This window comes from Culex pipiens, chromosome 3 (assembly GCF_016801865.2).
Source record: "Culex pipiens pallens isolate TS chromosome 3, TS_CPP_V2, whole genome shotgun sequence".
Classification (NCBI taxonomy): Eukaryota; Metazoa; Arthropoda; class Insecta; order Diptera; family Culicidae; genus Culex; species Culex pipiens.
This window is the reverse complement of record NC_068939.1, coordinates 166,091,120-166,352,565: the sequence shown is the minus strand read 5'-3', so window position 1 is coordinate 166,352,565 and position 261,446 is coordinate 166,091,120. Positions and strand designations below refer to the sequence as shown.

Genomic DNA, 261,446 nt, shown 5'->3' with positions numbered 1-261,446 from the left:
CTGAAAAAATCGTATGAAAAGTGGGATTTGGAACTCAAAAAATCATGATTTTTGGTAAGGGTGTGATATTATTGTTTACAGCGATAAAGCTTATTTTTCTGAGTACAATGACCATTTGAACGACCGCAAAGGATTTAAAATGGATTTTTAATTGAAGGAGCTTTTTCTGTCAAGAAGGCTTCCTAGTCAGAAATTTGCCAACACATTCAAAGTATGATTACATGACAGCTGGACGTTTGTTTGCATCAGGTTTCCTATCTCTTTCTAGCAAAAGTTTTTTTTTGTCAGGCGACTTCTAGCTAGTTTTTTTGACTGACTGCCCGATATGTCAGCCAACATACTTATCAGGGCTGTGACAGCTACAGCTCGATTATTGTTTGCATCAGGACACTGTGACGAGGAGTTCGTCATTTTTGAGTTAAATTATATTTTTTTCATTGGGCCTAGAAAGCCTTAGAAGGACAACGAGGTTAATTTTTCAAAATTGATTTAAAAATCCATTTTAAACTCTTTGTGGTCGTACAAAGGGTCATTGTACTCAGAAAAATAAGCTGTATCGCTGTGAACAATAATATCAGCAATCTAAGCTTCATTTTAGGACCCACTTGGTTTTTAGTCGTGTTTTTTTATCGTTGTACATAAAAATTGACATAAAAATTGGCTTTATAGGACCCAGATTTGAAGAAGAAGATAAAATTCAATATTGTCGCTCTGGCACTCAACCGAATCGAGCAATTTCCAATCTCGCCGCACTTTTTTTCTCCGCCTTTTTCCAAGGATCTGAAACGCATGCAGTTTTCTGAAGTCATCGCCAGAGGCGCTCTATACGTGTGGTTTTTTAAAAGGTCGTATGAAATACATACATAATCATTTTTCCAATGTGTTTAGTTAGTTTTCACTATTTTTTGAATATATATTTGAGATAATTACAAGTATTACGTAAATTTCTCCACATTTAACAATGTGGATAAATATTACAAAGTTTTACTTGGATGGGCTATATATCACAATGCATACACTAAACTAAAAATGAAATAGATTCAATTTCATTGAAACAACATAAATTACGCTTGATTCTTCCTGACTGCTGGTTTTAAAAAAAATTGCATTTTTAAAACATTCATTAAATTTCCCTAAACTGCCCCTGATCGCATAAATGTCCCGTATGCATTTTAAACACTTTTTAGTTATTGATGCAGTTTGGTTCAAAATCATGTGCCCTTTCTGAAAAGCCTATAACATCTACAGATTGTCAAGGGAAACAGATTGGTCGATGCAAAATAAATCGGCACTGGAAACGTATGTTTTGCGCTTGCAACACTGCCAGTTTTGCTGGGCGTAAAGGGCGGTTGGTGTTCAGCGCGTTTGGATCTATGGCTTTCTAGTCACAAATTTACCAACACATTCAAAGTATGTTTACATGACAGCTGGACGTTTGTTTGCATCAGGTTTCCTATCTCTTTCTAGCAAAAGTTTTTTGTCAGGCGACTTCTAGCCTTGCTTCTAGCTGGTTTTTTTGACTGGCTGCCCGATATGTCAGCCAACATACTTCGCAGGGCTGTGACAGCTACAGCTCGATTATTGTTTGCATCAGGACACTGTGACGAGGAGTTCGTCATTTTTGAATTAAATTATATTTTTTTCACTGGGCCTAGAAAGCCTTCTGTCAAACATTGGCCAATCTGTTTTCCTTGACAATCTGTAATAACATCCAGTACATTGTTCTAGAAATCAGGAGGAAATCCAGTTTTTTCGCGAAAACTTAACATGTACGCGTACCTTATGTATGGGACAAACTTCAAATGCGTTTTTCTCAGCATGCTGTTTTTGCATATGGGACATTTCGACGGTAACATTTCAAAAGGCATCATGTACATTTTGACACTTTCTGGGTTATTGTATATTCTGAAAGTACTTCTAATAAGCTACCTCTCCACCAAAAATGAATAAAAGTTACTTCAGTAAAGTCTGTTTAATCATTATTTTAAATAAAGTAACATAAACAAAATCTCTGCCATCAGCAGTCCCTGTTTATATAGCCCTGTCAACCTGTCAAACAAAAGGCTACATAAACCTCGTGACGAAAAAAAAGCAACATAAACAAAGCGCCATGTACATTCGGCGAAGAAAAACGAATCATAACAAAGCGCTCCCCTCAGTGACAGCAGGGTGATATCAACGCTGGTGATTTCAAAAGAAGTTATGTTTGTTTTTCTCAAATAAAATTACGGAAATAATGTTTTATTGAATATGGATGATCAAGTATCAACAAAAGCAACGTTTTTCATCGTTTGTTATCATTAGAACATCTTATTTTGCTTTCATATAAAAATGGTAATTGAAAATGGATGCTCAACATTCAAATGCGTTTTTCTCAAAACGCATGGTTTGTACATGATGCTTTTTGAAATGTTGGCATCGATTTATGCGAACATGGGCAGTAAACATGTTTTATATTATTTTTAATTGAACACCAAAAAGTTGACACGCCAACCTTACACCCTTACCAAAAATCATGATTTTCTGAGTTCAATATCCCACTTTTCATACGATTTTTTGAGTTCAGGTACTACAACCATAAAAATGGTTATATGGGTTGAACTGAAAAAATCGTATGAAAAGTGGGATATTGAACTCAGAAAATCATGATTTTTGGTTAGGGTGTAGGTGCGAATCAAAGTTGATCCCCAAGTTCAAGTCCGAGATTAAATGTAAATTTTCCTACTGAAAAAAAAAAACTAAAACCAGTTTTATTTTTTGTAAATTATGACCGATGCGCTTACGACACGGCTTACGACCTTTTCAAACGCTACACGCCAAAAACTTGGTTTGATCTTGGTTCGATTTTGACTTCACTCGCCTTGTATTTACACCCTTACCAAAAATCATGATTTTTTGAGTTCCAAATCCCACTTTTCATACGAATTTTTCAGTTCAACCCATATAACCATTTTTATGGTTGTAGTACCTGAACTCAAAAAATCGTGGGATTTGGAACTCAAAAAATCATGATTTTTGGTAAGGGTGTATGTGGACGACAATCGTGACGTAGCCGTGCCTTTTTCTGCCAAGCTTTATTTGGTATTACTCGATCAGTGTGTAGCCAAGTTTGTTTTGATTCCTCCATGTTGTTTTGATTGGCGAGATTTTTAGTCGAGGGATGAACTGAATTTTGTTTTGTTTATTTAATAAAAAACAAAAATATGTACTATTTTTATCTGCAGAAATGGCCATCATCGTCATCCAAAACCTCCGACAGCAACACGCAAGCGTTGACAGAAAATGCGGAGAGAAAAAGTGCGGCGCGAGTGGACATCACTCGTTTCGATTTGGTGCCAGAGCGACAAAATGTTTTCAGTGACGTTTATCCTTGCACTCAACACAACATGTCGTTACACTCAGAATTAAAGTTGATAAGTTTGCGAAGCGTAGTGTCGAGAAGTCGCCGCGAAAATTCGATTTATTTCCAAACCACAATACACTCAAACTCCGATGGTTTGACACCAACTGTTGTCAAACGAACGGGGTCACGTTTTAGTTTGACACCCCTTTTAAATCAAGCAAAACATTGTAATAGGGCCGAAGCCGAAGTGTAAACAAAGTGTCTATCCTGCTCGTTCCTAATGTAAACATCAACTGACGTGAGCAGGATAGACTCTTTGTTTACACTTCGGCTTCGGCCCTATTACAATGTTTAGCTTGAAATACAGATTGTCGAGGGAGACAGATTGGCCGATGCAAAATAAATCGGCACTGGCAACGTATGTTTTGCGCTTGCAACACTGCCAGTTTTGCTGGGCGTAAAGGGCGGTTGGTGTCCAGCACGTTTGGTGTCCAGAAACATTGGCCAATCTGTTTGCCTTGACAATCTGTACTTTTAAACTGAGTTCACACACACAACCAAACGTTTATTTTGATAGTGTGCGTGAGCGCCGTGTAAAAAGTGACAGTTCGTCACTTTTTAGTTTGACTTTCACCAACCAACGGGGTACAAACTAAAAAAGTGTCAAACGAAAAAGTTACCAACCACCGGGGGTTGAGTGTACTGGTATTTCTGGTATTTTTAAGCTTTCATATTTTTTCTAACGTGTAATCATTTGTGTTATCTTGAACGAGAATCTTTACTTATTTCTCTATGCGTGTACGACATGTTTATCTCCTCTCCTCTTTTTCATTTACCGTGTACAACTCATCTGACATTTCTCACCAAAATAAAAACAAATCCATGCTCATGTCGAGCCAAACATTTCATTAGGGCACAAAAGCAAAAACCGCGATTCGAGAAAATCGCTTGCAAAAAATGGACAACTTGTTTCAATTCCTATTTAAAAAATAAGCATGACTGATGGTATTTTTACTGATGATTCGATAAAACACACCATTATCCTCAACTCTGCTTTACTGCTTCTTAATTTATGTTGATTTTCGCAATAAAACTCATAATTTTAAAAAATCTCGTTATTAGGCCCTTTTAGCTTTCCAACTGCTGTTCATAATGGGCCCTTTCTAAATGCAATTTCGAAGAGAACTAAAAGGGCACTAAAGCGCTGTCACCGGATTGTTGTTTTGAATGATGTTTATGGGCCCTTTTGTTTAGTTAGAAATAATGAGGAATTCAGTGGAAATTTTGATAATTGGTGAAGTTTTATGATCGAATGGAGCAGATAAGGTATGTGAAACATTAAAATTCTTCAAAAGTGTACTGAACAGCAGCCGCGGGCCGTATTCAATATTGTATTTCGACGAAGTTTTTTTTCTGCAGAAACCCTTGGTGAAACGTTAACCAAACTTTGTTTTGAAGAGAATTAGTGTTAAGAATGTATGAAAAGTTCACTTTATAACATAGAAAGTTCCTTAACCACGAAAAACTAACGAAAAAGAAAAGGGCACAATTGAACTTTTTTTCTGGTTTGGAGTGAACATTGTTATGTGCCCTTTTGTTTTTTTGATTTTTTCAATAGGAAATTGTTTGCTATCAATCTGATTCTTGGAGGGCATGTAGGGAGTGTACTATGGAGTGGAATAGTGGAATAATCCCGAATGTTTACTTTTTGGTTTTGTGCCCTAATGAAATGTTTGGCTCGATGTAACAGTTTCGTTCCGCGCACTGCATCGTTCCACACAAAAATTCCCAAGTTTCAAGTGCTTTTGCCGGTCAAATCCAACCGAAAATGTTCCGTGCCTTGTTCGCACGACCCCGCGGCCACTGGCGACCCCTCTCGCTCCGCAGCGGCGCCCCGATCCGAGCCCAAACATTCGCATCACCAGCTATAAGCAGTTTTCATCAGAACACGATTAGCCGGCTAGCGCCGGCAACCACCAGCTTCCTTCCGAGCCGACTCTACAGCGTCAAGACCAAACCCGTCCGGGTTAGACAAAGTAAGTTTCGCTTTCTTAAAGTGTGACAAATGGTTTACGGTTGCTTTATTTTTCAGCAAAAGCCCAAGTCCCGCTGCTGGACGAGCTGAAAGCGGACGCGCTCGCCCACCGCCGGGTTCAGCTGGACAAGCTGAGTCAGCTGCTGGCGGCGACGGGTCAGCCCGAGCCGGGCTCGCACGAGTTTCTGCTCGGGTGCTGCGGCCGGCTGCTGCTCGATCAACCCGTCGAGGTGCGGATGCAGCTGTTTGAGCGATTGTGGTCCGAGGCGGGAGAACCGACGCTGGAGGCGTGGAAGGTGCGGCTGCGGGTTTACGCCGAGAACGGGATTGAGCTGGAGGGGGTTGGGGGATTTTTGGAGGGGGTTAAGGTGGGGAAGGATGCGGAGTTTTACGAGCTGCTGCTGGGGGTTGTTTGTGAGCGGGGGGATGTTCGGAGGATGAGGGAAGTTTTGGCGGTTTGTGAGGCGGAGGGGTACGGGTTGACGGCGCGGTTGGGGGCGCTGTTGATTCGGGGGTACGGGAAGGTGGGGGATTTGGCGGCGGTGGAGACGGTGATTGATACGATGAGCGCTGGGAATGTGGCGTTGGACGAGGGAGTTTACGGGGAGTTGATTGTGGGGGGGTTGGCGAATGGGCAGACGGAGAAGGCCGTTAAGGGGATAAAGGAGAGGGGTGCGTCGTTGAAGGAGGTTCATCGGATTGAGGCGCTGAAGGAGGCCCTTTTGAGGAAGGCTGGTGAGGCGACCAAGTTGTTGGTGAAGCTGTTTCCGGAAGATGTTTTGAACGATCCTAGCATCGATCCGGTTTTTCGCAATTTGTGCACGGAACTTTTACAGCTGGAACAGTACGAGACTGTGCGAACTCTGCTGAATGAGCTCCCGGTTCCAAAGTTTAGTCTGAACGAGAACCAGGACAGCTACGGCGTGTCGATCGTCTTTGAAATGGTCAAACAGAACGTCCCTTTTCCGGAGTTGATCAAGATGGTAAATTTCCTCATCAAAACTGAACGGAACAGTCGCGCTTTGCACGTGGCTTGCGATTGCGCGGCCAAGTCGCGAATTGAGCTGTACCCGAAGCTGTTGGAAATCCTGCGCGAGCAGGAAGATCTTCGTCCGCACTACTTCTGGCCGCTGATCGCACAGAGCTTCACAAAGCACGGAGAATCCGGCGTCCTGGACGTGCTAAAGCTGATGCAGCGCACTAAAACCGAAGCGGACGCCGAAACGCTGTCCGTGTTTGTCCTGCCGAAACTCTCCGTCACGCTGAAGGACGTCCGGCTCGCGTTGAAGCAGTTTGAAGACCGCGGCATTCGGATAGCAACGCTCATGACTCCGTTCGTGTCCCACCTGATGTACCAGAACCGCTTCGAGGACGTCAGTCGCGTCACGAAGCTCTACCCGGCCAAGCTGAACACGGAGTCGCTGATTTGGCCGCTTGTTCTGCAGGCAACGGTCAACAAGAGTACCGCCAACTTCAAGAGTATCGCGGAGGTCGTGCGAGCGCTCCAGGACAAGGCACAAGATCCGAAGCACGACCTCGGCGGTCAGCTGTTGATGGAGCTGATCAGCAACAAAAAGTCCAAGCACGATCAAGGATCCATCAAAGCTTTGCTCACCCAGTTCGAACGGCACCAGGTCCAGATCAGTCGGGTGTGCGTCAACGTGCTCAAGACTCACTTCGCCAAGAGCAAGCGAATCGACGCCGAAGTGGACCGACTGCTCAAAGTCCTGCAAGACGAAAAGCTGACCCTCCCCTCGAAGGAACTGTTTGACTCGATCATCGTCCACCCGCGGGACATGACCTACGACGAGCTGGAGTGCCACCTCAACGAGCTCGAGGAGAAGAACCTGAACACGCGCGGCGTCCTCCGACGACTGCTGCAGCTGTGCGTTCGCGAGAACCGTCTCGATCGCGCCGTCATCATCAAGGAGAAGTGCGATCAAGCCCGCGTAGAACTCAGCTCAGGCATGCTCGCTTCCGTGTTCGATCTGCACATCAAGCGGAAAAACGTCGACGAAGCTGGCAAGACGCTGGAGCAGATTCGAACCGCTTTCCCCGGATTCCTCGTGGACGACCACAAAATCATCGACTACGCAGCACTCCTAGCAGAAAAGGGCTTCCTCTCAAACGCCCGCAAAATCCTCAAACAACGAGCCTCAGCCGGACTCCGCCCAGGCAACGCCAACCGCAACATCTGGAACCTGCTCACCAAGACCGCCCAATGGAGCGCGCAAACCGAACCCACCTCCGACAAAAACCACACCGCCGACCTCCTCAACTTCCTCGTCGACCTCAACTACTGCACCCACGACAACACCCTGCTCGGCCCCGTCATCCGCGAGCACCTCCTCAAAAATCAAACCCAAGCCGCGCTCGCCGAGTTCAAACGAATCGCCACCGAACTGCGACGAACCCCGCTCCAACTCGAAATCTTCACCACCCTCGTCAAACTCACCAACTCAAACGACCCCCAAATCCCACCCGACCAAGCCAAAGCCCTCCTCTCCGACCTCATCGCCATCACCTCGAAAATCCACGGCCCCGTCAACACCAACAACACCCTGATCGTAGCCCTGGCGGACGCCGGAACCGAACCCCAGCTCCGCCGCATCCTCATGAACCCGGAAACGCGCGTCAACCACGAGTACATCCTCACCCAGTGCGAGTTCCTCGTCAACGCCGGCAAACTCAACGTCGTGCTCCGGTTGGCCAAGTGTGCCCGCGGGTTGGCCAACGTGCGCGAGGCGGACTTCCTCGCCGTCATCATGAAGCAGTACGTGAGGGATAACAACTGTGAGGCTGCGGTGGAGCTGTTCAACCGGCTGCAGGCGGACGATGCGGAGTTGAAGATCAGCGGCGATTTTGCGCGGAAGTTGATCGATTTGCTCGAGGTGAACAGCTACGACGTGCCGAGCGAGATTCGGTTGTATGCCAAGTGAGGGTGAGTTTAGGAAGTTAGGTGGAAATAGAATAATGCTAGTCTTAATGAATAAAGAAAGTTGAAATTTAGGGACATTTTGGGTTCGAGGAGAACGAAAAAGAAATACTTCCTTTTGACGTCATTTGCTAAAATAACACTCCTTTTCAAAATTTACAAAATTTACAAGGTTTTTAAAATTTTCTAAATTTTATAACATTCTCAAAATTCATAAATTTCGCAGAACTCTCTTTCAAAATTCTAAAAAATCTCAAAATTCTAAAAACTCTCGTAACATTCAAAACTATTAAAATTTAAAAAATTCAAAATTATTAAAATTTAAATTCAAAGTTTCCCGAATTCCCAAATTTTGAAAATTCTTAAAATTCTTAAAATTCTTAAAATTCTTAAAATTCTTAAAATTCTTAAAATTCCTAAAATTCCTAAAATTCCTAAAATTCTTAAAATTCTTAAAATTCTTAAAATTCTTAAAATTCTTAAAATTCTTAAAATTCTTAAAATTCTTAAAATTCTTAAAATTTTTAAAATTCTTAAAATTCTTAAAATTCTTAAAATTCTTAAAATTCTTAAACTTCTTAAAATTCTTAAAATTCTTAAAATTCTTAAAATTCTTAAAATTCTTAAAATTCTTAAAATTCTTAAAATTCTTAAAATTCTTAAAATTCTTAAAATTCTTAAAATTCTTAAAATTCTTAAAATTCTTAAAATTCTTAAAATTCTTAAAATTCTTAAAATTCTTAAAATTCTTAAAATTTTTAAAATTCTTAAAATTCTTAAAATTCTTAAAATTCTTAAAATTCTTAAAATTCTTAAAATTCTTAAAATTCTTAAAATTCTTAAAATTCTTAAAATTCTTAAAATTCTTAAAATTCTTAAAATTCTTAAAATTCTTAAAATTCTTAAAATTCTTAAAATTCTTAAAATTCTTAAAATTCTTAAAATTCTTAAAATTCTTAAAATTCTTAAAATTCTTAAAATTCTTAAAATTCTTAAAATTCTTAAAATTCTTAAAATTCTTAAAATTCTTAAAATTCTTAAAATTCTTAAAATTCTTAAAATTCTTAAAATTCTTAAAATTCTTAAAATTTTTGAAATTCTTAAAATTCTTAAAATTCTTAAAATTCTTAAAATTCTTAAAATTCTTAAAATTCTTAAAATTCTTATATGCTTAAAATTCTTAAAATTCTAAAAAATCTTAAATTAAAATTCTTAAAATTCTGTAAGTTCTTAAAATTCTTAAAATTCTTAAAATTCTTAAAATTCTTAAAATTCTTAAAATTCTTAAAATTCTTAAAATTCTTAAAATTCTTAAAATTCTTAAAATTCTTACTATTGTCCAAATTGTCAAAATTGGCAAAATTGTTAAAATTGACAAAATTGTCCAAATCTGGAGTTTTTTTTGAAAAGGTCCAATAAACCAAAATTTAAGTTTTTGCTTTTTGGGTGTTCTTTAATATTCCTGACACAAGGCGGTTTCAAAAAGCAAAAACTGGAAATTTGGTTAATTGGACCTTTTCAAAAAAAAAAAAAACTCCAGAAATTGTCAAAATTGTCAAAATTGTTATAATTGTCATAATTGTCAAAATTGTCAAAATTGTCAAAATTGTCAAAATTGTCAAAATTGTCAAAATTGTCAAAATTGTCAAAATTGTCAAAATTGTCAAAATTGTCAAAATTGTCAAAATTGTCAAAATTGTCAAAATTGTCAAAATTGTCAAAATTGTCAAAATTGTCAAAATTGTCAAAATTGTCAAAATTGCCAAAATTGTCAAAATTGCCAAAATTGTCAAAATTGTAAAAATTGCCAAAATTGCCAAAAAATTGCCAAAATTGCCAAATTTGACAAAATTGTCAAAATTGGCAAAATTGTAAAAATTGGCAAAATTGTCAAAATTGTCCAAATTGTCAAAATTGTCAAAATTGTCAAAATTGTCAAAATTGTCAAAATTGTCAAAATTGTCAAAATTGTCAAAATTGTCAAAATTGTCAAAATTGTCAAAATTGTCAAAATTGTCAAAATTGTCAAAATTGTCAAAATTGTCAAAATTGTTAAAATTGTCAAAATTGTCAAAATGGTCAAAATAGTCAAAAATGATAAAATTGTTAAAAATGACAAAATTGACAAAATTGACAAAATTGACAAAATTGACAAAATTGACAAAATTGACAAAATTGACAAAATTGACAAAATTGACAAAATTGACAAAATTGACAAAATTGACAAATTTGACAAGTTGACAAAATTGACAAAATTGACAAAATTGTTATAATTGACAAAATTGACAAAATTGACAAGTTGACAAAATTGACAAAATTGTTAAAATTGACAAAATTGACAAAATTGACAAAATTGACAAAATTGACAAAATTGTCAAAATTGTCAAAATTGTCAAAATTGTCAAAATTGTCAAAATTGTCAAAATTGTCAAAATTGCCAAAATTGTCAAAATTGTCAAAATTGTCAAAATTGTCAAAATTGTCAAAATTGTCAAAATTGTCAAAATTGTCAAAATTGTCAAAATTGTCAAAATTGTCAAAATTGTCAAAATTGTCAAAATGGTCAAAATTAACAAAATTGACAAAAATGTCAAAATTCTTAAAATTATTGTCAACATTGTCAAAATTGTCAAAATTCTCGTAAAAATTATAATAGCTAAAACTCTCAACATTCTTAACATTTCTAAAATGGAAAAAATGCCAAAATTTCACGATTTTCAAAATTTACCAATTTCTAAAATTTCTCAAACTTCTAAAATTTTCAGTAGATATTATGTAACAAAGCTTGTTTTAACATAGGATTTAACATAGATTTAAATTATTTTTCAGAAAACGTCGCGTTTCAACATTCAAATTGAAAAGATTTAAGCACTGCAACAAATTCACGTTGCATCGAGCAAAACCTGTGTCACGCAACACCCAGTCTGCGACAAAACTGTTTGTTTTGATACAACATGGGAATTAGGCCATTCATAACGGTGATTAATGTCCTTGCGGCCCTGCAGCACTTAGGACCCCCGAAAAGATTTCAGCATTGAGCCATTCATAAACAGCTCATTGTGACTAGTTTCCTAATCACACTATGGAGAAGCTGGACGCTTTTCAAACGAAAGTTTTTTCATACAATCAGAAAAATACCACGCGGTTTTCTCCGCAATGACAGCGTCACGCTGACAGCCAGCCACGCCACCACGACGCTGTGTTTTGTTGTTGTTTGTTATGGTTGCGCGTTCTTACCCTCCTTCTCTCCCACCACCACCCTTTTTCCCTCCCATCACTCGCCTACTTCGTTCATTAGTATTCGTGCAACAACTCTGTTTGATTCGGTTTGAATGCTGGTATTTTGTTGTACAACAAAAATTATCGCTGCCGCGTCTTTGTGTGAGTGTGTGAATGAAGGAAAAAAAACAACACTCATTTAACGCCCCTCTCCCCGCTCCCTTCCCACCTCCTTGCTTGAATGAGTGTGTTTTCTTCAATAGAGAGATTCCGTCGCACTTGCCGATCCCTTCCGGCGACCCGCGTTGGCTCACCCTCTCCGGACAACTTGACGGCCAGGGGTCGTAAGGTTGGAAAGTTTTGGGATTTTTATTTTATTTTAGATTTTATATGATTTAACCAATATTATGTTAAAATCAACAGTGTCTTTCGTTGAACTTAACTTTTCTTATTCTTGATTCGGAAGTACTGCTTGTTTTCCAATTTGCACTGACGTAAACGGTAGATAATAAGAGGCAACAAAAATCTAATTTATAAGGCTTGTACAAAATTTATTTAATGTTTTTGTTCTGGCGTGGTTTTTTTTTAAATTGAATACACAAAAACTTTGAAGCTTAAAACCTCTATGTTGACAGTTGTATTGAGGACTATTCAGAAAATATAGGTACAGTACTTGTTCGCTAACTGGGCTGAACGAAAAATAACGAGGGTACCACTGATGCATAATATTTTTCTGATGAAATATAAAAATAAAAGTCAATCAAATTTATTTACAATGCTTACTTTTCATATTTCTTTATTTGTGACGTGAAATTAAATAAAAATGTGAAAAAAAGCTTTTTTATTTATTGAACATGATTTTTGCATCCATTAATCCCTCGGTCTTTTCGGTTTGTTTTGGTTTTTTGACGTTTGTCCGCTATTTAACTGGGCTACGGCCCAGTTATCGAGCGCACAGTTGTATTTTTTGATTGTCGAGAATTATTTATTGTTTCAGGGGACAAAAACCCGCAACTTTTGTTTTGAAATTCAGATTTTCAATGTTAATGTAATGAGATATACAATATTACAATATTTTTTTTTAATTTTTGAAGCAAGACTAACATTTTAAAAGGGCAAAACTTTCAATATTACGCCCTTTTGAGATTTTAGTCTTGTTTTTTTCAAAAGTCTAGAATATTTTTCGATTGCAAATTCAATTTTGCATTTACAAATTAACGTGGTGATTATTGCATTCGATCGTAATATTACGATCGTAATTTCTCGACTCACAATCGAGATTTCTCAATAGTAAGATTACGACTTACCATCGACAAATCTCGATCTACCATCGACAAATACAAATTACGAAATTTTCAAAATTTTAGAAATTTTAGAAATTTTAGAAATTTTAAAAATTTTAGAAATTTTAAAAATTTTAGAAATTTTAGAAATTTTAGAAATTTTAGAAATTTTAGAAATTTTAGAAATTTTAGAAATTTTAGAAATTTTAGAAATTTTAGAAATTGTAAAAATTTTAGAAATTTTAAAAATTTTAGAAATTTTAAAAATTTTAGAAATTTTAGAAATTTTAGAAATTTTAGAAATTTTAAAAATTTTAGAAATTTTAGAAATTTTAGAAATTTTAGAAATTTTAGAAATTTTAGAAATTTTAGAAATTTTAGAAATTTTAGAAATTTTAGAAATTTTAAAAATTTTAAAAATTTTAGAAATTTTAGAAGTTTTAGAAATTTTAAAACTTTTGGAAATTTTGGAAATTTTTAAAATTTTATACCTAATTTTTTTTGAAATTTTTGAACTTTTTGAAATTTTTAAAATTTTATAAATTTTTGAAGTTTTTAAAATATTTGAACTTTTTGAAATTTTTGAAATTTATAAAATTTTTGAAACTTTCAAAATTTTAAATTTTTTTGTAAAAATTTGAAATTTGTGAAATTTTTAAAAGTTTAAAATTTTTTGAAATTTCTAAAACTTTTGTTTTTTGAAGCTTTTGAATTTTTTTAAATTTTTGAAGGCGAGTTTTGAACCTATATACAGAGATTTTCTCGATCGTCGGTCGTAATTTGTCGATGGCAGATCGAGAAATTAGGATAAGAAGTGGCAGAATTTTTGACCATACATCTTTATGGCTCAAAAGTTGCGGTTGTTGTCCCCTAAACACATAAAAAATCTCGGAAACCAAAAAATACAGATTTTGGGAAATTAAGTTTTTGTGAAACAAAGTTAAATGAAAAATTGAGAAAAAATGGTTTTTCTGTACCGATTTTTTTTATCAATGGTCTTCAACAATACCTACAACTTTGCCGAAGCCTTGGTGTTGATCAGAAAATTCATTCAAAAGTTACAGATTTAGTTTTTTTTTTGAAATTTTAGAAATTTTAGAAATTTTAGAAATTTTAGAAATTTTAGAAATTTTAAAAATTTTAGAAATTTTAGAAATTTTAGAAATTCTAGAAATTTTAAAACTTTTGGAAATTTTGGAAATTTTTAAAATTTTATACATTTTTTTGACATTTTTGAACTTTTTGAAATTTTTAAAATTTTATAATTTTTGAAGTTTTTAAAATATTTGAACTTTTTTAAATTTTTGAAATTTATAAAATTTTTGAAACTTTCAAAATTTTCAATTTTTTTTGTAAAAATTTGAAATTTGTGAAATTTTTAAAAGTTTAAATTTTTTTAAATTTCTAAAACTTTTGATTTTCTTTTAAATTTTTCAAGCTTTTGAATTTTTTTAAATTTTTGAAGGCGAGTTTTGAACCTATATCGAGATTTTCTCGATCGTCGGTCATTAGGATCAGAAGTGGCAGAATTTTTTACCATACTTTTCTATGGCTCAAAAGTTGCGGTTGTTGTCCTCTAAAACACATAAAAAATCTCGGAAACCAAAAAATACAGATTTTGGGAAATTAAGTTTTTGTGAAACAAAGTTAATTGAATAATTGGGAAAAAATGGTTTTACTCTACCGAATTTTTTTTATCAATGGTCTTCAACAATAGCTACAACTTTGCCAAAGCCTTGGTGTTGATCAGAAAATTCATTCTAAAGTTACAGATGTATACCATTTTTGTATGTAATTGTTATCATTAGTTTTTCCATACAAGTCTTAATACAATTTTGAGAGCTGGTCATGTAAAATAAGTGAATGATCAAGAATCTGAATCTTGGATGAATTTAAAGAAAAAAATGGAATTTTCAGAAAAAAAACACAAAAAATGCCTATTTTTAATTTGGATTTTCAACACTAACATTATAATTCGTCAATACAAATTTTTGAAATTTCTGATTTTTTTTGCATGTTTCAGGGGACTAAAAAACTTATTTTGCGATAGAGTTTGGGATTGTACAAAATGGGGTACAGGAGAAATGAATTTTAGGAAAAATATGATTTGTTGAACAAACTCTTAAAAAATGTCAAAACAAATATCTAATTAAATTTGCAATCGAAAATGGCTTAATTTTTGTATTAGGGTACACAGCAACCAAGGAAGTTGTTGTCTTTTTATTCCAAAATCGCCAAACTTCAGACCCAATCCTGCAACAATCTGATTGTGGAAATAAACATTCTTTATTGTAAATTATTTAGTAGACCGTTCTTTAGGGGATGAATCAAAAATTTTATTGATAGTTTCCGTAGTTTTGAAAAAACTAAAATGTCTGTAACAAAAATCTGGGTTCAAAAGCTTTGCTTGATGTGAACCGTTAAGTAAACCGTTTTTAAGTGAGCTTTTTCTTTAAAAAATTCTAAAAATAAACATATAAAAGACAATAACTTATAGGATCTTTTTTTTTTAAATACTGTAGAAATTTCTGATCTTTTCAATGCAAGTATGTTTTTAAAGCAGGACTTTCTTTTAAACAATAGTAAAAAACAATTTTCTTCCAAGATTTGGATCTTTGGGGAAACCTGACTAACATTTTGGCCCCCTCTCTCTAGGTGGATAGATCCCCCCCTGCCCGTTCCTGCCTGCTGTTTGGATAGTCGCAGTTTGTTGGTGCGCGCACTCTACGGATGCGTCTGTATTGTGTTTGTGTGTTTGAAACCTCCGAAGGCAGGCAGACCTTTGCGTCGTCGCCTGCTCAGTTCCTCCCGAACACACACTCATCATCAGCTTTTCTGTACACACGACTTTGAACAAACACGACGACCGACGTGCAAGGAAAAGCGTTTTTTTTTTGAAGTGCTGCTGTTTGTGTGAAAAATTGTGCCGATTTTCTGGTCAATCGGTCGATTTTTCGGTGATTATTAAGGTTTGCCGGCAGTAGCAGTGATCCGCACGTGTAAAGGTAAGTGAAAATGGCCCACTTTGTTGAGACTACTACTTCCCCTCCCTGGAGAAAAAATGGCCCCACCGTGAAGTTAGAGAGAATTTGTTTGACGGTAATGGGTTTCAATCGGTGCAATCGTGGGTTTTCTAGACGACACCTTCCAGAAGCTTTGCCTTTAGTCGATGATTAATATAAGTTGCAGAGTTGTGACTTGTTTTGACGTGATGAGTGTAATTAAAATGCTATTTTACATGGTTGCATTTTTGTCCTTACATTTTTTTTGTTTTTTTCTTCGTGATACTTTTCTGCACCGGATGTAAATCCATTGTTGAATCAATTCCATGCCAAATAGGAGATCGGTTGTCTCCGATCTGAATTGAACGAGGAGGTGTAAATAACACCAATACCAAGTTTTGATATCGAAAAGCTCGGGTTATAGCAGTTCTTTAACTTTCAGCAAAAAAGTTCGGAAAAACATGCCAGAAAACGAATTATACATCAGTTCCATGTGAAAGTCAAAGAAAAAAATGCTTCGATTTGTATCAAAATTGGAGTGGGAGTTCCTTGTATAATAAGAGCCGTTTTTTTTCTATTTGACCATTAGGGTGACCTATGCCGTATTAGGGTGGTCTGAAAAATGTCAATTTTCGTCGATTTTCGCAAAACCACATTTTTCAAAAAAATTATAACTTCGATTTTAGCTGTCCTGGACGCAACTGAAAGGTGATAAGTTTGTTACTATGCTCAACTCATTTTTGAACATCTGCTTACCGACTTTGATAATTTAATTTCTTTTTAGTTTTGAGTAATGCTTTTTAACCTTATTTAGTGTTTATTTTCTAAAGATACATTTCATTTTTAATCTTGTGAATCATATTTAAAAAAAAAATCCAGAAGATATAGATACTAAGATGTAACAAAAACGATTATTGGGGCGATTCTTGGGCGGTGGGCGTACTGTGCTCAAATCTCAAATTTGAGTTTTATTGGACATATCAGAAGCTGGCCTCCGCATTTAAATTTTGATGGGATTCAACCGGTAGATTTTGACTTCTTAATTTTAACATTCTTGGGAAAAAATAAAAAGTTCAAAACATTAATTTTTGGAGTTTTTTTCAGGTGAGCAGTTTTCTCAGATTTCGGTCATTCGATTTTTTTTTTGTATTTTTTAATCCGACTGAAACTTTGTTGGTGCCTTCGGTATGCCCAAAGAAGCCATTTTGCATCATTAGTTTGTCCATATAATTTTCCATACAAATTTGGCAGCTGTCCATACAAAAATGATGTATGAAAATTCAAAAATCTGTATCTCTTGAAGGAATTTTTTGATCGATTTGGTGTCTTCGGCAAAGTTGTAGGTATGGATATGGACTACACTGGAAAAAATGATACACGGTAAAACATTTTTTGCTTATTTTTTATTTAACTTTTTATCACTAAAACTTGATTTGCAAAAAAACACTATTTTTATTTTTTTTTATTTTTTTTTGTTGTAGAGGACATAAAATGCCAACTTTTCAGAAATTTCCAGGTTGTGCAAAAAATCTTTGACCGAGTTATACATTTTTGAATCAATACTGATTTTTTCAAAAAATCGAAATATTGGTCGCAAAAATTTTTCAACTTCATTTTTCGATGTAAAATCAAATTTGCAATCAAAAAGTATTTTAGTGAAATTTTGATTTTGAAAGTGCACCGTTTTCAAGTTTAATCCATATTTAGGTGACTTTTTTGAAAATAGTCGCAGTTATTCATTTTTTAAAATTAGTGCACATGTTTGCCTTCTTTTGAAAAAAATATTTTTGAAAAGCTGAGAAAATTCTCTATATTTTGCTTTTTTGAACTTTGTTGATACGACCTTTAGTTGCTGAGATATTGCCATGCAAAGGTGCGAGGCCACCTATTGTTTAGCACTTTCAATTCGATTTTACATCAAAAAATGAAGTTGGAAATTTTTGGCGACAAAAATTTCGATTTTTTGAAAAATTACCAGTATTGATTCAAAAATTCATAACTCGGTCAATGATTTTTTGCACATTCTGGAAATTTCTGAAAAGTTGGCACATAAAAATAAAAATAGTATTTTTTTGCAAATCTAGTTTTAGTGACAAAAAGTGAAATTAAAAATCACACATTTTTTTTAACCGTGCATAATTTTTTTCAGTGTAGTCCTTATCCATATCTACAACTTTGCCGAAGACACTAAATCGATTTAAAAAATCTTTCGAAAGATACAGATTTTTGAATTTTCATAAATCATTTTTGTATGGACAGCTGCCAAATTTGTATGGGAAATTATATGGACAAACTAATGATGCAAAATGGCTTCTTTGGGTATTCCGAAGGCAGCAAAAAAGTTTCAGTCGGATTAAAAAGTACAAAAAAAAAAATCGAATGACCGAAATCTCAGAGAATTGCTCCTAACAAAAAAAAGTTTTCCATATAATTTTCGGCGTTCTGAGTTTGAAAATTGAAATTTTTATTAAACTCTTTTGTATGTTTGTCGCTAAAATATTATTTTATAAATGGCGCGGATTGGGTTTTGGGAAGTCGCGGATTTGACACGGTTTTTTTTACTCTCCGCAAGGTCAATTTAGAAGGGAGGGTGCCACATAAACTTTGAAAAATATTTGCAACGGCCTAACAACCCTGCGATATTGTTTATGAAAAGCTGAGATTTTTTTTCAATTTTGATTTTGACGACAACAAAAATCGATGATGATTTTTTAATGTTTAAAAAAGGAAAATTTGTGAAATTTTCAGCTTTTTTTAAATAAACATATTTTTGAGATGTCAAAATTGAGCTCAACCATTTAAGATCTAATCTTGTCTAATCTAACACAACATTAAGCTTAACATTTTAAAAGGATCTTAACCTCAAATTTTGATCCTCGTGAACAATGTTTAAAAATTCAGCTATAATTATTTGTACGTGAAATTTACCCTAAAATGGCTTTAATTTGAAAACTGTGCATTTATTGTATTTCTCGAGTGTTAATTTAATTTTACTTAAAAGAATGAATTTTTGAAAAAAAATAAGCACATTTTACTATTTCATAATAAAGATTAAATAAAGATAAATATTATCCAAAAATCATTTAGTTTTTTTTTGTTTTGGAAGTTTTTGATGTTTTAGAGGACAAAAAATGTCAGCATTTGAGGCTAAAATCGAATGGTTAGGATTTGTGTTCAATTGAATTCTGATAGTCTGAGAATCAGATTCCCTAGAATCAACCATGTTTTTTTTAGCAAGATCCTTGAAAAATACCTTAAAATTGTACAAATAAAAATATGTATTCAAAAAAAACCAAAGCTTTTTACACCCACTTTATTTTGACATAAATTTTTAAGACTTTAAACCTAACCTCAAAATTGTTAAAGAGTAATTAATACCGTTTCTTTTTTGTTTTTTTTATTGTTTGGCAATTAGGGTGGTCTTTGCCTTGTTAAGGGTGTCCGAAAAAATGGTTTTTTTAGAATCCCAAATTTTGCGTTACGTTATAAAAGAACGCTCCCATTTGCTGAATGTTAAATCAACTTACGTGAAATAGATAATTGAAGGTTTTCATGAGGAAATTAATAACTAATTCTAAACATATTGACAAAATCATTCAATAAACTAACCCTCATGAAGCTATTGATTGCTGGGGTGTGATGTGATGAAGGAAGTTAGTTTTTTGGCAAATGATGGATGGTCGGCTGACGCATCCAAAAAAAGAGGAAAAAAGCATTCGCGATGATTGACTTTCTGCGCGGTGTACTAACTAACTTCAGCCTGTGGCGTGTGATTTGACCCATATTTGTTTTTTAGCATTGCCAAATGTCGGTTTATTCACAGTTGAAAAAAATGTTCTTTTCGGATGATTAATTTTTTTTTCAAAGTTTTGAAATAATTTTTAAACTTTTAATCTATTTTTTATTGCATTAATATCAAAAATTTGAAAAAAAAAAATATTTTTTTAACTGTGCCCAAACTTTAGTGAACGTTTAGCGTCGTGCACCTTAGCCGGTGCCAAAAAATGTCAGAAATGCTCATCTGAGTGTTATTTTCTTCTTCTCACTGCTGGGGCTGTGGAATGTCGAAGCATGGATGCAGCCTGAAAGTATTCAGATCAAGTGCCGATGCGTGGTGTTTGGTGCGCGGTGTAAAATTACATAAAGTGTGAAAATTCCTTTGGGCAAAAGCGGTTTGTAAATGAGCTAATGAAAAAGTATTAACAGACTTTTACCCTATTTTCGATTTAATTTGAATATTTATTTTTTGAAAAGGAAAAGGTAGAATCGACATTAGGGTGTATAAATAAACATTTGCTTTCATCAACTGGTCATATCAGAATGAACTCTCGTCACTTTGGCGGACATCAAGGTCCTTTTGCGCGTTCCACGCTTCTTCCTTTGAAAACACGAATAATATTGTATCACAGACAAACAGATCTAAACCATGTAATTAAAAAATCAATCACTTTTCACTAGCGCCATCTATTTGTGGACGCGCGCAACATACGTAATGTTCCAAAGCAAATGTCAATAGTGGTCTTGGTGAATTCAAATTTGTCGTGGTGAGTTTCCTTAAATTGTTTTTTTGATGGATTTTTAGGAAGATTCACGTCTTTTTGTCTGTGTTTGCACGTACTTTTTTTTTTGCTTTTCGCACATTCGGACGCAGAACGTTCAATTTTTGAAGTCGTCATCGCACAAACTCGTCCTCCCGATTTGTTTACGACGCCATCCACAGTGTACAACGCACCACGGCAGCTCTTGTGAGTTGCCTAAACGTGATAGGGTGGGATGGTTCGGACAGCGAAATAAAAACAAATTCTAACCTTGAAATTCTCGAACCCGGTTTTGCCTAGGAAGCTTTATTTTGTGGTGCGGTTCGATGTTTTTTTTGTTGTTGTTGGAACAAACAAATCTCAATTACTGTTGATATTTATAACAGAATTAAACAAAAAGTTATTTTGAGGAGTTTCATTGCAATGTATTGTCGATTGTACTAGCACAGATAAACAGAAAAAATCATTAATCTTTCTTCACTAGAGCCATCTAGTTGTGAATGCACGCCGTTTAAGCTAACTGTCAAACGCATACAAATGAGTTGTGGTGAATTCAATCTTTCAGTGGTGAATTTCGCTCATTCAAATTGATCGTTAATTTGTTGATTGATGGATTTTGAAAAAGTTTTACGTCTTCTTGTCTGTGGTGATTTTCTCTAGTTTGCACCATATTAATCTTGCAGTTAAAATAATTTGTCACGTCAAATTTGCAGTTGTCAGAGAAATGCTGCGGCGTTGCACAAAGTTGCAATAATTACCACGTATGTTCATTCTTGGTTGCAAATGATAAGAACCATATTTTTATTACTGCCAAAAATAAAAACACCTTGAACGCGTAAAATACAAACAAATGTTTTTGCGTTCAATTTCGACCTGCAGCCGGCGGCGCCGGCCAAGATACCGTAATCGCAGTATGCCACGCTTGCGCCAGAAGGTGAGGTTAGGTCTTTTTTTTTTCGAGACTCACCCACGTTTCGGGGAACCACGTGGTTGTTATTATTGTGCTCTTTCGAGGAAGCAACACTACAAAATGCTAATGAGGTGTGTCGGAAGGGCACAGCTCGTCGTTCTGTGTGACTATTTATTGTTTCGGTTATAAATTTTTATTTAGGGTCAAACAACGCAGCGCGACGCCGATTAGTGTGAGAATTCGATCGCGAAAGGAGGTTTCTGTCACTGTGAGCGTGTGCGACGACGCCATGTTTGTTTTCTTTTTATGTAACTATCAGAAGAACACAACTAGATTAGGGTGATTGTAGCTATTTTAGTTGAAATTTGTGTGATGTTTTCGCTCTAAATGTTTTCTTTATTGTAAAGGTTTTCTTTTTGACATTTATTGCACAAGTCCCAACTTCAAATTATGACAGGTCAATAAAAACCCAAACCAGTCAAAAGCAGGTGCATTTGCCCTAATATGTATTAATTCCGGCCACTCTGGCGGTGTTAGTTTCGATGAGCACACCGAAGCGGTTTCGGTATATACCGGGCGGCTACGTTACGTAGAATGCATTTATGCGGGAAGTTAGATAAAGTGAAGAATTGCAGGAAGCATTAAATTAAAAAGCAACCTCCGATGTCCGATGCCAGAACAGAACACGGTGAGAAACACAAACTAAACAAAATAAAAAAAGAGCTACCGACACCGGGTCGAACTTGTTCGAACGGACAGGAAGGGTCAAGGGATGGAGGAAAGGGTACACACATCAGGAAGATGGGATTGTTAGATTCGGTGTAACATAAATTGATGATTTCGAAGCTTATAGGATGACCTAACGGTACACTTTGATCCTTGCTGTCAAACACTTCAACTGAAATTTCTACTTTCTAAGAATTCAAACTTGGGCTAGCAGATTCTAAAACACTTCAAAGCTTCAAATTCCAAGTTGAAGATAGTCCAGACTCGATTATCCGAAAGCCTCGGAAAAATTTCACTTCGGATAATCGAAACTTCGGATCGAATCACGATTTTTTTTTTCGTTCCCTAATTTTTAATTGTTGAGCTTAAATATGACCCCTAAACTACGTTAAAGTGATTTAAAACTTTTAAATCCAAGATGGCGGCCAATATGGTGTTGAAAAAATGAAAAAATGCTTTTTTATTATTTAATAGGCAATCAACTATTCAAATTTGACTGAAATTGGGTTCCAGAATTCGAATTTGATGTTTAAAACAAGAAAAAGAATAATCTTTTTTTTTTTTGCTTCGGATAATCGAGTCTGGACTGTACTCGAAACCACTCGAAACTAATTTGATGGCCTTAGAGTTAGAGTACTTTGTCAAATTTATTTTGGATCCTGTTTAATTTACCAATTTCCTACAGTGTCTGCCTTGACCTGATCGAAAGTGTTAACTTACAAGTTATCGTACCCAATAAATCAACAAATTACAAAAAATAGTTTCCTTGTACTAATGTTTCTGTACTTGTTCTCACCAAAATAAAAAAAAAGAAAAAAAAAAGAAAAAAGAAAGAAAAAGAATCTAAAAGCTCAAATTGATGATTTAAAAATATTTTTTGAAATTTTCAAAACTTAAGGTACCACTAAAGCCGAAATCTGGTAAATTTTCATAATTTTTGCCAACACTTCCAAAAAATGTCGCGCAACATAAATTGATGTTGCAAGATACCCAGTCAATTCAATTCGAATTCTGAAACTGAATCTAACTAGAATCGTATACGAATTCCGTTTCAAACACAGCAACCATGTTCGAACCGGATGTTGTAGATTTGTTCAGCTATCCTAGGTCATCAAGTACTTTCAGAAGTTTAGGTCCGTGAGTCTACCGCCGTAACAAGCAAGAGGTCGATAGATTTCGACTCCTGATCATATGTGAATAGCATCAGTGGGTATGGTAGTCTACTTTGCTGATATGTTGGGATATCCAAGATCATCAAGAACTCCCAGAAGTTGAGGTCTCAGGGTCTACCACCGTAATAAGCAAGTGGTCGATAGATTTCGACTCCGGATCATATGCCAATAGCTTCAGTGGGTATGGAAGACTACTTTGTTGATATGTTGGGATATCACAGATCATCCAGAACTCCCTGAAATTGATTCCTGTGGGTCTACCACCGTAACAAGCAAAAGGCCAATATGTTATATTACATATGTAATTTTGCATTTTTATAATTTTGTAATTTTGTAATTTTGTTATGTTGAAATTTTGTAATTTTGTAATTGTGAAATTTTGTAAAGAAAATAAAGAAAATAATGAAAATAATGAAAATAAAGAAAATAAAAAAATAAAGAAAATAAAGAAAATAAAGAAAATAAAGAAAATAAAGAAAATAAAGAAAATAAAGAAAATAAAGAAAATAAAGAAAATAAAGAAAATAAAGAAAATAAAGAAAATAAAGAAAATAAAGAAAATAAAGAAAATAAAGAAAATAAAGAAAATAAAGAAAATAAAGAAAATAAAGAAAATAAAGAAAATAAAGAAAATAAAGAAAATAAAGAAAATAAAGAAAATAAAGAAAATAAAGAAAATAAAGAAAATAAAGAAAATAAAGAAAATAAAGAAAATAGAGAAAATAAAGAAAATAAAGAAAATAAAGAAAATAAAGAAAATAAAGAAAATAAAGAAAATAAAGAAAATAAAGAAAATAAAGAAAATAGAGAAAATAAAGAAATAAAGAAAATAAAGAAAATAAAGAAAATAAAGAAAATAAAGAAAATAAAGAAAAAAAAAAAAGAAAATAAAGAAAATAAAGAAAATAAAAAAAATAAAGAAAATAAAGAAAATGAAGAAAATAAAAAAAATAAAGAAAATAAAGAAAATAAAGAAAATAAAGAAAATAAAGAAAATAAAGAAAATAAAGAAAATAAAGAAAATTATGAAAATAAAGAAAATAAAGAAAATTATGAAAATAAAGAAAAAAAAAGAAAATTAAAAAAATAAAGAAAATAAAGACAATAATGAAAATAAAGAAAATAAAAAAAATAAAAAAAAGAAAGAAAATAAAGAAAATAAAGAAAAGAAAGAAAATAAAGAAAATAAAGAAAATAAAGAAAATAAAGAAAATAAAGAAAATAAAGAAAATAAAGAAAATAAAGAAAATAAAGAAAATAAAGAAAATAAAGAAAATAAAGAAAATAAAGAAAATAAAGAAAATAAAGAAAATAAAGAAAATAAAGAAAATAAAGAAAATAAAGAAAATAAAGAAAATAAAGAAAATAAAGAAAATAGAGAAAATAAAGAAAATAAAGAAAATAAAGAAAATAAAGAAAATAAAGAAAATAAAGAAAATAAAGAAAATAAAGAAAATAAAGAAAATAAAGAAAATAAAGAAAATAAAGAAAATAAAGAAAATAAAGAAAATAAAGAAAATAAAGAAAATAAAGAAAATAAAGAAAATAAAGAAAATAAAGAAAATAAAGAAAATAAAGAAAATAAAGAAAATAAAGAAAATAAAGAAAATAAAGAAAATAAAGAAAATAAAGAAAATAAAGAAAATAAAGAAAATAAAGAAAATAAAGAAAATAAAGAAAATAAAGAAAATAAAGAAAATAAAGAAAATAAAGAAAATAAAGAAAATAAAGAAAATAATGAAAATAAAGAAAATAAAGAAAATAAAGAAAATAAAGAAAAAAAAGAAAATAAAGAAAATAAAGAAAAAATAAAGAAAATAAGAAAATAAGAAAATAAGAAAATAAGAAAATAAGAAAATAAGAAAATAAGAAAATAAGAAAATAAGAAAATAAGAAAATAAGAAAATAAGAAAATAAGAAAATAAGAAAATAAGAAAATAAGAAAATAAGAAAATAAGAAAATAAGAAAATAAGAAAATGAGAAAATAAGAAAATAAGAAAATAAGAAAATAAGAAAATAAGAAAATAAGAAAATAAGAAAATAAGAAAATAAGAAAATAAGAAAATAAGAAAATAAGAAAATAAGGAAATAAGAAAATAAGAAAATAAGAAAATAAGAAAATTAAAATTTCTTATTTTTTTATTTTCTTATTTTCTTTATTTTCTTTATTTTCTTTATTTTCTTTATTTTCTTTATTTTCTTTATTTTCTTTATTTTCTTTATTTTCTTTATTTTCTTTATTTTCTTTATTTTCTTTATTTTCTTTATTTTCTTTATTTTCTTTATTTTCTTTATTTTCTTTATTTTCTTTATTTTCTTTATTTTCTTTATTTTCTTTATTTTCTTTATTTTCTTTATTTTCTTTATTTTCTTTATTTTCTTTATTTTCTTTATTTTCTTTATTTTCTTTATTTTCTTTATTTTCTTTATTTTCTTTATTTTCTTTATTTTATTTATTTTCTTTATTTTCTTTATTTTCTTTATTTTCTTTATTTTCTTTATTTTCTTTATTTTCTTTATTTTATTTATTTTCTTTATTTTCTTTATTTTCTTTATTTTCTTTATTTTCTTTATTTTCTTTATTTTCTTTATTTTCTTTATTTTCTTTATTTTCTTTATTTTCTTTATTTTCTTTATTTTCTTTATTTTCTTTATTTTCTTTATTTTCTTTATTTTCTTTATTTTCTTTATTTTCTTTATTTTCTTTATTTTCTTTATTTTTTTTATTTTCTTTATTTTCTTTATTTTCTTTATTTTCTTTATTTTCTTTATTTTCTTCATTTTCTTTATTTTCTTTATTTTCTTTATTTTCTTTATTTTCTTTATTTTCTTTATTTTCTTTATTTTCTTTATTTTCTTTATTTTCTTTATTTTCTTTATTTTCTTTATTTTCTTTATTTTCTTTATTTTCTTTATTTTCTTTATTTTCTTTATTTTCTTTATTTTCTTTATTTTCTTTATTTTCTTTATTTTCTTTATTTTCTTTATTTTTTTTATTTTATTTTTTTTCTTTTTTTTTTTATTTTCTTTATTTTCTTTATTTTCTTTATTTTCCTTATTTTCTTTATTTTCTTTATTTTCTTTATTTTCTTTATTTTCTTTATTTTCTTTATTTTCTTTATTTTCTTTATTTTCTTTATTTTCTTTATTTTCTTTATTTTCTTTATTTTCTCTATTTTCTTTATTTTCTTTATTTTCTTTATTTTCTTTATTTTCTTTATTTTCTTTATTTTCTTTATTTTCTTTATTTTCTTTATTTTCTTTATTTTCTTTATTTTCTTTATTTTCTTTATTTTCTTTATTTTCTTTATTTTCTTTATTTTCTTTATTTTCTTTATTTTCTTTATTTTCTTTATTTTCTTTATTTTCTTTATTTTCTTTATTTTCTTTATTTTCTTTATTTTCTTTATTTTCTTTATTTTCTTTATTTTCTTTATTTTCTTTATTTTCTTTATTTTCTTTATTTTCTTTATTTTCTTTATTTTCTTTATTTTCTTTATTTTCTTTATTTTCTTTATTTTCTTTATTTTCTTTATTTTCTTTATTTTCTTTATTTTCTTTATTTTCTTTATTTTCTTTATTTTCTTTATTTTCTTTATTTTCCTTATTTTCTTTATTTTCTTTATTTTCTTTATTTTCTTTATTTTCTTTATTTTCTTTATTTTCTCTATTTTCTTTATTTTCTTTATTGTCTTTATTTTCTTTATTTTGTTTGGTTTATTTGAGAAAATTAGAATTCTTGATTTTAGAATTTTATTATATTTTAATTTCAGAATTTTAGAATTTTAGAATTTTAGAATTTTAGAATTTTAGAATTTTAGAATTTCAGAATTTTAGAATTTTAAAATTTTAGAATTTTAGAATTTTGGAATTTTAGAATTTTAGAATTTTAGAATTTCAGAATTTTAGAATTTTAGAATTTTAGAATTTTAGAATTTTAGAATTTTAGAATTTTAGAATTTTAGAATTTTAGAATTTTAGAATTTTAGAATTTTAGAATTTTAGAATTTTAGAATTTTAGAATTTTAGAATTTTAGAATTTTAGAATTTTAGAATTTTAGAATATAAGAATTTACGCCAAAACATACCAAAACTCCAAAACTCCAAAACTCCAAAACTCCAAAACTCCAAAACTCCAAAACTCCAAAACTCCAAAACTCCAAAACTCCAAAACTCCAAAACTCCAAAACTCCAAAACTCCAAACTCCAAAACTCCAAAACTCCAAAACTCCAAAACTTCCAAAACTCCAAAACTCCAAAACTCCAAAACTCCAAAACTCCAAAATCTTCCAAAACTCCAAACTCCAAAACTCCAAAACTCCAAAACTCCAATACTCCATAACTCCAAAACTCCAAAACCCAAACTCCAAAACTCCAAACTCCAAAACTCCAAAACCCAAAACTCCAAAACTCAAAACTCAAAAACCCACTCCAAAACTCCAAAACTACAAAACTCCAAAAATCCAAAACCTCCCACACTCCAAAACCCACCCACTAAAACACAGTCAAACAAAACAAACCCCCCCCTCTAATAACCCCCACCATCCCCACCCTGCTAAACCCCCCCGCGAACCCCCAAATCATCACCCAAATAATAAACACCATTCGACTGCAGTATGCCATACCGGATCTACATACTAGTCCTTCCGTTCCGGTGAGGACGCGGCAACCCGGGGTTGTTTTCTGTCCTCCCGGGACAACACACACCTCAGTTTACCTCCACCGACAAACCCGGCTTCCTTCCGTCTTTTTGTAATTGTAATTTTGATCTTCTTCTGTTCTCCCGTTCTTGGTGAAAACGCGGCAAACCCGGTTTGTTCCGTTCTCCCGGGACAACACGCACACACACACACGGCTGGTCCAGCTTACTGTCAACGATCTCGGTGGGGACACGGCAAACCCGGGAAAAACTTTAGATAAAATTTGTACCAGCCTTAGTATTTTTTGGTGGAAAAACTTATGCTCAGTATAAAAAATAATTTTGAAAAATACTTAATATTTTCAACGCTTATGATTAATAAAACATAAATTTTTATTTTGTTTCATTATTTTGGATATTTTCTATAAAACTTAATTTAAAAAAATCTTAAAAAGATGCTTTTTTAGGTCCCCTTAAAAATGCTTAAAAAATCAACTTTTAGTGAAAAAAGTGAAATAAAATAAATCTATCTGAAAATTCCTTTCCAAGATACACATTTTCAAATATTCACAAACCCATTTTGTATGAACAGCCCGCAAATCAGTATACAGACTTGTATGGAAACATTGAATTGCAAAATGGCTTCTTTTGACATACGGAATACATGGACAAAGTTTCATCCAAATCAAAAAATGAAAAGAAAAGTCTATAAGCGAAAACGAATCAAATTACTCTTAAATGCAGGGCTGCGGAGTCGGGTCATGTTTTAAACGACTCCGACTCCGACTCCGACTCCGGCTTTCTGAGGTTAGCCGACTCCGACTCCGACTCCGGCTCCGGCTTTTAGTTCGAACCGACTCCGACTCCGACTCCGACTCCAACTCCGGCCTACAAACTCTAGCCGACTCCGACTCCGACTCCGACTCCAGCTTTCAACAAATAGTTAGCTCCGACTCCGACTCCGGCTCCACATATTTTTAAATGTTTCAAAAGTTACTTGACTATTATTTTGAAAACATTGATAAATAGGATTATTTAAATACTCTCTAATTGTAATGTATTTCTCAAGGAAAATAAGTTCAAATCACAAAACTGAAAAAAAAATCCAGGTAACAAGTTTAAAACGTAATTGAAACAGAAATCAAAAAATATCTCCAGTTTTGAAATCATTTTCACAAGAACAATTCAGAAGTATGGACCAAAATTTTGCCGACGATATATGATTTTTTTTAAAATAGTGATTTTTGTAAGAAAATAAATCACGTACTTAAAATTTTTTGACCTCATTTTTATGTAAAATCGAATTTGCAATCGAAAAGAACTATTTTTTTATTTTTTTTTATTACGTGTACCGTTTTAAAAATATAGCCTCAAAGTTAAATTTTGTCCTAAAATTTCCGTTTTTATTTTTTTTAAATAATGTCCATGATTGTCCCTTTCTGAAAATATATTTTTCGAAAAGTTCAGAAAATTTCCTACTATTTTGTCTAAGAAGATTGGACCACTGGTTGCTGAGATATAGCGGATAAAAGAAACAGGAAAATTGATTTTTTAAGTCTAACCCAAACAACCCTCCATTTTCTAATGTCTATATATCAGCAATTAATGGGCTGATTTTCAATATAGAAAAATGAAACATTCGTGAAATTTTCTAAATACTAACATTTCAAAAGGGCCAAACATTCAATATTTTTAGAAATGGACATTTTAAAAAGCAAAAGCGGATTTTTTCGGCAAAATTTAACTTTGAATGGATATATTTTTAAAACGGTGTACTTAATCAAAAAATGTGTAAAGTACTTTTCGATGGCAAATTCGATTTTACATAAAAAATTAGTTCAGAAAATGTTAAGTACAAGATTTCAATTTTTACATAAATCACTATTAAAAAAAATCATAACTCTTCGACAAAATTTTGGCCCATACTTCAGAATGGCTTAAAAGATGCGGGATGTCCCCTAAAACATACAAAAAACTTAAAAAAAAATAACATGCCGATTTTGGGAAATTTAAATTTTGTAAATAAAAGTTAATTAGAAAATAACCAAATTTTTTGTCCGTGAACCTGTTTTTTATTAGTTCTCATCAATACCTACAACTTTGTCGAAGACACCAAATCAATCAAAAAATTCCTTGAAAAGTTACAGATCTTCGAATATTTACGTACCATATTTATATGAACTTCTGTCAAAATTGTATGGAGATTACTTGAAGTGAATCAATGACACAAGATGGCTTCTTCTGGGAAGGCCCCCATAAAGTTTGAGTCAAATAGCAAAAACAAAAAATAAAATAGGTTGAAATCGGCCGATTTCGTAGAGAATTGCTCATCTGATAAATCTATTTAAAAAAAATAAAAAATGGCAACGCAATGCATGCGACTTAAAAAAACAATTAAAAAATAAGAAGTTTTGTGAATCAACCGGCATTGTAACAAAAATTAAACAATAAAAAAACATATTTTTTGTTGAATTTAAGATAACTCCGACTCCGACTCCGACTCCGGGTTATCAGAAATGTTCGGCTCCGACTCCGACTCCGACTCCAGCTCATAAAATTTAGCCGACTCCGACTCCGGCTCCGACTCCAGCTGTTCGAGTTTTGACGACTCCGACTCCGACTCCGACTCCGACTCCAGGTCCCTAAAAAGATCCGACTCCACCGACTCCGGCTTCGACTCCGACTCCGATTCCACAGCCCTGCTTAAATGTATGCAAAATATTTGTAATCTTTATGGCACATTTTTCACCAAAACTTTAAATTCAAGAAGAAACTGACGGCTTTAATTTAAAATTATTTAAAAAATGATAAACAGACAAAATGCTGTCCAGTTATCGGCATTTGAGAGCTGAGTGTTTTTTCTATGAAAAAAACAACTATTTTTCCTACTTCTTTCTCTTTTCGAGGATGTATTTCAGCAACCAGAGCTCCAACCTTCAAATTATCTTCGACAAAATACATACGAAACGTCGATATAAACTCTTTGAAAAAATATTTTAAGTTTGCGATATCATTGGCAACATTGAAAAAAATAAAATAATTGAAAACAAGGAAAATTATCGCAAAAAACAAACTTATTCTTTAAACCTTGAAAAATATTTGCAACGGCCAAATGACTTTTTCAAAATTATGTTTTGCCCTTAGTTCAGAATTATTTAATTTAAGTTATATGAAAATGTTAGAAAATAGCATTTTTTGATAAAGTCAAATTTAAGCGTTTGCTTAAGACATTATATTTATGTTTAGATTACCTTTTTTGTATGGGTTCCCGAAAAAAAAATCCGGAAATTTAATTTTGACGTTATAATGATGCACCCAAAGTTAAAGACCGAGGGGATAGTCCTCCCGAAAAGAAACGTGAGGAAAGTACTTTACCTCTCGCGTGTTCATTCGTTCATTGAAACAGTTCATCCTATTGAGTGGCTTATATGGACAAATGACCGCCAGTTAGTCACCGAACCATGGTGGCCCATACGGCAAAGGCACGGTTCAATGAGCCGAAGGTCTTGGGTTCGAGTCTCGGCAACGGTACTTTTTTGTTTTTGATAGATGAAGTTTTTTGGAAAATGAACCCATGAGTAAAGTACTCTCGGTAATTTCGGGATTTATCCTCTCCGTCCGCACACAGTACCTATTTACTACCGAACCATGCTCTTTAAGTACTATTTTGCGAGAGTATAGACCTCTCGCGCAACAACAACAACAAATCGTGTTCATTCGTTCATTGAAACAGTTCATCCCATTGAGTGGCTAGTATGGACAAATGACAGCCACTTAGTCACCGAACCATGGTGGCCGGTTCAATAAGCCGAAGGTCTTGGGTTCGAGTCTCGGCATCGGCACTTTTTTTTGAAAGATAGCTTTTTTAGAAAATGAACCAATGAGTAAAGTACTCTCGGTAATTTCGGGATTTATCCTCTCCGTCCGTTCACAGTACCATTTTTGGCCCAGTTTTGGGTGTAGCGAAATTCGAATCTGCCCTGTAGCATTATTTATTTATTCGCTTCCTATAAATAAAATAATCCGTCAATCCTTCACAGGTGATTTTTTTGTAATGATTTTTTTTCTCTTTTACAGGCTAAATTCATCATTCATTCATCTACAAATCAAGTAAGTACAATTAATGTTGTAAACAAATTATATTTTCTAAAATGTTTTTGGCCAACTTAGTCATTGGAGTATCCTAATAAGACAATCGGTTTTGCGCAATTGGACAGGTCTTTAGAAACATAATACATCTTAAAAGATAACAGTTTTACAACCCATTCAAAGCCTACAGTCACAGCATGCAGCATACTTTAAAATCTAGAATACCTTTTTCAAAACATCCAAGGCGCCATGGGTTTCCTATTTACATAGGACCTTTTGAAAAAGTAAGCGAGAAATAAGTTGTAATTGGCAAGTTGTCTAACACAAACTTTTGAGAAAAGCTGAAGTTAGTGTTAACTTTACTAAGTGTATAGGCCCAAAATAGGGACATCTTCTCTGTAAATTGACAAAAAAGTAGTTTTACAAATAATAAAACTACACTCAAACAGTAAAATGTAAGTTTCTATTCTATGAAACTTTATGGCATTTGCTGCCCCTGTGGTCTGAGTGGTCATGTCATGTGTCCCGCGTGGTTGGGCTATATGCAGCGGTGGACGGGACGGGCGCACAGAGACCGAAGCTCTCTGTTTCGGATTAATTGAACATCGTGCACCAATTGAATTCTAAATTTAGTTCAAAGCAGTGTGTGAATTGATTTTTGTTGTTGTTTTGTTTTTCTTTATTGCTGATGTGAACTTTCTACTCTGCAAGCGAGGTTAGGTTTTGGGTTGATGGGAGGTTAAATGTCTTAATTTGGAAAAAAAGTTATTAAAGCTGATTTGATTCATTTAACATCACCCAACCGGCGGTCGCATGATTGTGATACAAGGCGGCATGAAAGTATATCAGAATCTGCATGAAAATTGTCCTCATGCATTTTTTGCGATATAGGGGTATGACATTTTTGCCCGTTACGGACAATTATCGACATTACCGACGGCAGATTGATTGTATTGTAGAAAAAAAATGATGACAGACCGAGGACTGAACCATCAACTTTTAGGTTGCTGATCCGACACGCTACCACCGCGCCATGGACGCTTGATGAATAATGAGGGACAGAGCGCGAACATAATGTTCTCTCTGGAGTGTTGCTCGGGGACGCGCCATCATTATATGTGTTGGTGAGAACTGCAGATCGCTGACGTGTTTACACGCGGGCAAAAATGATCTATGGGCTTGCTGCAAAAAATGTAATAAAATATAACATTTTCTGCAGCAAATCCACTGTTGCAGATTTTGAGATATATTTTTCCTTTGGGTGCAGAAATGATGCAACAACTGCAGCTTTTTTGTACGCTCTGTTTTCAACTTAGACCTCATGCAGCGAGGTGATAACCATTGGTAAACACATCTTTTGATACAGGCTAATATGGCGAGAAATCTTCCGAAATAACATACAGCCTCATCATGAGACGCAAAAAGCTTGTGCTTCATAAATATATTTATTAACGAGTCCCGGCATAACCACTCACAGAGTAGGCCGTGCCAATGTGTTGGTGTGTTTAGAGGTGGAATTTGTTTACGCGAAAGCAATCTGCTCAATTTTCGTTTCGTTTGTATTTGTGTGTGTGTTTACAGTGGCGTAAAAGGTGATAATGGTGTATCGATTTGCCAGATCATAACGGCACATGTGGCACCGCCGAAGTCGGTTCCTCCACGCTGGTGGTGGTGAGTTACCACCGCGTGTGTAGTAGAGAGATGCATCGTGGTGCGGTTACCATGGCAACGACACATGCACCACATCGCGAGTGGTAACTCACCACCACCACCACCACCAACAGAACAGTTGGCCATGACTGCCCACGTGAGCGAGCGATGAGCAGCCGCGAGTGTGGCGGAATGTGTGGGAGGACCGGGACGGGTACGGAATCTTATACTATTAGCCATATTGTACCTCGGAATGGCGAATTACTGTAATCAATCGCCTTTCGTTATTGAGCATTTGGGATTACTGATTTTTGGTAGCGATCCTCTACGAATACTGTTCAATCAATATGACAACAAAAAATGAGCTGAATCGTTACCACATCCATCGTCATCGCCGCCATCTACATGAAGTGTATAACCTAGTTCCGCTGCGTCGCGCGAACCAGATTGACAGCTTTGTGACAGGTTGAGCGACTTGGTTCGTGATTTGACACATCGCGTTCACACAGTAGGCGATGGAGACGCACAATTGCCCACATCCTGTATACGCCTTTCCACTTTGTAAACAATTTCCACTTTACCCCACAACATCAATGGAGCTGGGACTCCATTTTTTTGACGCAAAACCCGGCACGGGTTGACACGTACCCATCCCGGGCATCGGGATGGAGTCGTGAAATACCAAAATGCTCTCATATATTTTTACACAACGTGTGCGATGTTCTGCGTGGACAGATGGACACGGCCAGACCAAAATGTGGAGCAACAGCTTACTTACGCGAGTTACATGATTTATGGACGCGACGGGGTTTGTTTAGACGGAGTTTCGTGTGGTATTGTTCTTTGACAGACGAGAGACAGAGAGATTCAGAAGAAACCCGCGAGTCTATCTCACTGATAGTGGACAGAATGAGCACGACGAGGTCGCCGTCATCGGCCGTCCCGAGCGCGATGTGCGCAACGCGATGACGTAGTAGGCGAGCTCACGAGATCGAAATAGATTAGGTTTGGTGTCGTTTTGACACATCGGCGTACTGTTTGATTGAGGGTTAGAGAGTTGGAAGAATTGGTATAAAACCAGTACTTTTGGTGAACGTTAGTAAAATGCAGGCCTTTGGAGACGCGTAGCTTGCTTTGCCAACTTCGACTTCGACTTTTGAAGATTTAGCAGGTTCGACTTCAGTTTTTCCAAAGACTCAATTTCATCGACACAGATTTCAACAACTACCTATTCCCATACAAAGTTGTTGAAAATGTGACGACTCCGACTCCGACGTCTTGATATTGATATTGATTCTGCGACTACAAAATTTGCCAAAAGTACAAAAAGTACAAAAATACAAAAATTAAAAAAAAAAAACCAAAATACAATAATTATTAAAACATTGATAAATAGGATTGTTTAAATATATACATTCAAATACTTTCAAATAATAAACTGTTTTCATAATATTGAAATACTAAAATACTAAAATACTAAAATACTAAAACACTAAAATACTAAAATACTAAAATACTAAAAAACTAAAATACTAAAATACTAAAATACTAAAATACTAAAATACTAAAATACTAAAATACTAAAATACTAAAATACTAAAATACCAAAATACTAAAATACTAAAATACTAAAATACTAAAATACTAAAATACTAAAATACTAAAATACTAAAATACTAAAATACTAAAATACTAAAATACTAAAATACTAAAATACTAAAATACTTAAATACTAAAATACTAAAATACTAAAATACTAAAATACTAAAATACTAAAATACTAAAATACTAAAATACTAAAATACTAAAATACTAAAATACTAAAATAATAAAATACTAAAATACTAAAATACTAAAATACTAAAATACTAAAATACTAAAATACTAAAATACTAAAATACTAAAATACTAAAATACTAAAATACTAAAATACTAAAATACTAAAATACTAAAATACTAAAATACTAAAATACTAAAATACTAAAATACTAAAATACTAAAATACTAAAATACTAAAATACTAAAATACTTAAATACTAAAATACTAAAATACTAAAATACTAAAATACTAAAATACTAAAATACTAAAATACTAAAATACTAAAATACTAAAATACTAAAATACTAAAATACTAAAATACTAAAATACTAAAATACTAAAATACTAAAATACTAAAATACTAAAATACTAAAATACTAAAATACTAAAATACTAAAATACTAAAATACTTAAAATTCTTAAAATACTAAAAATACTAAAAATACTAAAATACTAAAATACTTAAATACTTAAATACTTAAATACTTAAATACTAAAATACTAAAATACTTAAATACTAAAATACTAAAAAACTAAAATACTAAAATACTAAAATACTAAAATACTAAAATACTAAAATACTAAAATACTAAAATACTAAAATACTAAAATACTAAAATACTAAAATACTAAAATACTAAAATACTAAAATACTAAAATACTAAAATACTAAAATACTAAAATACTAAAATACTAAAATGCTGAAATACTAATATACTAAAATACTAAAATACTAAAATACTAAAATTCAACAAATTACCCAACTCTGAGTTTAAAAATCTTACGACTCCACTCACGATCATAATATTTACCTTTTTCGACAGGAGTGGTGGGGTGGCTTTGCTGTGGGCAAATCGATCGCTACACCACTATACTTATCTAAAATGGAAAATATTTTGATCAGATTACAAGGCGAATTGGTGAAATTTTAAAGATTTGACGCCATTAGTGTTCACGTTAAATTTCTACTTTTTTAAATAATAAAAAAAAAAGAAATTCAAACGTTAGCTTGCACCAATACACCTTTAAACTCGACGCATCGCTGTTGTCATGCCAAAAAACAAGCTTGCTTTGTTAGTTTTTATATTCAACTTTGATTTGCTCTGTCATTGAAACGTCAAAAGTAAACTTTTTTTTTCGCTAAACGAGCATTCAAAACTCATCGTCGATGATTCATTTATCTGTTTTTATTGCACGATCGTGCCCATTTTAATTGCACTGAGCTGGCGAACAGTGCAAACAAGACGGAGCATTGCAAATTTAGAGAAAGAGAGAAAAAAAACCTACAGCAAAATCCGCAAGTTAAGGTGAGGTGGTTAGGTAATTTCGGCACCAGATGATGAGGCTGCAGTTTTAGTCATCAATAACTACGTGTGTGCGTGTTTCGGTTGCTGATGTGTATCTTCGCTTCTAGTTCTGATCATCATCGACGAATGATCATGACCTGTATTTGCTGGGGAGGGGAGGTCGAGGGGTGTTGTTTACCGCGAGAAGAGCAGAACAAACTGGTTGTTTGGCGTCGTCGGCTGACGAGGTTATGTAAATTTTTCTTCTAGCGTTCGCTGAATTTTGTCTGGTTTACGAAGTGATTTAAAATGATTTTTTTCTTGATTTTTTTATTTGTATTAGGAAGTGAAACTCCACTTCCCTTCAATATTCACAACAAGCAAAAATCCAAACAGTGACTACACTTTACCAAAGCCCCACATTAGTCACATATTGCAAATTCCAACCTGTAATTGCCTCAATCATCGCACAACAACAAGAGCCGCATTTAATCAGCCGCGTCGCGTCGCATTGCGCGAGGAAAGATGCCAACAACCGCGAATCACAGCGTGCCATGGGTGTGGTAGTGGCCGCGGCGTCGTGTAGCGTGAGATGTTGTTGTCACCTACACTAAGAAAGTTGTTTACTACCCGCGAGGTGGAATAAGTCCACCGAGCTACTATCAAATGTTACTAGCATGTAGGGCAAAATGGGATCTGTGTTTGACGTTTGATTTGTTGATCTCACGCTCACCTTCTGCCGTTGATTGCATTGCGCAATCAATGCGAGTAACGCGCAGGTAAGCCAACTGTCAAACGCGGAGGAAAATGCTTCTCCAAAGGGCCAATATCGCCCCAAATGCCCCCCCACACAGTCATATCTCTGCCGACGCTGAATTTCGACTCGACGGCGGTGGCGTCGTTGTCATTCGGATTCTTTTCGACGCGACGCTGCGCGGTGTTCGGACCCGGTGACGCGCCTCGGCGTGTGTTTTGTGTGTTGTTAAACTATATTTCCCCCCGCAGCTTCAGTATCGGACGTTAATCCCTGCTCCCCGAGCGGCCATTTTAGATTAGGGCTGCGATTTGTTTGGGCTTGATTCACGCTCAATTAACGGGAGCTAGCTTTCGGGCGTCCGGTTCCGCCACTTGTCGCGGTTCGTCGTGAATTCGTTTGTTTGACGTTTAGGGCTATTGTGTTACGGTGTACACGTTACGGAAGCGTTACGCAGGGTTCTGAGGTAAGTGGTGCGCTGTAATGTATGGAATATTGAATCAATAATCGTGTTAGGGCCGGGGCTGTTACGTTGGTGAGGCCGGATGTGGTCTATGAGGTTGAAACAACGGCAACAGAAGCGTCAAAACGAAATTGACAAAGTCATGTGAAGGCGAAGCTGTACGCCGCCGAGGGTGGGACGCAACGCGAGGTGCGGGCGGAGAAGAATTATTAGATTGAGGGAAGACATGGCGCAATACACACACACATACACAGAGAGTCGACAACATGCGGGCTATTGTTATAACTTTTTTTTTCTAGTTCAAGTTGGTAGCATCGAGAGTCGAGATTTTTGATCGAAGTAGCCGGTCATCGCCGTTGTCGTTGATAGTCAATCATGGCCGCGCTCACGCCAGCTAACGAATTGAGCAATCGCAGTATGCGCCGTGCGATGGCCACGGGAAGGAACAGAACCACATATCATTGTCTGTTGTGTAAACAATTAAGATTCACTGCAAAGACGTCAACATGCGGTTCGTTCGTGTATGCTTTTTTTCTGTACAAACCCTATGGCGGTTGCGTAACACGATGGTCCACGGGAGCCACGGCCTGCTATAGAGGTTAGATTCTGCTGGCGGGACGTCACGTTGGCAGCAGTAGGCACTGACTGGGAGTTACGATCAGGAGACGTTGCTCAGAGAGATATGAGCTATTGAGGCCAAGGTTGGTGTAGAACGTGCGCGCGGCTTTTGTAGGTCACCGATGATTGAGAGATGCGACTGAGTGACATCTCGCCATTTTGACAGGCGGTCAGCGTTTTCAAGCGAAAATTGAAACATTTCCGCCGATTTTCATTCATGTTGCATTTGCTAACGCCATGTGTTCGCCATCACGAGCGGATGCTGGCATCCAACGCCTCGAGTCTAGCTGTAATACTGCTTGTGATATAATCACAACCAAACAATTAAGACTTATTGGTGTAGTGGTTATCGTCGCACGCGCCACTGGGCAGGTGTGACTACGTGTCGCAATACAAATCTTGGAATTCAAGATTGTCGTAAACGCTGGTCGCCTTTTAAATTGTTTACATCAATGTAAATAATGCAAAAGGTAAGGTTAACGTCAAAATGGCTCAAATTCAAAACTCCGTTCATGACACCCCCAAAATGGCCGCTACTGGTCGTCGTTTACCAAGAATTCACCATCAACGAACCAACAATAACAAAAACCCGAGAAGTGTAGCAGCATAGCGGCGTGCGAGGTCTTCTCGGTTTCAATTCCGAGGTGCGATAAATTTATCAAACAATGCCATAAATTCAAGACACAGTTTATTTAGTCCCCGCGTCGGAATGGATGTGAATGTGTGAGCGTGTGTGTGTGTGTGTGCGTGTGCGTGCACACAGTGGTGAGCAATTGATTCAGATTTTTCTTGTCGTGTTTGTTTGCTTGGCGAACTAGTCAGATGGTACAAATAAAGGGGGAGTTTGTGATTTCCACAAAGTTCTGATTTGGAAATTTGGCAGTTCGATAATCATAAAAAGGCACAGTTTGATTTTTTCTGAAACTTTCTTTTTTTCTTTGTCACGCTGGTCATGTGTGTGACATAACCAGCTAACCTGATTATTTTTTTTATTCTTTATCGTCTACTAATCTGAGCTCACTTCGATTTACAATGTTGAAATATGACACATTCGTAAAATTTTCCGATATTTTGCAAAAAAAATATTTTTAATTTTTTTTAAATCAAGGCTTACATTTCAAAAGGGCCAAACATTCAATATTACGCCCTTTTAAAATGTTAGTCTTGGATTAAAAATTTTAAAAATATTTTTTTCGAAGAGATCGGAATAGTTCACTAACTTTTCATATTTTAACATTGAAAATCGGACCATTAGTTGCTGAGATATTGACATTAGAAAATTGTAGGTTTTGGGTGAGACTTAGAAAACATCAATTTTCATTTTTTTAAACCTTTGCATGGCAGTATCTCAGCAAGTAAGGGCCGTATCAACAAAGTTCTAAAAGGCAAAATACAGAGAATTTTCTCAGCTTTTCAAAAAAAAATTTTCAAAATTGGGCAAACATGTGCACTAATTAAAAAAAATGAAAAACTGCGACTATTTTCAAAAAAGTCACCTAAAAATGTATTTTTACATGAAAACGGTGCACTTTAACAAAATTTCATTAAGTACTTTTTGATTGCAAATTTGATTTTACATCGAAAAATGAAGTGGACAAATTTTGACGAACAATACTCCGATTTTTTGAAAAAATCTGTATTGATTCAAAAATGCAGTACCCGGTCAAAATTTTTTTGCACAACTTGTAAATTTCTGAGAAGTTGGCATTTGATGTCCTCTAAAACATATCAAAAAATAAAAATAGTGTTTTTTTTTGCCAATCAAGTTTTAGTGACAAAAAGTTAAAAAAAAAATCACCAAAATTTATTTTACCGTGTATCATTTTTTCCAGTGTAGTCCGTATACCTACAACTTTGCCGAAGACACCAAATCGATCAAAAAATTCCTTCAAATGATACAGTTTTAGAGTTTTCATACATAATTTTTGTATGGACAGCTGCCAAATTTGTATGGAAAATTATATGGACAAACTAACGACACAAATTGATTTCTTTGGGCATACCGAAAGTACCAAACATGTTTCAGTCGGATTGAAAAATACAGCAATTAAAATTGAAGAAAAAATACCGTTTTTGTAGAGAATTGCTCATGGGCATTGGGACTCTATTTGCTTTACACACAGCAAAAATCTGATCGCATAAAAAATCATGCAAATCACCTTCGGAAATGAAAAAAAACTTAATATTACACACTGCATGTACAATTTTTGTAAACACAAAAAAAAGTTGCAGCCGACGTGATTGAAACCCAACACCATCAGTAAGGACTGGCGCCTTAGCCCACTCGGCCATCAGACTAATGAAGAATTGAAAGGATAAACACATACACGGTAAAACATTGTGCAATTTGGAAGATTGAATATTACCTGTTTTATGATGTAATTTTATTTTAATTTAGACTGAAAAAGTGACATTCCACCAGAAAAGTGGTAAAATTACACATTTTCAGAGGTAAAATTACATATTTTTCTGACATAAAAGATGTACCCCTTGCCAGATGTAATATTACCATGATTTTTTTACTGTGTATATGAGCTTGAAATTTCGGTCAAGTAGGTTTCCCATACTGATGGGCTACATATTTCTGGGTGTAATATTACATAGTATTTAGTAAAATAATGCAAAACTTATTTTACACCCAGGCCTTTTACACGCTGTCACTTTTTTTTGGTGTGGCAGTCATCTGAGATTATTTTCGGGAATCAGAATTTAAATTCTAAGGAATTGAAAAAAAGGAATTGAAATGAAATCGTTATATTTTGACTGATTCGCGATGCACACTTGGATATAGGCCAAACATTCAGAAACCAAACCTTCCGATCGTCACGAGTGCAGCACACGAAGACCGGAGGGCATGTTGTTTTCCTCTTAATCCGTGCGCATCGTCGTCCAAGGAGTCCGTCCGACCAACGGTGCATTGCTCTTGCCCGATGGATGCAAGCCAAAAAGTGCGTGTAACACTCCTTCTTGCTCGAGCCAAAAATTCAACCCAAGCCAAAGACAATCGGCGTCGTCTTCGTCGTCGTTTAGTTTTCTTCTATTTTCAATGTGACTTGTTTGTTCTCAATTTGCTAAAAATAGTCAAACGCGTCGTCCACTTTTAAGGCAAAATCTTGACTTAAAGTGGTTTAGCTCATCTGGTTGCTTAGGTCTTCCATTTTGACGCGCCAACCCAAGTGACGCTTAGCACATACCACGTGGCGTACGTACGTGGTGTGACGCTCGCAGCCTACTCTGACATGGCCTCCCCACCGACTGATGTCGCAATGCTTTGCTTCTTCCAACATCATCACGAGGGTCAATTCCCTTATCACACACTCTGGTGTGGTGATGAATTACCATACAGTACAACTCAACGCAACGCGCTCTGAATCTCCTGAAACCACGGCAGCGCAGACACACCAAAACCAAAACGCTGATAATGATGGCGTCCCACGAGCATCATATGAGAAGCTCGCTGATACAGCTCAGCGATTCCCTTCGGCGTCGACGCCACAGGGCAGATAAGCGAGTCTAGGCCAGCATTTGAGAAGGGCACATTCGCATTTCAAACAATATTCAGTTTCAACAGATTCTGATCAGCGCTTTTTAAAGCACGAGTCGAGTGACTGTCAAAAACTTTGCACGAGCCTGGGAATTCTTCCGACCGCACAAGATAAGGCAGAGAAGAAGCTTCTTGACTTGTGTGTATTGTGTAAAACATAAAAATAAACCAAATTCGGCTCGTTTCGTAATAAATCATAACTTTACACGTTTGATTTGACAGTGACATCACGTGAAAAATCGTCGCCGTCGCCGCCATCTTGGCTGCGCCAACAACTGTCAAACCCCTCCTCACTGCAATCACGCGGTAATCTGGAAAGTCGACAGATTTTGGTCGTAGATTAGGCGGCATGACCTACTTTGACGGTCACCACACTAGATATCCACCGATAAGCGTCCCCGTGAAGGCTTCTGCACGTGATAGTATCACTGTCAGCGAAGCTTGCTGGTGAAGACATGGAGAAAAAAAAGTGTCAAATCTAGAGCATACTCCTGGTATAATGTCAACCAGAGCAGGACAGCACAGCACTAATTGCAAAGTCATTCCTCGAGTGAGGGCGCCAAACAAATTCCGCTGATGTTGAATTTTTCCATTCGCACCCGGGCACTAATTGGGAACGGTTCGGATGGGAGTGGCCTTCGATTACCGATTGACGCGTATTGTGGATGCGATTTAGAAAACCAAGCCATGATTACAATGGGAATGCGACGAAAGCACTGTTATCGTCTTGAAGTTTATCTCTTATCTGGCGATTGTCTGATATGTTAGAAAACAGACACTTTGAAACACTTGGCTAAAACAATATGACACGTATTTATTTGTATGGCGATTGGGGTGGCCCTATCCGAAATAGAGTGCCCCAAAACATCGCTTTTTGAAGATTTTCGCAGAATCCACATTTTTTATATCTCCGGAGAACGGCTGAACCAATTTTAGCTCGCCACTTGCAAAAGAAAGGTGACATGTTGAGCTTTCAGTGGAAAATACTAAGACATTTTGAAAACATTTACTTACAGATAGAATGATCCCTGCATTGTTTGCTTTTTAGAAGGTCTCGTGACCAAAGAGTTGAAAAAATCTGTGATATTTCAGAATGTTTTACGTAACATATTCAAAAATGATAAATATTTGTTAACAGGGTAACTCTCCGCTAACTCACACAGCAGTTGTCCCGACCCCTCTTCGATTTGCGTGAAACTTTGTCCTTAGAGGTAACTTTTGTCCCTCATCATGAATCCGAGGTCCGTTTTTTTTATATCTCGTGACGGAGGGGCGGTACGACCCCTTCCATTTTTGAACATGCGAAAAAAGAGGTGTTTTTCAATAATTTGCAGCCGTTTCAGGTGATGAGATGAAAATTTGGTGTCAAAGGGACTTTTATGTAAAAATAGACGCCCGATTTGATGGCGTACTCAGAATTCCAAAAAAACGTACTTTTCATCGAAAAAAACACTAAAAAAGTTTTAAAAATTCTCCCATTTTCCGTTACTTGAATGTAAAATTTTTTGGAACATGTTATTTTATGGGAAATTCAATGTACTTTTTGAATCTACATTGACCCAGAAGGGTAATTTTTTCATTTAGAACAAAAAATTTCATTTTAAAATTTCGTGTTTTTTCTAACTTTGCAGGGTTATTTTTTAGAGTGTAACAATGTTCAACATAGTTGTAGAGCAGACAATTACAAAAATTTTGATGTATATACATAAGGAGTTTGCTTATAAACATCACGAGTTATCGCGATTTTACGAAAAAAGGTTTTGAAAAAGTTACTTTTTGCGTTTCTCTTTGTTTCGTCGTCCGTGTCTGTCGCGGGTGACCATGAACGGCCATGATCAACGACGACCAATTTTTTCAAAACTTTTTTTTCGTAAAATCGCGATAACTCGTGATGTTTATAAGCAAACCCCTTATGTCTATATATCAATTTTTTTGTAATTGTCTGTTCTACAACTTTGTAGAACATTGTTACACTCTAAAAAATAACCCTGCAAAGTTAGAAAAAACACGAAATTGTAAAATGAAAATTTTTGTTCTAAATAAAAAATGACCCTTCTGGGTCAATGTAGATTCGAAAAGTACATTAAATTTCCCATAAAATGGCATGTTCCAAATTATTTTACAGTCAAGTAACGAAAAATGGGAGAATTTTTAAAACTTTTTTAGTGTTTTTTTCGATGAAAAATACTTTTTTTTCGGAATTTTGAGTACGCCATCAAATCGGGCGTCTAATTTTACATAAAAGTCCCTTTGACACCAAATTTCTATCTCATCACCGTTTCAGGCTGCAAATTATTGAAAAATACCTCTTTTTACGCATGTTCAAAAATGGAAGGGGTCGTACCGCCCCTCCGTCACGAGATTTCAAAAAATGGACCTCAGATTCGTGATCAGGGACAAAAGTTACCCCTTAGGACAAAGTTTCACGCAAATCGAAGAGGGATTGGGGCAACTGCTGTGTGAGTTGGCGGAGAATTACCCTTATCGGTTTGCTATGATTTTTTGAACATTGGCCGATCTGGAAACCGTTCCGAATATGTGGGATGTCTGTACTTTTAGTTCGATTAATATACAAAAAAACACTTATTTCAGAATTCATATCTCAGAAACCTGTTAATGAATATTCATCATTTTTCGATACCGTAAAACGGGGTGACTTTGATAGGTTTGCGATTTGAAGAGTACAATTAAAATACGTACGGAATGGTTTAGAATCATACTGACCGTGGTAGAGAAAAGTTCAAAGCACCTGAAGAAGAACTTTTCATAAAATTTTGAAAAGTTTAAAATGTTAGTTGACTATAGTTAAGAAAATGTTGATGAAAGTCACTATTTTAAACTTTTCAAAGTGCCATGATTTTCTCAATGAACATGATTTTGAATCGGAAAACGGATTGAATTTTCGGATTCTTTGGACAATTTTGTACTAGGAGAAGGTTGAATAAGTTTGTAAATAATAAATAATATTTGTTTTTGAAACACAATTCAAAAACAATCTCCAAATTTATAGGCAATTTCAGTTTAACAAATTTATTGTAAAATGTGTAAACTAGTGATTCGTGCTTCGAATTCAGTATAAAATGCAATATAAATCGATAATTTTATAAACAAAACTAATTTCTATTTTTTTAATATTGAATGTTTGGCCTTATTGAAATGTTAGTCTTGGTTTAAAAAATATGAAAGTATTTTTTTCGAAAAGATCGGAAAATTGCACGAATGTTTCATATTTTAACATTGAAAATCGGATCATTAGTTGCTGAGATATCGACATTAGAAAATGGTGTGTTGATTGGGTTGGACTTAGAAAACATCAATTTTCCTGTTTTTAAACCTTTGCATGGCAATATCTCAGCAAGTAAGGGCCGTATCAACAAAGTTCAAAAGTGCAAAATATAGAGAATTTTCTCAGTTTTTCAAAAATATTTTTTCAAAGGTGGGCAAACATGTGCACTAATTAAAAAAAACGAAAAACTGCGACTTTTTTCAAAAAAGTCACCTAAAAATGGAACTTGAAAACGGTGCACTTTATCAAATTTTCACTAGAGTACTTTTTGATTGCAAATTTGATTTTACATCGAAAAATAAAGTTGAAAAATTTTTGTGACCAATTTTTCGATATTTTGAAAAAATCAGTATTGATTCAAAAGTTCATAACTCGCTCAAAGATTTTTTGCACAACCTGGAAATTTCTGAAAAGTTGGCATTTGATGTCCTCTAAAACATATCAAAAAATAAAAAAAAATAAAAATAGTGTTTTTTTTTTAAATTAAGTTTTAGTGACAAAAAGTTAAATAAAAAATCACCAAAATTTTTTTTACCGTGTATAATTTTTTTCCAGTGTAGTCCGTATCCATACCTACAACTTTGCCGAAGACACCAAATCGATAAAAAAAATCCTTCAAAAGATACAGATTTTTGAATTTTCATACATAATTTTTGTATGGCCAGCTGCCAAATTTGTATGGAAAATTATATGGACAATCTAATGATGCAAAATGGCTTCTTTGGGCATACCGAAGGCACCAAAAAAGTTTCAGTCGGATTGAAAAATACAAAAAAAATCGAATGACCGAAATCTGAGAGAACTGCTCAACTATCAAAGTCACCTCGGAATTCACACTACGAATTTTTAACGTAGCTATTTTTCTAAACACTATTGAAAAAACTTTTTTTTCAAAAATAGTGCATGCACTTTGTGTGAAATACCCCAGAACATGTTTTAAAAATAATAATCTTGAGGAAAACCTTACCAGTTGGAAAATATTTCAAAAATTAATCGAAATCCTATCAAAGTCACCCCGGTTTAAGGTATGCAGTATGTTTTGTAGTGTCCCAGTGTGTGTGTCTGTCTACGCATTTTTTTTACAATTTAAATGATTATGGTGCCATTCTATAGCAGAAAATGTGAAAAACGAGCAAAAAATTGAAGAAGTGACTGAAAAACATGAAAAAAGAGATAGGCAAAATGTTATTATGTAATGTGGTTGAATAGGCAAAATACTCCCAAAAAACTAACTAAGCAAGATAAATGAAAATTAAAATACTAAAAATAAAACAAGAAAAACATAAAACAAGAGAAGTTAAGTTTTTCGTAGAACAAAAGTTGCTGTAGATTAAAAAATTCTAGATATCTTTATTTAAAAATGTATAATTTTCAAGGGAAAAGTGCAATTATATTTTTTCCATGTTATTTTTCCCGCTGAATCCAAATCTGCCCTCAGAATTGAACTAAAGTGTCAAAATATCGATTTTTGGATGTTTTTTTTCTGCAATAATTTGATTTAGATTTTACAAATTCTAAATATTAGATTAAAAAACAACCAGAATTTTTAAGATCTTTTAAAGGCGTGTTTGGGTTAGAGATGGTAAATTTTGATTGCATTAAATAAGCTTATTTTTTCGATTTCCGTCATGAAACGTCGCACCGCGTTCTCGAAAATAACAAACCAGCACACAGCTCTAAATTCGGAACGCATAGAGTCGCATCGCTGCATTATACGACAGAAGAAGAGCATTCTGCGTGCGTTCAACTTTGATGGGAATGCACGCCGCCGTGCTGTGTTGTGTTGTGTTGTGTATGTTGTGTGTTGGCGGAAATAAATGGTTGACATAAAACCGACCAGGGCTTTATACAACCGGGCAGACCATCCAGAAAACGGGATTAATCGTTTGGCTCTGGATGATGTGGCCACGGGGAAATCCTCCTCCTCGATGGTCTGTGTTTTCCCAATTACTGTGGATTGCGTTCTTTGTTGCGTTGTAGATTGGATTAAAATTTACCCTTCCCTTTTTAAATTTTAAATATTTCATTTGTTTTTTGTTGTCTTTAATATATTTTTAATTAACATATCAAAACAAAATCAATGTCCAATAATTTAGCATCTAATCGTTACAAATCTCGCCTTCTCTGAGTGAATCGTTTCGAAAATTGGTCCCAAAATTTGCCTGACAACACCATGGCGATTAAATTGTTTAATTTGTGGTCGGTTTCAACCGGCATACGATCCATCATTCGGGGCCGGTATACGAGAGCGACGGGACGGGAGTCAAAGAATGTCAGGCCAGTTAGTATTAAGAGGCGGTTTGGCAGCCCCGCAGCAGTCTTCATCGTCATCCACCCGCTCTCACACCGATGTATATAAATACGACCGTTGACGGAAAAGTGGCTCGAAGGATGAACCAAGATGACACTTTCACGGCTGAACTGCGGCTTTTTTTTTTTTGCTCTTCTAAAATTAAACAACATTTTAATCTATGCTGTGCGCTCTCACACGGACTGTGCCGCATTCTGCAACCATCCGTGGTGGACCATTTCTCCCTTGTAACCTTTAGCAATTCATGTTACAATTTTACTTAATTTAAAATTCACCACAAAAGTTATAAAAAACGAATTTCAATGAAATTTTATTTTGTTCAAATTTCACCTAAACATTCAACTCAACAAGTCAATCCAAGCAGTCTTAACCTCCAACGTGCCAAAGGTCTGGCAAATCTTCAGACTCATCCAACCTATGAACGACCCCTCTCCGCGGACAACCCATGGGAGGGGAACCTTTCATCACGGTTAGTCATCCTGACACAGATTGGTGGTTCAGTCGGTGGTTGGCGACAAATAGACGTAACACTTCTTTGCAATTCTCTACCAAAATTAACGGTCATTTCAAATTTACAATATATGTAGTTTGGAGCTAAGCCGCATTCGACGATTCAATACTCCCAAAACATGTTCGGTTATCTGTGATTCACAAGACAAACTCTCCAAAGTCTGAGGGGGGCAGTGGTGCAACGTTTCGCGTGTCCTGCAGGCAATCAATCATCGCAAATGGACCAGGACGACCAGGGAGCAGCGTGGTAGACAAATTTTTCACACCGGTCCTGGACCGCCGCGCGGCAGCAATTTGGCCAATTTGGCGACGACGACGACGACGACCAGCGCGAAACTAATTTGGCACGTATCGGTGCAAAACTCATTTGCTGAATTTTCGCCCATTTATTTGGGGAAATTGTGTGCGGAGTGTGGAGTTGCGATTTCGGTATAAGTGAAATAAACTTATTTGTGATTTAATTAGAAAAACTATCATGGAGCAATAATTTCAAAATGGTAGTTTTTTTTTTTAAGATTAAAGGGCGGATATTTCAACCCCTCTACACAGAAAAAAATATGTAAATTTACACAGCACGTAATGATTCTTATGTAAACTCACTCAATGTAATGTTGAAATATAATGTAAAGAGTAAAAAGTCATGGATATTACTCTAATGTAAATCTAAATCTAATGTAAATCATGAATCTAATGGAAACGTTGAGCATGGAAACTCAAATCAGATGAATTTCTACCCGTGTTCGGCTTCCTGCAAATTCCTATTTAATGTAAATCATATATCCAATGTATTTCTGCCAAACGTTGACTTCAAAACTACCCGAACTAAAAATAGTAATATTTGGTTCTCTTTCTATCGCTCTCATACTTCGCTGGCCTACTGCCTGAGCCTCGCCCTGAACAAGTTGATGCTTTAGCCGCTCGTTTATAAAATGCGAAGATGGCTCAGTCGGCAGCGGGTAGCAGCAGTAACACCGAACATTCTACCCGGCGTCCGTTCGATTCCAGTCCAGCGTTATTCCACTTGGCCGTCGACGAGATAGCGTGAAAGTGTGAAAGTGTGAAAAGTGTGGTATGAACCATTTGAAAAATTGTTAGAACATTTACTAAGAAGTGAATGCTGTGAAAACTTAAATAATGTTAACAAAAATCAGTCAAAGAAAAAAAAATATTCTCGCATTTTTTTTTTATAAACTCTGTCTTTTTCAACCAAAACTTGATAAATTTGATTGAACAAGTAGGGGAGAATGGGGAGACTTGATCCCCGGGGACACTTGATCCCAAGCCTGTATCTCGTCAGCATGTGGGTAAAACAATTAGCTTTGTTCTAGAAAGTTGTGCGAAATTGAGTAAAATTCATTGTAGAAAACAAAAAAAAAATTAAAAAATGTTCAGATTAAGAGCGAGTTTTTCACCGATGTGAAACAGGTCGTATCGAGGTGCTCCGATTTGGATGAAACTTTCAGCGTTTGTTTGTCTATGCATGAGATGAACTCATGCCAAATATGAGCCCTCTACGACAAAGGGAAGTGGGGTAAAACGGGCATTGAAGTTTGAGGTCCAAAACACATGAAAAATCTTAAAATTGCTCGCATTTCCGTAAAACTTCGTCAATTCCAACTCTCTTAGATGCATTCGAAAGGTCTTTTGAAGCCCTTCAAAATGTGCTATAGATATCCAGGATTGGTTTGACTTTTTCTCATAGCTTTTGCAAATTACTGTTAAAAATTGATTTTTTTGAAACCTTAATAACTTTTGGCAACAGCCTCCAACACCCATACTCCCAAAGGTCAAAAGTTAGGGAATTTCATGGACTATAAGCCTACGGTATTAACTTTTTGGCCAATCGCAGTTTTTCTCATAGTTTTTCGATTTTTCTAGAACAAACATTTTACAACGTTAGCTTTTGCCCTGTAGGCCAAGAAGACGGCACTTTTTGGTCTCAATTTTGTCATATTCGGAATCCTCGGTCAATTTCACGTAAGTTAGAAGTATTGGAGTTGTAATTTTGATTTAAAAAATAATTAAATAAAACATTTTTGAAAAAAGAAATAGATCTTATTTACCCTATGATCAATACGTCAAATGATGAATCAAGTAGGCGAAATCTTGTTTACCCCTAATCCGACAAAATTCTAAATAATATTTTAATTAATTCTAAATGGCATTTTTTCCAATCAAATTCCAAATTCCAACACCTCAATCTAATGTAAAATTTTCTGAGGATTCCGAATATGTCAAAATTGAGACCAAAAAGTTCCGCTATGGAGGCCTACAGAGCAAAAACTAACGTTGTAAAATGTTTGTTCTAGAAAAATCGAAAAACTATGAGAAAAACTGCGATTGGCCAAAAAGTTAATACCGTAGGCTTATAGTCCATAAAATTCCCTAACTTTTGACCTGTGGGAGTATGGGTGTTGGAGGCTGTTGCCAAAAGTTATTAAGGTTTTAAAAAAACAATTTTTAACAGTAATTTGCAAAAGCTATGAGAAAAAGTCAAACCAATCCTGGATATCTATAGCACATTTTGAAGGGCTTCAAAAGGCCTTTCGAATGCATCTAAGAGAGTTGGAATTGATGAAGTTTTACGGAAATGCGAGCAATTTTAAGATTTTTCATGTGTTTTGGACCTCAAACTTCAATGCCCGTTTTACCCCATTTCCCTTTGTCGTAGAGGGCTCATATTTGGCATGAGTTCATCTCATGCATAGACAAACAAACGCTGAAAGTTTCATCCAAATCGGAGCAACTCGATACGACCTCTAGAACAAACCGAGCAGAATCTACAAATACTGCCTCTTAAGTTACACACATTTTTCTAAAAAGTGCTGCAAAAAACTTCCAAGAGATCTTTTTTCTTTGTTTTGATAAGTATAGAAAACACTCCAAAATTATTCAAAACATATTTTTCATACATGAATTGTTTGATAAACATATCAACTCCAAAACCCTTACGCATTTGACGTTAAATTTATCGTCATACTATTTTTACAATCAATTGTTTAAAAAAGTGCGTTTAGGGAGACTTGATCCCTGCATTTTTACAGTCACTGGAATCAGCCTCAAGATTAAATAATTGGGCTGGGTTTTTGTACATAGTTTCCTTTAGTATAGTTGTACATAACTTACTGCAGTTTGAACCTTTTTTCAAAAGTTTTGTAAACAAAAATTACCAGCTTTTGTAAACATGCTCAATTTTGGTCTAAAAAAGAAAATTTTAAGTTTTTAAATATTTTGCATGCTAAACTTGTTATATTTTGAACACAAACGTACAGGTTTAATGTGAAATTGCTGTAACTTATAGAAAATTAAAAGTTTGGATGAATAAGAAACATTTTACTTAAGATTTCTTCAAAATGTTGAAAGGGGGATCAAATTACCCCTAACATTTTGAAAATGCCGGTTTAAAATATATTTTTTAAGCGCTTGGCATAACTCGAAGAGTTTATCTGATGAAATACACTTATCAGCCAAACATAGTTGAATGTCTAAGCTTTCAATTCATGCAAAAAGTTCATAGTTTTGAGAGAAATTGACAGAATTATGTGCGATACAAAAAAAGGGGATCAAGTCTCCCCAATCTCCCCTATAATGTGACATTTTTTTAAAGATTGCAGACATTTTTTTAAATATCATTTAGAGGTGGGCAAAATCGCTCTTTTTAAGGAGCCGCTCATTTTCACTCGCTCCTTAAAATGAGCCGCTCTTTTGAACGGCTCTTTCGCTCTTTTTCATAAATGTTGTTGGAAAGACTGCTTTAAAGAATGGTGTGATTTTTGATTTTTTTTTTTATTTTTAGACTTTATTAGACATTATTTATAAAAAAAAACTAAAGATGAGAAGATTCACTCTAAACCATCGGTCTAAACGTTCGAATCATTGAATAGGGAAAGCGCCCAAACTCAAATCTAGAGTTTTGAAGAAAATTGCTATTAACTTTACAAAATTGCGTTTATATCTGCTAAAATGAAACAGATTATATTATGAGAAAATGTAAAAATTAAATTACATTTTCAATCTTCAAAAACAAATTTTCTTGCTACAATTTATTGAAAATTCAATCAATGATATTTATAAACTTCAAAACAGACAAAAAATTTAAAATCATTCCATCTTGGAACGGTTCATTCAAAAGATCGGAGTTCAAAAAAAAAACGCGGCTCTTTTTTTGTTTGTGTGAGCCATGGTTCGTTCGCTCTTTTTTGTGAACCGGCTCTTTGAGCGGCTCGCTCTTTCATTGCCCACCTCTAATCATTGATTTTTTTTAGAAATCAATTAAAAGCAAACATCCTTGTAAAAGCAACATTCAGTGAAAAAAGTCGTCTTTCCCTTTTCCTCCGGTCAATGATTTAACGGAGGAGCAACAAAAAAAAATAGATTGAAAAATTGGAATTCATCAGAGTAAGGAAAAATATTGAGAAAATAGATTGCTATTTACTTGATACTCTAAAAAATATTTTATTAATTTTATTTAGTAAACTAACTTAATTAAGCAATATTTTAATTAGCCGTAATAACAATTTAATCATTATTTAATTTTAGATTTGAAACATATAATTTTGAAAGAAATGTAAAGAGTCATGCTTGGTTTATTCAACATTAAATTAATATTTATTACTTAATTTTTTTCAATTTAGTTTTTTTATCATTAAAGTCATCTGTTTAATTTTCACAATATTTAATTATTTAGTTTGTTTTCTGTTCAGATTTTGAATAAAATTTAGAAGATTTCGTTGCAGATTGAATTATTTTTGCCTATTGATTTTAAATTTAAATATTTTTTTTCAAGGGTGGGCTAACATGTGCACTAATTTAAAAAAATAAAAAACTTCGACAATTTTTTAAAAAAAGTCACCTAAAATGGATTTAACTTGAAAACGGATTTTTTTGAAAAAACCAGTATTGATTCAAAAATTCATAACTCGCTCAAAGATTTTTTGCACAACCTGAAAATTTCTGAAAAGTTGGCATTTGATGTCCTCTAAAACACATAAAAAAAAATAAAAATAGTGTTTTTTGCAAATCAAGTTTTAGTGACAAAAAGTTAAATAAAAAATCTTTAAAAAAATTTTACCGTGTATCATTAAAAATTACAAAAAAATACAAAATAAAAACCGAATGACCGAAATCTGAGAGAACTTCTCAAGGAATTTCCAGACCTATTTAGTGTCTTCGGCAAAGTTGTAGGTATTGTTGAAGACTATTCTCTAAAATCTTAAACCTGCAACTTTTGAGCCATTGAGATTTATGGTAAAAAATTCTGCAAAAAATAGTTATTTTTGGAAAAAATAATAATTTCATACCCAAAATTGCTTGACCTGATTTTTTAAATGTAAATTATAATTTGTAATTGAAAAGTGCTGATAAAGTGCCTCGAAATATAGCCACAGAAAGTTTGATTTCAACGAAATATTTGCAGTTTTTTTTCAAAACTGAACATCTCTGAAAATCTTTTTTTGAATGGTTCAGAAAATTAGCTATAACATTGTTTAACAGACATTGAAAATTGACCTCTGGTTGCTGAGATATAGCGGCTTAAAGAAAAAGAAACAGAGAATTTTTTTTAAGTCTCACCCAAACAACTCAGCATTTTTTATAGCAAACTTTCCGAATAAAAAAATGAGAAATGGTCACTGATGATTAAAAATATGTATTTTCAAGAATTTATAATTCAGCAGCAGAATTTTTCACCATATGCCTCAAAAATGGTGGTTTTAAGTCCCCTAAAACACGTCAAAGAATCTCGAAAATGAAAAAAAACGGATATTGGGAAATTTAGTTAGGCCGTTGCAAATATTTTTCAAAGTGTTTGTGTGTAAAAAAAAGTTCTTTGGAATGTTCCATCTTTGTCCAGCGTTACTCACGCCCTTTGGCGTCCCTCAACATTGCGCAGCCCACGCTCTTATATCTATTTGTGCATTTATTTTTGAAAAAAAGGCAGTTGGTACGACGAATTGCACCCGGAATCATGTGACCGCGGTCTTTTCCCTTCAAGCGCGGTTTAGCACACATTCCTTGCTGCCATGCTGGCCCTTTTGGCCTTTTGAACCGATTCGAGACTGCCGGGTTTTCACTTTTCTTCCTACTGCACAGCGACTGGTCCCATGTCCCATCCAAGTAGTCCGTGAACAGCTAGTCCGCGACACAAAACGCAGACGGAAGAACTCGTCGCCGCCGCCAACTATTGTTGGTTGCCGTGAGGTGAAACCCCCTGTCACAGATCGCGCGGTATGCACCGCCGGTCCAAGTAGTCCGCGGTGTGATCTACATGTGATCTAGATATTTAAAAATAACAACCACAGATCGCGCCTGCAACACGTAGCCAAACGCTGCGCTCTGGCCGGTAGGTTCGCCCGAAATAGTGGACATGGTAACAACACTAAGTGGTCTGAGGAGTACAACTTTGATGTTTGTTTGAATGACCAAAACTACTCAGAACTATGCATCGGAAACATCTTAATGGGGGAAAAGAATGACAGGAGGTCAATTCGACAAAGACAAACAGGCGTGTGTCCGTTTGATGTAGTGTAATACGTCCTTAAAGAATTTCTTGTATCTTCTAATTGTATCAAGTTAGCCAAAAACACAGTTTTTGTTTTTCCAAAACCAACAAAAAAATCTACATTTTTGACAAACCAAAACATCTGCTAATCGACTTGACCGCCCCTCCCGATTAGCGTTTCAAGTTTCGCTCCATCTGTCAAGAGTTTGTTAGCGAAGCGATTTGCTGCCGATTTTTCATCGCGCTAGGTGGTGAAGCGCAAACAAAAATTGTTGTGCTTCCTCGCGAGAGATTACGGTGCGCGATAGACGCGCGATGCGGCGCGATGACAGGAGAGGTGGAGAAGACGGGTGGCGAGATTAAGTCAATCGTGTAGTTGTCATGGCAACCGAACCGAAATTGGCGCATGACGCGAATCACACGCGATAAAAAGGTTACGCGCGGCGCGGATTAAAATTAGCGACGTCCGGAAGAGGGCTTCGCCGGCGATCGGCGAAGAGATTGTCCCCTCGATCGGACAAACGGTTTCGGGGTCGAATTGGAGCCGTCAACATTGACGACCTGAAGGTTCGATTAGCGAGTACTAATGGTAATCGCGGATGAATTAGCGTGTAAATACCATAGTAGTAGGCCACGACAAGGACCGCAAACAAACTCGAACGAAGTGCCGTCAGAGAGTGTAATCTAATAACGCTTCGCGTTAGGACCGTGCTCGGGATTGACAGACTGACAGAAGGGGGATTGACAGTTGACTAACACTTTCACTCGCGATTGCTCGCACGGGTTGTGCTTCCAGTTCGGTAGCTGTTCGACCTCGTGCGGGCTTTGTCCCCGTGATGTTTATTGCTCTTTTTAGCACAGTTTCGATCACACACACAGACCGCACAACTACAAATCAAAGCAGGCCAAGTCAAATGTACACAAACACACGTGAGCGCTCGCTGCATCTTTATCGCGCGTCTTCTTCAAACATAGTCACTGTCTGTGTACGGACAGAGACACCTCTAAAGTCGACTTGGTTGACTTACACCGTGTGTGTAGGACTCGCTGAACACCGCGGTAGCAACTATACAGAGTGCAGAAGAAGAGTAAACTAAAAAAATGCCATGTGATGCGCTTCGACGGCAAGTATCTAAAAATACTGGGCATTTGAGGTCGAAATTACCATGACTACGTGTGTAGGTGCGTGTACGTGTGCAGTTGTACTGTAGGTTGCTGCGATGTGCTCTACTTTGACGTTTGTAGCTTCCTTCTACCGAGGCGATGCCGCACTCCGTGGACTCCTTCGACGAATCTGCCGAACTTCTCGTTCGCACGGAAAAGAGTTTCATCCTTTAAAAAAAAACAAAAAAAAAACAAAACTACAGAAATACAGAAATACAGAAATACAGAAATACAGAAATACAGAAATACAGAAATACAGAAATACAGAAATACAGAAATACAGAAATACAGAAATACAGAAATACAGAAATACAGAAATGCAGAAATACAGAAATACAGAAATACAGAAATACAGAAATACAGAAATACAGAAATACAGAAATACAGAAATACAGAAATACAGAAATACAGAAATACAGAAATACAGAAATACAGAAATACAGAAATACAGAAATACAGAAATACAGAAATACAGAAATACAGAAATACAGAAATACAGAAATACAGAAATACAGAAATACAGAAATACAGAAATACAGAAATACAGAAATACAGAAATACAGAAATACAGAAATACAGAAATACAGAAATACAGAAATACAGAAATACAGAAATACAGAAATACAGAAATACAGAAATACAGAAATACAGAAATACAGAAATACAGAAATACAGAAATACAGAAATACAGAAATACAGAAATATAAAAATCACAAAAACCACAAAAATCACAAACATTACAAAAAATAAAAAAAATACAAAAAGTGGCAGTGCGTGGCCGAATGGTTACGCTGTCCGCTTTGTAAGCGGATGATTCTGGGTTCGATTCCCATCTGCTGTAACCTTCTATCGGATGAGGAAGTAAAATGTCGGTCCCGGCCTTGGTTGTTAGGCCGTTAAGTCATTCCAGGTGTAGGAGTCGTCTCCATGCCATAAGTACAAACAACACACCAAACCAAGCCTACTCCGGTGGAATCGCTGGCGGCGGTTGGACTCGCAATCCAAAGGTCGTCAGTTCAAACACTGGGGTGGAAGGTTCCTTGGAGTAAGAAGAGGTTTGGGTGCTCTCCCCATTCAAGCCTGCGGACTCCTAGGTTCGAGCAGAAACTTGCAATAGAGACCAGAAAAGACCCGGGGGTCGTTAATGTGGATGGTTTGATTTGATTTTGAAAATACAAAAATCACAAAAGTCGCAAAAATTACAAAAATCACAAAAATCACAAAAATCCCAAAAATTACAAAAATCACACAAAAAAAAAACAAAAATTACAAAAATCACAAATATAAAATAAATTCAAAAATAAAAAAAATTACAAAAATTACAAAAATCACAAAAAAAAACACAAAAAATCACCAAAAAGAAAAATCACGAAAAATCACAAAAAAATTACAAAAATAAAAAAAATCATAAAAATCACAAAAAAAACACAAAAACCTAAAAGATTACAAAATAACAAAATTTACAAAAATCACAAAAAACACAAAAATCATAAAAATCACAAAAATCACAAAAATTACAAATAAAAACGCAAAAAATACAAAAATAAAAAAAGATACAAAAATCACTAAAATAAAAAAATCACTAAAATTACAAAAATCAAAAAAATTACAAAAATAAAAAAGTACAAAAATCACAAAAATCACAAAAGACACAAAAATCACAAAAATAAAAAAATACAAAAATCTAAAAAAATCACAAAAATAAAAAAAAATCACAAGATGCACAAAGATTACAAAAATTACAAAAATTACAAAAATTACAAAAATTACAAAAATTACAAAAATTACAAAAATTACAAAAATTACAAAAATTACAAAAATTACAAAAATTACAAAAATTACATAAATTACAAAAATTACAAAAATTACAAAAATTACAAAAATTACAAAAATTACAAAAATTACAAAAATTACAAAAATTACAAAAATTACAAAAATTACAAAAATTACAAAAATTACAAAAATTACAAAAATTACAAAAATTACAAAAATTACAAAAATTACAAAAAATACAAAAATTACAAAAATTACAAAAATTACAAAAATTACAAAAATTACAAAAATTACAAAAATTACAAAAATTACAAAAATTACAAAAATTACAAAAATTACAAAAATTACAAAAATTGCAAAAATTACAAAAATTACAAAAATTACAAAAATTACAAAAATTACAAAAATTACAAAAATTACAAAAATTACAAAAATTACAAAAATTACAAAAATTACAAAAATTACAAAAATTACAAAAATTACAAAAATTGCAAAAATTACAAAAATTACAAAAAATTACAAAAAATTACAAAAAATTACAAAAATTACAAAAATTACAAAAATTACAAAAATTACAAAAATTACAAAAATTACAAAAATTACAAAAATTACAAAAAATTACAAAAATTACAAAAATTACAAAAATTACAAAAATTACAAAAATTACAAAAATTACAAAAAATTACAAAAATTACAAAAATTACAAAAATTACAAAAATTACAAAAATTACAAAAATTACAAAAATTACAAAAATTACAAAAATTACAAAAATTACAAAAATTACAAAAATTACAAAAATTACAAAAATTACAAAAATTACAAAAATTACAAAAATTACAAAAATTACAAAAATTACAAAAATTACAAAAATTACAAAAAATACAAAAATTACAAAAATTACAAAAATTACAAAAATTACAAAAATTACAAAAATTACAAAAATTACAAAAATTACAAAAATTACAAAAATTACAAAAATTACAAAAATTGCAAAAATTACAAAAATTACAAAAATTACAAAAATTACAAAAATTACAAAAATTACAAAAATTACAAAAATTACAAAAATTACAAAAATTACAAAAATTACAAAAATTACAAAAATTACAAAAATTACAAAAATTACAAAAATTACAAAAATTACAAAAATTACAAAAATTACAAAAATTACAAAAATTACAAAAATTACAAAAATTACAAAAATTACAAAAATTACAAAAATTACAAAAATTACAAAAGTTACAAAAATTACAAAAATTACAAAAATTACAAAAATTACAAAAATTACAAAAATTGCAAAAATTACAAAAATTACAAAAATTACAAAAATTACAAAAATTACAAAAATTACAAAAATTACAAAAATTACAAAAATTACAAAAATTACAAAAATTACAAAAATTACAAAAATTACAAAAATTACAAAAATTACAAAAATTACAAAAATTACAAAAATTACAAAAATTGCAAAAATTACAAAAATTACAAAAATTACAAAAATTACAAAAATTACAAAAATTACAAAAATTACAAAAATTACAAAAATTACAAAAATTACAAAAATTACAAAAATTACAAAAATTACAAAAATTACAAAAATTACAAAAATTACAAAAATTACAAAAATTACAAAAATTACAAAAATTACAAAAATTACAAAAATTACAAAAATTACAAAAATTACAAAAATTACAAAAATTACAAAAATTACAAAAATTACAAAAATTACAAAAATTACAAAAATTACAAAAATTACAAAAATTACAAAAATTACAAAAATTACAAAAATTACAAAAATTACAAAAATTACAAAAATTACAAAAATTACAAAAATTACAAAAATTACAAAAATTACAAAAATTACAAAAATTACAAAAAATACAAAAATTACAAAAATTACAAAAATTACAAAAATTACAAAAATTACAAAAATTACAAAAATTACAAAAATTGCAAAAATTACAAAAATTACAAAAATTACAAAAATTACAAAAATTACAAAAATTACAAAAATTACAAAAATTACAAAAATTACAAAAATTACAAAAATTACAAAAATTACAAAAATTACAAAAATTACAAAAATTACAAAAATTACAAAAATTACAAAAATTACAAAAATTACAAAAATTACAAAAATTACAAAAATTACAAAAATTACAAAAATTACAAAAAATACAAAAATTACAAAAATTACAAAAATTACAAAAATTACAAAAATTACAAAAATTACAAAAATTACAAAAATTACAAAAATTACAAAAATTACAAAAATTACAAAAATTGCAAAAATTACAAAAATTACAAAAATTACAAAAATTACAAAAATTACAAAAATTACAAAAATTACAAAAAATTACAAAAAATTACAAAAAATTACAAAAATTACAAAAATTACAAAAATTACAAAAATTACAAAAATTACAAAAATTACAAAAATTACAAAAAATTACAAAAATTACAAAAATTACAAAAATTACAAAAATTACAAAAATTACAAAAATTACAAAAATTACAAAAAATTACAAAAATTACAAAAATTACAAAAATTACAAAAATTACAAAAAATTACAAAAATTACAAAAATTACAAAAATTACAAAAATTACAAAAATTACAAAAATTACAAAAATTACAAAAATTACAAAAATTACAAAAATTACAAAAATTACAAAAATTACAAAAATTACAAAAATTACAAAAATTACAAAAATTACAAAAATTACAAAAATTACAAAAATTACAAAAATTACAAAAATTACAAAAATTACAAAAATTACAAAAATTACAAAAATTACAAAAATTACAAAAATTACAAAAATTACAAAAATTACAAAAATTACAAAAATTACAAAAATTACAAAAATTACAAAAATTACAAAAATTACAAAAATTACAAAAATTACAAAAATTACAAAAATTACAAAAATTACAAAAATTACAAAAATTACAAAAATTACAAAAATTACAAAAATTACAAAAATTACAAAAATTACAAAAATTACAAAAATTACAAAAATTACAAAAATTACAAAAATTACAAAAAATACAAAAATTACAAAAATTACAAAAATTACAAAAATTACAAAAATTACAAAAATTACAAAAATTACAAAAATAACAAAAATTACAAAAATTACAAAAATTACAAAAATTGCAAAAATTACAAAAATTACAAAAATTACAAAAATTACAAAAATTACAAAAATTACAAAAATTACAAAAATTACAAAAATTACAAAAATTACAAAAATTACAAAAATTACAAAAATTACAAAAATTACAAAAATTACAAAAATTACAAAAATTACAAAAATTACAAAAATTACAAAAATTACAAAAATTACAAAAATTACAAAAATTACAAAAATTACAAAAATTACAAAAATTACAAAAATTACAAAAATTACAAAAATTACAAAAATTACAAAAATTACAAAAATTACAAAAATTACAAAAATTACAAAAATTACATAAATTACATAAATTACAAAAATTACAATAAAAATACAAAAATTACAAAAAATACAAAAAATACAAAAATTACAAAAATTACAAAAATTACAAAAATTACAAAAATTACAAAAATTACAAAAATTACAAAAATTACAAAAATTACAAAAATTACAAAAATTACAAAAATTACAAAAATTACAAAAATTACAAAAATTACAAAAATTACAAAAATTACAAAAATTACAAAAATTACAAAAATTACAAAAATTACAAAAAATACAAAAATCACAAAAATACCATAAATTATAAAAATAAAAATAAAATACAAAAATAAAAAAACATAATACAAAAATCACTAAAATCACAAAAAATCACAATAATAAAAAAAAATCACAAAAAAATACAAAAATAAAAAAAAAAATAAAAAAATCATAAAAAAACCCAAAAATTTATTGAAATCACAAAATTACAAAAATCACAAAAATCACAAAAATAACAAAAACCACAAAAATTACAAAAATCACAAAAAAAACTGTTAATCTTCTTGAAAAACAACTAGTAATTTTTCTTTTTTTCAAATGAAACTCCTTTCCGTGCGTTTGTTTTTTTCTTTCACCATCCGTTCCTAAACTCCGACAATCCTATAAGCCGATGGACAATTTCAGTACGGTTTCTTGGGAATTAATCGAGTTGAACGAAAATAATAAATTGGATACTTAAAAACCCGGCCCCATCCTAATGGGGTTCGTATTTTTGGGGCTTCCTCCGCGCGCTTGCTGCTGTGCAGTTAACCCGATACAGTGCTGCCAACTTGTTTGAAAATTTTGAAAAAAAAACTCGCCGTGAAAAGCCGGTCAGGTCGATGAGTAAAAGGACCGGAATGTGTCAAATTAAGAAGACGAAATGCTGCGCGTCCGCGTCTCCGAGGAGAGAGAGAGCGTTGAGTAGTACCGAGGAGGTCGTTACACGAGAAGCTGGCCGAGGTCGTCGGCGTCTGAATTCTTCTTCTTCTTTTTGGGCCGGCGGGGATTTTTATGGCAAATTGCCCGCTTGACGGCCCCGGCAAGATGGCGAAGACTAGCAATTTTTTCGCTGGCTTTTCCCGTTCAACCATTCAGTGAAATTACAGACAAGTAGACGAAAATCAGTTATCACTGTCAATTGTGAACGCACAGGAATAAACTTAAGGTCAAGATTTGGGTTGAACTTACCCAAATTTGAGTTTTGATCTCAAAATTTATTCCTGAACAAGTTCAGTTTTCACGAAGCTTAGTGACGTTGAACGTTGTGAGTTTCCAATTATTCAAATTAACCGTTAAATTTTTGGTTCATGGAATTATCAAAAGATCTGAGTCTGATTGTCTGTGGCGGGATGGTGCAATTTTGCAACGAAATTTCCCCAATTCGGCCACTCTCGTCCCGCGGGAAATTTTTCCTGCCCAGACTCGCCGTCGCAGTTGGCGGCGGCGGCGGCGGCGGCATTTTTCCCCGGTAATATTATTGCTCGCCGAGTCAATAATGGCGGTGGCCTCGACGCCAATTCAGTAAAAACGCTCGATCCGCACACGCAGCCGGTGGCCGCTAAACTGTTTTGTTTAACTTTAGCGTGTTTGTTTTATGAGATTTTATTTTCGAAACCGTAAATCCTAGCAGCCGACTCACAGTCTCTGTCTTCCCGGACTGCTTTGCAGTTCCTGATGTTCGCCAGCCTTCGCCTACTTTGCACACATTTCAGAATGGAGACGCATGGCCAGCTCGGTTCCTGGTGGACACCTTCAAGCTTCATCATCATCATTCATCATCGTCGGCGTGTTCAGCGCCGTCCCGGCGTAGGATCCGCCCAAGCTATTGTTGATGTTCTTTCACACCCGCGGGTTTCAACACGGCAAACAAACCCAGAAATCTGTAACTGCCGCCACTTCCCGGTGTCACAAAAAGAAGATTTTGTCAAACGAGTGGGAGTTGCGAGTGCGTTTAGCAGTGCTGCCAGCTCCCCTCTCCGAAACTGTCTCGCCTCCCAGTGGTGTTTGTTTTGGAAATTAGTTGCCCCCTTTAGTGGTGTGTGACATCGTGTGTCATTGCGGTCACCGTCAACAACTCGGAAAAGTTAACGGTGCGTGTGTGTTGTTATATTTTCGAAAATGGACCGTAAACATTTTGACATACGCGTAATGACAGCATGGTTGGTGGTGGTGCAGCTGGTCTGGTGGATCAGATTTAAGCGTGGTTGTGGACGCTTTTATTTGCATACAAATGGGTGCTAAAGCCCTATGTATTTTTTGGTACAGCGGGAAAAACACGATTAAAAACCATTTCTAATCAAAGTAATTTTGAGTTTTTGACCCAGAAGGAGGGTAACCGTATAAATTAGAGCAACACATGTCTCATGGTGAGAAACATTGGAAAGTGATAAACATTGAATAAAGAAGATATTTTGCGAAAAAAATGTGCACTGTATCTCGCCGGGGAATTGAACACCGTTCTATCTCATACCGTGAGAACGCATCACCGATCTGCCAACGGAACCAAACAACCGTGCTGAGAGGCGACCTCTTAGAACGTGATCTGTTTCTACTGTGTAATCGTATGACATTTGTTCCATGTCTCCGACGCAACCAACACCAATTCTTTCGCTCTTCTATTATGTCAATTTCTCTCTCGTTCCAATGGCTCTCCGAGATCCTTGTGGATCAAGTATATTTTTAGAAGCATTTGTGTCGTTGTTCATTAGGGTCATTGGGTGAATACTGAACACCTCGACCCTCGACTTCTAAAGGAATTCCCGGGAAATTTTAAATTTATTGAAAATTGTTATGATCTTGGTTTTAATTAATATTAAGCAACAATATTGCATAGGACATCAACATTAATGGTTTAAATAAGTGTGAAGAACAATTAACAGCTTGACTGCATGTAAAAAATCATTCAACTACAAGAAAATGTATTTTGGTATTTTTTGATGATTTTAAACTTGCATCTGTGAACAGTTTATTGAAATGAGAAAAAAAATATGCAGAAATTATGTTTTTCATGACAAATACTGGTTTCAGCTCTTGAACAAATGGTAAAGCTTTTTAGTGTTGGTTTTACTCCAAACAACCCAATGTTTTCAAATATTTGAATGATTTTTTTTTGTATTATCATGTTGCATAATTTAAATTACATGATAAGCTAACATAAATCCACAAAAAGTCTTCTGTTTTTCACATTTAACCCTCTAACACCTGTAGTTGCACCAATGCTCCATAATTCTTTTACTTTAAATTGTAATTGCTTTAGTACCAGGTATTCAACCAATTGAATTAATTCTTTTTGCACAAATTCGATTTTCATCTCATTTGGTCATGGTAAACAAAAACGTAAAAAAAAATCTCAATTTTAAGTTGGAGGTAAAGAGTTAATATTTTTTTGATTAAATTAAATCAATCTGTTGAAAGCTTACCTAATTGTAATAATTTTATACTCATTAAGCATGATCTATTCCCAGTTGCCTTAAAAATTAATATTATCAGATATAATTATGATGTCATAATTTCTGATAATCTGATTAATTCTATATAAACCAAACAATACATTTAATTTAACAAAATCATGTGGAGTTTGTTCATTAATTATTTTTAAGAGCATTTTCATTAAAAAGTTCAAAAAATTCATGAAATGTATACTTCTACTTCTAATTTCCCGGGAAACGGGAAATATTTTTTTTTGAGAAGTCCCGGGAATTCCCGGGAATTTTTTCCCGGGACGGGAAATTGGAAGTTCTAATTTTGAATGAAATCATCAAAAATCTAATGGCGAAATTCATTCCACCTAATAGAATTCATAACTAATTTAAATTTCAAATCAATTAAAACAAAATTGAAAAAAAATGATCATCAAAAAAGACAATATCAACATCTTTGCAGACTAAATACAAGCTACCGACCCAATTTTCCACTTTCCAAAAATTATTTTTTCTGTGTATTTTAAAATCCTGCAATTAACTTTGTTGGCTGTCACAACCTCAGAAAAAAATTATTAAAATTTATGGTTTAAAGTGACATATATTCTTGAAATTATAACTCATCGATTTGTTTATTCAAACTACATATTTCTGAAATCTTAAATCAAAACTGGCTAAACATTTGAGAAAGGCTTTTTTTAACTTAAAAATTGTTTTGAATGTAAGGAAGGAGTAAAATTGGAAGGTTAAAAATCACCTCTTATATGATGTAATAATACCTCAATTCAGACTGAAAAAGTGGCACGAAAATAACACATTTTTTCTGACATGAAAGATGTGCTCATTTCCAGACGTAATATTTTCATGATTTTTTTTACTATGTGACAAAAGGTCGACATGGGGTTGAATGAACAAAAGGTCAAAAATCTTTTTTTATTTTGAATTAGAATAGTGTACTATTTTTTTTTGAATGTACGACAAAAGGTTGAAAGACATAAGGTCAAATGGACAAAAGGTCGAATGAAAAAAGGTCGATAGTGGACAAAAGGTCGAATGGACTAAACGTCGAAAGGACAAAAGGTCAAATAATAAATAATTTCAACGATTTTTATAAATAAAATAAAAACTTACCAAAAAAATATTAGAGAAGTAGTATTTTGAAAAAGAACCGCTAATATTTGAAAGAATTGAAAAATTCACAAAATCATTACGACAGTCAAGAAAACGTTTAAAAAAATAAAAACATAAACCATATTTTAGAAGTCGAACTTTTTTTTTGAATTACTGCTCATATTTGAAAGAATTGAAAAAAAAAATTTCTAAAATATTTTGACAATCAAGAAAAGGTTGTTTTAAAAAGAAAATAAAAACTTAAAAAATACTTTAGAAATCGAACTTTTTTTGAAAGAACTGATCATGTTGGATAGAATAGAAAATTTCACAAAAATAAATCAAAAACTAAAAAAAAATTAGAGATGTCGAACTTTTTTTTCAAACAACTCCTTATGTTTAAAAGAATGGAAAAAAATCACAAAAATATTTTGACAATCAAAAATAGATTGTTTTTAAAAATAAATCAGAAACTTGAAAATATTTTAGAGGTCGAACTTTTTTTTGAAAGAACTGCTCATGTTTAAGTGAATGGAAATCTTCTCAAAAATGGTGTGGAAGTTATTCTGTTTATTTAATAAAAAATATCAAGGATGGATAAACCAAGGAGGATAAACTCACAGAAAAAATCACATTTGTTTGTGAGAAAATACTTTTTTCAAGATTTTTTAGAAGTTTATAATTACAATTATTTGTTTCATTTTTTCACATTCGACCTTTTGTCCTTTTAACGTTTTGTCCATTCAACCTTTTGTCAATTTTCAACCTTTTATCCATTCGACCTTTTGGAATTCGACCTTTTGTCCCTTCGACCTTATGTCTTTCGACCTTTTGTTGCACATCCATTTATTTATAATATAAAATATTATTTGAAATAAAAAATTAAAATTTATTCTGTTTAATTTAAAAAAAGACAAATTCTGTATAATTTCGGCCGTCAATTTTTTTGTATTTTTTTATTTGCTTTAAACTTTGTAGGGAACTTCCTTATGATTATAGAAGACTATTTGCATTATTGGTTGGTCCATACATATTATGAAATATATTCTAGAATCTGTACCTTGAGAATTTCCGTAGTGTCTTCATCAAGGTTGTAAGACAATTCATGAAAAAGTTACACTCAAAAAGAAACTCACCGACTCACAACAAGGGCAGCGTTGCCAATTTTTTGAAGAAAAAATCTTATTTTTTGAATAACTTTGAAAAGGATTGAAAAAAAAATCACCTAATTGCTAAATTCAAAATCGAATATGAAACCAAAAATTGCTTTCTCGAAAATTCGGTAAAATACACTGTTGTATAAGTAAATCCACTTAAAACTTGATTTTTCGAGTTTTTTAATAGTGCCCATTGTAGTTCAACCTCAGAATTATGATTTTTTACGAGTTCTGCAAAATTTCAAGTGAAATTTTGCTTATGTCCATTGCTTGCAATTTCAACTTTTTATTTTTTATTTAGCCACAAAAAACTGCTAAAATTGGGTTTTGATTATCACTCAAATTGTACTCTACTTTGAAATTCCGATAGTTATTGATCCGATTTCCGATGTTCAAATTCAAGACTAACTTTTGAGATGGCGGTTCAAATCTGATAAAAAAAATAAACTTAATTAGTTTTCTGTTTGTTTCAATACTGTTAATTTGTTCTCAATCAATCTTGTCAACGAAGATGTCTTGAAAGATGATCACACTTGCTCAACTGGGACGGAATGTACGGCAGCCCAAGCTCAAACGTGGATGCACCGTAGTTATTTGCCCATTGTGACATGGACTAGTTTCGTGATGAACCTATTAGATAAGAGGTGACAATTGTCTCCAATGCTAAACAAACCGAATGGTTACGGCTTTCAACCATGAATATGTTTTATTTGTTTTTCTTCAGAAGTTGTTGAAATTGAGTTTACTTTTTTTTCTTGATTTTTAACATAACTCAACTTTGTATCGCATGTAGGGTTCCCCTTAAAAAAGAAAATCTCACCCAAAGTACCCCCACCTCAAACCAGATCAAATGACAAAACAAAGTAGCCGCGGCGCGCGCACAAACACTCTTGTCTCGCGCACACACGGGGAGAAAAATGTCATTGGACACGCCGTTGACCCGGAATGTGTCTAAAATAAGACATCATTCTAGTCTACCAAACGGAGGGAAACTTAATTATTCCGTCGTCTTGCCGAGTGCGTCTCTCATCCGTTGGCAGGGGAGAAGAAGGTGACAGTTACGGTGGCGGTGGAGGTAGCCACTTTCTTCGTCGACGCAAACGACTCATTTTTTGGGGCGAATGTTTTCATAAAAAAAAATCACAAGCAAAACTGTTTAAAAATTTAGCAAAAAAAAGTAAAGTAACCATTGCGAAATTGTAAACAAACATTTCACACTGCTCAGTGTGTGAACATTTGAGTAGGACTCCGCGCTTTTGACAGCTGTCAGTTGGTCTGGTTAAAGAACTTCTGCTGTAACTGTAAAGTACACCAAAACCCCGGTGGTTGGTCACAACTTAATTTGAATTTGTTTGTTTTTGTTTTTACCTCGTTAGTTTGACAAAGTCAAACTGTCAGTTTTAACACGGCACTCACGCTCACTTTCAAAACACACGTTTGGTAGTGTGTGTGAGTGCTGAGTAAAAGAGTTGCCAAAATTATTAAAAGACAATAACAAGTTTCTGAGCAAAAACCTTAATTTCAATTTTATGGGAATATTTCCTCACAATAAAAAAAACACACTTCTTCCTCTGTGCCGGGAAGATGGCGTTAACGATGATGATGATGATTTTGTTGTGGCGATCGCAGAAAACGCCTTTCCAACCCGGGCGGAATTATCCACCCACGCCAAGCAGGAGGCAGTTTTCTCTCCTCCCACACCGTCACAGTTTCCGCAGTTGGAGGAGGAAAATGTTTGGATGTAAACTGTGACGAAAGAGTAACAAAAGAAGTTTTGATGCTAAAAGATTTTGACAAACGGTCAAAACAGGTTACAAAATCATGTTTTGAAGGTTAACACCAATTTATTTGTTTTGAATCAAAAATATTTTTACTTCAAGAGATTTTTTCCAATAAATTTTGACAACATTTTCAAAACAAATTTGCTCAAACTGTCAGGAAAAGAATTACAAAACAATATTCCAGCCTTAAAATTACTGACCTTGACGATTTTGACAGTTCTTCCGTGTGTCCGTGTGCTCCACGAATCAATATTTTCATGTCGCTCTGTTCGCTTTAAATATTTAATAATGATATAAAATCAGTCAGCTTATTTGCGTACCTTCCCGGCGTATTTTTTTTTGTGCTGTTGTCACGCTTGTTCGGTGACCGCGGCCGGTTTGGCACTTTTAAGGGTACCCAATTTCGCACTCACACCACCAACACAAACCCAACGCCACTATTCGTGTGAGTGGCCGCTGGTGCATATATTTGAAGCGTAAAATGTAATCATCATAAAATTAACCCGTTTTTAAGTGCGTCGCCAAGTTGCAACATTCGGTTTTAACGGTAGCAGCATTTCTTCAACACTTTTTTTTTCTAGAGATGTTGACGGATATTTTGTAATGGGACACGTGGACAGAAACTGGGGGAGAAAAAAGAGGTAGTCATTTTTATGTCCCAGTTGGTTAAGCCGCGTTAATTGGTCCTCTTTGTTAACAAATCGTTAAGGGATCGTTTTTTTTTGTTTGTTTTTCTCTCATCGTCACGAGCTGTCACAATATTGTGCGCTAATGGAGACGTATGGTGTTTATTACACGCCAAATTGGCAACACTGTAACTTTTCAACTTTTAGTGTTTTACTTCCTACTAAAAAGACAAACTCTAAAGCTACACTAAACCAATCAAGCTCATATTTGAACAGTAGATTCATTGTTATGTTTGAAACATTTTGTCAGTTCGGTTTGCTGCAAAAATTAACTGTTTTCGAGAAATCTCAATTTATTGAAAAAAATAACAAGCTTTCCCTTAGCCCTTAAGGTCATATTTGATCTCAAAGCTAGCTTAGAACTGCTGATTTCTTGTTCAATTCCAACCAGAAATGTATTCATAAACCAAACTACAAGCTGTTTGTTCATTTTTTCCCCCCTGAATGGCCTCTGGCCGAGCAAAGTTGAACAACAACGACGACGACGAACGTTGGAAGGTCGTTGATACGAGTTATCATCATCGTTCAGCTCGACCCATGCGAGGCCTGGTTTGTATTGGTAGTGGCATCAGTTCACCGTACACAAACTGGTGGTCGGTTTTGATGTTTGTGTATTATCGTTTCGTTTGGGCGTGATTGTGCGTTTATTTGCTTAATATATTTATCACGCTGCCCAGGAATTAACTCATCAAACACGAACAATCGTTCGAGATGTGAGATTTCCATGTGATACAGGGGGGAAACGGAAATGTTTCACAATATTTAGACTTGTTGAATCGTTGAAATTCATTTTAAGAGATTAAACATTTATTTTATTTCATTTTCAGACAACGCAGGAAAAATTGATTTCCACAATTCGAGCATTGTTCAACAACAAGGTAAGAAACTTCCTGCACCTGTATCAAGTTTCCTCGTGACTGAACTCATTGCCAAACAAACTAATCCGGTCATATCTGGTAACGAAAAAAAAAAGGAAACACCTAGTACAAATACCATCTAACCCACCAGTTTCAGTATTGTGTACGTAATACCGAAGAAAATAAAACAATCCAACGCACCACCGAAAGGCGAGGTGCTGCTAAATTTGTTTAATCGGGGAAACGTTGGATTTTTATCTCAAGGTTAAAATTCGCGTCTATACGCGACGCCTTCGCGATTTCAGCACCGTCTTTCCCCCTGGCGTAATCACACCTTCACCCTCTCTAATAACCTGGCGCGGTCGGATTTTCTAAAATTGTGTGCGACAAGAATGCGAACGCGTGATACCATAAAACCGAAAAGTGAAATCGCAACGGATTTTGCACGGGGAAAGATTACTTTTTTCTGTTTGCTAGATTTGCCGTGAAATGTAATCGTCTCAAGACATTATTTTTTGTGAGTGACGTAATGTACGAATACAACACTTATTCGTAAGCAAATCATCAAAATCTGTCACCGGATTGTTGTTTTGAATTGTGTTTATGGACCCCAGGGATGGAATAATCGCAAAAAAAAAAATCAATTTCGCTTGCGAGCTTTCTTCACTCGCGAAAGAGAGAGGAGGCAAATCAAGCAAAAGAAAATCGCTCCCGAATTTCGCTAAGAAAATCATTCTGTTGATGTTTTTTTGTGAATTTCCTTGTCAGCACCGCTTAAAACTATTTGTTTCGCTTTGGTCATTTTTCGACGTGTGACGCTACACTTGCAAGTGTAGTAATTAAAAAGATGTTCCGCCGAATAGTCAAGGTGATGATTTGTTTTTAGATTCCTTTCACCGATTATTCGTGCGCGAGAGAGGAGAGCCATGTTCCCTTCGGATTTTTTCTCTTGATGAATGTTCAAAGATTTTCTTTTGATGATGATTCTTCCATCGCTGATGGGCCATTTTGTTTAGTTAGAAATAATGAGGAATTCAGTGGGAATTTCTATAATTGGTGAAGTTTAGTGATAGAATAGATAAGGTATGTGAAACACTAAAATTCTTCAAAAGTGTACACGGAGAAAAAAGTGTTCAAATCCCATGGTACGATTTTGAAAAACGTACCATGAAATTTGAACACTTTGTTCGTGGTTCCCATTTTCATGAACGCTTGTTCACGATTTTGGGAACTCTTTTTTCTCCGTGTATACTGAACAGCAGCCGCGGGAGCGTATTTAATAATGTATTTCAACGAAGTTTTGTTTGGCAGGAATCCTTGGTGAAAAGTATACTAAACTTTGTTTTGAAGTGAAATAGTGTTAAGAGTGTATGAAAATTTTACTTTATAACACAAAACTAACGAAAAGTAAAAGGGCACATTTGAACATTTTTTTTTGGTTTGGAGTGAACATTGTTATGTGCCCTTTTGTGTTTTAGATGTTTTCAATAGGAAATTGTTTGCTACCAATCTGACTCTTGGAGCACATGGGAGTGTACTAATGAATGGAATAGTGGAATAATCCCGAATGTTTACTTTTTGGTTTTGTGCCCTAATGAAATGTTTGGCTCGAAATTTGCATTGGCTTTATGTTTTGCACATTAAAATGCATAATAAATGCATTTTATTGTTGTGACACATTTTGTTTTACAAAAAATTCCGTCTCTCCTGCCGTAAAGCGGGGTGACATTGAGAGTGTGGTAAAGAAGTGTTCAAAGTACCTCAACAAGCAGTTTCCAACAAAAATGAGTTAACTATAATCATCGAATCATTGAAGGGTTATTTAAATTCATTCAAAGTGTCATGTATTTCTCAATGAAAATGAGTTCGAGTCGGAAATTGGATTGCATTTTCGAGTTCTTTGAACAATTCTAGAGTTTTTTTAAAGGTCCTATAAACATATGAAACACAATAGCTTATAGGACCCTTTTAATAAAAGAAAAAAAACTCTGGAATTTTACACTAAGAGCAATTAAAATTAGTTTCTTATTTATTTTTTTTTTGTGTTTTTCAAACTGAATTTAAACTATCAACAGATTTATAGGCAGTTCCAGAGGAACAAATTTCTTTGTTTGGAAAAATTATTCATGCCGAAAACTGGATTTGGTGGTAACAAACTTTTATATTTCATAAAAAACATCTCTTATGAATGTTGATCGAACATGAAACTTTTTTACTGATTTATTTTTAGGTTTATATAAACTTTCTTAAATGCAGTTGTGACCAATGAGTAATTTTCTACGTTTTCGCAAATCGACTTTTTCTTGTAGTTTTCGTGTTGCATGCATTTCCTGTGTTTAAAAAGTCATTTTGCATCATTTTTTGCCAGAAATTAAAAATATTGAAAATCAAAATTTCGAAAATTATTTTTAAAAATATGAAAAATGGAAAATAAATATTTTAATCGAAAGTGCTTTCCACATTTTTTGATAATGTTTGCCATGTTCAAGTTATTGGCAACCCCCGGGTTTTCTGTATTTATGAAAATAAGGAAAAATATTGTTTGTCTCTGCTGATCGGGCAGTCGTTTTCTCTTAATGTTATTTTTTTTTGAAAAATGCCTCTTTTTTCAATGCAAAAAATAAATGTTGCTAATTTTTCTACGCTTCTAAATAAAATATATTTTGGAATTTCAAAAATCTAATCCAGCAATGAAAATATCCAAAATAAGTAAAAAATAAACAGATTTTTCACAAAATTTCATTTCAGTTACCAGCATTTCCATTAAAAATGCATAAAAAATGCAATAAACTGAAATGTGTTTAACAAATACCTTAAAGGGCAACCATTTTCATTAAGTTTATGAACCACCAAATTTGGGTTTTGTGATTGTTGGAAAAAAATCTAAAATATTGGTGATGGTTGTCCTAGTGGACAGTAAATTAAAAAAAGGTATTTTTTTATAAAAGTTTTTCGATATAATTTTAATCAGTCATTCTTAACATAAATTGGATGAATCGTTACTAAAGTAGAAAAAATGGTAAATTGATTTGATTTTCAATTGTTTGAAATGTTGTCCTCGATTGTCTACATGGAGGAAGGGTGGTGAGTGTCCACGTTGATTATGGATGGCCCAAATGGTCAAACAATGTGTTTTCAAACCATTTTTTTAATTTTGTTTAATAGCATACATTTTTGTTGGAATGAAAACAAAACACATATTTATTTTTTTATTTTTTATGAGTCATAAATATATTGAACCCCTGATGGTTTGACACTGATTGGGGACCATTTTTGGAGTTTTTTTTTAAAGATAAAAAAAAAACAATATTTTTATTTTTGCCTTTTTGGGTGTTTTTGAAACCGCCTTAAGTCGGATTTTTTGTTTCATTATTTTAATTCTAGATATGTTAGTTTTGATAGCACACTTGACCTCCTTGTAATAAATAAAAGTCCGTCGCTTTCAGTTTTACTTTGTCAAACCATCGGGGTACAGACTAAAAGTGTCAAACAAAGAAGTGACCAACCAGGGGTCATCTCGATTGATAATATTTTGCTTCCGCATTCCGCATATTAAAAAGTAACCTCACATTTCCGATTTCCCAAGCAAACGTATCCGAAATTTGTATTGTCTGTTTCTCTCGGAGGTACATGCCGCGCGGAATTTTGTTTGACGTTTTTTAGGAGAGTCGAAAAAGTCTCAACAAATAGAATACAAAATTAAGCACCAACTCCGGCTTTTGAACATTTAGTGACTCCGAATCTACAGCTCTGCCTCGAACTTTTCATGTTACCGATGTATCGAGAACAAGTGGAAAAACTGAAAGAGGCTTGTTTGATTTTTAGTTCTCATTAAGCGATTAGTGAAGCTGTTGTAAAGTAGAGTTAACTCTACTTCCAACAGCAAATTTGGCTGCCAGCCAATGTATCAAAAGATTTGCTTTCAAAAACCAAACAGCCTGTACGAAAAGAAGAACTCTGTATCGATTTTACCTTCAGATACAGACGTTTCACGGCATTGTCATCAAAACTGCTAGAATGAGCTTACCAGGAGCAAAGTAAATTTTGATGTTTTCGACAGCGCCAGGGTTACATTGAAACATTCTGTCTTTCGATGTGTAAGTATAAGTTCTGGAGTTTTTTTCAACAGGTCCAATAAACCAAATTTTCAGTTTTTGCATTTTGGGTGTTTTTTAATACCCCTGACTCAAGGCAGTTGCAAAAACACCCAAAAGGCAAAATCTGGAAATTTGGTTTATTGGACCTTTAAAAAAACAAACAAACAAACAAAACTCCAAAATTCTTGTTTTGTGAAAGAAATAAGATGTGGCCTATTACAGGGCTTCCACCCAGTAATGCCCTTCCCGGTACCCATCCCATCCAAATTATCATCCTTCACAATATTGTCATGTAGTAGGCGCTGTGCTGTGCGTGTATATTTACTTTGTACGACAGTGAAAACAGAGACGCCAGCTCTCGGCTGTAGTCGGGGTACACACAGTACCTACCCAAAGTTGGTGCGTTCCGCATAATCTCATCAATCATCATCGCTTGCTCGCTTACTTGGATGGCGTTGATGTTGGTGGTATTTGGGAAATTTGTAACTGAGCTTTGAACCGATTAAATTTTGGGTGAGGTTTTCTGGTGTAACTTTTTCCTAACTCAAAGCAGACCGAACATTAAATTTCCTCTCTCTGGGGTGTGAATCAGCAGCAGCGCGTTCCGATGCAGGTGCAAACGCGAGAAGCACGCCTCTTTGGGTTGTTCGGTTACCGCTGAAGCAATGTCGTGCCCAGTTCGCGGTACAAGTGCTCCTCTTCCGTTATCTTTTATTGACTTTCGTTCTTTTTGTTTCTGACTTACACCGCTTCGGTTGGTTGGAGCTCCCCGCTTGATGAGGGTGAAAGCATGAAACCTTTTTTTTTTCTTTCTGGTGTATAAAAATTTCATACGCCGAGGAACTCACCGCTTCTTCGCACAGGAGCAAGCTCCAAGAAGAAGATCCCAGCAATCGTGTAACCATGGTAAACAAAACGTGGTTTGTTTACTTTCCGCCCAATCAAAGGCGCGCGCGCGCTGGTAGTGGTGGTGGCCGCGTCAAAGATAGTGAGCACATTTTTCGAGGTCAGTTGGAACACACCACACGTCTGGAGCAGTGTGGCACAGGTGTCGTGTCTGCGGTCGTCGTCACTCACAAACACGCCGGCATCTAGAAGCTCAGTAGGCGCCTCCACCGTTCGGAAGTGCATACGTGTACCACGGGCGAGTTTTGTTTACTTCCCGCGGACACACAGACGCGCGCGCGATTGTAAACAACTCGCGGTAGCTATAGCAACAGCTGATGCTCGCACTAAAACCAGCATCAGCTGTCTGACAGCCGCCGCCGGCGGCGGAACTCACACTCACACCACCGACGGAGCGCACCCGACCGATCGTTCTGCGCTAGTGTGCGTGCGGGATCGGGCCGTGAGTGACTTCGGGGGGCCTTCTCGGGGGTAAACATAAATTTTTCAATTCATTTCAGTTTGGGCCGTGCTCGGGAGTGCATCGGCACACGATACATATCCGCCGCCGCCGCGACCAGCAGCAGAAGCAATCAGTCTAGCGGGGAAGAAGACATACTAGAGACACGTTCCGCAAAAGCCCCTCTCACCCCCCTGCAATCGTTCTGCCGCGGTGAAGCCAGCTTAGCTCGGAAGAAGAAGAAGAAGAAGGGAGCAGCGTTGGAGTCGAGAAGGGAAACGGAGAGAGAGTGTGTGCGGGGATCAATATGTGAGAAAAAGAAACTGGCCTCCTGTGCAATATAGCGAAAGCGAGTCGGCTGAACGGGAAGAAACCAAGGAAGATTTAATGAGTTTCCGTTAAAGTTATTAGAAATTTTAAGTGTTACGCATCGTTACAGTTAAGTTTGATCCCGGAGAGGAGTGTGTGTGACGGCGACGCATCGTGGCGTGGCATTCGGAAGTTGACTGAAGCCAAAGCCGGGGGACCTAATCGTGTGAGGGTCGTGTTGGGTAACAGAAAAAAAACTTTGCAGGGGAGCGAGCGAGTCTGACACGTACACTTGTCACACTTGTCGGGTGGTCGAGTAGGAAAACTAGTCGAAGGTCGCTGCGGTTAGAAGGAACGCACATCGATCGGGAGTCGGAGCAGTCGAAGTTCCCGGAACTAGAGAGCCATATTCAGTTAATTGGAAAGCACCACGCTAAGGGAATACACAGTTCCAAAGTACGGGCTCGTTGAGTTTGCGTTACACTGTTTTCACTGTGGTGTGGCTAACCGACGCCATATACGACGACCGGGAAGCGCAGCGGAAGAAAACCAAGAAGCAACGACAACCACCAGCAAGTGTGTGTATCCGTTTCGATGTCTCTGTGGCTACTTCGATTTGGAGTGTGCGATACGGTTTCTTGTTTCTAATTGATTAAAATTGACAGTTGTTTTTATTGCATTGTTATACATGTTTGTTATACGACTTTTGTGTGTGTGTATTTGTGTGGCACTCTGGGCCTGTCGGTGTGACTAAGTCGTGATCGGAACTTGCCCACGAGGCGTGACTGCTAGAATATATCACACACGTTTTCACGGAGTCTGCTGGAAAATCACAGAAATGGTAATTATCCACACTAGTCATAGTTATAACCGCACATTTCGGTAAAGTGTTAGCAAACAAGTTCTCGAGACAAAAAAAAACGTGTTTTCCGAACTTCTACAAAAAAGTAACGCAATCGCGCTGGAGGAGGACGACTGAAAAAAGCTGAAACGTGGCACGTGTTTGCATTCAACTCACGGCAATATATTCATGAAGTTTATGTGTGCTCTATGCACACACACTGCACCGCAGCTAGTTATTAATTAGCAGCAAGTATCGAGAGAGAGAACGAAGCAAGTGTGACCTAGTTGGAGAACCACCCCGGCGATGTTCGGTGTCGTTTATGCAAATTTTGACACACTCTTGCAGCGCCGCTACCTACGTTATCAAAAGTGCAACCCTGCATAGACGCGAATTCTAGCAGTAATGTCCGACGAAAACTTCAACTGCATTAGCATTGACAGCGTTGAAGACGATGATGATGCAAACGCAAAACAAGCAACAAAGACACGTCATTCTGACGGTTTTTGCGAATTTTCTCAAACAAAAGATCCACTAGACTAGAAGTTGTGTGCGTGTCGTGTTTGTTTGTCACACCATCGGCGTCAAGTACGAGTGTCGAAGAAGTGACATGTGATGTAACAAGCTGAAGAACTCCAAGCCCAATGCTGCCATTTTCGGGCAGATAAAATTCCATTGAACCGCATCGGACCCAAACACACATGCTCAGCCCATTATCATGGCTCCGGCTAATGCCAAGTGTGTAAACAACACGGACTGAATCACGGCGTTTGTGGCCTCTCTTCTCCTTCTCCGTACGTGGTTTATGATGCCCATAAGCGAGTCCCGACAACCCAAGAACGGTAACAACAACGCCGAGCTGACGGATCATGATGATGCAAACTCCGCAGTGGCAATTGCTCAAGGGAACAACAACACAGCGAAGAATGCTTGGAAGCCACACCAATACAGCAAAGGCGGCGGCGCCGACTTCGTCGCCGCCAGATACATCTATTTACGTGTAGATTGTCAACAGAAGCAGCAGCACAGAGTTGTTTACGCCTTTTGCGTGTATCTCCGCTGCAGCTTCGACTCTATTTTCGGCTGTGTCGCGAGCTACACCAACGCAACGCGTTTGGATGTGTTGGTGAGCGCTAAGCGCGGCTGAGCTCCAGCTCCAGCTCGCTGTATTGGTGAGCGGGGCTCTCTCGTTTGTTGTTGTTGATTGGGTATCACATTTCACTATGGTGATAACAACAACGACGACGATAATAATCGACATTTCACTTTCCGGTTTTTTTTATTTCGTTCATGGAGAGTTCCACCACATTCGCCTCGTTTGGAGCGTCGGATGTGTGGTGGCGTGGAGGCGGAACCTGGACGCGCCGCATGGACGCCCTAATTTAATTTAAGCTAACAATTTATGAACGTGGCTAACCGCAGCCGAGCTCGCGGCGATGATGAAAACGTGGCTTGGTTTCGGGCGTGGATTAATCATAGGTGGCGGCGAATCGGTCCAACTCCAGGATTACAGAGCGTAGTAGGTCGGGCGGTATCTAATCGACGGCGTTTGCACAAAATGGCAGCGAACGGGTTTATCAAAGGCGCTTTTGGCGTTGCGTTGTTGGTGGTCGTGGACTTGACCAATGGCGACGGTGCAAACACGCACACACACACACGTACTAGCGGAAATTGCGACGTTTCTACGGCGAAGGATTTGCCAAGCCGCTGATGCAACTGTCATGTAAACACCAAAGGATAAGGCGACAATCAATACACGAAGATCTCGCGAGTGTTGACTCTGAAGCGATTACTCATGGTGGGATTCCGTCGCACAGCTGCAACGCTGGAAGTTCCAAATCGACAGGAAAGTCATAAGCCTTATCACAGCTAAAGGGCCTGTTCGACTCAATTGCTCTCGACCATACCGAGACGTCAAAAAGTCTTCAATCCCCGACCATTTGTCGCGTTTCCGTTCCGTTCACCCTGCCACAACTGTATTACCTGTGCAGTTGACCTGTATGTGCATATAAGGCCAAGTAAAGCTCCTCGAAAAGACGGCCATATAAAAAGTATGCAAACAAGCTTCCATAAAAGCGAGAGATTCCACGAGCGAAACGCGGAAAAAGGGGGGCGCCACCCCCCCCCCCCCTCTGGTCACATTGCAGCAGCTAAGCTCGCACTGCATGTGACGTGACATCATTGATTTTTGCCCCCGTAGCCGTGCCGCGCCGCTTAGGCCATTCCTGCACAAACACATCCAAGCAGGCTGCGGAGAAATTCTTCTCAAATTGCTAGGCCGCAACACGAGAAGCCGTGACATAACCTCAACGCGCAAACACGTTGTGTTTTTTTTGTCGAATTAGACCCGACTGGCAGCACTGCCGGTGACGACGCGCAAATGGATTGTTTATGGCCAACAGGTGCGGACAGGCGGGCGTTGGAATTCTCGCCGCCGAAACGCCCCCATGCCATCCCGGTTTAGCGTGCATCGTGACAGGTCGCCTTAGGGCATCTCCACCGCACAACTTCAAAATGGCGTCCGCTTAAGGGTGAGCAAGCTAGATTTTCTCACGTGGGACGACGACTCGAGCGGGATAAACAACCCGCGAACGCGACCGGCCGGCCGGCCGGGTTATGAATCAGCCCCCTCCCGGTGTCGGCGGAGCGAACTAAAAATAGACGCGGACGCGGGATGCCGAAATCCCGTGCGGCCGAGCTCACAGACGGCTGTGCGATGACGCTACGCTTGTGTGGTGGCGCTGGGTAACGGGTTGACGGATGGATGCTCCCGAAATACTCCCACCTTGTGCGGCGAGAAAGAGATTTTGGCGTCATTCGTGGCCAAAAGGGGTGCATTTGCGCTAGGGTGGAATTTGCAAAGTGGTTCACGTTAAGGCATTGCTGACAGGACTGTCGGTAGACGCCAACACGTCAAATTGGGCAACTTTTTGACAGTTGTGAAATCATTATTTCAGACGAGAATCTTCGAGGCGCTTAAAATTAAAGTTGTATCGGTGATATGCTGAATCCTTCGACAGATGACGCAAGATAAGCTTTCCAAAGATGACGTCACAGAGTTGAACATATGTCAAAGTTCACTAAGCTAGAACAAAGTGAGAAAACATGGTAAAAATTAGATACTGCCATTAACGCAAAGTAGAAAATATGCTGTCAAACTGACAGCGCCCTTCCCTATGAAAGCGACAGGGTGGTCACTGAACTCGGGAAATCGGGAAAAAAGACGAGAATTTGTGATTTGTTGTCAAAAAGTAAAGAAAAGCCTGGAATCCCCGAGTTTAATTTTGTTGATTCGCGATTTGCATCAATTGATTGAAAGCTTTATCATACAAACCTGCTGAAAATTTTTATTTTTGTTGTTTACTTTTAAGGCTGTTGGAAATATTTTTCACAGTTTATGTCACCCCCCCCCCCCCCTTCAAAAAAGGTCCAAAAAAGAGGACATTTTCTTCAAAAAACTTTGATATCTGGAGCAACATTTGAAAGGGGCGGTACGACATTGCTCTTACGGCCTTTCGTCCCATTTAAACGCGTGTAATGAAAGGCCGTAAGAGCAATGTCGTACCGCCCCTTTCAAATGTTGCTCTGGATATTTTAATGGAAATAGAAGTTTAACCAACTAAAAACAATTGAAATGCATTCTCCTGCGTTTAAAAATAATATTCAGCATGTCCAAATAGTTTTATTTTTCGGCGAAAAAAAACTACATCAATACTTGATATTTTGAAAACTAATAATAGCAAAACAATTGGGCAGGTGTAAAAATCATTTTAAAACACATTTTTCATTCAAATATTGATAATATGGCTTTTTCCTATCTCCTGACTTTGGGGGACATAAACTTCAAAAAATATTTGCAACGACCTTAAATGACGAAAATGTCCAAAAAATACCTGAAATTAAAAAAAAAAACACCAACTAATTGATGTATTTTTTCAGTTTGAAGATTTATAAGACGTAACCTAGCTTTTTTCTTTAAAAAAACACATTTGGTCCGCAAGTTCATATGAATTAAATCTATTAGAAAAAAAACTTGACTTGCAAATAAATTCCGTACGTTTTTAGTGCTCAATAAATAAATTTTGGAAATCTTTTTTGCAATTTGGAAATATTGTACGATCAGTACCTTGCTGGACTTGGTTGTTGGAAACGACCGTCGGCTCAACGACCGACGAAATAGGCGGCGGGCCAAATGCGGGCATAAAAATGTCAAAACCTCCCCCCCCCCTCACTTCGTCTCACCATCCAGCTGCGCTTTGTTTACAAACAAACGGAGCACGCGATCGGCCAGAATTAGGGGTGATCATTTGGATAAAAATGAAACTCTTTTCAATAAAAATAATATTTTTCCGACTGAATTAAAAAAAAACGCGAGCATGTTCAAACAATTATTCCTGATGTCGGAGAAGTGATTAAAAATCAAAATTTCAATCCATAATGTTTCTATAAATTGAACTTTTTCACTCCAATTGGGAACCCCTAGGGCCTAGGTCTATCCACGAACGTTTCCAATGACCGTAAGAAGATGCCAAACAATCCAGCTACCAGCTAAATCCACAATATAAAAAAATATTAAAATTGTAAATATGATAAAATAGATTGAAGACAAAATAGGCCATTACAAATGTGTTTAAAGAATAACTCTTCATTAAACTGGATTTTTTATAGAAATAAAATTTATGTGAAAACATTTGAACATTAGAAAATAAATAAATCAACATGGATTTTTAGAACGGAATATAAAATATACAACAATAAAAATGAAGCTTGACAAAAAATATCGCGTTGCCTCTTTGATATTTTGTTTTTTGAACGAATAAAGCTGTTCTCACGCGTTTATTGAAAAAAATAAAAAAAAAGCCATTGCAAACTTAATTTTATGTTTTTGTTCCCCCCTCTTCAAAAATTCCGTAAAAACTCTGGGAGAAAAACATTTTTTTGGGAAAAATCATTGAAAAAACTTTCGCAAAATTCTGTCCTAACTACTTCAAATAGAAATTATTTTTGTTTTTTTTAATCAAATACGTCAACTTGATTCTTTTTTGCAAATTCTGATTTTTGGGACCACCGATCGGAAAAAGACATAAAACCTAAAACATTTTTGGATTGATATTTTCCAAATTTTGGTTGTAGAATAACTGTATAATATATCAAGTATTTTGTGATATTTTCTCTTAAAAATTTTCAGTCAAGTTAAATTCAACTTTTTGTCATTTTATTTTCTTTTCCTATTCAAACATAAAATCTTATGTATTTTTTAGTTAATTTTTTTAATTTTAGATTTTTTAGTTTTTCTTTTGTTGAAATATCTTTTTTTTATCAATTTGTTGTTAAGTTTCTTTTTTTACTAAAATTGAAAATAGATTGTTTTTAAAATATTTTTTTAATAATGATTGGTGGTAGATGTTCACATTGTTATACACAGTTTTCGTAATCTTTTTTTGGGTGAGAAATCTCTATTATTTGAGGTTCTGGCAGAGTCGAAAATTCGAAAATGGGATTTGACTGGCCACCCTGCAATGTAAACAGTGCAGGCGTGTTGTCAAATGCCGTGACGACAAAATTTTACCATCTTCAGAAGCCAGTGCTCAGTATCTTTCCACAGTAATTGCCGCTGACAGGGTTGATATTCCGGGTCACACGGCGCTCGTAGTACTGCTGAACTCTCACACCACCGCGCGCTGTTCAGCACACTCCAACAAACACCATTTCAAGGTTAATAGCGTGTTCATAGCGCTGCTTTTAGCATAACATTCTAGTCGAGGGGTAGGACAGTGAGCGAAACTAAGCCTGATTTGACAGAAATGTCATATTATGACGTTTCTACGAATCGATCTCAAGTGAGCAACTTTGAGCAAGTCATGCTAATTAGGAGACATTCGAGACAACTTCAGTGTCCTACCCCTCGTTTCCGGTCTTTACCTTTTGCTCTTTGGCTGGCGATGACGGGGATGATCCCCCCTTCTCTTTTTTGTTGGCCCCATCCTATTCATATCCTCGACGGTGACGCCAACTGCGATGACACCTAAGGTGGGAGGGAGGGGTGTGTACTCGCTTGTGAGCATTTCTTTTTTGTTGTTTTTACTGTATGTGTACCACCCTCCCTCGAGAGACACACTCATGACTTCATTAGTAGGCGTTGCTTTTAGTGAAGCTGCTGCTGCTTTTTTTTCTGCTCCGTATATAGGTTAAGTCTTTCACCGGGTAGAACCTAACCTGAAAGCGGACGCTTCTTTCATGGGAAATCATTTTCAGAATTATGAAAAAAATCAAGTTTTTTTTTTCCAGAGCTCTAAAACGTTCTATTGACTGACGGGTGCAATTTTCCAACACACGCCATCAAGTCATCGTGCGGATTCGGGACTCGCAACTTTCTTGGGGCAGGTTTCACTCATCAAGAATTCAGTCCCTCCTCCCAAATACTTTTATTACTTCCCAGCACGCGAAACCGCTGCTGACCCCTTTCCGGTGCGCGGTTGTTTGTTGGGTGAAAAATAAACAAAATAATTTGGAGACGGGGGGGTTGGCCAAGATGGCGACGGGGCGTTTTGCTCGATTTTCTCTGTTGCATGTGTCAATCCCCTCCCAAATGTCAAACGCCCATGGCTTATTAGCCGAGCGCAGCGCAATTTGACGTTTGTTTGAGCCGTAAGGCGTTTCTTTGGTAACGCGCCCCAAGGGTCTTCAAAAGCTCGTAACCCCCTTGTGACATAACACGTGCGCCCTAAGTAGCCTCTGTGCTCTGTCATAAATATGTTACAAGCTTTTTAGTGCACTACTCCTCGCTGTTCTAGAGCGTGGTTGGTGGTGACAACATCGGCTCGCTTAAAGCCTGCTTTTCTTTGACCTTCTGTGGCGTTTCCATGGCGATTCCTGCTGGCAGCACTGCCGCGAATGCAAGTTTGGGTAACCGCCGTCGCCGCCGCAGTTGTTAGTCGTCGAGGATTAATGATGTGCTATTTATACGAACTTCCGTGGGGCAATGTGGACGGAGCTTCCCTTTCCCGCTCATTGTTTGGCTTATGTAATGTGTGTGTGGATGGAATTGACGACACACTAGAATATGGTGGACACAATGTCGTCGGAGAACTTGAAGGACTTCCCGAAACCTGGTTAGTGGTCAGCAAATTATGGAGGTCGATCGGCTCTGTCACCGCGCGCTGACCGAGTTATTGTGACACTGGCGATATTTTTAGGATGAGTCGTTATGAAATATTTATTTGTTTACTGGATGGACAATAGATTTTTGCTGGTTAGCATGCTGTCAGTTTTGAAAGTCGGTCCTTTGCAACTTGTCTTGGTGTTTTTTGTTATTCTTGCTGGTACTCTAGGTCAGCTCAGCTAGTTCAAATATTTTTTTTTGTTGAATTTGTACTGAAAAATTACTTCAAATACTAAAATTACTAAAAATAATAAAAATACAAAAAATATTAAAAATACTAAAAATTCAAAAAAAAACTAAAAATACTAAAAAAAACTAAAAAAAACTAAAAATACTAAATATACTAAAAATACTAAAAATACTAAAAATACTAAAAATACTAAAAATACTAAAAATACTAAAAATACTAAAAATACTAAAAATACTAAAAATACTAAAAATACTAAAAATACTAAAAATACTAAAAATACTAAAAATACTAAAAATATTAAAAATACTAAAAATACTAAAAATACTAAAAATACTAAAAATACTAAAAATACTAAAAATACTAAAAATACTAAAAATACTAAAAATACTAAAAATACTAAAAATACTAAAAATACTAAAAATACTAAAAATACTAAAAATACTAAAAATATAAAAAATACTAAAAATATTAAAAATATTAAAAATACTAAAAATACAAAAAAAAAACGTAAAATACTTAAAATACATAAAATACATGAAATACTTAAAATACATAAAAAACTTAAAATACTTAAAATACTCAAAATACTTAAACTACTCACAATACTTAAAATACTTAAAATACTTGAAATACTTTAAATACTTTAAATACTTTAAATACTTTAAATACTTAAAATACTTAAAATACTTAAAATACTTAAAATACTTAAAATACTTAAAATACTTAAAATACTTAAAATACTTAAAATACTTAAAATACTTAAAATACTTAAATTACTTAAAATACTTAAAATACTTAAAATACTTAAAATACTTAAAATACTTAAAATACTTAAAATACTTAAAATACTTAAAATACTTAAAATACTTAAAATACTTAAAATACTTAAAATACTTAAAATACCTAAAATACTTAAAATGCTTAAATAGTTAAAATACTTAAAATACTTAAAATACTTAAAATACTTAAAATACTTAAAATACTTAGAATACTTAAAATACTTAAAATACTTAAAATATTGTGGATTTAGCTTGTAACTGGATTTTCAGGCATCTTCTAACGGTCATTGGAAACGGTCGTGGGTAGACCTAGGGGTTCCCAGTTGGAGTGAAAAAAATTCAATTTGTAGGAAAATTATGGATTAAAATTTTGATTTTTTTTATCACTTCTCCGACATCAGGAATAATAGTTTGAACATGCTCGCAATTTTTTAATCCGGTTGGAAAAATATTATTTTTCTTGGAAAAAACTTTCATTTTTAATCACATGATCACCCCTAATTCTGGCTCGATGCCGCCATCCTGCGACCGCGTGCTCCGTTTGTTTGTCAACAAAGCTGCAGCTGGATGGTGAGACGAAGTGAGGGGAGAAGAGATTTTGACATTTTTATGCCCGCATCTGGCCCGCCGCCTATTTCGTCGGTCGTTGAGTCGCCGGTCGTTTCCAGCGACCGAGTCCAGCTAGGAACTGATCGTAAAATACTTAAAAACCTCAAAAAGTATGCTTAAAATACAAAAATACGAAAATGAACAAGCTGATTGATTGAAAAATTATAGTTTTTGAAGCGTAAATCAGACATCTTTTGGAGCGTTCTTTTATTACGTAACGCAAAATTGGGTACTAAAGCCCTATGTCAATTTGTATGTACAACGGTAAAAAACACGATTAAAAACCATTTCTGATCACTTTTTTTCATTTTAATGCAATTTTTTTTTTGACAGGACAACATTTTTTCGATGGATCAACTATGGTCCCCTTGGAACGAGCTGTCAAGTAGGAGCTTTTCTGTCAAGAAGGACCGTGACGTTATTTTTTCAAAATTGATTTAAAAATCCATTTTAAACTCTTTGTGGTCTGGCAACCTTGTCTCGAGATATGGCCCCTTAAGTGATATTGATGTACTTTTTTGAAGCCGGATCTCACTTAAATGTATGTAAACTATGTCCGGCTCCACTATCCGACCAAACGTTGGTTAGGTTATCAAAAGACCTTTCCAACGAGTCTAAAACATTGAAGATCTGGCTACCCTGTCTCGAGATATGGCCTCTTAAGTGATATTGATATACTTTTTTGAAGCCGGATCTCACTTAAATGTATGTAAACTATGTCCGGCTCCACTATCCGACCAAACGTTGGTTAGGTTATCAAAATACCTTTCCAACGAGTCTAAAACATTGAAGATCTAGCAACCCTGTCTCGAGATATGGCCTCTTAAGTGATATTCATGTACTTTTTGGAAGCCGGATCTAAAAAATAGATGAAACTTGTGTACAGCCATTGTTGTGAGGAAGCAACCACATAGGTGGATGTAGTTAGTTTTTTTTATTAATTCTTGTATGAAAATTTTGCGTTACGTAACACAATTTTTCAGCACACCCCCCCTCCCCCAATTTTCGTAACATTTCCCCCTAACTGCGTTACATAATAAAAGAACGCTTCCTTTCCACTTGTCTCGTCTCAGCTTCCAGTATCTCTGTGGAACGTGCGTCCATGACGCCACGATAAAAAAAAACTCCTAATTATGCGGTAAACCGAACATTCCAACCAGTTGTGCCCAAATACGCCGCCCAATCGATCGGGGCGCATGTTTTCACAAGCCCGTCAGGTCCCCAGGCAACGCAGAAAACAAACTTCACTCATTCCGCGAACGGGGCACAATCGAATGACCTAGAAAATTGAAACAAAACAACCGGAGTGCAGAGGGCCTACTTCCGTCAATTTTCGCTTGAAGGTCACGTCACGCGTTTTTTTGGGGTCGGAAAATCGAAGCAGGCGACGTCCGGCGATGGTTGACAGTGTTGCCAGGACAGTTTTTTTAGGGGTAGGTTAATGTTGACCTGTCAAACTTATGTCAAACCATCGGAAGGCTGCCGTACGGTGAAACCTCGATGGTTTGATATTGATTGTTGTCAGAATTGTCAAACGACCAGAGTGTTAGTGTAGCCCAAATTGGTTCAAGGCAATCACAGTAGCCCACCCTAGTCACACACAAACACACGAGAGCAATAACAAACTAGATTGACGCGCGTGTGTGTCTGTGTGTACGCTTGGTGTCCAACTTTGCCAAGCGATTGATTTCGAATTATAAACAATCAGCAATCATGGCATGCTGCTGCCATCTGCCGGCATGTTCCCGTATTTTGGTGCGTTCGTTTTATGGGAAAATTTCATTAAATCTACATGGTCGCTGAAGCGTACACGTGCGATATTGTTTTATTTTTTTAACTTTTATTGTTTCGTTCGAATTCTATCCTCCCCCCCTCTAATTTGAGGTTGAAAAAGTGCAAGAAGAGAGAGAGGAAAGTTCGGGATTCGCTCACAATTCTACGACACGTCAAAATCTTTTTTCGCTGTGTTCGTGCCTGATTGAAGCTTAAAATTTGCCGTAAGCACTCGGGGTTCTGTTGAATAATGTATTCGACTCACTCTCGTACCGGGCACATACACACACTTGAATTTTACATAGCTGCACCAGGAAGGAAGAGGCATGTCAGAATTTTGCCATTTTTGTTTATAGTTATTCCAGCGCGTTAGAAAACCCTTTTAGTGTAATTTTCCTCGAAAAAAAATTAAATAGTGACATCCCTAGCAAACTGTCACTGCAAAAGGGGGTCGTCTGGCAGCGTGCACTACGCGCAGTCTACCTTGCAGGCGAAGTAACGCCGCCGTGGCGGTAGGCACTTGTGTTTACACTCTCTCTCTCTCTGCTCGACAGTGCCTGAGTGCAGCACTTGAACGGGTTCCTTTGATATTTTAATAAGGCATATCTCGCCTCTGCTCATCCACTGCTTCTGGTTTACACCAGAAGTTCTTCTTTTTTTTCTTGCATTTTTGTGAAACTAACGAACACGGTTCGTTAGCGGAAGTGATTGCGTTTTTGAGCAGCATAAATTTATTTTGCATTACAAATTTTATAGGTGTGAATTAAATATCATAGTTTTCGTGAACATTTTTTCTTCAACTTTGACTATGTAGCGGGGCGAATGAACTGTCGTCAGCAATCAGGACTTGTTTGTCCTTTTTTTTCGGCAACTTGCTGCCATCTGACATCAGTGGTCCAAGTGGTCTCATGTTTCAGCAGCGAAATAAATTGGCAATAATCGCACGCTCGCACCATCAACCAGTTTGATCGAAACCTGCGCATGCCTTTCTCCTTTGACGATTTTTTGCTAAGAAAGGGTAATTTGATAAATTATCGGATATTTTTTTAGATATTTTTTTTTGTTTTAAGTTCTGTCAAGTGAAGTCAAAGTGTAATTAGGATATAAAAATTTTGCGTTTTGCATTATTTTATGAAATTTTGTGTAACACTATACCTAGATGTATGTAGCCTATCAGTATGTCATGCAAATATAGTCGTTTAACCTTTCCGCTCTTCTTCGGTCCGATAGACGAGCGGGCTAAGGCGTCAGTCCGCACTGTGAGTGCTTAGTTTGAATCTCGTCTAAGCTATAAATGCAGTATATATTCAAACAGCTGTAACTTTTGAGTGAATTTTCTGATCAATTTGGTGTCTTCGGCAAAGTTGTAGGTTTTGTTGAGGACTATTGAGAAAAAATAGGTACACGAAAAAAAAATTGCAGAATTTTTAATGAACTTGTTTTTTACAAAAGCTAAATTTCCCAAAATACGTATTTTTTTTATTTTCGAGATTTTTTATATGTTTTAGGCGATAAAAACCCCGCAACTTTTGAGCCATAGAGAAGTATGGTCAAAAAATCTGCCGCCGAGTTATATTTTTTTGTAAAAATAGTGGTTTTTGGAAAAAAATCGAAATTTCATGCAAAAACAAATTTGACTATTTTTACAAAAAAAAATATAATTCGGCGGCAGATTTTTTGACCATACTTCTCTATAGCTTAAAAGTTGCGGGTTTTTGTCCCTTAAAACAAATAAAAAAATCTCGAAATTCAAAAAATACGTATTCTGCAATTTTTTTTCCGTGTACCTATTTTTTCTCAATAGATCAGAAAATTCACTCAAAAGTTACAGCTGTTTGTTTATATGCGTACCATTTTTGTATGGACAGCTGCCAAAATTGTATGGGTGAACCAATGACACAAAACAGCTAATTTGGTCATAAGGAAGGACCCCACAAAGTTTGAGCTTATCAATAAAAAAAAACTTGTTTTGAAAAAATCTGGAAAGCTCGCTTTGATTTCATAAACAGTAAAATTTTTTAAAAAAATATAACATTGGTTATAAAGTGATACATTTTACATAACAATTAAAACGTATACGAACTATGCTACAGAAACACGTGTTTGAAACCCTTAATTTTTTTTTAAATCGAGGAGATAACACTTTGATATCTGCTTCAAAAACAAAAAAATATGTATAGCGAAAAAAAACTTGTTTCAGAATTTTTTTCAGTGTTGGAATTCGAGCCAGAAGAAGGAAAAATTTTCTCACTCGCGAGCGAGCGATGAAACTTGTAGTCCATTCCTCTCCGCACCCGCGCTCTCGCGAGAGTAATGTTTCTCGCGAGAGCGCGAGAATCCCAACACTGACTATTTTCCAGGGCTGTGGAGTCGGAGTCGGAGTCGGAGCCGGAGTCGGTGGAGTCGGGTCTTTTTGGGGACCTGGAGTCGGAGTCGGAGTCGGAGTCGTCAAAACTCGAACAGCTGGAGTCGGAGTCGGAGCCGGAGTTGGCTAAATTTTAAGAGCTGGAGTCGGAGTCGGAGTCGGAGCCGAAGATTTCTGATAACCCGGAGTCGGAGTCGGAGTTATCTTAAATTCAACAAAAAATATGTTTTTTTTATTGTTCAGTATTTACTATATAACAGCTTGATTTACAAAACTTCTTATGTTTTTAATTGTTTTTTACGTCGCATGCAATGCGTCGCCATTTTTTCATTTTTTCAAGAGATTTATAAGATGCCATTATGTTTTTGAAGCTTTTTATTGTTATTGGAAAGCTCTAATTGTGTTATTTCATTTTAATCACTAAATGATAACCTTTACCCAAGTATGTAGTATCATAATTTAAAAAAATATAAAAACCCTTTAAAAATATAAAAACCCTTAAAAAAATATTTTAACCCTTTAAAAAATGAAAGTTATATAAAAATAAGAAGCTGCCTTTTTTCTGGTGTCATCTAGTATCCTTGGAAACGAGCTTGATTTTCAATAAATGTGAATCGAAATTTTTTTTTAAACTTTTATTTTTAAAGGGTTTAAATGGATCAAAATAAACATTTTTATGCTTGTTTCTATTGTGAAATTGTCTCAGGAGCACGAATATGATAAAATTATCATCAGAAAATGGGATCTAAGGGGTCCCCCGAGCAAAAATTTACAACCAAAAAAATCACTAAAAGTAAAAGTGTTTATTTAATATGTTAATCTGCCTTACCCAAAGTGTTCTCAGTCTCGGATGGTAGTCCCAGATGTCCCCTACAAGCTGCAGGTCGAACCGAGTTGATATCTGGATGGAACATTTTTTTATTTGAGTTTGAAAATTATGCTATTTTTTCACTAAAAAGCCAATAACTCTCTTTGGATTTAACCAATTGGGATGCTCTACCCTGCATTTTGTTGCATTTTTTAAGCCCTTTCAGATGCATTTTGAATTTTGAAAATAAATTGAATTTTGCCTAAGTTATAGCAATTTTAAGATTTTTTACGTTTTTGAACCTTCAAACTTTGTGTCCCGATTTGCCCCACTTCCCGTTGACCTAGAGTGCTCATATTTTGGCCAGATGCTAGTTTTATATGTACAAACAACCCCTGAAAATTTCAGGCCGATTGGTGAGGTCCAAACGACGTCCCATACAAAGGGGTATGCCCTAGTCGTGGACTCGCTCTTAAATGTTGATGTTGATGTTGATGTTGATTTTAGGTAAACTAAACATGTTGATCAAATCTCAAGATTTCAGTACAAAAATGAACTAATAAAAAAATGTATAGAAGAAAATGTGGGATTTTAATATATTTTTCAAATATTATTAAAATAACGAAATCAAAATATTATCAACCCGTAAGAATTTTCTCATACTGTATGTCCCACGCCAATATGACAGAAGGTGATTATCATTGCAAATCAATGTTCCTTAAAAAAATGAAATACTTGTGACCTAGAAAATATTTTACTTGTGGATATTTGTTTTTTTATTATATTTTAAGTTTTTTCATATATTTTGATGGAGGCGCAAGATCATTCATAAAGCTTCGTTTTAGGTGAAGATTCACGAAGTATCGTGCGCCTCCTTTTTAATGCATATTATTTTTTTAAATTAAAATAAATTAAAAAATACCAGGGTAAAATATTTTCCTTGTCACAGATATTTGAAAAGGACCTTTTAAGCGTCCTTTCCACGAAAAAATTGTTCAGATACATTGATTTGCAATAATAATCTCCTTCAACCATGGCGTAATGTCCATGTACGTCTTAAAAAAAAAAAAATGTATCGTTTAAAATTGTTATTTGAAAAACAAGGTGCCTGTCACTGTGCTTCTTATAAATGTCAGCCTGAAAAAGATTTTAATTATTCATTCAAAAATAACAATTTAATATTTAAATTTATTAGCTTTGAATACATTATTTGCAAATTTGAGGTTAAGCAAATAAATCCAAATTTATTTACAAAACTGTTCTTCACAAAATGCCTTACAACTGAAGATATTTTTCGATTTCTGTTTCCATAACGTATAAAACTTGTTACCTAGAAACTTTTTTTTCGTTTTGTGATTCGAACTTATTTTTCTTGAGAAAAACATGACGCTTAGAGATTATTTAAATAATCTTATTTGAGCAATTCTCGCTGAAACCGTCCCACTAGATGCACATGTTCTCGAAACGTTACGGCAATGTTCTCATTCGATTCAGCGCACCAAAAAACCATAAAAACAACCTTCGAACCAATGAAAATGTCAGCCGTTAGCCACCTGTAAATAAAAACTTGTTTTGAACAATGGATTTTTTCGAAAAAATGCCCTAATTTGAAGAAATGATATCTCCCAAAATACATTACCAAACATCAAAAACTTATATATCGTTGGAAAGGTAATCACGAGGGCTTTCTATCACACTTTGATAAACATTTGAAAAATTATTTTTTTCAATGGTAATTTTAAGGATTTTTGGGAAACTTACTCTTTATTTTGAATTTTGACCGTGTTCGCAACCACTTATCGTTACGAAACCATTTTCATTCGAAAGATTGGACGATTTTGCATAAAATTAACTCTAGGAAAGTAGTGTAATGAAATAGTTTTCGTATAGTTATTAACGGATGAAAGAAATTGGTCAAATTTCAGTTAAAAATAATCAAAGCTCAGACTTCAGAAATGAGCCTTATTTACAGGCAAAACAAAGCAGGATTGTATTTGAGCCGAATGTACAGTCATCTGAGGCAAATCTGGACATATAGGATGAATAGGGACAGTTATTTCAACTATGCTTTCACTCATTAGATCATATTTTTGATCTGTTTATGTAAAAGCATACATAAACAAACAAGTTTCTAAATTTTAAGCTTTTAAGTACTCTGAAAACTAATGTCCTTACTTAGACTGTAGTCTCGATTCGCCACATTTCACTGAAGTAATATTTTATGTACAGAATTTGTTTTACGAAGGTCTGCTTTATTTGTAACCGTGCACATAAAAGTGCAAAGTTGAAATCAATATTTTTTGATCAAGTTAAAATTTGGCAGGGCTGTTGATACCATCAAAACAAGCAAGAAACTCGATTTTCGTCCAAATCGGACTAAATATGAAAACCAAGTATAAAGTTTTCATTTGCGCAACATAAATACACTGAAAATAGTTTTAATTGAAAAACAGACTACACCTATTGATTCTACGTAAAATTATCTTTCTAGTGAATTCTGGCTCGACTTTGTACGGCTTGCGGTTTTAGAGACATAGCAGTTTGAAAATGAAGGTTTTTAACATTGTTTGCAAAAAAAGCGAAACTTTGAGGTAGTGTCAAAAAAAAAGATCGTCAGTTCAAACACTGGAGTGGAAGGTTCTTTGGAGTAGAAAGAGGTTTGGGTGCTCTCCCCATTCAAGTCTTCGGACTCCTAGGTTCGAGCAGAAACTTGCAATAGAGACCACAAAATACACGGAAGGTTTGATTTTTTTTGCTTGTTTTGATGGTATCAACAGCCCCACCAAATTTTTACTTAATCAAAAAATATTGATTTCAACTTTGCACTTTTATGTGCACGGTTACAAATAAAGCAGACCTTCCTAAAACAAATTCTGTACATAAAATATTACTTCAGTGAAATGTGACGAATCGAGACTACAGTCTAAGTAAGGACATTAGTTTTCAGAGTACTTAAAAGCTTAAATTTAGAAACTTGTTTGTTTATGTATGCTTTTACATAAACAGATTAAAAATTTGATCTAATGAGTGAAAGCATAGTTGAAATAACTGTCCCTATTCATCCTATATGTCCAGATTTGCCTCAGATGACTGTACATTCGGCTCAAATACAATCCTGCTTTGTTTTGCCTGTAAATAAGGCTCATTTCTGAAGTCTGAGCTTTGATTATTTTTAACTAAAATTTGAGCAATTTCTTTCATCCGTTAATAACTATACGAAAACTATTTCATTACACTACTTTCCTAAAGTTAATTTTATGCAAAATCGTCCAATCTTTCGAATGAAAATGGTTTCGTAACGATAAGTGGTTGCGAACACGGTCAAAATTCAAAATAAAGAGTAAGTTTCCCAAAAATCCTTAAAATTACCATTGAAAAAAATAATTTTTCAAATGTTTATCAAAGTGTGATAGAAAGCCCTCGTGATTACCTTTCCAACGATATATAAGTTTTTGATGTTTGGTAATGTATTTTGGGAGATATCATTTCTTCAAATTAGGGCATTTTTTCGAAAAAATCCATTGTTCAAAACAAGTTTTTATTTACAGGTGGCTAACGGCTGACATTTTCATTGGTTCGAAGGTTGTTTTTATGGTTTTTTGGTGCGCTGAATCGAATGAGAACATTGCCGTAACGATTTGAGATCATGTGCATCTAGTGGGACGGTTTCAGCGAGAATTGCTCATTTATCAATGTTTTAAAAATAATTAACTAATAATAGTTGACTAACTTTTGAAACATTTAAAAATACGTGGAGTCGGAGTCGGAGTCGGAGCCAACCATTTGTTGAAAGCTGGAGTCGGAGTCGGAGTCGGAGTCGGCTAGAGTTGGTAGGTCGGAGTCGGAGTCGGAGTCGGAGCCAACCATTTGTTGAATGCCGGAGCCGGAGTCGGAGTCGGAGTCGGTTAGTCTGAGAAAGCCGGAGTCGGAGTCGGAGTCGGAGTCGTTTGAAATATGACCCGACTCCGCAGCCCTGCTATTTTCTATCATTTTTCTTTTTGGCATTGACTAGAACAATGTTGTATTGTTTTACTAAAAAAAAACAACAAAATAAAATCACATTTGATGTTTATTATATTTTAGCATTATCAAGTAATGGGTATTTTGTGATACATTTTCCCTAAAATGAAAAATAGATTAAATTTGTGTTCTGGATTCGCGGCGAAAACTTGAGAGAGAAATATTTCGCGCAAAAGCGTGAGAATCCCGACACTGATTATTTTAATGCAAATGTATTTTGTTACTAAATCAATAGATCTTATTTTATACATACATACATACGATGTTTAGTATATTTTAGCTTTATCAAGTTTTGAACATTGTGTGATACATTTACTCTAAATGCAAAAATTGATTAAATTTGTTAAATTTTTGTACAACTGCAAAGCGCGAAAAAAATAAAAATTAAAATATATTTGAAAACAACCCTATGAACCTGCTTTAAATAAAAAACATTTCAGAAAATGTTTGAAACTAGTAGAGTCTAACCAAGAAAAAAAACAGTTTCAAAAAAAAAAAAAATGTGAGCAGTGAAAAATTACTGACTTCATTTAACAAAAACGCAAAACCATGGTTTTAGATATGAATCAAAGCTTACTTTTTCATTAGGTCATAAGGACAAAATAATGCATGTTTGGAATTTTCTGAACTTTTCAAAAAAATATTGCAAAAATTTTGGAAACGGCACTAACATTTCAAAAAGTATTGAATATTTCTGGAGTTGTTTTTGGTCCAATAATTTTTATTTATTTATTTTTTGCTTTTTGGATGGTTTTGAATGCCCCAGGCTCTGGGCGGTTTCTAAAATACTCGAAAAGCAAGAATTGAACATTTTGTTTATTGGACCTTAAAAATAAATAAGTAAAATAAAAATTTGTGAGTTTGAGAGCACACGTCAACACTGTCAAATTACCCTATTTGTTGATGTTATATCATGATATTTTTTTTTATTCCTGGTACCTTCCAAAAGCAACGTTCGTTTTGCCGAAATGTGTCGTAGATTATTGGCTGCCTCTGTCATCCACGTAGGCGGTGGGCTGTCCACGAACGACGTGATCGACATATTCTTAACGTTCCCTTTTGTGTCATCCAGTATTATTAATTAAAATTTAGGATCCACAGTTAGTTGCTAGTACTTTGAAAGAACCACGTGGTTCATGGACGACCCCGTTGCGCATGGAATGTGAGTTTAATCAAGCGGAATTTGTCTCCAGGGATTAATAGTTTATCTAGTCGAGCGTGTTTGCTCCTGTCACCGTGGGCGCTCTAGATTCCAAGCGCGATAAATTCTGGTAGGGCAAATATTTTGGACGATGGGTTTGAAAGAGTTTGGAGGAAAAACGTGTCATAGAGCAATTTTTAAGACTCAGCATGTTTTGTCAACATTGTTTGTTTTTTTGACAACCACCAGTGCTGCCATTCTAAATGGCTTGTTGATTTATCTTATTTGATGTTTTGTATCAAATTTGCCACACCATCAATACCTTTGCCCTATTGATGGTTATTGCTTTGGGGAGTTTGCCATATCCCCATAACATAATACAAGAAGAAAGGCGAATCAACAAAAGTGTGATGAACATAATTAAATTAGTGGCAAACTTCGGACGGCGGCACCAATACCCATTTGGAAGACAGGTTGCGTGGCTCCACGTTGCTGCGTGAAAGTGAACATACACACGCACATTTTTGGGAGGTGCCGAACGGGTTCTGTAAACAAACAAGCGCAAAAAAAAGCGAAATGACGAACTGGCAACCGGTTTGGCAAAAAAGTCAAAAAAATGTTTGGATTTGCTCAATCCAATAGTTTCGGTGTGTGTTTGTGCGCGTCACGGCGTTGCCAACGTAAACAAAAATGCTGCAAAAATAACCGGATCGAATTGGGTACTAAAGCCCTATGTCAATTTTTATGTACAACGATAAAAAACACGATTAAAAACAATTTCTGATCACTTTTTTTCATTTTAATGCAATTTTTTTTTTGACAGGACAACATTTTTTCGATGGATCAACTATGGTCCCCTTGGAACGAGCTGTCAAGTAGGAACTTTTCTGTCAAGAAGGACCGCGAGGTTAATTTTTCAAAATTGATTTAAAAATCCATTTTAAACTCTTTGTGGTCGTACAAAGGGTCATTGTACTCAGAAAAATAAGCTTTATCGCTGTAAACAATAATATCAGCAATCTAAGCTTCATTTTAGGACCCAATTGGCGAAGCCAAGCAGGCAACGAGACGACACTCGTTTCAATCCTAGGCAACAGGGAAAACCCTTGAGCGCAACAACACAAACTTTTGCCGTGTTGTTTAGAGGGAGAAAAAAAAACAAGGTCAAGGTCAAGTAGTGGCACGCGGGGGAGGAAAAATGGCGTCCTTCCTGTCATCATCGCGCGTCGTCTTCTTCGGCGAGGTTGGCGGGTAGCCTTCCTCAAGCGAGAATGACAGACAGACACGCGAGGAAGAGAGAAAGAGAGCTGGGTTGTCAAGCGGCTTTTGTGTACCGATACGGTCGTTGCCAGGGGGAACCGATGATCGCGGTATTAGGTTTTACAGCGTGACGTCACGAGCGCACACGCACACACATTTTTGCTGAGACACATGTGCAAAAAATGTAAACAGTGCAGCCAAGCTGTCAAATTACTAACCTATAAATTGAGTCGGCGTAAAACCTAATTGCATGTTAAACCAGGATGCATTGTTTCAAGCGAAACACTGTCACAGACAGGCTTGATTCTGACGTTTCGAGCGAGAGGATGGAAGAGCGGTAGAAGTAGGCAGTGCGTGTCTGGAGGAGAAATGGAGGAAAAAGGAAAGCTGTGGCCTGCTATGTTATTAAATCGATTTGAGATTTTTTTTTTTGCAGTTGGGTTGTCTCGACAAGAACAGTCTCTAATTGGCGTCTGAAAATCAGTTTGGTCCTAATTGCCTGCCCGAATAAATGTCCGAATGATGAACCCCTAAAATTGCGTGCGAATAACCTTTTTCTCCTTTCTCCTTCTTCCACAGAATGCCCCCGGAGCGGTCTCCTTTGTCACAGGACGATGGTGATGGTGGTGGCAGTCTGACAGCAGCAGCAGTCAACGGAACAACAATAATAGGCGGGCACGTTACAGTGGAAACGACCTCGCCCGCAGCAAGTCCCAGCCCGGGACAATTTGACGCGACAACGACGACGGTGGCGACACCTCACAACGGTTCCAGCATGGTGCTGTCAACGATCCCGGTGGAAACGACCCACCAGCTCATCCTGCAGCAACATTTGGCCCACCAGCCGCCGCACCAGCAGCAGCAGCATCACATCATTACCACTGGCAACACCAATCAAAGCGCAATCAGCAGCAGTGTCACCGCTGGCAACACTGGCATTATAATCAACAACAACAACAACAATACTAGCTTTAAGAACCACAACAATATCATAATTAGCAGTAGTGGCGGCCTCGCCGCCAGCAGTAACAATCACACCTACACGATTAATCTGAGCAGTGGTCACAACGGCCACGCCGTCATTACCAACGGAATTCCGCTCCAGAGTTACTCGTCGGTAACGACTAGCAATAGCAACAGCAACAACATCAGCAGTAGCAGTAACAGTACAACCCACAGTCATCACCATCATCAACAACAACAACATCAGCAGTACCATCATTTACATCCTGCGCCAAACAGTGCTGCCAATGGCATGGCAACGGTCCTTGGCAACGGAACCACGACGACGACGACGGCGACGGTATTGGCGCCACCTGGCGGGCAGCAATCGTTGCCTCCGCCGCAGTCCAAGCTGGTCGTGCTCCAGCAAGGACATTTGGGCGAGAATTATATAAGTGAGTTTGGTTTCCTTGTAACGTAGTTATCAATCTAATAAAGAGTTCGTGGAGACGCATGGTACCTTACTGAGTCTGAACTACCATGCGTTTCCTTCAATACCCTTAAGCGTTGTTCTTAAATCAACCTTTTGTCAACCCTTCAGCGACTACGGAAGGCATGAACGGTGTCGGAAATATTGTACTCCTGGCGACTGAACAGATGGACTCGGACCATGAACTCATAAACAGCAGTGGAAGCGGTAGCAACAACCTGGTCATCACCAGCAGCAGCAGCAGCGCTAACGGACACCCGCTGTCCCATCACCAACACCACGCAATCCGATCGGCAGCTGCGACCCTCACCTCCAACGGGGTGGTGGTCAACGGCGTCGGAGGCAGCAACGACGAGGAACTGACTCCGCTGACGTGGCTCCACGACAAGAATCTGCTGAAGGGTGCGTTGCTAGCTTGGAATCCGCTTTAAACATTGAAGACTAACTCAAGAATCTTGCAGGTATCAACCTCTCCAAGGTGCCGGTTTCGTCTCCGGACAGTCCACGACAGGTGGTCGGTCGCCTTTCTCCTACCAGCGACTTTGTCGAGGACTCGAGCGTATCCGAGGACAACACATCCTCGGCCAACTCGTCGTCTGATCAGGTAAGATTCTTATAAGCAGGCTCAAATCTCAGGATACTAACGCTCAACCCCCACACAGAGCATAGGCGTGTACTGCACGGAGACCATCCATCCCGGCGGTCGCCCCGCAACGATCCACCACTCGAACCTGCACCACCTGCAGCATCATCCGCAGCACCACCACCACACAACGTTCCAGCTGAGCAACGGGTCGGGCCACAAAACGATCACCACCACCATCCACGGCGACACCATCATCGAGTACACCGCCGACGACAAGGAGCTCAAGTCGCCGTCGTCGACCGTGTCCTGTGCCTCTTCGTCGTCCTCCTCCCCGCCGTCCTCGTCCAACTCCTCGCTGTACAGCGGCTCGTCGCCATCGCCCAACTCCAACACCGTGGTGACATCCCACGGAGTAGTACAAAATGGCGGCGGCAGTGGCGCCAGCACGCCCCATCAACACTTTCACAAAAAGTACCTGCGCGAGGAGCACGTCAAGCAGCTGAAGCAGGTTAGCAGCTCGTACGCGACCCCGGTCAAGCAGCAAAGGTAGGTGTCCTCTAGTCAGCGTAGCGCATTGATTCCGGATCTTGACCCGTTCCCCATTTCTTCTTCCAGCACGCTCAAGTACGACGACGGTGACCTGGTGGAGGACCGTGCCTACCCGTCGGCTCCGGTTAAAAATGGAAGCGGCGGCGGTGGCGGCTACACCATGGCGGCCTCGCCCAACGTCAGCAGTGACGAATACAGCAGTACCTACGGTGGCATGAAGCCACCCTCGCCACCACTCTCGCCGCAGCAGCTTGGCGCTACAGCGCTGTCCGGGATCCACGTGCTCCCGCAACCTCCGGCGTCTCCGTTGCCTTCCCCGGTCGGGAACGGTTCCAAGCTGTCACCACCCAAAGCGAAGCATCCGACCAACGTGCCATACGACCCGCAGGTTCACGTGCACAGTAAACCGCCGTTCAGCTTCAGGTAGGTTTCCAGTGGGTCTTGAATCGGTTCGGATTTTCTACAATGCAACCCTTCTTGCAGCTCCCTGATCTTCATGGCGATTGAAAACTGTCAGCAAAAGGCGCTTCCGGTTAAGGAGATCTACGCGTGGATTGTGGCGCACTTTCCGTACTTCAAGACGGCGCCGACTGGCTGGAAGAACAGCGTTCGGCATAACCTCTCGCTGAACAAGTGCTTCCAGAAGGTGGAGAAGGCAGCGGTAAGATCCGTCAAAGCTTCTGTAAGGCTCGTTAGTTACAACTCTCTCTTTGCAGAACCTCGGCAAGGGTTCGCTGTGGATGGTGGAGCCCCAGTATCGTCCCAACCTGATCCAGGCCCTGTCCCGATCTCCGTTCCACTCCGGCTCCGGAATCGACAAAACAACCTACAAGGCGATGCAAGCCCAGCACCAGCAGCACCAACGTTCGACGGACAGTCCCACGAGCAGCGTCGGAAGCAGCTATTCCAAGGTAGATTCCCTCCTCGCTAACGCTAACCCCAACCTCGACTAACGCTCCTCATTTTCTCAGGACAACTTCCCGTACCTCGCCAGCCGGTTAGCCCCGGGTGACGCACAAAGCCATCTGCACCATCTGCACGACCAGCAGCACGCGAGCCATCCGGATATGGACGGGGACGACTTCAGCAGGTCTTCGACCCCGATCGACTACGACGGCGGAGATCTGCCCCATCAAACGGTGACGGCCGGTCCGTACCACGTGACCTACCACCCGGTGGGGACGACGTCCAACGGGATCAACTACTCGACGGCCGCCACTTCCGGGATGCTTCCGGTTGACGGCTCGGCACCGGGATCTGGCGATCCCAACGGTCGAAACTGGAGCGCGGACACGATTGACGACGTGAACGCGGCTACCGCCATGCTGGCGCTCAAGCACGGACCAAAGGTCTTCACCGAAGGCTTCCACAACGGGTAGGTTTGGGTCAAAATTTGTGAAACTTGTTGGTTTTAATCTCCGCTTTCGTTTCTCCAGAAACCCTCCGGTCATCACCACCTCACCCAGCGAGGACCACACGTACTCTGCCGGAGGCAGTATTCCACCTGCGGGTGTGGCCAGCGGGCGTTCCAGTCAAGCCAACAGCGACAACAACAGCAACGGAACGTCGTCGGACGCGGCCTACGAGAGTAGCGAGGAGAGGTTCGTAGCTTCAGCTTAAAGTTGAAACTTTTCCCTAACTCAAACCCCCTTTCCAAACAGCCAAACCCTGAACGCAACGGACCTGGAGGAGCAGCGACGCCAGGCCGGCGTCGACGCACTGCTCAACCTGGCCGGCATCACCAACTATTCCACGCCGAACTCTTCGCTGAAAAGACCCGCGTCCAGCATGGAGCCGGAATCGACGCCACCTACACCGTCGGCGTCCGTCATCTACCAGCAGTACCTGGAGAGCACTCCGCCGTCCGGGTACAGCGTGGTGGTGCAGGCCCCGCCTGCGGCCCACCGCAACAGTTACTACCTGCCGGCGGACGAGCTGTCCGGTCACCATCTCCAGTCGTCGTACCAGTCGTCGCCATCGCCGCCCAAGAAGGCCAAGACCGCTTCCGCGCGGATGCTTAAAAAGTTCAAGAAGAAGGCCACCTGGGTGCGGTAATATCGCGCCGAACGGAAGCGGAAGCAGCGACCTGCCGCCGGCAGCATCACCAAGTGCGACTAGGGTTAGGTTGGATGTTGAGGGTTGGCGGGTTTTGGCGACTGGTTCCCGGTGGGTGTGACGGGAAGCACTTCCAGAGCTTGCTTTTAACCTAACCTCAAATTGCTAAATTGGCATTTGATTGTACTCACCACTTTCATTTCGGGAAGATATCCCGAAAAAAATCCGGAAGCAAGTCTGGTTTGACGTTTACGTTGACGTTGAGAAAATTTCTTCAAAACTGTCGTTTTAGAACAACTTTTGGTCCGAAACACGTCAATTATCATTGTTGTCGAAAAACACGTGCTTTCACTTTGGTTGCTTTGATCAGACTGAGGAGGAAAGTGCAGCAGCTGTCAAGCTGTCAAAATTTACCATTCGCAAACCACGTAACGCTGGTAACGCACCAGCCAGGGATGCCAGCCGCTGAACAAAAAAAAATGCCGGAGCCTACTTGGTTAGCGCCAACAACGCAGTTTTGTTTTTCTATCGATTTTTCCCCTCAAACTTAACTAGCAAATTATACTATTTTTAGTCAATACCGTAAGCTTACTTGCTCTGGCAGGTTTCCGCTGTGGCCGGGTGTCGTCGTCTGCGGCTCTGCAATCGGAGAGAGTAAGAGTGTAGACAAAATTTTACCAAAAAAAAAGTGTTTAAAATGTGCTGCGCGCGGGATGAACTAAAAACAAGCCTTCTAAATTTAAAAACTGAGAAAAAAAAAGAAATGTTCAGCTCTGAAAGAGACGAACGCTAGCAAGAAACCAAAATTGCATTTGAACTGTTTATTTTTTCTGTTGAAAAAGTTATTATTTATTTAAGGGAATGGGGAGAGAGCCAGTGCGGGGTGCGAAAAGAAAAGTTTTGTTATTGCATATTTTATACATAAACACACAAAGAAAGTTCGATGAAACAATCTTTTCCGGCGTGTGACGTTACACGCTGATTAGGGTTTAAGCGACTTCTTTTTTGTTTGTTTGAATAGAAGTATAAAGTGTGAGCTGAGGTAGACGTGGATGTGGTACGGAAAGATATCAATGAACTTAGTCACTCGCGCCTTTTACTTAGGATTAGAAGACGTAAATTTACATACTTTTCAACTAAATCTAAATTTGGAAAACAGGTTGGGATTGGTGTAATTCGCGGAGGAAAGAAAAAGGCTACATTTAAACGCAAACCAATAGGATAATTACCAAAACTGAGAGAGGGAATAATGAAAATAACAATCAAAAAAACTGGAACGAGTGTACGGAATGGCCTTTTGTGACACACACACACGCAAGCTGTGTTTTGTTTTTTTTTGACGTTTCGAATGTGTTTATGTTCGCTTCTTTCTGGTGCCAATTATTATTGTTAGACAGTGAGTAAACAGAGTTGGCGGCGCAAATGCTTTTCAAATTACGGCTAACACAGCAGTAGGCAAATTAGAGTTGAGTAAGGGCTATCAGAGTTTAGTAAGTGAGTAGGTGTTTAAGAGAGAATGATTTCAAAAAAGATTATGGTTAAGTTTTTACGAGGTAAAAGTGTAAGCTGTTATAGCGCAGAGAAGATTGCTGGGATTAGTCGCGTATCTTTGTAAGTGTCTTCGTGACAGTTCTTATACCAGATTGAAGGATATAAAAATATTACTCTATTTAATTGACGTTTGTGTTTTTGTTTTATTTTTCTTCTGTTCAGAAAGCCTTTTCTACTTTTTATATTAGTCAATATAAAATCTAATACATACAGGTGTCATCATGCGCCGAACAATCATTAAAGCCTAAAGCTAACAAAAAAGAAGCTAAAAGCAAATCACCCGTACTGACGACGAGAGAAGTTGCGCAGTAAAGCTATCTAGATAAGTTGCGCACGCGACGCTATTGTTGCCTACCTTGGGGATGATTTTTTTTATCAAGCAACAAAACGTGTTTCAATGTTGATCTCATTAGTTGTGCGCGCATTTGAACCAAATTTTACGGTGCTGGCAGTCAATTTTTCGCTTTCACACAGTACACACTCACACAAAAACACCAGTACACTAAATGTCAAGCGTACACGCGTATTGAAAATCACTTAGTTTTCGTCAAAATCAACCTTAATTTTTAATCTCTTAAGTTTATAAATTCTAAAATTTCAAATATTTCCAGAAAAATCCGGAAATTTCTAGTATTCCTAAATTCCTAAAATTCTCAAAATTGCCTGAAATTTCCAACAATTTGTTAAAATTTCCTAAGTTTCTGAAATTCCGAAAAAAAATTAAATTCCTTAAAATTTCATTAAATTCCCAAAACTCCTTGAATTTCCCAAAACTTCTTAAAATTCCCATAACTCCCTAAATTCCTACAATTCGTACTATTCCTAAAATTCCAAAAAGTAAAAAAAAATCATACATTCTAGAAATTCCAAAAAACCCTAAAATTTCTAAAAATTCCAAAATTGCCTAAAACTGCCTAAATTTATATTTTTTTATATTTCGAAAATTCGTAAATTCGTTAAATTCCAAAAACTCAATAAAATCCAAAATTAGGCCGTTGCAAATATTTTTCAAAGTTTATGTCCCTCGGCTCTGACCAAAGTCGAGGGGGGGGGGCAAAAAAATAAAAAAATATAAAAATTGAAATTACAAGCCTAGGTTTCAACATTTGGATGAAAAAAGTGTTTTAAAATGCTTTTTACAGGCGTACAGTTGCTTTCCAATCATTAGTTTTGAAAATATCGAGGTATTGACGGATTTTTTTTCCCCAAAAAAAAAAATTGTTTGTGGGACTGTACATTGGTATTTCATGAAAATTTAAAATGTTTTCAAAGGAGTTCAAACATGCTAAATATGATTATAAACGCGGGAAAATGCATTTTAACTGGTTTTCAGTTGGTTAAACTTTAATTTTCATTAAAATTTTGAAGTTTTTCGAAAAAATATTTTTTTGCCCCCTGATTTACCAGGCCAATTTTGAAGGGGGGGCGACATAAACCTTGAAAAATATTTGCAACGGCCTTACTAAAATTTCAAAAATTTATGAAATTCAAAATTCATAAAATGTCAAAAATTCAAAAAAATCATAAATTTCAAAAAAAAAATCAAATTATTAAAATTAAAAAAAATTCTTTCCCTTAAATTTTATTTTTTTCTAAAGATCTGTTTTTTTTTTATTTTAGAGTCTTAAAATTCCCAAAATTCCAAAAATTTTATAAATTTTACTAAAACTGAACAAAATCTAAAATTCTAAAAAATATTTTTTTTTTCAAATTCCTAAAATTTAAATTTTTTTAAAATTTCTTAAATTAAAAAAAAATAAGCTTTTAAAATTTTCTTAAAATTTCTGAACTATTAAAGAATTAAAAACCCAAAAAATTCTAAAATTTCTAAATTTTGATTTTTTTTAAATTTGAACAAAAATCCAAAATTCTAATAATTCTAAAAAATTTATGTTTCAAAAATTTCTGAAATTTTTAATGTTTCAAAATGTTTTGAAATTTCCATAATTCCAAAAACAAAAAAAATCCAAATTAATTAAAATTTCAAAAATTTCTCAAATTTAAAGCCTTTTAAAATTCAAAAAAAATCTAAATTCCCTAAAATTCCACAAATTTCTTAAAATTTTTCAATTCCTTAAATTCCTTAAATTTCTTATATTTCTTAAATTCCTTAAATTCCTCAAATTCCTCAAATTCCTCAAATTCCTCAAATTCCTCAAATTCCTCAAATTCCTCAAATTCCTTAAATTCCTTAAATTCCTTAAATTCCTTAAATTCCTCAAATTCCTTAAATTCCTTAAACTCCTTAAATTCCTTAAATTCCTTAAATTCCTTAAATTCCTTAAATTCCTTAAATTCCTTAAATTCCTTAAATTCCTTAAATTCCTTCAATTCCTTTAATTCCTTAAATTCCTTAAATTCCTTAAATTCCTTAAATTCCTTAAATTCCTTAAATTCCTTAAATTCCTTAAATTCCTTAAATTCCTTAAATTCCTTTAATTCCTTTAATTCCTTTAATTCCTTAAATTCCTTAAATTCCTTAAATTCCTTAAATTCCTTAAATTCCTTAAATTCCTTAAATTCCTTAAATTCCTTTAATTCCTTAAATTCCTTAAATTCCTTAAATTCCTTAAATTCCTTAAATTCCTTAAATTCCTTAAATTCCTTAAATTCCTTAAATTTCTTAAATTCCTTTAATTCCTTTAATTCGTTAAATTCCTTAAATTCCTTAAATTCCTTAAATTCCTTAAATTCCTTAAATTCCTTCAATTCCTTTAATTCCTTAAATTCCTTAAATTCCTTAAATTCCTTTAATTCCTTTAATTCCTTAAATTCCTTAAATTCCTTAAATTCTTTAAATTCCTTAAATTCCTTAAATTCCTTAAATTCCTTTAATTCCTTTAATTCCTTTAATTCCTTTAATTCCTTAAATTCCTTAAATTCCTTAAATTCCTTAAATTCCTTAAATTCCTTAAATTCCTTAAATTCCTTAAATTCCTTAAATTCCTTAAATTCCTTAAATTTCTTAAATTCCTTAAATTCCTTAAATTCCTTAAATTCCTTAAATTCCTTAAATTCCTTAAATTCCTTTAATTCCTTTAATTCCTTAAAATCCTTAAAATCCAAAAACTTAAAAAAAAATCAAAAATTCCAAAAACTCAAAAAATTCCTCAAATTTCTAAAATTCCTAGAATTGTATATTCCACATTCCTGAAAATTCTAAAAATTCCCTAAAATTCCTAAAATTCCAAAAACTCAAACAAAATCAAAAATTTTAAAAACTCCAAGATTTCTAAACATTTAGAAAATATCTGAAATTTCAAAATTCCTAATATTTCTAGAGTTCCTAAAATTAAAAAAAAATTGCTAATAAAACAAAAATTCCTGAAATTCCAGAATTTTCTCAAATTCCTTAAATTCCTCAAGTTCCCTAAATTCCAAAAAAATCCAAAAAATCCTAAAATTCATAAAATTAAAATAAAAAAATACAAAAAATAACGAAAAATCCTGAAATTTTTAAAATTGAAAGTTCCTAAAAATTTAAAAATTACAAAAGATACAAATAAAGCAAAAATTATAAAAATTACAAAAGTTTCAAATATTTCTGAAATTTCTAAAATTTCTGAAATTCAAAATAAATCCTAAAATTTATAAAATTCTAATTTTTTTTTTAATTCTTAAAATTCCTAGAATTCCTAAAATTGTTAATATCCCTAAAATTTCTTAAATTCCTAAAATTTTGAATTAAAATGAATAGGAATGTAAAAAGGAAAAAAAAGATTTTCAAATTCATAATTTTGAAGAATTGCAAATTCTAAAATAGTTCAATTGAAAAATAAATAAAAAATATAGCTTAAAAAGATTATGATTTGAAATATTTTTAAAAAAATGTAGATTAATATTTTGTATTACCTTGAAAAACATATCAATTCGATGATTTTTCCCGCCATCTTTCATTAAAAATGAAAATTGAGTAAAATTTACCTGACATTTGCTCTACTTCCTCATTTTTGGGTACGGTTTTGACGAAAACAGAGTGATTGCGAATGAGCGTTTAGAATAAGAGAAAAATGTGCCAAAAATCATCAGCAAAAATGCACCTTGGTTGAAGCGCCCATTTGTTAGTTAGAGTCGAATCTGTTTCTTTTTAGGTGTTTTTGGATGTTACACATCTTTCAACAAATAATATTGACAAGGTCAAGTAGCTACTACTACTGTTTCAGCTGAAAATCTATTGTTATATAGTCTTCCAGATGTATATTTACACTCGTACTTGAGAACAACACAACTGTAGGATATTTAGAGCAAAAAATGGAATCAATTACCCCAATTGGAATAGTATTACGACTTAGCAGTTCAGCGACACAAACACACACACTATCGCCCTGGAGTTAATCATAAATAGCAAATACACTCCTGCATATTGAACAAAAAACGAAAACCTGTTATAGCAGCTACCTAATTAGCAAACTACCAAAATGTTAACAATACCAACTAATACAAATCTAACACGCAAATCTATTGTTCGACACACGCAAACAAACACAAATAAGAAAAAGAATCAACCAACAATTCTAAACGTAACGACAAAACCCTTAAATTGCTGGAAAATAAACGTATTACCTAAAATAAAGCTTCTTAGAGTCAAACTTCACCAGTGTATAATCATAGCGCAGCAACTACTTAATCGGGTACGAGAATAATAATTATACTAGTTCTATTAAACAAAACAAAGCGAAAGAAAAAAACACACACACATTTCTATATACATATACTTCAGAAATAAATAACAAAAACAAAAGTAGCGCCTATAAATAACATTAGCAAAAATAAAACTACGTCACAGTAGGCCGTTTAAGAACAATATTGAAAGAAAAAATAAACAACAAAAACAAACATAGACTGCACATTACAAGAGGAAAAGATGAAAAAACACGGAATAGTAAATAGATATATTATACAAAACAAGCTGCACGCTCGATGGAGGTGACGCATTCCGCGCCGGGCTAAGAAGGCCATGAAAGAAGCAATACCCATGTAGAAAAAAAAAGAAAGAAAACTGATGGAAACGGACTGCAATTGAGGTTATAATCAATTGTTTTGATATTCATAAAAGTGGCACTAAAAAAAACTCTAAACGAACACAAAGAATACACGAGCGCCTACAACACACGACAACTTCAAGAAAGTACACGCAAAAAATCAATTGCAAAGGAAAGAGAGCAAATTATGATGCAAAAAGGGAAAACAAACAATATACACAAACACATTAAACTTCTGTCCGTTAGCGTGGACGTCCGTAGTGCTATTTTACTCTAGAGGATAGTCGAACATTTACCGATTAAGCACCAAGCACACACACACATAGACAAACCAACACACGGTGAACAGGCAGTATTCGCTGGTATTCACGTATTCGGGAAAAGTAAAAGTACACCACAAAACAAAACAAAAAAGCTGGAAGAAGGAGAAGCCATTTAATGGGAAAATAAAATGAAAAGAAACATGTTTCAAATTTGATGAGTCTTTTTTCTGTGGCTTAAACAATCCGAAATAAACCATTTTTATCATAACATTTAATTTTTAATGTCTTTATTATTATTAGAAATTAAAGCTAGATTCACTCCACTTTCGACAAAAAAACTAAAAACTAAAAACTAAAAGCTTAAAACTAAAAGCTTAAAACTAAAAACTAAAAACTAAATCTAATCTAATCTAATCTAATCAGACCCTAGCGCAGCCAATCTTTCGAAGGGATCCTGGAGAGTGCCTTAGGTTAGATGACGCCTAGCACTCTTCTTGTCATTTATTAACATTTGTAGTGCGCCATTGCATTAGAATGCATTGAAACATCACAAGCGTTAAAGCGGCCAGGCCTACTGCGTAAAGCCGTATCGCAGAGATGACTCGTAATTGGGTTGAGTTTGAGCACTGAATGTTCGAACAACAACACAATTCTGAATCGACAGGGGAGGAAGAAGCGTGGGGACACACCACCATACGCTCCGATATTTTTTTTGGTTGTATTCGTTGGGAGCACCATGCTAAGAAGGTTTGGTACTCCGGACCATCTGGGATGGGACATTGTATTTCCACGAATGCCCTGGACACTATTTGCCGTGGTTATAGCGCCACAACTCGCTCAAAAACTAAAAACTAAAAACTAAAAACTAAAAACTAAAAACTAAAAACTAAAAACTAAAAACTAAAAACTAAAAACTAAAAACTAAAAACTAAAAACTAAAAACTAAAAACTAAAAACTAAAAACTAAAAACTAAAAACTAAAAACTAAAAACTAAAAACTAAAAACTAAAAACTAAAAACTAAAAACTAAAAACTAAAAACTGAAAACTAAAAACTAAAAACTAAAAACTAAAAACTAAAAACTAAAAACTAAAAACTAAAAACTAAAAACTAAAAACTAAAAACTAAAAACTAAAAACTAAAAACTAAAAACTAAAAACTAAAAACTAAAAACTAAAAACTAAAAACTAAAAACTAAAAACTGAAAACTAAAAACTAAAAACTAAAAACTAAAAACTAAAAACTAAAAACTAAAAACTAAAAACTAAAAACTAAAAACTAAAAACTAAAAACTAAAAACTAAAAACTAAAAACTAAAAACTAAAAACTAAAAACTAAAAACTAAAAACTAAAAACTAAAAACTAAAAACTAAAAACTAAAAACTAAAAACTAAAAACTAAAAACTAAAAACTAAAAACTAAAAACTAAAAACTAAAAACTAAAAACTAAAAAATAAAAACTAAAAACTAAAAACTAAAAACTAAAAACTAAAAACTAAAAACTAAAAACTAAAAACTAAAAACTAAAAACTAAAAACTAAAAACTAAAAACTAAAAACTAAAAACTAAAAACTAAAAACTAAAAACTAAAAACTAAAAACTTAAAACTAATCTAATCTAATCTAATCGAACACAAGCGCAGCCAGTCCGAAGAAAGCATCCTGGAAGAACTTGTGGTAAGATTACGCCTCAAGTCCTTTCTTGTCAATATTAATGATTACAGTACATCCGAGTTACCCCGAAAATGTATAGCAAAAATTAAAGCGGCCAGGCCTACTGCGTTGCATTAACCGCAGAGACAGATTCTGTGAACGGATCACATTTCACAGAATCATCAGGGGAGGAAGGATGCGTGGACATACCGTACCAAACGCTCCGAATCAGTTGTGGTGTGGTGTGTTAGTGTAAATTTGGCAGATAATAATATATAGAGGCGAAGGGGGGGGGGGGGGGGGTTGGGAGGGGGAGGAAATGAGGATAGGAGAAAGGGAAGGTGGGAAAGGGATAATATGGATATATCATTTGATCAATAGAATATTATATAAAATAAGGGAAAAAAAACTTCTATCAAATAATGATAGATAAAATGGATAGATCTCACAAACTCCTGGGTCCAACTCGATATAACCGGAAAGTGTTGTTCCACAACGCCTTGATTGTTGCTCTTGGAAAACAGGCTGTTATCTCCACAATCCTCCTCATCAGCTGGAAAAAGACTTCTAATCCACCGGAACCGAAAAACCGCCAGAAAAGTTTCACTGCAGCAGAAGTCCATCGTAAAAGCAACTACACCGGAACAGCAGGAACCAGGAACCAATCCACATTGAAAGCGATCCACCAGAACTGAACTCCACTCGTAAATGAACGACACCGGAACTTTACTCCAACGGAAAACTTAAAAAAAATCTTGAGGAAAATCCACTTCTTTGAAAACAGAAAAAAAACGCCAGCGAAAAAAACTTTCCGTCCGAACACGCGCGTAGGTTGCTTCGATCTCCAAAAAAAAACTAAAAACTAAAAACTAAAAAACTAAAAAACTAAAAACTAAAAACTAAAAACTAAAAACTAAAAACTAAAAACTAAAAACTAAAAACTAAAAACTAAAAACTAAAAACTAAAAACTAAAAACTAAAAACTAAAAACTAAAAACTAAAAACTAAAAACTAAAAACTAAAAACTAAAAACTAAAAACTAAAAACTAAAAACTAAAAACTAAAAACTAAAAACTAAAAACTAAAAACTAAAAACTAAAAACTAAAAACTAAAAACTAAAAACTTAAAACTTAAAACTTAAAACTCAAAACTTAAAACTTAAAACTTAAAACTTAAAACTTAAAACTTAAAACTTAAAACTTAAAACTTAAAACTTAAAACTTAAAACTTAAAACTTAAAACTTAAAACTTAAAACTTAAAACTTAAAACTTAAAACTTAAAACTTAAAACTTAAAACTTAAAACTTAAAACTTAAAACTTAAAACTTAAAACTTAAAACTTAAAACTTAAAACTTAAAACTTAAAACTTAAAACTTAAAACTTAAAACTTAAAACTTAAAACTTAAAACTTAAAACTTAAAACTTAAAACTTAAAACTTAAAACTTAAAACTTAAAACTTAAAACTTAAAACTTAAAACTTAAAACTTAAAACTTAAAACTTAAAACTTAAAACTTAAAACTTAAAACTTAAAACTTAAAACTTAAAACTTAAAACTTAAAACTTAAAACTTAAAACTTAAAACTTAAAACTTAAAACTTAAAACTTAAAACTTAAAACTTAAAACTTAAAACTTAAAACTTAAAACTTAAAACTTAAAACTTAAAACTTAAAACTTAAAACTTAAAACTTGAACTTTTAAGTATCTATTTTGAAAATTGATACTATTCGATTCTCTTATTGTTGGTACAGAAAAGTAGGCTTTTTCGTAGTTCGAGAAGATAGAAAAAGTAAGTAGTTTCATGCAGAATAGGGTCCTAAAGCGAATTATTCATTTGGATGTACAGCGGTTAAAATATTTCTGATCACTTTTTTTGAGTTTAAAGCAAAACAAAAATTTCAAGTCAACTTTTAACGATGGATCAACTATGGTCCCCTTGGAAAGAGCTGTCAAAATAGGGCAACGAAGTTTATTTATCAAAATTGATTTACAAATCCATTTTATTTATCGCTGTGAACAATAATAACAGCAATTTAAGCTTAATTTTAGGACCCAATTGCCAAAAAAAATCTGTTTGCAATAGGGTCCTGAAGCTCTATGAAAACGATAAAAACACGATAAAAAGCCGTTTCTGATCACTTTTTTTAAATGCTTAAAAATAAAATTGACAAGACAACATATTTTCGACTACTATGGTCCCTTGGGAAAGATCTGTCAAGTAGGACTTCTTTTGTCAAGAAGGGCCGCGAAGTTAATTTTTTAAAAATGATTTGAAAATTCATTCAAAATCATTTGCGGTCGTCCAAAGGTTATTGAACTCGGAAAAATAAGCTGTATCGTTGTGAACAACAATATCAAAAAAATCATGCTTAGTTTTAGGACCCAATTCCGTCGTGAAACCACATACTTTTCCTGTCATTCTCGCCTACTTTTTACTACATACAAAAAAAAACAAAATGGAAAATTCATACCTTTCAATAAAATAAAATGAGTGCTGAAAAGTTGAACTTTTTAATTAACAACAAAATTAACATTTTTCAATATTTTTTGTTTTGAACGGTGAATAGGGTCCTAAAGCCCTATGTAAATTTCTATGTACAGCGGTAAAAAACACGATTAAAAACCATTTCTGATAACCTTTTTTTCATTTTAATACAAAAAAATAAATAAATAGACAAGCCAACATTTTTTCGATGGGTCAATTATGGTCACCTTGACCTTTTCTGCCAAGAAGGTCAGCGAAGTTAATTTTTTTTTTTAAATTGATTTAGAAATCCATTTTAAATCCTTTGCGGTTGTATAAAGGATCATTACTCTTAGAAAAATGAGCTTTATCGTTGTGAAAAATAATATCACAAATTCAAGCTTAATTTTAGGACCCAATTCACTAAATACATGGATGTTTGACATAAAATTACATTCAAAAAGCGTTTTTCGGTTTTGCAAAAATGGGGTAAAAAAATCTTCTTTTTGCAACTTACTACTATTTACAAATATTCAAGCATAAATTTCAACCTATTTCGACATCTTCAGTTTCGACCATGCTTTCCCACTGCCCGCACAGTTCGGTTACCAACCTTTCCCAGAAAGGTTTATTTACATGCTTACGGCGCAGAATCGGTTTCGCTTCTTCATGAACCCCGCAAGTTTGCTCCGCCAAACACGGAACGGCCCATTCATTGTCAGGTTTTCCCTCACGCCAGAATGTAGACCCGGAGTGTGTGTTTATTTTTGCTTCCTCGATAAATTTTAAGGAAAAATAGTCTGAAAAATTAAGGGAAATTTAAAATTTCCAGGTTTGAGTTAGTTGAAACCGTCACAAGTCGACGGCTGAAGGTGTACCAAATTCCAGTTAAAGTTCGCACAAAGAGCGTACGAAAAACCTTGACCGAAACTTTTGCAAGGCTTTTGCGAGGCAGTGAAAATGCGTTTGATCGATAAAGTTAGGCAAATGGTGCTGGTGCCCGTTTCGCCCAAGTACCTCCGGATCTCCTCCATCCTGATTGCCATCTACAAAGTGGTACGTCAGTTCACTAATTGCAATTTAATGTCTTTTAACAAATTATTAAAATTTCTTATTTTTCAAAAACAAAAAGCTCGTCGCCCATGTTCTGCTGTTTATCATGCTGCTCGGGTTGGCCCACGCCGAGGAGATGAGCACCATTCTGGGGGCGGACATTGCCGACCAGAAGGAACGCGAGGAGTATGTTTACATTCCGACCAATGCCAAAGGCGAAACCATGAACCAGATGCGCTTCAAGTCGGCGGCCAACCTGGCGTCCGGTAAGGAAGTGCACGGGGAAATTGATTGCCGTTTTTTTTTTCTTTGTTTGGGGCTAAAAAGGCACCTTTGTCACGTGCGGGTTGCATACCATGCAGGGGCTAGCGTTTGCTATTTGATATAAATTGTATTTTACTTGAATTTTCCCTAATTCATAGGACAAAATAAGGTTTTTTGGAAATTAATTAAAGATTTATCACAATTTTGTGACGTATCGTATTTCCTTGAAAAAAAAAAAAAAAAACTGTTGTATAGAAATCGTAGCATGATCGGAATTGTCACAATTAAGATGTCACGGACTTTTTTGTATTTCTGTTATCCAATAATATTCCTTGCCATACTGGTCATGTCTGTAACATAAGTACAACAATACAATAGGCCCTATGTTTATTTTTATGCACAACGTTTAAAAAGAATAATTAAAAACCATTTCTCCCCTAACTGCGTTATGTAATAACAGAACGCTCCCTAGGACCTTTTCTATCAAGAAGAGCTACGAAGTTAATTTTTTTTAAATTGATTTAAAAATCCGTTTTAATTCCATTGCGGTCGTACAAAGGGTTATTGTACTCAGAAAATTAGGCTATATGGTTGTGAACAATAAAATCGCAAATTTAAGCTTAATTTTAGGACCCATCAGTTAGTTTTTCGATGTTATGAAGTCAATTTCGAATTTAAAACTTTGAAATTTTGGAAAATACAAAAGGCAAGACTTTTAGAAACTTGTTGTTGTACTATTGTAAAATTTTGATAAAGTGCACCGTTTTTGAATCCTAGCCATTTTTAAGGTTAAATTATTCTATAAAATTGTCTTTTTTTTGCAATTCTGTCGTGAAACTACTTACTTTTCCTGTCATTCTAGAACGATGAAAAAGCCTTTACCAAAAAAAGTCTTTACCAAAAATAACAGAAGCGAACAGTAACACTTTTCAATATAAATGCTGAAAGTTCTTCTTTTCAGCACTGAAAAGTAATACTTTCCAAAATTTTTTTTTGTTTAATTGGCCTCAATTTTTGTTTGACAAAATACATGAAAATTTTACTAATAGTGCCACTCATAGGGTGATTTTTCGGAATTACAAAAAAATGGAACATGTTGCAAAACTTGATTTTTTTAAGCACTCGTCGTATTTATCCAACTCGGTGAACCTTGTTGGATAAATGCACGACTCGTGCTGAAAAAATATAATTTTTGCAACTAAACTACTATTTTAAATTAAAAAAATGTGCCTATTTTTGTCCATCATTGAAAAAATATATTTCTCTTGAATTTACTTTTTTTTTGGACATTTCTGATCTGACCTTTCGTTGCTAGCCTTGCAAAGAATGAAAATTACCAAAACTGAGTTTTTTAAAGTCCTGCTCAATTAACCCTTAATTTTCAATCGACGATACCATTGGAACCATTGAACAGATTTTTAATGTTAAAATCTAGAGTTTTTTTTGATTAGGTCCTATAAACATATGAAAGATAATAGTTTATTGGTCCTTTTCAAAAAAAACTCTGGAAATGTGAAACTTGTGTAAAATTCTCTCAACTCATAAAAATATTTTATCACGGCTTACAAAGGTGACTCAAAAGGGATTAAATCTTATTATTTGGCCATATTAAAAAGTTAGTCGTGATTTAAAAAAAATTACAATATTTATTTCAAACGGTTGGAAATAATCACACAAGTTCCATTTTTCAATTAAACAACTTGATCAATGGTTTACAAGATATCGTCGATTGAAAAATGAATGTCAATTGGGTAGAATTTTTTTTTCACTTTTTTTGGTAATGCTCATTTTTTGCAAGGCTATATCTAAACAACCAAAGGTCGGATCAACAATGTCTGAAAAAAGCAAATTGAAGATAATTTTCTCAGCTCGAATATATATTTTTTATGGTTGGAAAAGGAATAGTGTCCATCGAAAACAAAAAAAAAATGTTGAATAATTTAACCTAAAAATGGCTATAATTCAAAAACGGTGCACTTTATCAAAAGAGAGATTTGCTATTTATAATTGAATTTTACATCTAAAAATGTGGCATTTAGTCTACTCAAACTTATAATTTTTTTAAAAAAAATGGTGTTAGGGGTTAAAATTGGTCAAAATCGAGTTTTTGTGATAAAAAGTGATATAAAAAATGGGTAAATTTTGTTTAGAGTGTAACTATTTTTTTCTGAATAGTCCTTATCATAACCAACCACCTTGCCCAAGACATCAAATCGAAAATAAAATCTCTTCTCGAGGTACAGATTTTTGAATGTTTTCATAGCACTTTTTATGGACAGCCCCAAACATTTTATGGAGAACATTTTGGATAAAGAAGGCAAATTTCATACAATCAAACAAAATATTGAAAAGTCGATTTGCGAAATTTAAGAGAATTACTCAACTAATAGTCAAATCTTCAATGCTAAAAAAAATAAACATGTGAAAATTTTCTAGCGCGTCCAATTTTCCCGGGAAACGGGAAAAATATTTTTTAATCCCGGGAAATTTTTAAAACAGTCATAAAATCAATGTTTACATTATATTTGTTTTGATTTTAACGCCTGAATTCATAGAATTCGCTCCATACTGTTAATTGGTGATCGTCTATACTTTAATCTAAACATGGACGGCAGTTTTTTGATAGCTTAAAATACATTTAAAATTGTTTTTTTGTTCTGTGTTGTGCTTTGGATTTTTAATGAAACACAATGTTTAATCCAATGTGATTTAAATAAAAGTCCTTTATATTTTTTTATATAACATGACCACAAAAGCCAAATAAATTTCCTTGAAACTGTCTATAAAAAACAAAAAATGAAATAAATTACCTGGAAGAAATAAAATGATACCAGTCAAAGTAATTTTTTTGATAAGTTTAGAATCTCATGTTTTACATAAAAAAAATTTACTTACTTTTTTACTAATCGTTTTGTTCTGTTCCTATTTTAACGTAAAAAAATCAAAACATTATGCAAAAAGTTTGGCTTAACCAGCTATCTTAATTAGATACTTTTGTCCTGATTTGCTCCGATGCTGGTGGTTGGTGAGAGATAATTTAATATGATAATTTATTCCTAGTTTGAATTCATAAATAATATACGTAAAAAAAGAATTGATATTACATATCTTTCTAAAAATAAATAAAATTAAATAGAAAAAAGTTGAAGCGCTAGGCATTTTGCGAATCTGTAAACTAATATTTTAACAGTCATATGCCAATTTAATGCTGATATATGCCAAATACAAATTTTACTGCTTCAAAATTTTTGTTGATTACTAAGTATTCAACCGTTCGTTTTTCCAATTGTTCCAATTGTCCAATTTCTAAATTGTCCAAACCAAAATTTGATTTTTTTTCAATTTCGGGAATTCCCGGGACAAAATATAAAAAAATCCCGGAATTCGGGAATTTCCGGTTTTGGAAAGAAAACACGGGAATTTTGTCCCGGGAATTCCCGGAATGGACGCACTTAAATTTTTTGAAACCTTCGAAAAAAATATTTTGAAATGTTTGAATCGCTACTAACATTTCAAAAGCGCGTAGTATTGAATATTCAATAGACCCGGCAAAAAAATTTCCGCTTTAATTTTTTTCTGAATAGTCCTCATCAATGAAACAAATTTACAAATATTCACGTATTGTTTATGTATTGACAGCTCCCAAAATTGTATGGAAACTAGTATAGGGGAACCAATGGCATAAAATGGCTACTTTGGTCATAGGGAAGGCCCCCACAAAATTTGAGCCAAATAGAAAAATAAAAATAAATCTCATTAAAAAAACAAATCTTCTATTTTCCCCAGTGACTCTGTGCATGCTCTACATCGGCACCACTCTGGCGACCATCTACGTCCTGAGCTGCCTAGGCCTGCTCATCGGAACGCTCCGCAACCGGCACGAGTTCTTCATCCCGTGGATGGTGGTGGACTTTTTCGGCACGCTCATCTCCGCCTCCGTCATGATCGCCGTCGGGTACAACAAGATGGCCTACTGCGTGATCGGCAAGTGGCAGTACTGTAAGTATCCGTTCCAGTAGCGCGCCTACTGCGATCACTAACGTTGCCTACCTTGCAGGGGGATTCTGTGCCGTGATGGTGGCGTTCAACGTCGTCGTCTGGCTGGTCGTTCGAATGTTCTACAAGAATCTGGTGCACATGACCAAGCTGCGCGAGGTGGCCGTCGTGGCCATTCCGTACCCATCGCCGGGAACCGCCACCGGTGCGACCGCGGCGGCCAATGGAGGCAAAAATCCGTCTTCGGCCGTTCCGTACCATTACCGGCGCGAGAATATGCACCTCAGCGATGGTGGCCTGAAGCACATGCTGCTCGATTCCAACGAGGCCAACTATCTGGTCTAAGAGGGGTTCGTTGCGGTGGATGGAACACACACAATACTTTCCCCATGCTAATGCGGCAGTGATATGAAGATGATGATAACCATTTGAAATTAAAAGCTTTGCTAAAATAATAACGCTTAAATCGGAAGTGATCGGTATGAAGGTATTATAACTTGGTATTATAGGAGGAAAGTGCAAAGAAGCCAGAAGCATTCCAAATCTTGACATTTTCCAGAAATCTATTTGATCTCGTAGCAAATTGGTAGTGACCTTAAAAATTTAAACCCCACACAATGCAAATAATGTGTAGTTACAGAAGACTCTATCGAACATGAATAAATGTTAGCTAAAAAAAACTAAGCGTTTTCCATCCAGTTAAACATAGTTTATGTTACAACAATTTAAGACTTTGCTGTGTTTGTGTGACATAAGGTACACTTGTTTAAATTTAAGTTTAAATGTTGTCTATTCCATTGTTTGTTTGACAGAAAGTTACTTAACATGAATTTGTATTTGAATAAAACTTTCTTTTAGTACAAAAGACACAATGTTTGTTTGTTTTTGACTGCTTATTAACTCGCATTTTAATTGAAACTCAATTAGAATTTCTTGTCGTGTATTTATGCTGCAACTGGCATTTTTGTAAAGGAGGATCTACGAAATTAGAAAATGTCTCCTCAGAGCAGAGCAACTGCAAATTTTGAGCGAAATTGGTTAAGGTTTAAGGGTCGCTATAAATCGTTGAAGTTTGTATGGGAAAATTTGCAAAAATGAATGGGGAAAAACACCTGGTATCTCATAAGAATTTTAAAATTTTAAATTTTTCTTGTCACACTAGGTTCCATTTAATTTGGCAGCTATCCATTGAAACATGGTACGTAAATATTGGAAAATCTGTATTTTTCAAAATTTTCTGATTGATTTTGATGTCTTCGGAAAAGTTGTAGGTATTGGTGAGGGAGGACTATGAGAAGATATAGACGAAGGGAAAAAATAACAATTTTTAAATAAACTTTTTTCACAAAAGAACAACTAACTTTTTTTTTGAGCCATATAGCAATTCTGAAGAATTTCGCTAATCGATTTTTAATTGTATTTTTTTAAGCGTTGTCCATCTATTCCTAATGTCTAAATAAGCCATTTTGCATCATTAGTTTCTTCATATAGGGGAAATATACCCTTTCTACACAGCTAAAAAAGTAGTAATCCACCTGCGTGTAAAAGGCCTGGGTGTAAAATAAATATTGCATTCCTTTATGCAATTTTATGTGATTTTAAACCCTGAAATATGTAGCCCATCAGTATGGGAAACCTTCTTGACCGAAATGTCTGCCTCATATATGCGTTTATCCTTACAGCTTTACATCGGTCTGATGGCCGAGTGGGCTAAGGCGCCAGTCCTTACTGTTGGTGCTAGGTTTGAATCCCGTCGGTTGCAACTTTTTTTTGTGTTTGCAAAAATTGTACATGCAGTGTGTAATTAAGTGTTCATTTTGACGATGGTGATGTGCACGCTTTTGCATGCGATTTTACCATCGGATTTTTTGCTGTGTAATCAAACACCTATCTTCGCCATATGGAGAGTTTGATGCTCGATTAAAGCTCCAAAAATACTATTTAGGCCATAAAATTACCAGCAACAGCATCGCCTCGAGTAAGCATGCAAATTTATGCCATTTACTGGCCAAAAAGATTAAATTTAATGCACTTTTGATCAAAATTTCTATTTTGCGATACCATTTCTCATCACTTCGATTGCACATACATCCACACGCAATATGAGAACTTAACGCCAAGTTGCCATCAATATTTTTTCACTTGCGATAACGTTTTCACAGCGCTTAAGATATGAAATTGCTTCCAACTATCGGCAACATGTTCTTTTGAACATTAGTTAGTCACTCACTTGAAAAATAATCCCGAAACAAGTAATTAATTTGCAAAAGTTATAAAAAAACAAACGCGCCGAGTCTTTTGACGTTTATACCCATTTAAATCAAATGCTGAATAAAACCGCGAGACTAACATTTTAAAAGGGCCTAATATTGAATGTTTGGCCATTTTGAAATGTTAGTTTTGATTTAACATTTTTGAAAATATTGTTTTCGAAAAGATCGGAAAACTTCACGAATGTTTCATATTTTTACATTGAAAATTGGAGCATTAGTTGCTGAGATATCGACGTTAGAAAATCAATTCGAGCCAAACATTTCATTAGGGCACAAAACCAAAAACCGCGATTCGAGAAAATCGCTTGCAAAAAGTGGACAACTTGTTTCAATTCCTATTTAAAAAAGAAGCTTGACTGTTGGTTTTTTTTACTGATGAAACGATAACACACATCATTATCATCAACCTTGCTTAAATGCTTCTTATTTTTTGTTGATTTTCGCAATAAAACTCATAATTTAAAAAAATCTCGTTATTAGGCCCTTTTAACTTTCGGACTGTTGTTCATAATGGACCCTTTCTAAATGCAATTTCGAAGAGAGCTGAAAGGGCACTAAAGCGCTGTCACCGGATTATTGTTTTGAATGATGTTTACTGGCCCTTTTGTTTAGTTAGAAATAATGAGGAATTCAGTAGAAATTTTGATAATTGGTGAAGTTTTGTGATTGAATAGTGTAAATAAGGTACGTGAAACATACAAATTCTTCAAAAGTGTACTGAACAGCAGCCGCGAGACAGTATTAAATATTGTTTTTTGACGAAGTTTTTCTCTGCAGAAATCCTTGGTGAAAAGTAAACCAAACATTTTTTTGAGGTGAATTAGTGTTAAGAATGCATGAAAAGTTCACTTTATAACACAAAAAGTTCCTCAAGTACGAGAAACTAACGAAAAATAAAAGGGCACATTTGAACATTTTTGTTGGTTTGCAGTGAAAATGGTTATGTGCCCTTTTGTGTTTTTGATTTTTTCAATAGGAAATTGTTTGTTATCAATCTGATTCTTGGAGGGCATGTAGGGAGAGTACTAATGAATGGAATAGTGGAATAATCCCGAATGTTTACGTTTTGGTTTTGTGCCCTAATGAAATGTTTGGCTCGAATTTTCCTGTTTTTAAACCTTTGCATGGAAATATCTCTGCAACTAAGGGTCGTATCAACAAAGTTTAAAAAAGCAAAATATAGAGAATTTTCTCAGCCTTTCAAAAATATTTTTTTCAAAAGTGGGCAAACATGTGCACTAATTAAAAAAAATGAAAAACTGCGACTATCTTCAAAAAAGTTACCTAAACATGGCTTTAACTTAAAAACGGTGTACTTTTTGATTGCAAATTTGATTTTACATCTAAAAATGAAGGTGAAAAATTTTTGCGACAAATATTTCGATTTAAAAAAAAAATCAGTGTTGATTAAAAAATCATAGCTCGGTTAAAGATTTTTTGCACAACCTGGAAATTTCTGAAAAGTTGGCATTTTATGTCCTCTAAAACATATCAGAAAATAAAAAAATAGTGTTTTTTGCAAATCAAGTTTTATTGACAAAAAGTGAAATTAAAAATCACCATTTTTTTTACAGTGTATAATTTTTTTCAGTGTAGTCCTTATCCATACCTACAACTTTGCCGAAGACACCAAATCGATCAAAAAATACAGATTTTTGAATTTTCATATATCATTTTAGTATGGACAGCTGCCAAATTTGTAAGGAAAGTTATATGGACAAACTAATTCTGCAAAATAGCTTCTTTGGGCATACCGAAGGCACCAAAAAAGTTTTAGCCGGATTAAAAAATACAAAAATTAAAATTCTAAAAAAAGACCGATTTCGTAGAGAATTGCTCAAATAAAAAAAAAGGGGATTTTTTCCATGAACCATTTTTTTAAGTCCCAATCATAACTTACAACTTTGCCCCGAAGGCCTGAAGGCACCAAATTGATCAGAATTCCTTCTCAAGGTTAATGTTTTCGAATATTCACATACCCATTTTGTATGAACAAAGAAAAAAGTTTCATCAAAATTTCCAAATAAAAAAAAAACAAAGAACAGTCGATTTGCAAAAACTATGATAATTATTCAAAGTTTGTATTAAAACATTTACTGTATATATTTTTTTTTTCAAATATGCTCCATCACTCAAACCCACCGTACTCACCTGCTCACACATCCACAGCCTATGTTGACAATCGACCAAAGAAAAGAGTTCATTCACTCCCGTTTCATTCACTATCACCGCCGGCAACGTGTGCGTGTGCAGACTTAAGCCACTTCACCGTTTACTCTCGCACTCTGTTTGTAAATCGTGCTTGCCATTTCATTAGGGCACATAACTTTTGTAAACAAGAGTGTGTCCCTTTCACATCTTATGTAAACTGTCATTTGAGTGAAAGGGATACACTATTGCTTACAAAAGTTATGTGCCCTTTTGAAATGTTAGGCTCCAAATAACAGAACACCTTCATCTTGGCACTATCAATCAGGCCCACAAACATTCGTCTCTCTCTCACTCTCTATCACCCACACAGTCGCACAAAGTTCGCTCTCTCCCGCTCTCATTCTGCGGGACTCTTTTTCCACTTACCAACAGGCTTGCCACAAATACAGATTTTTTTGGCACATACCAAACACTCAATCGAGTATAACTTTAAAGAATAATATTCTTACCAAAAACTGAACATGCCAAAAGATGCTAACAATGTTTATCTTTTTGGCCAATTTAACAAAAACTGCTCAAATTTATTTTAACTGTAAAAAAAATTCGTTTGTGTTTCGGGCCTGTGCTGAAAAATCTGTATTTGTAGCAAGCCTGCTTACCAACCGGATTCCGTTTCGTCGATCGGTCAGTCGTGCTCATTCATCCGTCCGGGACCGTTCGCGTAGCCGAATTCCGAGTTCCGTTCGGCAGAATTATCTCACTACTTTAATTCGCGTCGCGCGTCCTTTTTCGCTCAAATTTCGACTCGTGGAAGTCTGACGGTCGCCCGACGATCACCGGTGTGAGTGAGTTCTGTCAGAAAACGGTGCAAATTTGACGTTTCCGCGCGAGCTTGACTTGGCCTACTAGCGTCGCGGCCTCCAGAGTTTGACAATCGAAGTTGGGCGAACCGGGTTGTTGAAAAACACTGATTAACACTCAAAAAAAGTTCACAAAAGACGGAAATATTTCGACTTTCGACCTCAAATCGGTGGGCAAAGTTTTTGCGCGACCCGACTCACTCACTGACAGTGCGTTTGGGTGGTATTTTTAACAAGCCTCGCGCGCGCACACAGCTTCGTCGCGTTCAAGAAGTTTGTGGGCCGATTCAGAGAGAGAGAGAGCGAGAGGCAAGTGGGAGTGGGTGCGAGAGGCGCGGGCGACCCTCATCGAAGCAGCGCGACGCGTTCTGTGTGTGTGTGTGTGCGGTGTGGTGACAAGTGAACGCAGCACGATCGCAGAAAGAGAGCAAAGAAGGGAGAGGAGATCGCCGAAGAGAGAGAAACGAGTGATCGATCAAGTGATCGCCTTTTGCTGGTGTGAGTGAGAGGTGGGCGACAGCATAAAAGAAGGGTGAGAGAGAGGAAGGAGAGAAAGAAAGAAAGAAAAGGGAAGAAAAGTGCTGTCTCAGTGATTTTTTTTTCGTCGTTTGTCGCTCACGATCGCGGAATGTTTGTATTTTTCTTCCGAATCGGAAAGTATTAAATCACCCACACGGGGGTTGTGTTTGATTTTTGAGAGTTTGTGTGTGGGAATGTGTCACGGTTTGGTTCGGTGCAAAGTGAATCAAAAGTAGCGGCGGCTGAAAAAGCGGTCAAGAGGTTTATGAGTTTGACAAGAAGGTACACAAACACAAAGATCGCGGAACAGCGGGAGAGAAGAGACATTGGAGATTTAGGAAATTCTTCGCAGATACAAAAAGGGACTGAGAGAATACGCTGAAAAGGTAAGAAATTTTTTAGTTTACATCAATTTAATACAATTTTACGTTCATAATAAGTTTGACTGATTGAACAATTATTATATATTTGAACTATTTATTGCGGGAAACTTATTTCTAATGTAACGAAATGGCCTACTTATCTTCACCAAAAATAACAATACTGAAATAGTAGTTTATGCAACAAGTCTAATCTAATCTAATCTAATCGAACACAAGCGCAGCCAGTCCGAAGAAAGCATCCTGGAAGAACTTGTGGTTAGATTACGCCCCAAGTTCTTTCTTGTCAATATTAATAATTGCAGTACATTCGAGTTACCCCGAAAATGTATAACAAAAATTAAAGCGGCCAGGCCTACTGCGTTGCATTAACCGCAGAGACAGATTCTGTGAACGGACCACATTTCACAGAATCAACAGGGGAGGAAGGATGCGTGGACATACCGTACCAAACGCTCCGAATAAGTTTGGTGTGGTGTGTTAGTGTAAATTGGCAATTATTTATATTTTTAGAGGGGAAGTGGAAATTGGAAAATTGGGGTTGAGGAAATCGGGATTGGGGAAATTGGGATTGGGGAATGGGAATGTGAGAAAGGGGTAGGAGGGTTATTGAATTTATAATATTATATAGAGGAATATAGTAAAATAATAAATAATGATGGAAAGCTCTCACCAATGAACAGCAAATCTTCAAAAGACACAGCCAGGTGGGGTCCCGATCGTCAGACCCCAGATTCTTGACAACAAACAGGCCGATCGGATGAAGTGGAAGTGTTCCTTAGCACCGAATATCTCCACTCCAAACAAATATATCCGGATGCTTCGCTGGTGTTCAATCCGTAGTCTGCTCAGTCGTCCTCCTTTTCCCCCTCTTAGGGAACTTGCCACGCGGCTGCGTTCCACGTAAAACGGTGCCGGCGCACTAATCCGTGCCCCACGGCTCCGATTCTCTCGCGGGATTTTTACCTTGACGGGGACCGTTCACGCTGTGACCGAGGACCGCCTCGCTAACTGCGCTCGCCACCTTCTCAATTCGGGCCAGGGCCCGCATGCTTCCGGTTGTTGTCTATTTCCCGGTCGAACCATCGCCACCCTGGTCTATCGGGAAGTTTCGACGGACACCCTGGAACAAGCACCAGTCCTGATTGAACCGTCCTCCTCCAGCACCACGATCCATCCATGTTGAATGTGAGAAAACTGCTTCACTTCCCGACGACTTTAACACATTTTTTAAGACTATTCCAAAATTGGGAAAAATGACGCGGAGCGGAAAAAAAGTTCAACCTCGCGCACCGGTTGCTGCGATCAATTCGAAATAGTAGTTTATGCAACAAGTTGCAAAAAGAGGATTTTTTCAGCACGAGTCGTACATTTATCAATACGAAGAGTGCTGAAAAAATCAAGTTTTGCAACGAGTTCCATACAACATTTTTTGCAATTCCGAAAAAACATCCGTTAAGAGCAATTTTAAGTCAAATTTTCATGTATTTTGTCAATAAATCGTTTAAATAAAAAAATGCTGAAAAGTGTTACTTTTCAAAACAAGTGCTGAAAAAGTTCAAGCACCCATTTCAGTGCTGAAAAGTAGAACTTTTCAGCATTTATTTTGAAAAGTGTTGCTATTCGATTCTGTTATTTTTGGTACAGAAAAGTAGGCTATTTCGTCGTTCAAGAATGACAGGAAAAGTAAGTAGTTTAACGACGGAATTGCAAAAAAGATACTTTTAGACACTTTTTTGTACTTTTTAGGTGACCAAACATACCAACGCAATTCTGAAGCGGAAAAATAATCCATTCTTTATGAAATATTTTACAAATGTGATTTAGGAATCCCAAAAATGTTGTGTTTAGAACTCGTCGTATTTTATCCAATCTTTTGGATAAATGTACTGCTAGTGTTGATAGAAAAATCATTTTGCAACTTTTTGCATTGTTCAATTCAAATTGTCATTATAATGTAGAAGTTTTATTGAAAATAAATTTGATCACTTTTTTCCGAAGCAAAATTTAGTAAAAAAGTAAATGTAAAAAAAAGTAAAAGTTCGATTTCCACCCATTTAAACTTTAACACATTTATTTATTTTATATTTTTTCAGTTTTTAAAAGGTCCTATAAACATAAACAAAATATAGCTAAAATAAATTAAATAATATTGATATTTCTATTGACTTGTGCACTTTCCCATAAGAATTTTTAATTTAAAATCATATAAATAAAGATTTTTGAAAATGTAGACTAAATAACTATAACTTATACAATAAAAAAATCCATGTTTACTTCTGATTCAGTTTTTCTTAATTGAAAATAAAAAGGGTTTCATATTTATATTTTTTACCAAATTAATTTAAGAAAAAAAAAATCATCCTGAACTGTTCAAGTTCCTACAAAGTCCATCAGTCTTCCGATGAACGAATGAACTACTCTCTCTGGGTGAAGTATGAAACGACTACAACTAACATTTTGAAAAGAAAACACCAAAAAGAGAGGAAGAAGGTAACAAGCACCACAAATCTCAAGCAAGGAAAAATTGTTAAAAGTTGAAAGAAGCAAAAAAAACATTTTCATTCCTTCCTCCTTCCCGTTCGTTTCGTGAGAAGACTCAGACTGTGATCAATAGCAGCAGCACCAGCAGTAACAATACAATTTCAACGTGAATAATGCTCATGAAAGAGAGAATAGAATGAAAGACGACAAAAGCCGGAGAAAGAGTCCAATATGTCTGCATGTCCTATGTGTGAGTATGTGTTCATGTGTGGAGATTGGAATTTCGCCTGTCCGCCGTCGTCGCCGCAGGTTCGGCAGCCTCGCGGCTTGGAGGCTGCTCGGGTTGGCCACCGCATTGCTGAGGAACCCAGCTTCGGAGATTTCAGGAGAGAAGATGATTGGAGTCTCTCGTAGTTCGTAAGACTTTTAGTTGAACTTACTTGCTTGGCAGGCGTTGCTACTTCCCTGGTTGGCTTGTTTAGTCTCTTACGGGTTGTGATTTGTTATGATTGTAGCGATTGTTGAACGATCGGTCAATTGTGTGTTCCGTTCGAATGAACGCACAAGCTGCAAACTAGGTAAACATTGTGCCTGATTGAATGATTTAACAAGATGTACGATGTCAACAGGGTAGTGTTTTAGAAGCTGGTATTTATTTTAATATTCTGCGGTTTAAAATGTATCAGAAAATTCAATATTGCTTCAGGCATTGAAAACAATTTAAACAATTTTCGAGACTTGAAAATGAAACATTTTCAATTGTTTTCAACCTTTTAATTACCGGAACATCATTGAAAAAAATACATAACAATAACTTGCTGCAAAAAGTCATTATTTCGATTAAGAATTGGAAAGAAATAATACTTTTCAAGTTCTTAAAAAATATATGAAATTTTTTGGAATTGCTGAACAAAATTTGTGAATAATTTGGTTATTTCCTCTTTGATAAATTATAATTGTAACAATTCTTAAATTAAGCAAAATTTAGATTTAAAATGCTCTTTTTGCATATTTTATTATTTGACTGTTCGTTCAAATTATTTGATTGTTTTAAAAATAATATTCATATTAATATTTAAAAGATTTATTTCAGTTTAACCCTTAAAAGTTCAATAAGGAGTTCGATGGTATTATCCCCTTTTTTAATTTTGAGACACAATTAATTTAGAGCAAAAATCCTTTAGGCACACGAAAAAAAAGCTTCCCATTTTTTTTATTTGACTAAATTTAATTTAATTTCCAAAGCAAGTATTTTTTTTCAATTATCGGTTTTTTTATTCGTTTTAGGGACTAAAAGATGCATCTTTTGCGTCAATGTTTAGGACGATGCAAAGTCTGGTACAGTCCAGACTCGATTATCCGAAGCCTCGATTATCCGAAGTTTCGATTATCCGAAGGTTTGTATGGGACTTCTAATAATCGAATCACAAACAAAAAAAAAAATGTTTTCGTATTTTTTTTTCATTTTCTTGTTTTTAACAAAAATGTGAGTTCTACGACCCCATTTTAGTCAAATTTGAGTTGTTGATTGCCTATTGAAAAATAAAATGCATTTTTTGCCTTTCATACAAAAGAAAGGTTTAAGGTTTGCTTTCGGAAAACCGCTTTTCTCAGAAATCTAAAAAAAAAATCGTGCACGGCGGGAAATCGTCCCAGAAAAAAAATCTTTTTACCAATATGAAGGTTTTGATGCGCTCTTTCGATTAAATTTTGGCCCGAAACCCGGAACTCAAAGCCTGATTTTTGAGAGCTCGTTTTCTGAAATACTTGTGCGATGTCTGTATCCGCTCTTAAAAATGTGTGTCTTCCATCATTGGAAAACCGCTCGTAAAACCCACAATTTTAATATTTCAGATTTGTAGCCGTGGGGTCGGAGACGAGCATTCTATTTTTCGATTCACAATTTTGGACCAGTAAATGTGGTCAAAGCCATTTTTAGAGGTATGTTTTGGACTTATTTACAGATAATACTTTCAAATTTAAAGAATTTAATTTCAAGCAAAAAGCCATTCGAAAACATGAGCCTTTTGTTCAAAATTTGAAGCTTTTCAAAAAAAAAAATTCCAGATATATAGCCATATTAGTGTTTACGTCTTATTTTTACCCTATTTTTTCCCATTAAATTTTTGGTTTTATACAGAATCATATACTGAACATCAAATTCGAAGTCCCGGCTCGTTCTTGCTCGAAAGATCGACAAGTCGTCAAGTCGAAGCATAAACGCCAGCGCATTATCGCTTGCGCGGTCTACGCTGCACGTGAATGAGTTCTTTCCGGCTTCTCTGGATCGACAAAGTGCAATATCGATACATATTTTTTTAAAATTTAATCATAGACTAACATTAAAGACTGAGCAACCTTTTTTTTTCTAATAATGTCAATCCAATATGTTTTTTTTTTACTTAAATATAATTATCTTGCGACCCATAATGTACCTCTGAAATTAAAAAAATAGCATTCGTGGTTTAGCCTAAAAAGATTCGAAGCTTTAGGTCAAATACTCACTGGGTGGTATTTGTTGGAGTTTCATCATTTTGTAAGAAAGGCTCTATTTCACCTCTGGTGATAATAAATCGAATTTTTCAATATTGCATCACCGCCATTTTGGCCACCATCTTGGATTTAAAAATTCAAAAATTATTTTTGCGTAGTCCAGGGGTCATACCTAAGCTCGACAATCTAAAATTAGACAACGAAAAAAAAATGTATCCGTGAAAAAAATTCCAAGGCCTTAACAAATTTTCCGAGGCCTTTGGATAATCGAGTCTGGACTGTATTGCCAAAAAAAAGGAAAAATTGCTATTTTTGAAAGATATGGTCATTAAATTTCAAAATTTATTCAATTTATTGAAACTTGCAATCGAAGCTGACTTATCATTTGTTTCGATAAAGTGCACCTTTTTCAAGTCGAACATTTTGAAAGATCAGTTTTTTTAATCTTAAAATATTTTATACAGGAAAAGCTAATTTAGGGTCAAGCCTAATATTTGAAAATGTCCCAAATATGTGTTTTTGCTCTTTTGGAAAGTCAAAACAGATTTTTTTTCGCATACTGTTAACTTAGGTAGGCTAAGAGAGGTTGACTTAGGCATCCAGTAGTCCAAAAAAGAAGTATTAAAAGGAAAATAAAAATTTTCGTTGAAAAAGACGTTTAAATTACCAAAAAAAAAATCCGGATTTTCAACATGAAAAAGCATATCACCGTAATAAAAAAAATATGGCCATTTCAGATTGCAAATTATAGTATTCTTCTAAAAATAAGTGTAAAATTTTGTAAGATATTTTTATTTTAGATTGATATTTTTTAAAATCATCGTGTTTTCAAAATTTCAAAATTTGCACAATAACAAATTCTTGCGCATATAAATCGCTTTTTGGTCCTCGTAAACATACAATCTCGAAAATTATATAAGTACGTATTTTGGGTATTAAACTTCTGTTTCTTTTTCATTTACCTATTTTTCCAAATAGTCCAAATCATAACACACAACTTTGCCCAAGACACCAAATCGATCAGAAAATCCATTCTCATCACCATTTTGTATGGTCAGTCTTGAGTTGTATGGAGACTTGAATGGAAAAACAAGGATTCAAAATGGCTTCTTTTGACATTGGGAATGCATGGACAAAATTCAATCAAAATTTAAAAAATACAGAATTAATAATCTCAGAAAAACTTTTGAAATTCTAGAGAATAACTCATATTCACAATATTTGGGAAATTGTTGGTTAAGTAGTTACATACATGTAAATCGACAAAAATGTAAGAGGTTGGTTTGGGCACAAACCTATTTTTTTTAAATCTGTTTTAAGGGCATTAAAATATATATTTTCAACTATTATCAAAATAAATTTGAAGATATTTGGTTGTATCATTGCCGAGATATAGCCATTTAAAGTTAGCAGTTTCAAAAAACGGGTGCCACAATATCTACACACTGCTTTGACCAAATCGGCTCAAAATTTTGGTGAAGCCTCGTTTAACCGGTCCTGTGTGCATGATGGAGCCCGATAAAGATAGAAATATCTTTATGTTTTTTATATTAAAAATCGTCTGTTTTTGATTTCTGCATTTTTAAAAAAAGCAAGATTTCAAAATCGGGCTTAGTCATGCACACGGGATATGTTTTGCAAGTCTTCATCTCAAATTTCAGAAAATTTGGTCCATCCCATCTCGAGATATCGTGACACCCGTAAATCAACTCGGTGTTTAGAGAAAAACGTTCACAAAGTTTGACAGTTCGCTTTGCGCATGGCAAAATTGTGAACTTAAATCGTCTCTTACTCAGTTCAGTCACGAAATATCTTTATGAAACTTTCAGGAGTGATTGAAAATCATCTTTTAAATTGATTTATTAAATTTTATGAAATATGAAATTTTTGATTTTCTACATGTATGTAACCCCTTATGTACAGCTGGAAAATTTCCAATATTACTTATATATATATATATTTTTTTCTTCTATTGCATAGAAATAAACAGAGGTATGTTTTTTTAAAATACCAATAAAAGTTGCTCAAATTAACCTCCCGGTGAAAATATACAATTTTGAAACAAAAAATGGAGTACAGAGGAATGAGGATTGATGAATCCCACATTTGGTGAAATATAGAACCCGCGTGCCGAAAATAAGTACCTTCCCCCTAATCGCCTTTCTTCGTCGCCACGACGACGCCGACGACGGGCGAATCTGACGGACGTCTCGTCGTCGTCTACTAGAAAGAAGAGATCTTCACTTCAGTGCTACAGATGCTGGTGATCCAAGGTAGGAGGATGAGCGCTAGATAAACCAAACTGCCGACGCCAACCAAGTCGCGCGGTTCTCCCTCTAAGCGAACCGTTGATTGAAATATTGTTTACTCGCTCTAGTTACGGTTTGTTTTTTGACAAACTGATGTGTGGGTTGCATCAACACCACATCAACCACCGGTTCTAAACTTTACAAAGTAATTTGTCCACTTTGAAGGGGGGATCGCCAGGGCAGATGATGGTGTGTTTCGCGGAAAGTTAGAACTTCAAAATTACACCCCTAATGAAATGATAGCATAACCCCACCATTTTCGTACAGTTTCATCTCATTCGAAGTTGCTGCTGCCGCTGCTGCACATCCCAACGAGATTGCGTGACTACGATCTTCAAGGGCACTGCTGTCGGGGAGGCCCCCGCTAACCAACCTTCAAATGAATAGGGACCGAACCGACCTGCCACTGGCAAAAACGGAACGGATCTACACACCGCTGGCCGGGCCGTGGTGAAATTACCGTGCGAATGTGCACCGCGGTAACAACCTGCTAATTATATCTGCGCGAAGGGATTGCCGCCGCCATATTGCGGGTTGTGAGGGAACCCGGTGGTTACCCGTTGTTCCCGCACCCGGCCACGTTCCGCCGTCGGAACGAAAGAGATGCAATTTTGTACGTCCTCGTTGGCGCGCGCGTTCTTCGAGGTAGAGTTTGAAGCAATAATTAGTTTGGCGAAATGAGATTCAAGGCGATTTGCATACCTTCCATGCCAAAATGCTCGGAATTTGAAAAAGGTCATTGGAAGCTGTGCGATAGCTAGTACCCGAGATTAAGATGAGCTTTACCAGAAAAATCCAAGTCTGATACAAACTAAACTTTCTTGTAATTTCGCTGCCGGACAACTGGCAGTGAAACTACACACAAATCCAACAACAATATTTCAATACCAATAATCGATCCAGATAAGCTATATACTATGTTATTGGTATGCTAATCATCTCTGCCACGTATTGACAAGTGAAATTATACCTGTCCGATGTGCCTGAGCCTGACCTTATCGAAACCTTATCGGAACTGGAATGGAACAGGCTGATAGCAATCTAGACACCATAATAAACCAGTGTGTCGATATTTGAGTGCCGGGCCCATCAGTTATTTATTTATATTTGCATTGCTTGCGGAGATTGCGCACGCCGAACCATTTTCGTATTGCAAGCTCTAATGTCTTCTTCAACGCCAAACTGCGATTGATTGATGGGTTTGGCTAATGTTTGTATGATTTTTCAGTTTGACTTCTATGAATGAAATAAATTCGCATCAAATTTTAGCCAACAAACTACCGTGCTCAAAAAGCAATCTTATCCAACCAAAATAAGCCCACATCAAATGCTAGTCTAGCTTAAGGCTATCACCGCGCGCATTATACGGTAGGCAGAGGCAATTTGTGAATGAATGTATTGCGCGTGCAGTTCCAAATCGGTCCAAATCGCGCGCGCATCACTTTCTGCATCGCACCCGCTTTATTAGGCGCGCGACTGATTTTGTTTTGGCTCAGCGCTATCAAACGTGTGCCATCGTGTGTGACATTTCCGGTGTTTGTTTTTATTTGGCTTCGGTTCTCTCCCGTCAACAAACCTGATCAAGTGAAAATTTCTTAAACGAAACTATCGCCGTCGCGACGAACAACACTCGCGTAAAAATAGTAGGCTTTGCGAGTATCGAAAAGGAAGCGTCCCGTCGCGCGGTTCTTGGCAAAAGAGCAGCGTTGAGTGATTTATTCGAGCTCGTTAGACACACTTTGGTGGGTCATCACTGGCTTTGAAGTTTTTTTTTCGGGAAATTTGAATTTGATAAAATAAAAGAAATAAACTTGCCGCTATCATGCCCGGTTAAACAAATATGTTTAGATTTTTTTCATTGTGATTTAGGCCGTTGTTTATATTTTTAAAAGTTTATGTCATTCCAATCCGAAAAAAAATCCATAAACCACGTGGATTTTCGGTTCAAAGATCAGAAATCACTCACTCATCGCCGAGCGCATCTTTGCCGACTGGAGCTCGCAACCATTCGCGAGCGAACACTACACTCAGGCTGCCAGCGACTTGCTCAATCGCTTCACCCAGCGAAACAAATTCTTCGCGAATTTCTTTGCCTACTCCGTCCGTCGACCCGAGTCACACACGAATACGTTCAGAGAGGAGAGAATCTAACAACATGCCAGCTCGGCGCTCTTTTGGCCTGCACTACCACAGTTTGCCGTAAATTTGTATTTGGCATGATGGAAATTGCTTGTAAATGTGTCTTTGAGGTCGTGCTATCAAAAAAATTGCAAATATTTTTGATAACATAGATTTTAAGCAGTTTAATAACTGAGTAAAACAAAGCAGATCGCAAACTATTTCGACTCAGCGACTGAACGACAAAACGCAATCGGTCTCTCTGAACCATTCGCTGTACAACCCGAATGGAGTGAGAGGGAGAGCAAAGAGAGAGTATTCTGTAGCGTTTGGTGTGGAAGCGACAAACGGTAGGAAACGGTCAGAGCAGTTTTTTGTCGCTTTACGATTTGTGGTCACGAGTGAATGAGTCTTTTTGGGGCAATCAGGACCCTTGGTTAAAACCAGGGCTTGCGAAATTTCGACTTTTTTGGTGATAGCTGACAGAACACTCCAATCGTCTTCACCACGACAACCTGATTTTTAACATTCTACTTTCGTTCGTTTCACACACAAAGGAATGAGTGCTACGTAAAGTCACTCACACAATCATTGACTTCCCTCCAGGAGAAAAATCGCTTGGAGAGCGTTCGTTTGACATTCTACCGAGATTCCGATCATCTCTCCAATGATAGCAATCATATCAAGCAAAACATTGTAAAAGGACCCAAGTCAAAAAAGTAAACAAACAGCTTTTTTGTTGCAAACGATGCTAAGAACCTTTAACTAACGCTACATATTGAAACAAGTATAAAAAATATCACTTTTGAGCGAAAAAATAGAATTTTACAAAGGCCCAAACCCATGACTTTTTGTTTGTTTTGAAGATTTCTCATAGACCCTTTGCTCCCGAGGTCCAATATGGAAAGTGGGTTGTTTTGTTTTTGTAAAGGTATTAGCTCAGGGACGAAAACAATGTGTTTCAAAACAAAGACCAGAACGAAGTATGGCCCTTTGTTTCAAATATTAGAAAAACAACCAGCGACCGCGACGGAACGGAGCGGCGAGGCCACGGAACACATTACTGCTTCCGGCTGCGTCGATAAAGACGGTCTCATCAACCTGGAACCACTGACGTCAGCGGTGGATGATTTAGTGTTCGAAACAAGAACATGCTGACCCTGGACACGACCATCAAACTAGGTGGCTGTGACTGCTACGACTTTCCGAGAAGAATCTGCTCCGGTGCAACTGCCAGCACCTCCGCCACCGGAACCCGTTGCCGGAAGCTCGCGGGTGATTGATCCGAGATTGCTGCTGGATCCGTTCAAAGAGGGGTGAGAATTGTTGAGGGGGCTCTTATTAAATTTTGGTCTATTTGAGTTGAGATGTTTTTTTTTCTCTTGCAGGCCTGGACCGTCTATACGCCGCGTGGAGGACGTGATTCCGGAAGATGTGTTGAGGGCGATTGAGGAAGCCGATCAAAAGCAGCTGGAATCGGATGTGGCCATTGCGAAGCTGTTGCAGGCACAGTTTGACTCCGAGTACGATGAGCAGTTGAAGCGGGAGGAGAACCACCGGAACAAGAACTCGTGCGTGAAGATTTCGTTGAAAAACTATCGGATGGTTCCGGAAGAGCTGCTGTACGACGAGGAGGACCAGGTGGAGGTTCCGGTTGATCCGACAGCGGACTGGGATCGGTTTGAGACGAACGAGAAGGAGGAGAAAACGATTCCGAGGGTCGGATACAAGGTGAACGAGGACGGAGAAATGGTCACGAAGCATAAACAGGACATTTCCGGGCGGAAGAACGCGTGCAAGGTTATGTCATTTCCGCCGGAGTTTTCGACCGGGGACGGGGCAGAATTCGATATGAAGTTGTCGAATAAGGTTTTCAACCAACTCAAGTCGCACTCGAAGAAGACAACCAAAAAGCAGCACAAAGCGGCGGACCGGAAGGAGAACATTGCGACTGCGGAAATGGGTCCGAGAAGAATCTGCTACCGGAAGCAGCGGCGGCCGGTACAAGTCAGGGCTGTTCCGGAATCGATAACTGAAATTCGAGCGTGCTGGTCGTCATAAAACAACGTCGGTTGACTGTACTTCGTGATGTGTGACGAGCATGAGATCAAGGTGTATAATTCGCAACCACATTTATAGATTTCTGAAACAGCTAAAATCGGACACGGCGAATAAATTAAAGTAATGTAGAATAAAGTCGAAAGATCACAATTTATTTCATTTTAAACACTCGAAACTAGCTGACCACCTACAGGTCAATCTCAACCAGCATCACTCTGTCGACATTACTCTCTCTTCACTGCCTTGAGCTGCTTCTCCCCCGGGTCGATGTAGATCACGCGTTCGACCTGCTGCACTAGTTTGGCCGGGTCAGGTTCCTGCAACCAACCACTACCAGGTCCATATGTTGCTCGTGTCTGTAAACCGTTTACCGCAAGGCCTACTCGGACAGATTAAACTGCAGCCGGGAAAGTGGTCAACCCGTGCGTTTCTATAACCCTCTTTGGAGGGCTCGTATAAAAAATTGACCGTTTTTGGAACTGTAGCACCACCATCCGTCGGCTGATTGTTCGGAGTTGCTTCCAAAGTTTCAATTTCCTCTTCTGGATATGCCTGGAACATTTTCTCCGACGTTTTTTCGGGAGACTTAGCCAGCCTGAGCCACCTGGGCCGTTACTCCGCAGTTTATTCTGTAACGTGATTTTTCAGCTAACTTAAAAGAGCAAAAGATTTCTTTAAAACTAGGCTTACCTGTGATTGTTCTGACGGTATCTATGAATATTGCACCCATCACCTCACATCAGAAAATATTTAACACTTAAATCAATCAAAAGACTTCAAAAATTATAAAATGCTGAAAAATTAGATTGGATGCAAAAGGCCAAACAAGAGACTAGGATTTGTTTTGGTTAGATTTATTTTGGCCACGGGCCGACCAAAAAAAAGTAAACAAAAACAATCGGGCTTCGTGTTAGGCCAAGGGCCAAAACGGAAAGTGAAACTTTCACTGTTTTCAAAGGATCTAAAATGAAAAGGGCCAACTCGCCCCCCATGGTGCAAAATATTTTTATCAGGGCCTTTGTTGCTTTTTCATCAATTTTCTCGAATAAAATATATTTTTTGGTAATTCTAAGTACAGCACAACGTAGCCGTAATAGTTTTTCACTATTTAAGTGAATAATCTCTTAGATAATCTTCATAAGCTTGAATTAGGATTTGAAAAACTTTTTCCAAACTTCATTTTGATTTTTCTCAATGTTTTGAAAATGGACTTTGAACCTTTTACAATGTTTTGCTTGATATGACTCCTGTCACCACGCAGCATACATTAGGAAGAGAGAGACAAAAACGAGAGAAAGAGAAAGAGCACGTTGTCTCGTTCGGGCGGCTGCTTGAGCTTGAGGCATTTTTCGTTCGTTTCGTCTTCGTGTTTACGTTCACTGACCGTCGCCAAGCAACGACGGTCATGATAGGCGTTGTGTGTCAGCGATCAAATATCGTTTTGGGAAATGATCGCTGACAGAATGTTCTATCGAATATCGAGCATTCCCATTCAGTGATAGATCCCTTTTCAAGCATTGGTTAAAACCATGGCTTGTATTTTTTTATACATTTTTTTATTTTTCTGCTGTCCAAAATGACAGATAAAAAAATATTCAAGACTCAAAGCAGTTGGCTTTGGTTTATTTTCTGTTCAGTATGTTATGATATTTTTATCTATAACAAACCTGTTATCAAAACCTAAAAAAAAACGGGATGAGGCTAGTTTGCCTATCAAATTTACTTATCAATTGTTGCATAACATTTCGCAAAAAATACTCAGCCTTGCTTTTTTGAAGTCATACCTTTTTTTAATTGAACAATACAAACAGAATAAGGCTGGTGCAACTTTAATTAGAAGTTTGCAAAATATCAATGAATTTTATGAAAATAATATTTGATTAAAACATTTTTTTTCCGATTTGTGGTCCCAACTCAAGATTGCAAAAAGTCTAAAAGTGCCCTATTTGATTAAAAATGCAGAACACGCAGAAAAATCCGATTGTACACCCAGCAAAATGTTGGGTGTACTCCACAAACATGATAGTCATCTCAGGGCCCGCAAACATGTTTGTCCAATTCAAACCAACAATTTTGTGGATTCAACAAACATGTTTGTTATGACCCCAAATTGACATTTTAAATCGATCAACTATCATGAGGGATGGTTCAACAAACATGTTTATCGAATGAATAAACTATATTATGGAACTGATAATCTGGTTTAACAGGTTATTCTTCTTTTTCTGTATTTTCAAAGTAAGTATTGTTTGTTTATATTTTATTTATATTTTTCAAGAATTCATTTACTATAAAATATAACTGATTAATCACTCAACATTTCACTAATAACACTCTGTTGTCCAAAAACTGGAGCCAGGAAAATCCTTTGCTGACTTAGTTGTGGATCCAATGCGGGAAAAACACTGAAAAAATGCAAATGTTTTAGAATTCATTGTGGCATTATTTGTTCCTAATGGAGCAACATTGTTAAAAAGAAATAAAGACCTCTCACCTGAAAACAGCAGGAATCCAGGAACCTTGGCCGGAACTGGACCAGCAATTCTACGTTGGATTCGCGACCATCACTGATTGATTTTAAAAGAAAAAAAAACATATTGTATTCAAAATTCAATACTGAAGATAATGAATACTTACGAACTTGCCACATTCCGAAGAATTGTCGTTAAAAAGCCGCACAAAGAAAACATCGGCCATCTTTATAGTTCAGTGAAGGTGAAAATAATACACTCAAAATTTTCAGTACACGTTTAAAAAAATCGAATCGAAGACAACAAACATGTTTGCCAAACTGACAAAATGTTTGTGAGATTGATAATATGTGATTATTAAGTTTATAAAAAAGGTTTGTTGATTTCATAAAGCAAGATATTTGTTTTAAACAAACAGGATTTTTGATTCAAACTCACTCAATTTTTGTGCGTGAAGGAAACGTAAACGTTCAAAATAGATTGTACAATCAATTAAACAAATTTATTCAAAGAAAATTTTATTTTCAACAAATAAATGATTTTCCCTTATAATTTGGGACAATTTTTAAGAGGGGGGCGGGGGGGGGGGAACTTCAATTTTATGCTTGAAATATTTTTTTAAAATCAGTGAAAAAAAAATGCCATAAATTGTAATTTTTATCGAAAAAAAACTTAAAAAATCGATTGGTTGCCTAGTTTTGACCACAGATCAGGAAAAAGACAAGAAACTTAAAAGATATTAATATTTTCATAAATTCTTTGATATTTTGCAAATTTGTGACATAACCATTGCTGTAACGATGTATCCATAACGCGTTTTGTGATACTTTTTCTTAAATTATTCGAAAATTAGGCTTGAAATGTGAAACACATGAAGCGCTTTTTAAATCAATTATTTAAAAATCTATTGGAAAGAATTAAATCTTAAAGCACTTGTGTGCTATCTAGTGACACAACCAATATTTTTTACAGCAGAAATGTCACACAATAGCACACAAACGACGATTTATGGAATAGAATTAGTATTTCATTCATATTTGTATGATTGATTTTGGGTTTGAATATCAAACATAAATAATATAGTAATTGACAACTGAGTAAATCTAACTAATTGTTCATGAAAACTATTTAGCCCAAAAATAGTTTTCTATGTTAGCAAACTTTGTGAAGGTAGTATTCATTTGCGAGAAACTTGACCCAAACTTGTAACAATTACAGTTTCCTAGCTTTTTGAAAATAAAAAAGCGAGGTTCCGAAAAACACTTTCATAGAAAATTTAGGCCGGGCACCATATTTTTGACAAGTCGATTCAACATGTGCTCACAAGAAGCTGAGAAATCATGATTGTTCATAATATCTTGTTTTAGTACAAAAAAATTACAACACAATTTTGAAAAAAATATTTTTTTGTTCAACCACAATTCTTAACAATAAATTGAAATGACTGTACAATTAATTTAAAATGAAATTTCCAAAAAATTGTTTTAGTTAATTTTATGCCAAATTCAACATCAAACTTCTCATGCAAATCGCACCGATCCTGCCTTCTTTCACGAACCGGCTCAGTTAGACAGCTCATCAATATTTACACTTACTTTGCGTACTGAATGTTTCGTTTGACAGTTTACATTTCGAATTTGTCTGTAGTTTACAATGACGGGTTTATGGCCGCGACGAGGGGCGAGACACTCGATGACATATTTTTTTTCGTAGGATAATAAATTATTTTCAAGATTACGCGTTAAAATTACCCAAAATTCTTCCGAAAACTGCACAGGGTCATATTTCATACCGAAACAATTTCAAGTGGTCATTTTCCATTAAAAAACAACATTCCGTAAACGTGGTAAATTATGTCCACATTCCTCGTGATTTATATACTCTCTCGCGCTTAAGCTCCACTTAGTTGAGCCATTTTCCGACCCTGCGTGTGCTGTGTTTACCTTTTCATATTAAAGAGCCAACGACATCGACCGCGTTCGAATCCAGTGCAAAGTGGGCAAACGTGAGTGAATGCATGTATCAAAAAATAATCATAAAATGGAAGTGCATTTCGAGCGAGACACAAACAAACAAACATCCTTCGCCGGGAAGAAGTCAAACAGCACGCCGGCAAGAAGCTGGAGATAAAGTTTGGGGAGGCACTTTTGAAAAGGGATAATAAAAAAATATGGTCAAAATCTGCAACTAAAAAACATAAATTCAGAAAATTTATCATTTTTTTTCAAAAACTTTTTTTTGAATTTAAAAAAAGTCTTTTCAAAAAATACGCTCGCAAATGCATTCTCCACGAAGACGCGACATCTGAAACGTACACCGCCGCGGCGAGAGCTCTCTGAGTTGACGTAATCGTAAGCGTAGAGTGCCGTGCAGACCGGCCGGCCGGCCGGCTTGTTGGTCATTGTTGTTTACATTACGGAACGCGGAGTGGTGCTAACTGACAGTGTGCGACAACCGCCGGTAACAAGAAGCCACGACGGTGATGATGACGGTGACGACGGGGTGATAACGATGTACCGTGCTGCAATCAACATTAATAATAATAGTGGTCACTTTACTCTCGTTTAGAGTTGATATCTTGAGTTTTTCCTGTGTTATCAAAGGCTTTTTATACTTGAAGAAAATATTTTGTTTAAATCAACAAACTAAATGTTTAAAATACAAAAAAATCATAATATCTGCAGTTTTCAAAGAAAAAGCGGCACATTTAATTAAATACACGACGATGCTCATTAATGATGCTAAGATTGAGCCATTGCAAATAATATTTCAAATTTTGAAATAAATTGTACAATTGATTGAAAACTATTTAAAATACATTGTATAACGTTAATTTTTAATTTATTGAATTTTGAAGTTTCGGGCCAAAGATTGGAAAAAGACCACAACAACTTTAGGATTTTTTTTTCATGCATTCATTGATATTTTGCAAATTTTTGGCAGCAGCTTAACTATAGAGCAATTCTCTACAAAATCGGTCTTTTTTCTTCAATTTTAATTTTTGTATTTTTTAATCCGACTGAAACTTTTTTGGTGCTTTCGGTATGCCCAAAGAAGCCATTTTGCATCATTAGTTTGTCCATATCATTTTCCATACAAATTTGGCAGCTGTCCATACAAAAATGATGTATGAAAATTCAAAAATCTGTATCTTTTGAAGGAATTTTTTGATCGATTTGGTGTCTTCGGCAAAGTTGTAGGTATGGATATGGACTACACTGGAAAAAAATTACACACGGTAAAAAAAATTTGGTGATTTTTTTATTTAACTTTTTATCACTAAAACTTGATTTACAAAAAAACACTATTTTTATTTTTTTTTTATTTTTTGATATGTTTTAGAGGACATAAAATGCCAACTTTTCCGAAATTTCCAGGTTGTGCAAAAAATCATTGACCGAGTTATGAATTTTTTAATCAATACTGATTTTTTCGAAAAATCGAAATTTTGGTCGTAAAAATTTTTCAACTTCATTTTTCGATGTAAAATCAAATTTGCAATCAAAAAGTACTTTAGTGAAATTTTGATAAAGTGCACCGTTTTCAAGTTATAGCCATATTTAAGTGACTTTTTTGAAAATAGTCGCAGTTTTTCATTTTTTTAAATTAGTGCACATGTTTGCCCAGTTTTGAAAAAAATATTTTTGAAAAGCTGAGAAAATTCTCTATATTTTGCTTCTTCGGACTTTGTTGATACGACCTTTAGTTGCTGAGATATTGCAATGCAAAGGTTTAAAAACAGGAAAATTGATGTTTTCTAAGTCTCACCCAAACAATCCACCATTTTCTATCGTCAATATCTCAGCAACTAATGGTCCGATTTTCAATGTTAAAATATGAAACAGTTGTGAAATTTTCCGATCTTTTCGAAAAAAATATTTTCAAAATTTTCAAATCAAGACTAACATTTCAAAAAGGCCAAACATTCAATATTACGCCCTTTCAAAATGTTAGTCTTGATTTGAAAATTTTGAAAATATTTTTTTCCAAAAGATCGGAAAATTTTACAAATGTTTCATATTTTAACATTGAAAATCGGACCATTAGTTGCTGAGATATTGACGATAGAAAATGGTGGGTTGTTTGGGTGAGACTTAGAAAAAAACAATTTTCCTTTTTTTAAACCTTTGCATTGCAATATCTCAGCAACTAAAGGTCGTATCAACAAAGTCTGAAGAAGCAAAATATAGAGAATTTTCTCAGCTTTTCAAAAATATTTTTTTCAAAACTGGGCAAACATGTGCACAAATTTAACAAAATGAAAAACTGCGACTATTTTCAAAAAAGTCACTTAAATATGGCTATAACTTGAAAACGGTGCACTTTATCAAAATTTCACTAAAGTACTTTTTGATTGCAAATTTGATTTTACATCGAAAATTGAAGTTGAAAAATTTTTACGACCAAAATTTCGATTTTTTGAAAAAATCAGTATTGATTAAAAAATTCATAACTCGGGCAATGATTTTTTGCACAACCTGGAAATTTCTGAAAAGTTGGCATTTTATGTCCTCTAAAACATATCAAAAAAAAAAAAAAAATTGAAAATAGTGTTTTTTTGTAAATCAAGTTTTAGTGATAAAAAGCTAAATAAAAAAATCACCAAATTTTTTTTACCGTGTATTATTTTTTTCAGTGTAGTCCGTATCCATACCTACAACTTTGCCGAAGACACCAAATCGATCAAAAAATTCCTTCAAAAGATACAGATTTTTGAATTTTCATACATCATTTTTGTATGGACAGCTGCCAAATTTGTATGGAAAATGATATGGACAAACTAATGATGCAAAATGGCTTCTTTGGGCATACCGAAGGCACCAAAAAAGTTTCAGTCGGATTAAAAAATACAAAAAAAAATCGAATGACCGAAATCCTAGAGAACTGCTCTATAATAAAGTACAGTCTAGACTCGATTATCCGAAGGTCTCGGAAAAATTTCACTTCGGATAATCGAAACTTCGGATAATCGAATCACGATTTTTTTTTTAATTTTCGTTGCCTAATTTTTGATTGTCGAGCTTACGTATGACCCCTTAACTACACTAAAATGATTTAGAATTTTTAAATCCAAGATGGTGGCCAAAGTGGCGGTGATGCAAAATTGAAAAAAAATGCATTTTATTTTTTAATAGGCAATCAACAACTCAAATTTGACTAAAATGGGGTTGTAGAATGAATGGTCGGATTTTTTCATAAATTTCGAATGTAATAGCATTTTTTATTGAAATACTCAAAATTTTTACAAAACTGCGTATTTCCAAAAAAAAAACTCTAAATTTCAGTTTTCACAATATGGGTACCAAACGATCGGGATTTTTTCATACATTTCGAATGTAAAGACAACATTTTTTGAAAATACTCAACATTTTGAAATTTCGAATATATTTTCGAAAATACGTAGTTTTGTGAAAATTTTGAGTATTTTCAAAAAATGTTGTTATTACATTCAAAATGTATGAAAAAATCCCGATCGTTTGGTACCCATATTGTGAAAACTGAAATTTAGAGTTTTTTTTTTTGGAAATACGTAGTTTTGTAAAAATTTTGAGTATTTTCAAAAAATGTTGTAATTAATTCGAAATGTATGACAAAATCCCAAGCGAGTTTTTTGTGAAAATTTGTAATATTTTCAAAAAATGTTTTTATTACATTGAATGTAATAATTTTTTTTTTTGAAAATATTACAAATTTTCACAAAAAACTCGCTTGGGATTTTGTCATACACTTCAAATTAATTACAACATTTTTTGAAAATACTAAAAAATTTTACAAAACTACGTATTTCCAAAAAAAAAAAACAAAAAATGTATGCAAAAATTCAGATCGTTTGATACCTATACTGTAAAAAACAGATATTTTGAGTATTTTTAAAAAAATACGTTGTTTTGTGAAAATTTTGAGTATTTTCAAAAACTTTGTTAATTAATTTTTTTTCGAAATGAATGAAAAAAAAATGCGATCATTTGATACCCATATAGCAATAAAAATAATTTTGAATACTTTTTAAAATACATATTTTTAAAATACAGGAAAAATACGTATATTTGTGAAAATTTTCATGTAATTATAATTGCAATGGATATAGATGCCATCACCCCAAATCCAAAACCGGAGGCAGCTGAACGAATCAAAACCGGGAAAGTGCAAAACCGGGGCATGACTACAGTCCATAATGGATGAAAAATTCAAAGCAAAAAAAATATTTTTTTGTATGTAGCATGGACAATCGCCAAAATCTAATTGGATTTGCACCCCAGCGATCTTATTCTTTAAAATTTTGGTAATTTTATGCTAGATTTTTCATTTTGTATTTTCTGATTTGGACGACACTATGCCAATGCATTTTTTTTTATCAAAGTTTAGTTTCATAATCTACACAGAAAAAAAGGATGGTAGTATTCATCAGGAAATGGTGACAGATTCCGTGTCATAAAATGATGAATTTTACCTCAGAAAATGATGAATTTTCATCAGTTTATGATAAATGTTCATCAGGTTCACATTTTTACACATTTTTTCTGTAATATGACTCAAAAAAAGAGGTAATATTCAACCTACCAAATTTTCAACATTCCAAAATTAAACTTTTTTTCTGTGTACTGACTGTGTTGCCAGATCGTCAAAACTTATTGTTCCCGAATAGGTCATCAAACAAAGCATAAAAATTGAAACTGAATTTTAATTGCAATTGACAACATCTGGCCAGAAATGGAAGTGTTGCCAGTTCATCGAAATGTATGACTCTTCAGCAAAGCTTCTTTAAATCAATTGCGGAAATCGCAACTTACAACATATGACCTCAAATGGTTTTCTAATGGTTAATAAGAATGATTCCTTCCTTTTTTCAGTTGTTCAACATCTTTTTGGTCATTTTTACAAGAATTACTATTCGAACCCTCGAATGCCCCATTCCGCTTAAGCTCAGCAATGAAAACAAGCCGTGGCCGAAACCAAACCGCGTAGAGTGGGAACTACAGTGATCAACTGAGATTACGTTAACGACGGGCCCCGATCGAAAACACGTTCTCACATCACACACTAGAGGAGTCGTTCTAGATAACTGCGTCCCGGCCAGAAGAGATATGCGCATTTAATCTTTTCAACAACGCAACTCTGACCATCATCTCGGAGTGTTTGGAAATTAGAAGCTCTCGCGGCACGGTTCAAGAAGCTGCTCAAGAAGAAGTTCCTTCCCCGCTGCCGCGGCCACTCCTGCCAGGTCCAAGGGATTAACGGAATGTTAATTTTCCTATTAACTAGAGACGCCTTTGGCCTTTCCCGTCGGTGGCTGAAGGCTTACGGTTGAGGAGCTGAAAGGAAGGAAGCGAAAGCTGTCGAACCTTGAGCTTCAGCAATCTTGCCAGAACTGTCAAAATTACCAATGTCTAAGGTTCACCTCCTGTTCGCAGGTTTCCCGAAGCTCAACCAGTGGTCAATAAAACGCGGTAGGCGCGAGCGCTGAGTCAGCGCAGTGGGGCCAGCTTTCGGGGCCAAATCACCGCTAACTAGATTGAAGGTCGCATCGCAACGTTGGCACCACTGTGAAGCAAAGATGGCGGCTGGGCACCTTGCGACGTTCACCTTTGCCTCTGCTGATGGAAGGAGGAAGACAGGAAGAGACCAATATTCTCGACGACGACCTGGGCACATGGGAATGGCCAAACGCCGCGGGTTCCAAACGATCGGGGGCCCCGTTTTTTTCGGCCTCAACTACTCAAGTGTGCTGCGTTTTGTTGCCTCTTCGATTTGGGTTTTGGAGAGCAGACTTGGGAAGCAGAAGCAGGGGAAGAAGCCGAATGTTGCGTGTTTTGTTTGCCGAAGAAGATGTGGGAAAGAGGCAAACTAAACAAAAATAACACAACAAAAAAACATATCGGTGGAGCGCGTTGAGATATTCTAATTGCCGGCAGACATGAACCAATTAACAAATCTTCCTCCAGCCTGTGGAACCTCACCTTGCGTCCACGAGGTGCGATCGCGCCGGGCTGTGCGAAGAAAAATTAATTTCGAGAGAGGAATTTGGTGAGCAATTTTATCATTTAGCCGGGGCTGGAAGTTCCGTTTATCAACGGTTTTGGCGCGAAGCCATAATGGCGGCCGCTATAAAAATTGCCGACGCGCGGCGGCTGTCAAGCGACCGGTAGCCATTATGGCGTGCTTTGTGTGCGTCTGTCAGAACGAGACGCTGACAGAAGTGAGAAAATATTTGTTCTTAATTTATGCCCAAACTATTTGAACCACTCGTAACTTCTAACGAGAAAAACTACCAGCGAACACATCAACACAACAGAGAGCAAAAGGGACCATAACCATAAACCAAAATCCGGGAGTAAAAATCGAAGATAAACAGTCCGGTGTCTGACAGACCGGGAACTACCTTCTTGAAGAGGGGCCGAAGAACTTCGAGAGAAAAAAAGGGTGAGGATGTCGAAGACACCACACAAATCTCGTTAAAATGAGCGGATTAGGCGGCGCGCGCGACGAACCCTTCGTCACAGTAGGCTCTGGCTACTCAAGAATCTCGCCGGCCAACTGTGATTCGTAACGTAAGTTGTGAAGATCCGAGCGCGCGCGCTTAAGGTTCACGGGAAAAGATGATTGATAATCGTTGAAACTTTAGGTTTCGGCCGTAGGTGGCCTTTGAGAAATTGAAAAAAAAGCCCGGCTCGCGGGTCGAACCCCCCTGTCGCGCTAACGCTAACGCTTGATGACCTGTCAAAGTGGTGGCAGGTTAACGTCGAGCAGCAGAAAATCGTTCGGCAGAACGCCAAACGACAGTAATACATTTCTGCCGAGTAAATTTCTGCCAGATGACTTTTTCTGTCAAATCTGCCAGAACGCTCATTATAATGTTCTTTTCCTGTTGTTTGGAATTTGTGTATATGTTTTTTGCTGCCAAAAATTTTTCTGTCGTTTGGCAGAACCAAAAGGTAGAAAAAGCAGCAAATTAGTCCATAAATGGGTCAATTGGTTTGCTACCAATTCTGCATCTTACACAACAAAATCTGACGTTCTGACGTTTCCACTAGCTAATTCTGCCATTAGATTTTCTGCCGTTTGATTTTTTCAAATTACACTGTCCGCAAATTATTTTTTTTTCGATCCTAAACCAAAACAGAAATGGATCAACTGGTTTTCTACCAAGTGACCGATCTGTTTTTATTGAACAAATCTGCCTTTAACTCAAAAAAAATCCAAACTAATCAATTCTGCCTAAAGTTTCTGACATTGTCCTTTTCTGGCAATTTTTTTTCTGCCGTTTATACTGGCTCATTCTGCCTTTCGTTTTCTTACCGCTTGATTTTTTGTTTCCAAGTGACACGCATGGCACTGATATTTTCTGTTCCAAATTCATCGCAGAAATGGGTCAACTGATTTTCTGCCAAGTGACCGTTTCTGTTGATAATTCAATTCTGCCTTTCACCCAAATAAATATTTTTACCAGAGGATATTCTGCTTTTTCTGTTCTTTGCGGTGGCTGATTCTGCCATTCGATTTTCTGTCGTTTGATAGAACGTTTATGTGACTTTATCAGAATTTGGTTATCAAATCTGCCAAATGTTACTGATATTGTCCTTTTCTGGCGTTTTTTTCTGCCTTTTACACTGGCATACTCTGCCATTCGTTTTCGCGCCGCTTGAATTTTTGCTCCAAATGACACACCTGACATTTTCTGTTCAGTCCAAATTCATTGCAGAAAGTGGTCAACTGAATTTCTGCCAAGTGACCGTTTCTGTTGATAATTCAAATCTGCCTTTCACCCAAATAAATATTTTTACCAGAGGATATTCTGCCTTTTTCTGTTATGTGAGGTGAATGACTCTGCCATTCGAATTTCTGTCGTTGGGCAGAACGTTCATGTTTCTTTTTTATCAGAATATCGTAATCAATTGTGCCAAATGTTACTGATATTGTCCTTTTCCGGCGATTTTGCTGCCGTTTATACTGGCTTATTCTGCCATTCATTTTCGCGCCGCTTGATTTTTTTCCTCCAAATGACACGCATGCTACTGAAATTTTCTGTTCAATCCAAATTCATTGCAGAAATGGGTCAACTAATTTTGTGCCAAGTGACCGTTTCTGTTGATAATTCAATTCTGCCTTTCACCCAAACAAACATTTTTACCAGAGGATATTCTGCCTTTTTTCTGTTTTGTGAGGTTGCTGATTCTGCCGTTTGGCAGAATGTTTATGTGACTTTATCAGTATTGGTTAATCAATTTTGACAAATATTACTGATATTGTCATTCGTTTTTCTGCCGCTTGATTTTTTTTTTCCAAATGACACGCATGCTACTGAAATTTTCTGTTTACTCCAAATTTATTGCAGAAATGGGTCAACTGGTTTTCTGCCAAGTGACCGTTTCTATTGATAATTCGATTCTGCATTTCACCTAAATATTTTTATCAGATGATATTCTGCCATTTATTTGTTATGTCAGGGTGTTGATTCGATGCCATTCGATTTTCTGTCGTTTGGCAGAATGTTTATGTGACTTTATCAGTATTGGGTTATCAATTCTACCAAATATTACTGATGTCCTGCCTAATGTTCTTTGCTGGCGATTTGTTTATGTGACTTTATCAGTATTGGGTAATAAATTCTGCCAAATATTACTGATGTCCTGCCTACTGTTCTTTGCTGGCGATTTTTTTCTGCCTTTTACCCTGGCGTATTCAATTATGATAATTCAATTCTGCCTTTCACCCAAATAAATATTTTTACCAGAGGATATTCTGCCTTTTTCTGTTCTGTGAGGTGGCTGATTCTGCCATTCGATTTTCTGCCGTTTGGCAGAACGTTTATGTTACTATTTATCGGAATATGGTAATCGAATCTGCCAAATGTTACTGATATTGTCCTTTTCTGGCAATTTTTTTTCTGCCGTTTATACTGGCTCATTCTGCCTTTCGTTTTCTTACCGCTTGATTTTTTGTTTCCAAGTGACACGCATGGCACTGATATTTTCTGTTCCAAATTCATCGCAGAAATGGGTCAACTGATTTTCTGCCAAGTGACCGTTTCTGTTGATAATTCAATTCTGCCTTTCACCCAAATAAATATTTTTACCAGAGGATATTCTGACGTTTTATCTGTTCTGTGATGGGATTTATTCTGCCATTCGATTTTCTGCCGTTTGGCAGAACATTTATGTGACATTATCAGATCAATTCTGCCAAATTTGATCGAGCCACGTAGCCCAGTGGTAACGCTTCCGCCTCGTATGCGGTAGATCGGGGTTCAAATCCCGGCTCGGACTAACACAACTGGCGATCTTTTCCCTTCTGGATTCGATTGCTTAGTAAAGGGAAGGTAGTGCATCGTCACAAACTGGACCTTATCACGTAACCTTATGAAGACAACCTATGGAATGTTAACATTAACCTTAACATGTTAGCATTAAGTTGATTAATAAACTGTCACTGAATCCGCTTTGTAAATGCCGGCCCCGATATTCTTCAAGGGTGTTCCCCTCAGGAACAGGGAAAGATTTACTTTTTTTTCTGCCAAATGTAACTGATGTTGTTTGTCTGAATTTATTTGTAATTTTTAAAGGCTCATTCTGCCATTCGATTTTCTTCCTGCTTACTGAGATATTGCTGTTCAGTCTACTGTTTTTCTGTCAGGTGACCAGATTTTGAAAATTCTGATATTTTTCCTGTTCTGTCAGACGGCACATTCTAAGGCACATTCTTTCCCATTTTTTTTTACTTTTAGCAGAATGTTTTTGGGAAAAAGGCAGAATTGAACATTTAATTCTGCCAAATGACACTGATATTGTCCTTTTCTGCCATTTTTATTCTGCCGTATCTACTGGCTCAATCTGCCATTAGATTTTCTGCCGTTTGCAATTCTGCTCAATATTGAAATTTTTCTGCCGTTTGGCATTCTGTCGTTTGGTATTCTGCCTTTTGACATTCTGCCGTTTTTCATTCTGCCGAACGATTTTCCGACATTCGGCCCAGTTTTCTTTAGAGCTTCATTTATGAAAAACAAATTTTGAGATCATTACATTGCTGCTTTGATTTAATGCAAGTAGAAAGATTCACCTACAACATCAAAATTCACAAAAGGGCAGTACTTTCACGGAACGTTCAAAAGTGTTAACTCCAACGTTTCCCACAGCTCTTACGCACTAGCGCGCAATTCCGATCGGGGAATTCGTCACGCGGCCAGCTTCTCTCCGAGATGGTACTGTGTGGTGGGAACCCACCTTCGAAAGCCATCAATTTCCGCAAGATTGATGATTCACGGTCGTTTCATAAATAAAGCAGATCACAATTTTCTCGACCGTCGTCGACAATGTATGCCCCGGGAAGCCCTTTCCTTGCTGTACCTCCTTGTCCAATTTTCTACCAGGGACCCATTGTTGATCGGCGGTACCTGCGTCGGTGAGAGGGAGATAGTAACAAAAACACGATTAAAGTTCTGCCTTTTGTAAACGATAAACGAATGATCAATTTAAGATTTCTAGTTGGGGTGGTGATCTCCATAGGGGACGAAGGGGTAACGATCATTTGGGTCGAAAGTTGGTTTAATCGATTTCGACCTTTTGACTTTCGACCTTTTTGACTTTCAACCTTTTGGAATTCGACCTTTTTGTCGCACATCTAAAAAAACACTAAAAGTGGAGTTTCACTCCAAAGAAAAAATACGCCCTTCCAGAATGTTCCGCTCGATCTGGGCTCGATAGTGCGCGATGATGAAGCGAATGTTTTCAAAAGTTGGACAGCTCAACAAGTTTCTAGGGTGAGCATCGTTTGCCGACACGATGGAATGCGCAAACTCCTTCACAGACCTTGTTAATGGAAGGCACACACACACATTCAAAATAATCGTCGTCATCGTCGTCGATTTTAGCAATCCTCTAATCCGGGCGCGACACCCCTCTTTTTGAGATGATGTCCAAAAATGGGTGAATCAAGTTTGATGAGATTTGGGGTCAACCGCCACTTTTTGAACCAAATTTTCTGAAATTTCAGACTTTAAAATCACAAACTATAATAAAATTGTGAGTTGTTCCCTTTCAGCGTGTATCTGTCAAATGAACGTAACCTTTACACACTTTGAACTCAACCAAAGCGATTCAGTTCAAGGTAAGCAAAACCTCAAGACTTGATCGATTAGGGTTTCTGTACCAAAATCCCCAACTACCCGTGAAATCTCCCAAACGATCGCCACCACGGAATTCACTGGGATCGTTTGATCCGAAACAACTGAGCTGAACTCAAGTGGCGACACCTACATTGAACCGCGTGGAGCCAATAACACTCCAAAAGTCCGGGGATCCGCTGCGTGGCGCTCTCCAGCTTGACAGGTTTCGAAGTCGACGATCCAACGGCGTGCGCAAAAATCGGTTCCGCTTGTTTCGGCCAGACTCGAGCCTCTCGGAGTTGGCAGAAGAAGAAACCTTTCGACAGCGACCCTTTTCATCGTCTGCAAGATGAACTACATTCGGAAAGCAATAAATAATTATAGGAACGCTGCTGCTGCGCCCCCTCTTGTTCTCCGGGATTCCGCTTTTCGAGGTCTTCGCTGGACGGTTTGGTGTCCAGCTGGAGGAACCTGTAACCAGGAGGTGAAATGTTGAAAATCTATATGTTGACAGTTTGATCAAGCCTGCACTTCTTTTCTTGCAAGCTTCCAAAAAGGGCAGTCAGAAGCAGTAAGAGAGAAAAAAAGGCGCAGGTACCGAGCTCGGACAAGTTCCACCTAGGGTGGTGATAACGATCGGACGTGTTTCTGCCCAGAATTACTGCCCGTTGCGCGTTCGCTGCTGCTGCTGGACACGAGAGAAATAAATAAAGGTTGGCGATCATCAACTCTCGGGGCACCAGGAAGTGAGCAGAGCACGCTTTTGGGCGAAGATAAATCTTACGGTGCAAGGGAACGCTCGCGTGACGCTTGGTGACGCTCGGTGACGCTTAAGCGTAACAACGCGGAATTCGTTGCGGGATAGCGAGTTTTCAAACTCCAATCAAAACAAATCTCGGTGAGAAACGTTCAAGTATAACTTTCTCACCCAACTTGGCTTCTAATCTCCAGAGAGGGATAGAACAAGTCCATGTGTCAGCAGTCCGCCTCCGCGCCGCGTCAGAAAAAAGTTGAAGTGTTTTGCCAGGCGGGCCTAGGATAAACAAGCTGGTACCGGATGACATCTTCATTCGTCGTCTAATCGCCGACTTCTGCAGTAGCGCATTGTTCGGACGGTGCGTGACTTCTGCGCGGTGGACACAATGCAGGTAGAATTCCGAGGAAGGAGTCGGTGAAGCCGCCGAAGGGTTTTTTTGTGCAATAAATTGTGTCCCAGTTGGGCTTGGGATAACGCTCAGCGGGGTTGAGATTTTTAAGGCGAACTGGAACGAAACTGAGGTGAGGCAATGTCGGTAACACTGTTTGGGAACAATGATTAGACATGGAAGGTGATAAGTTTATTTTTATTTCATGGTGCAGCTGAAAGTTGTTTGTGATCATTTCCAAGAAATTAATAATAGTTTTTGTTACATTTTATTTGAGAAGGGCGTTCTACAAATATCACACTGTGGCCCAATTACGCTCTTCTGCCAAAGTGACGTATGCGACATTTATCAACATATTGTTTTGACACTTGTTGATCTCAAAAATGATATTATCCAGGGTGGCCACTCAAGTCGGGAAAAAGTCGGGAATTCGCCAAAATACACAAAAAATCGGGAAAATGTCTGAAATTTTTGATTTTTGGTTACAAAGTCGGGAAAAGTCGGGAATTCCAAGCATACCTGTTTGAAAATTATTTTCTATCTCTTGAATTATTTTTGTCATATCTTGTACAATCTTCAAATTAAATTCACCCAATTTTTCTTCAGAAACTTACCTAAAGTTTTAAGGTTCTTTTCACAATTTCAATCTATTTCAGAAATAAATATTGAATGCATTTGTCACAGATTTCCATAAAAAAAAATTATGAATCAATAGATTTTTACTAATTTTTGTTTATCAAACAAAATCTTTTTATAAAAAACTAATTTGACTAAAAACAACAAAAAAGTTAATTAAAAACTTATACAAACATAGAACTTAATTTTAACGATAACGGCCAGCGTAAAGTTATGATTCTGTTCAAATATTGATTGAATAATTGGAAAAACGATTCCAATTAGAGTTTGGCAATGGTTATTTTGGTGGAAAATATTATTAAGTCATTTTAAATATTTTTTTCAAATGTTTATCTTGAACTTTTTTGTGAGTAATTTATCCATAACTATTGATTAAACTAGATTTTTAGTTTTCGGAAAACTTAAATATCGTATAAAATCCAATTGTTGTTCGTTCTGAATAAACAAATTGAAAATTTTTTTTACGTTTTGTAAACATGAAAAAATTCAAAACATGAAAAATCAAAAAAATAATTGAAGGAAATTTTGATTTAAGTTATTGCAAATATGTTTAAAGATTTTTTCTCTTGGAACTTTTCGCATAAAGTAAGTTGTAAAACATGGAATCTTATCAATTTGAATTTTTCAATGAAAAAAAAATATACCTAACAGTTAAATACTGACAACTGGATACATCAGCATTGATTAAAAAAATCAATATCAAAATTTACAAAATTTAGAAGGGAACTTAATTTTTTTCAGCGGTTTCCTAGATATTTTTCTAAATTCTTTGAAATCATGTTTTAAGCGTTCTTTAATTTAAAATAAAATAAAATTAAGAAAAAAAAAGTTACATTCAATCTATATATATACAAAATTTCGATGGTTTTGTTCGAACGCGAATCAGTTCAATACGGAGCGTCGGATCGAGGTGCTTTTGTTGCGTTGGGTTCGTACAAGCCCAAGGAAGGTTTATACGCTAACTAATTGACACTTTGGCCACTCTGGAACCGATTCCGGAAAATCTATAGATTGTATGGGAAAAGTTACGTAAAATCAAATTTTGATCACAGGAGGCTGAAAAGCAAAAAAGCAAAAAACGTCAACAAACGAAAAAAGGCAGAACGAAGTTTGTCGGGAAAAGCTTGTTATCTTTATTTTTTTGCCATTTCAAGTTGAAATGAAGTATCAAAAACTATACGTTTGCCAGTTTTAAAAATTTACATTGGAACTATAAGTATTTTTAAGTTTTCGGTTGTTTTTCAATGACTATTATTTGTTTATGTTTCTATTCTGAATCAAAATAATAAGTGCTACTATTTTTAAAGTATTTTTTATGAGTTTGTTGTTGAGTTTCTTTTTTTACGAAAATTGTAAATAGTTTGTTTTTTTTTCAAATTTGTTTAGATTTTTTTCTATGGTTGATATAAACTTTTCTATAAAGAGTTTTTTTTTGTTTAAAATCATCATTAAGATAAGAAATGTCGGAAAAAGTCGGGAATTTGAAAATGGGATTTGAGTGGTCACCCTGTATTATCTCAATTTGGCGTTAATGTCACTTAGTCGTATTAGTATAGTCTAAACTCATACGACTAAGTGGCGTAAGCGACAAGCTGAGATGATAATTTTTATGAGCACCTCTAACTGAGAGGAAAATACTCTCAAACTGGTAGTTAAACCGTACGATCGAGACGGTCGAACAATTTCTTCTCCTGGGATCATCTAAAAAAAATCCACACAAAAAAATGATGTGGATAACGGGAATCGATCCGCAAACCTTTAAGCTGACAGGTTCGTGCCTTTCTAGTTTCGGCCACTGAAATCGAGGTCATTTTACTCTCGTCCATCCGCTGTGGGTTAAATCCTACGTTGATACATGTTAAAAACTGAAATAAAACTTGTTTGTAAATTATTTAATACGGAGAATGCTGATAAATATGTACTTATTTTGAAGATCCAACCCGGTATGCAACGATTCCAGATCCATTCCATCAAAAGAACAACTACAGCAACTGAGAATCCGCAAGCGAGGAGCAACCAAAGAGATATCAAATCTTCAAAATTTAACACGTTTTGCGGTGAAGGTCGCCTAAATTCCCGGGTAGCTCTATCGCAATCGATCCACAAATCCCAAAGCCCCGATTCGACCAGCTGTCGGAAGGTCCTCTGAAACGGTGCGGCAAACGGCTGCTTGGAGGAAAAAATGTTCGCCGAAATCCACCAACTGAGTCGCTCCGCAAGAGTGTACATGGAGCGATTCGTCATCTTGATGAAGAGAAAAGTATCAGTGCAGGAAAGAATCGATACGCAGTATTCACTATCGTCGCCAACGTTTTGCAAAATTGTAGGATAGACGTCACTCAAAATTTTAGCAAACTCATTGCTTGATTCACAGATGTGATATTGTGACCTCTCGAAATCCGCTATGTCTCGTAACTGAGACATGTGTTTGTTGTTGGTCATGAAGCAGATGAATTTAGCCAAATAAGCTTCTCCTAGTAGAAAATACAACCAAGTGACTCCGATCAGAACGAATCGCTCAACTTTTTGAAATTTATAAGAGTCCGTCGTAAGCCCGAAGAAGTACATAGAAAGAATGTTCCGTGGCATTTGGCGATTAAGGTAGTAATTTACAAGTGAAACTGTAACAATGATCATGAAAATTACAATCCACACAGCATCACAGAATGGCATGGTGAGATGCAGGAAGTACGATTCGATTGGAGCTTCAGTAATTAACAAACAATACCCATCATATTTTGGCATTGGTACAAAATCGAAACCAGGGCGTAACACATCCATTCTATGAAATGGGAACAGATTGATGATATTGCTGCTGATAATAGAATCAAAACTTGCGTCAGGCAGATCTGGAATCCACTCCGTGCTAGCATTGATGACGCAAGAAAAGGTTTCAATCAGATTTCCAAAAACACCCCTGCTTCCAGTTAGAAAGTACGGAAAATACGCAAAATGAGGAAACATAAAAACTCTAAACGGATATCCACGGATGTCCTGCATTTTATCGCTAACCATTAAATCAATAACTTCGCGAGTATTGTGCAGTTCAAAACTTGACTTTGTGAAGTAGTTAAATCCGTATGTCACTGTTCCAGTAATTGTTTCAACTAGCAAGATCGAATTCAGGATTCCATACTGATTTACACTCTTCGCGAAAGATTGCAAATCGCGTTCGTCTGAAGTTGTAACGAAATACCAAGCCTCACGATTCCAGTAAGATCCTCGAAACAGTTGATCCAACAGACGATCCAGCGTATCAATATCGGTCACTACCAGGGAACATCTGCGATCTACTGAGTTGAACTGAACGAAATCGCCATCTTGCGTGACGATCGTGCGAGGGTTGTCCTGGGATATACGATTTTGAACTGGAAGGATCTCACTCAGTTGCGAATTGGTGCAAATACAGATGTGATTCAGTATTTCAACTGGTAGTGAATTGGACTTGCTGAAAAGTGCTAAAATTATCACCACTAAACTTTTCATGATTGGTGAACTCAACTAGGGAGGGATTGATCAAATACTAACTCTTCATTCTTTTGCAGTAAAAATCTAATATTAAGTGATATGTCGACAATCAAGCTAATGGGATTTCAATGGAAGCTTAACAACTTTGTTGACTCAATCAAGTTTTTAAAAAGGTTACTAAAAGCTTTATTATCGTCCACTCACTTTCAAACCTTTTAAAGTGAAATTAAAATTGAAAAAGTTGTGCGAACTACTAACAGGAAGTATCAATATGGTGTCTTCCCGCAAAAAAAAACTTATTTTCTTTATTTTCAAGGTGTTACAGAGAGGTATGGACTCGGGGTTAATCACTTCGAGTATATCGCATACGGCGTATCATACGCGCATAATATCGTACCAAATATCAGCGTGAATATCAGACGCGCATAATATTTACGTAGTACGCCTAGGCTGCGTACCGCTTGGACTCCAATATCTTTCATATTGGTGCAATATCAGAAGTAGTTTGCCCTTTGGGTATGGAACATTCTTTCACGGATGCACGGCTTCACGGCTTTTTGAAAAATCATGAATTTATTTTACTATTTAAAATGCACTCTCATTTTTTTATCATTTCTAACTGCAAAAAACTAATTTTCAATCGAAAACTACATACATCTTTTTTGATAAAACGTTCCGTTTTTACGTTATAGCCAATTGAGGATAAATTGAGGATAAAGAAGATTTTTTCAGCACGGGTCAACATTGTTTTGATTTGAACGGTGAATTGATATGCACAAGGACATTTGACTTCAAATCCTATTCAAAGGGTGTTTTCGGAATTTCCAGAAATGTTTTATGCAACAACTTGATTTTTCCTCGATTTTTTTAGCACTCGTCGATTTTATCCAACTCGGTGAACCTCTTCAAGTAAATAAAAAATATTCTTTTTTGGTACTTGTTGCATAAACTACAAATTTCTAACCCAAACAACTAATGGTCCAATTTTCAATGTTACAACATGAAACAATCATTGAAACATTCGTAAATTTTCCAATCTCTTTAAAAAAAAATTAGTCAAGACTAACATTTCAAAAAGGTAATATTGAATGTTTGGCCTTTTTGAAATGTTAGTCTTGACCGATTTTTTTTTAAAATATTGTTTTTGAAAAGATCGGAAAATTTCACGAATGTTTCATGATTTAACATTGAAAATCGGACCATTAGTTGCTGAGATATCGATATTAGAAAATGGTGCGTTGTTTGGGTGTGACTTAGAAAACTTCAATTTTCCTGTTTCTTTCTCTTTAAGCTTCTGTACCTCAGCAACCAGAGGTCCAATCTTCAATGTCTCTTAGAGAATTTTATACCAAATTTTCTGAACTTTAAAAATAGTAGTTTATGCAACAAGTTGCAAAAAGAGGATTTTTTCAGCACGAGTCTAACATTTATCCAACGAGGTTCACCGAGTTGGATAAATACGACGAGTGCTGAAAAAAAAACAAGTTTTGCAACGAGTTCCATACAACATTTTTAGCAATTTCGAAAAACACCCATTGAGTGAAATTTTAAGTCGAATTTTCATGTATTTTGTCAATAAATCGTTTAAATCAAAAAAATGTTGAAAAGTGTTACTTTTCGAAACAAGTGCTGAAAAGTTCAAGTTTCCAGCACCCATTTCAGTGCTGAAAAGTAGAACTTTTCAACATTTATTTTGAAAAGTGTTGCTATTCGATTCTGTTATTTTTGGTACAGAAAAGTAGGCTATTTCGTCGTTCAAGAATGACAGGAAAAGTAAGTAGTTTCACGACGGAATTGCAAAATAGTAGTTTATGCAACAAGTTGCAAAAAGAGGATTTTTTCAGCACGAGTCGTACATTTATCCAACGAGGTTCGCCGAGTTGGATAAATACGACGAGTGCTGAAAAAATCAAGTTTTGCAACGAGTTCCATACAACATTTTTTGCAATTTCGAAAAACACCCATTGAGTGAAATTTTAAGTCAAATTTTCATGTATTTTGTCAATAAATCGTTTAAATCAATTTTTTTTTTTGAAAAGTGTTACTTTTCGAAACAAGTGCTGAAAAGTTCAACTTTTCAGCACTCATTTCAGTGCTGAAAAGTAGAACTTTTCAGCATTTATTTTGAAAAGTGTTGCTATTCGATTCTGTTATTTTTGGTACAGAAAAGTAGGCTATTTCGTCGTTCAAGAATGACAGGAAAAGTAAGTAGTTTCACGACGGAATTGCAAAAAAATATTTTGGCCACTATGTTTAAAAATCGAAAAACTGCAAATATTTCGCTAAAATCAAACTTTCGGTGGCTATATCTTGAAAACGGAGCCCTGCATCAAAAATCGTTATAGAACTTTTCGATTGCAAATTTAATTTTACATAAAAATATAGGCTCATTTTTTTTTTGTATGAGATTTCGATTTTGGGTGAACCAATGACACAAAATAGCTTTTTTGGTCATGAAAGGCCCCCACAAAGTTTGAGCCAAATTAAAAAAATACAAAAATAAAAATGGTCGGAATCGGCCGATTTCGTAGAGAACTGCTCTTTATTCAAGTTCAAACGCCTTTTTCTCAGAACGTCGAAATGGCGGGTGCGACAAGATAGCACGACAGCGTCGAAGAGCAAGAAAAAAAAACTTACACAAATTGCAAAGGAAAGAGGATAGAAGTAGAGAAAGTTCATATCTAGACCACAGGTATTTTTATCCTTTGTAGATGTGCTTGATAATCAGTTCCCCAAGGGCCAGGAATTGTGTCATCTTGTTCCGGCAGCTCCGAAACCGCGTCATCATTGTTGTTTGATTTCAAGTGTTAAAAAATGAAATCTGTGTTAAATTTTCTATATTTAAAATAAACATATATTCAAATTTCAAAATTGAGCACATTTCAAACAGGCTTAAAACATAAACTTTGGTCCTTTTCAAATTGAATGCCTTATTTGGAAATTGTGAGAATATATTTCTTCGAATGATTGGAATATTTTTTTTTTTTTTTTTCATAAAATTATTTTTATTAGGTCCTTTTCGGTACTGGGACCTGGTTAGGACCGAGTCGGCTTTTGTAATGATTGGAATATTTCATAGGGATTTAATTCTTTAACATTAAAAATAAAGCCAATAGTGGCCAAGCAATCGTAACTTGTAAAAAATAAACTAATCGGAAAACACTTGAAAATTTCAATTTTCTCATTTCATTCTTTAGAATACTCTATCCAGCAATTATTTGTCCGATTTCCAAAGTACGAAAAATAAAATTGCTGGGATTTTTTCCAGCTTCGTGAAAAAATATTTTCAGAAATGGAAATACTTAAACATTAATCTAATCAAACAAGCCCAGCTAGTTCATAGAAAGCATTCTGGAAGAACATATGGTTAGATTACGCCCCATGTCCTTTTTTGCCAATACTAATGTTTGTAGTATATTCGATCACCCCCGAGCAGTATCACATTCATTAAAGCGGCCAGGCCTACGGCATTGCATTAGTCGCAGAGAGGATTCTGTGAACGGATCACATAACCTACATGGAAGGAAGGATGCGTGGACATACCGTACCAAACGCAACGGATCAGTTTTATAGTGATGTGTGTTTTGTGTGCGCAGTTTTTGTAAGCAGAAATGGACACACTATTTTTAAAAAAATCAAGAATATATTTTTTTATCTAAAATTAATTCTAAAATTGCTACAATTTTGGAAAGGCGTGGTTTATTAAAAAAATGTACAGAGACGATTTTCAAAATAATAAAAAATATGGTGCATTTTCAACTTCCTCCGTGAATTTTTTTAATCATATTTCTCTGTGCCTGAAAGTTACCTTTCATTTATATGTCCACTAAAACATATAAAAAAATACGGTATTTGGGAATTTACCTTTTGTAAAAAAAGTTTAAAAAAATTGGGTTATTATTTAGAGGTATTTAGATTAATTTAAGGACTATGCTGAAGACATCAAGTTGATTCAAATATCCTTTCCCGGGAGTAAACTTGTCTATGAACAGGTAGGCTTCATTTAATTATCGAATGTAATCGTAAGAATGTTTGAACAAAATAACCAAGCGTTCAATGCCCTCAACATCAACCTATTAGGTATGCGGTGGCCCTTCTAAATGTGGGAACCACTCTAAAACCTCACGATTCAACCTCGTTAATTACCATTTCGTGGCACGTACCCGCACGTGTACACCGGTACTGATCATCACGTAACGCCCGTAACAACCGGCATACCCAATCGGAGTTACAGTACAGTAGAATTATTAATTTGAAGTTTTGAAATATTGAAACTGGGATTTTGGATTCATCATTTTAGTCAAACCATCGAGGTCCTACTGTAGCGTGAGTCACCTAACTCTAGCCCGCGTCAGGTTTCCACGGCCTTTGTTATGTCTCGCGCTTCTCGCGTACTCGGGTCTTCGTCTATCTTGGGCAACCGAGAACCCCCTCCCGTTTGAACGACAAAACCATAAGATCGCCAAGAATCCGAACCGAAAGAAGATTTCGAGCATTCTAGCGCGATGACCACAACAACCTCAGCGCGGCATACAAAGAAGCGAAAGCTATAAAATTTTAATTTATGCGAAAAGGATATTGCCGCGGTTCCGAGGAACGTGTGCGCGACTTAAGCTGCATGTCGGACTTGGTTTTATTTCGGTGCACGGTGGATGTGACTTTTTCTCGGAACGGAATTTGATAATCGGGATTATTGCTCGTGGCGACGCTTCAAGTGGTTGTGGCCGTTACGCGAGCGTTACGCAGAGGCGTTTCATGCGATCTCATCGGGTGACGTTATCCAAGGTCAGCGCATCCATCACCTCCCGGGGACACCCGAAAACCTGAAAAAAACGCGTTCGTTCGCGACACGTTTTGCTCGGTGTTCAGCGATTTATGGACTGCACTCTGGGCCGCAGAAAAAAAAGAAGGCGATCATGTTGCGGGGCTCGAAAAACGAGACAAACGTCTCATTTTTCGAGCCATAAAGCTGACTCGGAACAATGGCACATTTAAATTCTCTGGAGTCCTGGACCTTCGAAAGAGGAACAAAAACGGCCCTCTGCAACATGACTGATTATTATGACTTTTTGCCAGAGTTTTTTTGAAACACGTTTCTCCACGTTATCCAACCACCTTATCGCTAGGCCAAGATCTACAAGACCTCCGGTTCACCTGTGTATTGTAGCGAGCTTGGGACAGCTGAAACGATGATTAATCGATCCAGTCCGAAAAGGCTTTCGGTGTAACAACGCTCTCGAGAGCGTTACACTCTCGCACGGTGTGTCATTAATCCTTGCAAAAATGTCGCTCCCCCCTCTTGCGAAATCGAAAGACAGTCCCATTTAATGGCTTTCGTTCAGCCGGACTGCATCTCGAAAATTGCTTAAATTTTTATCCCCAAAACGAGTTTTTGCAGTGGCAGCAGCGGGCGCAGATTTGGCGACCTACAGCGCGCTCGCGCGAAAGACAGAGACGGCAGATTAATCGGACCGCATTCCTGGCGGTGGATCGCCAGGGTTGGTGAACTTTTACGGACGAGGTCTAAATCCTTTCAGCTGTCACTTTTGAAACCCTCCCGGTTGAAGTAGTTAACACAACATCGTGCAGTCATTTCTTACTGAGTTAATGGTGACCGTAACGCATGTAACGCTTCAGTGACGCCAAGTTACGACTCCACATTCGTCGCTACCTGCGGATCCTAAAATATGTGCACCACTTCACGGGATGATAATGAGCAGTGACCCCGACGATGTCTATCCTCATTCTTCGCCATGTCGGTGAGTGTGATGTGCGCGCACCCCGCCACTTAATTGTGTTTATTTAGCTTTATACCCACACCAAACAAATACGTCGTCGTCGTCGCAGGGAATGGGTTGGGTCTCAGCTGGCGTGGGAAAAAAAGAGTGGTGCTGCTCTTGATGCTGACTCTATTTGACGTATGTAAATTTATGCGAACATAAAAGTAGTAATTTTTCAGGCAAAACGAGCAGTTTGTGGAGCAAGCGCCCTCAGGAGTTATCCCAACGCAAACTGGTTCGAGCACAATCGCAAAACGATTGTTTTGCGTGCGCGAATGAGTCATTTCGATTGTTTTGCGTGCGCGAATGAGTCATTTCGAGTCGAACATTTCATTTAGGTAGCTTGAAAACATGTAAACAAACTCGTTGCTTTTAAAAAAGGGAGCGTTCGCGAATAATTTCCTTCTGACTTGGCGACTTGTTTGGCGATCCGATCCCCTATTTCGAGAGTCACTTGACGCGTCGTGCCAAATTCGGCCCGATGACAACAGTCGAAAATCTGACCACCACCTCGCATCAGACTCAGACTCAAGAAGTAGCTCTCGAAAACGTGTTGAAACACGAACCGGATCTGCTTAAGCCCGCGTCTCGAATGACTCGTCTCATTTGGGCAAATTAGAGGAATCTTGTTGATGGATTTTGCTTTTTGTTAGGCGTTTGGATCGGCAAGAAGTTTCGTTGCTGTCGAAGGTGACTTTAAGTCAGGGTGGCCACTAAAGTCGGGAAATCGGGAATGTCGGGAAAAAGTCTGGAATTCGCCAAAATCCGTGAAAAATCGAGAAGTAGTGATTTTTTGTCAAAAAGTCTGGAATTCCATCCGTCCCGGGATTCGAACTGTCGACCTTTGGATTGTGAATCCAACGGCCTACCAGCGACTTTACCGAGACAGGGACCCAGAAACACGACTCCTAACGGACTGAGCTAACGACCTAACCTCTAGGTAAGACTGGGGCCAACATTTACTTCCCCGTCCGACGGAAGGCTTGATCAGACAAATCTCGTCTGGAAAAATGCCACCGGGACCTTCTGAGATCAAACACAGGCCGACTGGATGAGAGGCACCCACGCTTACCCCTACACTACGTGTCCCGGCGTATTGAATAAGTTTGTAATATTTTGAACACTTTTCAAATTAATTTCACTCAGTTCTTATTCAGCAACTTATTTTAAATTTAAGGTTTCCTTCACTATTTTTACCTATTTGAGTGGGAAAAGGCTATTTGCATATTTGCAGACATTAACCTCTTCTCACCCAGAGCTTAATCTAGATTTTTAACGATTTACGTTATTATTAGACATATATTGACCAAAATAGAAGAAATTTTAATGGCTTGAAGTTAAAAATTAGTAGTGCTCTGGGATTACCGTGGCCGTTAGAAAGTTAAAAATCTAATAAATGTAAATGCAAATAAAGGTATGCTTGTTTTATTTTTCACATTGCTTGAATATTATAAAATCTTGAGTTTTTCAATAGTTTTTTTTTTTGCGGCAAATATTTTTAAATGTTGAACTAAATTTATTAAGTCATTTCAAATAATTCGTCCTAATATTTGATTCCCTTTAACTTTTTTGTAAATATGGGTAAATATGGGTAAATTAAGCTTGATTGTCAGGAGTCGGCAAACTGAAATATCGAACTAAATCCAAAAGTTTTTCGTTCTTAATGATAAAATGAAAAACTTTTTTACGTGTTAAAAAAATGATAAAATAAAGTTTAATGCAAAAAAAATTAAAATCATGAAATTTTGGTTCAAACTATTACAAATATGTTTGAAGAATTTGTCTCTTCAATCATTTCGCATAAAATTAGGATTAAAGCATGGGTCTTATTAAACCGGATTTCTCCTTGAAAAAAATAATATTTCAAATTTAAAAATTAACAAAATTTAAATGAGAACTTGGTAAAAACAATTAAACAAATTCCTAGATATTTTGAAATTCTTCGATAAATGTTATCATTTTGGAAGCGTTCTTGGATAAAAACAAAATAAAATAAAGAATAAAATTTTAAATTCAGTTATGTTTAACTTTTTTGCAATCCCCTTTTGCATTTCCAGTTAAAACGAAGTATCAAAAACTTCATGTTTGGCTATTATTTGAGGTTCTGGAAAAGTCGGGAAAAAGTATGGAATTTGAAAATGGCTTTTGAGTGGTCACCCTGTGACTTTTCTTGAGCTGAGTTTTAAAAATTTGACTAGTTAACTTCTCTCATCCACGAATGCAAGGGAATATAAATTTCGGTAAAGATTATTTCGTAAATCTCACTTTTAGTTCCGCTCAATTTGATTGTTTTCGTTTTGTTTACAAACATTGTTGTTCTACGATAAGTGACAGGTAGTTTTGCAGCGTAGCAAGTCCCAAATAGGTTATTTAAATGTTTTTTGCTAATTATAAAATCAATTCCCTGTATTTCATTTTTATTTTTTTAAATGACGGAGAACTGATAAGCAATCCAAGCAAAACAATATAAAAGAGCTAATGTGAATTTGAAATCAAGCAGTCTATCCTGCTCATTATTAACGTGAGCAAGATAAACTGTGTTTTTCAAATCCACATCGCCCCATTAAAATAGTTTAGCTTGAATCCGCTTCGCTTGGAGATGCCGATTTTACCGGATTGCAGACTGGATTTCGTCATGTAACGGAATTAAAAATTGGGAATAAAACCAACTTCACCAGAACTGATCCTCAAAGCTATGACAGCCGTCCATTGCCGATAGCTCCCGTCTCCACCGCACACCAAAGACAAGGAAAGAAATTTTGGAAGACGGTAAGGGTTGAAGCTCCACTTTTTGAAAGAGGATAAGGGAAAATCTCCACGGAATCGCTTGAAGTTGAATGGTTTTTAGGAATTCGAGTCCGGTGGTGCAGTTTTAAACGTGGTTTCCCCTCATCCCGGTTGGCCTGGGTTCGATCCTAGTCGGACCCGTTGGCATTTTTCGAGACGAGATCAATCTGATCACAATGAGGAAGTAAACGTTGAACGTGGTAACTTGCAACTTGTTGCATAAACTACTCGGTTTCAAATTTAAAGTCAAATTTAAAGAGAAATTGCATTAGCCACATTCCTGAAACCTTGGTCACGGTCAATTTTTTTGAGACAAATCTCAAGAAAATAAGAACAACAGTACAAACGTTCTTCGGAGCTCATTAAACCTTTACCGATGTGTGTATATCTTGGCCACAAACACATTCCACCTCGTACCGAAACGAACAGAGAGAGAGCAAAAAGCTCATTTCAAAAGAAGATGCCAGTCGTCGTCGGCGAAGAAAGAACTAAGGGGGAAAACGACCTGAAAGAATGCTCATAAAAAGGTGCATCGATAAGTATAACCACGCGGCGGCGGCGGCTACGACCAGAAACCAGCTCAAAATACATACACAGACAAACATGCAAACACACAATGGGATCTCCACTTACACTGCCTTCCTGTATTTTTTTGTTGTTGTTGCTGCTTTGCTTTCGAACCCCAAAGATCCACCATGGGATTGGGGTCAGTGATGGGAAATGGTTCTCTAGTTATTTAAATAATCAAATATCGATAGGCCGGCTACGAAATTATGGAAAAGTGTAATCTGTGTCAGACTTGAATACAGTCGTTACATCTTATCCAAGTCTAGAGCAAAAAATAGAGCGGCCAGCCCTACTGCGTTGTGTTTACCGTAGATAGGATTCTGAGTACGGAACACATTTCACTACAGGGGAGGATGGATGCGATAACCTAACCTCAAAAATTGTAGTCGTCAAATAAGTGACGCTCTGCACAACCCTGAACCCCTTTTGCCCGGTTGTGGTACCGATCCATGTGGACGCCGACGACGACCCCACCACCAGGTCCAGCATGTTCAGCGGAGGTAGGTTCACCGCAGCGGCACATATCGGAAGATTATTATCTTGATTTTCATTGCCCAGCCATGAAAAATCTGTACGCCTGATTCGGTTTTTTTTCTTCGCTCCACCCAAGAAACCTTGCAGATACGGGGCTTGTACTGGCAATTGCGGTTTGTACCACTCCACCACCATCACCACGTGTGACAGGCACCCCAAGATTCCCAGCTTTTGCACTAATTCATCCGTTCGACAGAGGAGAGAGGTCGAACAAGGGTAGTGCACGGTAATGTGTAGCAAGAAAACTATAAAACACGTACTGAAAACGGGCAGTAAAGTGATCGGGAAAGGTATGCAGTTGAAATCGAGTTCCAGGTGACGCCTGGGCGTCACCAAGCGTTACACGTAAACTTTTTGAAGTTTGTCCTTACAAATCATAATAAAAGGTTCGAAATACCAATTTCAAGCCATTAAACTTAACACCTGTTCTTTACCGCCAATTCATAAAATTCCACCCGATAAATACCTAATTTATGTGTGTCAAACTTTGTCACAACATTCCGCACGAAAACCACGCCAACGAGGATCGGTGGTTTCCCACCGGATTAGCCCGACCTCGGCGTATATATCTTCCCCACGCATCATAATAAAGAACCGCCGCACCACCCAAACAACAACAACAACGCTCTATGATGACATAACCTCAAAAACAACCTGTCAAACCTTGCGACCATTTCGCGCGTGTCTCGTGGAATGTCGCGAGCGTAGGAACCGACTCTCTTAAATTGGGCAATTGCTTGTCATCGTCGTGTGGTGACACTTCTTCGTTTGACAGTTGGAGGAAGAAACGCGTGGTGAGGTTTGAGGTTAGGGAAAACCAAACAAACTTCCTCTCTTGTGTATTTGGTCCACGTCGGGTCCGTATTTAGCGGCTCTAATGGCGCGTGTCTATAAATATTGAACATTTCCGGTACCGTGCGTGTTTTCTACACACACTAAAAATAAGAAGATTCGTCGTGGTCGCGCCCTGGCCGCAAGAATGGGTTGAAAATAGGGGAGGGGGACACGGCGAAAGATGGCGCCACTGCTGATTACTTCGTTGAGGCGATTGTTTTTATTCCGAAATGTCGTCGCGACTGCAGCACAGTAAGGTTTCGATGGTTTGACAAAAAGGCTTCAAAATGCAAGATGGTGACTTCTGAGAGTGAAATGCTCTCGATTTCGTTTGAGAGGAATATGCTCTTGAACTACTGTTCAATGTTATCTCGAGTCATGGTCAACGATATTGTAATGGCACGGAATTATCGACACTCCTGAAAGATAAACTCTTAAAAAACTCAAATTAGCAAGGTTCAGCTGTACAACGACTGTTTTGGGATTGCGATCACGTCTGTGCAGCACACCACACTCCGAAGAGTTTGGCAACGCACACGTGCGTCACGCGAGCCATGTCGTAGACAAATCCGGATGGCGCGTGCGTGAACCGCGCACAAGTGGCCAATAAAAACACGGCGGTTTATGGGGACACCAGCTGGAAGGAAGTGCGTGCCGCGAAAAACTACTTGGAACAGGTGCAATTGATTCTGGAATAAATTATTTTTGGGGAATTTGCATTTTGGTGCAAAATTATGAAATTCTGGAGTGTTTTTTTTAAAGGTCCAATAAACCAAATTTTCTGTTTTTGCTTTTTGGGTGTTTTTTAATACCCCTGGTTCAACGCGTTTCAAAAACACCCAAAAAGCAAAAACTGAAAATTTGGATTATTGGACCTTTTAAAAAAAACTGAATTGTTTAAAAACTACACAACATCTTTAATTTTTTTAATTAGTTTTACATAAATTTAAATGATTGGTAATGTCTCATTTTTTTCAATTTTAATTTTTGTAGTAAGTAAAAAGGGTCGTTCTAATGTTTCGTAATACACTTAGGCCATTGCTAATTTTATTTCAAGTATTTTTATTTTTTGCCCTCTGATTTTTTTGGAAAAAATCGAAGAGAGGGACAAAACCCTTCGAAATTACTCCAAAAAATCGGAGTGCAAAAAATATTAACTAAAATTAAAATTTTAATAGAAAACCGCTTGCAAATTCGATCGTAAACTATTCAGAAAACTTTGTATAGAGCAATCCTCTACAAAATCGGTCTTTTTTTTTCAATTTTAATTTTTGTATTTTTTAAACCGACTGAAACTTTTATGATGCCTTCGGTATGCCCAAAGAAGCCATTTTGCATCATTAGTTTGTCCAAATAATTTTCCATACAAATTTGGCAGCTGTCCTTACAAAAATGATGTATGAAAATTCAAAAATCTGTAACTTTTGATGGAATTTTTTGATCGATTTAGTGTCTTCGGCAAAGTTGTAGGTATGGATACGGACTACACTGGAAAAAAATGATACACGGTAAAAAAAATTTGGTGATTTTTTTATTTAACGTTTTAACACTAATTCTTGATTTTCAAAAAAACACTATTTTTAATTTTTTTTATTTTTTGATATGTTTTAGAGGACATAAAATGCCAACTTTTCAGAAATTTCCAGGTTGTGCAAAAAATCATTGAGCGAGTTATGAATTTTTGAATCAATACTGATTTTTTCAAAAAATCGAAATTTTGGTCGTAAAAATTTTTCAACTTCATTTTTCGATGTAAAATCGAATTTGCAATCAAAAAGTACTTTAGTCAAATTTTGATAAAGTGCACCGTTTTCAAGTTATAGCCATATTAAAGTGACTTTTTTGAAAATAGTCGCAGTTTTTCATTTTTTAAAATTAGTGCACATGTTTGCCCACTTTTGAAAAAAATATTTTTGAAAAGATGAGAAAATTCTCTACATTTTTCTTCTTCCGACTTTGTTGATACGACCTTTAGTTGCTGAGATATTGCAATGCAAAGGTTTAAAAACAGGAAAATTGATGTTTTCTAAGTCTCACCCAAACAGCCCACCATTTTTCAATGTCGATATCTCAGCAACTAATGTTCCGATTTTCAATGTTAAAATATGAAATATTTGTGAAATTTTCCGATCTTTTCGAAAACAATATTTTCAAAATTTTCAAATCAAGACTAACATTTCAAAAGGACCAAACATTCAATATTACGCCCTTTTAAAATGTTAGTCTTGATTTGAAAATTTTGAAAATATTGTTTTCGAAAAGATCGGAAAATTTCACAAATATTTCATATTTTAACATTGAAAATCGGAACATTAGTTGCTGAGATATCAACATTGAAAAATGGTGGGCTGTTTGGGTGAGACTTAGAAAACATCAATTTTCCTGTTTTTAAACCTTTGCATTGCAATATCTCAGCAACTAAAGTTCGTATCAGCAAAGTCGGAAGAAGAAAAATGTAGAGAATTTTCTCATCTTTTCAAAAATATTTTTTTCAAAAGTGGGCAAACATGTGCACTTATTTAAAAAAATGAAAAACTGCGACTATTTTCAAAAAAGTCACCTAAATATGGATTAAACTTGAAAACGGTGCACTTTATCAAAATTTCACTAAAGTACTTTTTGATTGCAAATTTGATTTTACATCGAAAAAGTAAGTTGCAAAATTTTTGCGACCAACATTTCGATTTTTGAAAAAATCAGTATTGATTCAAAAATTCATAACTCGCTCAATGATTTTTTGCACAACCTGGAAATTTCTGAAAAGTTGGCATTTTATGTCCTCTAAAACATATCAAAAAATAAAAAAAATTAAAAATAGTGTTTTTTTGCAAATCAAGTTTTAGTGTTAAAAAGTTAAATAAAAAAATCATCAGTCCGTATCCATACCTACAACTTTGCCCAAGACACCAAATCGATCAAAAAATTCCTTCAAAAGTTACAGATTTTTGAATTTTCATACAACATTTTTGTATGGACAGCTGCCAAATTTGTATGGAAAATAATATGGACAAACTAATGATGCAAAATGGCTTCTTTGGGCATACCGAAGGCACCAAAAAAGTTTCAGTCGGATTAAAAAATACAAAAAAAATCGAATGACCGAAATCCTAGAGAACTGCTCATAGCGCTTTTTTCATCCATGGGTACTGAAATGATTGATTTTCATAAATTCATTAACATTTAGCAATTTTCGATAGTTTATAACTGTAATTTTGTATAAAACATTCTGTGATATTTTTTGTTTAAAAAGTTTGTAAATCAGGCTTAATTGTTTTTAATAAAATTTCTGATCGATTTGGTGTCTTCGATAAAACGAATGATAAGATGATTTCGGGAAAAAAATCTTTATACTGTCATAAAATTTTGTTAATATCAGTTTTAAATAAATAAAAAATCGATTTTTTTTTTGTTCAGTCATTTATTGAACAATCAGCAAGGACAGCATAGCAAGCAGTGTTGTCAGTTTGTTGGAAAAAAAACATTAAACCAAAGTTGGAAAAGATTTTTAACCTCATTTTGAAGTTGTTTTTTTTTTATTTGATAGGACTTGACATTAATTGCTGCTGCTGTCTGTAAAAAAACAGATTTATGAAAAAAAGGAAAACAAAAAGTCGAAAAAACTTTTTTTTAAATTTTCTTAAAACAACATTGATATCTAGATAATGTTTAATCTTATTTTAAAACTAAGTCCATTGCATAATTTATTTCAAATTTTTGTCCCATAAAAATCAGGAGGGCAAAAAAAATATTGGTGAAAATTTAAATTTTCATTAAAAAAACTTGAACAATGGATTGTAAAGTATTTAAATTAATTTTTGTAATCTAGCATTTTTTTTTTATCAAATATAACACTTTTAGACTTTTTGAAAAAGATAATTTTGGGATCTCTGATCACATAACTTTTAATGTTCGTAAAAAAATCCATTTACCATTGAAATTTTTGAAATTTGTGGAGGGGGGCAGCATAGTAAGCAGTGTTGAAGATAAAGATTTTTAACCTGGAGTTGGAAGTTGTTTTTTTTTTTAATTTGATAGCACTTGGCATATTGTTGCTGCTGTCGGTAAAAAACAGATTTATAAAAAAAGTCGAAAAAGCTTTTTTTTTATTTTATTTGAGCAACTTTGATATCGAACAGCGTTTGCAATAAGATTTTACGTTTAAATTATTAGCATCCGGGTTTTTTTTTAAATTTAAAAGGTCTAGATAATGTTTGATCTTATTTTTAAAACTAAGTTCATTGCATTTTTTTATTTTAAGTTTTTGTCTCCAAAAAATCAGGGGGCAAAAAAAATTACTGAAAATTAAAATGTTTATGGAAAAACATGAACAATGTATTGTAAAATATTTAAATTAAATCGTGTAACGTTTATATTGCATTTTTAATCAAATATAACACTTTTAGACTTTTTGAAACAAAATAGAATTTTGGGACTTCTGATCACAAAAAACTTAATGTTCATTAAAAAAATCCATTTATCATTAACATTTTTAAAAATTTTGGTAGAAGCATAACTAAAAAGTAAAAATAAAACATTTTGCAAATCCGTTTTGAAAATAATTATTTTTCCTTTATTTGCATAATAATTTCATGGCCTACCTCTAATCACCAAAAACAACAGAGCTGTGTTCTATAGCACTCATTGGAGTGCTTAGAAGTTTAACTTTACAGCACTTGTAACGAAAAGTATTACTTTTTGGCACTGATTTGTTTTTTGAGTTAAACAAACACACAGATGCCAAAATTTTATTTAATAGGGTTTTCCAGAATTGAAAAAAATGTTTTTAAGAAACTCGTTACAAAGATCATTTTTTTCAGCACTCTTCTTATTTTTCCAACTTAGCAGAGTCTTATTGGACGAATGCATAACTGAAAAGCGTAATTTTGCAACTTGTTGCATAAATTACTGGTTTTATTGATGACAACAATTTGAGCTATATGGCATTAAATATTAGAAGGTTTATGACATAAAAATCTATATTTTGACCAAAAGACTCATGAAGCAATCATACATATTGTTTATACTAATCAACTTCCTTGTCTTTTTTCCATTTCCAGATCCCGCCAGCCAACAAACAAAAATGTTAGTCACCGCTCCGCGCTGTCACACGTTGGAAAGGTGAGATGTCTCATACATGCCAAACGCTGCTCGCCGTGTGTTGTGTGCCCTCCATTATTTAAAAACTCGCAAAACACCAGCCAAGTTTCGCCGCTTGTTACCGTGCAAAATTGATATCCTTAATGGAAACCCGTCGTTAGGCCCCACGTTTTGTCACAATAATTGCACGTCGTCGTTGAGACAGGCGAAATTCGCAATTGAGCAATTCTCTGAGTTTTCGGTCAATCGATTTTTTTTGTATTTTTTAATCCGGCTGAAACTTTTTTGGTGCCTTCGGTATGCCCAAAGAAGCCAATTTGCATCATTAGTTTGTCCATATCATTTTCCATACAAATTTGGCAGCTGTCCATACAAAAATGATATGTGAAAATTCAAAAATCTGTAACTTTTGAAGGAATTTTTTGATCGAGTTGGTGTTTTCGACAAAGTTGTAGGTATGGATATGGACTACACTGAAAAAAAATGCTACACGGTAAAAAAAATTTTGGTGATTTTTTATATAACTTTTTGTCACTAAAACTTGATTTGCAAAAAAACACTATTTTTAATTTTTTTTATTTTTTGATATGTTTTAGAGGACATAAAATGCCAACTTTTCAGAAATTTCCAGAATGGGCAAAAAATCTTTGACCGAGTTATGATTTTTTGAATCAATACTGATTTTTTCAAAAAATCGAAATATCGGTCGCAAAAATTTTTCAACTTCATTTTTCGATGTAAAATTGAATTTGCAATCAAAAAGTACTTTAGTGAATTTTTGATAAAGTGCACCGTTTTCAAGTTATAGCCATTTTTAGGTAACTTTTTTGAAAATAGTCGCAGTTTTTCATTTTTTTAAATTAGTGCCCATGTTTGCCCACCTTTGAAAAAAATATTTTTGAAAAGCTGAGAAAATTCTCTATGTTTTGCTTTATTGAACTTTGTTGATGCGACCCATAGTTGCTGAGATATTGCTATGCAAAGGCTAAAAAACAGGAAAATTAATGTTTTCTAAGTCTCACCCAAACAACCCAACATTTTCTAATGTCGATATCTCAGCAACTATAGGTCTGATTTACAATGTTAAAACATAAAACATTCGTGAAATTTTCCGATCTTTTCGAAAAAAATATTTTCAAAATTTTCAAATCAAGACTAACATTTTAAACGGGCCAAACATTCAATATTACGCCCATTTGAAATGTTAGTCTTGATTTTAAATTTTTGAAAATATTTTTTTCGAAAAGATCGGAAAATTTCACGAACGTTTCATGTTTTAACATTGTAAATCGGACCTATAGTTGCTGAGATATCGACATTAGAAAATGTTGGGTTGTTTGGGTGAGACTTAGAAAATATCAATTTTCCTGTTTTTTAGCCTTTGCATAGCAATATCTCAGCAACCATGGGTCGCATCGACAAAGTTCAATAAAGCAAAATATAGAGAATTTTCTCAGCTTTTCAAAAATATTTTTTTCATAGGTGGGCAAACATGGGCACTAATTTAAAAAAATGAAAAACTGCGACTATTTTCAAAAAAGTTACCTAAAAATGGCTATAACTTGAAAACGGTGCACTTTATCAAAAATTCACTAAAGTACTTTTTGATTGCAAATTCAATTTTACATCGAAAAATGAAGTTGAAAAATTTTTGCGACCGATATTTCGATTTTTTGAAAAAATCAGTATTGATTCAAAAAATCATAACTCGGTCAAAGATTTTTTGCCCATTCTGGAAATTTCTGAAAAGTTGGCATTTTATGTCCTCTAAAACATATCAAAAAATAAAAAAAATTAAAAATAGTGTTTTTTTGCAAATCAAGTTTTAGTGACAAAAAGTTATATAAAAAATCACCAAAATTTTTTTTACCGTGTAGCATTTTTTTCAGTGTAGTCCATATCCATACCTACAACTTTGTCGAAGACACCAACTCGATCAAAAAATTCCTTCAAAAGATACAGATTTTTGAATTTTTACATATCATTTTTGTATGGCCAGCTGCCAAATTTGTATGGAAAATTATATGGACAAACTAATGATGCAAAATGGCTTCTTTGGGCATACCGAAGGCACCAAAAAAGTTTCAGCCGGATTAAAAAATACAAAAATTAAAATTAAAGAAAAAAGACCGATTCCGTAGAGAACTGCTCAATTACAGGGTGACTCTCCCCCTTGTTTTCGGTTGAATGTTTTTGTTTTTTTTGTTTTTCACGAAAAAATAATAATGACACATATTACACGCCAAACTGCGAGAACCAACTCGGGAGGGGGGACCCTCATTTCGTTTCGTTCCATATATTTCCTGGTCGGGTCGGGGGTTTTCGTTGAATTCAAAAGGTGCAGTCATAAAAACAAGAAATACACACACTCTTCCACATGATGCACCTTTATTGGTGCATGATGATGATGCATCCGAGAGAAAATGATTTTTTGTGCACCTGAAATGAAAATTTACACCCCAAAACGAGACCATCTAAATCCTCAGAAAAAGTTGTAGAGAAACTCTTGCAGAAAAAAAAACATTTGCTTCCACCGAGATCCCAACCGAAGCTCTTTGCATGAAAGTCGATCTCTTTACCTCTGAGCCACCATGGCTCAAACTGCTTTTCAATTTATGTTATTTTCCCTTTTCATATATTGATTAAATAATCTCAAAACTATATAATCAAGAGGATTTATTTGAAAGATTTTTGACACATTATTAATACAGTGAAACTCCGGTAGTTTGAAAGTATTGAAAGTTAGTTTTTTTTTTTGCTAAACTTACTAGCTTTTAACAATTTGTAGTCACGATGTGGTTTCCGCTTCTAATATTTGAAGCATTCATTCGCATGCTCATTTCAAATGCATGAGGTCGAGATAGAAATGATTTCCTTTTCAAATTTCCTACCATTTGCTGAGTGGAAATGAGAGCATGCACTCTCGCTTTTGTACGGAAATCTCAGCTGCATTCATATGAACTTTACAAATGGAACCTACGCAAACACACTCTTCCTTTGCCTGCCGGGCATGACATTGGTACTGTTTACCTGTTCTGATTACAAGGAAGAAGGATGTTTGTTTTTTGCCAACCTTGATGATTGGTGTAGAACTGGTACAAAGGTTTTTTTCACGTGACAAACAGCAAATCATCTGACCTGAAATTCCTATGGCCAGTTGTCGCACTTACATAAATTTTCAGGGAGTGACAATATAGCACGACAAGATTGAAACTACTTTCATATGTAAAGTGACAAAAATGCACGGAGTTTTTTCGGATTTCGTTGAATATCTCAGGATTGAAGTCGAATTTTGGGGATCAGTGAAGGTCAAAAGGTGAGGTATTGTGAGCTGCACAAAATGGCGTTTTCAACTCAATTTGGCCCAAAATGCACGTGCGACAAGTAAGCACGACGGCGACGAAATATTGTGCTGATTTTGTAAGTTATTGAAATCTTCTTCCCCATTTATGTTATTCGATAGTGTTTTGAAACATTCTTTTATTGAAAAAAAATCTAAACTTTCTATTTTTCAATGTGTGTCAATGCTTGAACATTAACAAATTTTTATATATTTTTTTGTTTTTGAAAAAAGTACTTCAAAATTTTGAAAAAAATACGTTGTTTTTCATGTTATTTCTTGTTTTTTCAAAGGTTTTCTTTTTACAAAAACGGTAATTTAGAAAATATAGCGTGTTGCCGCCGCAATCACAATTCGAGTTATCAAAATTTCAACCTATCAGAGTGTGGGTCGAAAATAGGTACAGCGTTGGCTCCAAAATACATTCAAAAAGTCCAAAAAGCATCCAAAAATGACAAAATGGTTAAATTATTTATCAAAAGTATACATTGTTATGCATAAATCAAGCTACAAAACAATCCTGAAACGAGCCAAATTAGTTTAATCGTTCCGAGAACAATGCGAAATGTGTTGATACTTTGCATAATAGGTCAAAAATTGGGTCATCTACTCTACACAGCAAATTTTGAATTGCCATTTCAGTAAAATAAATAACTGAATGCGATTCAGGGATTATCTCTTTTTCTGAAATTCGGCAATGAACAAAAACATTGCTGAAAAATCAGTAACTGGATATCTGTCAAACTGAAATGTCACTTTCGACTTATTGTTTTGATGCTGCCGACAGAAAATTCTCTTTCAAAAGTGCTGTGTTTTTTTATTAAATTTTGTATTGTGATCTTTAAAAACAAAGGTAAGAAAATGTGAATAACAAATGCCTCGATGCAAACTCGATGTTTTTTAAAGGTTTGGATGATTGATTAAATAAATGTATAAATAACAGTACTGGAAACATTTTTAATGGCAAGCAAAATCAAATTTAGATTACTGAAATTGCTGAACCCTCAGCAAATGATTTGTCAAACTGACACAAAAAAAAAAAAACTGAATTTTCGACAAAATATTTTTTTTTTTTGCTAAAATTTCATTTGTTTTGACAATTATTTTACTGAAAATTCAGTTAACTATCTGTCAAAGTGGCAAATGTCAGTGAACTGAGAATTCAGTATAATCTACATTACTGAATCGTTTACTCAGTTGATGAAAATTCAGTAAAAAACTGTACTGAGTTTCAGCAAAAATAAAGAAAGAAGAAATAAGGTATTGTGAAGAAATATGGTATATTATCATTATTTGAGCATTTTTGTAGAGTTTTTAAAATTCATTTCAAATGTTGTTTCGTTTTAATGCATTTAATGTTGTGTTTTGTGGACAAAAAAAGGACATTTCTGCGATAATCTTTTTTATTTTTTACTATTTGGCTTGAGCACCTGATCATTTTTTTTTTAAAATGATGTTTTTTTTTTAGTTTTCTCGAAGAAGTATTTTAATCTGAATAATTCACCTAGGACCAAACTTAATAGAAGCTGAACTTAACTTATCAATAGTTGGCAGAAAGTCGATACAGTCCAGACTCGATTATCCGAAGGCCTCGGAAAAAATTCACTTCGGATAATTGAATAACGATTTTTTTTCAAATATTACCCATAAACTACTCTGAAATGATTTAGAATTTTTAAATTCAAGATGGCGGCTAAAATGGTGGCTAGGAAATATTGAAACGATACATTTATTTGTTTTTAAGCCAATCAACGATTCAAATTTGACTAAAATGGGGTCACAGAATTCGAATTTGATGTTAAAAGTAAGAAAATAAAAAAAACGATTTTTTTTGTTCATGATTCGATTATCCGAAGTCCGAGAGAGTAAAGTGCTCAAACGCGGTTCGGTCATGCTCGTTCGTTGCTCGTGTTTGAAGTCAGTTTTAACAGTGAAAAACGCAAAATATCGGGTCAAAATTGTGTTTTAGTGTTGTGCAACTGGTTTTTTAGTGCCGTCGAAAAGGATTTTTCGTAACATCTGCTAGAAAAACACGATAATCCAGTGATTTAACAAGCCGAAGATTAGATTTTGCGGGGCTGCCATATTGGTTTTGCTTCCAACGAGCCGAGGCTTCTCGCGTGTGTCTCTGTATTGTGAGAGAAGGGGAAGTTTGTTGCGGGGTGTTTGTGTAGAAGTGCTTAAGCCTCTTCCGCTGTGTACGATGAGCATCGCGTTTTTCTTTCTGACAGCATCGGCGAGAGGAGAGAGTTGTGTTGGTGTGTGTGTAGGGTTTTTTTGGTTTGCCGATGACACGTCTCGGAGGCGCGCTGCTGTGCAATCAAGGGGGTGGGGGGGAATGTGCTCTGCGGTGGTGTTTATGGTGTGTTCGGGTGTGCAGCCACTCTTATGGAGTGTTGGCGCAGAATAAAGCGACCAACACTGGCCTGCGGCGCAGCAGCGGCAGCTCGCCTTTGCTTTTACCCCATCCTGAGGAGTTCACGTCAGTCAGGAGTGGGAAACGGTGGGGTGTGGAGATGACAAGGAGTGTCGACGCAATCCTGTTTCGTCAGTGTGTTGGTGTTTTGAGCGGACGGGAGAAAGAGCGGTTATCGAGCCGAGCTGTGGCGAGAGGCCCGCTCACCGCTGTTACATGAAGAGGGTGCCAGGCTGAGAGGAGGTGATTTCGTGCAGCCGAGCCGGTGACGTTTCGCTATTTGGAGAAAAGGCGAGAGGCACGAGAAAAGCAGCTGTCTGAGGCAGAGAGAAGGGTTGGTCAAGGGAACGTTGACACAAGGTAAGATTGTTCTTTGCTGGACATGTCTAGTTTAGGACTGTGGTATCTTTTGTTTTGAGGTGAGTTATGATTGTATTTATAAGCTATTTCGCGTTAGGCTGTAAATATTTTTCAAACTTTTTGTCTCTCCCCTATCACCCTTCAAAATCAAAAAACTTTTACAGTGAAACGTTGAAATTGAATGTTGTAGTTTCAATTTTATAATTGTTTGCCCACCTCCCCCTACCCTTTTCGACCTCAATCAGAGCTAGGGGACAAAAAAACTTAGAAAAGTATTTACCAATATGCCTTATTGGATATTGATTAAATTGAATGATTTGAACTTTTTTGGAAAAATATTCATCGAATAAGCTTTCATTTAGCATGTTTTTCTGCAACTAAAGTTCAAAGAAAACTGAAAGAAATTCAGAATTTTGGGGCTTACAGAATATTCCTCCAAGAAATTTTGAGTGACACGAAACCATAATTTTCAATTCATTCGTATTTTTCCACCCACAGAGAGCGAGTTGTGGCGCTATAACCACGGCAAAAAGTGTCCAGGGCATTCGCGGAAATTCGATGTCCCATCCTCGAGGGTCCCGGAGCACCAAAACTTCTTAGCATGGTGCTCCCAACGATTAATTGCCCAAACAAACAGGAACGTGAGCGGGGGATCCCCACGTTTCTTCCTCCCCTGTAGATTCAGAAATGTATTGCTGTTTGAACACTCGTGCTCAAACTCAATCCAATTCAACGAATCATCTTTGCGGTAAACTTTACGCAGTTGGCCTGGCCGCTTCGACGTTTGTGATGTTTCAATGCATTTTAATGCAATGGCGCACTGCAAATTTTGATAATGACAAGAAGATGCTAGGCGTCAATCAACCTAAGGCATTCTCCAGGATGCCCTCGAAAGACTGGCTGCGCTAGGGTTAGATTAGATTAGATTAGATCATGATTCGATTATCCGAAGTCCCATACAAACCTTCGGATAATCGAACTTCGAATAATCGAAACTTCGGATAATCGAAACTTCGGATAATCGAGGCTTCGGATAATCGAGTCTGGACTGTAGTTCAAATCTCTAAAAGTTGTATTAATGCATAGTAAATAAGCGGAAATGATATTCTCCCCAATATTCTCTTTAACAAGGCTGTTTTTAATAGATTTCCATTACTGATTCATTTGAGACTTCTATTCAAAATATTGTAATAGTTTTCCGTTTTTAACACTGAATCAGTTGGATTTTTTTTTAATTTGTCATCTACCAGAAAAAATCACCATATCATCCACCCAGATACCGGGATCGATTTCAACCAATCTAAAAATATAATTTATTGATCGTTAGGTCGTCTGTTTTGACAGCAGCATTTCAAAACCATGTTTTCTGCTCTGCTTGCACCATCAACGCCCTCAGAAGCAGTTGCATCTCATCGGCACACACGCATGATTTGCCACAGACAAACAGATGCGTTGCTCACACGACGAGTAGGCGTTGATTGAGTTATAGCGCCACACTGCGGTCACCATGCGAATGAATTATGACGGTCGCGTTTATCGAACGTTACAAGAGTGATCATTTTTTCCGAAAGTGACATTTGGTGACCCGATTGCGTAAACGCAAGACCCGCCACTGATTGAAATATACTCGGAAACACTCACACACACGCACATTTTCTAAAACAAACAAAAATAACTTTTCTGTGAGGTTTTTTCTTCTTCGGGGGGAACGACTGTCAATTAATATTTTCTTTTTTTTTTCACCGAAACCTGTCCAACCGACCGATCCGGTACGGAGTGAGTAAATATCAGCGAGAAAGATGCTAACTAGAAGAGTCAACGCCAGCAACAAACATTTCGGGGTTGGAAATTTGTGTATTAACTTGTTGTTTGATTTGTTTTCTTGTCTTGTTTTGTTGTGGCCGGACAGAACGGGGTCATCGCCGTCCGTATATCTCGGCGTTCAAATTTGTTTTGACAATTGGCTACTGTCAGAGCGTTGAGCGTGGAGGAGGACGCGCGCGCGTTCGTAGTACGTATTGCAGCCACGCGTGGCGCTGCGATCGGCGGCAGCGCCCCGTCGAATGAGGAAGTTGAGGAATGCGGAACTGTTACTAAATTAGTGGCACACTTTTTTTAAGTAGAATTGGGATGACCCATTTCAGATCCTCGGGGGGGATCACTCAACAAGCCGGAATTTATAGAGTCGTAACTATTTCACGGCGCGTCCCAGACTTCCTCCAAATAAACCGGTGAAAAATTCTCGGGGTAAATAACAATATTTTAATATGTATTTAGTGAGTCCCCTCAATCTTCTAGAATTTGTTTATAAAACATCGAGTTGCTCGAGACGCGGCCGAGACGATCCTCTAGCCGCAGAGGAGGGAGGCGCCAGTTATGGGAAGAAGATGACGCTAAAAAGCAAGAAGGTGAATCGATGTTGAAACGAGATATGATTTATGTGCACAGAGCGCCGGGTTTAGGCGGATGGGACGCGAGTCTGTAAAACTCTTCCTAGAGAAAACAAACAGAAGTCGAACAAATAATGTTTCCGAGTGAAAAAGAAATCTTCTTCTAATTTGGATGGAATTTCTTGGCATTAACACAGACAAACCGACACATAATTTTTATCGTTTAACAAACGGTCAATTTGAATCCCAATTTTTAAAATCTTAGTTTGGATGAGGTACAGTATTTTTGCTGAAGGCCATTTTGCCGAAATTAAATAAACTCTATTCTGATGAGTTTTTGTACTCTTACAAGAATGGTTAATGCCAATAATCACAAACTTGTCTCATGTAATTGTTATTTATATATTGTTATGATCAAATTGCTAACTATTGATCTAAAGTTAAATGTCTAAAAATGAAATCTTTGTGAAATTTTATCACATTTTTGAAACATTATGTTCGGAGTTTCAAAATCACTTCAAGCATTTAAAAAGGGCTTAAAATTTATAATTTGTTATGGGTCGTAGAAAAATAAAATCCCTCTCTCGGTCCCGGAAAAACGAAAAAAAAAACCTAAACTTCAAATTATTTGCAGAATTTCCGAGATTGAAAATAAATCTCACAAATTCATTCTCACAGTTTTATTTTTTTTTATTTAGGTTAATTCGTAAAATTATATCCATTTTTAAGGATAAACGTCTTTTTCCGGTCTGTAGTCCATAAATTCCAATTTTATATTTAGATTTTTATTTTGAGTCGCAAAACACAAAAAGTTAAAAATCTTAAAATTAATTAAACAGTAGAAAGCAATAGAATTCTGGACTTTTCTAAATTTCTTAATTTTTATGTTTTGCTTTTAGAGTGCTTGAAAATAGATTAGATTAGATTAGATTTGGAGTGCTTGAAAATACCCCTGACTCAATACGGTTTCAAAACAACCAAAAAGCCTAACTTGGGCCTTTTTTGTGTATTGGACCTTTTTTAAAAGAAATTCTAGAACTGTCAAGAACGTTTATTTGTTGGCATTTTTAATCAATTCGATCCTTTGAAATTGTTTACATGTTTTTGAATGTTTGGACCACATAACTGAAAATGATAGAAAACTTTAGAATAATAAATAGTTTCACGAATTTATTGAAATTTCAAGCAAACCAATGTAAATGGGACAAAGCCAAAATTAAACAAAGAGTCTGTCCTGCTCGTTCTTAACGTAAACATTCATTGACGTAAGCAGGACAGACTGTTTGTTTAATTTTGGCTTTGGCCTATTTACATTGTTTTGCTTGATTTTACATTTTGTTGTCTTAAGTATAACTACACAGCAAAAAAACCGATGGTAAAATCGCATGCAAAAGCATGCACACCACCTTCGTCAAAAAAGACACTCAATATTACACACTGCGTGTACATTTTTTGTAAAAACAAAAAAAAAAGTTGCAACCGACGGGATTCAAACCCTGCACCAACAGTAGGGACTGGCGCCTTAGCCCGCTCGGCCATCAGACCGATGTAAAATGGAAAGGATAAATGCATATATGATCTTGACATTTCGGTCACGTAGGTTTCCCATACTGATGGGCTACATATTTCAGGGTGTAATATTACACAAAATTTCATAAAATAATGCAAACATTATTTTACATCCAGGGCTATTACACGCAGCTGGATTACTACTTCTTTTGCTGTGTATATCAGTGTTAAATCAATTAGTGATTTTTTGAAAAATTGCTTCATTAGAAAATAATTTGGTTTCCTAGAAATAATTGCTCTAATTTCGCAAATTTTTACATTTTTCTAATCTAATCTAACCTAATGATTAGCAATTTTTTACATTTTACAAGCAAAAAAAGAGAGAATACATTTTGTTTTTTTTTTAACATAACACATTCAAAACACAATTAAAATATCATTAAATACTTTAAAAATAAAATATACAGACAACAGTAAAAAAACAGTAAACAAATCAAGGTAATCATTGTGTGTAAAATTGCATATACATAGTGTAAATTTACATCCATTAGCTCAGTACTAAAACCATCAAATTTTTAACCTTCCAAATTTCAACTTGTTTTACTATAAATTCAAATTTAAATTTCATTCAAATAAACTTGTTTTTACAGTCTGTAAGCATAAACAACAATGGAAGGCAATGCAATATTGATAGATGTTGTGTTAAAAAGTGTAATTTTACATCAGAAACATGAGAAATTTCAGTGATTTTCTATTTAAATTCACATTTTACACATTTATTCAAACATTCAACCAGTAAAAAAGCTGAATTTTGGAAGGTTGAAATTTTAATGGTTGCTTATTACACAAAATTTCATAAAATAATGCAAACATTATTTTACATCCAGGGCTATTACACGCAGCTGGATTACTACTTCTTTTGCTGTGTATATCAGTGTTAAATCAATTAGTGATTTTTTGAAAAATTGCTTCATTAGAAAATAATTCGGTTTCCTAGAAATAATTGCTCTAATTTCGCAAATTTTTACATTTTTCTAATCTAATCTAACCTAATGATTAGCAATTTTTTACATTTTACAAGCAAAAAAAGAGAGAATACATTTTGTTTTTTTTTTTAACATAACACATTCAAAACACAATTAAAATATCATTAAATACTTTAAAAATAAAATATACAGACAACAGTAAAAAAACAGTAAACAAATCAAGGTAATCATTGTGTGTAAAATTGCATATAAATAGTGTAAATTTACATCCATTAGAGTAATTTAACCTAAAATGCTGTTTAAAAAATTGAAACTCCACAGAAAACGTCGAAAATTCCATCTGTTACTGTTCCTGTTGTAAATAAAACTTTTTTTGACACAGAATCTTTTATGAAAAAATGTATGTTAAAAAAAAAAATGGAATTTTACATCAGGAAATGGTGAAATTTTGTATCATTTTTTTATGGAATTTAACTGTTTTACATTAAGGCCGCTCCCCCCCCCTCCCTCCCCCTTCAAAATCGGTCCGAAAAATCAGGGGGCAAAAAATATTTTTTTCAAAAAACTTTAAAATTTAAAAGGAAATAAAAGTCTTACCAACTGAAAACAATTAGAAATGCATTTTCCTGCGTTTAAAATCATATTTAGCATGTCTGAAATCAATCAAAAATATTTTCAATTTTTGTGGAATTCCGATATACTTATTTCAATTTTTATATATTTTTTTAACTTTACAAAATATACATTTTTTTAACTCGAAAATCAAATTTTAATTCCTTCCAATTTTTTTTCAAATTTAGGATTGGTAGACACATTACCACTAGCGTGCACAGGGTGGGGCAACATGGGGCAACTCAGAAATTTGTTCTAAATCTGGTCAATGGGTGTTCATAAACGACGTAATTTTCAAAACGTCCATATTATTGTTCCACCTTTCTCCAGGATCTGGGCAGGCTACTGCACATTACATATTTGTCGACATCCACAAATAACGTAGCATTTTAGGGGAGAGGTGGAAGAGGGGGGGGACCTGGGTTATTTGTCATTTGTGAATGGTGCCATAAAACCTTTTGCTTGCATCAAGATTGTAGCCGGATCCAGTCCATCGCTATATATTTGAATGTAAAAGCTTGATGATAGTTAAGAGGCTAACTTTTTTAAGGGGATAAGGGAAATTCTCCGTAATATCTCCAAAAGAGCTTCCTTTTAGGCTAAAAGTAATAGGATCGATTGTTGGAGAGTAACTAAATAAAGGACTGAAATGGCATTTTTGGTGCAATTCCGACAACCTTCCCCAATTTCTGCCGGAAATGACCCACATTTGCACACACCCAACGTTCTACGATCTGAATGAATTGTCTCGCACTAAACACTTCTCGCGAACTTGTAGTGGGAAATACGACGGCAATTAACCTCAGCCGCGCGGCGCACCGCGTTGTCAACCTGACGTAAAGAAGCTTATTTTTAGAAAGTAAGGTGTGGTAAGAGCACTTTACTAGCACTTGCTCACTTGTACGTCTTTTTCCTCTCGGCTACAGTTTTGGGTGGCGCCGTGAACGGACCGTGACCGTGTCGAGTCGGGTGACTGTTTGGGAGATCTTTTTATGACACTTTCAAGATAGGCCCTTCTCTAAAAGACAAATTTTTGAGTTACGTCTTCAAGATAACTCATTCTAGTGAAATTTGTTATTGAACTTGGAAGAGAAAAGAGAGCAGAAAATTAGTTCCGCATACAAAACCTGCAAACAAGCTAAATTATGTTACAACGTTACAATCTAGTGACCCCTGCGATCCCGCAGCTCTAAACGCTTCTCTAATGCACCGCCTGCTCGATGCAATCGCTACAGCCTCTCAGCCGAAATGATTTACTTCGCTACCCCGATGGCCACTTCTGCATCGACGACCTGGATCCAAGCAGGCCTCTCTCCACTGCTGCGCGGCCATGACAGTGAGGAGCGCGATAAACGCGCCGATAAAAACATGAAGGGTTTCCAACTCCGACGACGAAGTTCATCTCATATGGAGAACCTGGACCAGGTCTTGGCAGGGCAGTAAAAAGAGCCCGCACCGACCGGGTTTGAGGGAGCTCATCGAGAGAGAGCCGCCGCATGTCCATATATAATTTATTTATTTATAAATTTTGTAAGCCAATTTAACGGTACCTTGGCCCTCGCCGGAGAGATTGCGCACCGTGAAAGAATTTGCGCTACGACCAAGATCTTCGGATCTTGGAACTACAAAAAACAAAAAGCGGTAACCAGCACCGATTACCGAAAGACCCGCAGGTTCTGGCGTGCAAGATCCAGTTATCAGCGCGGTCACACGAAAACAATGGGTCGTCCCGTAAAAGGACATGCCATCATTATCGCCGTGGCGGAAAACCTGTTTCCGCGCGGAGCAGAATAAATGGAGCAGGTTCAACCCATCTCGCTGGCGGACGAGATTCCAGCGACGACGCCGCAGACCATCCTTCCCTAGATGGTCAAATCGGTCGCGCGAGAGCCGGTTGGCCAAAGTGGCGCGCTGAACGTGTATCCGCGTTGGAACCATATGGTCAGTTTGACAGTTGACAGGATTGACAGGAGCCCTGGTGACAGTTGACAGAGTATAAAATAATGGCGGCGTACCTGCTCTGAGGGGTGGACGGGATCGGATGTTCCCGCTAGAACAGCTCGGAATGCTAATTGAAATGACAGGTTCCGATTTACGACCGGTCACCTAATCCAGCGGTGACAATCACACGAAGATAAACAATGAAGCTGCTAATTTGCGCAATCACGCTGGATCCAATATCGTGATCCTACCGGTTGGGTCGTAAAAATTCCATTCCATGGCCTGCTAGGTGAGATGCACCTAACCTCAAAGTTGAACAGCTGGATGATCGTCGGGGCCCCGGAATGGGGAGTTAATAATCGTTAAATTTTATTAGTTATAAACTTTATTGGTTTTGCCAGGAAGGAAGGGGGGACGTCCACAGCCGAGGTACACGAACCCCGATAGCTGCCGGTTTCTGCGGAAAGACATTTGCGTAACTCTTCGCGGAACTCGGGGCTAAGTGAGCAAAGTAGCTACTTGAAGTATCCCCCCAATTTCGCCCGCCCGAATCGGAACGTGGGAAAGCACAACCCCGGCCGGAATGACGTAATTGCCGTGGAATTGCAACGAATTTTGGCACGTTTCGGGCACCTCGCTTCCAGCAGGTCCAACGAATCGGTTTATCCGGTGGTAAATTAATTTGATTTGTCGGCTAATGCCCCGTGAAAAGCAGTCACAATCCGGACAAACGGCTCGCCTTCACGCCTCTTCCTCTTGTGATCTGCGAAGAAAGCGACACCTAGGGGAGGACCACCCCGAAAAAGCGCGCGTCCGAATCTGTTGGAGAAAACTGGCAACTGTTTTGATACAATGTGACAGCGCGACGCGACATCTAGCGGAATGCAGAACCACGTGCTGTGATGTCAAATTGCGCGGGATGGCACACTGGCTTATGGTGTGGTCTTCCTCATTCATATGTTAACTGCATGACGGGATTAGTCGGCCAAATCTAGCCGTCTAGCGAGGGGTAACATGAAAAAATTGCGAATCATGTCTATGAGATGGTTTTTAACCTTCAATTGCTATTTGCTATTTAAAATTATCTAAATAAAAACACTTTTACCTTGAGTCTCTTCGGATAGTTTTCAAAGTTGCATATTCTAAAAACTAAACATTTTATAAATAAATTAAAAGTACCGTTGAAATGAGAAGTACACACCAGAAATATTGAAAAATTATTTTAACATGGTACCCAAACCAACAACGTGTTCATTGTATCTTTGCAACACTGTTTTGATATTTTGATACACGGAACAAAAATCATGGTAATATTACATCTGGGAAGGGGTAAATCTTTTATGTCAGAAAAAAGGTGTAATTTTACCTCTGGAAATGTGTAATTTTACCACTTTTCTGGTGAAATGTCACTTTTTCAGTCTAAATTGAGGTAAAATTACATCATAAAAGAGGTAATATTCAACCTTCCAAAATTACAGCTTCCAAATTAACATTATTTTTTTCTGTGTACTCGTTGAAAATTAAAATTATTTGATGTTATAAATTCGGATGAAATTTGAATTATATGGTTTTGAAGAACTGACATATGGGTAATTCTCTACCAACTCACACGAAATCGGGAAAAGTTGCCCCGACCCCTCTTCGATTTGCGTGAAACTTTGTCCTTAGGGGTAACTTTTGTCCCTGATTACGAATCCGAGGTCCGTTTTTTGATATCTCGTGACGGAGGGGCGGTACGACCCCTTCCATTTTTGAACATGCGAAAAAAGAGGTGTTTTGAATAATTTGCAGCCTGAAACGGTGATGAGATAGAAATTTGGTGTCAAGGTGACTTTTATGTAAAATTAGATGCCCGATTTGATGGCGTACTCAGAATTCCGAAAAAAACGTATTTTTCATCGAAAAAAACACTGATAAAGTTTTAAAAATTCTCCCATTTTCCGTTACTCGACTGTAAAAAATTTTGGAACATGTCATTTTATGGGAAATTTAATGTACTTTTCGAATCTACATTGACCCAGAAGGGTCATTTTTTCATTTAGAACAAAATTTTTCATTTTAAAATTTCGTGTTTTTTCTTACTTTGCAGGGTTATTTTTTAGGGTGTAACAATGTTCTACAAAGTTGTAGAGCAGACAATTACAAAAATATTTATATATAGACATAAGGGGTTTACTTATAAACATCACGAGTTATCGCGATTTTACGAAAAAAAGTTTTGAAAAAGTAACTTTTTGCGTTTCTCTTTGTTTCGTCGTCCGTGTCTGTCGCGGGTGACCATGAACGGCCATGACCGACGACGACAATTTTTTTCAAAACTTTTTTTCGTAAAATCGCAATAACTCGTGATGTGTACAAGCAAACACAAGCAAATTTAATTGTCTGCTCTACAACTTTGTAGAACATTGTTACACTCTAAAAAATAACCCTGCAATGTTAGAAAAAACACGAAATTTTAAAATGAATTTTTTTTTTCTAAATGAAAAAATTACCCTTCTGGGTCAATGTAGATTCAAAAAGTACATTAAATTTCCCATAAAATAACATGTTCCAAAATTTGTTACAGTCTGGTAACGGAAAATGGGAGAATTTTTAAAACTTTTTCAGTGTTTTTTTTTCGATGAAAAATACGTTTTTTCGGAATTCTGAGTACGCCATCAAATCGGGCGTCTAATTTTACATAAAAGTCCCTTTGACACCAAATTTCTATCTCATCACCGTTTCAGGCTGCAAATTATTGAAAAACACCTCTTTTTTCGCATGTTCAAAAAAGGAAGGGGTCGTACCGCCCCTCCGTCACGAGATATCAAAAAACGGACCTCGGATTCGTGATCAGGGACAAAAGTTACCCCTTAGGACAAAGTTTCACGCAAATCGAAGAGGGGTCGGGGCAATTGCTGTGTGAGTTGGTAAAGAATTACCCATATTTAATTTTTGAATTTCAATAATCTGGCAACACTGTTGTGCTGAGATACTGTGACTAGAGAAATTTATAGAACTTCCTTATTTTTTTAAGGTTTGGCAACACTGTTCTAAAATATTTAAGCAATTGAAATTTAAAATCGCGAATTAATCATGAATATGAAATGGTTTTTAACCTTCGATTGCTATTTTCTATTTAAAATTTTCCAAATAAAACAACTTCTGGAGTTTTTTTTGAAAAGGTCCAATAAACCAAATTTTCAGTTTTTGCTTTTTGGGAGTGTTTTTAATACCCCTGACTCAAGGCGGTTTCAAAAACACCCAAAAAGCAAAAACTGGAAATTTGGTTTATTGGATCTTTTTTAAAAAAAAACTCCACACTTTTACCTTGAGTATTTTCGGATACCTATTTTTTTTAAGTTGTATAATGTACTCTAAAAACAAACATTATATAAATAAATTGAAAACACCGAGAAGTAGTTCATGATCTGATAACACTGTCAAATATACAGAGAAGATATTTCATAAATTTTAGAACTTGGCAACACTGTTTTGATTTTTTTACATTCTTTTAAACATTTCAAGGCCGAATGTAATGAATTTAGTTAAAAATTGCATGGGTTTGAAGAACTGTCTTGTTTAATTTTTAATTTTCAATAATCCGGCAACACTGTGCTGAGATACCGTGACTTAAGTGAAATTTATTGGACTTTCCTGGAGGAGTGAAGTTAATGTCTAGATTTTTTTTTTAATAGGTCCTATAAACATATGAAAGAGAATTGCTTACAGGACCTTTTCAAAACAAAAATTCTGGACTTGACTTGAAAACTAACGGGCATCGTTTGAACTGGTTGTTTAAAAAAATCGAAAACAAAAATTTTAACTATCAGGCAACACTGTCCTGAAATATTTTTGACAATGTTGTTAATTTGAAAGCGACTTCAGTAACATAGTTGGTTAGGTATTTTTAATTTTGACATATTGGCAATACTGCTGTGGAAGGTTGGTTTTGAATAGAGATGGGCAAAAAAAGAGCGAGCCGCTCAAAGAGCCGGTTCACTGAAAAGAGCGAACGAACCGTGGCTCAGAAAAAAAGAACCGCGGTTCTTTTTAAACTTCGGTCTTTTGAAAGAACCGTTTCAAGATGGCATGATTTATGTTATAAATATAAGTTATTGAATTTCCGAAAATATAGTATTAAATTTGTTTTTAAGGATTGAAAATGCAATTTCAAATATTTCAATACTAATAAAAATTTATCTCAAAAGTAAATGATTGTCTGAACAAAATGAAAAAAAAATCGTTGTACAACTGATTGTTCACTAAAGTATTACCAGAATAAGAATTTGAGCATTTCAAATTGTATAATTTGAAATAAAATATCAGCATCAGTTAAATTCTTGCAGAAATAAACGCGATTTAAAACAATTTTTCCAGCATCCTAGATTTAAGTTTGGATGCCATTCAATTACTCGAATGTTTAGGTTCGAGTAGAAATCTTGACAAAGAGACCACCAAGACCACCAAGACCTATGGTTTCCAAGGGCATCTTATCGTTTTCAGTTTTAATTTGTTTTATCAAATAATTTATAAAAGTCCAATGTGAAATAACTTATAAAATCACACGATTCATAGAAAAACTCTTTTTATCCAAACTTTGAAAAAGAGCGAAAGAGCCGTTCAAAGAGCGGTTCTTTTTAATGAGCGAACGAAAATGAGCGGCTCCTAAAAAAGAGCGGTTTTGCCCACCTCTAGTTTTGAATATCCCTGACTCAAGGTAGGTTCAAAAACACTCAAAAAACAAAAAAAATTAAAATTTTGTTTATTGAACCTAAAAAAATAAAAAAATCTAAATTTCTAAAAATATGTATGTCCTGTTTTCCAGTAATAAATTAAAATTATCCTGTAAAACAAAGTTTTATTTTTTTTATGTTTGGAAAAAAATGAAGGGCATGCAGATGAAAAAATCAAGCTTTAAAAAAAGGAATTTCAAAACCAATATCTGGTGTTAAACCTGTCTTAATTCCATTTGCCAATCCAATCCAAGTTGTCCTTTCAAACATTATCAATTTCACGTAAGTATCGATTTCTCATGACAGTGCTGCCAGATTTTCAATCTTTTGCAATAATCAGAAAAAGATACCAAACAGTGTATTTTTTATTAAATTTATAGCAAAAATCTTGAAGCTCTCTAAAAGTTCCACGGAAATTGGCTACACATTTTTTAATTATAATTGATTCTGATAAATATAAGTTATGAAAAGAAACGAATGAAACTCAATTAAAAATATGTTTGAATAAAGCAAAAATAGAAAAATGTTTCTAATTAGATTTTTGAATATTTTATTTTGATCCCATGCTTTTTTTGAATAAGACAAATTTTAAACATTTTTTTAAAGCTGTCATGGGCCGAGGGTTAGGAACCCTAAATGTATACATTCTACTTTACGAGCCAAAATTCTCTCTGGGCTACACTGAGCAAAACTTACACAGCTTAACGAAGTGTTCTACACATGATCTGGCCCTGCTGTACAGAGCACTCAAAAATCAATCGCAAAACACTTGAAATGTGGGTACCTTAAGATGCTGTCAATTCAATAGCACAACACTTGAATTTGATGTGTTGTGTCACATGAAAATCTACATTATATCTATTGGTTTTAAATTATTTTTCCTTCTATAATCAATGCATGTTTGTATGTAATAGAAAAGGTTTTCGGTTTGTTAAAAAAAGAGAACAAGTTGCGTCATGAAATTAATTTGACAGCTTTTATTTTCTATCGAATTTGCTGTCAAAAATGGATTTTTTTTTTCGTTGTTGAATCGTCTCTTCTTCCGGTTGTCTCTGCTCTCAGAATTGTCCTCCTGGTCAGGTTCGGGTTGTTCGCTTTCTGCGGAGATGGAAGCCCCCGGGGAACCTCTTGTTGATTCGGAACCGCGGTTGCTTCCATCGAATCAAACTGTGCCTTGACCATCCGAATGACGCTATGCTTGTTGGCCCCTGGGTGGAATGCATTTGAATCCTGCCTCTCGCCGCTTCTTGTCCTTACCGACACCGATTCTCCAGCGCCCGGCGGGTGTTTTCCTTAATTTCATCAAACGCTTCATGGTACGGCATCTGCAGCTCAATTGCATCCTTCCTGCAAATCACACAAAATAAATCCAAAAATCTAAACAAAACCCCACAAAAAAAATCTTTCTCCCCACTCACCAAGTGGGTGAATCTCCGGAAAAACGCCGCTTTCGCCAAAGTTAACCTCTTTCTGGGTCCGGGAGACCGAGCCCTTCCGCTGGCCCGAGGCAGCGTCCTTGTGGCGATGCTCGTCTTCGCGGCCACAAACCGGGCAGGCAATTTACTAGACAGGAACATGGCGGCAGCGAACTCACGCGGTCATTCGGGCCTGCGAAAAACGAACACACCGGACCGCCAAAACACAAATGAAGAAACGAAGCAAAGTCTGACGAAGCTGTCACGAAATTGCATTTCAGATCAAAACAAGATCAATTTCAAGTGTTTACCTCATCACTTCGAATAGTTCAGCCCTGTGGGGAGCGAAACACTTGAAAAGTTTGGGTCACCCGAATGAAAATAAGTTGTCAAAAAATACCATAAAGTCAATCGCTAAAACACTTGAATTTGATAATGGATTGGATTGAAATTCAAACACAAACAAATTAGATCTAAGATGTGGCTTTATTGAATCATTCAAGTGTTTGGGCACTTGACAAAAAAGAGTGGCGTATTTTCAGTGTAGACACACTATCTCAAAACAGTGCTGCCAGAAAATCAAGATTTATTTTTAAAAAAGAAAATACTTTTACTTTTAAAGATAAGAAAATTTGATTATGGTTGGACTTGTTGACAATAATCATGATGATAAATATAAACAACACGTTTTGAAAGGTAATTTTAAATAAAGAGATTTCCAAGCAACTCTTTCCAAATATCTCGAATTCCAATTATTGTAGACATTTTAGAACTGAAAAATAATAATTTCAAATCTGTTTTTGAATGATTAAAGTAACCAAATATACAAAAATAAACAATGTTCTTTTTAAAAATTTTGAATACCATCTCAACTCAGTGGTGGTTTAACATTTTTTTTAAATAAAGACTAAGAATTGGTGAAATTTTCGTGTGTTTGGTAAGTTAAGGATGAGGTCTTATTTTCATCCAATTTGTAATTTTTTATACCATGAACAATTCTTGACTTTTTTTTGATAAGGTCCTATAAACAAAAGTAAACATTGAGTGTATCCCGCTTACTCCGATGGACTTTGACATAAGGTGTGAAAGGGATACACTCAATGTTTACATTTGTTTATAGGACCTTATCAAAAAAAAGTCAAGAATTGTTTTAATTCTACAAACTTTTTGTTCCACTGAATTAACAATATTTTTTTGTGCCACAACAAAAATGCTAAAATCTCCAACTCCAAGTCCACCGCCCAGTAGACGGTTAATATTTCGCTATACTAAATGAATTCGTCCCGCTCGCACACACTCACTTCAAATTGATGACAGCTCGTTCGCGGCCATGTCACGGATTTCGCGGCGCGTTCCGCGCAAACAAGTTGTCTGTTATTTTTTTTTTCGCAAAAAAAAAAGGAAAACACATTTCCTCGTCCAAACAAATGCGCGCAAGTTAGCATACCAGATGTCAAAGCAATCCGTGGCAAATCATATTTTTATGGCATATGAGTTGTTTGTTTCTTTTGAGATTAAATCAAAGCAAGCAATATATTTTTTAAGAGTTATTGCTGGTTACTTGGATTTTTTGACCAAATAAAATTTTAGTGCTATAAAATGCCATAAAATTGTGACAGTTGACCCGTAAAGCCCGGCAGCGCACCACAAAAACTTCTTAAAAGCATTCCCACCGTAAATCTATCAATGTCTAAACTTCTTTCTCTTTTCCGTTTCGATCCCCATAAGTAATCTGCTGATTGACGTGGCGCGGGCTTGAAAACCGAAAGCCTCTCTCTCCGTGGAACCATCCCGGCTTACGATTTATAACCCTCACTTCCTCAATCGCGCGCGCGTTTATGACACTAATGGTTGGCTACTTGCTTCAAGAGATATGAATTACGGCCAAGTTCAGTAGCGCTTTGGACGCGACTTTCAGTCGAAAAATGATGATTTTCTACGCCCAGACGATGTCGTCGTCGCAGCCCGACGGGGTAAATTGCGAAAAGCTTGGCCAAGGTGGGCCCACTCTTGCAATGAAAACAAATCCCACACACTTCCGAGCACCGCGGTGAAGGCAGGACACCCACAATCAGAGAAGAAGTTGCTCAACGCGACCACATGGCGTACGAGAGGTTGACCTGTTGCTTTGGGATTTGGTGGTTTGCTATAAAAAGTTGACAGTTGTTGCGGGAATGCCATAATGGCGGAAAAAATCTTGTTTTGTACGAATTCCAGTAAGTTTTATAGCACTGGTGCCATAAAGGTTGCTGTCAAAACGTCAAAATTATAATTTTTTTCAGATAACAAATCTAGTAGAAAATTATTAGCGCTAATGACGACTAATATTTACATATTTTGAACGTATCTTTTCACCTCCTCCTTTTTGGAGAAGGTGTGATCGGATCACGACGACAGTCGTCGTCGCATGTTTAGTGGTGGATTATAATCGGAAACAGGTGGTGTTGAAAAATTAACCTCGGCTTGAAGATGTGGGTCGTGGCCGCGTCTGCGGCTTGGAATTTGAAATTGATAGTTTAGGAATTTCTGTTTTCGCCAAAAAGTATTCAAGCTGGTGAGAGACAATCGCGTGAGTGACGGTTTCGAAATTTTGAAAAAAAAAAGTCAGACTTGTTAGCAGTCTAGACGGTTCTGCTTACTCAACGGTACTATTTTTAATCTTCTTTTTTGACATGAAGGGCGCCACAACTGCATGTTGACGTTAGTTGAGTTCAAGATGATTAACAAGAAGGTGAAAATTGTTCAAAAACAAATTTAAATTAGATTGTTCCCACCTTTATTTACAATCTTGGTGAACTCGCAACAAACTGTCAAGCGGTTTATATCATTCACCGCTAGATGGCACGCGCGCACTCTTCTAAGATGATCTGAGCTGCGTCGAGTCGCGTACTATCTTAAGCGTTCGCGATCATGTCAATATTAAAGAGTGACGCGGGACAAGTTAATTAATTCCGAATGACGAAACCCGATCCGTGTCGGTTCCCAGAATTTATGCAATTAGCGCTTAAATACAAATCAGTCGAATAATAAAGAATCTTCCAGAAATCGAGACAAAAGAATAAATATCCACAAAAAAACAAAAAAGGATTCGTGAGAACCTTTTTTTTCGACCCTTTAACGGCTTCTGGGCGCACACACGGCTTCAGAACTTGACGTTGCTGGTCACGTTTGTCATTAATAATGCGATTGGTTGTTCGATTCCAGGGCTTGGCGATTTTTGGCCGGCGATTTGGTGGATGTGCGGGGAATGCAAAATGAGTGAACATTTGTCAAGGTGGTGTAATTTGTGCGTTTTGATCGACGCACGATCGGCCGATTGTGTATCCCCAGCTCGATCAAATTTGTCAAAATTATGAACGGTTTAGGGAAATTAATGGCTCGTTTTGTTTGCCATTTTGGAGCTATGGGAAGCGTTGAAATCGCGATGGACAGTAATGATTCGTTAGTTTGGCAAAAGAGGATGGTTGGAAACTGGGTACATCGTTTGCCGAACTCTAGGGTAAATGTCCCTATTTTAGGTTTATCAGGTAAACCAAAAATCATCTCAAGCAGAAAAATGTAATTGATCCTGCTCACGTCAGTAGATGTTTGCATTAGGGTACACTCTTTGTTTACAAACGTTCATTGGCTCTATTTTTTAATTTTGGATGTATTTAAGACTTGATAAGAATTATTTAATGCAATCAATAGAAAACTAAACAAGACAACATTTTATGACAGATCACACACAGTTCAACAATAGGCCCGTTGGAACAATTTGCTGATCTTTTATAAAGGAATAAAAATCAATTAAAAGCCTTGTAACAGTACAATTATTGAGCAATTCTGTGCGCCTTCAAACAACAATTATTTTATGTATTTTCGATTTGGGACCATCCATAAACCACGTGGATATTTATTTTTATATTTTTTCTCTGGAATTCCCGAAATTGAAAAAAAATGTCTGGATTTTTAGATTTGGTTGTGGAAATAGATGAAGAGTTGAATACGTAGTGATCGATAAGAATTTTTAATGCATTTGAATTTGTTTTCGGCATATATTAGCATTATTTTGGCTTTTTATGGAAATTCGTTAAAATTGTAGATCAGATCCGCAAAATTACTAGCGCTTTAAATATTTTCGATTTAATTTTATATATTTAAAAAAAGACTGGGTATTATATGTACGTATATTTATGATCTTAAATTAAAAAAAATATCATATTTAATTTTTTTTTTAAACATTGGGTTCAAATGAAACGAATTAAGACAGCTGTTCAAGCCAATTTTTTTGCACTGTAGACCCCAGTATCCCCAGTTGGCGGTAGAAACTTAAAGATAATTTGAAAAATATGTTTTATGTAAAACATTAAATTTTTAACTTATCTAAAAAAATTTCATTGGCTGGTATCATTTTATTTGTTGCCATGTCTTGTTTTTTTTAACTTTTTCAAAGAAACTTTTTAAGCTTTTCTAGTCATGTATTATAGAAAAGGAAAAAATATACGTATAAGAGACTTATTCAATTTAAATCACATTGGATTAAATTTTTTTTGATTTTTTGATTGGATTAAAAATTGTGATTCATTTAAAATCCAAAGCACATCAAAAAACAATAAAAAAAATCCTTTTTTAATTTATTTTAAGCTATTCAAAAACTGCTGTCCTTGTTTCGATTTAAGTGTAGATTATTACAAATTTTTGGTGTTGAGTAATTCTAAGATTTTATGCTTAAAAAATATAACAAATGTAATGAAAAGCATAGATTTTATGACTGTTTCAAAAAATTCCCGGGATTCAAATTTTTTTTTGCCGTTTCCCGGGAAATTCAAAACCCGGGAAAATTGGACGCCCTAATCGCCCCCAAGTGGTTTATGGATGACTTTGACCAAAGAAGAATTTTCGCATGATTAGTTCGTCCATTCACGTGTTTTTTTTGTGATGTTATTTTTTATAGCAATACTAAATTTAAAAACCAAAATTGACCAAATTTTCAAGAACCTTCCCAAACAAAAAGTCTGGATCTATCGTGCTCCTGCCAAGACCAGTTTTGCTCACGCTTTTTAATTTTCGAGGTCAGTTTTAGCGATTTTCTTCGTTTTGACGATATTGTTTTTTTGCAGATTTTTCGATGAAATTTTGATTGGGCAGGGGACAAACACTTGAAATAAAATTGCCAAATGCCTTACAAGTTTTAGTCTTACTTAGTTTATTTTTATTTTATTTTTTTATGAAATTTTTTATTTGGGATTTAATTTTATCATTCGCTGTTCATTAATCCTTTAAAGCCCGAATTTAAAAAAAAAAATTTAATGAAAAATGATTCGTGCGACCATACGAAAATTATAGGCTATTTTTAGATTTTTTTTCCTTTTTGGCCATCAGGCTTGAAAGGGTTAAACAAGTTTTGAATGAAAATGAGTGTCCAAAGATTTGTTTTTTAACGTATTTTTTTTGCATTTTGATTAACATGACCAGAACTTTCAATTTGACGGTTCAAAAGGATCCGGATTAAATTTATAATACTTTTGTTCTCGACCTGTTGTCTAGGGCCATCCATGAATCACGTGAAAACTTTTTTGGGAATTTTAAATTTCAAGGTTGAAAAAAGCGTGCAATGAGTTATTTTTGTAAACAAACTATTACCATGATTTGTTTAAGAACGTTTTTGAAAATTGAATTTTCATCGCATTTTTATTATTTGGACGATACTTTTTCCATCGATTGCTTAGGCCCAAATAAGCAATTTTTGCCTCATTGGTTACTCCATACAAGTCTCCATTAGGGTGACAAGCTGCAAAAAAAAGAATATCGCAAAAATTTATGGGGAAAAGCAAAAAAATCAATATTTCTTATAAGATTGTTAGGTAAAATGTTATGACGAACAACTTTGTTGAAGACCGCAACACGATCCGAGTTAAACCTGACGAGTTATTAGCGATTTAAAGAAGATGTTTTTATATCAAAAGATTTTTTTTCATCAACTTTAACGAACTTTAACCGATCTAGCTCAAAATCGGCACAGCTACTTATTTTTGCCTAAGGAATGGAGTCAAAAGATATTCCTGATGTCGATATTTTTTTATTGTCACCCTAGTCTCCGTCCTCCTACCTTTATTTTTCTTGAGCAGGGATTTTCTATCACTCAGACTGTTTGTAAAAATACACGGAGAAAAAAGAGTCCCCAAAATCGTTGAACACTTTGTTCGTGGTTCCAATTTTCATGAACGATTGTTCACGATTTTGGGAACTTTTTTTTCTCCGTGTAGGTTTACGGAAAAGTAGCCTTTTTTAACTTTTTACCAATGAATTTCGATTTCTACAAACTTTACCTTCTTTGTATGTTTGAAAAGCTCACTCTATCTTAATTCTGTACGAAAATATCTTGGAAACTTTTGTACCGATTATTAATGCTAAAATGTAAAACTTGTGTGAAATGTTTTCAACGCAATGACCCTTTTTCCTGATTTCCAAAATTACGTCTTACATTTCCAAAGGGCCATAGGCTGTGACACCAAAAATGGATTGCTTCTGGTTTTGACGGCCCTCTTGCTGCTGCCATCTACAGAAATGTCAAAAAAGGTACACCCGAGGGCTTTTGTTAATTTGAGTGCGGTTAACCGCGGTGGATTTTCTTGAAATACTTCATGCGACGCGCGGGTGTCGCATGACACATTTCAGAATATTTCAAATGAAACATTTCTCTGCTGAAATTCCACCAAAACATTGACCAGGCTCACCACACAAAAAGCTAGGTGCAGCGACTCACCAAAGCGGTGGATTTTGATTTTTGACAGTTGTTTGTTTGTTTTAATTTTTCCCGTAAATTCGAAGTCGGTGTTAAACGAGTGCACCAAAGTTTTTTGATAATGATTTTTATTTAAAAAAGTGTTTATTTTAAACTTCTCCCGCTTGGCTTCTGTCTTCTGACGACGAAGAAACTCGAAGCAAAGGTTAGTGCTGTGAATTTATTTAAAAGTGATTGCAGTGATGTTAAAATGGGAATGTTTTTCTTTCAGTTTGTGCTGCGAGTGTGTGACTTGTTTGCGGACGCACGTGGACATTACGGCGAACATTCCGAAGCAGGCGATTGTGTTCTGCGGGCGGAACTGCGTGCGTTACCTAAATCCGCCGGGCGAGTGGGTCCAGTGCAGTCTGGAGTCGAAGGAACTGCTGGTGGATGCGGGGTTTATCTGAACGGAACCGCACTCGAAGCGTATTAAGCGAAGCGGTTAAGCTAACCGTGGATGGCGAGGTCATGGACGGCTGCGTGCTGCAGCAGATCTTCGTGGTGGAGTTTACCGTGAACAATTAAATGTGCGACGGTTGTCACCGGACGGAGGCCAAGGACTTTTGGTTGACTTTGTGCAGGTCGTCCTACCGGTCAAGGTTACCAACTCCAAGAAGCTGATTTCACTCGACATTCACAGCAACTTGTACAATTAAAAGTATTCTTACTAGCCTCCTCAAAGTGGGCGATTCCGTGTTCGGTTACGACCTGGCCGAGGCCAACAACAACGGCAACTTTGAGAAGCTCAAGCTGGACGCGATGCACAAACAGTCCCGCAACTGGAAGCTCAAGCATCAAGTAGGTCGCGCTGGACACGGACCTCGTGGCGGACTGCAACGAGTTCCTACAGGACCTCGAGGAGGATCCGGAATGCGACAGAAAGTCAACATTTTCAAGAAAGCCAGGCAGCAGTCGGTGGACGTCAATGATATGGCCGACAAATCGGTGCCGCGCATCACCCTGGAGGAGTTGCTCGACGATCTGGTGCTGGACGATTTCGAGATAGGTGACGCATTAAAACAACATTTACAAAATAAATTATACCATTTATTGAGAAACAAAAAAAAACATCTTTTTTCCGCCAGTTGGCCACTGCGGAAACTCCCCCAACAGCTGCGGCAAAGCGACATTACAGCAGCGGCAGCATAGCCACCTTTTACAGGATGTCACCTGGAGGAACCCACGAGCCGCCGTCGAATTTAAAAAACTCTCACCGAGTGGGTTCAGTTGGTACTAGTAGTTGAGTCGGTTCGCGAACCGCTTGACCACGAGTTTTACTAGCGCGATTTTTGCTGCCAGCATTTCCAGTTTCGGAAGCAAGGACATGGCGGGACATGGGATCGTATATCAATATCATCCTGACTCTATTATCTGAAACCTCGACAAGGGGCAATAAATAATCCACGTGGACACCTTTTTTTGGAAAGTTTCATATTGGAATTTGTTGGTCTACGAAAAACCTACTTCTCATGTTTTCTCTACAATTTCTAGTATTTTTATATGCATTTATTACGTTAAGTTAATGTTCTTATTGTCAATTTGAGGCCAATTGTACAACCTCTTACTAATTTGCGGTTTTTCATAATTTAACGGTCACCTTTTATTTTTTTGTGATTTTTTTTTTTAAATACAACCTGGGTCGCAACGAAGTGTGTCAGAATCGAGGTCAGAATATATTTGAATTTTTCGACGTTGAAAATACACATGCAATATTGATTTCTGTTTTTTGCGTTGTTTTTTTTTGTTTTCTGTTTTAGTTTTCTGTCTCTGATATTTTATGTTTCCTGTTTTAAAATTTCTGTTTATGGTTTATTGTTTTCTACCGTTTTATTGTTTTCTGTTTTGGTTTTTATGTTTCTTGTTTTTTGTTTTCTGTTTCACGTTTTTTAGTTTCCTGTTTTTTTTATAATTACTATTTTGGTTTTATGTTTTTTTGTTTTAGTTTTCACTTTTTATTTATTTTCTTTTTACTGTTTTAGGTTTAGATTTTTTTTGTTTCCTGTTTTTAAATTTCGGTTTTTGTTTTTTTGATTTATGTTTTTGGTTTTTATGCTTCCTATTTTTTGTTTCTCGCTTTATTTGTTTCCTGTTTTTTTTTTAATTTCTGTTTTTGGTTTTTTGATTTAAGTTTTTGTTTTAATTTTTCTGTTTTTGTTTTCTTTTTCTGTTCTGGTTTTGTTTTTTCTGTTTTGGTTTTGTTTGTTTTTGGTTTTGTGTTTTCTTTTTTATTTTGTTTTGTTTTTTTGCTGTTTTTTTTTTGTTTCGTTGTATCTTTTCTTTGTTTTTTTTGCATTTTTTTCTTTTTTTGGTTTTGTTTTTTATTTGTTTTCTGTTTTTGGTAATGTTTTTATCTGTTTCTGTTTTCTGTTTTTTGTTTTTCGTTATTTGTTTTCTGGTTTGGTCTTTGTTTTCTGTTTTTTGTTTTTGATGGTTTTATGTTTGATGTTTTGGTTTTAATTTTTATGTTTCCCGTTTTTTGTTTTCTCAATTCGTTTTTTAGTTTCCTGTTTTTTAATTACTGTTTTTGGTTTTATGTTTTAATTTTTCTGTTTGCTTTTCTATGTTTTGGTTTTGTTTTTTAGTTGTTTGCTTTTGGTTTTGTGTTTTATGTTTTTTTGATTTTTGATTGCGGATTTTTTGTTTCCTTGTTATCTCTTCTTTTGTTTTCTGTTTTTCGTTTTTTAGTTTCCTGTTTCTTAATTACTGTTTTTGGTTGTATGTTTTTTGCTTTTGCTTTTGTTTTTTTTTTTGTATTTGTTTTCTGTTTTTTTTTTGTTTTAAATGGTTTAATGTTTGTTGTTTATTTTTTATTTTTTGTGTTTTTGTTTTGTCTTTGTGTTTTTTTTTTGTTTTCTGTCTCATTCTAAGGAATGGTTCTAGTTAAATTTTCACTTAAATGATGGCAAAGATGGTTATTTTACCCAATAAAAAAAACTAGTAAAAAAACGCTGCACAATCTTCTGTCTAAATGGTTTTTAAAAGTATCGTTGGGCGAATCGGGAATACAGTCTGAATAGAGGCAGCAGTTTTTAAAGCATTATAGTCTTTAAATTAGGAAATCCATGTTCTAATTTATTTGATTTGTATCTGTTCTAACCGAAATCAATAAAAAAAATCACCTTAGCTAAACAGCTGTTGAAAATTCGCCCCAGATAACGGAGATTATGTATACAAACATTTAAAAAACTAAAAAAATAAGTTTTAAATAAAATATATTGAATTTTATTACATTTTTAGTTTGAAAAAAAACTCAACTCTTGGAAAGATCCACCGTACCGAATCGCAGAATGTCGTCCAACTCGCCCGTCCCGTGTCGTACAACCAAGAGGGTCACACATCGGAAGATTATTATTCATTGGCCTGTCCGGTACGCGAAAACGTCTGAAATTCGTTATGCGGATTATAATCCGAACCGTAGATGATGAGTGCGTCTGTCGTGGCCAAGTTGTAACCCAAACCTCCAGTCAAGATCTACAGCAGGAAACAAAACTAATGCGCTCCCGGTGCCTCAACAGAATCTCCTGACGCAGCGTATACCTGACGTCCGCACCTTCATGGACGACGTCATCGTGTTTGGACCAGATCGGAAATCGCACGCAGCTTCACTCAAGCAGTTGCTCTAACGTTTCGAGAAGTACGGGTTCCACGTCAAAGCCGAGAAGTGTAAATTCAGTACCAGGAACACATAGTGGACAGCCGAGACTTCCGCCTCGATCCCGAAAAGCTGAAGACGATTGCCAGCATTCTCGCACCAACCAACGTGTCCGAACTGCGATCGTTCCTGAGCGCGGTGAACATCTACGGAAGATTCGTTCGCAACCTTCACGGGCTACGCCGCCCAATGGACCGGCTGCTCAAGAAGGACACCAAGTGGCGTTGGACATCCAAGTACCAGCAGGCGTTCTAAGAGTTCAAGGAGGTGCTCCAGTCAAGCCTGCTGCTTACGCAAGCGATCCGAAGCTGCCGAACATCGTTGCAGCGAACGCGTCGAGCACCGGCATCGGGGCCGTTATTCTACATCAGTCGCTCACTCAAGGTCGCTCACACCCGCTGAGAAGAGAACTCCAGGCCGTGTTAAAGTACATCCGCGACGGATGGCCAAGCAGCGCTGAGTCGGTCACCAATTCCGAGGTTCTTCTCTACTTCCACCGACGGGAATCGCTGAGTCTTGTGAACGGCTGCGTGATTTTCCACAAACGAGTGGTGGTCCCGAACCAGTTCCGGCACCAGATTTCGCGGCAGTTCCATCGTGGACACCCGGGAGTGGACCGCATGAAAGCGATTGCGCGAAGTTTCGTCTACTCGACTCGATCCGGTGGCAGCATCAGTGCCTGCAGCACCAGCGCCAGTTCCTGTTCCAGTGAAGAATCCGACGATCAGGAGCAATCCGGTTCATCCGAAGCAGAGTTCGAGGATGTAGCTGTAGAACCACCCGCACCTCAACGCGTGCCAGCTGGTGGAGGACGAGGACAACGCGCAATCAAGCTTCCAGGAAGATTTTCCAACTGCTGCGCCGCTGTAGTATTTATTTACACCACACCTGTTTAATTACTGGACACATAAATTAGCTACCTAGCAAAATATAAAAACGAATTTTAAAATACTCACTGAATCTGGCGGCACAAACAAAATCCCAGCAAAGCCCCAAAAAAAAACAAAACAAAAAACATCAAAATCCATTTGTCAATCTGACACTTCTGGGATACGTTCACTGAGTGCCATTTGTCAAATTGACATTTCTGGGATGCGGTCACAGAGTGCTGCAACAACGGCAGCACTGAACGCACTCCCCAAGTGACAAATCATGCTACACAAAAATGTATCTGGTAATGTCAAAATGAAGTATTTCATTTACCGCGGTAGACACCGGTGGATAATAATCAAATTAACAAAAGCCTTCCGATTACAACACACCGACCACTGAACTGCCCCCGCTGTACGCTATACCTTATGGTCAGATCGCGCACAAATCACTTTTACATCTGGTCCACGTTCCCCGGGACCAATAACAATAAAGATCAAAGTAGGCGATCCTACTCAGTAAATTATCATATTGAGAAGGAGTGCGAGATTGAACTGTGCCTACTGCGTGCACAAGTTCTTGCATGCAAGTTTGCTGGCTCCATATGTGATCGATATGACGCCGCCGTAAATGACGATGATTATGGTTACTGTTATTTTATTGACGGAGAATTACTGCAATACAATGGTTTTTAATTGTAGACGGCGGCGGCCGCTTCCATATCGGCAATTTATGGCAACGCGTGCATTGTGCGAGGTTAGGTTCGTTGATTGATTGGTCGCTGGCGCGCGAGTCACTTTGTTTTGGAATCGCTCGAATTGAGGTTATGTTTGCGATTAGTTGACCATATGACTTGTCTCGTTTGGGTGTTGCAACGGCATGCGCAACGGAAGCTGTAGGCGAGTGCAGCGAGCTCAATGCAAATTTTGCCAAGTGATTTTTTTTATTAATATACTTTCCAATCACGCTCTCAAACGCCCCGCACACACAACCTCAATTTTCATTCATAAATATTTACAGCTCGCGCGTGGTGGTTCCAAATTGCATCATTGGAGCGTTCTGCACCACATTCTGCAAACCTTTTGGCAAGCACTCTCACGACGCCTCCAGATCGCCATTATGGCGATCAAACGAGGGGCGAACCACTTGTGTGCGGGACCGTTTTTATGGCACTTTTATCACAGAGAACAGATGTATATCATTGAACAAACAGCATTGAAAAACGTGTGTAAAAATTCAAACCAAAATACGTTGAAAAGAGCTAGGGTGTGCACCATCCGCCTAGATAGCGCCACTTCCAAAATCATGATGGCCTACAGTAGCAGAACGTTGGACCATCTAATCACTGCATAAAACATTCCGTACGAACGACATCAGACCAATGTCAGACTGCCCTTCATCAGAGGGTTGCAATTTTACGCGCCAAAGAAGGTAAACAAAACGAAATCGGACATAACATTTGTAAAGGGACTATTTTAAGCTGCCGCTTGAAAAATAATTTTAGAATGAATTTTCTGTTATGTTTTCGTTAATGTTAATGCATTTTTGCATTATTTTTAGTCAACTGGAATTATACAGAAGTGAATTTTATATTTAAACGAGGTTAACATTTATTTTCTTTCGAAATTATTGAGCCTTTTCATTGTTAAGTCAAGTATTCTCAGCCGCGATGGTGGCGCCGCCAAGCGTATCCTGCACACACTAGTTTCTTTGATGCAAGATTGTATGCAACGCATTTTTTTAGTTTACACGGTTTACACACAAGTTAGAACCAAGATGTACATCTGTTCTCTGCAGCCATGCCAGATATACAGATAAATCTGTATTATACAGATTTTTTGATCCCAAAAATCACAAAAATCTGTATACACAGATTTTTTAAAAATGATTTAATTTGAAAATTTCAATAATTTAGTAATTGAATTATGCTTTAATATGATTAAAAAAGCTTAAATCTGTTGTGAAAGTCTAAAACAATCTTCTATGGCCTCGAATTTGACATGATACAGATAAAATACAGATTTATTTTTAAGAAAATACAGATTTCCCATAAAATAATCTGGCAACGTTGGTTCTCTGTGCTTTTATTGCGGGGTTCTGTCGCACCCATGTGTCACGCTTGTCATCGTGCGAACAAGCGAAAACTGGTGACCCATTGCCACCCTTTCTATGCTGTCAGTCGGTCGGTGTATAAATTGGTGACAACGACCTAGTCAAGCGGTTTGCCCCTCGGTCTCAACTGCTTAGATTATAAATTAGCTAGCTTATTGACTTTGACAGCTCGCGACACTAATCAGTACTGTCAATATTATAGCATTTGCCATAATGGCCGCTTTCACGCCAGCGCTTCTTTGATCTCCAGCGCGGTAAAGCCTACTAATGAACTTCAAACGTATGTAAACAAACCCCGGTGGAACCTGTTTGCTGTGTACTAATTGAGCAAATACCGCCGCAACGCTTCCCTGGAACTACATGTTTTGGCTTGAACCACGTTTGATCCCAAAAAAAAGCTGGTGAAACTACCTACCGCAGCCGATGACAACCTTCGGACGATCAAAGTCCGTTGAACCGGGCGGCACGGTATTGTGTACAAGTTTACTCCTGTCTTCGACTGTTTACCGCATTATTACGCGCGGGATCATAGTTCATAAAGCAGCTTTGTTTCGCCGCAACCTGGTCAGTAGGCGCAGAGTTCCGGGGCCATCTTCATCGCGGCCTGCTAGAGTAGAGACAACTCCGCGTACACACGGCTAGAAATATGCAAATTAGGTGCGCACTTGTCGACCGAGGAGGTCGTTTATACATTTTGACAAGTTTGCCATAAAAATAAACTGCGCGCGAGTGCGCGCGATCACTTGAGTTACGGTTTGTTGATTCCTCTCTCTCTTTCGCGACAGTGCTGCCAGCAAACCAGCTAGGCCAAGATTAGGGGGGCAACCACTTTACGACTTTCTTGTCAATATTTGCCAGTGACAAACTGTTATTGATATGGTTATTGGCTGGGCAGTTAGAAACTGCAATTCAGCAGTGCGCGGAACAGGTCTGCCGGCAGGTTCCACGGGAAAGCATGAGATGCAAATTGTGGTCCTCTTTCCTCGGTTATCTCTTGAAAAGAATTGGAATGCCATCTGGTGAGGTTGGGATTAACCCTTGCGGCATCGACGTTGCATTTTGACGGTCATTTCGAATTGCAAGTAGTCCCGGTTCCCCTTAACAACGCAGCGTGCTGCTTGCTACCAATACATCTTTACTTTCGACGCATCGTAGAACGAATTTGACAGGTAAACAAAGGAGCCGTTTGAACTTGGTGGTGCGTTCGTTTGAACGCTAGTTTCGCATTACTACTTTCAAACATTGGGTTCGAAAGGGTTACAAAAATATGACCATTTCACCAATCGCGCGCTAGAGCGCGGTGTGTTTGCGCATATTTATGTTTTCAAGATGAAAATAATGTTAATTACTTTTGCAATGTGTGCTCGCCAGTCGTCGCATGCACTAAAGTGTCACCATTTGCCTGGACCATTTGCATTTTTTGTCCGCTCTCGTGAGGGGGCGAAGCCGTGGTGGTGGCGCTGATTTTTATTGACCGTTGGAGCTGTTCACAGCCTGCTTCGGGATTTGTTTTTATTTTCCCTCTGCAACGTTGAGCTGTCAAAGTGGTTTTGCAGATTTGGACCTGGAGCTGCAGTAATTGCAAACATATAAATATGCTTAATTGTTATTGAAAACGGTCAATTTGCTGTACGTGGGGATATCAATGTTTAAATTAGGATGAAGGAAAAAAAAAATCTATAAGCTGAATTTATTATCAAATCAATCCTATTTTTTCTCAAAAAAATGCCACTACACCCACAGGAAAAATATGTTGCAGAAGTTGTCATGTCAGTCTTGCTACACTCAATTATATTTTTTGTATCAAAGTATGCAAGAAATCTCGGATTAGTTTTCAAAAAGCCGTAAGAGCCAACGGTAAACAAAGCCATGTTTGTCTCGGTATTCGACCTTCTTACGAAAAACCAATTTCAAAAATGCTTAAGATTATTCATCTACACGTCTTTCATGTCCCTCGAACTAGAACTGAATGAAATTTTGTTACAATTTGGAGAAAAACGAATGTCAGTATCGGAGGTCACAGTGGCTCTTACGGCTTTTTGAAAACTCTCCCGAGAAATACACTCAGCAATATTGCTTGCATGTGGATTTGACAGCGATTTGCAGTGCTCACACATACTTCTATGTGCGCTGTCGTGTACACGAGTAAATGATGAAAGAGAAGAACATTTCTGTGCTCTGCCTCTCATTTATTACCAAGCATTTCGTAAAATTGCGGTAACGTGTTGGCTTAACAACTAGGAAGTCGGCGGTTTAATTCTTGATTCCTAATTTTTTTTCGCATGTTGGTTGTAGGGGAAATATACCCATTTTAATCCTAATAAGCGGTCGTGTTTGAATGATGCTGGATAATCTAAAGTGTTCCTTGAAATTTACTAAAACCAAGTAGACCAACGAGTAGAGCAACTTTTTGTGAACATTGCTGTTTATCTTCACTTTTATTTAAAGTTATACTATTCATTTTTCAAGCATTAAAAAAAATCCCAAATGCATTCTAATCAGTCGAGTGCATTGGACAAATTTTCCTATTTTCAGCTTAGTACTTTTTTTCTTCCAGCGCTCTTTTGGGTCTGCTTAGTGCTGCCAAAATTGATGAAATTTTAAGCGAACACTCACGAAAAGTAGCATTTATAGAGAAAATTTCCTGGCATCACTGGCTCACTCCAACGGCGCTGCTGGTGGTGTTGGTGGCCACCCTTTGTTCTTTATTTGCCTTCGCTTCTCGCTCGGTTTTCTTCAGCCTTCGATTGGAATGGGTCGTCAAAATTCAAACGTCAAAAGACTGGGTGCGTTTGTTTTTTTGATGGCGCTTGCTAATTATTTACATGTTTCGGGATTATTTTTCAACTAAGTGACTAACTAATGTTCAAAAGAACATGTTGCCGGTAGTTGGAAGCAATTTTATATCTTGAGCGCTTTGAAGACGTTAGCGCAAGTGAAAAGATATTTATGGCGAATTTCTTTTAGCAGTTAAGCTCTAATCTTGCGTGTGTATATGTGCATTAGCAAAATGATGAGAAATGGCTTCGTAAAATATAAATTATGATCAAAAGTGCATTAAATTTGATCTTTTTGGCCAGTAAATGGCATAAATTTGCGTGCTTACTTGAGGCGGTGCTGTTGCTGGTAAGTTTATAGCCTAAATAGTATTTTTGGAGCTTTAATCGAGCATCAAACTCTCCATATGATAGGTGTTTGATTAGAAAGGGTATATTTCCCCTAATACAGTTTGAGTACGGAGAGTTTCAAATTCTTTTTTTAAATTTACCTTTTTGTTGTAGTACAGACGATCTGCTTTACATTTCCTTTCATCAAATTTCAAAACAATGAACTCAATTATTTTCACAAGTCCGATTCGCAAAAAAAAAACGAAAAAAGGTAACACGATCAAGTAAAGTTCAACCAGTCCGGGAGGGTATCAAATTCCACTTAATCTGCGGCCACTTGGCAGCCGTGTGGGCAGCGCGGACAAAACAAAACAAAAACCTCACATTTCGCACGCCTTGACGTGTCGGTTTTAATGGACTCGCCGCGCAGCGAGTGTATCTACCCAAGTCGGAGTCCAGCCCGGGGTTTTTAAGTGGGCAAAACTCGGACCAAGATTAAAAGCTCGTAAATTTTTCCCATGCACACAGCATCATACGGAGAACATTACTTGAGCATGACGAAGGAAAAAAGCGACAAAACGTGAAATGAGTTGTGTCAACAATGGCGTTTTTGCATGAATTCCAGACTATACCCGTATGAAACTGGACACCATTTCGCATTAAGTGCTCTGAATTTCACATGATTGTGAACAAAAGAGAAGAAAATGCTGTGAGATTCCAAAGAAGTTGGACCTCTAGCTTGTTCTTGCATGTAAATCAAGGAAGTTCAATGTCGATCAACATTGAGGTAACGCAATGTCAGTCTATCTGTCAAATAGTGCGCGACTGCAATGAAATGACAGCAAAAAAAAAACACAAAACAACTCTTAATACAAACCTAATTAAAGATGCCTATTAGATTTCAACAGGCATGGTTAACGTACCTCCAAACTGCCCACCATTGAAAAAACGGGTAATATCCACTTTTGGCAAAAACGAGATATTAGCACCAGGTGGTAGAGGATGTTCCAACGCATCTTCTGGAACTTGAATTTTACTGAAATAGTGCTTAGACTTGGCTGCCGATGCGAAAAAACAAACGGCTAATATGCCACTCTTATGGGAAATTGCCTTGACGGAGATTTTGTCACAAACACTAAAACGCGTTTTTCTCGGAATACTTGATTTGGCATAATAGCCGAATTTTCAATTATGAGCAGCAAAGTGGTTCATAAATATCACTTAAAACGGGCGATTACAGATAAGAACAAATCAGCGCGCTGTGCCAACAATACACAAACGATCCATCAAAAGAAATGCTTCAGGAAACGTCAACACGCGTGACAGTCCACACCGGTTTCGTGTGTGTAAACAAAAACACACTAACACGCTTATTTAATTTGACTGATAACGCACCGCGATAATGTTGTAATAGAGTCGCGTTTTACAGCGCGCGACCAATTAGTGTTGCGTGAAGAATGTGGATTTTTTACAGCAGGTGGGAAAGCACGCATTACAGGTGTGACAGTTTGTGATTGATTTTTTGTTGACACACTTGATAAGAGGTCGTTGAAACTTGTTTGCGCAGCGCCGCCATAAATTGTGACATAACAATTGCCATAATGGCGGCCGGGGACGACCGCAGGTCGTCTGGTCAATTTTAAACCAGTAACTTTAAAAATGCAATAAATAGACCACCCACGCCAACAAAAACGAGCCATCTGTGACAAACCATAATTGTTGCCATAAATTTGCGCCGCGATAATTTTCGCCCCTCTTCGCGCCGCCGCGATGAGAAACGGCCTACTTTTGCGGCTTAGTAGGCCAGCGAGAAGAAGATCGCTCGTGAGTCACGTGTGCTGTCAGGTTACACAACATCGAAATTTCCCTTAACACCCACGCCGCGCCGCATGCGGCGACGGTGATGATTGATGGAAAAAGACGCTCGTGAAAATATGGTGCATCTTACGGGATGACTTTTCTTGGGAAATCTCTTTTAGTAATCTCATTTTTCTACTTTTTCCCTCTCTCTTTTACAGATGATCTACCGGTAGTCACCGCCGACTGAACGCTGAAAAGTCAACGTTCGCCAACGTAGACATAGAAAATAAGGTAAATCGCCTCTGCTTTGATTGATTGGATCGTCGTGGCTCTTTGCAAATCTCTGCCCGCGTGGAATCATTTGTCATTCGACCCGCTCTTTGTTTTGATCTGCGCCGCCATAATAATCTGGCTTGGGCGGTGACAGCTGACACTTGATAAGCCGCTTTGTGATTGTTTTATATTTTTACAAATTTTATCGAACATTTGGTAAAACTTTTCTTCATTTTTTTTATATTCTAAGCAGAGGCGACTCGTGCCTGAATGTAGTACCTGTTCAATGTTATTTTTTTATTCTTTATAATAGAGTTCTTCAGCCGGATGCTGGTTCAACTCTTTTGGATGATTTGGCTTCGTGCTTGAAGTCGACCCGGTTGCAATGTTGTTTTAATAAATATTGATTATAGATCGTAGTAAATTTTTGAATCTTAATGTTAAAAAATGTTTTTGAAGCTTTTTTTTCCAATGGCTTTTATTTTTACGTTTTATTATTTTTATACTATTATAGTTTTCTGTTTATGCAAATAATTAATTACACGTATGATTAAGACTTTTTTATCTCGTTAAAATGTATTTTTAAGACTTAATCATTAGCGTGGCGAATGTGGAAAAATAGAGCAATCGCTCTGCCATCCTTATTGAAAATAGTTTTGAAATTTAGTACAATATTCAATAACTTCCCTTGTAATTGAATATTGTACTAAATTTCAAAACTATTCATCAGGATGTTCAGAAAAAATACCACATCCTTCACAAAGGAAAACTGTTTGTTGGGCTTTTTTAGGCCTAACTAATATTGAGCTAACTTGGTTACTACTTAAAAATTAAATTGACATTTTACTTTATACTTTTTAAAACCAGGTCGTATCGCTTTTGATCCTTTGTAAAATTTTTAGAGAATTGAATTTACTCACTGTTATGTCCTCATGGTTTTGGAATTCAATTTCTGAATAAAAAGAAGGGCTTCTGATGTTAAAACAAAACTATATTGACATGAATCCGAGATAATGAAAATATTTGTTTTTAGCATCAGTAAAAAAAAAGTTTTCAGAACAAATTCATGCTACAATATATGATAATAATATATTCAACTAGAGTGAACCGGACCAACAGTCTGAATAAACACAGTCGTTTTTGGAGCATTTAAAGGCATCAAATCTTAAACTTTTTAGGACTGCATCCGCTTTAAATACAACCATTCTGAAAATAATTTAACGATCATGGTTGAATCTGCTGTCATAATTCTTCTCATGTGTCCCGAGTCTGGAAAAAAAACACAGTACTTCTTTGTTTCAATTGTTTCAATTCAATCTATCAATCACACTATCTAAACATAACATTACATTACTTTCCAGTAGAGCACGAATCCACTAGTAACCAAGAAGATCGAAGAGGTTCAACGCGCGCAGTTGAACATTCCAGTTTTAAAACAAGCCATCACCAGTCTGCGCAAAACAGCCTGATGCCTAAAAGTGCGCCAAATATAGAGCAATATCTGTGGTGCTCTCGCGCTCTCTCATTTATTCATGCTCTCAACGTGCTGTCAACGCGCTGGCTTGTTTACCTTTTGCAAGCAGCTCCCTGGTCTCAGCAGTCGTATGACAGAAGCAGCTCCCTGCAGAGCTGAGCGAGCTAAGTCAGCTGGGGCCTGGGGGTGGCATTTCGCTCTCTCCCAAAAAATGCTGTCAGTTCACGCTCTCAGATTGAACCTGATTTACCAACACCTCGATACTGCCGCTGCGTATGAATAGGAAGCTCTTTACATGTGTTGATTTTTTTCTGTATGGAGATTTTTCCCCCGACGTTCAGGGGGTCGGTGTTGAACGCGACGAGCATTTGCGCGTGGCCCGCTAGGCTGGCTCGCTTTAGTATTGGTGGGTTGTAAAGAGAGGTAAAGAGTAAAGGGTGGCGGGCCAATGCTTTTTTGGTGCATGCAGCGCTGCTGAACATAGGGCGTCGATTTTGTCAACGTATATTCAAACAAAAATTGTAATTGTATGTTGCTGGTTGAAAAAGCACCGCGGTACTTAAATAAAAAAAATATCCGCTTGAAATCGGCTACCTGTTCAATGAACAGGTTGAACAGGTGGACGAGTCGCCTCTGATTCTAAGCATCTCAGCATTCGAAATTATTTGTAGTTAGTTAGTTGTCTTTATTTACGAGCTTAATTATTTAAAAAAACGCAAAATAACTGATTTTTACAGATCTTCGTAGAATCATGCAAGTTTTTCGAAAGCTCTTAAACTTTACTCAATTCTAGTCTCAATAGCACAAGGGACCATCCATAAACCACGTGGACACTATTTTTGAAAACTAAACCCCACCCCCCCCCCCCCTGTCCACCGCCGTAACATAACAAAATATGGACAAGGTCCAATTTTTAAAGATCAGATTTTGTACGTTTTGACCATATTTTATTTTTCTTCGGAAAAATAATTATAATTTACACCTTTTTGAAATATTTCCGTTCTAACCTATACCTTCTATTTCCCTTTCCTAATTTCCCAATATTACTTTCCCCCTTTGAAAAATAATTATATGATCAATTTATAATTACAAAACACACTACAAATGATTCGAAGCGTTTGGAACGGTATGTCCACGCATCCTTCCTTCCCTGATGTTTCTGTGAAATGCAATCCGTTCATATAAGTTTTCTTTACAGTAAATGCAACGCAGTAGGCCTGACCGCTTTAATTTTTTGCTACACATTTTCGGGTGATTTGATGAACTGTAATCATAACTAATGACAAGAAATGGATTGGGATTTGACAAATAGTTTTCGCAGGTTTGACAAACAGCAATTTCTTATTTAAATAATCCAAAACGGCAAACCTACACAGCAAAAAGAGTAGTAATTCAGCTGCGTGTAAAATGCCAAGGTGTAAATTAAATTTTGCATTGTTTAACGAAATTTTATGTAATATTACACCTGGAATTATGTGTCCCATCACTATGGGAAACCTACTTGACCGAAATGTCACGTTCATATATGCTTTAATCTTTTATATTATTCACCAGTCTGATGGCCGAGCGGGCTAAGGCGCCAGTCCTTACTGTTGATGCTGGGTTTGAATCCCGTCGGTTGCAACTTTTTTTGTGTTTTCACAAAGGTGATGTGCATTCTTGTGTTTTCACAAAGGTGATGTGCATTCTTTTGCATGCGATTTTACCATCGGATTTTATGCTGTATCACACCGTGGATGACCTTCCCCAGTCGATCCATCAAATTCCCGCTAATTTTGCGCGAGGCCAACTTTGATGTCCACAGTGGCTCCAAGCTAACTACAGAAAAAAATGTAGTTACCTCCTTTCTGACCATTTTTTTTTGTTTGTTTCGCGCTCTGTATTTGCGATCTTTGATGAAAATCGCGGGGCCAAGTAGCGATAATGGGGAGGCCCACAGAGCGCGCGGTTTTCGTTACTCATTTACCGCTAATGACGCGTATCTAATTTGATCGTATTTCATTCCCTCCCTCCCCCGAAGGAGGGGGGGGACGCCTCTGCCGCCGAACCCTGCTGGGTCCATTGTGTAACGATTCTTCAAAGCACTTGTCACTTTTTTGGGATTTCTGCGATTTCTAAGGAATTTTGCGTTCCAACGTTTCGACTCGTTTAGGCGAGTCATCTTCAGGGTCAGTAAATCCGATTTTTACAAAAGTTTCAAGTATTTTAGGTATGACTTTTTAGTGTGAATGTTTGGTTTTCTTTTAACGTTTCAAGATATTAAAAAAACGAATAAAGCTGCTTCAAATTTCGTTGCAAACGTCATTAATCTGTGCTGCGAATTCCACGGATCCGGCAGGGTTAAATTAATTTGAACCGGGAGCCATTCCCAACGTAAGACAGGCAGAGAGCGCCAAGTCGAGCGCGTTGGCCATGTGTATTCCGGGGAGGGGAAACCGTGAACGTGGATAGATGGGCCAGCCAGCAAGGCAAAATGCCATTAATATGACGACAATGATATACATGTGAAAAGGTTAAAATGTGAAGCCATTAGCGTTTGGATACGGTGTGGTCTTTGCGGGCAACACCAGCTGTACTCCTCCTGAAGAAGGCAGAAATATTTCATGGAAGATGGTGCTGACAGTTTACAGTTGTTAAATTTTTTTATAGCTGCGGCGACGCTGACCTTTGTAACTGAAACAAATGCGAAATTAGTGAGAAATTTGTGCGGAATGAGCGGTGTCATCGCGGAGCGAATTTGAAATGTCGGCGATTTCAAGGGATGGGAATTTATCGTCAAAATTTGTATGTGAAAGGAAGAGAAAAAAATAATAAAACGACAAAAGTGAGATTCAAACCTACGTCACTTGCCTTCACCGTTAGGACCAAAATCGTCGGATGAAAAGTTAACAATGAAAATCAATTTTAGTTTTGTACGATAGCGGTCAAATTGAGCAAATGTATCTATTTTGGGCCTAATATCTGTTGGCGATCCATACAGCAGAATTGCGTTGATTAGGTCAACAATAAGTTAACAAATTTTGCATTAGAACCAAAAGCTAGAACTGCATAAATAACCGGTTATGTTAGGGTTAAAACTCCAATTTGTTTGGAATTTGACCTAGTAGGTCCAAATCAGGGACATCTCCACTCAATTCAAGTCAAAACTCGATATAACAAGACCTATGGGCGTTAAAATAGAAAATCTGTCAACTCCCAGTTACTTATCAAACGTTAATGCAGGCCACTTGCCATCAATGATTTATATCAAAGTAATTCTATCGGATAAGACGCGCTCCAAGGTTGTCCAAGGAACTATTTTCGTACTCCTGACTAATCGCCTGAAACCTGTTCGTTTGGCGCTCATTCAAGGCAGGTTCCCAATAAATTTCGCCACAAAACGCATGTAACCAGTTGAGGAGTTCCACGAAACGAAAAAAACCAAACCCGGTTGCCGCTCAAATCCTCCGAAATTGGCATCCTAAAATAATAATTTATGGAAATTTGATACCCAATCTCACTGCCGCGGCCATCGATTTGCAATGTGCGCAATGCAACGACGACTTCGGTGGACCCCTCGGTTTTCGGCTCTCTTCGTGTGTCGTGTTCCGTCTCTGAATTCGGCCCAGAACCGGTTCGAAGAATTTTGCGCGAATATTTGCTGCATCGCCGCGGTGAAGGTCTTTAATTCGGCCCATAAATTCCGGGACCGCGGGACCTCCCCGGCTTCCTCTCAGGGAGTATGCTGCGCCAGCGAAACAAGTGGCCTGTCAATTTATTTTGATTTATTGATGTCGTGTGATGGGATTTCACATTTCGTGGCGCAATCACCGGCCGGACCCCGCGCGGCTGGCTTGAAGATCCCGAGGGGCTGGTCAATGCCCCCGTAATGGGTTTTGTAAAATTGGTGCGCGTTTTGCAATCGATACCAACATGGCCGCCGACGAGGTCACCTGTCAAACGGTTGACGTTTGCGCTCGCCACGTGTTCTCTTTAGGTTTTTTGAAATGCGAATAATTTCTGTTCGTTTCCCGCTGTCACGATATTTATGATGATAAGTCACCCTCGTCGACGTTTCGACTTGCCAGGGCGAGGCTTCCGAAGCGGGGGTATCAAGTGACAAAGTGGCTTTTGAAGTTTCGATTGGTTGGCTAAACGAAAAAAAAAAGTTAATTTCCAAAATGGGTTCGTTCATTTTCGTAAATCAGTCGCCGCCGCCGCCGATTCGCGACAGGGGGTCCACCGTCGGGACTGTGGGAAAAGGCGATCGAAGCAGGCTCATACTTCTACTCCAAAGCCTACTCTGGCGGGACGCGGCAGTTAATTGATTCCGAAGGTGCGCTGCTGGGGAATATTTACATCGGAAAGCGATTAGATTATGGTTTCCTCCCCCTCTTTCGACGCCTTTGTCAACGTGTCAAACTTGAGATGTTTTTGTGATAATCCGGACGCCGCCGGCGGCATATTTACAGGTGTAATAAATTTGAAATATTTATTCGAGTTGAATCGATTTGGCAAACAAAAATTTTAAAGCAAATTTAGCAAAGAAACAAAACATTCAACGTTACACATTAAGATTATACTCCAGGTTCTCTAATTTAGATATTGTTTATTTCTTTTCATGAAATACCGTAGACATTGTTACCAGCGATTTACAGATGAGTTTCATTGCAATAAAAAATGACAGCTCGTATTTGCTCAAAAGTGCGGCGAACAGTTCGGGATTTGATTCGCCGCGTGTAACTTTTCAGCAAAATGCACATAAACTTTTAATAAATTAAGTACAATCTGACATTTTTTTTAACAATTATCCACTCTAACCAACATTTAAGTTGATTTTTCATGAGTGAATAACAAATAAAACAGATTTTTTTCTTCGCCGATTCCGAATCTGCGCTGAGATTTGATCCAAATGATCACAATTTTCAGCTAAACAGAAAATATTCATGCTAATATTCATCAATTTGGGAATATCTTGTTTCAAAAAATGAGTAATTTTAATTATTCCACACAAATTGTGATAAAATTACATCGAACAAGACAAAAAATTCAACCAACACCTACCAAGACTTTTTTTTGGTTTGCTGTTAAACATTAATTCTTGTGACAATGAGTTATGTTTAAGAGCCTCTTTAGAACAATTTAAACATTAGTTGAAACTCCTTACCACAATTATGTAAACAATATAATAAACCTGTTCCAGAAATTCGCCAAGCTCTTTTGCTTTCATCCATCAATCATGCAGTATCATGCGGAATCATTTCTATGCAATTTCACAAATCATTTATTTTAGGTTTTTTTTTTCAAATATATATATTTTGTTCCTCGCAATGCCTATGTCAAAACAAATCAGACTTGTGCAGAAAAACTAATTAGCATTATCTTTTAAAATGTCTTAATCTTTTTTTTGTGTCTTTTTTGATACTCAAAAACGAAGGCAAAGCAAAATTAACACTTCGTAAAATCTTGTTTTTTTAGAAAATACACAGTAAATTGTATATGTACCCCATATGCAGTAAATACAGTATACAATGTACGGAACACATAGAGCTACATTGGCTTTGATCGTCCAGTTTTCACAGCGGCGAGATGGCCGTGCGGGTTGGGGCGCGGACTTAGTAAGCTAGATATAACTATCGCCGGTTTGATATTTTTTTGGGCTTACAGATATTTTTTCCTAGCGTCTGCCAGATGTAAATTTACACAACATTAGAGGTAAAATTAAAGCTTTTTTCTGACATAAAAGATGTACTCCTTTTCAGATGAAATTTTACCATGATTTTTTTTACTGTGATATTATTCTGGAATAAAGTAATTTTCCAGAAATGCAACTATTCGTTTTCTGTGTCGTCTATTCCAAAACCAACAGAATTTGTGAATACTTTTGTGAAAAAACTATTATGGTTTGTTTGTATATGAGGAATGTTGAACAAAGCTTTTCAAAATGAAAAAAAAACTTAATTTAATATTGCTGAACAATCGCGAAAATCTTTAGAATTTATAATTATCCAGCATTTCCCCTCTGTTGAAACAAACTCACGCAAAAACCATATTAATTACAGAGTCCAAAGAAGTTTGCATCTGCTCGTTACGTTACCAATAACAGTACAAGTTGGTTGTTTTTATTTTGCACCGCAGGTTCGCCAGCTTTTGATATCTGAACTCCCCACTCTTGAGGCGAACAAAAAAAAGAGGGCTTCCCGAGGATGATATAAGGGCTAATAATTTTCGTAATTTGAAATTTTATGGTTTCTTGTGTGCGAGTGCCATGCAACTTCTGCTTCTGCTGGATGGATCATTTTGCCACAGATGTAATGAACCCATTCGAGTGTGAGGGCAGAAAAAAAACACAAGAGTCACATTCGCATGAGCATTTTAGCAGCAAATGGGAGAATAAAGTTACAAACCGCTTGAAATCGTGACCGGAGATTGGTCACCTGGGATTGAGCTCTTAAATGGGAGTGGAACTTGAAAGTATGTTAAAGATGCAAATTCAAACAAAAAATTCAGTTGATTTGACCGATTTTCCAAAAAAGAGTAATTCTGACTGTTCAAATTACCTAAAATTTGCAAATAAAAAAATCAAAATTGTAAGCCGATTTCAAACAAAATCGAAATTCTTGACCACTTAAGAGCAACCTTCACGTGGTCCTTGGAGACTGGGGTCCAGAAGAAGTTATTGAAGACATTATTACCCATTCACACAGGGTCCCCTCCCTCCCGTTGATATCGACGCAACATTGTTGCAGCCTCGACCATCAGCTGGTTTGGTTTTTTCTCTACTCCTGCATCGCCCATTTATCATGACTTGGGTGGAACAGCAAATGGGAGGCACCACATTCCTTTTTGTATCGCTGCGATTTCGATTTGTTTCAGGTGTGGAAATTATTCTGGAGAATGTTGTTTAAAAGATTTAAAGATTTTTATTTAATTAACAATAAAGTTATTTTTAAACAAAACTAAAAACTAAAAACTAAAAACTAAAAACTAAAAACTAAAAACTAAAAACTAAAAACTAAAAACTAAAAACTAAAAACTAAAAACTAAAAACTAAAAACTAAAAACTAAAAACTAAAAACTAAAAACTAAAAACTAAAAACTAAAAACTAAAAACTAAAAACTAAAAACTAAAAACTAAAAACTAAAACTAAAAACTAAAAACTAAAAACTAAAAACTAAAAACTAAAAACTAAAAACTAAAAACTAAAAACTAAAAACTAAAAACTAAAAACTAAAAACTAAAAACTAAAAACTAAAAACTAAAAACTAAAAACTAAAAACTAAAAACTAAAAACTAAAACCGACAAACTAAAAACTAAAAACTACAAACTACAAACTAAAAACTAAAAACTAAAAACAAAAACCTAAAAACTAAAAACTAAAAACTAAAAACTAAAAACTAAAAACTAAAAACTAAAAACTAAAAACTAAAAACTAAAAACTAAAAACTAAAAACTAAAAACTAAAAACTAAAAAACTAAAAACTAAAAACTAAAAACTAAAAACTAAAAACTAAAAACTAAAAACTAAAAACTAAAAACTAAAAACTAAAAACTAAAAACTAAAAACTAAAAACTAAAAACTAAAAACTAAAAACTAAAAACTAAAAACTAAAAACTAAAAACTAAAAACTAAAAACTAAAAACTAAAAACTAAAAACTAAAAACTAAAAACTAAAAACTAAAAACTAAAAACTAAAAACTAAAAACTAAAAACTAAAAACTAAAAACTAAAAACTAAAAACTAAAAACTAAAAACAAAAAACTAAAAACTAAAAACTAAAAACTAAAAACTAAAAACTAAAAACTAAAAACTAAAAACTAAAAACTAAAAACTAAAAACTAAAAACTAAAAACTAAAAACTAAAAACTAAAAACTAAAAACTAAAAACTAAAAACTAAAAACTAAAAACTAAAAACTAAAAACTAAAAACTAAAAACTAAAAACTAAAAACTAAAAACTAAAAACTAAAAACTAAAAACACTTTTGTATGCACGAACTAATGTTGAAAAATCTGCTTTATTCAAAATAGATTAAAATCCTCAACCGAACCTATGCAGAAATTTTGAGCTATAGAAGGTTTAACATACCGTAAATCGGGGTGACTTTGATAGGATTTCAATTTAGTTTTAGAATATTTTCCAACAGGTAAGGTTTTTCTCAAGATTATTATTTTTAAAACATGTACTGGGGTAGGCCACACAAAGTCCATGCACTATTTTGAAAAAAAAAGTTTTTTCAATAGTGTTTAGAAAAAAAGTTACGTTAAAAATTCTTAGTTTAAATTCCGGGGTGACTTTGATAGTCATAGTTTTTCTTGTTAAAATCATATTTAAGATGTTCAAACTTTATTTGTACGTTAAATGTGCCATCGCTAAATTAGCTGATATAGTTTTTAAGAAAAAAAATCAATGTTTATATTTAGTTAAATAAGTTTATAAGCTTTTAACAAAATACATATAAATTTTAGGTAAAATTGTTCAAAAGCAGGAATTTTGCCTGAAATTTGTTAAAACTAGTTTTGTTTATAAAATAATCAATTTATATTGCATTTTATACTGAATTCGAAGCACGAATCACAAGTTTTCACATTTTACATGAAATTTGTCGCACTGAAATTGCCTATAAATTTGAAGATTTTTTTAAATTGTGTTTCAAAAACACATATTATTTATTATTTACAAACTTATTTAACTTACTCCTAGTGGAAAATTGTCCAAAGAATCCGAAAATGCATTCCGTTTTCCGATTCAAAATCATGTTCATTGAGAAAATCATGACTCTTAAGTTTAAAATAATGACTTTCATCAACATTTTCCTAACTATAGTTAACCAACTTTTTAAACTTTTCAAAATTTTATGAAAAGTTCTTCTTGAGGTACTTTGAACACTTCTCTACCACGGTCAGTATGTTTCTAAACCATTCCTTACGTATTTTGATTGTACTCTTAATTTTGCGGAAAAATCGCAAACCTATCAAAGTCACCCTGGTTATCAAAGTCACCCCATTTTACGGTACTTGAAAATTCCTAATTTCTGTCAGTATCGTTTTTGAGAGTTTTGACGAATTATGCGTGAGATACGTGAGGAACGTAAATTGAAACTCCAAGAGTTTGACTTTTTCTACTGACTCCTTTGAAATCACTCAGTTTTCGTCAAAATTGAACAAACTAAGAAATTAGTAAATCTAGCATAGTGTCAAAGTTGATTGAATTTCACTCTAATCTGAATGATTTCCATTGCGTTTTCTTTGAACTCTGAGTAATGTGATTTTTTTTTCGCTTACTTATTTTTAAGCATGTTAAGTTTTGACGAAAACTGAGGAAATTTAAATGAAGAATGTGTCAAACCATCGGAGTTTCAATGCACACTTATTTAAAACTCTGAGTAATAACCATTTCTCAAAAAATATTGAAATTAGTTTGTTGAGTTCTAAAAACTCAAAATTTGTGTGTCGGTTCGGTTTTGACAGTTAACTTAATGTTGGACCAAATTTATTTAAATCAGACTTAGTTTGTATAGAATGTTGAGTAAAATTAACAAAACCTGTATAAAAAACTTACTCAAACGTGGGTTAAATTCAACTTTTTTGGGTGAAACTTAGACATTCAAAATTGAGCTCAAACTGTGCAGCTCCTATTTTACTCAATTTCGAGTTGTTTCAAATCAAAGTGTGTAGATCACCATCCCTCTTGATCGATTAATCAATTCGTCACAATCGCGTCAATTTGTTTACAAAAATCCCGAAACCACAAAACCGCCGACCGGGGCCGCACAGATAGTGCACGCTGATTTAAAACGTAAACAAAGCACTCCCGCTGGGGCGGGGTGCTCAGCAGCAGCCGCGCAGTGCGCGCAATGACCCGTGGGAGTTTTTTTTTTTTTTTTTTTTGAATACAATTTTATTTCACTTTTGTTTTATGTTACATATGTAGGTACATCTAAATCTTTAAATACACAACGCTGTTAGAAAACAAATGCATATTTTCCAAACCTCCTAACAAAAAACTGTCGCTGATCCCACCGTTTATTCCTGAGAATGCTTTTAAATACAAATAACGATGGATTCTTGTAATGCCTCATATTATAAACTATAGCTTCTGACACAATCCAATAAACGGCCTGAAAAATTCTATTTTTTGTTCCTATGTATGCAGAAAGGATTTCCATTGGATCCGGAAGATTTGCCTTCATATTGACATTCACTTTTTCAACTACCCATTCCCAAATTTCCTTTGAATTTGTACAATTTGTTATTCTATGTAAGTTTGTATCAAGTTCATGGCAAATCTCGCATTCGGCGTTATTTAATCCCCTCACATTATAGCTGCATAATTTTTCTTTGTTTGGATATATATCGTTTAAAATTTCATAGATTATAGATTTCGCATCAGAGTCCATATAATTTTCACTAAAATTCTCCCACGTGCTCAACCAGTCAGGACTTGGCGCCTTGCTCTGGATTTTCGGTTCACAGCTTTGTTTAGACAACAACGAGCTATAAATTAGTGCCGATGTGTTCAAAAAATCGTAGGCTTCGTATTCAATAGCAATGTTCACCCAATCATATGTATTCCGAGTTAAATTCTTTGTAGAAATATTGTCTATAAGATAGTGTTTTCTATTAACAACGTTATTTTTGTATAAGATATTTCTAATGAATAATGCTTTGAATTTTACCTCTGCCTCAACTAACGCTAATCCACCTCTCTCGAAGGGTAAATATAATTGTCCTGCTTCAACTTTAAAAATTTGAGAACCCCAGAAATATCTTAACACCATTTTCTTCAATTCATCAATATGGCGTTTGTCTGGCGGTAAAATTTGACCAAGATACCAGCACTTCGAAAGAATAAACGTATTTAGAATCCAAGATTTTTGAACAAAATTTAAATTTCTAATGCAGATTGAATTCAATTTCCCTCTGCATGCTGATATAATTTTGCTGTAATTTTTATCAATCATATCTTTCCAATTATTTACAATTAACATCCCAAGTACCTTTATTTGTGTTTCCTCTCTAAGAATCTGTGGTCCTAATTTACAGTTGTTAATCCGTACGTAAGAAGATTTTTTACTATTCAATCGAATTCCAGAACATTTCCCAAACTCTTCAATAATTTTCAGCACGTTATCAAACTCATAATCTGTTTTAACAACCATTGTTACGTCGTCCGCATACGCTACCACTTTAATAAAACTATGATCTAGTAATATGCCTGTAACAGAAGAATAGAGCTCTCTTATCAATGGTTCCAGGTAAATTACGAAAAGTAGCATCGAGAGTGGGCAGCCTTGTCGAATGGATCTGCCAATTTTAAAACAATTTGTCAAATGCCCGTTAAATAGAACACTGGCGGTAGCATTTCGGTATAAATTTCTTAGACATGCGATAAACTGGTCCGGAAAGTTAAATTTTTCTAATATGCTCCACAATAAATCATGACTAACATTGTCGAATGCGCGTTCCATATCGAAACTAACGATTGCAGTTTTAAATCTTTTTGAACCAGAAGCTTTGACAATAATTTTTCTCAGCATGTCAAGACTGTCCACGCATGATTTGCTATTAACGCATGCAGTTTGCCCTTCCTCAAGGATATTTCCCAAAACATTCTGAATACGATTTGCAAGTATTTTTGTAAAAATCTTGTAATCACAATTCAACAGGCTTATGGGACGAAAACCAGAAATGTTTTCCGCACATCCAGATTTTGGTATCAATGTTATTACTCCTTCGCAAAAAGAAGAAGGAATTACAACATTACCACGCAGCAAGTCGTTAAATAACTTAATCATATCATTTTTTATTAAATCAAAATGCTTGACGTAAAATTCATAGCAAATACCGTCAGGGCCCGGGGTTTTCTTCTTTGTACAACTCCATACTACCTTCTTTAATTCTTCTTCGGTAATAGGTTCAATTATCGAGTTCGAGTCGTCCTGATTTAGTCTTTTTTTAATATAATTCATTGATCTGCAACTGGGTTCTAAAAAGTCGTGCTTTTTGAAATTTTCAGAAAAATGGTTGAATAAAAACTTTTTAATATTCTCTGTGCCGACAATTTCATTACACCCATCTAAAAGCTTCTCAATTCTACTACTTTGGTTGAATTTATGCCTGGCAATAATCTGATAAATGTTCGTCCTTTCGTTGGTGAGGATACTGTTTGAGGAAAGTTTTGATTCATAATATTTTAATTTTTCAGATTCTATTTTAAAAATTAATGATTTAGTTAATCCCATTTCCCAGAGTTAATGAGAAAATGTAAACAAACCGTTGTTGTTGTTGTTGCTCTGACAGTACGGTGGCGGCGCTGGAGTATCTTTATTTCTTGGTGTTTACTCGCAGTTAAGCGAGGCCGGCAAGATTACAATTAATTTTAACGATATTTACCGCTGCCGTTTTGTTCGTGCAAATTTGTTAACACAAGTTGGGTGCGGTTGTTGTTTATGATAACAATGATTTGCAAATAAATGCCAAATTGGGTGAAATTGATATTTTTTGACAGTTGCTCACCTCTATGGTGATTCCCCTTGGTGCGCCAAGGCAAGTAACGCTAAAGGTATGGCGCAAAGCTCAAAACGATCTAAAGATTGTCGAAATCTGCTAGACAAACCACGTCGCGGCCAGTGAAAGGTCCATTAATCTGACAGTTTCGGTCGTTCCGAGATCTGAAAATCGCAATCGCGCGCGCAACACTTTTGATAGTCCAAAGTCGTAAAACTTGACGCGCGTGTGATGAGTGACAAGCAACCCAAAGTGAAGTAGAAAAAAAAAAACAAACAAAAAAGAACAGATGAGAATAGCGCGTTCGCGCTTCACTTTTTTCCGCTCGTTAAATTTGGAGGCTAATTTATGTGCGCGCGGTTCTGAGTCGCGATCGCGAGCCGCTCTCTAGCGATGAATGAATGAATAACTCAACCGCGGCGCACGTCAATTGAGAGAAATGAGACCGTTTGCGTCCCATTCACCCCATCCCCATCCGCGGTTTTTTGTTTGTTTGTTTGTTTTCTTTCACTCTCACGCGCGTCGCGTTTATTCGCTTTGTTGGGTTCATTCAGATGGTGATTTTGGTTGATGTTTACGAGCCATGTTTCAAATCTTAAACTGTAGCCTTAATTGAATTACGCTTTTTTTAAACTTTTTCTCTTTTCAACAAGTGTCCAACCCCTCGGTCGCTGCGCGACCTGTCAAATCACACGCTGAAACGGGATCAATCAAAATGCGCGCGTGGATCGCCGTCGCGCTATTTTTACGAGCTGCTTCGAATTCCACTTGGGGGGACCCCAAAGTGGAGAGATAAATTGAATCCGATTAGATATCATTTGTGTTTACCTTTCTGTGGCACTCTGCGGAGCAGAGCAAACAAAAGGGAGCTTCAAGAGATTAGACTCGCGCGCTCGAATCTATAGTTTCCAATAAAAGCCGAAAGATGCCGGAGATATCGAACACAGTTCGTTAGATTTGGCCAACCGCAATCACTTTGGCTACGGTCAACGCAAACAAGATTAGAGCAGATTGGGAAGGAATTGGGAGCGTGTGAAACTGGAAACGGGTGGAATTTGGAATAAAAGCACTGTGACATTGCTTCGGCCGCTAAACTGACAGGTGAGGCTTCGTTTGACAGGTTCGAGGGGTTGAGATCATGCGGTGATTATTTTAATTCAGCTTAACTTGAGCTTTATTGTTTGGTTAAAGGGGTTTTCAAAATGCTCAACTGTTTAAAATTGAACTTTTATGTAAAGAAAATATATACATCCTAGCAGCTAAGAGCTAAAAATTCTGCCTAACACGTAAAAAAATCAATTATCGTAATCGTGAATTAAGTTCACGAATGTGAGAACCACGAAAGAATTTATTCATGAGTATGGTGCATTTGCACTATAAACGTGCATATATTCCTTCGTGGTTCTCGCATTCGTGAATTTAATTCACGATTTCTAGAATTGATTTTTTTCCGTGCACCTTTATTTTTTTATATTCGGCCCTTCAAGAAAAAAAAATTCCCCGCATTCTTTTCGAACTTTTTTAACAAAAATAATAACTAAATGCTTTAATCATCATTACAGTTAGGCTACTATAAAAAATTTATAAAATACAAAGAATTTATGAAATTATTTTTTCCGGAACTTTTACGTTTTTGTACACCCAAAGTTTAAGAACGAGGGGATAGTCCTCACGAAAAGAAACGTGAGGAAAGTGCTATTTTGCGAGAGTATAGTCCTCTCGCGTGTTCATTCGTTCATTGGAACAGTTCATCCTATTGAGTGGCTTATATGGACAAATGACCGTCACTTAGTCTCCAAACCATGGTGGCCCATACGGTTAAGGCACGGTTTAATATGCCGAAGGTCTTGGGTTCGAGTCTCGGTACAGGTACTTTTTTTTTGATGGATGAACTTTTTTTGAAAATGAATCCATGAGTAAAGTACTCTCGGTAATTTCGGGATTTATCCTCTCCGTCCGCACATTTTATTACCGAACCGTGCTCTTTATCCTCTCGTATGCCGATGCCCAGTTCTGGGTGTACCGTTCTGCAGTCCCAATTTTAAAAAAATGGTTTAAAGATTTAATGTCTTCATTTCATTTAAAATGCCTAAATAAATTAAAATCAAATAAAGACTTTTAATCTTTAAAAACTAAAAGAATTTTGAGACCACAGGTTGGTTCTATGTTCCAAGGTTGGTTCTGTGCGATTTTTAATTTATAAAAAAACGAATGGTTTAAAAAAAATGCCAACTGATCAACATATTTTTTTTTGGCTCCAACTTTGACGGGCCTTCCCTATGACCAAAGAAGCCATCTTATGTCATTGATTAACCCATACAATTTTGGCAGCTTTCCATACAAAAATTATACTTAAATATTCAAGGTGGTAATCAATAAAATTATCGTCTAACGATAACGATAATGGTTATCGTTATCGTCGGGACGATAACGATAATCTAATTTTTATCTAATTTTTTTAATCTTTCTAAAATCGACCTAATTCAACCAAATCGTGTTTAGTTTTCAATGTTTTCACCATTTTTTTTAATGTAGTGAGTTTCAAAGTATAAATACCCAAAATTGTTCACAAAAAACCGTATTTTTCGAAAGTACCGTCATCAGGGTTGACATTTGGTCTGGGGGTGAGATTGGGTCATACAAAAATGCTGAAATTTGAATGACTCAATCTCACCCCTCAGACCCCTGATGACGGTACTCAAATTTTCATAATTTGCTATATGGGTATCAAACAAAGCGAAATTTTGTATGCTTTTTCACTTCACTAGATTATTTTTGAAAATACATTTTTTTACAAAGTACCATATTTTTTTCGAAAATACTCTAATTTTCAAAATTTGCCATATGGGTATCAAATTTTGCCAGCTTTTTCATCTTATTATTTTTTTTTCTTGGAAAACACAATTTTTTCACAAAATACCGTATTTTTTCGAAAGCACTCATTTTTTTTTTTAAATTTGCAATATGGGTATAAAACTAAGCGAAATTTTGTATACTTTTTCACTTTATCAATGTATTTATTTAAAAATACTAAAATTATCACAAAATACCGTATTTTTTTCGAAAATTTTCAAAATATGCAATATGGGTAATTCTCCGCCAACTCACACAGCAGTTGCCCCGACCCCTCTTCGATTTGCGTGAAACTTTATCCTAAGGGGTAACTTTTGTCCCTGATCACGAATCCGAGGTCCGTTTTTTGATATCTCGTGACGGAGGGGCGGTACGACCCCTTCCATTTTTGAACATGCGAAAAAAGAGGTGTTTTTCAATAATTTGCAGCCTGAAACGGTGATGAGATAGAAATTTGGTGTCAAAGGGACTTTTATGTAAAATTAGACGCCCGATTTGATGGCGTACTCAGAATTCCGAAAAAACGTATTTTTCATCGAAAAAAACACTAAAAAAGTTTTAAAAATTCTCCCATTTTCCGTTACTCGACTGTAAATTTTTTTGGAACATGTCATTTTATGGGAAATTTAATGTACTTTTCGAATCTACATTGACCCAGAAGGGTCATTTTTTCATTTAGAACAAAATTTTTCATTTTAAAATTTCGTGTTTTTTCTAACTTTGCAGGGTTATTTTTTAGAGTGTAACAATGTTCTACAAAGTTGTAGAGCAGACAATTACAAATATTTTGATATATAGACATAAGGGGTTTGCTTATAAACATCACGTGTTATCGCGATTTTACGAAAAAAAAGTTTTGAAAAAGTTGGTCGTCATCGATCATGGCCGTTCATGGTCACCCGCGACAGACACGGACGACGAAACAAAGAGAAACGCAAAAAGTATTTTTTTCAAAACTTTTTTTCGTAAAATCGCGATAACTCGTGATGTTTATAAGCAAACCCCTTATGTCTATATATCAAAATATTTGTAATTGTCTGCTCTACAACTTTGTAGAACATTGTTACACTCTAAAAAATAACCCTGCAAAGTTAGAAAAAACACGAAATTTTAAAATGAAAAATTTTGTTCTAAATGAAAAAATGACCCTTCTGGGTCAATGTAGATTCGAAAAGTACATTAAATTTCCCATAAAATGACATGTTCCAAAAAATTTTACAGTCGAGTAACGGAAAATGGGAGAATTTTTAAAACTTTTTTAGTGTTTTTTTCGATGAAAAATACGTTTTTTCGGAATTCTGAGTACGCCATCAAATCGGGCGTCTAATTTTACATAAAAGTCCCTTTGACACCAAATTTCTATCTCATCACCGTTTCAGGCTGCAAATTATTGAAAAACACCTCTTTTTTCGCATGTTCAAAAATGGAAGGGGTCGTACCGCCCCTCCGTCACGAGATATCAAAAAACGGACCTCGGATTCGTGATCAGGGACAAAAGTTACCCCTTAGGATAAAGTTTCACGCAAATCGAAGAGGGGTTGGGGCAACTTTTCCCGATTTCGTGTGAGTTGGTAGAGAATTACCCATATATAAATATTCAAAATATGCAATATGGGTATCAAACAAAGCGAAATTTTGCATACTTCAAACATACATTAAAGTTGAAAATGTTAGTATTTTTGAAAAATAAAGTGTTTTGTTAAAAATTGAGTGTTTCATTAAAAAACTTTAATAAACTCAAAATGCACGAAATATCGCTTCGCTTGCATATTTTGAAAATTTGATTACTTTTGAAACATACGGTATTTTGTAAACAATTTTGAGATTTTAAATTTTGAAACTTACTACATTTTAAAAAATATATTCTTGGTATTGAAAATTTAATATGATTTGGTTGAATAAAGTCGATTTGAGAATGATTTTAAAAATGAGTTATAAGATTATCGCCGATAGAATTATCGAAACAACGATAACGAGAGATTACGGTATTGTCCTGACGATAACGATACAATTGTTGTTATCGAGCCTCGATAATTTTATCGTTAACAACCAATAATATAGATATCGAATATCTGTATCTTTTTGGAGGAATTTTCTGATCGACTTGGTGTCTTCGACAAAGTTGTTAAAAAATAAGTTTCAGTGAGTAAATATTGTTAATCTCTGATTTTGTTCGTTAAGCTGAGAAAAGTCCCTATAAATTAAATTTTATGGGTTTTCAAATTTGGACAATTAATTGCTGAGATGCAGAATTGCAAAGTTTTAAAATTCTTAAAATGTGGTTCTGTCTTCCAAATAAAATGTTAGAATGGTTCCTTAATTTGGATTTTCGACCTTTTTAAATGCTTTTCCGATTCAATCACAAAAACTGTAGTTAAATGTTGAAGTAAGATTTCATATATTTGTGTCCGTATTTCTCTTTGCCTCAAAAGTTTTTTTTTATAATTGTAAACTATTTGAAATACATTGCCTGAGCAATTTTCTTAGAAATCGGCCGATTTCCAGAATTCTTTTTTTTGTATTTTCGATCTGGTTCAAACTTTATGGAGGCTTTCCCTATAACCAAAGAAGCCATTTTGTGTCATGGGTTCACCCATACAAGTCTCCATACAATTTTGGCAGCTGTCCATACATAAATGGCCCGTAAATATTCGAAAATCTGTAACTTTTGAAGGTATTTTCTGATCAATTTGTTGTCTTGGGTAAAGTTATAGGTATTCGTGAAAACTATTCAGAACCAAATAGGTACACGGAAAAAATCTCGCCGATTTTTTAATTAATTTTTTTTTCACAAAAACTATTTTTTTCCAAAATTTATATTATTTGATTTTCGAGATTTTTTGATATGTTTAAGGGGAGCAAAACGAGCCATAAAGAAGTATAGTCAAAAAAATTCTTTATTTATTTTATTTGCCGAGTTATGATTTTTTTGAATAGTGTAAAAAGCATTTTCCCATGTTCAGGAGTTCATTTTGACCAACTTTTGGTCTACAAAAAACTTCACTTCTCTTGTTTTATGTTTTTCTTGATTCATTTTTAGTATTTAAAAAAATAAAACTTCCGTGAAATTTTCCGATCTTTTTGAAAACAAAATTTTTATTTTTTCAAAATTAAAAGTATCATTTCAAAAGGGGTAAATAAACAAAAAAATGTAATTATTCCAAAACCAGTTGAAAAATAAGCGATAAAATGAAGACTTGAAATTTATTCCTGGTACCATGAACTACGTTTTTTTTTTTGTGTGTGTGTGTAAAATTCATCAGGTTTGGTTAAAACAATTTTTGTGAGTATAGATAAAGTTTCATCGCCAAAAAAATAATATTTGGATTTGCATTTTGCTAGAATTATTCAACAGAAGTTCAGCCAAATTTCGCTCAAAATTCAAATATTTGCAATGATAATTATAACAAAACGGTAAGAGTGCCCATAAATTTGGTCCGGAACCACCAAGTAGCGGTGACCGTTTCTTGAGCTTGAGAACAGTTTGTTTCACCCGCTGACGACGACCCTACCTCCTCCCGAAGGACCATGGTGAAGATTGTGTCGCGCGCGAAACAACACTAAAGATTATCGTTTCTTTTCGCGGATGGTGCTCACGTGGAATGCCAAACCCTCGACTGTCAATGGGAAGGGTATGCCTAACAATATTTAACATTTGTTCATTAAGTAAGCAACTGCTAATCGAGGGTTAACACATTCCCTCAAAACCCTGCTGGAAAAAAATGCCTCCCCATCCAACAAAATGATAAAATTTAAATTACAATATTTATTTATGCAAATTGATCGCCCCTCTCGAAACGGCGATTCCGCGTGGCTTTGCAAAGGATCAACCCGAATCGGTGGCCAAAAATCAACCTGTTGCACGACGACGACGGCGGCAGTCCGCGATGAAAAATGGTCCTCTTCTGTGCTCTCGTTTGCCCCTCAGACAAAAAAAAAATGAAAGCATAATAAGTAAGAAGAAAAATAACACATTCGAAATTCCACTTTGAGCAATTTATTGTGCGCCCAAAACTGAAATTCCAATCCATTTAATCAGCGTCACCGGTTTTTCGACGGAGGGAACATTAGGGTGGTACCGGAATAAATTTTTGCAGTCTTTAAAAAAATATCTACCCACAAATATTTGATGAAATTCAAAGCAAAAATTTTGAATTATAAGTTTGATTTTTATCAACAATAAAAGCACCGACCACCCTAACCAAATCTTTTGCTAAAACGAGTCAACCTGTGAAAATTGAAGTTCCCCCTGCTGGGGATTCCAAAAACGGAGGTCATTAGACGTTGGCTTTTTCTTTCTGCATCACCAAATGGGGGTCCTTAATACATGGTCGCCCCACCATCCGGGAAGGTCGTAAACTCTTCACGGAATGGTTCTGGACGTCCCATCTCAGCGAAAACAGGTGAAAAAAGTTGTGATTTGGCGCGGTTCGGAACGAGCTAATGAATCTTGTTGTTGGTTTCGTTTTTGTACCTTTATTTTTGGGTTTTATGAGGGTGATTAGAGCAAGAATTTGGACGAAATTTGCATAATTTAGTGTTAGATTTGTATGGGTTTTGAAACAATGTCATCTAATGAACGCTTCTAAGGCTAAAAAACGTATTCTTTTGAAAAAAAATATGCACTTTCATCATTATAAACTCGACCAACCAACCCGGCACAGCCGGCACCCTCTTGCCGGTAATTGATCAAATTTGTGTAATTCGATACCTGCCATTGCTACGATTTTCCTCAGATTCTGGCGGTTTTGTGCAGTACAAAAAAAAAACCGAGCGGAAATTGTTGTGGTTTCGTTGCGCCCTACATCCTGCTGCAGAATGAACGGCCCTTCGTGGTAGGTTCACGATCTGATCGAGTATCGATTTACCGTGTACAGTGTGTGTAGTGTTGGATCGATATCGATCCACAGATAAAAAAAAATGATAGTGTGGAAGATTTTGATAGCAATTTAAAAACATTGCAAATTTCAGGTTCGTGGCTGCATTTATTGAGTCATTGAAGTCATTTAAAATCGGAGGTAAAGTCTCAAGTTGGAGGCAACGTGCACTTTATTCAAACATATTTCTCAAATTCAATTCAACATCATACAAAAATATTAGAATTTACCTTTAATTACGGATACACGTTAAAACACAAGTTACACTCCGAAAACACTTAATTGTTACCAAAAAGACGAATGTAAAATATGAAGACTTAAAATTGAAAACAAGGCCGTTTCCAAATGTATTTTTCGAGTCTTAAATTTTCAAAATATGATTTTCAAAAGATCATAAAAATTAACAAACGATTTTTTTAAATATTGGTCATACAAAATTTTTGAACATTGTCATTTAAAAATTTTGTATTTTTTGGTGAAATCTTTATTTTATTAGGAATTTTTTTTCAATATTATATCTTAGAAATCAATCTTCTATGATTCTTAGACGAACTTTGAGATAAGTTTATGATCTTTTAAAAAGAAATATTTCCAGAAATGGTCATGCGACTGACAATAAGAAAAAATTTGATATTTCCTCTAATTTTCATTCATTCCAAACAGCTCAGGTTTTCTAAAGCTTTGTACACAGAAAAAAAGTTGAATTTTAAAAGGTTGAAAATTTGATTGGTCGAATATTATCTATTTTTATAATTAATTTTACTTAAAAAATGTGTGAAAATGTGAATCTCATGGGAATACATCAGAAACTGATGAATATTTACCTATTCCTGATGTAATATTACACATTTTTTCTACACAAAATCTTTCACAATTTCATGAATACAGTCCAGACTCGATTATCTGAAGGCCTCGGAAAAATTTCACTTTGGATAATCGAATCACGAAAAAAAAAATTGTTTTTTCATATTTTTTATGGACCAGCCTCAGTATGACCCATAAACTACTCTAAAATGATTTAGAGTTTTAAAATCCAAGAATGGCGGCCAAAATGGCGGTAATAACTTGTTGAAAAATGCATTTTTCAATTTAAAAGACAATCTAATATTCATTTTTGACTAAAATGGTATCGCAGAACTCAAATTTGATGTTAAAAATAAGAACATAAAAAAAACATTTTTGGTCAGGATTCGATTATCCGAAGTCCCATGCAAACTTTCGGATAATCGAACTTCGGATAATCATCATTTTTTTTCTACGCAGGCTTAGTGATTTTTTACGCAAAAATATGCAATTTCCACTGTGACCACAGTCAAATTAAAAAATGACCTTGAAATCTATTGCCTAAAATACAGTACGTTCTTTAACACTTGATTTAATATTATTCTTCAATCAACAATTCATACTATTCACCCTTTTTATATGTGATTCTATGTTTCAATTTTTCCATTTCTCTGTTCTTATTCTAAACCTTATTTTTAAAAACATTTTTACTTTTCAAATTTTATTTCGATTTTTTGTTGGTTTACCTGTGTTCAGGAGAACAATAAAAATCTTTCTTTTCTTGATTTATGTTTTGCTACGTGGCCGAGCCACGTAGTCTAGTGGTAACGCTTCCGCCTCGTAAGCGGTAGATCGGGGTTCAAATCCCGGCTCGGACCAACACAACTGGTGATCTTTTCCCTTCTGGATTCGATTGCTTCGTAAAAGGAAGGTAGTGTATCGTCATAAATTGGACCTTATCACGACATGACCTTATAAACATGTTAACATTACGTCACTTGTGTGCTATCTTGTGACAAGTCTGCTGTAAAAAGATAGGACGTGTCACAAGATAGCACACAAGCGACGATTAGTTGAGTGAAAAACTGCCACTGAATCCGCTTTGTAAATGCCGGCCCGGTACTCTTCACGTGTGTTAACCTCAGGAACTGGGAAAGATTTACTTACATTTTTAAGTATTTTTATTTGCATTTGTTTTGTTTCGCTTTGTTCTTGTTTTTTCTCTAAGTATTATGTTCGGTCTAATTGCTGTTTGCCATATTTTTCTAGTCACATTTTCGATTTTTTTTATTGCTTTCACTTTTTTGAAATATAACCCGAGCAGACGGAAATAACTTGGGAAGGTCAGTTTTTGATATTGTGAGAATATCGAAATATGTTATTGAGATGATCGGATTAGTTGTTAAAATAACAAAAATCAATAACAAAGATTTGTTCGAAGAATAACTTAAACTGTTATTATGTTGTTATTGCAATAACAAACCAATAACACAGAAGGAATCATGAAGGAATAACAAGATTTGTTATTTTGTGCGGAGAGGTGGAGCAGCATAATAACAAAAAATGTTATTGAACTGGTATGTCTCCATAACAAAAAAAGTTATTGTTTTGGTTTACTTGTAATTTGCAAATAAACCTGCAGTTGCCATAACTCCTCTGTACTAGTCAGGGCTGCAGAGTTGGGTACCTCCAAGCGACTTTGAATCCATACTTGAAGACAACTCCGACTCTGGATGCAGGATATGACGTCAACGACGACTTCAGCTCTCCAAAAATACCCGACTTCAGAGACTCCGACTCCAAGTAAAAGTTGCTGAAAATTTGCTGAATCCGATGCAGTCTCCGAGGTCTCACTCCAGCTCGAACTTCAACGTCAGCTCCGACTTCCTGGCATTGTGAAAATAATAACAGTTTTTGTTATTCACACTTCAAAAATTCTCAATAAATAAATCAATTCCGTTAGGGAATATAACAAAATTTAAAAAAAAATTAACTCTCAAAAGTTAATTTTATCGGATTAATTTAGCTTGAAACCCCATTTCATGGTGAAATAAATGACCCCGATGAAATTGGTCAAAATTATCCCATAGTTCTAGCCAATTTTAGCCAAAATCCCTTAGGGGGTATATCAAATAATTAAAAATTTCAACTTTCAAAATTTCAACTTTTTAGAATAATTTTAGCTTAAGGACCCCATTTCATGGCCAAAATAATGACCCTGACGAAATTGGTCAAAATTATCCCATAGTTCTAGCCAATTTTAAGCAAAGTCCCTTAGGGGGTATATCAAAAAATTAAAAAATCAACTTTCAAAATTTCAACTTTTCAGAATAATTTTAGCTTAAGGACCCCATTTCATGGCCAAAATAATGACCCCGACGAAATTGGTCAAAATTATCCCATAGTTCTAACCATTTTAAACAAAGTCCTTTAGGGGGTATATCAAATAATTAGAAAAATCAACTTTTAAAATTTCAACTTTTTAGAATAATTTTAGCTTAAGGACCCCATTTCATGGCCAAAATAATGACCCAGACGAAATTGGTCAAAATTATCCCAAAGTTCTAACCATTTTAAACAAAGTCCTTTAGGGGGTATATCAAATAATTAAAAAAATCAACTTTCAAAATTTCAACTTTTCAGAATAATTTTAGCTTAAGGACCCCATTTCATGGCCAAAATAATGACCCCGACGAAATTGGTCATAATTATCCCATAGTTCTAGCCAATTTTAGCAAAGTCCCTTAGGGAGTATATCAAATAATTAAAAAAATCTGCTTTCAAAATTTCAACTTTATAAAATAATTTTAGCTTAAGGACCCCATTTCATGGCCAAGATGATGACCCCGACGAAATTAGACAAAATTATCCCAAAGATCTAAACATATTTAACAAAAGAAAAAATAATAACAGATTGTGTTATGGACACTTAGAAACTTTTCCATTTGTGCGATTTATGGTAATTTTATTCCTAAGTCAGTATACCGAACGAATAACAAATTTTGTTATTAGGAGATTTTTTGAAATGTATAGCGTGTTATTAAACATTTTCAATATAATATCACTTCAATACCAAATTTTGTTATTTTATCAGAAACTGTTATTATTTGTTCTTCTTTATGTTGAACTTCAGGATAAAATAATAACACTTTTTGTTATTTTAACAGGATTTGTTATTGAAATATTATTGATTTTGTTATTACCGTCTGCCCGGGAAGTTAAAAGTTAATAATTTATTAACATTCAACTTAAATGTGTTAAGTCCCAACAAAGTTCGCCAAATTATTAGTAGGAACATTACAAAAAATACTGTATACTTGTTTTGACTTGAAATGTAGGCGATATCAGTCTAAACCATGATCAAAGTTGACCTCTCTAAAAATGTAATTTGTCAAACATTTGTATAAAACAAGTAAATTCTCCAAACCTGTAATTTTCTAATAAATTAAAAGTATTTTGTCCAATACTTTTCTAATTTGATTTTTTTTCAATTTTTTAGATCGAAGTTCAGAGGTGAGGTTGGGTTGTAAAGGGTTGACAGACATCACCAAAAAAATAAAATAAATTTATTTATTAGCATTTTGTTGTATATTTGTTTTCAGAATGTTCGCTTTATAAAGCTTAAAAGTTATTTCTTAAAAACTGAGTCTGCGTTGTTTTAATTCTGAAGTTTTTTTTAAAGATCCAATAATTTTCAAATTTTTAGTTTTTGCTTTTTGAGTGTTTTTGAAACCGCCTTGAGTCAGGGGTATTAAAAAACACTCAAAAAGCCAAAACTGAAAAATTGATTTTTTGGACCATTAAAAAAAAAAAAAATCCCGAATTGTTCCTTGTTTTATAAAATGCGGTTAAGGTCAAAACGAATATTTTTAAAAGTTTTTGTCTTGAAAATTACCTCACAACATCAAAAAGTAAAATCTCAATCACGCATAAAAATCCCTGGAATTCCGAGATTCGCAGTAAAAAAATATTGACAATTTTCTTGGATTTCCCGGGAATTTTACCTTAACCTTGAAGTTGTCATTTATTGACAAAATTCATTTAAATGTTTTTATTAAACTAATTGCTGGAGAGATGCTCACGCGCTTTCGTGCCTGCCGGAACAAGGCAGAACAATTCCAAGCTCATAGTGAGCTGATGATGAAGTATATCTACAACGGATAAGCTGCCTAGTGCAGCGCAGTTTTTTCGACGTCAACAGACAAAACAAATTGTGATCTAGTTTTAAGCTTTTCTATTTCTATCCTTTTCCTTAGCAAATTTCGAAGGTTTTTTTTTTAATAATTTTTCCTTCTCTTGGCAAATCCATTGTTAGAATATCCAATTACATCAAAATGAACTATAGTACAAATCATAGTTGAAAGGTACTCCAAAACTCTATTAGGTTATAAAAATTACGATATTGTGAATTGATTATTTACTAATAAAAACTAATTGAATTGAATTGAAAATTAAACTAATTGAAATAATTGCTATGTTAGTTTTATTATTTACAGCAAAATTTGCAATTTTTAGAAGCACCGAAAAAAAAAAATTTTTAATCACAAAATATTTGTATAAGTTTAAATATGTAATAAGTTAAAAGTGCTTAATGTCTAGCATTTTTATAATTTATCTTACTAAAACTTCACGTATAAAATATTTGAAAATGTGCGTTTTCAGTGTTCCAAGTTCACGGATATATGGAAAAGACAAAAGTGTTTAAAGTACTATGGACCCTAAGCTAAGCTAGCCTAAAAAAATGAGTTGCTCCAGTTTTGATCTGGAGAATTTTAACTTTTTACATCTTCATCAGAGGAAATTTCCCAAAACCAAAGTTTCCTATTCTTAAGTTTCTTACTGGTTTTGATCTGGAGAACAACTTTGCAGAACATCGTAAAGCGATAGGAATTGATCCCGAAAAGATACAAGATATTTTTTGGAAATTTGTTTTTCGGCAAAAATTAAAAACGTGCCCAAAAAATTATCCTGTATCTTTTTTCTGATTAATTCCTAGCGCTTTGCGAAAAAAGAGTTAATATGTTAAAAATAAATCTATAAAATTGATTGAAATTCCATTCTAACTCCAGTTCAAAACTAGTGCAACTAAACCTTAACCAAATAAGCTCAAAGTTTTAGGCTAGCTTCTGGGACAATAGGGCATGCCAACTCTGGTTGATGTGTTCGAAATTTAAAACTTTTGTCTTTTCCATGTAATCGTGAGCCACGCTAGTGTACCTAGAGGATAGAGAAAAATATTGCCTTTTACGTGATTTCACAAAAGTTACCAAATTTCACAAAATTATGCTTTTCGCGTAACAGTGAAAATTCACTAACCCTAAGTGGAATCCAGTTTTGCGTGCTTAAATCAGTTTCTTCTTTTGTTCCTTGCCGAAATCATTGCCATGCCCTAAGCGTATTCACATACAAGAGGCTTATTTATAGACGACATGTCGTATTCCGGCACCAGTTCCACTCTGTTACGCGAGCTTGTTGTTACGGAGGACGGAGGGCGAGACGTAGATGATCTATTAGCCCGGCAATGTCCTAACCTCCTCTACCAACCACGAGTTCGATCTGTGGAACGTTCCCCAACAACAACAAGTGGTTCATGGCATGCTGCGGCAGAGATTTGCGTGTCGCGCGCGAAATTCCGCGGAATTCCAGGAATGCCGATTGAACACGAACCTAACCTCAACTTTTTCTCGTTTCTTTTCTATTTCTCAGTTAAAACCTCCTCCTCCAGAATGTTCGCGACCGCCACCAGTATCGACAGCCGGCTCACCGTTGGACCCGCAGGGTCGGAAGTCACCCCAGCCGAAATGTGCCCTCACAGTCCTGCCTGCCAGCCCGACCCGGCATCCCGCCGGACACGACACAACTTTCTGCGGCGGTTGATGCCCAGCAGGTTGGGCAGTTTAGTGGGCCGTCGACCTGCGCACACGACGACGAGTCGGAGTTGTCTGCTTCAGACTGCCGTTGTGGCCGCCGTGCTGGTGATAGCGTGTAGTGTTGTCGTTCAGGCCAGGCCGCACCCTTCTTCGCATCATTCTTCCGGCTCCGGAGCGAGCAGTACAAAAAATCTGGGCGTGTACATAACGCGATCGCCGGAGTCAACGACGGCACCGGCCGGCGACGAGGTGCTCTTTGAGTGCGAACTCAACCTGATTCCCGAGCGGCTCGAGTGGCGGTTTCGGCCGCAGGACTCGGCGGGGAATCGGGACGACTATGTGTATCTGAGTAGGGAGCATGGGCACAACGTGACGACCGTTGAGAGCAACTCCAAGCTGCACGTGTACGTGAATGCGAAAACGATTGGGGAGTATCGGTGCGTGGCGTGGTTCGGGGCGTCGGCGATCGCTTCCGTGCCGGCCACGTTGACCCTGGCGACGCTCAGTCCGGTCGCCGGAAACAGTATTAGCAGTAACAGCAACGGGTATGGCGGTGGCAACTATGGACGGGGTGGTGGCAGCAGTGGCTTGGGGGATGTCCACAGTGGACGGACGGACCGGGTGCCGATCATGATGAGGAGGGTGTTGTCGCCGATTCAGCAGCAGCACGTGAAGATTTCGCCGGGCAACAGTATTATTATCAAGTGCGGGGACGTTGTTTCCAACCCGCCGGCCATCTACAGCTATTACAAGTAAGTTATTTGAGAATCAACGAACAAAAATACAAAAAAAAAAACAGACAAAAACACACAAAAACAGATAAAAAACAGACAGAAACAGACAAAAACAGACAAAAACAGACAGAAACAGACAAAAACAGAAAAAAAAAACAGACAAAAACAGACAAAAACAGACAAAAACAGATAAAAAGCAGACAGAAACAGACAAAAACAGATAAAAAAAAAACAGACAAAAACAGACAAAAACAGACAAAAAACGACAAAAAAGACAAAAACAGACAAAAAACGACAAAAAGACAAAAACAGACAAACAGACAAAAAACAGACAAAAAAAAAACAGACAAACAACAGACAAAAAACAGATAAAAAAACAGATAAAAAAACTTGTCTGTTTTTTTACAAACAGATAAAAAAAACAAACAGAAACAGACAGAAACAGACAAAAACAGACAAAAACAGACAAAAAAGACAAAAAAGACAAAAAAGACAAAAAAGACAAAAAAGACAAAAAAGACAAAAAAGACAAAAAAGACAAAAAAGACAAAAAAGACAAAAAAGACAAAAAAGACAAAATAGACAAAAAAGACAAAAAAGACAAAAAAGACAAAAAAGACAAAAAAGACAAAAAAGACAAAAAAGACAAAAAAGACAAAAAAGACAAAAAAGACAAAAAAGACAAAAAAGACATAAAAGAACAAAAACAGACAAAAACAGACAAAAACAGACAAAAAAGACAAAAAAGACAAAAAAGACAAAAAAGACAAAAAAGACAAAAAAAGACAAAAAAAGACAAAAAAAAGACAAAAAAGACAAAATAGACAAAAAAGACAAAAAAGACAAAAAAGACAAAAAAGACAAAAAAGACAAAAAAGACAAAAAAGACAAAAAAGACAAAAAAGACAAAAAAAAGACAAAAAAGACAAAATAGACAAAAAAGACAAAAAAGACAAAAAAGACAAAAAAAAGACAAAAAAGACAAAAAAGACAAAAAAGACAAAAAAGACAAAAAAGAAAAAAAAGAAAAAAAGACAAAAAAGACAAAAAAGACAAAAAAGACATAAAAGACAAAAAAGACAAAAAAGACAAAAAAAAAAGACAAAAAAAAGACAAAAAAGACAAAAAAGACAAAAAAGACAAAAAAGACAAAAAAGAAAAAAAAGAAAAAAAAGACAAAAAAGACAAAAAAGACAAAAAAGACAAAAAAGACAAAAAAGACAAAAAAGACAAAAAAGACAAAAAAGACAAAAAAGACAAAAAAGACAAAAAAGACAAAAAGACAAAAAAGACAAAAAAGACAAAAAAGACAAAAAAGACAAAAAAGACAAAAAAGACAAAAAAGACAAAAAAGACAAAAAAGACAAAAAAGACAAAAAAGACAAAAAAGACAAAAAAGACAAAAAAGGCAAAAAAGACAAAAAAGAAAAAAAAAGACAAAAAAAAAGACAAGAAAAAAGACAAGAAAAAAGAAAAAAAGACAAAAAAGACAAAAAAGACAAAAAAGACAAAACAGACAAAAAAGACAAAAAAGACAAAAAAGACAAAAAAGACAAAAAAGACAAAAAAGACAAAAAAGACAAAAAAGAGAAAAAAAAAGACAAAAATGAATAAAGTATTCCGTGTAAAAATTCATCAAATTATACATGTATTTAAAAATCAACAATCTTATTCCTTCCAGGGACGAAATCGCCATCCCGGCCAATATTCCGCAGCTCCCGACGGGCGGACTCATTCTGTCCCAGCTCACCCCACAAGACTCGGGCACGTACCGCTGTTCGGCGGTCAACTCGATCACCGGCACAGAGCTCAAACTTCCACTGAAGACCACAATCCAGGTCGAATACACGCCACGGTCAGCCCCGTTCACCTTCAGCAATCCGTCGAACGTCTCCGTAACACCCGGATCTTCGGCCCTGCTCGAATGCCCGGGAGTGGCCAACCCCGTCCCACAGGCCACCTGGTATCGACGGGACGGCGCACCCATCAGCGGCAACTCGCAGCAGCATCCGTACGGTCTTCAAATCAACAACGTCATCCCGGAAGATCAGGGCGAGTACATCTGCCGGGTGGCCAACGGCATCGAACCCGCTCTGATGCACACCGTCAAGCTGACCGTCCTCGAACCTCCCCGAATCGTCGTCCCTCCACGACCCACACTCACCAACGAAAGCGAACGCCTTGAACTCGAGTGCCGAGCGCGAGGATCGCCCACCCCGGAGATCTACTGGATGATCAACGGTGACTACACCAAGTGGGACCAACTCATCAAGGCCAACGGCTCCAAACTGGTCATCAACTCCGTACAAAAGAAGCACGCCGGAATCGTGCAATGCTTCGCCCGCAACGAACTCGGCGAAGTCAGCGAAAGTGACCTACTCCAGGTCAAACCCAAACAAATCCCCGGAGGAATGGGACCACCCCCTCTACTACCCCCACTCCCGAAACCCCACGAAGGAACCGGCAGCAAACGCCCCAAAGGAACCAAAAACAGAAAACACAAACACCGTAAGTACAGCAGCTTCAACAAAGGCGCTTTATTCCCGTCCGGGTTCAACTCCCTCTCAATCTCACCCACAATCCCACCCAAATCCACCGGAAACTTCTCCCTCCTGGGAGGACCCCTCCCGACCCCGCTCCAAATCACCCTCGCCGGAGCGCGACAATTCCGCGAAATCGACACCTCAAACGCTCCCTCCCTCGGCTCCAACCGATCGAAATCGTTCTGTATCAGCTTGAACTTCCGGTCCGGAAAGGCGCCACAAATGTCCGCGAAAATCTTCCCCGACATCTCCCGGAACACCGGACACCGCAGGCAGTGCTCGACCGTTACGACGGCCAGCGCCGGGTCAAAGTGCTTGTCGTCGCAGTAGATCAGGTTCTTGTCCACCGGTTTCCGCTTGCCCTTCTTGCCCTTTTTGCCGCCGGATTTTTTCTTGGGCTTTTTGGAGCCGGATTTGGGTGCCTTTTTTGGGCCAGATTTTGACGTTTTTTTGGGTGGCATTTTTGGAGAACTAGAATTTGGCAATGGTTACTAAGGTTAAAAATGCATTGAGCATTTTTTTCCAAATCCCAGAAATTGATTTTTTTTCTGGAGTTTTTTTTTGAAAAGGTTCCTATAAAACAAATTTTTAGTTTTTGCTTTTTGGGTGTTTTTTAATACCCCTGACTCAAGGCTGTTTTAAAAACACCCAAAAAGCAAAAACAGGAAATTTGGTTTATTGGACCTTTAAAAAAAACTCCAGATTTGTATTTTTTTAATTTGCCAGGTAATTTTTAGTGCCTTTCCCTATGACCACTGAAACCAATTTTTGTCATTTTTTTACCCACACATTAATTCTCCATATTTTTTTTTCGTTTCTTTGGTCTTAGGAACAGCTCTTTTACAAATGATGAGCCGAATTTATTTAAATTTTTAGAAAAAAAAAACCAACGTTTATATAGTTAAATAAAACAATGTTTTTGTGATTAAATTATAAGCTGTAAAGTTGGAAAGTGTCATTTCAGTCTCTACGATGAGTTTGATAGACTTTATTTATTTCGAATTTCTGACTGAAAATGTGTGAATTGAATTGTTTACGTAAAGAAACCATAACATGTTTGTTGAACTAAGTTTAATTACTTCATATAAAATAAATATATAAGTTTGAGTAAATGAAATGTTTCAATTTTGCTTAAAATTCAGTCGAAAATAATGTTTATTTCCATTAACACCGACTTTAAGAGTTGAAAACAACTAGAAATTTGTAAGGAAAATGTAGAAAGTATCAACAAATCAACATCAATATGAAATATGACCCATGTTTCATGTATTTTTTTTAATTGAAAAGTTGAATTACATGTGAGCAATTCTCTACGAAATCGGTTTTTTTTCTTTATATTTATTTTTGTATTTTTTAATCCGGCTGAAACTTTTTTGGTGCCTTCGGTATGCCCAAAGAAGCCATTTTGCATCAATAGTTTGTCCATATAATTTTCCATGCAAATTTGGCAGCTGTCCATACAAAAATGATATATGAAAATTCAAAAATCTGCATACATATTTGAAGGAATTTTTTGAATCGATTTGGAGTCTTCGGCAAAGTTGTAGGTATGGATAAGGACTACACTGAAAAAAAATAATACACGGTAAAAAAAATTGGTGATTTTTTTACTTTTTGTCACTAAAAGTTGGTTTGCAAAAAAAAAAACACAATTTTGATTTTTTTTTTATTTTCTGATATGTTTTCGGAGACATCAAACGTCAACTTTTCATAAATTTCCAGAACGGGCAAAAAATCTTTGACCGAATAATATTGAGTGTTTGGCCCTTTTGAAATGTTAGTCTTTATTAAAAAAAAATTTTAAATGTGTTTTACATTTTTCAGATTTTTTAGTTTAGTAGTCCCCCCCACTCTTCAAAATTTCCACAAAAAATCTGGTGGCTAAAAAATGGGTGTTGCTAAAAATGTTTAATTTCAATGAAAAAAGTTATACAATTTATTGGAAACTATTTAAAATACATAGTTTAACATTTATGTTTGTGTTTTTTTAAACAGGCAATGCATTTTTAGACTTTTTACAAATTTACATGTCGGAAAAGGACCATTGAAAAAAAATATATTCTCAAAAAAACTTTTATCTTTTTTTATTTTGACATTTGCACAACTGTAAAAATGTATAAACTATTTTGTGATACTCTTTACTTTAAAATTTTAAAAATTTACCCCCTTGACAAAAATTTTAAATTAAATTTGTACTAGTCTGATTCAAAAGGATTTAAATTCAAACATATTAGTTTTACAATAAAGACTTTTAATTAATGTTATAACTAAAAAAATCCTTATCCTGATTTTTCAATGCAAAGGAAAATTAATTGACATGATTTTTATAAACAAAAACATAAGTCCAACGTTATTTGAAAAGGTCCAATAAACCATTTTTTCCACTATTTGAGTGTTTTTGATATTAAAAAATACTAAAAAAATAGAAAAAAAAATGTTTATTGGACACCTTGAAACAATCAATTGTGATAAAAAAATCAAACACATTAAGGGTGCACAGCAACGAAGGAAGTTGTTGTCTTCTTATTCCAAAATTGTCAAATTTACGGACCCAATCCTGCAACAATGTGATTGTAAAAATAGTCAAATTTTGTTGTAAATTACTTTGTGGACAGTACTTTAGGGGATGAATAAAAAAATATTTCGATCTTGTTGATGTGCACCGTTAATATGAAATTTTGAACTTTTTCCCAGCACTACATTTGCGAAACAGTTCAGAAGAAGAATTTACATCACTTAATTTAAAAACTAAATTACTGCGATGACTGCCATCGGGATCCAAATAAAAAACATTCCGATTTGGCTAAAATTTTATTTCAAATTTCCTTGGCCGCGATTTTCGAAACAAAAATACATTCAAAAATCATATCTAAAGATCGGCTGAACCAATCAGGACAGTATTGCCAGATCATCATACTTTTTGGGACAGTATTGCCAGATCATCATACTTTTTGACTAATCGGATTATAAAGCATGGCATAGCATAGCATAACGGGTCTATGCCACTATGCCCAGCAATTCAATATTCTCAGACAATTTGATTGCTGCCCGGTACAATTTAAAATATCTAAGAACGTATGTACATTTCCACCCAGTGCTCCAAGGCTACCGGGGGGATTTGGGAAGGAACTTTTTTTTAAGTGAACGGAAATTGTAGGATGGTTTGGATGGTTTGGATGGAGGTTCAGGGGAGTTTTGGATCTGAGTCGATTGTAAAGTTATTATAATAAAAGTCGATTTATTAACTGTCTTCCAAAAACGCTAATTTTAATAAACATTAGCTTTATTAAAAACTAATCAAAACATATTTCTTCCCAGTGGTCATGATCCCGCCATCCCGGCCCAACATCACCCGCCTCTCGGACGAGTCCGTGATGGTGCGCTGGTCGGTCCCGTCCAGCGATGGACTGCCGATCCAGTTCTTCAAGGTGCAGTACCGCATGCTCGGCGACCCCACCCGCAACATCACCCGCACCCAGTGGATGACCGAGAACGAGGACATTCCGCCGTACACGCGCTCGTACGAGGTCAACGGGCTCAAGTCGGACCACTTTTACCGCTTCCGGATCGTGGCGGTTTACTCGAACAACGACAACAAGGAGGGAGCGGCGTCGGGGAAGTTCCACCTGCAGCGGCTTGGGCCGAAGAACCACCTGCTGGCACCGACGCTGACCCGGATCGAACCGGTTTCGCAGCACGCCATTCTGCTTCACTGGCAGTTCCCGCACCACCTGCCACATCCGATCGATGGGTTCTACGCGTACTACCGGGCCGCGACGACCGCCGGCGAGTACTCCAAGGCAACGGTGGACACGCCGACGGTGCGGCACTTCAAGATTGACCACCTGGAACCGGGCACGGCGTACGAGTTCAAGCTGCAGTCCTTTACGGCGGCCGCCGCTTCCGATTTCAGTGCGATTCTGACGGGGAAGACGCTGAAACCGCCGACGCCTCCGCCGGTTGTTCCGTCGGTGGTGGCCGCTTCCGAAGCGGAGAACGGAACCGGCGAAGTGCCCAACTACGTGTACATGGGCGTCGGAGGTTTCGTGCTGATCGTAGCTGGGATCATCCTGCTGTGCTGCTGCTGCGTAGCTTGCAAGAAGAAGCGTGGAGGCGGTGGTGAGTACTGCTGACGTTTCGGCTCACTCGATTTCTTCATCATGGTCTCTCAATCCTAATTTTAGACGAAACCGACGCCAAGTCGCAGCACATCCAGGTGGAGGCAAATGGATTCCCCGGGGGGCTCAGCAATGGAGGTCCGCGGTCGCACCACCACAAGGCGCGGAACGGCATCAGTGCCCGGATGAACATTACGCCGAATCCGCTGGCACAGGACGGAGATAAGGTAGGCCGCAGTTGAAAGTTGCTAGTTTTTTGCCTTTCTTTCTTTCTAATCGTTGTGTGGTGCTACTCCCATGTCCGGTTCATACTTACTAACATTGAGCTCTCTCTTCGATACGATTTGTATTTCCGGGACCTCTTTTAGATTCCACTTTGCTAATTGTGCGTAAACACAAACGTAACACCGTTTTTGGAAGGCTTTGGTAATGTTTCGTTGTAAATATTGTAGATTTGTTTTAAGATAAACAAATTGTTAACCCTAGTAAGCTTTTTCATTTTATCATGAAACTTTGTTCCAAAGAAGTTATTTATTACGCTATTTTTTTTTATTGTGTTTGAGTAAAACTTTTCCTGATGTTCGTTTTTTTCGCTGAAAAATTTTGGTATGCCTCTAGAAGCAATTTTGCAGTATTAATTTGTCCATTCAAGTCTTCAAATGAATTTGGCGAACAATACAATCATACAAAATACAAAATCATACAAAATGCAACAAAAGATTTAAAAACTGTATCATAAAAACAAGACTTTAATAATATTTATTATCTTAGGAAAATCTTCAAACTAGGTACTTCGAAAAATAAAAACCACGTCCACGTTTTCGCAAACTGACTTTTTTTTATATTTTTCATTAAAATGAAAAAAAAAATTGAGGTAATATTACATCATTAAAGAGGTAATATTATGTCTTCTAATTTTACACCTTCAAAATTCACCCAATTTTTTACTGTGTGGTCATACAAAATGGGCATGTGAATATTCGGAAATCTGTATCATGAAAACAGATTTTTGACCAATCAAAAAGGCCTGAAAAAAAGGATACACAACAAAATCTTTGATATTTTTTATTTGACTTTTTATCGCTAAGACTGTAAAATATGTATTTTTTTATTTTCAATTTGTTTTTAGCAGTATTTTGGATTTTTTTCCCAAATAAAAATCAAAAGTCAAATTTCATATTATAACCTTCAAAATTGTTAAAGACAACAAATCGATCAGAAAGTCCCTTCTCAAGATACAGATATTCGCCCATTTTGTATGACCAGCCCACAAAAATGTATGGAGCCTTGTATGGAAAAACGAATGATGCAAAATAGGGGTGTGCGACAAAAGGTCGAAGGACATAAGGTCGAATGGAGAAAAAGTCGAATGCCAAAAGTTCAAAAGATATAAGGTCGAATGGACAAATGGTCGAAAGTGGACAAAAGGTCAAAAGGACAAAAGGTCGAGGGTGAAAAATTAAACAAATAATATTAATAATTATAAACTTTTAAAATATTCTTGTAAAACATATTTTGTTTTAAACAAATCCATTTTTTTTCTGTGAGCTTATCCATCCTTTTAGAAATGATGAGAAAAAAAGGTGAATTCTTTAATATTATTTTTTTTTATTCCAAAAACAACCTATCCTTGATTGTCTTAATAATTTTCGAGCGTCAAAAAATCGACTCCGTAATGTTTTTGTGATTTATTTCATTCCATTAAATATGAGCGGTTCTTTCAAAAACAACGTTCAACTTCTGAAATATTTGTTAAGTTTTAATTTTATTTTTAAAAGCAACCTTTTCTTGTTTGTCGTAATATTTTTTGAGTTCTTCCATTCTTTCAAAAGTTCGACTTCTGAAAAAAAAATTTAACTGTCGCAATGTTTTAGTGATTTTTTTCATTCTTCCAAATATAAGCGGTTCTTTTTAGAGATAAGCAAGTTTTTATTCAGAAGACCTATAAATTTTTAAGAATATAGAAGTGAAATTAATGAAATCCGTTCAAAATACCTTTCCATACTTACTGTTCAATATTGATGCATCTTTTTTTGTAAAATGTTTAAATTCGACCTTTTGTCCTTTCGATGTTTTGTCCATTCGACCTTTTGACATTCGACTTTATGTCTTTCGACTTTTTGTCATACATTCGCAAAATAGAAACTAAAAAATAAAATTCTTTATTTTCGAAAAAAAAACAAAATTTTCAGAGCATAATCTAAAAACTTCTTTTTTGCAGTAGTACAAGATTGATAATTTTTATTTTGCAGTGTTGCCAAAATGTTTCAATAAAATATAATATAAAATGTTTTTAAAAAGTTCCAAATTTAGACTTGAATAATTTTATTAAATTATACAATTATTTTTTAAATACTGCGTTATTTTTTAAAATTCTAAAATGACAAAAATCTTTATTTTACTTTTGAAACGTAATCAACATACAAACTTAACCACAAAAAATCCAAAAATTATGCCGTTTTAATTTTTAATTTTTTTTTTTTGCCCGCTACTGGTAGGAAAACATTTATTTGTTAATCTTAATTTTTTCAACGCGGATTTTCTAAAAACAATTTCAGGTTCTGCTTTCTATTGATATAGAGCTTCATTTAATTTTTTTTTTTTGTCAAAAAAAATACAATTCTAAAAATATTTTTTTTCTGCTATACTGCAAAATGATTTTAACTGATGAAATGTCAAAAAATACAATTAATTCTTAGAGTTAGTCATGGTTTTATAATTCTGCATAATTTACTAAAAATTTAAGAAATTGATCAAAATTTCATGCAGGTTTTCTTCGAGGTTATATTCAGTTTTATATGCCAAAATGGGCTTAAGAATTTTTTTTGTGAGTTTAGTTTTGAAATTTTAAGAAAATCAATATTTTATAAAGCTCAAAAGTTGTAAAAAAAATAAAAATTAAAAGGGGGTTAAGTTTGACAAATTATGCAAATTATCACAATTATGCTACTGTATCAAATTTGCAAAACATTAAAAAAGCTTTTATATAATAAAAATGCATAAATAAATTATTTGCATTCTATTTTTAACCAAGTTTTTAACCTCTGATTTTTCAGGGGTAGGGGAAAAAAATTTAAACTAAAATTAGCATTGGCTTCAAGGAGCTATTAGATTATGACAAACAAACAAAAAATCTTACACTTTTAGACAGTTTGGGTGCTTTGTTTGTTTGCTTGGATTTTTTGCAGAAACGTCAAGTTTGCGAGTTTGGCAAACTGTAGAACTCGAAAAAGTACGAGTTTGTTTGTTTGTTTGTCATAGTCTAATACCTCCTTTGATTTGAAATTTGAGTGAATTGCTTAGTTTGCATATACATAATTTTGTTTAATTTTCCTTTTGTTAGTTTATTCAAATAATGTTAAAAACAAACTGATTTTTCGAAACATTAAAGAAGGATAACATATCATCACTTGTGTGCTAGCTTGTGACACCTATGGTGTTAAAAGATAGATAGTAAAACTGCTTCCTAGGACAAAGTTTAATGATAACCTCAGTAGTATTTAGTTTCTTTAAATTTAGACTAGAACAACATCTCCCTTCTCCCATAAGGACGAGCGATCGTGGCTTATTGCTTCTGTGTGGGTCATTTCGTTTCTTTTCGTTTTTTCCACATCCATTCATTACGCTACTTTTCGTTGTGTGTTTTATTTTTGCTTACTATTTGTACAAGTTTTGTTGCTTTCAATTTAACGCATAACGTTAGATAAATTTCTACTTTTTTCAAAATTCAGAATCGTACCGCCATCGCTGGTCCTCGCAAAAAAACAAACAAACAAACGTTTCTAATAGTTAGCCCCCGATCCGTCCCTCAACCTACTTTCCAAATAAACCACAGAATAACAGAACAGTAATTTATAGTAAATCCTTCCTCCAATTGTTCTTCTTTTCTATTTCTCTCTCTCTCTCTTTTTCTGTTAAAAACTCTCTCCTGTGATCCCGGTTCTGTAACTTTTTTTTCACACAGACACATGTAAACGTGCGCGCGCACACAAACTCAAATACTTAAAACTCACTTGGATTGCTATTGTTCTCTCGGCACAGCACTACTAGAGCGCGAGCGCCTCCTCTCCCTTTTCCGATAGAGTAGGCTATGACTTTTTTTGTTTCTAGAACGTAGTTCTCCCTCAAGCACTATTGGTTCCCAAATTAGTGTGCGTAGTGTCGTTTCGTTGTTCTCGAACGTCCCCTCCCCCCCTTCTTTCGAAACACCCCCACCAAGCCAAATGTATTCTAGCTTAGAAATCAGCGTGAATGTTCTAGAATCGTAATGTGATGGAGCTGCGCTTTCTGCCGCCGAAGACGACAACCTCCCCATCCGGCGGAACCGGTGGCACGGACAGCACAACGACCAGTGGTGGCGGTGGTGGCGGTACCATTCTGACCAACAACAACCAGGGACCATGTTCTTACCCCTCTATTAATCATCACAACCCTCATCCGCATCCACTTCCGACGGCGCCCGTCCAACATCAGCAACAGAACCAGAACCACGTCCAGCATGGCGCGCCGGCCCAAACCGTCGGAGTTCCGCTGGCGGCAACCGGAGCGCTTGGCCAGGAGCACCTGATGCTGGCGTCGATGCCGCACCGGCGAACCCTCGAACGGAGCATGCGCAATCTGCACCACAACGGTGGCCTGGACGCCCAGCAGAAGATGATGCTGGACGGGGACTGCGGCGTGACGACCACGGTCGGGGCCGGAGTCGGAATCGTGCTGCCGGCGGCGCGGAACAACTCGTCGATCCGGCGGGGACGGCGCGGGTCCGGATCGGTGCCCGGAAGTCCGCGGGTGGGTCGCGGCCCCAGTGCGGAGCTGCTGCAGCACAACCGGTCACCGATGCCGATCCGGGCTGCGGCCAGTGGGGTGAAGCGGGCCGCGCGACTCGGCCGGGCCGAGAATATGTCCTCGGGCAGTTTGAACAGTATTGAGGTGTGAGGTGGGAGGGTTGCGAGTTACGACTTGGGCTGGGGATAGCTGGGTGGGTCAGTTTGGGCAAGATGGTGCGAGAAGTGTCACATTGTGACGATTGGGAGTACTACTCAGTATTTTTAAAAATGATGTCATGCGTTTTAAAGTGAAATTTTACTTAAAACTTGATTGTAAAGATATGATTGTGTAACGTTCCTAAGAAAATAATACTTACATTAATTTACTATGCATGGCCAGTTTTGAAACTGGCGCAATAGTTTAAGTCGAAAAATCGGTTGATTTTACGGCATTCTTATCATAAAATGGTTTCCAACTTCCGCCAAAATCTTTTTTACAACATGTTTCAGCTATTTACAAGGAAAATTGTCCAGGAACAAGTAATTAACTAGCAAGCGTTATAAAAAAAACCACTCGCATTAACCCATTTGACATTTCCACCTATTCCAGTCGAAAACGTTGAGCCAACACCAACACAAGCACAGCGTCCGTGATGCCAAAAGTTTTTTTTTTTTCTTAAATGCGACTTTTCGCCTAAAAGTTCGTCAAATAATATGTGAACTGGCTGATATTGGCTAAGTGAATTACGTAACTCAAAAAATATAATTTTTGGAATAGGATACGATCAAAAACTGTGTTTAACAAGTCAATATCAATATCAGAAAAACAGGTATTTTACGAAAAGTTTATAAAAAATACTCTAAAACGCTCTCACTCATTTCAATTGAGAGAGAAAACTAAAACAACCAATGTTTAAAATACATGAAATTCCAAGTTTCATTTTAAAAATTACCAAGCATAAATATCCATTTCCAACCAACATCTTTGTTTGAAATGGAAACAGCAAAAAAATAACTAGTTTTTGAATTTTTGCTGTTATTCTTAAAAAAAATCAGATATCCGAAAATTCATGTTAACAATATTTTTTATAAAACAATCTAATTTTGTAGATTTCAATTTAATATCAACGATGATCTATCATGTTTTCAATATTTAATTTATTATTATATTTTAATGATGTTAAAGCCAGTTTTATAAGAATGCTTTTCATGCTTTACATCAAACTTTATGCAAAAAAAATGCAGGAGAAATTTCTATAATTATATATGACTTGTCATCTTTACAAAAAAAAAATCTTATTTTCAAAATGTGTTTTTTTAGGATAACATTTGATTATAAGTTTATCCTATAAATAAAAATCTTACTTTATCTACATTTTTAAACATTCAAAAACACGGAATCAAAAAGTTTGAAAATAATATTTGCAATGACTACATAAAGTTTAACAAAATTAAGTTAAGAGATAAGGTAGGTAATAGACTATGACAAATCAACAAACTCGACAGTTTGCCAAAAACTCATAAAAAAGCTAAATGTATGCAGGCCTACGTTTCTGTTAGCAATCAAAGCAGGCGAACTGCCAAACTGTCAAAAAGTGCGAGTTTTTTAAATGGTTTTTGTTTGTCATAGCCGAATACCCTCTTAAGCTGCAAAAAAAACTTTTTCATACTCTTGTTTTAATCGTTTTTCAAAAATGAAATAAAGCAATGTGATAGAATGAAAATTAATAATACATTTACGTTGGTTACACTCGTTGAAATCAAGCTTTTTTTCAAATTGGGTTTGATAATAGCTTTGTTGTTGTTTAAAGTTTACTATTGTCTTTTTATTTGGATAAACTTAGTAAAAAAATAATCTTTTTATTTAATATTCGTGCAAAATGTTATGAAAATATGTGTTAAATGCATGCCATCATAATCATCCAATATGTATTAGGAATTTTATGTCTATTTAATCTATTTAAGCTTTTTCATTCTTAAATAGATTAAAAAAGTGAAATGAACCTAAAATTTTAAGTAAAAATGTTATAAAAATTTGAATGCAATCGATTCAAATACAGTTCAGATTCGATTATCCGAAGGCCTCAGAAAAATTTCGAATCATGAAAAAAAAATTTCTATGTCTTATTTTTGATGATCGAGCTTTAGTATGAACCCTAAACTACTCTAAAGTGACTTAGAATTTTTAAATCCAAGATGGCGGCCAAAATGGCGGATACAAAGTACTTAAAAAATGCATTTGGTCATTTTTAAGGCAATCAACCATTCAAATTTGACTAAAACGGGGTCGCAGAACTCGAATTTGATGTCAAAAATAAGCAAATTAAAAAATATGAAAACATTTTTTTGTTCGTGATTCGATTATCCGAAGTCTCATAAAATCCTTCGGATAATCGAAACTTCGGATAGTCGAGTCTGGACTGTATAAGAAAAAATGTTCCTAAATTATTGAATAGTATGAAAAAAAATTTCAAATAAGTTGGAATTTTTCTCTCAGAAATCGAGCCAAATCAAATCGAGGCTCGAGTCAAAATTCTCACTGGGTGGTTCAAACCCTGTAATGTGCAAGGATGTTACAGATTTATATCTCCAATCTTAAACAAATTTGACAGATTTTTTTAGTTTTCATCTTTCATGTTTGGAATGTGTAAATATTTTCAACCACATTTTGTTATTGAAATAAAATAACATATTGGAGAGAAGAAATGGTTGTTTGTTTTAGCTTTGTTCAAAAGATGTACACAATTTCTATGTAAAAATGTCTCACTTCATAACAAATTTATTATTATAAAGAGACATCGTTCAACCTACTTAAATTGAACTCATAACTTCGCTGAGCAGGCGGGGATTTCAATAACATTGAAACATAATTAAGATTATCGAATCAGTTAAAAAAAAATGAAGTAAATGATTGGAAAATTTACATAAATTTGCATGTAATTTGTTTTTTGTTATTACAACATCAAAGCTGGTTATTTTATAGTTATTTCTAGTTTGTTGTCTGATATTTTTTTAGCTACTCAATGTCAAAGTTTGTTATCACTCAAACTTTCAAGAGCGCGGAAAGCTCAGTTTTTTTATATGGTTCAACTTAGTTTTTCGCGCGCTTGGTAGTTTATCACTTCCTTGTATCCACATGAAGAAATTTACCGAGGCAATTTTAACAATCCATTGGTCCATTTTAGCCCTCACACACACAAACGACCAAACGTTTGTTTGAGCCTTGCAAAAATTGACAGCTCTTCACTTTTTAGTTGCAACGGGGTTCAAACTAAAAAGTGTCAAGTGTTTTCAGTGTATAAAGTTAATCTTCTCTGTGACTTATTTGGGCAAAATAGCAACTTGTTAGCAAACTTTACCAAGATTTTAGTTAAAAATAAAAAATAGCCTATCAATTGGGTACTAAAGCCCAATGTAATTTTTTATGTATAACGTTAAAAAACACGATTAAAAACCATTTGTGATCACTTTTTTTCATCTTAATGCAATTTTTTTTGACAAGACAACTTTTTTTCGATGGATCGACTATGGTCCCCTTGGAACAAGCTGTCAAGTAGGACCTTTTCGGTCAAGAAGGGCCGTGTAGTTAATTTTTCAAAATTGAATTAAAAATCAATTTTAAATCCTTTGCGGTCGTTCAAAGAGTCATTGTACTCAGAAAAAAAAGCTTTGTCGCTGTGAACAATAATATCACAAATTTAAGCTTAATTATTATTTATAAACATGAACTTGAGAAAAAATAATGTTAGTCGAAAAACGGTAAAAAATGCAATTATGAACTGTTGAGTTGAATTATTTTTCTACAATTTCGGCTTCTAAAGATTTGTCAAATCCGACTCCAACTTTTCGAAATAATTTGGCTTCAACGGCTCCGATTTCACAAACAACATTCTTCCAAAGTTGTTGAACTTAGCCGTGTCCGACTATGACTTAAAAAGTCGTTCAAAAAATAATATTGAATCCAAAATGGCAGCATTCATTGCCGGTGAATGGAATTCTCTGGAAAACGTTACACAATCATAAAGAATAATAATTTCAATCTTATTATTTTCAATTAACATGAAATCCATCTTTAAAATGATACACAATAACTGATTGTAGTACACCCAATTGCCGCAACTGTCAGTTTGGCGCCACTGCCCTTTCGCAGACATCCCGCTCGGAGTGACCCACCCCTAGCTATCCCGAGTCTGAGCGCCGTTCCAGTGAAAGGTAAAATTTTAGGTCGAATAATATATATTTGGAAATGTGATACGTAAAAAAACAAAAACAGAAATAGCCACTCGATTTGGTTTCGACTTTGCTCAGACTGAAATTGAAAATCAGCAATATCTGCACGGCATCGGATAATCCCTTAAACATTTTTTATTTTATTTTTAAATTAATTGATGGCGCACCACCCTGCGCAACGCAAAAGACACTGATACAAATCGCTATGAAACTCACAAATCGTAAACGAAATAGCTGAAGAAGTAAAACAAAAAGGAAGAACCCTTTAGATTTTAAGCTCGAACAGTTTTAGCTCGAAACACACACAAGTTTAACACGGTTTATTAGTCTCCGTCCTTTTACGAAACGACGCAAGGTTTAGCTGAAATATTTCCTGTATTTTAAAGATGAAACACAAGTATATTTACTATGTCGTAGAGTGACAAGTACGCTTAACCCACACACAGGCAACTAAATGTACTTACAATCATAAGTTTTAAACTAACTCCAGCTCGAACAAGTGTAAATATTTTAAAAGCTCACTCTCTCTCTCTACTTTAGTGGTGGTGACCGTCACTGTGTTTTAAGTGTGTAGAGAGTAACCTCTAGATTTGACTGAAAACTAAACATTATTAAGGGATCGAAAAGTAAATGAAAAAAGCAAAAAGCGGTAGCATGAGTGTTAACTTATTTACAAATTAAATTTAAACAAACGAATCGCAATCGTGAAGAGAGATAAAACAAACAAACATATTTAAAATGACAGTTTTAGCATTGTAAGAGTGGATCGCCAGCTACGTGAAAGTTTTTATTTTTTTATTTTAGTTTTCGGACAAAAAACTGTAAATATATTCGCGATACGTCGGAGGAGCACAAAGCAATGAATGATGTTCACAAAATGCAATTATAGATTTCGAAGAAATTTTCTGTGCTAGTAGAAGGTATATGTTTGTGCGGAAGAAAACAAAAAAAAAATGCGAGTCCAAATTATTATAACAAAATTATTAGGGGAAAAATTTGACGAGGAATTAGCGAGAAAAATTGTTAACATTTGTAATTATTATATTTTTGGTAGAGCAGTCGTAGTAGGCGAACAGCAAAATATAAATCGTTTCTAATACTAAATCTGGACGCCAGTTACCTCATCTGATCCGAAAATCCTTGAACAAGGCCAAATATCCCACTTAAATCATACATAACAACATGACTTTATAATTAATAAAATGATGACATTTGATTAGTTTTCTAAATATGAAATACAAACTCTAATCGTAAACCTTTCTGATTTTCAATTTCAAAATATAAATCTATAAGAAAAAACTTTTTGCTGTGTACTGTACATCGCAATTTCACATAAATTCAAAACATTTTTAAACGAGCCCAAACATGCTGAACATGATTTTCAATGAAGGAAAAGGCATTTCAAATTCTTTTCAGTTGATAAGACTTCAATTTCCATTTAAATGCTGTAGTTATTTTTTTTTTTCAAAAATATTGTTGATTTTGAATGAAGGGGGAGGAGGGGTTATAAAGCAAAAAAGTATTACAAAATTACACTATTGAGCAATTCCAGCTCAAATCAGGAATTTTTCTGGTACTATTGTACCCGACCCTCTCCGATTTCAATGACATGTTGACATGTTATCCTAGGCCTATATAAGCCATTTTTGTGTATATGGAGCCAATTGTACTCGAAAAAACATTTGAGAAGGGCGTAAGTTATTTAAATATGTTTATATTTTGTAATTTAAAAATCACTGTATCTCAAAGCCGTTGCATCGTATCAAAAAGTGATCAAAGACAAACTTGTAGGAAATTGGACGGGCTTTCTGAAAAAATACACTGAAAGAAAAATACACATAATTTCTATGCAATTTTTTGATTTTTAAATTTAAAAGTGAAATTTTAAGATGATGTAACGATTTTTTTCTTTAAAATTTTTCTTTAAAATTTTTGACTCACGAAAAATGCAGGAAGGTATGTCTCTCCTAAAAAATACAAAAATCATTTACTAAAACTGTTTTTTTGAAAAATTATCTAAACGTCAAACTTTTTAAAAACCGATAGTGGGAATCGATTTTCCAGACAATTTTACATAAAAGTCTTCATATTGACCATTGTCCTATGTCTAATCCTTGTACAGATACAGAGGTTTTAAAACTAAAAATGTTGAAAAAATAGGTATTTTGGTTTTTTTTAAAACCGCTGTATCTTCAAAAGGATAAGACATAGGACAATGGTCAATATGAAGTCTTTTATGTAAAATCTATAAATTTATTTTTTCTAAAGTTTTATGTATTTTTCCGATCTGTGGTCCAAAAATTAAAAAAAAATGATTGAAAATACAAAAACATTAATCAGGGCTGACCAGTGTATGAACCGCGGGCCAAATGTGCTCCGCGAGATGATTTTTTGTGGCCAGCGGAACGATTTTTGGCCCTTCGACCCATCTGTAAAGTGTTTTTTTTTATAATTCTTAAGCAATAAGGTTTAGTTTAAGCTTTAGTTAATTAAAAAACTAATGATCTATCCACACTTTGATCACGATCAAATCAAATAATTATAATTGTTGAAAAATCTATCTTATTGAAACAATTTCACACGTTTGAATGTGTTTTTAAAATACCAAATTTGTCAATATTTCAGAAAACGAGTTGTGAAACGTTAAATTTGACAAAATAGAAAAATGTAAAGATAACAAAAAATAAAGGTTTCCAACTAATTCAAAAGCACAATTTTTTAAAGGCTCGGCCTCAAAACTATTTTGCACTTAGAAACCTTCCACCACGAAACTGAGTACCTAATATCTGATTCAGGCAGATCAAAACTTACTGATTTTTATTTAAACTGAAAATTAATAATGATTGTTGAAAACTCCTTTTGCAATTATAACTAGTTGCATAAAAAAATTGAAATATTTTTTTGGTTTTGTTGGTTTTTTTATAATTGGGAATTGATTGGAAGCTTTTTTGAATAAAGCTGTTGAAAAATGTTTTTTTTTATTTTTTATTAATGCCGTTGCAAATATTTTTCAAAGTTTATGTCGCCCCCCCTTCAAAATCGGTCCAAAAATTAGGGGGCAAATTTTTTTTTTCTAAAAACATCAAAATTTCAAAGGCAATAGAATTCGAACCAACTGAAAACAATTAGAAATGCATTTTCCTGCATTAAAAATTATATTTAGCATGTCTGGGATCGATCGATATTTAAATTTTTTGTAAAAATCCAATGTAGGGGAAATATACCCTTTCTAATCAAACACCTATCTTCGTCATATGGAGAGTTTGATGCTCGATTAAAGCTCCAAAAATACTATTTAGGCTGTAAACTTACCAGCAACAGCACCGCTTCGAGTAAGCACGCAAATGTATGCCACTTACTGGCCAAAAAGATCAAATTTAATGCACTTTTGATCATAATTTCTATTTTGCGAGACCATTTCTCATCATTTTGGTGGCACACACATCCACACGCAAGATCAGAGGTTAACTGCTTAACGAAAGTCGCCATCAATATCTTTTCATTTGCGCTAACGATTTCAAAGCGCTTAAGATATAAAATTGCTTCCAACTACCGGCTACATGTTCTTTTGCACATTAGTTAGTCACTCACTTGAAAAATAATCCCGAAACATGTAAATAATTAGCAAGCGCCATCAAAAAAACAAACGCGCTAAGTCTTTTGACATTTCAATTTTGACCATCCATTCCAATCGAAGGCTGAAGAAAACCGAGCGAGAAGCGAAGGCAAATAAAGAACAAAGGGTGGCTTGTGGTGTTGCCAGGAAACTTTCTCTATAAATGCTACTTTTCGTGAGTGTTCGCTCAAAATTTCATCAATTTTGGCAGCACGAAGCAGACCCACCCCCCCCCCCCCCCCCCCCTCGACACCGACCAGAGTCGAGGGACATAAAGTTCAAAAAGCGGAAAATCGAAAAAATCTTATAGTGATAAAAATCCTTCAAAAATACTCCGACATTTTAATGGAAACACAAGTCTAGTTAACTACAAAATTTAGAAATTGAAAATTGATTTCCAACGCAGGAAGATCAATCACTTTTAGCGTGTTAGGACGTATTTAAAAATATTAGATTTTTTTTTTGTAAAATCCCGATGTACAGATCCTGAAGAAATTATTTTTCGTGAATACTCAGATATTTTGAAAATGATTGAAAAACAACTAAAACAAAAACTTTTTCATGCAAATGCTGTTTTTTTTTCTTCAAATATACCATACCATACCATTCAGCATAGCGCACCGGGTACGCGTGATTTCAATTTTCAGATACAGTAGTTGTTCGGTAACTGGGCGTTGTTTAACTGGGCTGCTTTTTAACTGGGCGCTCGATAACTGGGCCGTAGCCCAGTTAAAAAGCAGACAAACGTCAAAAAACCAAAACAAACCAAAATGACCGAGGGGTTAATGGATGCAAAAGTCATATTCAATTAATAAAAAAACTTTTTTCAAACTTTTGTTTAATTTCAAGTTACAATTGAAGAAAAATGAAAAGTAAGCATTGTAAATAAATTTGAGTAACTTTTATTTTTATATTTCATCTGGAAAATATTATGCATCGGTGGTCACCTCGTTATTTTTTGTTCAGCCCAGTTAACGAGCAACATTCGGTGACTGGGCTACGTTCTCAGCCCAGTTACCGAACAACTACTGTATATATTTTTTTGCTTCCTTATTTGACGAGAAATTTTCGAATGATTGGAGACAAAAACATGAAATAAAATAAACGTTGGCCTAATTGAAATTGATTTTTTTTAAATACCTTTTTTGGGATTTTTTCCTTGTATCTGAGCAGTTCTCTACGGAATCGGTCTTTTTTCTTTAACTTTATCCGGCTGAAACTTTTTTGGTGCCTTCGGTATGCCCAAAGAAGCCATTTTGCATCATTAGTTTGTCCATATAATTTTCCATACAAATTTGGCAGCTGTCCATACAAAAATAATGTATGAAAATTAAAAAATCTGTATCTTTTGAAGGAATTTTTTGATCGATTTGGTGTCTTCGGCAAAGTTGTAGGTATGGATATGGACTACACTGAAAAAAAATGATACACGGTAAAAAATTTTTGGTGATTTTTAATTTAACTTTTTGTCACTAAAACTTGATTTGCAAAAAAACACTATTTTTAATTTTTTTTATTTTTTGATATGTTTAAGAGGACATAAAATGCCAATTTTTCAGAAATTTCCAGAATGGGCAAAAAATCTTTGACTGAGTTATGATTTTTTAAATCAATACTGATTTTTTAAAAAAATCGAAATATTGGTCGCAAAAAATTTTCAACTTCAGTTTTCGATGTAAAATCGAATTTTTAATCAAAAAGTACTTTAGTGAATTTATGATGAAGTGCACCGTTTTCAAGTTATAACCATTTTTAGGTAACTTTTTTGAAAATTGTCGCAGTTTTTCATTTTTTAAAATTAGTGCACATGTTTGCCCACCTTTGAAAAAATATTTTTGAAAAGCTGAGAAAATTCTCTATATTTTGCTTTTTCGGGCTATGTTGATACGACCCTTAGTTGCTGAAATATTGCCATGCAAAGTTTAAAAAACAGGAAAATTGATGTTTTCTAAGTGTCATCCAAACAACCCACCATTTTCTAATGTCAATATCTCAGCAACTATAGGTCCGATTTACAATATTAAAACATGAAACATTCGTGAAATTTTCCGATCTTTTCGAAAAAAATATTTCCAAAAATTTAAAATCAAGACTAACATTTCAAACGGGCCAAACATAAAATATCACGCCCATTTGAAATGTTAGTCTTGATTTTAAATTTTTGAAAATATTTTTTTCGAAAAGATCGGAAAATTTTACGTATGTTTCATATTTTAACATTGTAAATCGGATTTATAGTTGCTGAGATATCGACATCAGCTTTACAAAAAATATTTTTTTCATAGGTGGCCAAACATGGGCACTAATTTAAAAAAATGAAAACTGCGATTATTTTCAAAAAAGTTACCTAAAAATGGTTATAACTTGAAAACGGTGCACTTCATCATAAATTCACTAAAGTACTTTTTGATTAAAAATTCGATTTTACATCGAAAACTGAAGTTGAAAATTTTTTGCGACCAATATTTCGATTTTTAAAAAAAATCTGTATTGATTTAAAAAATCATAACTCAGTCAAAGATTTTTTGCCCATTCTGGAAATTTCTGAAAAATTGGCATTTTATGTCCTCTAAAACATATAAAAAAAAAAAAAATTAAAAATAGTGTTTTTTTGCAAATCAAGTTTTAGTGACAAAAAGTTAAATTAAAAATCACCAAAAAATTTGTACCGTGTATCATTTTTTTTTTCAGTGTAGTCCATATCCATACCTACAACTTTGCCCAAGACACCAAATCGATCAAAAAATTCCTTCAAAGATACAAATTTTTGAATTTTCACATATCATTTTTGTATGGACAGCAGCCAAATTTGTATGGAAAATTATATGGAAAAACTAATGATGCAAAATGGCTTCTTTGGGCATACCGAAGGCACCAAAAAAGTTACAGCCGGATTAAAAAATACAAAAAAAAAATCGAATGACTGAAATCTCAGAGAATCGCTCATCTTTCTTTTTTTTTTTTACAACATTGCCAAAGACACCAAAACGGCCAAAACATCCCTTCTCAAAATACAGATTTTCAAATATTCACATGCCTATTTTGTATGACCAGCCCGCAAAGTTATATGGAGCATTGCACAGTGGTCCAGATCGCAAAATTAAGTGGAAAAAGGATTTTCCGAAAAATTGCGAAAAATTGTGTTCAAAATGG

General features: G+C 35.6%; 4 protein-coding genes and 2 pseudogenes across 14 annotated transcripts; all 6 read left to right on the top strand.

Annotated features, from left to right (window-relative positions):
* Positions 1 to 5,090: 5,090 nt before the first annotated feature.
* Positions 5,091 to 8,387, top strand: LOC120419135 (leucine-rich PPR motif-containing protein, mitochondrial). Its single transcript, XM_039581726.2, has 2 exons — positions 5,091 to 5,379; positions 5,436 to 8,387. Exons 1-2 carry the CDS (start codon positions 5,172 to 5,174, stop codon positions 8,315 to 8,317), a joined length of 3,090 nt encoding a protein of 1,029 aa, XP_039437660.1. The 5' UTR covers positions 5,091 to 5,171; the 3' UTR covers positions 8,318 to 8,387.
* A 29,198-nt stretch (positions 8,388 to 37,585) lies between these two features.
* On the top strand, positions 37,586 to 103,057 carry LOC120419428 (homeobox protein 5). 3 transcript variants are annotated; one of them, XM_039582118.2, is made up of 12 exons: positions 37,586 to 37,867; positions 70,029 to 70,079; positions 97,337 to 98,154; positions 98,301 to 98,591; positions 98,651 to 98,793; positions 98,852 to 99,321; positions 99,391 to 99,747; positions 99,808 to 99,985; positions 100,041 to 100,235; positions 100,296 to 100,699; positions 100,761 to 100,925; positions 100,986 to 103,057. In XM_039582118.2, exons 3-12 carry the CDS (start codon positions 97,338 to 97,340, stop codon positions 101,377 to 101,379), a joined length of 3,414 nt encoding a protein of 1,137 aa, XP_039438052.1. In that variant the 5' UTR covers positions 37,586 to 37,867; positions 70,029 to 70,079; position 97,337; the 3' UTR covers positions 101,380 to 103,057. The 3 variants fall into 3 exon arrangements, with proteins under 3 accessions (XP_039438052.1, XP_052565213.1, XP_039438045.1); XM_052709253.1 differs by lacking the exons at positions 37,586 to 37,867; positions 70,029 to 70,079 and adding an exon at positions 75,562 to 76,387; XM_039582111.1 differs by lacking the exons at positions 37,586 to 37,867; positions 70,029 to 70,079 and adding an exon at positions 75,562 to 76,650.
* A 9,945-nt stretch (positions 103,058 to 113,002) lies between these two features.
* LOC120419299 (uncharacterized) lies at positions 113,003 to 118,109 on the top strand. Its single transcript, XM_039581968.2, has 4 exons — positions 113,003 to 113,349; positions 113,426 to 113,612; positions 117,397 to 117,609; positions 117,668 to 118,109. The coding sequence occupies exons 1-4, from the start codon at positions 113,254 to 113,256 to the stop codon at positions 117,949 to 117,951; spliced, it is 780 nt and encodes a 259-aa protein (XP_039437902.1). The 5' UTR covers positions 113,003 to 113,253; the 3' UTR covers positions 117,952 to 118,109.
* A 4,635-nt stretch (positions 118,110 to 122,744) lies between these two features.
* On the top strand, positions 122,745 to 250,705 carry LOC120418708 (interference hedgehog-like). 9 transcript variants are annotated; one of them, XM_039581196.2, is made up of 9 exons: positions 122,745 to 123,795; positions 171,633 to 171,693; positions 209,885 to 209,957; positions 238,123 to 239,038; positions 240,702 to 241,528; positions 244,882 to 245,682; positions 245,748 to 245,908; positions 249,942 to 250,050; positions 250,155 to 250,705. In XM_039581196.2, exons 4-9 carry the CDS (start codon positions 238,143 to 238,145, stop codon positions 250,607 to 250,609), a joined length of 3,249 nt encoding a protein of 1,082 aa, XP_039437130.1. In that variant the 5' UTR covers positions 122,745 to 123,795; positions 171,633 to 171,693; positions 209,885 to 209,957; positions 238,123 to 238,142; the 3' UTR covers positions 250,610 to 250,705. The 9 variants fall into 9 exon arrangements, with proteins under 9 accessions (XP_039437130.1, XP_039437144.1, XP_052566830.1 ...); XM_039581210.2 differs by lacking the exon at positions 250,155 to 250,705 and adding an exon at positions 246,050 to 246,066 and having other exon boundaries at positions 249,942 to 250,046; XM_052710870.1 differs by lacking the exons at positions 249,942 to 250,050; positions 250,155 to 250,705 and adding exons at positions 246,050 to 246,107; positions 249,723 to 249,802.
* On the top strand, positions 134,373 to 136,491 carry LOC120418747 (serine/threonine-protein kinase RIO3-like; annotated as a pseudogene).
* On the top strand, positions 194,760 to 199,896 carry LOC120418757 (60S ribosomal export protein NMD3-like; annotated as a pseudogene).
* Positions 250,706 to 261,446: the final 10,741 nt, after the last annotated feature.

What these genes read in the sequence shown, in the direction of transcription:
- LOC120419135 (XM_039581726.2), top strand. Translation starts at nt 5,172, where the DNA reads ATGTTCCGTGCCTTGTTCGCACGACCCCGCGGCCACTGGCGACCCCTC. An exon ending in ACCCGTCCGGGTTAGACAAA is followed by an intron (nt 5,380 to 5,435) that starts GTAAGTTTCGCT and finishes TTTATTTTTCAG; the next exon opens with CAAAAGCCCAAGTCCCGCTG.
- LOC120419428 (XM_039582118.2), top strand. Translation starts at nt 97,338, where the DNA reads ATGCCCCCGGAGCGGTCTCCTTTGTCACAGGACGATGGTGATGGTGGT. An exon ending in TTTGGGCGAGAATTATATAA is followed by an intron (nt 98,155 to 98,300) that starts GTGAGTTTGGTT and finishes TCAACCCTTCAG; the next exon opens with CGACTACGGAAGGCATGAAC. An exon ending in TACGAGAGTAGCGAGGAGAG is followed by an intron (nt 100,926 to 100,985) that starts GTTCGTAGCTTC and finishes CTTTCCAAACAG; the next exon opens with CCAAACCCTGAACGCAACGG.
- LOC120419299 (XM_039581968.2), top strand. Translation starts at nt 113,254, where the DNA reads ATGCGTTTGATCGATAAAGTTAGGCAAATGGTGCTGGTGCCCGTTTCG. An exon ending in TGATTGCCATCTACAAAGTG is followed by an intron (nt 113,350 to 113,425) that starts GTACGTCAGTTC and finishes AAAAACAAAAAG; the next exon opens with CTCGTCGCCCATGTTCTGCT. An exon ending in GATCGGCAAGTGGCAGTACT is followed by an intron (nt 117,610 to 117,667) that starts GTAAGTATCCGT and finishes CCTACCTTGCAG; the next exon opens with GGGGATTCTGTGCCGTGATG.
- LOC120418708 (XM_039581189.2), top strand. Translation starts at nt 238,143, where the DNA reads ATGTTCGCGACCGCCACCAGTATCGACAGCCGGCTCACCGTTGGACCC. An exon ending in AAACAGAAAACACAAACACC is followed by an intron (nt 241,529 to 244,881) that starts GTAAGTACAGCA and finishes ATTTCTTCCCAG; the next exon opens with TGGTCATGATCCCGCCATCC. An exon ending in TGGCACAGGACGGAGATAAG is followed by an intron (nt 245,909 to 249,941) that starts GTAGGCCGCAGT and finishes TGAATGTTCTAG; the next exon opens with AATCGTAATGTGATGGAGCT.